At 44.3% G+C, this 269,513-nt stretch overlaps 1 protein-coding gene across 1 annotated transcript; it reads left to right on the forward strand.

Annotated features, from left to right (window-relative positions):
* The first annotated feature begins 22,402 nt into the window (after positions 1 to 22,402).
* TSPAN2 (tetraspanin 2) lies at positions 22,403 to 233,727 on the forward strand. The gene is made up of 8 exons (XM_088467423.1): positions 22,403 to 22,542; positions 81,922 to 82,027; positions 181,486 to 181,583; positions 182,241 to 182,315; positions 182,786 to 182,881; positions 185,889 to 185,969; positions 201,785 to 201,868; positions 233,199 to 233,727. The coding sequence occupies exons 1-8, from the start codon at positions 22,474 to 22,476 to the stop codon at positions 233,262 to 233,264; spliced, it is 675 nt and encodes a 224-aa protein (XP_088323549.1). The 5' UTR covers positions 22,403 to 22,473; the 3' UTR covers positions 233,265 to 233,727.
* The last annotated feature ends 35,786 nt before the right edge of the window (positions 233,728 to 269,513 follow it).

Genomic DNA, 269,513 nt, shown 5'->3' on the forward strand with positions numbered 1-269,513 from the left:
TGATATCATCAGATTTTCCAGCATGTTTGCACGATGATTGATGTCTACACGACCAGCGGGCACGCGCATTGCTGATCGTTTAAGACATTTTTTCAAACTATTTGCAAGCGATTTGCAAACGATTTATGAAAGATTGAACGATAACAATATCGTTATCGTTCAATCGCTCACATAAATCATCTAGTGGATGGGCACCTTTACTTTCCTAAACTAGAGTAATTGTACATAATAATTAAAATATTTGAGAAATATAGGGGAATACTTAATATGTAAGGGATATTTCAAAGGTTATACTTATTTCTTATTTTTTTACATTTTTTTTACCTTGTAATATAAAATTGTTTAGTTAAAAAAAACTACTAAAAGATAGATCTATCACATAAAAAATATAAAATTCATTCGGATACTCTCAAAACAAAAAAATAAATAAACGTTTAACCAGTATATAACAAGAGTGCTAACAATTGCCTGGTCATGCACACCAGTCACTGAGGGGTTACAATAAAAAGGATTTTTCTTTTATCACCCAGTCTGAGATACAGTTAATTCAATCCATGCACAAGCTATTGATTTTCTAAAGATGCAAGTTCTGTTTCTCCATTAGACAACGCTGGCTGCATGCCAGCCCAGTCTATATTACGTCTGTGCCCACAAGTCAGGACGGAGACAGATTTATAGCCTACATGCATGCTGCACCTTAGCTGTGGAAGCCACAATTGGCTGTCTCTGTTACGGTGTTACCTATATAATATTTGTCACAATTCCCAGTCAAATCCAACTTCAAATGATATTAAACATGATGAGCCATAAAATTTGAATCACTCTTAGTGCATGCCCTCATAAATGCTTTGATCTTCATATTACATACAGAAAGTAAGGCTCAGAAGCAGTTTCCTCTGCAAAGCCATTATTTGCAGATGTTTTTCACTTTCTTTGGGAACTGAATATGGAGAAGTATGTTAGTTGCAATTTTGGTTATTTGAACAATCTTGATTTCAGCAAGAAGTGATTTAGGAGCAGATTCAATTATCTGCAGGACTTATTGTGTGGCTGCAGCTTCCCATTTTAATTACTGGAGCTATTCAATTAATTGGCAATTACCACGCGCAGTAAGCCCGCGACTAATGTGCATTAATTCATATCTATCGGGATAAGTGTCCAGAGCTATGGAAATACCCAACACGGTGAGCCCAGAAGTGTGCACTTAATGCACAATTTTCCACGCAACTCCAGAGGCTGTTTATAAAAATCCACATTAGGTTCACCCTCTGGAATTACCGAGTGAGGTAACAGGCGGTAACTGAATAGCTCTGGGCAGAGCTGCAGCCACATGGTAAGTCCAGCAACACATGGTAAGTGAATCTACCCCAGAATGCCTCTTTGTAAGCAAGTATGTTCCTCCATTTCTATTGCCTGAGGTGGGACTTGTGCTGCTAACCCCAATCATCTGGTCACTGGATGATCACAGCATTAAGATCCCAGCAACTAACATGATCAGTGCAGGAGACACAGAATGTTCCCTCTCTCTCTTGCCCTGCCTCCTCTCTTGGGTATATGTGGAACTTATGGTCCAGAAGCCGTTGTTAGGACCTTTTCTCCCAATTTTAAGAATTATGCCACTGGAGACAGCCTTATGGGAGGAACAGTCATTTGAAAGAGGCATACTGGGGTGTATCCATTCCTAACGCAAAGTATTTGTCAATTTCACTGAGATATTTCAGGGTCGTATTAAAAGGAGGCAGCCCGTGAGCAGCCTCCGTGTGGGCCCCCTCCTCTCTCTGTGGCACAGTTGCAAGTAGACTTTGGCACTGTGTGCCCAGGCCATGTTCCCAATGATTTCTGTACTGTGTATGCGCAAAGTACGACACCCCATTTTGAGGAAGATAAATGGAAATGCATCAGTGTGGTTAGTCGGTACCAATTTTCAGTTCCATTCCTCCTCTTCCTCTTCAGCACCATCTGAGAAGCAGGAGTTTCCCTTTCATTTGGCTTATGGGACAATGGAGTGACTATATGCTCTACTTATCTTGCAATCTGGTAAGAGGCTTGGCTGTTAAATTGAGGATATGGTTACTCTGTGATGTCCATGATTTTAAAATGTGAGTGGTTCTGTAAGAAATATCGTTTTTCATTTTAAACGGAATTACACCATATCCATTCCATTTCTTCTTTATTTATGATGATGGAGAAAAATGTTAAGTGAAAAAAACCTGTCCACAAACTCCGAGAGTATCTTGTGATATGCCTGCAAACCTTTGGGATCTAGGGCCTGATTCATTACCGATCACAACTTCAATTATGCATCACAATGCTCACATGCAAACACTTCACTGCGATCGGGATTGCGATCGCAGTGACTACGCAGACCCATCGCAGAGCGATTGACAGGAACAACCATTTGGGGGTGGTGACGGGGGGTGGTTGGGGAAACATAGGCGTACCAGTGCGTTTGAACGGTGTTGCAGAGGCGTGCATAAATTAGCCATTGTGATGCCATACGCAGTTTGGGCTTTCACTGCGTGCGATGAGGTTAGCAATTCCTGAGTAAGGTCAGACCTTGTGCAACCGTGCGTGAGGCTGCGATTGTACTCAGTGTTACCGATGGTTTTGCAGTCTTCCCAAGTATTACAGTATTACGGATGTGTGTAAGGTAAAGTGGGCGTCCTTATGTTAGGCTGCGTATGGCATTGCGATTGCAATCACTAGCATATCCTCACAGTGAGACCGCATGTGTAATCACTATTGCGATCGCAATAGCGATCCTTACTGAATCAGGCCCCTAGTAAGGAGAATACACTGGGTGTTTCTGGTTACCTTTGGTATTGGACAGAGAGCTCTCTGATAAAGACTTTCAAGCACAATCCAATATCTAAAATAAGAACATTGGTGTATCATTTTTATACAGTCTATACAATGTATGGTTGTTTTTATTTTCTATGTTTCTAAAGGTACTTTTTATATTTTGTTAAGAACATAAAACAAATAGCGCCATACCCAATAATTAAATGAACAAAGAGAAAAATCAGTCATTCTGAATATGAAATTTGTACATGTAATTCAGAGGTAGCCCCTTTCTGCAGGTGTGAGTAATGTGGATGTGACAACTGGCATGGGCGGAATTTTATTTATTTATTTACCAGTTATTTATATAGCGCACACAAATTCCGCAGCACTTTACAGAGAATAGTTGGTCATTCACATCAGTCCCTGCCCCAGTGGAGCTTACACTCTATATTCCCTATCACATGCGCACACACATACACACTAGGGTTAATTTGTGTAATGCAAGGGGAGCAGCTGCTATGGGGCCCAGTGCTTTTGGGGGGCCCATCTTCCTTGTCAAAGTTACATGTGTTATACACATTTTTCACCATTGGGTAATACATTACAAATGTTTGCTATGGGGTTTTCAAATACCTAGTTATGCCCCTGACAAGTATTTATGACATGGGCTCTGTGAGCTGTAATGTAGCTTGTGTCCTTGCACATTCATGTGTAAAAATAAATCTGAATGTAGGATGTCACAGGTTTGACAATGCAGTTCACATCTTTGGTGATATGTAAATTGGCACCAGACCATTTCTCAAAAAAGAGAATTGTTTCAGTAATATTAAAGAATAGCTGAAAATCAACAGTTTGAGGCTAATCACTCACTCATGTCCTCTGTAGCAGTGCTCTTCATTCACGAGCATTAGTTTGGTCCTATTCCACTATAATATCCCTTGACCCTTCCCTTCTGTAGAGGCACAAAGATCAGAGGTCCCCAGACATCATGTGATCATGTTCCCTGGCATCACAGCTGTAATGGCAATTTAGCAGTTTCAGGATTCATGCAATGCAATAGTTGATTAGAAATAAGAGTAAATAGGGCCCCCTTAGTTGAAGTAACATATGATTAGTATGATTATTTTTTTATATATTGGTCCCCTATTATTTATTACAGAATATCAATTACTTACCTGCAGGCTTCTTCTTTTCTTGATCCGCCATAATCCATTGGGAGAAAGAAAACATGGAAGTGGCACGGACTGCTGCCAAGGAGTTCCCAATGCACAATCAGTTAATGCCTGATAAAACCCACCTATTTAAAAGACAATTCTGCAGCAGTTTCACACATTTATACATCTGCGGTTTTCAACTCACCCAAAAATATTGCCATAAGCCAGTGATTTTCATAACCCGCTTATTTATACATGATACAAGTTCTGAAAGCTATTGGTCCTGAAACTGTGAAATCCCAGTCACATTCGATCTGACGTTTCAGGGATGGTGACATATTCCAAAGGAAACAGCAGTGAAATGTCAGAAAGGTAATTAGCCATTAACGGTGAAGGGGTTAAGAAAATTGCATGAAAATTCCCATCAATCCACTTTTGTAGTTTAATGAATGTTTCAGTGTATCAAGTGATTTTCCCAGTTTATATAGCTGTGGGTTGCTAATAAAAAAAAACTATAGCAATTATGAATCGATAAGGACCTTTCAAGGGTGTAATAGATATCACTGTCTCATAAATGTTTCAGTCTTGGGTGAAGTTCTTATTTCACATCTGTAAGACAACTGTTTTCAATTTTTTTATATCAGTTTGGCAGCTTTAGATATGTAATACTTGGCCCACGTAATGTGTTTTTTTTTTGTATTCTGCAGATGTAATTTCATCAAGGTACATTTTAGTTCATAATCGTCGCTTTGTTCATAACTCGCTATTTCAGTCCATTTGCAAGCGTATCTTACAGAACAAATATTAGGATTAATGAAAATTGTGCTTTATCCATTTGCGCTTATGACTAGCATTAAGTACAGTACTAGCATTGACACTTGATTAAATAGCGCTGGATAGTGCATAGTTGCTAAACTACTACTTTGATGTGGGTGACTCTTAAATATCATGATCACCCAAAATAACCTGGGCACACATTTAGAGCATGTGAACCAATGTATTGGAAGTAAAATAGATTCCATAAATATGATACTTGAAATATCAAGTCTGAATGTCCCTCTTACTTTAGTATTGACAACTAACTTTTTTTGTACCTTTGTCCCCCACCAGACGAAGAGGCTTGGGAGAACATGAAACTGGCTATCACTAAGAGGCATTTTTATCAAGCCCATATTTACTTAAAATCCTCAGGATGCTCCGGGGTGCTGTACAGGCTGCCGTTGGACCCTCTGGTGGTGCTGCCGCACTGACAATGGCTGCAAGGTTCCATTCCAGGCATCTTGATATCCAATTGCAGGGACCGTGGGGTAGAGTCAGTGCTGCCCACAGAGTTCTGCTCTCTGTGCAACAACACCATTCGCACACCCCTAGTTACGGTCCTATGATCAATTTTGAAGAGAATTTGTTGCAAAGAGTTGTAAAGCATTATTTGTGCCATGTTTTTATTTGGTATCTCCTCCCCTTGCAGCACTTACTGACGGTCCTCATAGCCATGACATCAACCCACCTACCTGTGAAGCTGCCATGGCCTTCTCCTGGCCAATAATGTTGGCAGTAAAGTGCATGTGATGACGCAATTAGAGATGCACACCCACACCTGCATACAGTTTAAGAAATACTGTTGCTGACCAGAGACAAGGGGTGCATGAGGCTGGAGAGACAGCAGGGGGGGCATGAGGCTGGAGAGATAAAGAGGGGGGCATGAGGCTGGAGAGAGACAGGGAGGCACATGAGGCTGAAGAGAAATACAGAGACATGGGGCTGGAGAGATACAGGGGGGCAAGGGGGCTTGAGGCTGGAGAGTCACAAGGGGCATGAGTCTGGAGAGTCACATGGGGCATCGGGATGGAGAGACACAAGGGGACTTGAGGCGGGAGAGTCACAGAGGGCATGAGTCTGGAGATACACTGGGGGCTTTGAGGCTGGAAACAATATTGAGGGATGTGGCTGGTGGGACACAATGGGGATGAGGTTATATGGTAGCTACAATATACTAGTTATGATTATAATATGTTTTATTAACTAAAATATTTATAACTTTTTTTATTACTCTTTACTATTTACTCATTTTGTAATTCCCATGTCATTCCTAAAGGCAGCAGTGTTCTGTATTATAACTAAAACAAAACCATTCCTCTAAATTATTAACAATGTTGTTACTACTCATATGTACAATCAGTTTAGCACTGTCTGTCTACAGATTTCACTCTGCAGTGATAGAAAATCAGATTTTTTTTGGACCTATTTGATAAATAGGAGCCATAGTCTATTTTACTATCATGTTGTAAAAGTATTAATGTGCAATAATCTATAGCAAATAATCAACAAAAACTTTTGATAGGTCCAGTACAAATTAGTTTAATGATCTGATTTTTTTATTTGTATTTTAGTACATTTTATTTTCCAATTGTGGAAGCATAAAGCATCATTAGGTATCATATGATTACTGAACTACAACTCCCAGCATTCCTTGCTAGCTCAGTTAACTAGCTCTGACAGCATATCTTCCTCAAATTTAAAGATTAGCTCTGACTCTAAACATAACACATTACTAATTTGGGGCAAATTACTCTTTCACTACAGCAATTTAAAACCTAATCCCTCAGCTACAATGCCAAACCCCACCAGAGAATGAGAGCATGGAACATTCACATATTCACTTTTTGGATTTCAATGGAAAATGCATTTGGTCTGGATTTGGTTTTGTCAGTTGGGTGAATATAAATCACCCTGCATACAGGGAGCTGTTCTGTGCAATTTAATGTTAGTTAAGTTATGGCTTAATGCTGAACAGGACTATTTCTAAACATGATTGCTCTATATTTTTTCAACTTGTGACATTTGCTCATAAAATTTAGATTGTTTTAGATATGTTGCTGTTTATAGATTGTTTTGTAGTTTGATCTCCAGATGGCGTTATCCTATAGTAGCCTATGGGCCACTATTTTGTAAAAAATACCGGGAGAGGGTTCTGGAGGCCACTGACCGCGCATATGCAGAATGGCCCTGGATATAGAATAAAAATGACTGCTTTTGTGATCATTTTACTTCTGTACACATCTATGGAATGTCATGACTGATTTTTCTAGTAATTCACTTAAATAAACACAATTACTCACTACCTGTATGCCAATATACAAAGCTTATTTATTTTATATATCAGTAGTTAACAGTTTTTTGTAACTGTATTTACAATATATATACTGTATATATGTATGTATATTACTTGATTGGTGAACCGGCACTCCCGAGTAATACATCAACCACCTGGGTGCCTTTCCCGAGCTTGAAGCAGAGGCTCACAATATAATCAGTAGTAGGACGACACTCCTCGGATTTAGAAACAAAGAATGACTCAGTACCCACTGCTGCTTTCCAACGTTTCAAATGATTTTATATATATATAACAGTCCTAATAACCGGCACTCCCCAAACTTATGCCAAGGTGCTCGTTACCAAGACAGATACACAGCACAAAATATGAACGGCAGTCAATGGACTCAATCTCACAAATAACGGCACATAGTCCAATAGGTCTTTCTGCAACGTTTTGAGGATTAATACCTTGTCTTCAGTATACAGTATATATACATATATACTGTATATATCAGACTTGCCTACACTCCCGGAAGTCGCGGGAGGCTGCACTCTCGGAAGCATAGGCAAATCTTCCGCAAATCGCATCTATGATGCAAATCGCGTTGTTTAGCCCCACCCCCTCCTCACTGACCTGCACATCTCTGACTTTTCTGAGAAAGGGGTGGGCCTAATTACGTCTACAGCCTGGCCCTGCCCCCCGAACTAGCCAGAGGCATCTCCTCTCCGGAGAGGAGTTTTATAAAGTCATAGAATATGATATATAATATAATATACTGGTTTTTTTTAAGGTAAAATAGGAAATGTTGTGCTACATACAATTACTTATTTACTAGAAGAATGATTGCGGCCTAAACAGTAAGGAGCAATATATTCACAGACCTCAGCAGCTTTATTACTTTGTCTTTACACTCTATTCACTTACGGTCATTAGCTGTAAAGTTGAAATCTCATTGTGTTTCCCTCCAAATAATAAAGTGATTGGCTGTGTACTGCACTTCTCTGGGGGAATTGGAGAGTTTCCATGTAATTAGAGCTCTTAGAGGTAAAAGCTGCTATAGCCTCTGTATCTACTAAATATTAATGCATCAAATAATTTACTTGGCATATTTAAGACCTTTAAGTGGGCAGACAAACATATAGGTAAGGTAAGAAAATCATTATACTGGAGTTTCCATGTCCTTTCCAGTCCAGGGGGAAAGCAATTCCATTATAAAGCAGTAGGTACACAGTCTTTCCTACCCATAGAAGCATGGAACAAATCATTTCATTATAGTACTGTAGGAAAGTGTTACTGTCTACGTAAGATAAAATCCTTTACAATGTCCTTGTTTTATGTTATTGGGCAACTAGATAGCCCCAAAGCTAGATAGATAGATATGAATCCATATACTGTAAGTTGCTAATCACAGTTTCAGTTCTGGGAACCTGATATTTGCCTTCAGTCCTTATTTCCCACACAGATCACTTGTTTTGCTGCTCTACACTACTTACTAGGTTTCACCATCGGCCAATGATTTTCAAGACAGCTACATATTAAGTAATAAAGGATATGAATATATATTTTAAGGATGGCTGGGTAAATTTACTAAGCAGCGCTCTTCCCAGCCACTGTGTCTTAAACAGTTTTGGACGCTGACTTTAAAGGGGCAAAAATAATATCTAAAACTAGGAATGTTTTGAAGTTAATATCATTGCCCCTTTAAATCTAGCAGCTGAAACCAGCAAAGAAGGTGCGGCTTTGAAAAGCTTAGTAAATGTAACCCTTAATGTTTAATAAGTGAAGTGAATGTCTAAAATAGTACAGATGTGTCCTCATACTCTGTGGCTCTAGCCGCGGAAAATAGCTGCTCTTGGAGTGCCTGGTCCCAGGTGACTCGATCACACGTCTTTTTCACTCATCATGTGCATCTTATTTGCATAAATAAAATAACTGGAAGCAGGGGCATAGCGTGGGTGTTCCAGTGGAGCTCCTGCTCCTGGCACCTGCTCTGGCCAGGGTGCGGAGAGCAGCCATCCGACTGGGGTGTGGATCACCTGTTGCTGAGCTGAGCCGCCAAGCACATAAAGAGATCAGTGCCTCCAGAGTGAGCGGAGCAGCGCTTGCGACTTCAGTTTAAGCTCAGCAGTAGGTAATCCTCCCCCCCCCACTTCCCCCTACTCTAGTCGGATGGCTGCTCTCCGGCACCCTGCAACAGCCAAGAATGTGGAGGAGAAAGGTAAGGTGGGATATCTGTGTATGTGAATGGAGGGGAGTTATATTAAGGGGAAGAGCTGTGTGTGTGTGTGTGTGTGTGTGTGTGTGTGTGTGTGTGTGTGTGTGTGTGTATGAGTGTGTGTGGGGATTGGTCTGTGTGAGGAGGTGATCTGCGTGTGGTTGTGAATGGGGCATCTGAGTGAGGGGGGAGTGAGCTGTGTGTGGGGATCTCAGTGAATGGGGAAAGCTATGTGTGTGGGGTGGTGGCTGAGATAGAGGAAGAAGCTGTGTGTGTGTGTGTGTGTGTGTGTGTGTGTGCGCGCATGCATGAGGGGAGACTGAGTGAGGGGGGGAGCTGTGTGAGGATAGGGGGACAGCTGTTGGGGGTGGGTTCCCAGTGAGGGGGAGATTTGAGTGATGGGGGAGCGCTGTGTGTGTTGGGGAGTCTGAGGGGAGCATTGTGTGTGTGTTTGGGAGGAGGAGAGCTGTGTGTGTGGGGGGATATGTGTGAGGAGGGAGATCTGAGTGAGGGGAAAGCTGTATGTGTGTGGGGGGGGTCTGAGTGATGGTAGAGCATGTGTGTGTGGGGGAGTCTGAGGGAGCAGATCTCAGTGATGGGGAGCGCTGTGTGTGGGGGTGTGAGGGGGGGGTGTCTGAGGGAGCAGATCTCAGTGATGGGGAGCGCTGTGTGTGTGTTGGTGTGTGGGGGGGGGTGTCTGAGGGAGGAGATCTCAGTGATGGGGAGTGCTGTGTGTGTGGGGGGTTTGTCTGAGGAAGGAGATCTCAGTGATGGGGAGTGCTGTGTGAGGGTGTGTGTGGGGGGTGTCTGAGGGAGCAGATCTCAGTGATGGGGAGCGCTGTGTTTGTGGGAGGGTGTGGGGGGGGTGTCTGAGGGAGGAGATCTCCGTGATGGGGAGCGCTGTGTGTGGGGGGGTGTCTGAGGGAGATCTCAGTGATGGGGGGCGCTGTGTGTGTGGGGGTGTGTGGAGGGTGTCTGAGGGAGGAGATCTCAGTGATGGGGAGCGCTGTGTGTGGGGGGTGTCTGAGGGAGGAGATCTCAGTGATAGGGAGCGCTGTGTGTGGGGGGGGGTGTCTGAGGGAGGAGATCTCAGTGATGGGGAGCGCTGTGTGTGTGAGGGTGTCTGAGGTGGGGCATTGTGTGTATAAGGGGAGGAGAGCTGAATGAGGGGAAGAGCTGTGAGGGAGGAGATCTGAGTGAAGGGGGAAAGCTGTATGTGTGTGTGGGGGGGGTAGAGCAGTGTGAGAAATGTATATAATATGTATTTATCTATACATTAATATGGGGCCCCGAGGCGGCATTTTGTGTAGGACCCTGTGGGGTCTTAATCCGGCTCTGGGACCGAGCAGAAAGGAGGAGGGGGTGGAGCCATGGGCAATAACAAAGAGGGAGGAGGAGGCATCCCCTCTCATCATCACCCCCAGATTCTCTTTTCCACCTCTGTAGTGGGTCTCACCTACCACCCTGTCCCTTATGGCAGCCTGCCTGGTTCGCACAGAGCAGAGAATGTGGCAGCTGTGTCCCTGCTGCTGAGGGAAAGCCTAAGCCGGGTGCCACTGCTGCTGCGAGCCTGGGCCACAGCACCTGTGACTAGTTAGAGCCTGAGTGGTGAGTCTGGAGAGGTCACGCCTGACTGCTTTGACTCCACATGCCAAGAAGGGGCACTAAGAGGGGGGGCAGTAGCACACATATGCTCCAGGCGCCATGGCTACACGCTACGCCCAAACCAAATTATATTGCTTGCTTGCACTGATCAATTTGGTGTGCAACAATTGTACATCTGTGTGCGACTGAGTCTGAGGGGTCTAATCATCATTAATAATTAGCACTTGCGATAATTATGTTGTAAATTTGCTGCAAGTTTAAAAACTGTTCAAAGACATTCATCATGCCTCATTAACTAAAGTATCACTTCCAAAAAGATGCTCTCATAACTAGTCACTGCTCTTACCTTATGGAGAGAGGGGGGCTGTCTGGCAGTAGGGTCGGGTACGTTCATTGCACATGGGTGAATAATTTACTAGGGAAGGTAGGGGAAATGCGCATGCGCACAAAACTCAGCTTCTAGGAATAGTGTCACCTGCAGCCCCTAGAAGCCAGATATTGCTGGCGTACAAAAAGCAGAAGTGGCTTCTCATTGGAAGCACTTTCTGCTAATGGCAGTCGGGACCAGTCGTGGCCATCAGCTGACAGTCCAGAGTCCGGATGCCTGCTCATCCCAGGCTGGTGGTGTCCAGGACTTCTCAGACCACCAATGAGCTCCGCCTCCACCCGCACACACCTTCCACACATCCTGGCTGCCTAGCCCACCTATCACCTGCCCAGCAATGACCCTCCTCCGCCCACAGCATGTCTACTCTGCCTTATGGCTTTAAATAGATTGTATTTTCTGGAAGTAAGTGGGTGTTTCCAGTTACTTTTGAAAAAGATCCACATAATATCAAACAGACCTATGCTAATTTTGTTTACAGTAGGGATATATTACAATCCAGTTGGAAGAGCAAGTACATGCCTGTTATAATTATTAAGTTGAGTCAACTTGGGGAACAAGTGCAAAAGTTACACCCTTAACTTACTTAGAGTTTATCCTGCCCAGCTGTTATTTTACAGTATTTGAACATTATTTTTAATATTAAGAGTTTTAATATTTTATTCTCACTGCATAACAGTTTTCAGCATGCTCATTAATTATGCTCTCTATTTGTGTGAACAGAGGACTGAGAGCCTGATTCACTACGGATCACAATATAGCGCACGCACGCAGTTTTACTACAAATTTGTGCTAATTCATAGCGATCGCAATGCCACCGCATCACTACATAAGGATGCCAACACCTCGGCAGGTGATACCCAGGTGCGGCCCTCACCCCCCTTGTTACGCCACTGTCAGGAATTTCTTACTTCAGCACATGCTATGCGGCTCCAGGCTGCGAATGGTATCGCAGTGGCTAATTTATGCATGCCTATGCAACTGCGTTGAAACGCACTGGCACGTCTGCGTTTCCTCAACCACCACCCCCCCCACCACTCACAAACGGCACTTCCTGTCAATCACTCTGTAATCTCTGTAATGGGTCTGCACAGTCACTGCTATAGCAGTCCCGATCGCAGTGGCTGGTTCATGCGCAAGACCGAAAATGGGGGCGTGGTCTAATTACCTTAGACCACACCCCCTAAGTGATGTTATTTGGAGGCGTGCCTGCATGGCACGCCTCCCGTGTAACGTCAGGCTGGGGGCGAGCCCAGCAGTCTATCACTAGCTGAGCAGCCCTCTCCCGGCACTGAATGGATGCCGCGTGCATGTGCGCAGCATCCATTCAGCTACTTCGGGGTCCGGCACTGCCGCACAGCTGCGGCGGTGGGGGTGTCCAGCCTCCCAATCAGGCCAACCACGGGACACTTTGGCCCAAGGGTGGAACAGCGGGACAGTGCTGTCCCGCTGAAATCGGAATGTTGGGAGGGGTGCGACCTCTATGGGGTGGCGCCCCTGTTCGACCGCACTGGTCGAACACCCCAAGAGCCGGCCCTGGTCAAATACATGCGTATAAGCAACTGCGATCCTTGCTGTATCAGGCCCTGAAAACACTCCCATTCATGGAGTCAATTTTATCACTTTAGTTACGTATTTTGCATTTGTGACCTCATAATTACTTATTGAACTTCAAATAGAATTTGCAACTAAAATAATCAGATTTAAATAACCTGTATTACTTCAGATATATTACAACTACTAATCTCTGTCAGAAAACCTTGTAGATTGTAGTTTTACTTAATTAGCAGTAATTTATTAACTCAGTTTAGGTTATTTCAATTGGAAAATAATGGAACGGGCTTGTACTGCTTTATTTTGCTCCTTTTTAAATATTTTGTTTTCTTTTATTTTTCGTGTTTATTTTTAAACAAGTGTTAAAAGTTCATATAAAGCGTGGTCTGTGAACACTATAGAAAGAAAATATAGTACAGACTGAACACATTTCTAAAACATCTACACACACATACAGGGCGGGATGTACTAATCATCGCATCCGCGACGCGGCACATCCCATCTCTTCCCGATAAGAGCTGTCCTTGGGGATAGCCTCGTATAGGGGGACTTCCGGGTTTAACACCTAGAAGTCCCTCTGGCGTCCATCTGTGCATGCCCTGAAGGAAGCATGTGCCACGAAGGGAGCTGGTTGGCATACGATTGGATCCCTCTCAGAGAGCATCCGGATAAGAAGCCCATAGGCTTCTATTGGATAACGCCATCTAAAGATGGAGTTACCACCGGGATGCATCGCATTCTAGTGCTTAGTATATATGGGAAATGCGGTAACAGCATTTTCAGGGGTTATACCGCATTTTTCAGCTTAGTACATCCTGCCCAAAGATAAGTGATGTACAGTATACATGGGTCTGGTATGTTAGTTCGACAGTTATTATGAGAATGTCAACATAGTCAAAATGTCGGCATGCTTCATGTCGACAGGCTTAGCATGTAGACAGTGATCATGTTCACATTCATCATGTCTACACAAGTGACATGTCAACATGATAGCATTTTAACATATCGTCCCAGTGGTCCCTTAATTGGTGCTAACGTCTGTAGGGGCTCCAGCGCGGCTTCTGAGTCCTAGCAGTCATGTGATCGCCACCTTCATAGCAGACGTCTGACGGTGGTTTGAGTGAGTAATTTTGCCTATCCCTAACACATACACCCAATCCTCCCCCAGTGTCTAACCCTAGCCTCCCTCCCCCTCCCATCCTAACTCCTAAACTCCCCTTAGTGCATAACCCTAACCCTCCTGCCTGTTGACATGGTAACTGTACACTGTGACTGAATCCTGTATACATACATCTTAACATGTGACAGTGAGGATATAGCCTTCAGTTGGCAAGTGCGTGTTGTGGTGAATTGATTTGTAGCAGATTTGCATAAAATTTCCTTTCACATGGAGTAGGCTGTGCTAGCATATCGAATGTTGAATACATTCAGTGTTTTTGCTACTCTGGAATAGCATCCAGAAAATGATGTTTAATATGTTCATTTAGGGCAATTAAATACTGGTCAATGTATAGCAATGCACACATCGCCAAGAATGGATGTTTGGGACCTTGATTTGTCTGTGAATTGTCTGCAGTGTGAAATTCACATGAAAAGAAGAGTCTGTTATTCTTTCACTTCTTACAGTCTTTTAAAGGAGAGGTCTTAATCTTCTAAATAATAAGATGACGTGCAAAGATTTTTATCAATTTATCTTAATGTTGAAATACAACTTCTCTGCAGCTCTATGGGTTTATCTTACAAAAAGCTGAAACATAATTGCATCGAAGGTTCTCTTAAGCTGCATACACACGGTACGTTCTGCATAACCAACGATATCGCTGAACGATTTCCCTTGAACTTTCTGTAGTGCAGGACAAACGATATTGGGTGTACAAACTGCTAGGTATCCATGATAGATATCTTTCAGTGAAGTTATCCTGCCACATCTCTGAACAGGCAAATCTTGATGACCGAGTTGGCCTGCATGTACGGGTAACCATAGATGTCGTTATTGTCCATGCAGGTGGCGCATAGTTGGTCGTTCACTGCATAAAAATGAAGGATATGAACGATTTATTGTTGAATGATATCGTTATTGCTCGTATCGTTCATAGATTCCGTACCGTGTGTATGCACCTTTACTGTGACTGAGAAAACGCAGCAACGGCAATCACTTTGGGTTATTTCCAGCAGTTATTATATATTATTATAACTATAATATTATATTCAGAGTTGCAAGTAAACAGAATCGCAAAATGCATAAAAAAAAATGCAATTTCTAGAACCTGATTAGAGTCAGTCGCAAATTCAGGTGTGTACTGTAGCTGCGGCTTCCTTTCCTTGACATATCTGGCGACTGGAGATGTGGTTTAATTGCAAAAATGTAGTACACAATGGAAACACATTACAATTAGTGGGTCTGATTCAGGAGTCGGAGTTCCTCCAAGCCGCTGCCTGAATGATAGGCAGAAACGTTTGGGGGGGCACGCTGCATAGGCGGGGACGGCCTGCGTTCCATTGTAAATTAAAATTTAATTCTAGAATGTAATAATGTAAGGGCTTGCTGGAGGGGCCCAGCGGGGGCCCGGGTCCGACGCCACCCCCCTCCTCCCTGTTGCTTGGCTGCAAAGGGAGACTGCTTGCTGCTGCTTCCTGATATGCGCTGGGCTGAGGGGCGCTGCCACAATGTTTTTTTTTCTTTCTTTCTCTCATAAGGGGGCGTGGCCACGCCTCCCGCAATTAGGCCACGCTCTCTTCACCCCGGCCCGAGCCGTCTCTTGGCAGCCATGATTATAAAGGGGATTTTTAGAATTTGTTTAATATAACAATTAAGTTCACCACAGAGTCCCTGTACTCGGGGACAGCCTCACAAACAATGTAGAATATCTGCATTGGGGGCTGAGCATTTATAACAGTTGGCGTTAGGTGCATCACCAATAATATATTTCAACTTAGGGGTGTAATACGCTCTGTGTAAAATTTTGAGGTGCATTTCTGCATAAGTGACTGACCCCAATTGTTATTTAGCTTAAGGCAGGATTGAGCAATAGTCTCTATAGGAATATGCAGAAAAGCCTCTTTCCATCTCCTTAGTCCTGTACTACTGGACTCTAGATCAATAATAGGTCGGGCACAAGAGTATATAAAGGAGGTAGAGAAAAGGCCTTGTGGTTTGTGACGTAGTGCACCATCCAGCCCCCAGTTCAAGTCTGCCTCCAAGAGACCACGCAACATGGTTTGAATATAACTCATGGCCTGCAAATAAGGAGACAATGGAATTAAAATGGAAGGAAAATTTCTCTTGCAGCTGAGAACATGTGAGAGGTTGGAGTGTTTGGTCATGTAGAAATTGAGAGGAAAGTCCACCACAATGCCAGCGTTGGATATGGGCAGAACTACCAGGTGGGAAGGAAGGAGCGAGTGGGTGTGTAGAAGAGATACAAAATTATGGTTATGAGTAAAGGCCTGCTCCATAGAATGTATGGTATAAGTGTTAGAGCCCCCAATCCATGCCACGGCTATTCGATAGTTAGCTGCCAGAGCATATTGTCGGAGGCATGGTAGGTTTACACCACCCAAGTCCGTCTGCTGTTGCAACTTAAATAATGAAATTCAAGGATGCCCCCCCCCCCCCCCCACATATACATTTCTGAAAAGCCTGGTTAAGAAGCTTCAAATCTCTCTTAGGTGGTATAATTGGCAACATTTGGAGAATGTAAAGGAATCTGGGAAAGCAAATCATTTTATAAAGGTGCCATCTGCCTATGTAAGACAACGGGAGATGGGCCCATTTGTTAAAATCGGCGTATGTTCTAAACAATAGTGGAGTGTAATTAACCTTATATAGTTAAGAAGGATGTGACGGAATGTTGATACCTAAGTAAGTATCTATCTGCCCATTTAAAGGGAAAAGAGTCTCCAAACCATGCCTTAGCCTCCCTTACAAAGACCGAGGCCTCTGTTTTGGCACAATTGATTTTGAAGCCCAATATCCCTTTGAAGTCTTGAAGAATTTGCAAAAGGAGTGGTATAGCTTCCTTGGGGTGAGCAAAATATAATAAAGGGTCATCGGCAAAAACTTTATCTCGTTTTTTGCCAAGGAAATGAGTCGCCACTCCCTCCCCCTCATTATTTATTGGCAACCACTTCTCATATAATTTACTTTTTCTCCATCATATTCTCTCCCTTGTAATTCAGATTTAACACACGGTCCTTTCTTGTAAGTACTCCTTACTTCCCACTATAGTAACTCACTCTTCATATCACCTGTAATTCCATCCTTGCTTCTTAGAGCCGTATTCACTTTGAGCCGAGCTGCGATACTTTTTCGCGGCCCTGACTTTCCGCCTACTTCGCCTGTTTTGTAGGCGGAAAAGTATCGCGCGCGTACCTGCTTTACCCCGTATTAAATTTGAAAGTACGCAAAAACGGGACCCGGCGAAACTTAAACAGGCGGAAAGTACTGTCAGTTTTGGGGAAATCAGCCTGACACCCCCCAAAAGATACACTGACATGGGGTTCCCTATGGTACCCTCCGATTTGGCTTGCTGAAGGTATTTGGTGTTTTTAAACGGACTCAATAGCTGGTAAATAGCATTTTTTCATACGTGATGCAGAATAGTATTAAGGAGTATTTTTTCCAGAAAATAAGTTATCCCATTATGGTACTTGAAAATGGGGGTCAGCATATTTAAAAGTTGCTAAAGTGAACTTGAAAAAAACTTGAAAAATCCACCTGCCGCAAACACCTGCAATAAAAAAAACACTTGGGGCATACTTGGGGAGCCCCCCAGAGTCAAGTTCGCTAGTTTTTAACTTTGTCCCCCAACATTTTTTTTTTTCGCCCCCAAATGAGAGTGATTTTTTGGGGTGTCCTTAAGTGTTTTTTTTTTATTTTTTGACTCAGATTACCTTTGGGGGTCTGTCTGAAGACTGCACGGTGCACCCCAAAACCCCAATGCACTTTTTTCCGCCTCCCATTCATAGGCGATACTTTTCCGCCTATACATTGCATTGACTTTCTGCCTAGGCGGAAAGTCTTTTAAATTGAATACGGGGTAAAAGCAAAACAGGCGAAAATGACGTCATCGGCGAAAAAGTATCGCGGATCCGGACTTTTCACCTCAAATTGAATACAGGCCTTAGTTGTATACAGGCAATGTCCCTGGCTTGCTGCTACAACCATGCTGCTGCTCCAGGTTACTGATCACTGTATACCACAACACTCAACTTTAAGATATGTAAATGGGACATTGCGCATGTGCCAACATGGTCATACATGCAGAATGGGGTGTGGACATTTCCAAACACTGGGCTCCTCCCAGATTTTTCCATCTCCCCTAAAACAAGATTTCATTGCTATGCTCACCTACCACTGGTAAGCTTCACAGCAATGCTATCATCAGTGGTATACCTCCATCTGCACTTGAGTCAAGACAAATGTCTTGATCCAGAGGATGGTGGTCGAGCTCTTTGGTGTTTGTAGTACTATTTTTTAGACTATCCAGTGGAAGCACACACTGGAACTTGCTACTTCCTGTTTAGCGTATATATCTGGTCTGTTGAAATACTGTAGTTGTTTTATTGTTACATTCTGTGAACCATATTATTATCTAAAGTCTCTACAACTAGGTTTGCAGCATGGAATGTGGGTTATGACTAGCACATCTGGTACCCAGGTGGTGCTGCAGCAGTAGCAGGTGTCCTTTTCTCAGACCTGTCCATGAGGCTGCACATAGAACATCACTGTAGTGTAAATTATGTTGGTGACATTTTTTTTTTTAAATAAATTAACTTCTGCAGCAGTCTATAATCTTAATTAGTGTGCCCTACATATAAGGGACTAGGGGCCTGATTCAGACCCACTCGCGAGCGGCTGTCCGCTCGCAAGTGGGTCGATGTTCTGGACTGAGCATGCGCACGACGGAGGGAGCTCCGTCGTGCGCATGCGCCAGACGCGACGAGCGAAGGAAAGTCCTTCGCTCGTTGTGTCCGATCAAAGGGGGCGTGCTGTCAATGTTGATTGACAGCACGCCCCCTTTGGTGGGCGTGCAGGGGGCGTGCCTCCCTGACGGGGGGCGTTCCCACGGGAACGCCTCCCGTCAGAAGCCGGCCCACTGACATCACTAGTGATGTCAGTGGGAGTGATTTTGGCTCTGATAGAGCCAAAATCACTCCGGAGCTTGCGGTTGAAAACCTCAACCGCAGGCTCCGGCTCGCAATTTCGATGGTCGCGATGGTCTCGACCATCGCGGCCATCAAAATGCACGCTCGTATAGCCTGTGGGTGGTGACCCACAGCTATACGAGCGTCCAGAAGGACGCTCCATTTTCATGGAGGCCAGCCCTCATTCAGAGCGTGCGCTCTGCTCAGAGCGTACGGCTCTGAATGAGGGCCTAGGTTTGTAAAATAATATTAGAGGTGCTGCAGAAAGCAGTCATCATAAAGGTTTGCGCTCAGGAGGCGGGTCTGGTACAGGACGCAGTGTCGCCCTGTTGTGTTATTGGTTCCATCCATGAACACATTTCTAGTTACGCCACTAAGTCAAGGTTTAGACGTAAGTATCTGAGGGTAGAGGACAAGACCACTACAATGACCAACATCCATAAACCTAATCGCAGTCTAACCCTAACTGCACGTGTTGCCAATTGAACATGTTGACATTATGACGGTGTCAAAATTGTGGATGTCAACATGCTGTCGACACTATGTTGACATCCTGACTGCAACCCCTTAGTACCAGTTAATCATGAAATGAAACTTCAAACAATCTGGAGTCTTGTATTTAAAATACTAACTAAAATGAAGTAGGAACAACATCCAACATCTAAGTTAAAAAGATAGCTTCATACAACCCACTTTTTTGCAGATTTCATTTTGCACATACTGTACATTTATTTTTACTGTAATTTCATTTTAAAAAGCAAGTTAATATAGCTAGTAAATAAACTGACTCAATTAATAGATGCTGTCATGATTGGGCCCACATTCAGAACCCCATCCAAGTCAGATGGTTGTGACGTTGGTGTTTTGAAAATTAGACTAACAACAAAATTGAACTCATCTGCCACCACCAAGGAATTAGTGTAGGAAGAAACTCCTTCAGTTCCGCTCACAGTATACACACTTTAAAAATCAGTAGCATGCGCCTCACAAGGCCGTAGGTCTAAGAACATAAAATATCAGAACTAGAAATTAAGTTTTAATTTCAAGAATACTTCAAAGCCTATAGGTAAAAAAGAGTTACAAATATTATTACGATTATTAAGAGCACACACAGATTAATGCAAGCACATATAGAAAAGGTTCCCTAGCATTAAGAAAAGGTTTTATTAGACAATCATTATGGTATAAAGTGTGCATATATGATATTTAAGGTATACAACATGGTAGACATGGCATGTTTGGTACTATACTCACACCCTGTTTATTTCCAGATATTCGAGTTTATCAGCGAGGGAGACGCATCTTGCGTTCGATGGTTATGGATCATAGGAAATTATTGGTTAGAATGTATACTCTGTATGTAGTGTCTTAAACCAGTTAAAGAAAGACAATGTAATCTCAAGACATTGTTGGAGAATTGGGACATACCCCTAGTGACAACATATGAACTGTCCTATGAACTACAGCGTACTACAAAGACCAAGAGCAAGAACCAATGGAATTATGTTTGTCTGTCTACATTGTTGTTATCTGTGATCTGTAAAGTATATCGCCTGCTTGCTGATCCCAACATACAGCCATTCTCCTTGGATGATCACAGGCTTCTGGACTGATGACTGTATGCTGAGACCAGTGCGCACGCGCATGTATTGGGCTGTATCTTATTTTCTGTATTTAATTGTCTTTGCGCTAATTGTGCTAGATCAAAGCGTGTACCTTTCTTTTTGAATGCAATAAGAATTTTTGTGCTTTGGAACCACAATTATTGTCTGGACAGCGATTATTTCTCTCTAGCAATTTAGGGGTATTCATAATATATATACACATAAATCTTGGGACAATAGTAATATAACTTCTCAAGTTATCAGAGGATCAAATGTCCCATCAAATCACTATGAGTAGCAAATCTGCAACAAGGGCAGACTAGATGGGCCAAGTGGTTCTTATCTGCTGTCAAATTCTATGTTTCTATGTTTAGTTGTTAATATTTCTTGTTAACAGACATGTAACAGATACTTTGCTTATTCGTTGAAATGTTATCAAGCAAATCTGGCAAGCTGGTCAATTAGTCAGCAGCTGTTTAGGATATAGAGTCTGTTCAGTACTGGAGTCCCTGTACATATATAATCTAATTTCAGCTGTCCAATAGATCGCTTTGTATACTGTATATTTAATTATCTCCGTTTCTGTGCGCTGAATCTGCTCATGTACCCTTGTTGGCACCCCGTAATGATGATTAATCCATTGTGGTAGCATGGCCACGCTGCAGGGGACCATATACTGGATACTCCTGTTCCTTAACGGGAGCGGTGGCAGGAGGCACTAATGTGGCTGGTGATGGTATACGGCTAAAGCCACAAGCTTTTTCTGTGCTGAGCAGTGGAATGCGATCTCACCAATACGACACAGCCAATGACCGGAGCCAGAGTTTTAGCAGGGGGAGTACAAAGTCAACACGTTTCATCCCGTGGGATGCTGGTACTTTTTCAAGACTTTGAGTCTTGAAAAAGTCCCAGCATTCCACGGGACGAAGCGTGTTGCAGCAGGTATTAATTCAAGTCAATTAAGATTTTTTTAATATATCTATAATACTAGCGCCAGGAATTGTAGTGGATTGCTACACTTTTGTGTGTTTGTGTGTATGAGTGAGTCTCCCAGCAGCCCTTGCGCCTTCCAGCACCCTCTGGAACTCCCAGCAGCCCCCTCCCCAGTGTCAAGATGGAGGGGAGGCCACCATGAGCCACGGAGGCCAACAGAGACCCCCGGGCAGGTGTTTTTTTTAATCTTTTTTGTTATGCGCCTCTGAAAACCCAGGTGACCACTTTTTTTTATTGGATACTGCGGGTATCGGGAGCGTGCATACCCGAGTTAATCCAAAATTGGGCGCCAGGTTTTTTTACCTCTCTAAACCTCGCACCCAATTGACTATGCACCACTGTATACAGTCATAACACTGTTACCAATATTATTGTTAATATGCCCATTCCGATATGAAATGGTCTATCATGACAGATGTGATTAACTTTAATTATAATAATAGATGTCTCCTATTCTGGAATATAAAATGTCACATACACACACAATAAATAATCAGTATACAGAAGTGTTTGCACAGCTTGCGCTTCCCAGAGCAGCGTGTAATAAATCATCTATCTAGCAATCAGCCTGACCCGCCCCAGTACTCTTGGTCCTGGTCCTGTCACTAGAGCTCTATACTAGGCGGGGACTGGGCGTAGTATTTGGTACGCGAGCGAGTCCTGTTATATACATTCTATAAGGAAGGATCGATGAGTAGAGGAATGGGCGTGATGTACTACGATAGTGTGTCTGTGTGTGTGCTGGGGATGTGGCGTTACACAGAGGCGCGGCATAGGGAGGGAGGGATAGTGGTCACAGTGGGAGTGATCCGTGTGTACAATGATATTGGATGGGCGTGCTGGGCACTGCACGGGGTGGGCTTTCTCAGTGCTTTCTGTCTGAGCCTGTGCTGCTGCTGTGACATCTGTTGCTGGTTGGTGCTGTAGTTGCCGGGATGGGGAGACTCAGCGGTTCGCTGCGATGTGTCAAGTACCTGCTGCTCACATTCAACCTCATCTTCCTGGTAAGAGGAAGCCATGCACGAGTATACCTCAGTGTATAAGGGATTCCAGCCAGTGCATGTAACCATGTGAGGGCAGTGTGGTAGGGAGCCCAGCTGACAGGTGTATAGAGATCATGAAGACTATGTGCAGGAGCGGAAATAGGATTATATATATTCTACAAACTGTGCAGGAACGGAGACAGGTGTGTAGAAATCCTACATAGTAATGAGATAGATGTATGGAGATTCTACAGACTATGTGCAGGAGCGGATACAGGTTATAGAGATGTTACAGACTTTGTGCAGGTGTATGGAGATCATACAAAAAGTGCAGGGGTGTAGACAGATGACACTGCTGGTGATAACTGTGTGACAATAAGGAAATGTCAGTGTCACACTATGCAACTGTGGTCACAGTTGTAGGTGTTATAACAAGGCTTAGGTATGGTCTGATGTAGGGGCATTAATAAAGAAGGCAAGATGTATTGGTGAAATAAAGTGTGAAAATTGGGTTTCTCCGTTCTGTGTTGTATGTCACAGGGCAGCATTGTGTAATAATGGGGGAAACATGGGCAAGAGGGCATATGGAAGACTGATCTGATGAGGGGGAAGGGGACAAGAATTACCTGCTTTAGCTGCTGATGAAGTAGAGGTAATGAGATGAAAAAGAAAAGGTCTAGTACATGGATATGATATGGCTGTGATGTAGCTGGTACCGTGTGATCTGAGCAAAGGTTGGTACTATAGTAGACAGCAGATCAGTATGAAGATATATAAAGGGGGTATTTATAAGAGTGAAAGTCCTACTATTTTGGAAAGAAAGTTCTGTGATGTATGAGACAATACTGATCTTAGTAGAATGGTTTATATGCTGTGACTGTGACCTGAAGAGGGTGATAGACAATATATATGGATAAGAAGTGAGAGAGACAGGAACAACTGAGGACAGCTGAGGACACAGTGCTAGCTGGGGACAGGACTAATAAACAGAGATGACAGGGTTAGCGATGAAAATAGTGTCAGCGGATAAGAGATGATGGGAGAATATAAATGGGAATGTAAGCAACACGTCTAAATATAGACTATAGATAGTGTAAATAGAGAGGGCGTAGAAAGTGGGGGACATAGAAGACAGGCTGAAGGAATGTCAGAAGAAAAATGAATGAAAAGAAACAATACTGACAAAGAAATAAGTTTGGATTATAAATGAATAAACTGGACGTAGAGGACTGAGATAAACAAAAATACTTAGGAATAAGATAGTGATACAGAAGATTGTGGCTGGAGGGTGGGATAGACAAAAAAAATAACATTTTGTATAGACCCAGCAAATATGAGCAACTTGTGGACATGCAATAAAGTAGGGATTTGACGAACATTTCATTTTCATTAACGAAAGGCTATTTTAGGCAAGCAGTTTGTGGAGATCTGCTGGGTGACCAGATGAAATGATCTGTGAAAGGGGTGTTAAAATAATTTTTAAAATGTGGATTGTATAGTATTTGAAGACCAGCTTGTTTACATAACCTGTTAAAGGACTCAACATAAGGCATCCTCAGGCTATTAAATCAGTGCCACTGAGGTGCAAATTCTGTCCAATCAGCTTCATCAAAGAGCTTACATAATACTCTATTTGCATTAATATCTCCCCAGGCTGTGTATCAGAGATGGGTCTGAGCAGTGTGTAATGGAAAAAGTCTCATCTTGTCATAAAATATGTCTATATAGCTATCATATACATTGTAAGCACTGTATGGCCAATTCACTTGTTTATTTGTATATTTTAAAATGTGTGTGTGTAGTACGTGTTTATGATAGTTGACAGCATTAAAACAGGTTTGAATGTACGTACATACAGTGCACCAGCATATTGAGCATCACTTCACTTGTTGAACAAATGATAACAATGTACAGGAAATCTATGTATAATGAGCTTAACTTTCTTTCATGAAACTGAGGCTGATTTTAACGGCTCTAGAACTTGAGCTGTGGAATATATTTTATGTGGGCATACAGAACACGTTGGGTGCCTTTAGAATGGGTTGATGATGCAGTAAAACAGATAGCAGAATAGATGTCCTGCACCTGCCTTGTGCTTTTCACCAACCCTATGTGTGAAATGCTGGTGGCTTTTCCATGGCTACAAATGATTTCTCTGGATGATGAGTGGGTGCATAGTGCTCTAGAAGCGATTGTATGCTGACAGCAATTAATCGCAATCATGAACAAATTAGTTGCAGTTGGCAAAGACGGGCGAACTTGAGCTGCGTTAAGTGTTTGTACTATGTAGAGGGCCATATTTTTAAATGCCATCTGGAAAGTAACGATATCCACTATTTTCATGTGTAAGCACATCCTAGGAACACAACTTAATACAGACTGGAGCTAAATCGCAAATAAACCAACTGGTTAGAAAATTGTAGAAATATGATACCTGAAATAAATACACATGGTCCCATTACAAATAAGGGATTGATGTAGACAACCTCACTTTCGTGTAGCAGTCTCACAGGCCTCCAACTTACATGAAACAGATTGTTTGGCTTTAAAAGCAGGCTTTCCATATCTCTTCCATATTATCCACCTGCATAGGCATACAGCATCCTAGCTTCAGGTAACTCAGATACTGGACTAAGTAGGGGGGATGGGAAACCCCTATTTGCTTCAGAAGGGCAGGTTATGATAAGGTAAGGTCAGAACTGTAACTAGACTTTTTGGTGCCCTGTGCCAGAAAGAACATTGGCACTCCCCCACCACTATTTTTCAAATAGGGACATAAGACGCGCATCCGAAAAAGGGACATAGCCTCACGGGGAAGGGCAAGGGAAGAGATAGGAGATGCTGGGGATAAAAGAAGAGTACAAGTAAGAATGATAATAAACAGAAAATTGACAGGCCCAAACAGCGCCTCCTACCCTGCGGTGCCTTTTGCCATAGCACAGGTCGCACTACCCTAGTTACGGAACTGGGTAAGGTGTCCAAAAGTGCACAGCATCTTTAATAATGGTCAAATGTATAGTTTTCAATAGTACTAGAAATGAGGAAAAGTTCAATTTAAGGTTTGACAAAGGGACAAGAAAATTTAGGAGAGTAAGTAGGCAGTGCTTTTACCTGGCTCACAATAGGCATATGTACCATGAGGAATCTTATCCACAGTGTGTATGGGTACCTGCACTTACTGTAGGTACATGAGGCCATAAATAAATAACTAAATTTACACTACGCCACAGCTTATTAGTAATTAAAGTTTACATTATTATTTCTAATAAATTCCCTGTGAAAAACCTTATACAATATTTTCCTAAATTAAATAAAACATATTAGAAATATATATGTAACTGTTTATATTCATAGTCATTTATTCTTGCCCTCACATTTTATTATCTCTCCATATGGACTAAACAATCCATTTGGTTGTAGATTTGTAACAAAGGACATTGTGGGTGGCCATTTGCGACCAGGATAGTGAATGCATTCACGCTTGTACACTGTGGCCTCATGCTGAGTGCTTGCAAATCGGGGGCGTAGATGCTAGTAAGCATCATTATCCCTATCCATACACTTGGCTTGATACTCGTTATTATCAGTACACATTTGCACCTCCTTATACTTTACGCTTCCTTACAATTGTGCCTAGCCCTCAGTAGAGTCGACACTCCCTCACTGAGCTACGTGGGAATGCCTCGAAGAAGCCCAATTCCAACTTCTCAGCACTAAGTAATACTTGACTACTCTCCTGGAATGGCCAGGAGGCTCCTGAAAATTGTCCCTTCAGAGGTCAGGAATCTGCATCCGCTGATAGAGACTTAGGCCTCGTCCTTTCCGGAAAATGGGAGCGACGCACCCCCATTTCCGGGAACAGTGACTAGCCACGCCACCGCTCCACTCCCCAAACGCTGCAGCATTTCAATTATGCTGTGGCTTGGGGGAGGGGGGGTCTACGAGCCTAATCACAGGACCCATTCGGCATATGCGCAGAAAGGGGTCTGTGCAGACGCAGACCCCTAATCATCAGAGATGTACGTTCATCACCGGATGAACGTACTACTCTTAATCAAAGCCCATTGTCTAAAAGGTAGTCCCCTTCCATGAACTAGTGAAGGAAACATACTTTCAGCTTAATCATTCAAGTACATTAAAAAAAAGCTTAATGTAGTGCACCATCACTAAACCCATTATACAAAAACATTAGAAGTACAATAATCACAGCACGGTAGAATGCATTATATTTTTTATACTTCTGATTCCTTTACTTAACATCCTTTTATTATCATATAGTATTAATGGTTCACAGTTAAATGTTTGCTTGCCTTTTCCACGTCAATAGTCTTTGGCATCTACTAGACTAGAGTATTGGAAGTGATGTTAAATGTTTTAGAAGAATTTCTCAGTGTCAAACCCAGGAGTTTGATATAGAGGGGGGAGGTCCAAATGCTCGTAAGTCCTTGTACTACTGCAGTACTTGTTCTGTTATTGCCATTTTAGGATGATAAACACAGATTAAAATAATTAAAATATGCTTTATTCTTTTAGTAACACATTTTTTTACATGAATAAATGTTTGTAAATATTTGCTAATTGTGCAAACAATTTTATTCTATGCCTAAGCATCACCTGGATGTAAGAAGGAGGGACCGCAGCAGATATCTCTGATATCTGCCCTGGTCCCACCATTTCCGACAGCAGAAGCAGCCCCTATAAGTGCTATGGGGGCTGCTAGGCTGTCACATTTACCAAGTTCCAGAATGTGAAGATGGCATTAGGCCTTTGTTAGCCTATGGGCTATGTTTGCAGAATCCTTCCCAGTGATGCTCGCACATGCACCAACACTTCAGTGCATGGGCAGTAACGCAGAAGCAGACTGATAAAGTGATGAAGGATAAGATCAGTTTACTTCTTACTGATCGCTGGGATGGGCTCCTATTAGAGACGATAAGAAATCCTTAATATCAGGGGCAGATCGCAGATATTATTAAATATGCCTCTAAGCAACATGTGCTTATTAACCATACATGCACCTGTCAATACTGGATGCAGTGACCAAGAAACAGATCATATCCTCTGGATATGTTGGGAACCGCACTCTTCTGTGGTTGCGCTATCTTCTCTATGGCAATCGGCAGTGTGTGGACCATGGTGTTGGGATTCTGGCCAACTGGAAGATGCCCTGTAAGTGCGCCACTGATACTGTACAACATCCAGTACACATTTGAGTAGAGACCTGTGGTTGTTGATGCTCACCTCAGATCTTAACATGTATTTTACATTGCACTGTTTTAAAAGTTTGTCAAACAGGTTATCAATCATGAGGGCAGTATCTCAAGATTAGGGAGAGGAAATAAGCAAGTGAGAGTAGTGGTAGGCGGAGTAGTTTAGCTGATATAGGGTGGGATGTACTATTGACAAAATGCGTTGCCTATTAGAAGCCTGTGGGCTTCTTTTCGCTTAATTCCTGCAGCCCATACATTTATTAAAAGAGCTGTCCTTTGCCGTGTCAAACCTCCATACATACGGCTTTAATAAAGTGGCAGGATGTATTGCTTTCAAAATGCAATGCTTGATGCATCCCAACTATAGGTAGACTGCGCTCCCTCTTTCCAGATCAGTATGTGGGAGCAACCTCAGCCAGACTGCCTAGGACAAGCCGGATCTGGGGAATAAATAGTAGGAAGTTAGTGTTATTTTATGACATCGTTATTTGTTGTGATTATGTTTTGTTGGTTTATTTCAGTTAAAAAAAAAGAAAATGCAAAAGAATAATAATAATAGGAGTAGTACAGTCTGATATATATAACGATAGGAATACTTACAAAATGACAATGAAAAGAGATAGTCGTTCTACATCTTCTGTCTCTTTCCCATTAGGTTAGATTAAACTCTCATAAGCAAGGGCTCTCTTTTATCCTGTCTTGTTGTCCAATCCCACTTTACCCACCTGTGAAACCTTGCAGTACATTGTCTTTATATCCTGCACCTTGCCTATAATGTCTTACGGGTGTGGTATAAGAGATAGACACCAGATGTTAGACAGTCAATAGTTAGACAGGGGAAAAAGTTAGACACAAACAAAAGTCAAACACACTAAAGTTAGACATGTAAAAAGTTCGACAGGTACAACAGGTCGACAGGGTCAAAAGTTCGACATGAAAATGGTCGACACAAAAATGGTCGACAATTATTTTTTAAGTTTCTTAGCCCTAATCTTCACCCTAACGCTAACCCTCCCCTTGGTGCCTAACCCTTAGGATTAGGCTCTCTCCTGGTGCCTAATCCTAACTGTCTGGGTAAGTGCCTAACCTTAACCCTCTCTCCTGGTGCCTAATCCTAACTGTCTGGGTAAGTGCCTAAACCGAACCGTGGGGGTAATTGCCTAACCCTAACCCTCCAGTAAGCGCCTAACCCTAAACCTAACCCTAATCCTAAAAATGTGTAGACCATTTTTGTGTCAATCTTTTTCATGTCGAACTTTTGACTCTGTCCACCTTTTGTACCTGTCAAATTTTTTACATGTCTAACTTTAGTGTGTCTGACTTTTGTCTGTGTCGAACTTTTATCCTTGTCTAACTATTAACTATCTAACATCAGGTGTCTATCTAGACATTGTCTAACTAATTACTGTCTGTCTATAGTTCTGAACCCAGAGAAGAAGAGATAATGTTGGATTAGTGATGTGCAATGGCTGGGGAGACTGATTGATTAACCCCGCCCCCCTATATACAAATAGGGTTCCCCTTATTTAACAGTAACCAGCACTAGGCTGAACTAGCCAGGGGGATAATGCCATAGCAGGGGGCACACTCAGTGTGGGGTCCCTCTGCCATCACATTAACCACCTTTAAGCTAGCCAGCCCAGTGCTGGAATTCCTTGGAAAGTAAGGACCCCAAAAAAATTAAATTTGGGTTCCCCCCTTCCGAGCAATATCCAGCACTGAGCTGAAAGCCCAGTGCTATACCCGCACTCCTGCTGGCGGTGGGTGCAGGGTTCATGGTATAATAATATCGTTCTTTACAGGCAGCCTATAGGTCCAAGCAAGCCTGCCCCCGCATGCTGGCACTTGGAGAACCACAAGTGCCTACATGCCCGAACATCAAGGGCCTGCTGGCACCTGTAGTCTGCCTGTAAAGAAAATATTAAAATAAATAGAAGAGACTGGAATGTTTAATAAAAGTTTATTACACAGCGTCTTCACCTGGGGGGCGGCGGCCTTTAAGCTCTTTTACATGGCTGCCGCCTCCCCAGGGCTTCTTGATTCCTTTTCTCCTAGTGGGCGGCAGCCTTTAAGCTCTTTTGTATGGTCGCCGCCCACTAGGACTTTGGCAGTCTTCTTTCTTCAGGAGCTCGTCACTGCTCCTTCCCCGCCGGCGGGCTGCCATTCCGCTACCTCACACTGGCTTATATAAGCCAGCCGAGGGGGCGGGGCGATGATGCGGCGAGCCGTGATTGGCTTGCGGTGGCCATCTTGGATTTCAAAATGGCTCTGCTGCACCATTTTTGAAACGGGTGATGCTTCTCTAATATGCTCTAATAGCTGACGGACTGGATTCTCCTGCCGCTGCTTTCCGCTACCGCCACTGCCGACACCCGCTACCACTGCCGCCGGCTCCTGATACCGCTGCCGCTGCCTCCCGCTACAGCCACCGCCATCTAAGGCTACCACCGCCGTCGCCAGCTCCCGTTACCATCGCTCTGACAGTGACAGTATCCGGCTGTCACTGTCAGTCTGACAGTGCAGCCGGATACAGTCACTGTCACTGTCAGAGCTGATGCCCGATCATATCTGCCTCAGTGACAGGGGCGTGCTTTGATGTGGGCTGAAAGCACGTCCCTGTTACTGAGACATTTCTATAAGTGCCGCTTTCTACTGATAATTTTCAACGGGCTTTTACTGCCCGTGACTTGGCCCCAACCCCCGCTTTCTATCTTTTACAATACACAGTGGGAGGCACCACTCTCTCCCAAACTGTGTCGTCTGTCTTAAATGATTAGAGTAATATAAAGCAGATACTTATGATACAGAATATGTGTCATAATTATCTTCTTTGTATTATTTTAATCATTAATGACAGGGGAGGCTCTGCCTCCCCAGACTGCACGACCCTGTGTTGGATGTACCTGGACTTAAGAGCCATGGGGCCTGATTCAGAGCTGTATGCAAACCCGATGGTTTGCGTACTACTCTGAAGTTTAATGATTGGCGTATGCGCAGCATCTGTACTGCGTATGTGCCGATCACTGACTGCGATGAGGGTTGCTGTCTACTCCAGTCATGCTGCAATAGTTTGGGGGTGGAGCAGCGCTGCCTACATTCCCTGAAAACGGGGACCTGCCGGCAGGGGAGGTTTGCTGTGTGCTGGGCTGCAGTGGGAAACCAGGGACACTGCTGTCGCTGAGCAGTAGCAGCAGTCTCCTCTCCTCTGCCTGTGAGGGGGAGAGATCACATTGATCATGACCACCCCCCTGGATCCATGCCTGGCTGAGGGGCTAACAGCACCTTCCTCCCCAGTTATGCAGATAGAGTTTTTTTTTTCTAAGGGGGTGTGGCCACGTCACACCCATTTAATGAAATGGGCCCCGGGCTGGCTCTTTACGGACCTGCATACAGTACATGGTAAAAGACAGTGTGTTTCTTTTGAGCAATAAACATCCATCTTACTTACAGCTCTGCATCAGCCATGACTGGAGTTATTTTGTTCCTCAATGATTGGACTCACTTAACTGTGTTTGAGGTATACTATGTGTATATATATATATATTTTTTTCAAATGAATTTTTTTATTGGAGTATTGAATATTACAGCAACGAATATAGAAACAATTGTTACAAGTGACACAACATTTATAGCATAAAGGTCATTGCGGTAGTATAAAATTATGCAAACAGCGACAATTACAAATGAAGGAACAAGGTTATCACTGATATATCGTGAATATTGAGGGTGAGGCACGAGGAGACCAGGAAAAGGACATCCAAAAGCATGGTCTATAGCGCTACAGGGGGTCCTGCAAGTAGGCGCGACTTTCTTACCAAAGGTAGAATAAATTGTACCAACTAACCTGGGTCAGCCATTGATTGCCAGCTAAAAAAAAACCCCATCAACTGGTAATTTCAGCAGAAGGAAACCTAAATATCACCATGAACCATTCAATCATGAAGTGTCATCTTCTCCTGCGATTACCACTGAATTTGTGATAGAACCAACATGGGATCAATTAATTAATTCAGTGGTTAACAAACAAAAGACACAAACAGAGAACATGTGGAATAGACACATAAGGCTGACAGCGAAATGAAAACATATACATCAGGCTTTCAACAAATGATCACAGGTGCAGGGAGTGTTATACAGTTTATATTCACATTAATGCTGTTACGCACTTTCCTCACTGTAAAACTTTAGAACAGGGGAATGGAGCTTAACAAATCTTTTTCCATAACCAGTCCACTGGCCAGAAGGTACATTTCTTGTCCATTATGGAAGAGATATATGAAGTATGTGCAAATACAAGCACAATTGACATTTATTACATTTACTGTACAGTACATAAAAAATATACTTGATTCTTTTATGCTCATATATTTAAAGGACAGCAATATGAGACAGAGGCAAGGCACACTGCTGGTGGGTGTGAAATATTCATGACCATTTGCCCCTCACAACTTTTGGCAACTGGTACAAATACTCAGACCATGCTGTCACATTCTGAGGATGCTACACCCAGGCATAAAACTTACACTGACCATTCAGCTACAGCACTAGGTATACTCCTACAGGGTTGTCTGTTGGCTCATTGTTAAGTCACTGTAATAGTCTCATATTGCTTTCTAGTCTATATTGTTAAATTATGAGCATACTATGAGCATGTACTTTAAAAACACAAATCATGCATCTGCTCTTTAGCTCTTTTAAAAAACCTGGCAACATAGGGCCTGATTCAGTGATGGACCAAATGCGGTGTTTACGCAGTTGAGCGATTATCTGTGATCTGCGCATGTCTTATTCCATTTTCGTTGTCGCTCACAGTGAGAATTTATTTGCAAAGTGATTGACAGGAAGGGACCGTTTGTGGATGGCAATGTGGGGGAGGGAGGTGGGTGTGGTGACTCAAAAATGACGTGTCCCAACTGTTTTGGGGCTGCAATGTGATTGTACGCAGTAAAAATGGCTCCGATATCTCATTTCCCAAAGCCACTATGTCATACTTGCCTACCTTTTGTTCTCCTCCCCGGGAGATGCCTGGGGAGGAGAAGCAGGTGGGCTGTGATGGGGGCGGGGCCTGATGGGTCGTGACATTAAGCCACGCCCTCTATGTGGCAAATTGCCGCGATTGGCATACATTTAAGTGGGGACGGGGCTATATAACGCAATTCATTGAGAATTGCATCATTAAGCCCCGCCCCCTACACAGGGACCCGTGATCACCGCGGATATTCTTCCCATTCTGCACATTGCAGAATGAGGGAGAAGTGCCTACCCTTCCGGGGGTGCAGGGAGTTACCTGAAAATCGGGAGCCTCCCGCGAAAACCGGGAGGGTAGGCATGTATGCACTATGTGTGACTATAAGGTTGCTCAAAAAAACGATTTTGGACTGATCTGTGACCGATGCTGCATCTTTGTACGCATTCGCTTGGATTTGCCAACCGCAGGTGGGCATCTCAATACAAATCCAGGTGGCTGCAATATGTGTATATTTTCACACAGCCGTTGCTTACAAATTTGCAGCTGCAGTGTCATTAGCGTACATCTCTGAATCAGGCCCATAGCAACCATCAATGGTTTGCCAACAATCGTTCATGGTTTTGCCATCAAGTAAAGAGATCTGATGGTTCTCCACTATCAATGGCAGGCAGCACTTTCACATCACTGTGGAGGAATTTTGTCTCACTCTGCTTAGCAGAATTGCTTTAATTCAGCCACATTAGATGGTGTTAAGGGGCCCATACACCTTGCGATATAGCAGCCGATCCGACGGATTGGTACGATATCACTGCTATATCGTACCGTGTGTGGGTATGATATCGCCAAATGCGCGCTCCCTTGGGGTCGTACATCGCACCTCCAGATCTTACTGCATGTTCACTTGATCTGGGGATGTGATGTACGATCCCATGCAGCGCTATGCGGGTGGGGGAGGGGAGTGCCGGCATATCGGGCGATCGGCCACCTGATCGCTCCGTGTGTGGGGACCGTCCGATATGTCGGCCGTCGGATCGCAGGTCGTGGCGCATGGTGCATATCGCACCGTGTATGTGCCCCTTTAGAGTGTGAACTGTCTGTTTAAGGTCCTGACACGGCAATTAAATTGTATTCAAGTCAGGACTTGACTAAGCCATTTCAAAACCTTAATTTTGTTTCTTTTGAGCCATTCAGAGGTAGACTTGCTCTTGTGTTTCGGATCGTTGTCTTGCTGCATAACCCAATTATGATTGAGCTTCAGATCAGACTGATGACTGGACATTCCCTCTCAGAAGGTTCTTGTAGCAGAATTCATGATTCCATCTTACAGCAAGTTGCCCAGGTCCTGAAGCAGCAAAGCACCCCCACACAATCACACTACCACAACAATCTTTGACTGTTGGCATGATGTTCTTATTGTAGAATGCTGTGTTAGCTTTGCACCAGATGTAACAGGACCCATATCTTCCAAAAACTTCCATGTTTGACTCATCAGTCCACAGAACATTAGCCCAAAAGACTAGTGTTATTTTGGCAAATGTGAGACAAGCCTTTATGTTCCTCTTGGTTAGCAGTGGTTTTGGCCTCCGTCGCAGTGCTGGGATAGCAATTTCAGCAGGGGGTGTCATACACCTCCTGCTTCATTTGCATAATAGCAAGGACGAATTTGCTAAGCTGCCAGTGTGTAGCTTTGCAACGATCCTTACTGAATCACCCCCATTGTACGGAGCTATTAGTTTTATAGTGAATTGCAAAGACTGCACTGCTAATTATCTTGACTTACACTAGGAAATAAGTGTGCAACTTCCTACCCACCACATCCTAATCTACAAACTGACAGTTTCACAGCACACTATCATTACTATCATTTAAAGAGCAATTAAAGACACTAGCACTTTCTGAAATAAGTAGATTCTTTTACTAAGATGAATAACGTACCTGAAATAACCAGTGTGCTTATACAGTAGTTAACCATATATGTCAGCCATGCTCTCTTTTGCTCCTCTGCTGCAGATTGCCATATTAGGAGGGCAGAGATGTGCTAACTAAAGCCAAGTATACATTACATGATGTGTGTACCTGGCTGACCCACGATACGATGAATGACATACGGTGTGTTCGTTTGACACCGTGCGATTTGGTGAACAACTGCACAATATGTCGTTCACCAGCCACATCAACTAGCATTGGGTCGTTCGTCAAATTGACAGCATGTAGGTACTATTAACGACCCTGTGGGAGCGCGCATGGTCGCTCATAGTGAGTATACACTTGCTTATGTAGAGGATATGTCATCTAGTGTGTACACACCTTAAGCAGGCAGAGTTAGATCAGGGGTCAGGGAACTTTTTTACCTTTTACCCCAAAATATATTTAGATACGCCGACGTTACCCCCTTGATTTGAAGGGAAGAAAATCATATAGTAGTACCCCCATAGTTATGCCCCTGTAGTAGTCCTCCCGTAGTTATGCCCCTGTAGAAGTGCCCCCGTAGTTATGCCTCTGTAGTAGTGCCCCCATAGTTATGCCCCTGTAGTAGTGCCCCATATAAGGCCCCTGTAGTAGTGCCCCCATATAGGGCCCCCTGTAGTAGTGCCCCCATATAGGGCCTGTATAGTAGTGCCCCCATATAGGGCCTGTATAGCAGTGCCCTCATATAGGACCCCTGTAGTAGAGCCCCCATATAGGGCCCCTGTAGCAAAGCCCCATATAATGCCCCTGTAGCAGTGCCCCCATATAATGCCCCTTTAGCAGTGGCCCCATATAATGCTCCTTTAGTAGTGCCCCCATATAGTGCCCCTGTAGTGCCGCTTGTACAAGGAAAAAAAAACACTTATATTAATCCCCGCTCCTGCATCCGGCACCATCCTGTCCACTCGGCTGCTCCTCGGAACTATGGGAGAAACGTCATGACTCTCTCCCATAGTGCGCATGGGGAGAGCCGGAAGCTGGAGTTCAGAAGAAAACTCCAGCCTCCGGCTAATGCGGCGCTGCATGGAAGGCGCCGGGGGCCCGCTTGCAATAACATCTCAACGGGCGTCCGGCTTAGAGTCTCCCTGCGACGCCGGGCTGGAGGACACTGGCGCCGCACCCGGCGCCTGTGACCTCCATTCCTGGGGGTAATGGACAGACAGCCGGACATGCAATGATTAAAATGCATGCCTGGCTGTCCGTCCATTACCCCCAGGAATTTAATTTTTACCCCATTTGGGGTAATTTACCCCTGTTCCCCGACCAGTGGCATAGATGCTGTTAAGAAAGGCATATCTAGAGACCAGTGGTGTAAATTCATCCCAGACGCCCTGAGGCAAGTTATAATTTGGTGCCCCCCCGTCCCAGTCACAGCCGCTGACACTGTAATGTAACAATTTACATGCAGACAGACTTTAGATAGACGAAGGCAGCATCTGATGGTCTGACATGGAGCTCTCCACTAGTGTATGGTGGCTTCTCAGGTGCCGGGAAGGGGTCCCATGTATAGGATGGCCGTGACGGTATACTCCAGGTACTGTACATAGTTACAGCCCTAAGTGGGGTGAATGTGTTGTGGACAATGGAGGAGGTGCCCCTTCAGAGCTGGAACCCGGCAGCGGGCGGCCCGTTGTCTCCCATAGTTCTGCCCCTGCCAGAGACAGTGATGTCATATAGATGAAAATGGTGAGAATGCAGTTGTCTCATTTTCTATAAGACCAAGGGGTGTGAGACTGCCCGATATTTTGAAGTATAAATAGACAAAATCAACCTGTGTGCCTATTACATTTACTCCCTCTTATGATGTGGGGAAGGTTTCAACTGTCTATCATGGAGTGGAGAAGTAATCATTTACTATTTCACAGAGCTGGTCTATGGCTCATAACTATAATATTTCATTTTACTGTTTAGCATACCTCCCAATAGTTCTGGTTTCAGCAGGATGTTCCTGAATCACAAACCTAGAAAGGGGAAGGGTTTGCATGAATACCGGCGGATCTTCAAACCAAAGTGGGTGTATTGTGGCATATTTGAGTAAATTGAGGAAGGGGCTTATTGTGCCTTGATTTTACATGTTTCAGTGTTGGGGGTTATGGTTTAGTGAACTTTTAATTGTAAACTTATCATGATAATTAGGGTAGGTAAATAAAGCTGCTTGCCAAGTCTTAGCTAATACATATTTCTATTTAAATCGTAAGTTCATTGTGTTAATGCATAAAAAACATTTATAATGCAGAGCCGAAACTAGGATTTATGTCACCCATGTTTGGGAGGCATGCAATGCTGCAAATAATGACATCACGTGGGCGCAGGACTTAATGACACTGGGCCTAATTCAGACCTGCTCGCGAGCGTAGGACAGATTTTCAGTGCAGAACCTTATATAGTAAAATTATGCATTTTTTTAATTACATTTGATGCCATTTTATTGCTAGTGGGCAGTCTGTGCAGCTCTGTAAAATGTCAGAAAGCCAACTCTGTTATAGCTATTAGCTATGTAATGATAAAGCTCACAGAGTAAGATTTAATCAGTGTTTGCGTCAATCTGCCCCTGCCATTGATTGGCTCTCCTTCCATCCAGCAAACTGAATGATGGATTTTTCTCAGATATTCTGAAAAATTAATTTTCACTGACATTCCAACTTCCCAGAGAAACACTGGCAGTAAAAATATAATGGAAATTGCATTTTTATTTAGAAAGTAAGATAGCACCAAGCTATAAAATAAGTGTATGATCAGCCTGAAGCATAGAAGAGACACTGAAGCAGGGGGTGTTCCTGACTGAAGAGGAAGTCTCATAGGTGCCACTGATAAGTTTATATCAAGTCACTTTAGCTTTCTACAACATCCTGCTTCAGTGTCTCTTCGCCAGTGGTGTAAACTAATGTAATAGGCCTAGGAATGTTCAAACCTTGCAAATAAGTGGCAGCATTTGGTGGTACATCATTTCTCAGGATATATTACAGTTTGTTTATTTTTCACTTCTCATTTAACTTTACCCAAGATGTATTAATAACAGTAGTACCATATGTCACTATATACTATATAGTAAGCTTGGGTTTATTATGGTAAAGGTGATGTACACTTTCAGACATCTTCCTGCTCCTCCCACACAACAGTACCTTCATATTAGTGCAATGCAGGTCAGTGATGGAACTACCTCCACTGCAGAGTTGCTGATGCTATGGGGCCCGGAGATTAGGATGGCCCAACAATGCTGATATCTGTCCTGAAGCCCCTCTCTATTCTTAGAAGAGTATAGTGGGGTCTCTTTTGAGCTTGCATGGGTCCAATGCATGTGCAGTGAAGCCCCAGTTTAAAAGCATTGCAGTGGTCCAGAGGGTCAAGTTGCTTCACTGGGTTCCCCGGCCAAATGTTGCTCTGCAGCACAGTGATGCAGTGTTCCATGCTGTTCTCTTGTGTGACACTAATGCCGGGTACACACTAGACGATATGTTGTCTCATCAGTGTGTACCCGCTATGTTGCTGACAATGTGTGCTACCGCGTGTCATCAGCGACATCGCCTGTCAGACCTGCATCATCCATTGGACCTGCATGTTATATCGTCAGTGGGGGCCATGCTCCCGAATGCAGCATGGCCCCCGCTGTCTCTCCGTTGCTGCCGGCATCGGCAAGTGTGTATGCACTGCCGATGCCGGTACCCTTGCTGGATCTCGCCACATGAGACATCGGACTGGGTACACATCGTTAAGTGTGTACTCAGCTTAAACGAGATTGTGGATGCTGACTTGATACTTCTACTGGCAGTTAGTGACTGGCTCTAGACTATATTTGACCTGGCTATTGGTTCTCTTTATTGTATTTGGTACCATGGGGTATATTTACTAATGGTCGATTTTAATTGATTTAAAACCAATTAACATCGATTTTGTGTTTCTGGGGTTACATCACACATTTACTAACAAACAATTTTTTATTTCGTTTTTTTAATATTAGTAAATGTGTGATTTAGCCCCAGAAACAAAACATTGATGTTGATTGATCTTGATCGAGGATGTGCTGGTTCCTGTATTGCTATTTGGAGGATTTTGGGGTACCTCCTAGGTGAGTTGGCTCTCAGCTTATACAGTCAGGTGCATAAATATTGGGACATTGACAGAATTTTCATATTTTGGCCTCTATTCACCACCACAATGGCTTTGAAATGAAACAAACAAGATGTGCTTTAACTGCAAACTTTCAGATTTAATTTGAGGGTAATTACATCCAAATCAGGTGAACGGTGTAGGAATTACAACGGTTTCTATATGTGCCTCCCACTTTTTAAAGGGGCCAAAAGTAATGGGACAAACTAAACAATCCTATATCTAACTTTCACTTTTTAATACTTTGTTGCAAATCTTTTGCAGGCAATTACAGCCCGAAGTCTGGAACGCATAGACATCACCAGTCGCTGGGTTTCATCCCTGGTGATGCTCTGCCAGGCCTCTACTGCAAATGTCTTCAGTTCGTGCTTGTTCTTGGGGCATTTTCCCTTCAGTTTTGTCTTCATCAAGTGAAATGCATGCTCAATCGGATTCAGGTCAGTGGATTGACTTGGTCATTGCATAACATTCCACTTTTTAGCCTTAAAAAACTCTTTGGTTGCTTTTGCAGTATGCTTTGGGTTATTGTCCATCTGCACTGTGAAGCGCCGTCCAATGAGTTCTGAAGCATTTGACTGAATGTGAGCATATACTATTGCCCGAAACACTTCAGAATTCATTCTGCTGCTTTTGTCAGCAGTCACATCATCAATAAATACAAGGGAACCAGTTCCATTGGCAGGCATACATGCCCACACCATGACACTACCACCACCATGCTTCACTGATGTGGTTGGTATGTTTTAGATCATGAGCAGTTCCTTTCCTTCTCCATACTCTTCTCTTCCCATCACTCTGGTACAAGATGATCTTTGTCTCATCTGTCCATAGAATGTTGTTCCAGAACTGTAATGGCTTTTTTAGATGTTGTTTGGCAAACTCTAATCTGGTCTTCCTGTTTTTGTGGCTCACCAATGGTTTACATCTTGTGGTGATGCCTCTATATTCACTCTTGTGAAGTCTTCTCTTGATTGTTGACTTTGACACATATACACCTACCTCCTGGAGAGTGTTCTTGATTTGGCCAACTGTTGTGAAGGGGTTTTTCTTCACCAGGGAAGTAATTCTTCTGTCATCCACCACAGTTGTTTTCCGTGGTCTTCCGGGTCTTTTGGTGTTGCTGAGCTCTCCAGTGCATTCTTTCTTTTTAAAAATGTTCCAAACAGTTGATTTGGCCACACCTAATGTTTTTGCTATCTCTCTGATGGGTTTGTTTTGATTTTTCAGCCTAATGATGGCTTGCTTCACTGATAGTGACAGCTCTTTGGATCTCATATTGAGAGTCGACAGCAACTGATTCCAAATGCAAATGTCACACCTAGAATCAACTCCAGACCTTTTACCTGCTTAATTGATAATGAAATAACGAGGGAATAGCCCACAGCTGTCCATGAAATAGCTTTTGAGTTGATAGTCCCATTACTTTTGGCCTCTTAAAAAGTGGGAGGCACATATAGAAACCGTTGTAATTCCTACACCGTTCACCTGATTTGGATGTAATTACCCTCAAATTAAATCTGAATGCAGTTAAAGCACATCTTCTTTGTTTAATTTCAAAGCCATTGTGGTGGTGAATAGAGGCCAAAATATGAAAATTCTGTCAATGTCCCAATATGTATGCACCTGACTGTATATATTTATGTATGTGCTGTTATCATGTAACCCAACCCATGTAACCCAACAGTATGCAATTATATGACACAGAGTGGGTGCTATTATCATGTAGCGTTAGGGACACCAGTATAGAGGAGCCTTGACGCTGGCCTGGCACTAAACCATATATTTGGAACTGTATGCAACAAAGACCTCTGAATTTCTATTATCATGTAGTATTCAAGTTTTTCTTCTGGTATTTTGCAGTGTGCTGGGGGGAAAACCTTTTTTCTTTTTTTTTCCTTGTATGATAGAATTTCTACAAAAAGCGGTTAATCATTTGTAAAAAATGCTTGGATTATATTAATGTTTAAAAGCTGTGTTTATTAGCAAAACAGTGCTTTTCCAATGCCTAATAAGAACCCGTCTCTTAGTTCCATGACACTTTTGCCTGTGTTGTTTTCTTTTGAGATCTGGACAAGATCACTCACTCATTTTGGTGGTTGTAAGATTGATGCAGAAGTGCATGATGCTATTTATGCCATTGATCACTCTCTTCTGTGCACCTTTCACTCCGCTGGGCCTCATTTCATTTTCAGTACCTCATCTACACTGAGAACACCTTAATTTACCTCTTTTCCCCTGACTTCTGTCCTTCTCTACTACTTTTTGTGACCAACTGTATCTCTCTCTCTGCTAACATAAATCACCCAATGCAACTTAAAGCTTAGTATGCCCAAAGCACTTCTTATTAGGTTTGTGCGCCGACCCCGTGTTTTGGTTTTGGTTTTGGATCTGGATCTCCCCTGGTTTTGGATCTGGATTGGTTTTGCCAAAACCTCACCTCCGTGTTTTGTTTTTCAGTTTTGGTTTTGGATCTGGATTTTTTCTTAAAAAAATCATAAAAACAGCTAAAATCACATAACATGGGACTGTTTTTGTTCCTACAGTAGTATTAACGTCAATAACATTTATTTCCACTCGTTTCCAGTCAATGCTGACCACCTCAAAGCTCACTATATTGTTTTCATCCAGTTTAAGCCCAAAATTTGCACCAATCTAGCTGGCTGACTAAGCTATGCAGCAGCAGTGGGCTGCACAAAAACATGGCAGTTCAACTTCCAACATGGCACATCAGGAAACAAATGTTTTTATTTTGCAAGAGAGGCCTGAGGGAGCTGGAGTATGTATGTAGTTGAAGGCAGGGACAGGAAGGGTTTGGTACTAAATTTAAGTTAATTTTTTTTATTCCGAAGTAAATTTATGAGGATGAAGGGGAAGGGAGGAGGCATTTACAAAAAAATATTTTACTCATTCACATCAGTCCTTGTCCCAGAAGAATCCTTGAGCTCCATGCCTGCTGCTGGGAGTGGATTTTCTCATCCCAGAAGGTGACCAGGAAGACTTCTAGTAGTGCATTCCACATGAAAAAGCATTTCCCAACCTGTACAGGGACATTAAAAAAACATAGTTAGTTAGTGGCCTCCAAACTGCCACTTAACCAGCACAAAGATATTAAGGGATAAAATTAATTTACTAAAGTGAGAGTTTTTAGAAGTGCGTTTTAGAAGTGATGTTGCCCATAGCAACCAATCAGATTCTACTTAACATCATTTACCTAGCACTTTCTAGAAGATAATAGCTAGAATCTGATTATTTTCTATGGGCAAGCAACATCACTTCTAAAATTCACTTCTAAAAACTCTCACTTTAGTAAATTAAATTTACCCCTAAAAGTCTTACGCTTTGTCTTTCTTGAGAATCATGTGCCAACTTCTGCTGCTAGGAGTGGATTTTCATCCCAGAGGGAGACCAGGAAGACTGCTTTCCGAAACAACTGACTGTAAAATAATCCTTTGCAAACCTTCCACATTGAACATTTCCCAACCTGTACAGGGACATTAAAAAAATCATAGTTAGTGACCTCAAAATGTCACTTAATCAGCATAGATATGTGTACAAGCGTAAGATCTATGATTTAAGGCAGGGGTAGCCAACCCTGGTCCTCGAGAGCTACCAACAGTGCATGTTTTCCATGTCTCCTCACAGAATCACAAGTGTAATAATTAACTCCACCTGTGGATCTTTTCAAATGTGTTACTGAGTAATGAATACACCTGTGCACCAGCTAGGTGGTCTGGAAAATGTGAACTGTTAGTAGCTCTCGAGGGCCGAGGTTGGCTACTCCTGATTTAAGGCCTTACATTGTGTCTTTCTTGAGAATCCTGCTTCTGCGGCTAGGAGTGGATTTTCATCCCAGAAGGGGACCAGGAAGAGTGCTTTCCAAAAACAATTGATTGTTAAATAATCCTTTGCAAACCTTCCGAAAAAGCATTTCCCAACTTGTACAGGGACATTAAAAAAACATAGTTAGTTAGTGGCCTTCAGTTCAAACTGCCGTTGTAATCACTGTCCACTTAACCAGAGCAGATATTGTGGACAAGCGGAACAGAGTAGCAAATGCAACATTTAAGATTTAAGGTTTAAGTCTAACATTGTGTCTTGAGCACCATGCCTGCTGCTGGGAGTGGATTTTCATCCCAGAAGGGACAAAGACATTGTTTTTTTTTTCCAACGGACACAGATTTGAAGAGATGTAAATAACTACTGAGAGTAAAAAGAGGCAATTTGGAGGCCCTTACACTAAACTGCCTTTGCTTTACTTGAGCTGCCCACCTTCCAGTGTGTACTCAGAAAGTTTTCAGCACAGCCGGGAACCTTGTCAGTGATCGGCCTGAGACTACTTCCCCAAAATGTGGAAAAGATAACGTCCATCAAAATTAACTACAAATTCTACGAGTAAGACCTTTACCGTCAATTACGTGCAAAAATTATAGAGGCACCTGTAATGGTGGATTCCAGAGGGGACAAATTAATATTGTGTAAATAAGATGATGTATACATCACCCCAGATTATACCATCACCCAAGCCTATATCGTCATCCCATCCTGTGTTTTGTATAAATTACAGCTGCACTCCCTGTTAGATTGGGGATTCATTGTCCACTTTAGTGGATGTGAGCTCCGTTTTAGTCCATATCATCACCACACCACCTACACATCTTCTGACCTGGGCTACAGGAGGAGCAGCTGCACTCTGGAATACGGTTGGTTGCATGGAGTTGCCCCTCTGACTTATTGAAATTCAGGTTGAGGGGCCATGGGTAGGGAGTAGGGACACTGTAATCAAAGAACACAGTTTTAGCTGCTTTATTCCATTTTTTAAACAATATCCTCTATTTTCACCTTTGAGGCAAATCTCAGCAGAGGTGTTTGTGATGCCATGGCTAACGCGTGCACAAACAGAAAAAAAAACACATTGATTGATGAATTATTTATTGGGGGGCACTTGTGAGGGAGAGCCCCCGAACGAGGCACCAACCTCTTGATGAACGACACAGGCAGCACCTCTGACACACACAAAAAAACCCACATTAATTGATTGATTAATTATTTTTTGGTGTGCACTTGGGAGGGAAAATTCTTTATTTTTTTCACACTGGGGGTGAAGAGCACCCCTTATGGACAGAGCACCCCCTGGACAACACAGCAGCACCTCTTATGGACTGCAGTGACACAGGAGCCACTGAAGCCCCCTCTTCTGTATAGCGATAGAGATAGAGTAACACAGGCACAGCCGAGCACAGCAGCCAGCCCTAGTATGGACTGGAGTGGACAACAGCCAGCCAGCCAGCCTCTATGACAAGTGTGACAACAACCAGCCAGCCCCTATGCAGTAACCAGCCCCTGACAAATGACAACAGTAGCCAGCCCCTTAAACACAGTCAGCAACAGCACAGCACAGCCCCCTTCCTCCTTCCTCTTCACTCTCCACAGAGGGAATGAAAATGGCGGCGATCGCGGGACCTTTTACACAATCCAAAACCCGCGAGAATCCGACAGCAGGATGATGACATTTTGCCTCGTTTTGAGATCCAAGTCAGGTGGGGAAACTCGAGCCAAATTGGATCTGACTCGGATCACCTATGTTCGGGTGGGTTCGGATCTCTGAAATCCGAACCCGCTCATCTGTACTTATTATAAGTTTCTGCCAGACTCCCTAAATCTCCCTCACTTTTAGCCACACCACAGATTCCTCAGTATCCTAAGTTCTCTCCCTCAGTGTCATCCATGACCTCCCTCCAGTCTCTCTACCAGTAATATCACTCCACCTTCAAAATATTGCCAGAATACAGCAAATTTCTCATCTAAAATGCAACCAAACTCATGCTCTCATCATCTTTTACTTTGGCTTCTAAAACCTTTGGTATTCCCCTCACCCTTTTATCCCAGCTTCAATCCATCCTAAAGGCCACCACACACGATGCAATATTTTAAACGATTAGGCCATTTTTGACCGATTAGAATGACAAATTGATTAAAAAGTGCCGTGTGTGGGGATGATCGCGATGCCGATGCGCGCTCCTGCTGTCACTGATCGTGGTCGCTTATCAATTGAACCTGCAGAAATATATCGACCTATCTTACACGATTTCTCACACATCGTTCCGTTTGTATGCACACTGAACGATGTGATGTCTGACACAGATGCATGTAGCAACATGCATCTCTGTGTCATTGACACAGAAGCACGGACGAGATCAGTGAGACCTGTCTGTGGTGCTGTGTTGAAAAATAAAAGCCTGTGTAAAAAATAGAAAAAAACACAGCATGGCTCCCCCCCCCCAAAAAAAAAAAAAGGAGCAACCAACCCCGGGCTTTTAGTGACCCAGTACTGGTTGTGCTAAATACAGGGGACAAATGATGTAGGAGTCCCCTGTATTTAAGCACAACCAGCACCGGGCTATTTAGAACCATCCCGTGGCTGTTCGGTCATTTGGGTAGTACTGTCCTTAGAGAACGGTACTTAGGGCCTGATTCAGACCTTCTCATAAGCGCTATGCGCTCGCAAGCGGGCCGATGGCCGGGCAGTGCACACGCACCGCGCACGCACTGCGAGTGCGCAAGCACTGGAGCGAGAGAGAAATTCTCTTTCTCCGGGGCTCGCTACAAACGGGGCGGCTGTCGATGTTGGTCGACAGCTCCCACCGTTTTGTAGGCGGGAAGAAGGGGGTGGCTGGCCAAATGTAGGCGTTCCCAAAGGAACGCCTGCCGTTTGGGGGCGGCCCTACTGACATCACAAGTGATGTCAGTAATGAGCTTCCGGCTCTATTAGAGCCGGAAGCTCACTGGGGCTTGCGACAGACGAGGCCCTACCACAATGGTCTCGTCGCAAGCCGCGATGGTCGCGACCATCACCTGGCTGCTTTTTTACAGGTACACTATGGATTCTTACATGGAGCAGAAGACTTGAATGGCTACAGGGATACATAGATATGTGAGTACAGTATGTGAGATAGTGTGTATGCACATGTGCGTTTATTTTAATAAAATTTTACTGTCAACGGTGTGTGTGTTCTGTCTTTTTTTTATATTTCTTTTGCTGTGGGACTACAGGTACCAGCGGCCCCATAATGCCCCACATGTTGGTAGTTGTGGTTCTCCAAGTACCAGCATGCGGGGGAGGCTTGCTGGGACCTGTAGTTCCACAGCAAAAGCCAATATATTTACTACGATCAATTGCACCTCATTACATAATCAACCCGCCTAGACCTGGGGTACCCTGGAGAGGGGGACCCCTTTATTGGGTGGGTCCCCAGCTCCTCAGGGATCCCTGGCCTGGGCTGACTAGCGGTCAGGGGTAATGCTTTGGCTGGAGGATCCAGTGAAAGGGCTCCCCTGGCTTTACCCACTTGCTAGAAAACGTCCGGTGCTGGTTCTGGATAATACAAGGTAACCATACACTCTGCAAATACCTATTCTGGCTCTGCTTATCCTTCGAAATCAAATTAAATTACGTATATACAAGACCCTCAGCATACATCTCAATCCTCATCTCAAACTACTCTCCATCTTGCCCCTTAGATCTAGCTCTGACCTTTACCTCCTCTGTGGTCTTTGACATTCACCTCTTACTCCTGCATACAACACTTCTCCATATCATGAAACCTTTATATGCACTCAGAAAGTCCACATATTTAACTATAGTCTACTTTACTCCCACATATGGCCCGTATTTAATTGGCCGCTATAAATCAGTTTTTACGGAAGAGTATCCCGAGTGACGTCATTTCGCCATTCGAAAAGTTTCCTCCAAATAGTTTTCGCAGGTGCGGAAACTCAATGCATTGGAATCGGCAAAAAAGATTCGCCTATGAATAGCAGTCAAAAAAAATGCAGAATTGGGGTGCAAACTTCAAAAAAAAAAACCTGCACCAATGGGACAGTTCCCCAAAGGTAACCTATGTCAAAAATAGTTTAAAAAATACTTTTGAACACCCCAAAAAAATTATTTTCATTTTGGGGGCGAAAAAGTCAAAAGTTGGGGGACAAACTTAAAAACTAGCTAAATAGACTCCAGGGGGTCCCCAAGTATGCCCCAGGAGTTTGTAACTTTGCAGGTGCTTGCGGCAGGTGGATTTTTTCTAATTTTTAAAACTTCACTTTAGCAACCTAAAAATATGCTAACACCCATTTTCAGGTACCCCAAATTTGCTGGGAGTACTTATTTTCACCAAAATAAACTGCTAAATGCTATTCTTCACCACTTATGCAAAGAGGCGAAATAGCAGCTATTGAGAACATTTAAGTACCGTACTCCAAATATCTTCAGCAGGGCTATTCAGGGGCATCTACAGTCATCCCCAATGTCAGTGCATCTTTTGGGGGCTCTCAGGCTGTATTCCCCAAATCTGACATGACTTTTCGCAGGTTACAGTTTCGCCGTCTCCCGCTTTCTCCGATTTGTAATTGAATACGGGGAAAAGCGGGCACGTGCGCAATACTTTTCCGCATTTAAAGCCAGCGAAGTGGTCGAAAAGTACTGCATGCGGAATTGAATATGGCCCTTTGTTTCTAACACTAGTACACCCTCACAACTATCCCTATCCCCACACTGATGACACTCACTCTTCACACTGCAATCCTTTACAAATTAATATTCATTTATATATGTAATTATTTTACATACTGTATAATAACAGACCTGACATTGCTGTGTGAAAGAATGTAACTAATGTACCCTATTCCAGCATCACTAACTCAGTTATAGGTTCCCAAACCGAAAATACAGCTTTAAGATTTCATAGTAACATTTTATCAAACTTTGAAGGACATCCCTACTCATAGAAGTAATTGGGCATCCCCAAATGAGGCTCTGATATGCAGAAGTGGCCAAAACAGAGGACACTTTTGGACACTTCCTAGGGAAGTGCGCTGGAGGGGGAGATAATACCAGGAATTGCTGCTCCGTAGAGAGGTGGTGGGGCCTAATTCATACTTGCCGACATTCAGCTCCCTCCTTCTGGGAGGGAGCTGAATTTCTGCATACTGCGGGGGCGTGGCCAGACACTGATGCCGGATTGGGGGCGGGGCCGCATGATTGCGTCATTGTGGCCCCGCCCCTCTTCACAGTGCCAAAATTAAAGGCATTGTGAAGCAGGGGGCGGGGCCGCGATGACGCGATTCAGCGCCGCTGCAGGGATTTCTATTAGTGGATGGGGGGCAGGCGGCAGCCGGGAGGCTTGCTTGCCTTTCCGGGGGGTCGGGAGCGGCACCCGATATTCGGGAGGCTCCCGACCAAATCAGGAGGGTAGGCAAGCCTGGCCTAATTACATAAATAGCCTGGCACTGCCCGCAAAGTGGTCATTTGCATCTCCATTCTGGGCTTCTCCTGGAGAGGGGGCTTAAAAAGTAGGCAAGTATGACTTTATGTGTGTTGGTAAAATGTTGGTCTTATTTCCATACCAATGTATTTTACGCTGTTTGAGTGAAAAAGTAAATCAAAGTCCTAATCACACCTAATGCAATGCAGCCAATGAGCAAAATTAAAAGTGACACTTCTAACACTTGCAAAACTGTAAAAAAATAATATGTAAATTTTACCCTTTTAGCGCTGTGTATCAAAGTGCTTTCTTCTTTTACAGACTTGCATAAACTAAAAATTCTGAAAAAAACAAGCAATAGTGCTTTGCTCTTTTATATAGCATATACCACACTGTTGTGGATGCATAGGGGCATATTCAATTGTGTGCGAGAATAGCAAAAAACCCGCACCTGCAAGGTTTTTCCTGCAGGTGCGGTTTTTTTTGCTATCCTATTAGGTGCGTGGTTTTTTAAAAAAACACGCACCGGGAGGTTTTTCACCACACACCTCCTGAGCAAGCGTGATTTTTCCTAAAATCGATGATTTAAGGAAAAATCACCACTACTTGCTCTGACACCCCCGCGGCACCCCCCTTAATTAGTCCTTAATTGCTCACCTTCCTCAGCGCTGTCTTCTGCATCTAGCGTCGGGAGCCGGCTCTTCTGCTGCAGGGTGAGTATGTCAGTGTGTGTGAGTGTATGTAAGTGTGTATGAGTGTGTGTGTGTGAGCCCCGGTTCGGTGTGTGTGCCCCCCCCCGGAATGGGCGCTGGGAGAACTACATCTCCCAGCAACCCTTGCTCCTCCCATCAGCCCCCGGGACTCCCAGCAGCCCCCTCTCCAGTAAGAAGAGAGAGGGGAAGCCACTGGGAGCCGCGGAGACCCGGGAAGGTAAGTGACTTTTTTTTTTTTTTTTTTAATTTACACGGCGCGGAGTTTTCATTGATGAAAACCCCGCATCCACTGTGTTTTTAATTGAATCCAGCGGGTATCGGAAGCACGCATACCCGCGGGATTCCGAAATTGGCTGCGAGGGGCGCAAGGTTTTAGCCTCGCTAAACCTCGCGCCCAATTGAATATACCCCATAGGATTCAATACTCTTCCAATCAAAAGTTAATGATGTATTTTTACAAATAATCTCCTCTCCACATTGTAAATAGAGAAGACGTTCATCCATTTTAGAAAGGCATTATTATCTTTTGTTTGGAAGTAAGTGACTACAGCCCCCACAATCCTCTGGCGTGCAAAGAACTGACAGTAGGAAAGAGGACAGATGAACATCAGTAACTATCAAAAGGCTGAGGAGAAGCTCCCTTTTACTGAGGCGGCAGTTGCATGAAATGGCAGTTAAAACCAGAGGAGCGTTATGACTGCTAGGAGGGACGGGGCCATCTTGTAAAGAGGGGAGGTGGATGGAAAAGCGGCTAGAGTGAGTGACATCTTGAGGACGGAATAAACAGTGGTTTCAGACTGAGAGATCCTGAAATCTAGAAGGTGCTAGATAATTGTTAACTTGAATCTGATTGGTTGCTAATCTCCACTTCTAAAAGCCCGCACTTTATTAAATATTCCCCTAAATCAGAGAAAGAAGGAGAAGGACAAGTTGCAGGGAAAATGATAAGCTGCAGAAGTTTGGAGAACCACAGATTTCCCTGCTGAGGCTGCAATTTGAAGGGAAGCTGTCCCTGTTTGGTGAGAAAGTTACTATAGCATATATTACACATGTCCAAGCACCGCACAGTATATATTACACATGTCCAAGCACCGCACCTACATTTCAAGGACACTAACTGTAATCCTAGCCAAGGAACACACAACTAAGGGCCTGATTCAGCAAGGATCGCAACTGCGATAACGCACGCAATTGGCTGATTGTTGCGTTCTGTGCGTGCATATGCATCGCAGTGCACGTGCGCGAACACTCCACTGAGATTGGGACTGCGATCGCAGTGACTACACAGACCCGTCACAGAGTGATTGACAGGAAGTACCGTTTGTGGGTGACGAGGTTAGCAATTCCCGAGTAAGATCAGAGCTTGTGCAAATGTGCGTGAGGCTGCGATAATACTCAATTAAACCAATGGTTTTGCTATCTTGCTAAGCGATCGTGGAGGATTAGCATATCATCTCAGTGAGACTGCATGCGTAACGCGATTATATTTGCAGTTGCGATCCGTAATGAATCAGACCCCAAGTGACATACTGCATTACTTGAGTAACGCTGATACTTGTTACTCATACTTAAGGGGCCTATCCATTACACGACTTTGTGAACAATAAAAAAAAAACCAGGAGGTTTTGGTCGCATTGTTCAGAAAGTCGTGTAATGGATGCGCATGCACGCTGGGTCCTCGCCGACCCCGACTATCTAGGGAACATGCTGGTCAACCTGACGACGCTCGCCAGGTTCCACATGGTCCCAGATAGGAGGTCGGGATCCTGCACTGAAAGACGTTCAGTGAACGCCGTTCAGTGTGGGCACCGCACCCGGCGACCTGAAGGTCTGAACGCTAGACGTTCATTCTTTCAGTTTGCCTAATGAATAGGCCCCTTTACCGACATTCAGCTCCCTCCTTCCAGGAGAGAGCTGAATGAGGCTTCTACTGTGGGGGCGTGGCAATATAGTATAAGGGGTGAGACCGGGGTGTGACCGCACGATCATGTCATTGTGGCCCCACCCCCTCTTCACAATGCCGAGATTAATGGCATCGCGAATCACTGCAGGGCCACGATGACGCTGCAGGAGTCTGTGTATTGGAATGCGGGGGAGTCCGGAGCGATGCGGGGGGGTAACAGTGGTCCGGAGATTTGCCTACTTTTCTGGGGGGCGGGGAGCGGCACCCGATTTTCGGGAGACTCCTGGGAGAGTAGGCATGTATGCTGTTACTGCAGCCATACAATATGAAATATACCAAAGGGGAGTAAATATTGAATCTGCATTGCACTTTTATTTTAGACAACGCTGCAACTGTGCTAACCAATGTGTACTGTGCTCCATCAGGCTGCAATGAGGGGGTGACTCAGCAGATGACGCAGTATTATCGCAGCTGCTAACATGGTAGCACCTGCTATAATTGTAATATGGTAATGCAGCAGGAGGCGTCACGCCTCCTGAATGTATTACTTATTTGAGCTGTGCCCAAAGATGCAGCGTCGGATAATCTGCTATCTCATCGGCTGGCTGAGTGACCCATGGGGTCCAGCAAAATAGCCGCTGCAGATTAGTAAAAGAGGCCAGGAAATCTCTGTCAGCCAACGGTGATCCTGGACTCTTCCCTCCCCCCGGCGGAGACACGCCTCCGTTTTTGGAAATAGAGGCCGTCACCACATCCTCCCCACCCACAAACGTCAGCAGACCGTCAATCACTGACAGTCTGCTGCTCCTCTTCGTGTGATCACGCAGGACCCGTACTGCACATGCCCAGTAGTGGTCCAGCGCCTGCGCAGTTTCAAAACCACTTACGTGCACTGCTGAATCAGGACCTGAGTATGCTAATGCTTTATAGTAAGAGGCTATTCTTACATAAGCATTGCTAATTTGCTATTTATGTGTAGGATTTTATTGCAATTTACTTGATACAGTATATTGTGAGCTGTAGTCCTTGTAGAGATTTGAGGGCTTGTAATTCTATACAAATCCCTTACTGATTACTTATAAGACTATATTTTAAGAAGTGTAGGATATAACTTTTATTATTTATATTGCAATTGGTTTAGGCCTTATACCATGTCACAAAGTAAACCTTGTTATTATTTTATATCAAATCTGTGTCCCTATCTCTGTTACCCTGTGGAATACCTTGCCTCCCTGCTGAGGGTAAGGTACAGCAGGACAGTATTTCTAAAGGAAGACATTCTACATCAAGGTACCTCCACTCTGTACGCATGGTACCCGCTCCACCCCACAAACCTTTGGGGTTATCACACACTAGGGTACATTTCTGTTAGTAGCCAATTAGCCTATCACTAAGTCTGTACTTTAGGAGGAAATCAGAGCACCTGGAGGAAACCTACGCAAACACATTGAGAACATACAAACTTCACACAGAAATGACAGCTTTAATAGGACCGAAGGAAGGTCTGGGAGTCGCTGACAGTCATTGCAATTTTAGGTATATGTGTAAGGGAATTTGCTGCTCTAATATTATTCATCACATTATGCATACTGTTGAAAAAAGAAACATTAAAAAAATCCATACTGTGATTAAAATATTTAGTGACACGGTATTAAAGTATAATAATAAAGTACTATTATGCTTTCCTACTCTCTTGGCACATCCAGGAAACTCTCAGATTTTGGGTTGTTCTTCCGAACTCCAGGAAGACCAGTGCACCCGTCCACATCCTTCCCATTTCCCTAATGAAATTCTCAGGATGGGGGGTGTGATCAAGAGAAACAAGGAAATTGCGTCAATAGAACCCCGCCCCTAACACGATATGCTGCCAACTGTATAGTGGAGCCACGATATTGTGATTAGAGTCCTGTATATATATCTTTTCATTTGGTAAGCTGTAAGAAAGTATAACAGATAGTACTCCCAGCTGTATGTACTCTCAAGCTTTGTTTGACACAGAAACTGACAGAAGTTAGAACAGATACACTAACACATTCAGCTAAATAGTTTAAATGCAAAAATAATCTGTGCAGACTCAAATCTGAGTTTGTGTTTTATACCAGAGGCAAACCACTACTTATAAGGATATGAGAGCCTGACTGAGAATGTTGCTTGTACTCGTACAATTACAGCACCTTTGTGAAGTTGTGAAGAAAAATTTATAAAGTATGCACGATAACGGGCGTATTTGTCAATATTATTTTTACCAAAACAATGTGAAAATGGTTGTTTTCAAGCCCTTTTAACATCATTTGCACTATTACTTAAATGTACTAAAGGGCTCTTGGAGCAGTTTTCATATAAAACTACTCCAAGCCCTTAAATTTGCATTCTTTTAGTAAGCAGGTCGCATTTCCCATACTTGTAATGGGAAATACGATCTGTTTCAGATTTACTTACGGAGGAGATCACCGTGCAGGTAAGTGTTAGCTAAGGAAGGGGGGTGGAGTTCGCGAGGGTGGGCGATCGAAGCGGGTAGCAGGCGACAGATAGATGGTCACACCCTGAGAAGTACGGGGAGAGGATTCACAGGGACAGCGAACTCGCAAACTCTATATGCAGTATTTGATACATCCTTGTGATGTATTCAAATGTCGCATTGTGAATTTGTTCTCCTAAGTATTAAAGAACCATACAATACCAACATTGTAACCCTAAACTTGAAAAAGAAGAGCAAGGAGAGTTTGGAACAAAGCGACTATCCGTTCATAGTATGAGAGTGGGAGTCTGCAGTCAGAGCAGACAGTGGCTGACTCTGCAGTAGCTGTAAAAAAAAAAAAAACACTTCTGGGAGCTGTGTGTAGATGAGACCATTCATTCTTCCAGTGAGATGCGGTTAGGTTCCAGACAACCGGGATGTCGTCTGCCAGAACCCCAGCATCGGAATCCTGATCGCCGAGACAACACCGGCGGCGAAATCCCGACATGACTTGGGATGCCAACGCCAGGATCCTAGCAGATGGCATCCCGATCGTAAGGACACCGGGGAAAGGTAAGTATCAGCCACGGGGGGCAGAGAGTTAGGTTTGGGCAGCCCGGGGAGACTTAGGGTTAGGCTGCGGGAGGGGGACAGTTAGGGTTAGGCTCCGGGCAGGGGGGTAGGTTCAGGCATCACCGTGGGGGTTAGGGTTAGGCACAAAGGGGGAGGGTTAAGCACTAATCAGGGAGGATTAGGTTTAGGCACTTACTGGGAGGGTCAGGGGGTGAGGTAGGGAGGGTTAGTATAAGGGTGCAGGAAAGGAGGGTTAGGGTGTAAATAGGACAGGGAAACATTACTTACCGGGATGCCGCTGTCAGTGTACTGACAGCCGGCATCCCGTCCATCGGTATTTCATACCTATTCCCTTCCAGTTTAATGTACATTTCCCAAGTTCACTCATTGCAAGCTGACTAAATGTATTCAAAGCTAAATGAAGTAACAAAAAAACCTACCAGCTCTTCAAAACTAATCCATCCTCCCATTATAATATATATGAGGGGAGTGATGTTTACAGCAATAAAAAATATACAGTATTCCAATTTTAAATATCCCAAATATATTTCACAATACTACGCACCTCCTATTAAGTAATTGTGCCAGTCATTGTGAATTAATTAGTAATTTAGATAAATCGTTGTAAATACTCTGATCCTCGTAGAGATCTTACATCTACTTGAGGTCAGGATCGATCATCCTTAAAGGTATTGCTAATACTGTACCATTAAAGATGATCAATCCTGACACCAAGAAGATGTACAGATTTGTCCTCATACATCTTTGTTGCAGTTGCGTTAAAACTTGCACAGGCTACAGTAGCAAATCTCCTGCATGCTGGGTGTATATACATTCGGCAGTCACTTGAACAAACTGACAGATTATTGGACTATTCAGCAGTGTTTCAACGGTTCTGTGCCTTTATTCCTTGTGCATTACCTTAGCTCATACTTGCCTACTTTTCTTCTCTGCCCCAGGAGAATTGCTTCACCATCGTTCTGGGGAAATCCGTCTACAAGGTTTTAGTAGTTAAAAAAATAGGTTGTGAGAGACACGAGTTTGTAGTTCGCTTCAACCTAGCACCAATTCCCACAAAATATACAGTACAGTTTGTCACTTCTAGTTGCTGTATCTGTTGCTAAGCCTGCAACCTAGTAATACAGTTGACAAATTTACACACATTACAGTAATAAACTCATAAATTTGTACCCAGTAAATAGTGAAGTCTATGAGAAGTATGCAAGATAGCTTCCAGCAAAACAATGTATCACTTCAAATAACTATCATTTTGTGGAAAATCTGCAACATAGTAATTCTTTGATATGTTATAGCAGTTGTTTTACTTTTAAAAGTTCCATAAAGCAGGTCAAATAAAATTGGTCGGAGCATAGCAGTGAAAAGAATCCCTGTGCCACTGGCATCCCAGTGCACACAATTTTGGTATTGTCCAGTACCACTTATAATTCAGTTAATACCCCCCTTTGGTAATATACTGTATATCCCTAATAATCACCAATCTGTTCATAGATAGCGTGTTCATGCTGCGGGTATCCCGATGTCAGACGTTCCCGTACCTTCAAGGTACTAGTAGCCGGGAATGATACCAGGGATGGTGCTGTATCACAATATTGCCGCAAATCAATACTTGGTGCCGGGCAGTATACACGATCTTCTCCCGAACACCAAAAGCTGAAGACCAGAGCTTGTGTGGAGTGGAGAAATCAGTGTCTGTCAACGCGTTTCGTCCTGTGGAATGCCGGAACTTGAGAAATATATATTGTATGCCCATCGGCCAGTGTGTGCCAGCGATATGTCTGTGAATGACATCGTTCACAGACATATCGCGACGGCTGTGCTGCACAGCTGATAGCAGATATATCTGGAGATATATCTGTCCACCGTGCTGTGGGCCTGGGCGATCAGCCGACCGCCCGAACACTTGCAGCGGCAGCCAGGAGGAGGGGGTCTCAGCGTCATCCCTGGCCAGCGGGACCCACTGACAGATAGAAGATGATGGTTGTTCAATGTGTATGAAGAACCATCACCTGCAGATCACTCGATCTGTGTCGCAACTCTCGGGTGGATAATGGATGCGACCCGTATTTGGGTATTGGTGTGACCTATTTCTGAGGTGCGGAGTCTAATGTGCCTGCGGTATTCACCAAGGACCTTCGCAAGAAGGTATGGACTTGGCTGCGCCCGACACACAGGTCGCGGCCCTCAGGATAGGTTCCCCTATACAGGTGCTGGTGAACTCTGGATGGAGCAGAGGAGAATTCAGCGTAGTAGACAGAGCGGGTCAGAACCAAGCAAACAATACGGTACCAGGGAGCAGATCATGGAGGATAGCCAAGGTCAGAACCAGATATCAAATGCAATACCAAGGAGCAGACGTAATTGGAGTCACAAACAAGCCAAGGTCAGAAATGAGTAACAGGGTATTCACAGGAACGCTGGAGTAAGGTAATGTAGCCTATACTCTGGCACCTGTCTGTTGCCAGAAACTCCCTCATATAGGGAGGAGTTCAATTCATGCCCATGTTTAGCTCTCCTGTCCCTTTAATCTTACTGCAGGTTGGCGCACACGCTCCTAGGTGAGCCGCGTCCGCCTGCACTTTAGCAACCGCACAGCTGGGGGAGCTGGACACATTGGCAGCGAGAGCCGGGGACTCCCCGCCCACTGCCCGGGACTCCAGTGCAGCCGGACCCGGTAAGTTCAAGCCGGCGTTCGGCGCAATGTGACAATCTGCAGATATATCTGCTAGGTGTGTACCCAGCATAAGAATGACAGTCCACTGCAATGTAAGTTTGTCAATCAGGCTTGTTTAGCATTAATTTCTGTTGCCATTTTAAAACTATAAGCCAGTGCCACTGATGATTGTCGGCTTTCACAAACAACCCATCAGTAAATATCCCTCGTAAATACACCTTTATTGAAATGGGTAAAGATTAGTAGTAAGCATATCATTATAAATGTATCAAAACATAAAAAGGCAGAATTAAATTAATTACATTGCCTTAAACTTTACCCCATAAATACATATAGATAGAACTTCCTAGTATATAATGCGGCACTGCCACCAGTTCACTGTAGTCCTAGAAGGGACTTACTTCAGCATCTCTGTTCTAGCTCAAAACAGTTCTGTGTTTTGACATTTGCAGCTCCCTGCAAGGTATGAGACGTCCCAGAATAATTTTTACCTTCCTATTTGGATTGTAATTTTGGATGCCAAGCATGAACATATTCTCTGCCTTTGATGGCTTTAAACTAATCCTTCCCTTTTAAAGCTAGACAGTGTTATTGTAAATCCCATATCCCATAAATACAGCCTTTATAAACCTGTCATTGGCAGTGCAGAAAGTATGTAGAAGATCACTGGCTAACAAGTTCACTGACCCTTTTCAAAGTGTCTGTTTTCACAACTGTACCCAATTGTTAGCACAGAATTCCCGCTGGTCATGAAGCAACTCATTGATTTAAAAAACAAAACACCACACCATCGTTTCTCAGCTCAATTTTTAATAACACAGTGCAGCTCAAGCGGTAAAGTTTAAAAGAAATGCACATTACTTCTTGAGTATTATAGGTTGCATCATAGCCCCATATTCAATTAGATTCGCGTACGCGATAAAGTTTCGCCTGCCGGAGTTTTCGCCTACATCGTGTATTTTAGACACAGAAACTTATTGTGCGCGTACCTGCGATTTGCCCTATTCAATTCCAAAGGACGCGAAAAACGGAGACACGCTGAGTCAGAACAGGCGAAAAGTAGTGTCTGAATCGGGGAAAACAGCCTGAACCCCCCAAAAAGTTGTGGAAACATTGGTGATCAATGTAGTAGTGCCCGATTAGCCCTAATGAAACAGTTTGGGGTACTTAAGTTCGCAAAATTGACACTATTTAGCATCTTTGCACAAGTGGTGAAGAATGGCATAAAGCAGTATTTTTGGAGAATATAAGTAGTCCAGTCAAATTTGGGGTACCTGAAAATGGGTGCTAGCATATTTAAAAGTCGCTAAAGTGAAGTTATAAGAAACGTAAAAAAAAACGCACCTTCAGCAAACAACTGCAATAAAAAAAATACCTCACCCATACTTGCAGACCCCCTAAACGTCTATTTCGTTAGTATTTAGGTCTGTACCCCCACTTTGTACTTTTTCGCCGCCACTTTCAAATTGCTTTTTTGGGGCGTTCCTAAATATTTCCCCACCTTTGCACCACAAAATAGCTATTTTGCACTTTTTCCTCCACCTATTCAGAGGCAAATCTTTTTTGCCTATAACATTGCATTGCGCTTTCGCGTACGCGAAAAGTGTTTGCAATTGAATACGGATATAAGTTTCCGCCTGGCGAAAAGTCGCAATCACCGATACTTTTTCGCGGATCTCGGATTTTCCCTCCGAATTGAATACAGCCCTAAGTGTGAGTCCCAATAATACTTTAGTTCAATGATGTAGCAGGTTCCTTTAGAATGTAAGCTCTTACGAGCAGGGCACTCTACCTCTCTTCACTTTACTTTCATTTACTCCTTACTCCCCACTAGGGCACCTAACACTTGGTTGCTTATGCTCTGTTGCTATTTGGGTGTTATGTTCGCTAATGTAGCAATGTAAATTATCCATATCCTTGTGCTGCATTGTATTGTACTGTACTATAAGTCACTGGTCACTTATTTGTTTATGTACTTTGTAAGGCGCTGCGGAACAGTTGTGGCACCATATAAAGAAAGTGTGCACAGATACGGATATCGGCACTAACTAAAATGAAATGTGAAGGCTGTTAACACACATATTGGAGTGACCCAGTGATCTTGAGACTACACAGGATCCTATTTACCCCTGTGAAGGGTCAGCATATCCAATATTTTGCCAGACTAATTGTATAAATCGCTACCACGATAGAGGCTTTCTATTTTGGAATATACACAAAGGAATTGATTGTGGGCCTGATTCAGAGCCGGACGCTCTTTCAGAGCGCTCGCTCTGAATCAGTGCCTGCCTATTGTATTTTTAGAGCGGCCTCCTGGCCGCTCGCATAGCTGTGGGTGACCACCCACAGCTAGTGCGAGCGGCCAGGATGATGGTCGCGATGGTCAAGACCATCGCGACCATCAGGCTTGCGACGAGACCCTTGTGGTAGGGTCTCGTTGCAGCAAGTCACAGTGGACTTCTTGCTCTTACAGAGCAAGAAGTCCACCCACTGACATCACTTGTGATGTCAGTGGGGCCGGCCCTAGACGGTAGGCGTTCCCATGGGAACGCCTCTTTCTGGGCAGCCACGCCCCCGGCACGCCCACCAAAGGGGGCGTGCTGTCACTCAACATCGACAGCACGCCCCCTTTGTAGCGAGATCCGGAGCGACGGCTTGTGCACGACGGAGCCGCCTCCGTCGTGCGCATGTGCACTGGACCAACATCGACCCGCTTGCGAGCGCTCGCGAGCGGGTCTGAATCAGGCCCTCTGTTATTTACTTAGAAATGGACTCTGCAACATTACAATAATTTGTATGCTACATTGTTTCATTTTGATATTGTTTTTTACTACGCAGTTGATACTGTCTAAATGTTATGTTCATTGCTCATTATTTATGTGCTGTGTCGGGTAATTTTTTAGTGGGTTAATTAAATACAATTTTTAAACTGACATCTGTTTGTTATTTTTCATGTTAGGACAGTGTATGCTGTCCCATCTGGTTTTAATTTTGTATTATTTATTTTGAATTTATTATCAATTTTTTGGATAAGCTCCCACATATTCTATGTATTTTTCAACAGTTCAATATATCAGTATATTATTTTTATTTGTGGTGGGGAATTATTTAGTGGTAGCGCAGACTATTGTCTATGTATATTGTTGTTGAATCTGTTTGTTTATAGTTTATGCTGCAATCTTAAATAATCCCTCCACGGGAGGATTGAAAATAAGTACTAATGCCGGAATATAGTGGTTTTAATAAAACAACCAAGAAGGCTCAATTTGTTCCCCAAGATCCACATATGAAACCCTGAACCTCACCTACAAGGATGGATGTCGGACCAATCATGCTTAACTGTTTATCCCCATCTTAACCCTATAGTTAAGGCTCTTACGACAACACTATTACAGTAAAGTTGCAGGCAATGCAGGTGTAACACCCCTATAGGAAATGTAAAGATACACCTGAGGAGAGTTGTCCAAGACGCAATCAATTCTTTTTTTTTTTTTTTCAAATAGAATTTGTCTTATTAATGGAAGTGATTATTATCTCTCGGTTAGGCATGTCATTTGATGTACAGTACATAAACGGTTCTTTTCTTTCAATACATTAGTTCTAGTACTTAACATTTACAATGACATATATATATATATATATATATATATATAACATTTACAATGACATATATATATATATATATATATATATATATATATGTATATATATATATACAGTCAGGTGCATAAATATTGGGACATTGACAGAATTTTCATATTTTGGTCTCTATTCACCACCACAATGGCTTTGAAATGAAACAAACAAGATGTGCTTTAACTGCAGACTTTCAGATTTAATTTGATAGTAATTACATCCAAATCAGGTGAATGGTGTAGGAATTACAATGGTTTCTATATGTGCCTCCCACTTTTTAAGGTGCCAAAAGTAATGGGACAAACTAAACAATCCTAAATCTAACTTTCACTTTTTAATACTTTGTTGCAAATCCTTTGCAGGCAATTACAGCTTGAAGTCTGGAACGCATAGACATCACCAGACGCTGGGTTTCATCCCTGGTGATGCTCTGCCAGGCCTCTACTGCAAATGTCTTCAGTTCCTGCTTGTTCTTGGGGCATTTTCCCTTCAGTTTTGTCTTCATCAAGTGAAATGCATGCTCAATCGGATTCAGGTCAGGGAATTGACTTGGCCATTGCATAACATTCCACTTTTTAGCCTTAAAAAACTCTTTGGTTGCTTTTGCAGTATGCTTTGGGTCATTGTCCATCTGCAATGTGAAGCGCCGTCAAATGAGTTCTGAAGCATTTGACTGAATATGAGCATATAATATTGCCCGAAAAACTTCAGAATTCATTCTGCTGCTTTTGTCAGCAGTCACATCATCAATAAATACAAGGGAACCAGTTCCATTGGCAGCCATACATGCCCACGCGATGATACTACCACCACCATGCTTCACTGATGAGGTGGATTGTTTTGGATCATGAGCAGTTCCTTTCCTTCTCCATACTCTTCTCTTCCCATCACTCTGGTACAAGTTGATCTTTGTCTCATCTGTCCATAGGATGTTGTTCCAGAACTGTAATGGCTTTTTTAGATGTTGTTTGGCAAACTCTAAGCTGGTCTTCCTGTTTTTGTGGCTCACCAATGGTTTACATCTTATGGTGAACCCTCTATATTCACTCTTGTGAAGTCTTCTCTTGATTGTTGACTTTGACACATATACACCTACCTCCTGGAGAGTGTTCTTGATTTGGCCAACTGTTGTGAAAGGGTTTTTCTTCACCAGGGAAATAATTCTTCTGTAATCCACCACAGTTGTTTTCCGTGGTCTTCCGGGTCTTTTGGTGTTGCTGAGCTCTCCGGTGTGTTCTTTCTTTTTAAGAATGTTCCAAACAGTTGATTTGGCCACACCTAATGTTTTTGCTATCTCTCTGATGGGTTTGTTTTGATTTTTCAGCCCAATGATGGCTTGTTTCACTGATAGTGACAGCTCTTTGGATCTCATATTGAGAGTCGACAGCAACTGATTCCAAATGCAAATGTCACACCTAGAATCAACTCCAGACCTTTTACCTGCTTAAGTGATAATGAAATAACGAGGGAATAGCCCACACCTGTCCATGAAATAGCTTTTGAGTTGATAGTCCCATTACTTTTGGCCCCTTAAAAAGTGGGAGGCACATATAGAAACCGTTGTAATTCCTACACCATTCACCTGATTTGGATGTAATTACCCTCAAATTAAATCTGAAAGTCTGCAGTTAAAGCACATCTTGTTTGTTTCATTTCAAAGTCATTGTGGTGTTGAGTAGAGGCCAAAATATGAAAATTCTGTCAATGTCCCAATATTTATGCACCCGACTGTATATATATATATATATACATATATATATATAAAAATATATGACTGATGACAGGTATATAAAAAGAATATGCTGAGTCTTTACTACTTTTTTTCAATAGACTACGTATTAAGTGCAGTCCTCTAGTCCAGAACTGCAACCTGGTCCCACTCAGTGGTGTAAATTCATCCCAGACGCTCGGAGGCAAGTTATAATTTGGTGCCCCTCCCCGTCACAGCCGCTGACACTGTAATGTAGTAATTTACATGCAGACAGGCTATAGATAGACGAAGGCAGCAGCTGCTGGTCTGACATGGAGCTCTCCACTAGTGTATGGTGGCTTCTCAGGTGCCGGGAAGGGGTGCCATGTGTTGGGCGGCCGTGACAGTACACTCCGGGTACATAGTTACAGCCCTAAGTGGGGTGATTCTGTTGTTGACAATGGAGGAAGTGCCACTTCAGAGCTGGTGCCGGCGGCAGGTACCTCCATTGTCTCCCATAGTTCTGTCCCAATGGAGATGTAAGCTTCACCTGCTAGGTTAAACTATTCAGTTAGCAGCTGAAGGGGCTTCCCTGGTCATATGAATATGGTTTTGAAGAGCTAGTCACTGAGTAGTAATTGCAGACGTTGAGCTTGGCTGTAATTAACTCTGAAATCTATACGAAGTCTCCGTATCTCTTATGCTGCAACTTCACTTAAAACAGTTTTGTGTGACAGTATAATCAGCACTGTTCTGGTCCTGAAGCTGACTTTCCTTAAACCCCTTTCACACCAACCGAATAACCCGGGTTATTGCCGGGTCGATCCGGGTCGGGCCTCAGTGTGAACAGCTCCCAAAAAAATAACCCGGGATGATTTACCCGGCAGTCTTACCCGGGTTGAGAGCAGGGTTGAAAACGGATTGGTCCCGGGTCATGCGGCAGTGTAAACGGGTGCTAGCCGGATTATTCGACACAGCTAGCTCTGATTGGAGCTTCTGGGGCACCGGCAGATGATGTAATTTGTCAGTGCCCTGCAGAGAGAGACAACACTTGCAGCCATCGCTTGCCTGCCTAACCCCCTTCACCACAGCAGCCTGTCCAGCAACCACAAAAGCAGGCATACATTGCCTGCCACAGCCAGAACTGCAGCCTGGCCAGCAGCCACAAACGCAGGCTGATACACAGCCTGCCACAGCCAGAACAGCAGTCTGTCCAGCCTTAGGAAATCAGGAATAGACACATGTGCTCCGTCTGCCATCATTGCTGCAATGCTGTGAGCTGTCCCCTCCCCTCTCTTTTGTTGCCTTTTGTGACCTCATCTGTGTCAGCCCTTAAAAAAGTAAATTTTTAATGACATCTATAGGGAAAAGCAGGGATTACCCGGGTTCAGTGTAAACGGGGCAAACCCGGGAACAACCCTGGTCGAGTTGCAGTGTAAACAGGGTCTGAAGCAGGGTTCGACCCGGGATTGACCAGTGTTCAAATTCCCGGGTCGAACCCGGAATTTTGGTGTAAAAGGGGTATCAGAAACATTCAGGGAAGGGGTCTATTTACTAAGCCTTGGATGGAGATAAAGTGCCAACAAACCAGCTCCTAACTGTCATTTTTCAAATACAACCTGTGATATGACAATTAGGAGCTGATTGGCTGATACTTTATCTCCTTTTACCTTATCTCCATCCAAGGCTTAGTAAATAGACCCCAGAATTAGTTACCAGTGGTGCTGTGATGAAAGTCTTATTTTGTGAGACGCTGATGAGTTCTTCATTTCTCAACCATTAAATCTCAGTCTTTCTCACTGATGAGGGGAGTCAGGCAGGACTTTAATTTATGCCCCATTTCGGTCATATTGGTCAAATTGATCAAATAGTCTGACCCACTGGATTATACTTATGTAAAATAATATTTCTCCTAAGTTGGATATATCTCTTTTTATATCAGGACTGGTCTAGTCTCCTTACATGTCATAAATTGTTGCCTGCTGATATTTATGTGTAACAAGAGGGTCTACAGACCTGGACCATGTTGTCTCAATCAGGAGGTCTCTCTGTCTCCTCACTGATCAGTTCCTCCATAGCTAACCAAAGGTTTTTTAGTCTTTTATGCATCCCCATTTACAGAATATGGATACTATTATAACTACCCAGGAGAATTGGCACACAATTTGCTTTTAAGAGTAAATATAAAATGATCCTGGGAAAAGATAGCATTTTGCTACCTATGCAGAGCTGGCTGTAAATGAGAGATGTGAAAAACCCTGCATAGGTAGCAAACACACCTCCATCTTCCTGCACATAACAGGAGGTAAAAGCAGTGTGGCTTCATACACATGATGGGCAAAAACACAGCACGCAATTCAGATACATTACAGTAAGTGGCCAGAAAGTGTAGATCAGTCCCAGGGCACTCTAACAGTGCATGATGTCCAGGTCTACTCACAGAAACATAAGTGAAATCATTAGACGTACCTGCCGACTTTCAGCTCCCTCCATCCGGGAGGGAAGCCCTTCCCTGCTGTGGGGGTTTCTATTGTTACTGCAGGAGGGTGGGACAGGTCGGCGGTCGCCGGGAGGCTTGCCCACCTTACCGGCGTGTCTGGAGCAACACCCAATTTTCGGGAGTCTCCCGGCTGAATCGGGAGGGTAGGCTGGTATGCTTATAGTTCTTTTAAAATGTGTCAGTCAGTAATGAATACACCATACAACGCAGAAATATGGGAAACATGCACTGTTAGGGTTCCCTGTGGACTATATTTGGGAAACACTGGTGTAGATAATAAGAACCCAAGTTGCATGGAGCCTATTAAGAGCAAATTGAACAGGAGAGAAATATTAACATTTGTAACATTTTTATGAACATTTGTGGCCTTCCTCTTACCAAACAGAGTAGTGCTTTATTTTTTAAAAACAAATGCTCAGAACACTGTAATCCTGCTGATAAATCACAGCTCTAGCAGTTATAATATACAGATTGAGTCTCCCATATCCAAATACTTCGAAATACGGAATATTCCGAAATACTTAATAATTTTGTCATGACTGAGATAATGAAACCTTTGATTTTTGATGGTTCAATGTACACAAACTTGTCTAAGGCACAATTTATTAAAATTAATGTATAAAATTATCTTCAGGCTGTGCGCATAAGGTGTATATAAAACATAAATGAATTTCATTTCTGTAAACAAACTTTGCTTGAGCCACAAAATTATTAAAAATATAGTATAAAATTACCTGCAGGCTGTGTGTATTAGGTGTATATAACACATAAATGTATTCTGTGTGTACTGTATACTTGGGTCCTATTCCCAAGATATTTCATTATGGTAAGCAATTATTCCAAAATACAGAATATTCCATTATCCAAAATACCCCTGGTCCCAAGCATTTTGCATATGGGAGATTCAACCTGTAGTTGCATAATTAGGTGTGCCTTAAATGTGTGAGGTGAATCAGATGTGACTAGCAGCCGTCATCATCATCAACAACTCACAACTTGCACCAGGCAGTGAAGTATTCACAAGTCATCGCCATCCAAACAGTCATCATGGGAAGCATTTCACGTCAAAACACCCTTACTATTGTTTGATCATATTTATATGCCCCTGCTGCTCCCATGCCAGCAACTTTGACATAGGGAGCTGTAATTTAGGGAGTAGCCAGGACAAAAGACGTGCATTGTGAATAAATGTGTATATGTTTGTGAATAAAGAAAAAACATTGCATGGAAAAAAGCTATACAGTATATTGCAGTTTTGTCCAACTTCGAATAATGTCCTAGGGCAAGATGGGCGCTCGATGTGTGCCAATGTTACCGATATTTACGCCGGTATCGCATGCAGATAAGAAGGCAGCAGTGGGTGTCTTTATGTTCGGGTGATTTTTGCAAACATTAGCAAATTATCGCAGCCGCGTTGCATATGAAAACGCAGTTGCGATCACATTAGCGTCCATCTCTGAATCTGGCCCGTAGTCCATTAACACTAATAGAATATGGAAGATTTGTAAACTGCTACAATATCTGAATTTGTTTATCCGTTTAATCTATATAACTGAGAAATACCCATAAATCGAATAAATGCACTATATATCACCTATATACATTTTTTGTAAGATACAGGTTGAGTCTCCCATATCCAAAATGCTTAGGACCAAGGCTATTTTGGATATCGGAATATTCCGTATTTTGGAATATTTGCATACAATATTGAAATATCTTAGGAATAGGGCCCAAATCTAAACACAGAATGCATTTATGTTTCATATACACCTTATACACACAGCCTATAGGTCATTATATACTGTATTCTTAATAATTTTGTGCCTTAAACTAAGTTTGTGTACATACATGAAATTAATTTATGTTTCATATACACCGTGACCTTATACACACAGCCTGTAGGTCATGTTATACTTTATATTTAATAATTTTGTGCCTTAAACAAAGTTTGTGTACATTGAACCATCAAAACTCAAAGGTTTCACTATCTCAGTCAAGCTAAAAATATTCTGTATTTCGGGAATATTTGGATATGAGAGACTCAACCTGTACATCAATTAGTTTAGCAGATATTTTTGATTTTGTGCTTATGTAGTACAATATTCGAACATTGCTGTCTCATCAATAAAATAGTCATATAACGTCACTTAATGCTACTAATCCCAGAGTATTAAGACATATATTTTTTAAAGTATTAAAATTATATATTTGTGTTTTTTAACTTGTATTTTTACCTGATTGTGAAACCCAGAAGCCAAATACCTTGTTTTATCTGTGTGTTGTGTTTTTGTAAACAGAGAGCAGGATAAGACGTTCTAAACTAAACAGTTCTAAACTATAGCCTTACTCTTTCATGTTGCTATAGTTTCAGACCAAATAACACAGAGCAGCAGTCATGTGTCAGTTCAGCTTTTTGGACAGTCTATAGAAGGAATTCTTGACTGTCAGTGATGTTGGATGACCAGTTGGTAACACAGCCCAGTTAACGAGGATGTTAAGAAAACATTCATTGATGTTCAGCACAGAAGTGACTGCAATTCAGAATTTCCTTCTCCTTGTAAAAGTCTTGACAGGAATTTACTGAGCAGTGGCCTAAGACATTTTTAAGTGATGGCAGTTATCGTACTCAGGGGATTCCAATGTCCTATTTTATTCAGGGCATTCCCATTTTTTCCCATTCTTTTATACAGAACTAGCTGAATGCACTCCTGGTAGATGCTAATTATCTGTAGTGGGGATGATGTTGCTGACAGCGGAGATTACAATGTCGCTGGCCAAAGTAGATCACTTTTGCAACAATATTCTATATATCAGGAAAATGAGATGGAAATATTATAAATAGTAATAATGCTGACATTATAAAGAAATGTATAATGTTAGAGCAATGTTAGCAAAAACATTCAAAACAAAATAATGCTGCTTTTATACCTAAATTCCAGATCTGACCCGGAGGTTGGAACAGGGTTCCAAACTGGATCAGACCCGGAATTTAGTCGGTGCCGACCCAGGATATTCCTGAGTCGGCGCCGTTCACACCGGAGCTGGGTTTTCAGGAACCCGGCTCTTCCGGCATGGAAGTGGACGCTTGGCGATGACGTAATCTCCAAGCGCCACTAAAGCCGACCGTCATGCGGCGCGCTCCAGGTCATCATGACCTGGATCGTGCCGTTTACACTGCAGGGTCTCACAGGTCATTCCCGTGTTAACCCTGCAATAACGCGGGTTTTAGCTCTGATATAAAAGGGGTATAGGTGTAAATGTCATGCCTAAAACACATATGATAGATTTGCAGTAGCCAGTGTAAGTCTGTTATAATCAGAGAGAGAAATAACCGACTGCTGGTAGTAATAGTGCTGCCATATTGTTTTTTTAATGATCACATTTCTGAGGGGTGGGGAAAAAAAAACATTTTAAGAGTACTTTATTATTTACAGTAATCCATTTAAAAGCATCAATAGCTACATACACAATTGCATAAGCCTGGCTAAACTTAATTTTTAAGTATAATGCTTTGCTAGCAAGACACACATTTGCTATTCAGTGTAATAAAAAAATTAATCACATTTCCATTCCTCTATAGAAGCACAGTCTGACCACTAAAACTACCACAAAAATTTCAAAGCTGATCGTCGGGTTTGAAATATCAGATACATCCAGGCACTGTTCCCCAGGGGCTCCAAGCAACTGGTCTTCTAGCCTAGAGCCGAGGTAGCCTGTTCACCCTTCAGAGCAGGGGGGAGGGGAGTGATCAGTGCGAAGCAGTCTACTTTCTCTCCCTACATGATGTGTTGCTGCGGCTGCTCTGCTATGCAGCGGCCAGCAGTAGTGGACAGGTAAGAAGTGTATTGTGGAGGGGGGAATCAATCGGACTGATTGCCTCCACGCTGGGTCCACCAGTGCATCAGAGTGCCTGTAATCACCCTGGAAGAGCAAAGAGCTACACTTGATTATAATGAAGAGCTAAGAGGTAAAAACACAACCAGCACCATTACCTATTTGGCTATTCCCCTTTTTTGTAGGCGCACACACAGAGGGATGCCAAGGTTAAAATACAGCCTCAGTCCATCCCTGGTTCCCATAAGGAAACTTAGTCCAAACTCTTGGAGAATGGTGCTCACTTGACCCTTGCGGGCATACGTGGGCTTGAGGGCCCTTGACCCCAAAAAGGCCCTATGGAGATAAAGACAGACAGGGCTCCTCTGCTTTGTGAAGAGTCCAAAGATCTAAGCCCCTGTTCTGTCACAGGTAGTACAGGGTTATTTGGAGAATGCACCTCAGGCTTCAATAAGAAAGAAACAAAAATTGGATAAAGAATCCAGGGTAGAAAGGTTCTTTGAAATTTGGGAGAGCTATATTTCCACACTTGCATTAGCTACTCAACAACTTCTCACTAAATGTTTCTCCAACTCCTCGTGGTACCTTTTACGTTTACTTGACAATGATCCCCCAGTGACTCAGTGATGACCTCCCACACGATGCACCCTTCAACTATATTACCTATATTACTTTTATGTATATTTTTAGTTCAGTGATATTTATGTACTGTATATTATATATTTTGACTTTTTGTCAAATCAAATGGAAAGTACATGTTGTTCTGTACTCGCAAACGTATATATATTTTTTTTTTACCTATTGTTGAATTGAACTGTTTGCATATATGTCTCTGATTCAATAAAAAAATAATTGAAAAAAAAAAAGAAAGAAACAAAAATCAGTGTGTATATTGCAACTGTATATGGCTTCCACTGGCAGCTGTATATAAGCATCATTTTCTGTCTACCCCACATGTGAGAGAATGAGCACTTTCTGTAGTCCACCTTCTTCAGACCGCTCCTGTCCTTCCCCATTTCACCTCTCTAGTCATAAGGAAACATGTTTGAGGACATGCGCAGTGTGAATTTGTACAATTTACACTACACAAACTTAACTCTGCATCAGTCCCTATGTGACTTTTAGCTGGGGAGTATATATAAGGAGGTTTGCTGCTTTTGTGTGTTCTTTATGTATGTCTGTGGTTGTTAATGTTAACCTTGGAGAATTGGCTTGAATTTCATGTTTGCAGAATGTGTTTAATGTACATCAAACAAGGCGTATGGAATGTCAGTGAGCATCCACAGTCCATGGCTGTACGTAAAATAAGTAAATATCAACTAATCGTAGTGTTTGCATCTTATAGAAAGATGTGATGTTTAAGTGTTGTTGTTGTTGTGAAAAACTCCTAAATGTAGTTTCCTGTATTTCATTTCTCAAGGAATGGCCATTTCAGCACCACCCCAGACTAACAATAGAAATAACTCACTGAAAGCACCTGGTAGCTGTAATCTCACTTCAGCAGTATTTCATTTCCTGCTCTGGTTTTTTTTCCAGACTTTCAGGAAAACTGTAGCTGGAAGAGCTGATAAAATACTACTTAAGACCATTCAATCTACAAGCGTGCTTTACAAATAATGGGTGGAATGTGCTAAGGCTAAAATGTGGCCAATACTTTCCAGAGCTTGAACCCAGTGGGCAACGGCGTCTACCGATGGCCCTGCCAGAGGAGGGAGCCCGCGTGCAGCCTCCGTTTGTGCCCCCTCCTCTCTGTCAACGCAGTAGATTCTGGCTTCATGACATCTTCTTTGCGCATGCGCGAGTCACAGGGAAAATGGTTGCCGACATTTTCCCTGTGATTTTTTGCAGCTCTGTAGCGCCGGTCCGGAGCAGGGCACCGGATTCTGCGGAAAGGTAAGAATAATTAAATATGGGTGAAGGGTGTGCAGTGTGGGGCCCCCTGGGTCCAGGGGCCTGTGTGCAACATACTTCCTGCACCCATTATAAAATGCACCCCTGGCGCTGCCCAATAGAAGCCTACAGGGTTCTTTCCGCGTTGTTCCCTGGGTGGGATCCCATTGGATCTCTCCCAGCATACCCCGCGACATGTGCCTTATACAACACATGTGCAGAGGGACTTCTGGGTCATAAACCCAGAAGTCCCTTCGCAAAGGACAATTTTTTATAGGAAAAGCTGTAATTTGCAATTTTAATCAATTCTAGTTACGTACCAACGTTACTAACTCCCGTATGTACCCCATAAGTGGCAGGATGTACCGCATCCAAAATACGATGCATAGTACATCCCACCCAATATCTGTACAGTTTAACAAAAACAATGTAAATCGTTTTCACAATGTAAACTATTTAAATATTCAGTGACTTATGTTGAGTTGAACATAATCCGGATTGCGATATTGCGTGTATTCACACTGCGCAGAATGGTGCACACAAGTGGGAACAATTAATTTTGATTGCTTTGACACTTACAATCATGAAGGCGCAACAAAACTGGAAAGGCCCCCATACACGGCACGATATACGTGCCGATCGATGGATCAGCACGATAAAGATGCTATATCGTGCCGTGTATGGGCACAATATCGTACCTGATATCGTGCTGCGCGCTCCCGCGGGGTCGTACTTCGCATACCCAGGTCTTCCTGCAAAACCATCTGATCTGGGATGCGATGTACGATCCCATTCAGTTGAAGGAGGGGGAAGACGGCATATCGTGCGGTCTGCGGGGACCGCACTATTGCAGGCGGTGACAGCACGATCCATCTGCCGACGGATCAGCAGTCGCCCTACACGGTGCATCACACCGTGTATGGGCACCTTTACATGGCATTCTCATATAGGCAAAGTTCCTTGAGTGCGCAAATTCGTCCCATACAGACATAGATGTAAGTGAATATATGCCTGTATTGAGGTGTATCATACGCATCTAGGGGGGGAGTTCAATTAAGTGCGAGTTTGGTCCTGTATGGTGAAATCACTGCAAATTCGCCTTGCGAATTACATTTGCAATTCAATTCCAAAATCTTATTTTTTTTTCATAGTAAATTCGTCTATTTTTGTTCGCACCCCACCTGAGCAGGGAAAAGGTAGGTAAAAATCTGTGTTTTAAGGTAAAAATGTTGGGACTTGCTTCAGAACCCCTTGGATACCGCGCCCAAATGACTAATTAGACATTTGGAATTTTTCAATTAGCTTAATTGGTGCAATAATTATATGTCATTTTTGGGGTGAGAAAAATAAATGGCTTCAAATTACCCCAAAATAAGCTTTTATTAGCTAAATAATGCACCCCAAATTTAATGAAAGTATTTATTTAAAATAAAAATAATTGCTTTCTATAATTTTTTTTACATTTTGTAAAGTTGCCACAAAAGCATCCTTTTTCCTACTTTTTTTGCATTTTCCGTTTAATTCCTTTGTAATTAAACAAAATTCTACAGCTATTTACATTTATTTTACTTTTTTTTTAAATAATGCACAAATCAGCCATACAGTATATTCCTTATGGCAACTAACAGTCTTCTACACACAACTCTGCATATGGAGGAATATGCACATAGGGCCTGATTCAGAGCCAGACGCTATTTGAGCTCGCTCGTTCAGAAAAAGGGGCCGGATATTTAAATAGAGCGCTCGCTCTTTGCGGTCTGTTGACGCCTCTATGTCTGAATGAGCGAACGAAACATGCGCTCGCTATAAAAAACGCCCCCTGGCCGCTCGCATCCTACGTCATCTCCGCTATTTTTTTGATTAATCGAGTACATCGAAAGGCGTATGAACTGCTCGCAGTGCTTGTGGTAGGATTTTCCTACCGCAATCATGCGAGCAGTTCAGGCTAAAAGACAACCAAGTGACGTGGCCGATGACGCTGCTTTGTTAATTACGCACACCCTTAAAACGCCCGTTTTGACCGTTTGGCACGCCTGCATTCGGATCTCCACTCCCCGTTTTCAAGCACCTTCCCCTGTTACCACCCACAAACACCTCATCCTGTCACTCAAATTAGCAGGCATTCGCTATTTTGCGAGCACACAATTTCCGACCGCAATGACTGGTTCGCGCATGCGTATTACAACCCATACGCATGCGCAGTTCTGCGAACATCGCTCGGAGCGAACGAGCGGCAGCTTACGATCGGCTCTGAATCAGGCCCATTGTTCCATGCAAGCTTATTTTGTCTAATTTACTTCCAGTTCTGCATCAGGCTATAAGTGGTTCAATATAATATTGGCAACATAGAAAGTAACCTTTGCTGATGCATGCAATAATGAACAAATCTAATACACTGTATAGTCTTTGGAAATTGTACCTAATTTTGTATTATCAGCCACATAACCATCTATTGGGCATAACCAGTGTAAGGTATTTATAGAAAGTCACAAACATAAATTAGGTCTAAACTTCCTTCTGTTTTGCTTTCCAAGGGGGGGATTCAATTCAACGCGATGTTGAATAGCAGAGGAAGGGAGCTCCTGCAGCTATTCAATACACTGCGCTGTTTGGGCACGTTAAGGATTTCTTCTAGCACCCCCCTGGGGATGTAAGGAGAAATCCGACCAAAGTGTCGGGCGTGCAGCAGTTTTTCTGCATAGCGCGGCGCTGACAGCCGCGCACCCGGCACTTTGGTCAGAGAATGCCGGTTAACGCGCCTTAACACCCTTGTTAACACCCTTGGTGTCAATTGATCGGCCAATGTATCTGCTGCCCGTCGGGCAGTGTGTACTCGCGATATGTCGGTGAACGTCAGCGTTCACCGACATATCGCTTAGGCTGTGCTGCACAGCTGATGGACAGATATGTCTGCAGACTTATCTGTCCATAGGCAGACGTGTACGGGCGGTCGCCAGACCGCCCGTACACACACAGCGGCAGCCACGAGGAGGGAGGCGGGACACGCCCCCTGCCTGCCGGGACATGCCCCCCGTCTGGGACCTGGGGGCAGGCAAGATGATGGTGGTTCTTGTGTACGAACAACCATCATCTGTAGATATATCTGCAGATCACTCGATCTGCAGATATATCTGTATAGTATGTACCCACCTTAAAAATAACTTGCTAAACAATAGACAGGCCTTAGGGCAGCTAGATAGCTGCTATTGTAGCTATCTTGCTATGCTCCATATGTTTTAATGATGTTTAAAATAAGTAACCAGCACTAGCGCTTCTGCTTATTCTGGTATTGGAAAAATCACTGTGACAAGGAGCATGGGGTCCCCTCAATTTTTCCATAACCAGCACTAGGCTTGACCACTCAGGTCTATTGGAACCATAAAGGGGAGATGCATAGTTTGGGGGGCCTCACCATGATCCACCAGCCCTAGGCCAGTTGGGACTCAACTCCTGGGTACAACCCGCCCTAATACCAATAGCCCAATAGCACTAGGGCTCTTTGGGTATGGAGGCAAAGAGTAAATAGTAGTATAAATAATATTTTCTTCACAGGTGGACTGCTAGTCATAGCAAGGCTCCAGGGTATGATGGCACTTAGAGACAGGGCCGCCATCAGGGGGGGACTGCCAGGACTGGAGTCCCGGGTCCGGACACTCGAGGGGCCCACCCGTCCGCTCCTACCCCTTGCCGCAGTATAAGCCCAGGTAAATCATCTGCTCTGCTCCTAACACAGCCGCGGCCGTACAGTCACTCTGGGGGCACGCTTGCGCCTAACCCTGACGCTGCATAAGCCATGGCAGCAGCCAGACACTCTGAAGGCCTGCCTGCTACTAGTATCGCCGCCAGCCAGCCCACACCGCACACCCGTTACCATTATTTACTGTGTCATAGCAGGAATTGCCGCTGCGCCGACGAGCAAGAACATAGAGCTCGGCGGCGCAGCAGGAGTTCCTGTTGTGACACAGTTTCTCCAACCTAAAGGACTGCTGGGAGCGCGACGCTGACCTTGTGACGTCACGTCGTGCTCCCTGCCGAAAAGAGGAGCCGCCGGCCGCGTGGGACTGAGACCCGCCGGACCAGCTAACAGAGGATCATGCAAAAGGTAAGACAAGGGGGTGGAAAGGGGGACATAGGCTGGAAAGACAAGGGGGTGGAAAGGGGGACATAGGCTGGAAAGACAAGGGGGTGGAAAGGGGGACATAGGCTGGAAAGACAAGGGGGTGGAAAGGGGGACATAGGCTAGAAAGGGGGGGCCCTGCCTATTTTGGTAGTCCCGGGCCCCATGATTTCTGATGGCAGCCCTGCTTGGAGAACCATAAGTGCCAGCATGCCTGGGCATCAAGCCCCTCTGGCACCCGTAGTCCACCTTAAAACTATTAAAATAAAGATAGTAAACACACATCGTAGTATTCCTCACATACCTCGTTTACCCATTTATTACTGATGCAACGCAATGGGATAGGTTCTCTTTGGTCCATGTAGGTGTCCTGGGTACTAGGCAAAAAAAACACATTAGATGACGCTAACTGTCCCTTTCAGACACCACCACTAATGAGAGGTCGAGTATAGACACTCTCCATAGGAATTAAAAGGGCCACACCGATTGGTCAGAGTGAGACAGTTCCCATGCTTATTTGTGTTTGCAAATTTACATATTTTAAAAACAAACCTGCACAGTTCCAAGCAGGGATAGACTGGGGTTGCAAAACAGTCCCTCGCAAAAAGGGGGTGTATCCCGGACGAGCAGTGCGCCGGGAGGTGGAGCTGCTCGGCCAGGGTTTCAATCTAGACCGGCCCATCAGGCCATCGGCCAGTCTGGCCCTGGTTCTAAGGGTACTGTGCAATGTTAGTGAACCACAGTTGGATTGCGGCAGGATAGACCTCTAGAAACCATTACTGATCGACGGCGGGTTCTGTTTAAAAGGTGAAAACAAATTTAATAAATGCTCGCTTAGTGGGTCCCAGCAGTTTGCAAAGCCCTGCAAAACTGATGTTTAGTAAATTTCCCCTTAAGCCGCTTCCATATGTCCTACTACAGCAACTTCTGTTTGACACAAGTAGAGCTCAAGATAAGGAATTGACACCTTTTTCTCTCAGATGAACAATTTATACACCACATTGGACATGATTCTTCTTATCCCATAGTTGGCACAAAATTTAAGTGATGCTTTCAGTCTACCCTGTACCTGTTCAGACCATGGCCATTTTATAGTTTATATAATAAATAGAGGTTTGACAAATTCATAGTACTCCTGTGGCAGAGTACTACATGGTTCTATTTATCATATAGAGAAAGGGGCCTATTCATCATCACTTAATTTTCACAAAAGCAGGTGAAAATGCACGTTTTCACCTGCAATTGTGAAAATTAAGTTATCGGGCCATTCATCAAGAAGGTAAAGCAGGAGATATCACGGATCCTACTTACCTTCCTCTTGCGGAATGGCCCGCTATCCCCATACACTAGTACGGGGACAGAATTCATCAAGCTCCGAAAATGTAACATTTTCGGAGCTTGACTGCGGGAGCATTCGCCATCTTCAGATGGCGAATGCTCCGGCATCGCAACCCACTCCTTCGCTATGAGAAGGAGGTCCGGGTTGAGATGAGGGATCCTTTCAGGATCCTTCCGCCCCAGTCCGGCTCCTTCCACCGCACGTCAGTGCTCTTGTGTGCATGCATGACCTGTAGGTTGCATGTCCGCAGTCCGTCACTGCTCCAAAAAGGAGCAGTGAAGCGGCTCGCGGGGACAGCTGATATCACATCAGCTGTCACCGCGCCGGAGCAATGATGAATTGCTCCGGTAGCTTCGGCGAGTCAGAATGTTAATTATCAGGGACTGATAATTAACATGATGAATAGGCTCCAAAATCCAAAGGCTATTTAACAAGTATCACCAGCTGATCACGTATAGTCATCACCATCTCAGGGAAGCTACAGCAGGGCGATGGACAGGAAAAAAATGCATTATATTATTATTAAAATAAGCATTATTTTTCTATGTATATTATACCCCTTTTACACCAGAGCAAAAACCTGGGTTTTTATTGGGTCTACCCAGGACGCAGCTCAGTGTAAAAGGGTCCCTGAAAAATAACTCAGGTCAAGTGACCCAGCAATCCAACCCAGGTAGCTACCAGGGTTGGACCCAGGATGGACCCAGGTAATGGTGCAGTGTAAACGGTGCAACCCGGGTTATCTGACCTGGGTCATGCCTAAAATGAGCTGATTGGTGGTTGTGGAGCATTCACCTCCCACTTTTTATGACCTCACAGGTTTAGCATGGCAGACCTGAGTTCAGTGTGAACAGGGCTGACCTGGGAGTAACCCAGATCGAAGATGAAATGTAAATGGGTCTGACCTGGGACTGACCAGGGTTAGAACCATGTCCAAAAACCCAGATCGGACCTGGGTTTTTGGTGGAAAAGAGGTATTATATTGAAATCATTATTTTTGTGTCTATTTATAAAAAAATAAAAAAATATTTTTAACAAATCTGTTACTGGAAGCCTGGGTATTCTAATGCAGTGTACTTGAGTGATCCAACAAAGCTGGATCACACATGCGCAGAGGGGACAAGTACTGGCTGGCGAACTGCTGTCTTCCAAGCCAGTATCACATGTGAGCTGAGCACTGCTCAGCTGTCTGAATGAAATTGATAAACTGCAGTGATGGAATATTTTCTAATGCAATGATTATCAAAAATGCAAATAAACTTATTGTGCTATTAATGCGACTACAGATATATCCCCTTGCTGTTGTGGCCATAAAGCCATTATCAGGAGTCGCCTAATTATCTCAGACTTCTTTATTCAGCTTTACTTTTTAACAATACTTTTTATATAAGTAATTCCAAAACATAAAAGTAACCCGTTGTTCTAGCTATAGACCCATGTCACTATTAAATTCTGGATGCCAAGGTTGTGCAATAATACTTGTAATTTAATCTAATTCCTCCCATATTTATTACACAATGACCAGGTAAGTATTATACTGGGTACACAGGTTTGTGACAACACAAATATGCAATTGTTTAATATACTGCTGCTCTTCTGCTTCCATTGATGTGGAAAAGTGCTTTAATAGAATCTTATGGCCCTTCACGGTAGTTTGTTTCTCTGCTAACTTTTGGTTAGATTTTTTCTGAGAGGGTTCCAAGCCACAATGAATGGCACTGGGTAGGGTGATGCCCATTGTTACCAGTGATCTTTGCTTTAATTATTGAAACCCTTGTAGCTCAAGGCTGTTTTTCTACATTAAAGGAACAGTAATCAGCAAAGAGAAATCTAAAGTATGAGATTTTGCTGATGTTTTTTTTGTTACTGTCATTGCCCTCTCTACACACTATATTTATGTGGCTCGTTGTCAATGCATATGATCAAATATTTCAAAACAGTGCCTTCAACCCCCTCTGTCTTCTTAAAAGCAAATTAAAGTTTTGTATATCAAATTAAAAAGCTAAACTGCCATGAGATTTATAATTGCAAATTTGAAACTATATTCTAAGAAGCTCTCCCCCTCCTACAGTAACTGTGTTATAAAAACAAGCTTCTTACTTGGAGGAAATTGATAATCTGCTGTTTATGAAAGATAATCACCATAACAATGGGTTTGGTCTAAAACTTTTATATCTAAGTCAAACACTGCCAATTAAATTTTTTATCACTACTCTATCAGATTCAAACATGGCTAGTGAATTTTATTTGGAGGGACTGGTCACCAAGAGTAACACTAGTAATGTAAGATTAGTTTTTCCTGATCTTAAAAATTATCTTGCTTCCCATTTATGTCAGGTTGTTGCTTGGTTTTCCCCAAGACAAATTTTAAGATGGGTTGAACTAGCAGCATACATATGTGAGGTTACCTCCTTGGTTGCAGTCCAAGGAATGCTCTATTATCTTCTGCTCTTACCCTGTTAGTTGGCAAATGCTCCCGCAGTCAAGCTCCGAAAATATTGTAGTTTTGGAGCTTGATGAATTCTGTCCCTATACTAGTGTATGGGGACAGCGAGCCATTCCGGGAGAGAGAGGTAAGCAGGAGATATCTGTGATAGCTCCTGCTTTACCTTTTGATGAATTGCCCCTTAACTTAACTTCTACAATTGCAGGTGAAAATGTTCAATTTCACCTGCTTTTGTAGAAATTAAGTGATGATGAATAAACCCCTTGATCTTATGTAGACTGAATGAGGAGATAATGAAAGCATGGATTCAGGCATACAAGTATAGGAGAAAACAAATCGTCTTTCAATAAATTGAATAAGTGTAATAATATATATCAAATGGTAGATTATTGATATATATAACTTTACGGATGAGGTTTCTGGAGCACCATGGCAAAAAAACGTTTGATGGTATTTCAAGTGTGTGAGTGGCCCAGTCAAATAAAATGCTAAATTGTTATTTCCAAAGAGTTATAATTACTTAGAATTTAGACTCTATAGCATACAATATTGTTATGAACAATATGTCATAGTGTACAGTGACTAATGCATGTTACAGATATTTTTCTAGGTACATATACAATACATATTGTATTATTATGTTACTAAATTGCAATATTGAGAGTATTCTAATTACCAATATATAATAAAAAAAAGTATTCTAGTGGCCAATAAATAACAATATATACATCATTGCATTCTAATTACTTATTTATATTAGGGGTATGTCCAGTGTCATAGAAGGGTGCAGAGGCCCTGCTACAGCACCCCAGGAGCAAAGAAGTTTCCAGGAACATGGGTGCTGGGCACCTTGCGCTTTTCTATGTAGCATGGTGCCTTCTTCAGATATTCTGTAAAGTGGAGAAGGGTGAACTTTGGGGCATGCTACCCACTTGGCAGCGGCACTGGCCAAACACCCCTCCTTACAGCCCAGCGCCAGGCCTATGTCTCTGCTTGCCTGCAACACCTTCACTTCTGCTCCCTCCTAATATAGCGCTTGCTGGACTGTTTGGTGCGAGAGGAAAGAAACTTCCTCCAAATATAATAAATATTATGTTCACAGGGATAGAGTAACCTGTAGCCAATCAGTGCATTATAAAATGTACAGGGCCATAGCTACTAATAGCTAGTCAGTGTAATACAACATTAGAATAATGACAATAGTAGAGTTAACAGTATCAGCTATTAAGTTAGTAACTGAAATAAAAATGAATGCAAACTATATATGACTTAAACACACATTTATGAAATTCATTTCATATTTGAAACTTGTTGAAATAAGAACTATAGGGTAAAGGTTTTTCTTTTCTAAAGGAAAACCCCTACTGTTAGTCTTATGAGGTTGGAAAGGCTGGCAGAGTCTGGTGGAAAACACAGAAATTGCATGCACATCTTGTATTTTGCAGCCACTGACTTCAAGGCGTGGTACAGACTTAAAATTATAGAACACGCTAATGATGTTGGAAATCTGAAAATGGAATGAGCTATGTTATATGGAAAATAATCATAGTTGCAACAATATCAGTGTCAGTAGGGAAATAAGGTCATACAAGCTATAGTATATGCAATAATATAGAAACCCAAGTTTTGCTAGATTAGTATTGCAAACAGAAACAACATCTATCAAAGTGTGAAAATAAACATGAAAATGTTTTATCTAAAATCAAATGGCCTAATTCAGAGCCGGACGCTATTTGCGGACGGTCGTTCCAAAAAAGGTTCTGGCTATTTAAATTGAGCGCTTGCTCTTTGCGGTTTGTTGACGCCTCTATGTCTGAGCGAGCGAACGAAAAATGCGCTTGCTTTTTTGTAAAGACGCCCCTTTGCCGTTCGCATCACATGTCATCTCCGGTATTTATTTGATTAAACGGGTACATCGAAAGGCATCTGAACTGCTCGCAGTGCTTGTGGTAGGTTTTTCTTACCGCAATCACTGCGAGCAGTTCGGGCTAAAAGACAACCAAGTGACGTGGTCGATGACGCTGCTTTACTAATCATGCACTCCCATTAAACGCCCTTTTTACCGTTAGGCACGCCTGCGTTCGGATCTCCACGCCCCTGTTTTCAAGCACCTTCCCCTGTTACCACCCACAAACAGTACATTCTGTCAATCAAATTAGCAGCCCCTCGCTGTTTTGCGAGTGCACGATTTCCGACCGCAATGACTGGTTTGAGCATGAGCATGTGCATTACGACCCATACACATGCGCAGTTGTGCGAACATCGCTCAGAGCGAACGAGCGGCCGCTTACGAGCGGCTCTGAATCAGGCCCAAAGTTCTTTGTGAGTAGTGATCATAATTTTCTGTATAATACATATATGAGGGATGTAAATGAATACCTGGCTAAGCATCTGTAAAATCTGTAAAATATGTTTTATTCTTTGTTGATTAGCAATGTCACCATATTAAATGTGGTTCTTAGTGATGATAGATACAACTGTGGATATCAATATACAGGGACATCCTGAGAGAGAGCATCCCAGTATCCAATCTATATTATAAAATCAAATGCTGATAAAAACTGTCATCACATATATCCAATGTGCATGTGTTTTACCTTAAGCTGTTGTGTTTTTAGTGTCCATTCATAAAAGAAAAAAGAATGGGTAGATACAGACACCCCCAGTTTCAGTGCAGTAAGGTGAAGAGGGTGATCAGTGAAAGATATGTGGGGATGGCAATAGATGAGGTAAAAAAGCCATACAATACAGGGTATCCCAATGACTGCCACGCATTAGAGAGCCATACAATACAGAGCATCCTAGTGACCACAATACAATACAGAAAACATCTTAATGACTACCATACAGTAAAGAGAACATCCAAATGATAACAATACAATGCTGGGTGCACCTGAATATGGTTTAGTACCCTGTATGTATGTATATATGTATATATATATATATATATATATATATATATATATATATATATATATGGTGTAGGTTTGTGGAAGGATGCCAGAGCAGCCAAAACAAACACAAAAAAATGGTATGAACATACAAACTCAACACATATAATGTACTGGTTGCATTTGAACTCATGATTACATTGCTGTAAGCCTAGGTAGTGCAAAATAATTTCAGGATAGGGAAAGGGACAAAGAGTGTGGGTTCATAAAAAATATCCACTAACCGGTATTAGGCTTTACGAGGCAAGGTTAGAGGTACCACAACAGGGGGGACATGTGGTGTGGGTTCCCCGCACCCTTGCATGCATACCCTATATTGGTCAGCATGGGACTGGAATCCCTAGGGATGTGGGTCCCGCTGATAGCACTAGGGCTACAGATTTAACTGGACTAAGTACCTGATTCAGAGATGGACGCTAATGAGATTGCATCTGCGATTCTGCAAGTAGTGCAGCTGTGACAATATGCTATTAGTTCCAAAGCTTACCCGAGCATAGGGATGCCTACTGTTGCCTTCTCATATGTGTCCGATGTCGCGTACCAGTGTAAATATCCGTAACATCGAAGCACATCGACCAGCCATGCAGCCCTTGCAGTAGGTCAGACCTGTCTCAAATACAGCGGCTCTCCTGAGAGCCACACAGAGAGCTCATATACTGCGTAGGAGTTTGCAATGGCTCATCTATGCACGGCCATATAATGACATTAAACGGTGAGACAATCTTGCATTTTTCTAACCACCCCCGTTACCTTCCCCAAACGCTGTCTACCTGTCACTTCCCCAAACTCCGTCTACCTGTAACTCACTTTGCGAATGGGTTCTCTGTGCATGTGGAATCACAAGATAATTGCTGCGCGTGCGCAGTGCGACTTTGACGCACGCGCAATAGCATAAAAACGCTCACTCTGCGTAAAAATCGCCATTACATCCATCTCTGAATCAGGCAAATTCCTTCTGAATGTGTTTGGGGGTTCTGGATGTTTGATCTACAAGAATCCTTTTGAATACGACATTAGGTGCAATAAGATATACAGGACTGAAAATATGAAATGTTTCTAAAATGCAAATTAGATTGTTTAAATCAAAATAAATGTGAACAAATAACAAATGTGTTGAATATTTTTGTCTTTTTCTCTATATTTTCAGCTGGCAGGATCATCAGTGGTAGCTGTTGGTTTGTGGCTTTTATTCAGTGGACAGGTAAAAAAATTAAATACAGATGATGAAGAAATCTATGCCTTCTTTTATCTTGGTAAGTATGAGTTTATTGTATTCATGCTATATTGCTGTATCTTATGTTACATTTTATTCTGCATATTATACTGCTGGACTGTTTGTCCCTCAGAATCTTCCAGTCAGTCAACCCTGAGACAATACTTATTATTCATGGTATGCTATTGCGCACAACAAATGTAATATTGCAACTTCCACATTCTGAAGTTGTTTTGTGTATTTTGCAAACACTGAATATGCAGGGTAGGTGTGAGATGAAGATATGTTTATAATGTTAAAAAAAAAATTATGATTTTATTTATCAGCTTTTTACTAGCGTGGCAATGTAATCTGCTCAGGCAGTCTGAGAATCCCAACTCCGTAATAACTTGGTAATAATGAATTAGGAATGAGTAGGACCTGAATCCGGTGTAGAGGGATAAAATTACACTCTGGGGAGTGGGGGTGGTTCCAGACATCAGACATTTGGAATTGTCAATATGCATGTTCTTTCCACCTGCAATGCTGCTAATGGCATTTACACAGGTTTCACACATAGGATCAGTTTTACAATATTACCAGCTAGTCCAGTGAAATACTTTCATGTAGCAGAACAACTGTGCCATTTGTCGAATGCTCTTGGTTTGTATATTAGAGCATTTAATGCACTAGTGGATCCAATTTAGCTGGAGGAATTATGAGCCTTTCAGTGTGTGTGTGTGTGTGTGTGTGTGTGTGTGTCTGTCTGTCTGTTTGTCCTTTATGCATGGTCAGAGTTTTGTACCTAGCTCTACAAAATTTGGCATGGTGGTGTAGTTTGACCAGGATTGGGTTTTTGGCTATGTTTGAAGTTCGTAAGGGCTATGGAGGTCTACATTGTGCCCACCGAGTAGGCCGTGGAGTGTCTAATTTGATATATTGGTTTCAGCGAGTTTGCTCAGGATGTCTTCCAGTGCCTAAAACTGCAGTGATCTGAAGGCACAGGCTGATATGTACCAGTAGGGGGCAGGCAGAGCTCCAACGGAAGAGCAGTGAGTTGGAGGATCATCTGTCACACTGCACCTGCACTGACAGTTACTAATTTCCTCCAAGCACATTTTCATATGCCATGGTCTCCAGTGTTGGTCTGCAATGTAAAAAATGAAGGCTGCAGATGTACTTCAAGGTAAATTCTTCAACCTGAGCAATGCCAGGTATCCCAGCTAGTGTTAAAATATATATAATATATATGATGTACAGTTGGCTGAGTGTATATTGATACCCCCCTCACACACACTGAAACTATTACTATTATTAGTGTGGCTGTTGTGATCTATTTGCATTCATTGTTTGTTATATGCAATCAGGATATGTAGTCAGGAAGCCGGCGGTGGAAATGCCGACCACTGGCTTCCTGACAGTGAAATCCCGGCATGGGACTAATGAAAGGTGTCTAAATCTCAACGCCTATCATTAGCACCACGCCTAAATCCCGACGCCCGGCATACTGATCGTAGGTAAGCCGGGCATCGGGAACGGATAGCCGTGGGGGAGGAGGGTTGGGTTTAGGGTCTCCTGGGAGGACTTAGGGTTAGGCAACCCCCCGGGAGGGTTAGGGTTAGGCTAAGGGAAGGGGGGGTTAGGGTCAGGCACCTCCCCGGGAGAGTTAGGTTTAGGGTGCGGGGAGGGGGGGTTAGGTTTAGGCATCCCTGGGGGGAGGGTACGGTTAGGCGCCCCTAAGAGAGGGTTGGGGGGAAGGGTTAGGGATAGCCTTTATACTTACACTATCGGGATCTCCATATGCCGGCATTCCGGTGTCGTTATTTCATCCGCCGGGCTGATGTCCGGCTGTATACCATACCGATTCCACAATCAGTCCATGGTACAAAAGCATATTCCCATTACATTTTTTTATGGGAACGACAATGGCTGTTGTATATTACATTCACATGATTTGTAAATCAGTAATAGACATGCTGCAGAATTTACTAATCTCCATAGCGGCTGATATCAGACTAAACTGAGCAGACTGTTGACAATAACAAACTTTTCTAAAATGATGACAGATATTGGCAGGGGAAAAGACTCAGCTTTATTTTAAATTTTATGTTAATTTAACCCCCTCCTGGCAGACGTCCACAAACAAAAATAACACAGACTGCACCTTTTGCAGAATATAACATATGATGTATCTGTTGGAGATACCTAATCATGTTCATGTGCTACTCTGGAGGTGTCTCCAAATGACAAGCCAAAAAGTCATACTTCCCACTCAGCCAGTTATAGTAGGACCTATAGTTGTCCTCACCCATTCCCTTTTCTTCCTTGCAGTGGCTAAAGCTTTCCTAGCATTAATCATCATGGCAAATATGTTCACGTATATCCCTTTCTAAATCAGCTCCTTAACAGTAGCGCGGATGCCCAGCAACAACGCAGTGTTAGGGTAATGCTCTACGTCACCATGCCCTACACTAAGCGACCTACTTCTACTATGTGAGCGACGCCCCGAACATCTATATCTGTCCACCCATGCAGATGCCCCTCTATGACTGGATGAAGAAGAGGATCCAGAGTCGGTAAATGTAGACCGTCATTTTCACTTACCATATACCAAGGAGAACTGACGCCTCTTGGCACTGCGAACTGCAGACCGGGAACGTGACTTGACGCAGCGCTACTGACATCAGTGCTCCCACTCGCACACCAATCAGAGTCATAATCAATAGATGACTCACCACCTGACTGGAAACACTGCACTCACATCTGTTGACTCTGCAACTACCATGGTCTACCGCATAGCACCGGACCCACTGGATATAGTGATAAACAATGTAGCAAATGCAGTGACCACTACGAAAGTGGTCACTTCTGTGAAAACTACAGAAGCCATCACCCGCACCTCCTTGGGACATGATTATTAGAGGGGGTTATTTTGATTCAGATAGGAGGGGTGCTGTCAGATATCGGGTTGGATTGTAAATCAGGGATGAGAGGGATGTCAGATTTGGCGAATGACTAATTTAGGGAAGAGGGGGATGTAAGATTTGGGGTATGATTGTAATTTATTGGTGACAGATTGTCAGATTTTGGGAATGATTGTAATTTAGAGAAAGGGGGTGGGAGTGTCAAGTCTGGGGTCTGATTTAAATGAGAGGAATTTATTATTTAGTATAACAATACATAGGATGGAAACAATTTTGTGCAAGTTCGTGTATATGTAGCAGATTGTTTATTTGTTTTTAAGTTTAAATAAATAAATGCTTTTATGCCAAGTCAGTTATATTCTTATTTATTATTTTATATAGGGAGGAATTAAATTTGGAGCATGGTTTGCCATGCGGGAAAAGTTCTGGGTTTCATGCCCAGAGCTACTGTATTCAATTAATTGTCTTTTTCCCTGTGTGGTAAACCCTGGGCTACCGCACGCTAACCCATAGATTCTGTGCAAAGTGTTGGAATCTATGGGTTTCCCAGCGTGTTGAAATGAGTCTGCATTTTAACATGGATTTTTCCGCCCTCGGGGCTTAGCACGTGCGGTTCCCGCGGCTATTTGAATCAAGCAACGCGTTCAGTTACCTGTAGGGTAAACCCAGTGCCTAACTGAATTCCCCCATAAAGTGTGACTTTACTAACTATATGTATTAATCATACTTTTTATGAATTTGCTTTGGTTTGTGACCAGTGCCAGGACTTAAGGCACACATCCACTTGCCGATTGCTTTGAGCGATTGAACAATAACGATATTGTTATCGTTCAATCGCTCAAGAATCGTGCACATTATTGTCGGAAACAACCAGCGATGCGCGCTCCCACTGGTCATTTCTGACATCAACCATCGGCTGAACATGCTGAACAACCTGACGATAACATCAGGTTGAGCATATTAGGGGATGTTTGATGTGCCTACACTGAATGACTGCTCGTTCAGTGTAGGCACAGCATAGACGGTATACTATCGGGAAACCGGCTGCCTTAATACCGACAACCGGCTTCACGACTGTCATATCCTGGCGAGGGTGAAATGCCGGGCATCTAGATGTAGATGCCTGACATTTCCCCGACGCCGGGAGACCGGCGCCTGGCATCCAGATCGTAGGGATGCCGGGCGCCGCGAGCGGACAGCCGCGGGGGGGAGGGTTAGGTTTAGGGCACCCGGGGGGGACTTAGGGTTAGGCACCCCCCGGGAGGGTTAGTGTTAGACTAGGGGGAGGGAGGGTTGCGGTTAGGCACCCCCCGGGGGGAACTTAGGGTTAGGCACCTCCCAGGGGGACTTAGGTTTAGGCAGCGGGGAAGGGGGGTTAGGGTTAGGCACTTACAGGGGGGATTAGGGTTAGGCACTTGGGGGGAGGTTAGGGTTAGGCACCCCTAAGGAGGGTTAGGGGGTTAGGTTAGGTTAGTTTATACTTACCTTAGCGAAGATCGGGATTTCCAGCGCTGTCGGGCTTCCGCTGCCGGGAACTCTGCTTTTGTCGGCTAGGCGCTGCCGAGAATCGAGCCGGCGGTATTTCATACCGATTCCGCACAGACAGTCAAACGACTGCACAATTACAATGTCGTAGTCGTGCAGTCGTTTTTATGTCTGCTAGTGTATGTGTGCCTTTATATATGTCTATTGATTTTAGACAGTTTTGTTTGTAATAGAAGGACAGTTTCTCCCTTGGGGTGTGATGCTGAGTTGAAATACATATGTGTACGACTCTACATCACTGGTACTTGTGTACACTTGGTACGCTTGATACGCTCCAGCAACTGACATAAATTTAACTCAGCTCTTTTGTGAACAACGACAAAGGTGTATCACTTGGTAAAGCGCACTGGTTTTAGTTTATAGCCTGGTAAACGGGCACCGGTGCGTTGTGACACATATGTTTTATTTTTCTTAACATTTCAAGAAATTTCCGGCAAAAATATTATAGATTGAACATGTCTTGTGTATGAAATATTGCTTCATGGAGGCTGTTCTAGGTAAGTATATATGGCCTACAAAGAATCTAAGTAAGTATATCTGACCAATAAATATTAATCCAAGCACAGATGAGCCTTGCTGAAACATTTAACCTCCCTGGAAACAAGGTAAACATTAGCATCTGTTAGTAGAAGATTGTTTTACGGAGCCTGGCTCATCAGACTCTGCCATAGCGTAATTATATTACATTCAACAGGCACAATTAAATGTGTACTTTATGCCAATCACTATTAACTAAAACTGGTATCATCTGGACTGCACAATATTTAAAAAACAAAGAGCTATAGAGCATTGTCTGATCCTTTATATAGGATTAGTTCCTCAACATATCCAGGGATCTATTTATTATTCTTATTCTTATTATTATTACTATTAACAGTTTCTTATATAGCGCAGCATATTCCATTGCGCTTTACAATTGGACACATTAATAGAACAAAACTGGGTAATAACAGACAGATATATAGGATTCACATTGTAATTATATTAATCCTTACCATGTGACATTGAGGCTCTATGACTGTTAGCTAGTGCATAGACTAGGGGTGGGCAATAAGCAGCCCCCCCAGATGTTGGAGAACTACACATCCCAGCATGCCCTGCAACAGTTTTGCTATTTGGCCATACTAAAAATGTTGCAAGGCATACTGGGATTTGTAGTTCAGCAACAGCTGGAGGGCTGCTTATTGCCCACCCCTGGCATAGACTTATTTTGGGCTGCATACATGACCAGGATAAAAGTGATGGCAATAACAATTGTCATTTTATCTATAAAACATTTACACAAGTTGGCTATGGGCAGTGTTTCCAATTTCAAACTGTCAGATTTCTGGTCTCTACCTGTTTTTTCCGGGTTTTCCTGGACAAATTGTGTACCCCTACTTTGTAAGCTCCGAAGCAGTTTCCTCCTGCCTATTGATCTCACAGCCCTCTTCTCTAGCAATTCAATGGCACCTTCACCTTCCCAGCTGTATTGTGTATACTGAGAATTGTGGTGCTAATTGTTACTTGTGCCCTGTTTGTATTGGTTACTGGTTGCTGTATTGTAATGTAATGTTCTGTGTACCCTATACTGTCCTACTGTTGATGTATGTACGGAGCCGCGGACCACTTGTGGCGCCTTATAAATAAAATTATTAATAGTAATAATAATAATAATAAATAATAATACTTAATATGATGTGGTAATTACATAACAGGAGAGCTAACAGACAACAACAATTCAAAATTAAAAAGGAAAATTCTCTCCAACCAGGAAAAAAAATCCAAAAGTGTAAACATCATACCTTTAACATTTCAGATTTCCCTGCAATCAGGCTGCTGCAAGCCAACAAAACAGTTAGTCAGTTTTATGTGCACACTCATTCAACTGGAGCAACAGTGGTGAACCTGCAGTTCTATTTCCGAAAAATGGGAGTCACTTATTTTAAATGATATGCTCCATTAGCTGTTATTGTCTGGTGATTACCTAGATGACCATACAATACAATACTACCAAAAACATCAGTCTTCCATACATGGGAGAAATGTACTACGTCTGCCGACCAGCTCCATAATGACAAGTTGGGACACACACAAAAGACAAACAGAGGAGTCCCCTCTTTTAAATTGTGTGACCCCTTAGCAGCCATTGTCCGGTGACAGGAGGATCTTAAACCCAGATGTCTCCTGTCTTGTGCCAATAAATAATAGTTAGTTAATATGGTAGGTTTTTTGGTTTGCAAAATGGTAGGCTTTCGTGGGCTTCCATAGTATTCTTTCAAATTGTAAGCATTGAAACTGAGATGGTGAAAATTAGCAAAGAAAGAAAATCCATTATAATTTTCAACTTAGTGTAGCTTGCTTTTATGAAAACCTACACGTAGAATCTTTGCAGTTTTGGAAAGGGGGATTAAAGCCGAAAAAGATCCACAATTTGCATTTGTAACATCTGCTCACCTGTATTTGTCTTCCTTGAATGGGTGATAGGGTCAGCCTAGGGCCGCCAGCCAATGGAGGGTGCCGCTGAGTCCTCAAAAAGAAAGAAGGCTGTTTCTTTCAGTCCCAGCTGGGTCTACTGATGACCAAGGCTAATGTAGGTGTGAGTATGTGTGAGTGTGTGTGTACAGACAACCTTAGTGTGTGTGTGTGTGGGGTGGTGGTGGTGGTTTTATTGAGTGCTGGCAGGGTGAGGGTGTGTATGTGGGGGTTAATGGGTGCTGACATATAATGGGGCACAGATGTGTGGAATAAATATATATTGGGGCATGGATGTGTGCCATAATGATTTGGGGGAACAGTTGTATGGCATATAAAGAATTTGGGGGCACATGTGTGGCATATGTATTAGGGGCATTCTATAGCATAATTCACGGCTATGGGGCATACAATACATTTGGTGCACCACTGTGTGGCATACGTATTGGAGGCACCGATGTATAGCATAATTATGAATTGGGGATACAGCTGTGCAGCATATAATGAAATGGTGGCACAGATGTATGGCATATTTTAAATTGGGGGCAGTGTTATGAGGCACAGCATGATTTTGGCACTTTGCTGTGTGGCATATTAGTTGGGGCATTTCTATATAGTAAATTATGAATAGATGAAGGGTTCACCAATGGTCAGCCTTGGGAAGCACTTATGCCCTTATTATGTAAGTGTAATGAACCTTGATCCCAGCACTCCCCAAAAAACAATGCTCTGATACACATAATAGAAAAGGAATAGGACTTCAGGTGGTATGTATTATAAATACTGTATATTTACAGTCATGAGATAAATGCCTAATTTCTTGTAGGATCCCCTCTAGCCTGGCAAAGTGCAGCAACTAGACATGGGATCGATTTCACAAGTGGTTGGAAAATCTCTGAGGAGATGTTGACCCACGTTTGAGTAGTTCCCACAGTTCCCTGATATTTGTAGGTGCAGGATCTTGGCTGCGAACGGACCTCTCCACCACTTAAACATAGAAACATAGAATTTGACAGTAGATAACAACCACTTGGCCCATCTAGTCTGCCCCATTTTTAAACATATTGTTACCTCAACCCTTATTATTCCTTATTCCTCTGAAGGATATCTTTATGTCTATCCCATGCATGTTTAAATTGCTCTACTGTCTTAGCCTCTACCACCTCTGATGAGAGGCTATTCCACTTGTCCACTACCCTTTCTGTGAAGTAATTTTTCCTCAAATTTCCCCTGAACCTACCACCCTCCAGTCTCAGAACATGTCCTCTTGTTCTAATACTTCTCTTTCTTTGAAGAATGTCTCCTTCCTTAATCTTGTTAAAACCCGTTATATATTTGAACGTTTCTATAATGTCCCCCCTTCCCTTCTCTTCTCCAAACTATACATATTAAGATCTTTTAGTCTTTCCTGGTATGTTTTGTGGTGTAGACCTTGCACCATTTTAGTTGCCCTTCTTTGTACAGTATCTTAAGTCTTACTATCCTTCTGGAGATATGGCCTCCAGAACTCAACACAGTATTCGAGATGAGGGCGTATCAATGACCTATACGGTGGTATTATCACTTCTTTCTTTCTACTACTGATTCCTCTCCCTATGCAACCAAGCATCTGACTTGCCTTCCTGATTGCTTTGTTACAATGTTTGCTTGCCTTTAAGTCACCTGAAATAGTGACTCCTAGATCCCTTTCCTCTTCAGTAGTTTCCAGTATAGTGCCATTAATACTATATTTAGACTTTGGATTTTTGAGACCCAAGTGCATGATCTTGCATTTTTTGGCATTAAACTGTAGTTGCCACGTTCTTGACCATTCCTCTAGTCTACCTAGATCATCAATCATTTGTTTTACCCCTCCTGATGTGTCTACTCTGTTTCATACCTTTGTGTTATCTGCAAAAAGGCATAGTTTTCCTTCATTACCATTTGCAATGTCACAAATAAAGATATTAAAAAGCACTGGTCCAAGTACAGATCCCTGCTGAATCGGTTCCTGTTGGGTGAATGTGGTGGCCACACCATTCGTTTGAACTTTCCAGAATGCTCCTTAAACCAATTTTGGACAGCTAGGGGACGATGATACGGTGCATAATCCTGTTAGAATATTCCATCATTGTGAGGGTACATGAAGTCCATGACGGGCACCCATGTTCGACCACTGTGCTGTCCACGATTGGTGATAACGCCTACCATGTATGATGTATTCCCGGTACACATGTGACGTAGATCAAGGAATGTTGAACGTCCGCATAACTTTGGAAACGGAATGGCCCATTCGTTGGACACCCACTAACATGCCCCGTTCAAACTCTGATAACTCATGTTGCCTTGCTAAGCTAGTATTCAGACTGACTCACGAGATGTTGGATTACACTTGTCTTGGCATTTCCAAGACTTCACAGTACGGTGATGCCACCTACCATTACCTTTACATCTGCTATCCAATTACTTTTGGCACCTCTGTATATTTGATATATATATATATATATATATATATATATATATACGGTAATAGTATCCAATCAAATAAGCCGCACTCATCCAGTCTTCAGGGAGCAAATTGCAACAATACAGTGATAAAATGCATGCTTAACTTAAATACCCTACTTTAAGAAGGTAACTCCTGCGCTGCATGCCCGTGGCGGTGCTGGAATCCGACGCACTTCAGGTATACACAACACTTGTGGTGTCAGACACTGGAAGCACGACAGCGGGTATACAGGTGCTCTCTCACAGCTGCAATTGCAGGGGAAGTGCAAGATCACCACCCACCTCCGTGTGTCCATTCCAATGACCAATAGTACATGAGTAAACACCGACATTAAAAGCAGAACCTGGTGGCACTGTGAATATCAGTACTTGTCTAAAAATATCCGATGCATAAATATTATAACCCAAAGGCAAGAAAAACACATATATAATAAATAGTAGCCTATACGGTGACAGCAATAGTGTGACCGCAAACACACAAAATAATCAAAAAATTGCAAAACAATAGTGATGTCAAATAAGACCAAACCTGATAATAAACATATGCAAATGAGTGTATCAAAATCTGAAACAGAGTAAGAGGTTACCCCCATATTGGGAACTTGGGCAATAGTCCTGCTATGGAATAGCTAAAAAAAAGTTGCACAAAAAAATACCCTAGTTATGTTTTCCAAAATAATACATGAGGCACTAAGGAAAAGAATGGGACATAACTACATAGGGGTGTAAGGACCAAGTCAGAAACACCTGTATATACATAGAAAAAAATACAGAGCTATGAGTGATGTTTAAATAAAAACAGAAAAAGATAGTTGATCATTGAGTCCTCTTGGTTTCACTGTATCCAGGTGATGTATCCATAGAGTTTTCATTAAATTCTATTAGGACTTCATCAGGAGATTGAAGTCCTAAAAGAATTTAAATGACGAAACGCGTTGAGGTATTCCTCCTGTTGGACTGTTCCAAAACTCTGCTGTTCAGATAAGCTGTCTGTTTTAAACTTAACTGTACGTTTTTGTATGAATGAAATACATTTATTTTTTTTAATAGTACCTCACCTTATATTATTATTTATCCCTCATGATATTTGTACCATTCAGAATGAAAATTTTCGGAATATCAGGCACAGTCCACATGCAACGTAGAATAAGGGCACCCACTAGTTTGTAGACAAATTTAAAGGCTTTACTTCTTTATTCATACATTTGGCAAAATTAATTTTGTTTAAATATTGTGTGTGTTTCGGTCCAGTTACAGACCTTTGTCAAGACACATCACATCCATGTACAGCAACACCAGTTCTCAGGGAACAACTGGACAGCAGTGGGGCATAAAACACAGCTAACGTGCACGGAGTGAGCAGTGGGAGCTGAATAGGGGAGTTAATTATTTAATTATGCAAACTATATACCTTTCCAACTAATCTAAATAAAGGATAATAATTACCTTTCCTAAGTTGCCTCAGATCACAATCCCCTTAGCTACAGATTGTCTACATACATCTTACTTCCTTGCATGTTACACAGCCCTTCTAGTCGCGCAATGCCATGGCATGACTTGCTAGCGCCGAGCATCTTTTCATGCCACTTTTTCTCTTCAAATGTGCGGTGTGAAGAGGACGCGCAAGCAGCTTCTGCTTATTAAAATGATATGCTGCATGTCTATATTATGTGTGCGATTGCGGGTGCATCTGCATGCGAAATGCAACGTTACAGTGTCACAGATGCTGGCACTAGCATTTCGCATGCAGATACATCCGCAAAACTTCTTTACAACTTCCTTAAAAACATTGTAATCCTCTTTTTCAACAGTTTCCTTTTTCTTTTTCAAACTCGTTGTTTTCGAATGTCTAGTCCCAAAATATGCCTTCTTTCAGTATGGCATCTCACAGTCCAGGAAACAAATGCATTTTTTATTTTGTGGGAAAAATGGTATGTAATGGATTTTTTACATATTTTTACTGAAATAAGCACCCAAAAAGCTATGGAAAAGTGTGCAAATTTTTTTAAAACTATTTTTTCCAGGGCAGACCTGTGATTAATTCCTAATAACCTAACCCTAGCCCCAGTCACCCCACTTCATATTCAAACCACACATTCACACTCTAAATACAGTATGACTTCACTTATGCTTTAACATCTTAAAAAACACCTGTCTCAACCTTATAGCCCCCCGAAATACCTGGCTTTCTAATTTTCACCCATTTTACAACACTTTTAACATTTTCGCCCCAGGAATGACAAGTCTTTTTTTGGTGAATTAAGATGATTTTTTTTTGTTTTTGTTTTTTTTACTAATTAGTCATTAGGGTCGGGGGGGTCCAAATGGTTCTGAACCAAGTCCCCACATTTGTACCCCAAAATATGATTTTTGCACATCTTTTCTCCTGCCTTTTGCTGGAGAAACTTTTTTGCCTGTTTTTGCCGCGAAAACTCCCGGGAATTGAATATGTAGATACTTTGAAAACAGGTGAAATGCGCAAATCGGCAAAACCTTTTTCGCCAATCGCGGCTTTTCGCCTCTAATTGAATTCGTCCCTAAATGTCTTTTGGATTCCGCAATCATTACACAATATCTTTCTCCAGTGAGTACAGAGTGGAACAGTCTATGTGACCCTAACTGGAAATTGCTCTCTCTGTTGTGGCAAGCATTATAATTATTTTTACATTTCCCTTTAGTAAATCCAATGTGGAACAGCCTGTAGTTTCCTATATGTATTTGGTTCCCTTTCTAGTATGGCAAACACTTTTCCTGCAGAGAGGAACAGTGTGTACTATGTATATTTAGCTATCGCCAATGCGGCAAGCACTGTAAGCCTTTTGGTTTATCACTAACATGTAGTGCAGGTAACTAAGCAGTGCCCAAGTACCTCTCTCCTGACAAGATTTGATTAGGGCCACTCTTTGACAAAGCCTGCTTTGCTATGATTTCTCTGCTCTGAGAACCCGTACTCTTATGGCCCAAAGTGCTGCTTTTGGGGATTACAGAAACAATCTCTGTTTATCTCACTTGCTGACCTCTTTGCACTCTGAAGTTGCTGCACTTCAAACTGATCAAGATAATTTTAACAGTCTTTAGTTCACTGGCTTCACACTGTGAGATCATGACTCATAGGGGTCTATTTACTAAGCTGTGTTAGGAGATAAAGTGAAAGGTGATAAGGTACCAGCCAATCAGCTCCTAACTGCCATTTTTCAAACACAGCCTGTGAGATGGTAGTTAGTAGCTGATTGGCTGGTATCTTATCACCGTTCACTTTATCTCCTAACACAGCTTAGTAAATAGACCCCTTACTCTGATAGACTGTTGGTCCCTTATATATTTGACTGTTTCGAGCAATTGCTTTTCCACTCAGCCTGTGAGCCACATTTTTTAGGACAGTTCTGGAGCTCATGATAGTACAAGGATTCTAGGTCACCTGCTGCTGAAAAGAGGGGAACAGCCACAACACTGAGACCTTCAATTAAATTGGATTGGAATTATTTGGAAATATCCGCACACCATCTACCTTTCCATCAAATCAACTAGTGGAAATCAGAAGACATTTGGAAAGTTTCTCTATCACTATGTTTCAGTACAGTCTACTTTATACTTTTGCTACAAGAACATGTGACTTTTACATCAAAGACTATGCATTTTTCACTTACATTGTTTTACCACTCTTTGCGCTTCAATGTTTTTACATTTAGTTTATTTGCTGTATAACATAAGGCACTGAGTCAGAGGCATAACTAGATAGCGCCCATGGCAAATAAAAAAATGGCGTCCCTTCAAAACGACAGAAATAAACACACACCGGAAACACAAATTAGGGCAACGTGCCAACATTGTCAGAATATTGGCAGGTAAAATGTTGACATGGTCAGAATGTTGACATTAAGATTTGGCTTCAAGCGGGAGGGTTAAGCTGTGGGTGGGGGTTAGGATTAGGCACTAGGGGGAAGATCAGAGATCAGCCCTGGAAGTCACAATAATTGCCGGGACCTGGAAAACGCTGCTGCAGCCATCAGAAGCAAGGGGTCACCACTCGACAACTAGGGACGATATGTCGGTGGTCTAACATGTCGACATGTCATCACTGTCTACATGATGAATATGAACAAGGTCATCGTTGACATTATTACTGTTAACATATTATACCCAACCCCGCTCAGCCCGCATCATCCGACCACCAGGTGGTAAATATAAAGATCTTATAGATATATAGAATTTTAAAGAGAAAAAATAAGAAATAAAATTTAAATCCCTGCCCTTGCTGCAGCGCCCACCTGTTGCCGGCACAGAGGACACTTGCCCTGCTGGGAAGCAATCGGGAAGCCGACTGCCTACATACCGGCAGCCGGCTTCCCGACTGTCTTATCCCGGCAAGGGTGAAATGCCGGGCGTCTAGATGTAGACGCCCGCATTTCCTCGACGCCGGGAGACCGGCGCCCGGCATCACGATCGTAGTGATGCCGGGCGCCGCAAGCGGACAGCCGCGGGGGGGAGGCTTAGGTTTAGGGCTCCCGGGGGGGACTTAGGGGTAGGCACCCCCCCGGGAGGGTTAGGGTTAGGCACCCCCGGGGGGGACTTAGGGTTAGGCACCCCCCCGAGGGACTTAGGTTTAGGCAGCGGGGAAGGGGGTGGTTAGGGTTAGGCACTTAGAGGGGGGATTAGGGTTAGGCACTTGGGGGGGAAGTTAGGGTTAGGCACCCCTAAGGAGGGTTAGGGGGGTTAGGATAGGTTAGTGGATACTTACCTATCCACGATCGGGATTTCCAGCGCTGTCGGGCTTCCGCTGCGTCGCACTCTGCTCCTGTCGGGCTGCCGCTGACGGGAATCGAACCGCGGCCGGCGGTATATCATACCCATTCCGCCCTGCTCACCCCACCCTCTTTACGCCACTGCCCTAAGATAATCCCATCATTCTCTAATCTTTTTCCCACTGCGCAATGGGGGTTAAAATAAAATAACATTTTAGTTCACTTTCTTAAAATTTCAATTAAATAAAAAAAACAAAACACTCTTTTCTCCAGTTTTACTAAATGCAATAAGCAAACAGACTAATGTTACTTCCTGAACATTCAGAGTCTTCTGGAAAAAAAAATGTGTGGGTACTACATAAAATAAATTGTGATATTGGTGTTTGAAGGAGACTAGTGAAAATGTTGAAAAAGGGCTCATCAGTGAAAGGGTTAAGTTGCAAAATTAACTCTCAAAAATAAAGGTGAATGCAATGAATGAACTAACAAAAACCTATATAGTTGTATTACCAAATTAGTGCATATCACATCATCATATTAACAGTGACTTTGCATGCTCTGTAATATTGTTTTGTTTAGACAGATGTGTTACCTAGAAACATCCAGCTCCTTTGGTATGTCTGTATTCTTTCATGGCAAAGGAAAGTGACGTGTATCTGAAGTAGACCATTGTTTTTATTCTATCCCACAAGTGTAGTAACTGGGTCTAAAATAGATCACCAGCTGGAAGGAGAGCAAGTATCATTCTTGAGATATACAGGCATATGGATTGATGCAGAACAGTCCTGTTTTACGATTTGTGGCAATCTGGCTCCTTGATATAATTCTAATAAAAAAGTCTACAAATGTGTCCTCATTCACCTAGCATTGTTGCACCATATGGCACAAGACCCTTGGCGCAACATAGAAGCTCCGCCACGGGTAGCGATCCCCGCACTTTTGTACTTTGTCCAGAATTTTGCATTTTATTCACATCATAGCTGCATACAAAGTCGCTTATAGTGTATTAGGCACACTAGTTCTTTTGCCACAAAGGAATTAGTATAAGGTCACATATTAAGTATAATCCTATGGGGTGCGAGGCACGGCACGGGTCATTATCGAAACCAATGTCGCACGCAGAAGCTTCATGAAATGCCAGCTTCAGTATCCAGGGTACCCCTACATTGTACTTTTGTTGTATTGGTGATACATTAAGACTCATATATTATAAAAAATACTCTCATGGAACTCTTGGCGCAAAGTCCCTGGTGCACCAAACGGGCTGTTCAGTGTAGTGTGGCCGGCCTGTTAATGGCAGCCGCTGCCCAGAAGGGCAAGTGCTGCGGCGCCATGTTAGAAATGTTATAGGCGCTAGGCGGTCATGCTAAATGTATGTCTGGCTCTAGGTGCCGAGTGTTTTAAAGTGCTATTTTAAACTGTGTTGAGCGCCGTGGCCCCAGTCCACTTCCGACAGCTGCAGCAGCACTGAGCGTTAACCCCCAGTGTGCTGCACCGGAGAGGAATGTATCCAAGGCAGACATGTTAACCCCCGGTGCGCTGGACCGGGGGAACCTGGTGGAGACTGTCATTGTAACCGGGGCTGAGTCCCAGGCTGCAGGGCTGATTACCGACCAGTGGGGACCGGGATCATAGCTCTTGGTCCTTCAGCACTTCAGGGTGGCAGAATGTTGCTTAGCTTAAAGCTATTTGTCACTGCACCCCTTTCGCTATCTATAGATAAACTTTGCCAGCTTCAGCAAAACCTTCCAGGCTTTGCTGAGACCCCACTGGGTGGAAGCAAAATGCACATGCGCATTGCTCGTTAGCCGTAGCTGGCAGTGGTAGGCTGCAAAGCACCACATCAGAGGACTACTATGAGGACGGTAACACTACAGGACTTTTCCGGAGGGGTAAGTAATGGTAAATGCCTGTAGGATATTTGTTAATACCTTCATGATACTAAACAAAATGTGCCGCCATCAAAAAGTATCGCTAATAAATGAAGATATTGGGATGCTGTTTAAAATCTTAAAACAGTTCTAGGTACATTTAGGCACCTGTAGCAAGGACATTCTAGCTAATGGTTGTGAAAGCTTAAAAATAATTTAAGCTACTAGTGTTAGCTCCCAGTGCTCACTGTATATTTATCTTGTTTACAAATGTGTATTGCCTACATCAGTATTTGTATATTAATGTTTTTATAATACATTTTTGGTATTTGCAGCTTTATTTACCTGGACAAAAGTATATTGAAAGAAAAAGAGAGATTTGCAGATCACAATGAATAATTTCAACAAAACTGCATTAAGAACAGTAGCTAAAGATATGACCCTATTTGGTTAGTTTCTGGACGTAGCATCATAGAACATGTACAAGTTAGTAGTAGGTGGAATATTCCACGTAACAGACAGTTTCATTCAGTGGAAAACTAGTTCCAAGAGATAGAATAAGAGCTCTTTTCATGCACTATGCCACACAAAATACCATTTATCCCTGTGATACTTGGTGCTGTCTGTAGCTCCCAGAAATCCTGTCACATTTTCCAACTCAGGATGTAGAGTACTTATAGGCCAAATAAAAATGAAGCAAATACCATGCTTTGCTGATCAGGAAATGATGGTCTAATTACCTGCAAGCTGAATGGATGCTAGTGTCAGTAGCTTAAGGCAGTTAAGTATTAATTACACAGAATAATAATCCACTGTATACAAAAATGTAAAAGCAGAAAGTTTTATAGTTGATGATTAGCCCAATAAATCTCAAAGACCGAGTGTTCTGTACGCAAAGTGACCAGGACACACTTTTACAAACACGACCAATTAAACTCCTATTTTATGCATAAATATCTAAAAGAGTAAGAGGAAATAAGAGAATGCATTTACACCAGGGGTTCTCAACTTTAGTCCTCAAGTATCACTTATGCTGGCCATACACGCTACAATTATCGGGGCGATCTGACTGATATCCGTGCATCGCCCCGATAATTGTAGCATGTGTGAGGGCGACTGAGGGTTAAATATCGCTCAGTCGGGCATGCCGGATTGTCCAGCATGCCCGTTCGATGTGATATTTGTGAGTTAAAATGTCGGCCGCATCGGGCAGTGTATGCCCAGCCGCTGCTGATAGACAGACATTTCCGGTGTTCCTTCCCATGGAGGGAACAGGGAAATGTCTCCTCCCCCGGGGCGGAGCGCAGATGTCGGGGCTAATAATCTGTGAGATATATTATAGTGTATGCTGCAGGCATCTGCGGCTGGCAGGTTGCCATATAAAATGTCTATTGGTCTGACAAGTAACATTTTGTGGATTCCTTTAATCATGCACAGGTGACTTTGCTTTATTGTACCTATCACAGGGAAATGTATATTTTATACATAATTATACCATTCTGTGAAGGCTATTAGGAAAGTGAGTCTGTTGCATCTTTTATCTAGATGTGACCAACCACCTAACTATTATATTAAGAGAATTATCACTTCTGAAAAAGACTGGTAAGAGACCTGGTGAATATAAAGGGATTATTGGACAGAGAAGACAGTTAATGACTATGGTACTAAATGAGATGTCAAATCTAATGGGCACCCTGGTATACTCGGGCGTAGGAAGGGCGGCTCCAGTGGAGTGCAAGCTCCAGATGCTTTAGAACAGTGCGCCTGCCGTCTGACTCTAATGTGGCACCTAAGCCCGGCCGCCCGTGGCTCGCAGCTGTCAGAAACAGCCAGAGCCACAGAGGCTTCCACACTGTGCCCCCCTCTGAGTTGTGCGTGTGACGTCAGGCGGGTGGAGATTAGACAGGACCGAGTCTGGAGAGAGGAGCCGCACTGACACAGGCTGGACTTTGTTTATAGTCTGGCTACATACAGTATGTACTTTATAATTTATAGAGGCGGTCACTGTTGGGTGCAATATTGAATATAAGGGATGGAGACCTGCTACAATCAGTGAGGGGGAGGAAAGTCAGTGGCAGTGCCCTGTGCCAGGTATGTACATGGCTGCTTAGAGTGCCAGACTCCTCAGTTTAGATGGATCAGCAGTGGTGGCGCAGAGGCGGAATTAGTGGCGGTGCAGCAAATGCATTGCATCGGGTGCCCGCCGGAGTGAAGGATCCCACAGGTGCCGGCATTACATTGAGTCACACTGACTTATTATAAGTCACTGTGATGCCTGCCGCTAGTGCTCAAGGGCCTTATTTATCAACGAGTGTTATCATTCACAGCAAGTGATGAAACTTGCTGCGTAGGATAAATGGTGCTCCAGCCAATCAGTTCCCAACTGTCATCTGTTAAATAAAAGACAGTTGGGAGCTGATTGGCTTGAGCACCATTTATCATAAGCAACGAGTTTTATCACTCATTGTGAATGATAACACTCGTTGATAAGGCCCTCAGAGTCGCAGCCGCTGTCTGACAGTGATTGACAGCAGTGAGGTCCAGGCGCTGCCGGATGGGGAGGAGGGGCCGCTCTCTCCCTTCTCCTCCCTTCTCCTCTCAGCTCCTCCCCCAGACTCAGCAGACTCAGCAGTCCCAGTCTGAACAAAAACTACAGTGATTGATAGCGGCCCAGCCCGGGGAGGAGATGCTGCTCTCTCCCTTCTCCTCCCATCTCCTCCCATGCTCCTCCCCTTTTCTCCATATATTGTGGCCGGGCTTCCTCTTTCTCTCTCTCTGAGGCTGTGCTTGGATGTTGGGGATCTGACATCAGGATCTCGTGACCATCTCTGGCGCAAAGGAGTATTGGTTCCGACAGGCATATTCCTGTGCAGCAGCAACCCCTATCCACGCCACTGACACCAGCTAAAGGTTAGAATAAAAAACGGGGTGTTGGGGGGGTGACATTTATTCATATTTTCTGTGTTATAACTTATATATGGGTCACTGATGCTCTCTGCATTACATGGTGCTCACTGCGACGCTCTCTGCATTACATGGTGCACACTGCAACACTCTGCATTATATGGCGCCAAAACAATTTTATGTTGCCCCCCCCCAGCATAAAATAGTTCCAATGCCCCTGTATGTCCTAGTCAGATCGCATTGCGACTTATACACATTTTTGGCAAAAAACAGACACCTGGAGCTAGCAGAGTCTCGCGGTCTGACGCGCCAAGAGGGGCTGTATGGCGCGACTGCAGCAAAGACAAGTGAGGATACATCTAGGTACAGTGTTGGTAAACCACCACTATCCCTGCCATTTGTATGCATCCCTATAGAGGTATGACACCTCTGGTTACCAGCAGATCCCATCCAATAGCACCCATACTGTAACTGACAACGGAGTAAAATATAATACCTCTCAAAGTGAGTAATAGATATATATTACACTATTACAACGTGAATGTGTCTTTGGTTGTTAAATTAACTTTTTTGGGGTAAAGGCAATTGAGATCCCTGTTTTCTATAGCTCTAATTTGTTATTGATTCTCTGTTAATTTACAGTGTGTCACAGTTATTTATAATAATGATACTGTTATGTTCCATATGTTTCTTTTAAACACTTACCATATGTTTTTGATATTGGTATTCATATCAACCATTTTAAGTTTAATAAAATATTATATCTCTGAGAGTGCTTTTGTGTTATCATCATTCATACTACAATCTACACTTCTTATTTGTTTTGTAAACGTACAGACAATAATAATTCTGTCCGTCTGGTCAAATCATTTAAAAATTAAAATACAGTTTAGAGAGAGAAAGATAATAAGAAAAGCTCAACCTAACCAGCAATCAAAAATACCCTGGTGCATTACAGAATCACAGTATTATGAACAGAAGCTTGAGAAAAGAGTTGAGCTGAGCCTTACGATTTAAAATGCACGAAATGAATGATATTGATCATATCGTTATCGTTCATATCATGCATTTTTTGGTGCCTCCAACCCACCAATGACCTGCGATGTGCGGGTACCTATGGACGATAAAGATATCGTTCATTGACCATGCATGCAAGCCAACCTGATCGATATCGACCAGCTTACTGTAGAGACCCACGATCAACGACACCATTGGCGGTGTGCTGGATGATCGATATCGATCATCCAGCACACCCAAGATCGTTCAATGATATCGTAATTGTTGACGATCGTCCCGTGTGTATGCACCATAAAGATAAGATTTAGAGTACACCAAGAGTGGAAAGAGAAACAGAACATTCACTATATATTCAAGAGACTGTGGCAACAAATCAGAATGCAGCTGATTATTGCTGATTCACTACAAGTCTGTCTAATCACTCTCATTAGTGTCTATTACTTTTTATATTGGAAGCATTTGATTTGAAGTGTAATTGATATTTAGCTGTCTAGTCTATTGCTTAATTTATCTTCCTGTTATTGATTTGTTCAAACATTTGTTATGGTCAATAGATCTTGAAATTGACATTCAACATTTAGTACGTAGGTTAGTGGATATGCTTCATGTCTCACAAAATTATGACCATGTAGGAATGTATCTGTTTGATAATGTAAATGGGGTAAAACATGCATATCAACTAATGCATGCACTAGTAAATCATTTTTAGGCACTAGCCAGTACCGTTATATACTGCTGATTTTCATTGATGGTTGGTAGTCCCTGTGTAACAGCTGGAAACTATAACAAGTAATTCCTACATGTTCAATTGATCCTCGAGCAATGTTCCCCTTCTAGCCCTTGGCAAGCTCTATTACATAATCACTGGGGTATCCGTAAAGTAGAGATGACGTCTTGGTTTTCTAAAACCAAAACAAACTCTTTACACTTTCTTCCTACCTTTTTAGTACACGTATTAACATGCTATAACAATGGCCTAGATGTCAGTGACACATTTGAGCTATTACTTTTTTAATGTAAAGTAGTTGCTGATTCAAATAAAAATAAAACAAGGAAAGATCTCTGATTGTAGCTCAGTGGCTCCCAAACTCGGTCCTAAAGGCACCTAACCAGTCCAGGTTTTAAGGATAACCATGCTTGGGCACAGGTGACTTAATTAGTATCTCTGTCTTTTGACTTTACCATCTGTGCTCAAAACATTGAGATCCTTAAAACCTGGATCATTGGGGTGCCTTGAGGACAGAGTTTGGGAAATTCTCCTGTAGCTGATTTAAAAAAAGTGACCGTGCGCACCAAACACAGGGCCGACAAGATCTTTCAGGTGTGTGGCCCATTGTCAATTCCAAGGCCCTTTGCAGAAGTCTCGTACAAATTGTAGCATAGGCGTGTCATCTTGGGGTGTGGTGACGCCTCTCTGACTGTCCCAATATGTTAAATAATCTTTATATTGGCCCCTGTGATTGTTCCCAAAGTACAGTTGTGACAACTGCAACAGTATCAGGTAAAAATAAGGAACATCTACAGTATATACTGCCACATAGTGACAGCTGGTATTTTAAAATAGCCACAGTGCATGTAATGAATGTACATATCTCTGGATCTGTAGCAGATTATCCCTGTTAATGTGTGTCCCCAAGTGGCATACAAGTAGCGTGCTAGCAATATAAAGTTTGGAACAGTCTCAGAATCTGGGCTCATATCACGCTTCAGAATCCTCTGGGTGCAAAGCTCACATTTGTAATGTTCACTAGATATCCCAGATATGTTCCAGCCAAACCAAGCAGAATGTGAATGCAAAAGCCTACAAATAGTGCTGGGGACCTTCCCCAGACATTGCTGCAACGTTTCGTGATACCCAGTTGGCTTTCCCCCAGGGAAACCTTTTCAGCGGTTTGTAACATAGTGGGGATTGTTTGAGCACTTTTTCCAATGATAAACAAGGTGAGTAGCTAAACATGTTTTATTTATTTGTGGTCTTTAGCACATGCGCTAGCAGAAGTCTATGTAATTTACACTTATAGTATGGAGACCACACCACTTTTGTGGACAAAATATTCTCAGGAATGTATCATTTAATGCGAATGTTATTTTATTTGACCTTTTTTTGGCATAGGAGTGGTAGATAGGGCTTTCTTGTGGCACCATATAGGTGCCACATGCAGTGAAAATAATGGTGAAATATTCGGAAATCTGCGTTTTTATGATTTATTTTTTTTTCATGAAAAAGGACCCGTGTGCCAAATCTTTGTACTTTATTGGTGATCTGGTTTGTATTTCGTGCATTAAAAAAATAAGTACATATATACAGTATTATTTATTGGGTCTTTGGGTTTATTTGCTTTTGTTTCTTTACATTATTTTTTCTATGTTTGGTATAGCTTTGGTTAACATGTAGTACCATAGATTTGTATGTATGTAGAGAATATTCTACAACTAGGGGCACTGTGACATGAATGGTATATTTGTCACGCAGGAAACACAGGTTATGAAATCACTGTATTTTCTTGCTGTCACTGGGGACACTATTATCGATTGTGGGATCGCTTTCCCATTTGGTCAGTTTGCAGTTGGATATAAGCAAAGGCCACCCAACTACTGTTTACATTTCAGCTGGGTCGGAGAAGATGCCAGGTTATGTACAGCCTATGCTATTGGGACAGACCATTACATAGATTCTATATCATTGACAGTGAAATGGGTTAAGAAATATCATCTGGCATACAGAACGACACTGCTGGACCTAATCTTGCTCCATCACCCTAACACTCCTGCTCTTGCCCACTTGTAAAGCTCTCTTGATGAAATTCTAATATTAAAGCTAACAGAGCTTTTCTCTACACAGTGTGATTTCCAATACACTCTCACTGGGTCACTTTACATACTCCACTAGCTATTGTTTCTTTCCCTTTTTCCTTTTCAGGGCTTATTGCTTTCGGGCCTTTATGTTGGTACTACATTGTGTAGTGACTGTTGGCGCTTTATACATTATATTCAAAATATGATCCCTAACAACCAATACAGTGCTAACATTCTACAATAGGAGTGAGGTTCTGGTGTTTCTATATTTTGCTGTAATAAATATGAACATATGGGATGCTGGTTTTGACTGTAATGTTGCCTTTTGTATGTACAAGCTGCAACTACATTCTGCTGCCTTCTAAAAACACCTTTTAATTATTAAAGTGAACATTTTCCCTTGAGAACATTAAATTCTAAAACTTAACATATAAAAAAGTTTCAGAACTCACAGTATATACTGTACAAGGTAATCAGGTCGTGCTGGCAAGTTGCTAGAATTGGATTTTTACAGTTGGCTCCCATTCAGTCTTTACTTGAGACCCGAGACTGCTTTTCTTACACTTAAGCTGTAAATGGTTTTCTTATTTGTATCAGTATGGGAGGCCCTACAGAATTTGGCATTTTTACAGAATGTCCTCAAGCTATCTGACAAATATTTCCATTAAGTCTACTGGAACAGAAACATTTACCAGCATTTCCAAACGTGCCAGATTCATTTTTACGGGATGGATAATACTGTACTACTGTTCTGCAGTACAATATATTCCCATCGTACTCATTAGATTTGATTTTTGGTAGCACTATAAGATTGCTAATTAAAGGTATTTGAGAGAGTGTGGTCTGGTATGGCATGGGAATCTAATCCTACTATTCTCATTCCTTTATCTATACTAATATAATAAGAATGTTTTGTCTGTCATTTTCTTCCAAGTTGGCGGAAAAACTGCTGAACCAATTTTCATGATTTTTTTTCTGCATCAGTTTGTAGTGGAAATTCCTAGAAATAACTTACACTTTGTTTCATCTCCATCCGTCATGTTAAAGCTGAGTAATAACAAACACAAAATGTATTGACATCATCAATGCAAGAGATAGGTGTGGCACTATGTGCGCAGCTGGAAAGAGGTGGGGGGAGAGGTGCTTTGCGCCCACGCTCACTTGAATAGGATAGGCTACATAGCAGTCTGTGCACAGAGCACACAGTTACATTGGTGTGTGTGGTGGGTGGATAGGATAGGCTACATTGCAGTCTGTGCACATGACACACAGTGACATTGGTGTGAGTGGTGGGTGAATAGGATAGGCTACATAGCAGTCTGTGCACAGGGCACACAGTGACATTGGTGTGAGTGGTGGGTGAATAGGATAGGCTACATAGCAGTCTGTGCACAGCACACACAGTGACATTGGTGTGAGTGGTGGGTGAATAGGATAGGCTACATAGCAGTCTGTGCACAGCGCACACAGTGACATTGGTGTGTGTGGTGGGTGGATAGGATAGGCTACATAGCAGTCTGTGCACAGGGCACACAGTGACATTGGTGTGAGTGGTGGGTGAATAGGATAGGCTACATAGCAGTCTGTGCACAGGGCACACAGTGACATTGGTGTGAGTGGTGTGTGAATAGGATAGGCTACATAGCAGTCTGTGCACAGGGCACACAGTTACATTGGTGGGAGTGGTGGATGAATAGGATAGGCTACATAGCAGTCTGTGCACAGGGCACACAGTGACATTGGTGTGAGTGGTGGGTGAATAGGATAGGCTACATAGCAGTCTGTGCACAGTGCACACAGTTACATTGGTGTGAGTGGTGGGTGAATAGGAGGCTACATAGCAGTCTGTGCACAGCGCACACAGTGACATTGGTGTGAGAGGTGGATGAATAGGATAGGCTACATAGCAGTCTGTGCACAGGGCACACAGTGACATTGGTGTGAGTGGTGGGTGAATAGGATAGGCTACATTGCAGTCTGTGCACATGACACACAGTGACATTGGTGTGAGTGGTGTGTGAATAGGATAGGCTACATAGCAGTCTGTGCACAGGGCACACAGTGACATTGGTGTGAGTGGTGGGTGAATAGGATAGGCTACATAGCAGTCTGTGCACAGGGCACACAGTGACATTGGTGTGAGTGGTGGGTGAATAGGATAGGCTACATAGCAGTCTGTGCACAGGATGACGATGCGGCTGCCACCAGTCTGTAAAGCCATGCTGTATATGTGGGTCTCTCCCTTTACAGGGCCCCTATGGAAATCAATACAATTAGATCACCTCAAATAAAACCAAATGTTGGCAGAAGCGATTTCACCACGGGCGAAACCGCAGGCAGCAGTTAGTCTTGTATCAGGGGCGTTTTAAGAGAGGAGGGGGGCCGCGTGCAGACTCTGTGTGCGGGTCCCCTCCTCTCTCCGGCGGTTCCGCGGTGCACTGTAGATTCTGGCTTAGTGCCAGAATGTACTGCGCATGCGTTGGTCTCCGTGAAAACAGCGCCCGCAACATTTTCCTGGGGGACAGTAGTACGGCGCATGCGCAGGTCACCAGGAAAATGGCCGCTGCCATTTTCCTAGTGTTTTTTAGCTGCCTTGCAGGGCCGAATCAGCACTACGGAGAGGTAAGTATAAGACAATGGGTGCAGGGTGTGAGGTGTTGGCCCCCCTGGACTCAGGGGCCCGTGTGCGCCGCACACCCTGTACCCACTATAGATATGCCCCTGTCTTGTATAAACTCACAGCTTTATGTTCTCAGAACAGCATCCTGCATGCACACAAGGGGCCTCGTTCCTCTGGGATGTAACTAGTTGCTGTTTCGTTTATAGGCTTCATTTGCATGGAACCTGGTTTAGGCTAGAAAATGGCAGTCTCACAGGTGTAAATTTAGGATCTGTAGAAAGTATAGTCAAACAGGAACTCTTTATTTCTGTATAAACAGTAACAAACACATGCTGCAATCTTTACTAGCTGCTTTCAACAATGGAGGAAAGTAAAGAAGGAATACTTTCTAGGGATGGCCATCAACCATAGAGGGTTAACTACCATCGCTGGTTAACCACTGATAACCAATGGTTTTGCCATCGATAGTACACTGCCTGTTGTCCCTGGCACGGGACACGGAGCATAGCTCTGCCCCCTGTCACAACCCACAAAGCTCCTCCCCCCAACTGTGATTGGTCCACTGTCCCTTGCGTTAAAGAGCATGGATAATCCCTCTTCGCAACCCGGGACTCCTTCCCGCAGGAGCAAACGGCTTCTGAAGATGACTCCCGCATCAAGCTCCGAAAACATTGTATTTTTGGAGCTTGATGAATTCTGTCCCCATACTAGTGTATGGGGACAGCCAGTGGCAAACGCAGGATTTCTAGAGGGGGGTTTCCAAATGCTTGAATTTAGAGTGAGTGTGGCCAGTCCATGAAGAGGGCATAATTATCACTTATCCAGCTTTAATATGTTACATACAAAGTATATTGTGTGTCATAATTCCAGCATATATAGAACCAGCGATCATGTGGCAGTACGGCCATTCTGCCTGAGCAGAATGTTTTTTATCAGATGTTGGCATCATTCCAGAGCATTGGAGCAAGTTTGGGAGTCTGGGGGAGCAGCAGAAGAACCTAGCACTGCCCTGGATATATAGCTACATATTGGTCTCCTTATGTACTGGATAGTGTATTATTATACAGTATTAATAATTAGCCCTATAGATTGTCTGTAGCAGTACATCCCTAACAGTGAATGTTTTCCACATCTCCTAGTTTGTGCACAGGTATATTTATTACTGGCTGACACATTTTAAAAGAGCCACAGGTGGTGCTAATTATTTCATTTGTGATACTGAGAAGAACATGCTTCACTAGTAACATTCTATTATATGAATAGTTCTATTGTGGTCATGGTGTTTGTTTGGCAGGGGGGTTTCCAGGCAGATTCAAACCCCCCCTCCGTTTGCCTATGGGGACAGCGGGCCATCTCAGGAGAGAAAGGTAAGCAGGAGATATCTGTGATATCTCCTGCATTACCTTTTTGATGAATGGCCCAAAACTTAATTTCTACAAAAGCAGGTGAAAATGTTCATTTTCACCTGCTTTTGTAGAAATTAAGTGATAATGAATAGACCCCATAGCCTTGAAGAGAGATAAAGTGGAGAGAGATAAAGTACCAACAAATCAGCTCCTAACAGTAATTTTTCAAACACAGTGGGAGATTTATTAAAGCTTGGAAAAAGAAAAAGCGCAGAGAGATAAAGTACTACCCAATCAGCTTCAAACTGTCATTGTACAGGCTACGTTTAAAAAAATGACAGTTAGGAGCTGATTGGTTGGTACTTTTATCTATTTCCAATGTTTGATAAATCTCCCCCACAGTCTGTAAAATGACATTTAGGAGCTGATTGGTTGGTACTTTACCACTCCAAGGTTTAGTACAACTCCCCCATAGTCCCAGAATATTCTGTTGTGATTCACCATTAGATATTTTTTTCAACTAAAATGCCTATGTGGTAATTTTTATGTTTTATTTTCAGTTATTTTCGGAGGAATATATTGAAAGTGTTTTGCAGGGACATGTGGGTCAATGTATTAACATGATCCTTATCACTCCGCTAATAGACATCCTGCATCACATCGATGTGGGATGTGTTATTGCTGTAATATGCTATAAATAGAGTCACCGGAGAGGTGTTATGATAACTCAGCTCTCTGGCGATCTCTGGGCCTGATTCAGAGCCGGACGCTATTTGCGAACGGTCGTTCAGAAAAAGGGGCCGGCTATTTAAATTGAGCGCTCGCTCTTTGCGGTCCGTTGACGCCTCTATGTTTGAGCGAGCGAATGAAACATGCGCTCGCTATTTTGTAAAGACGCCCCCTGGCCGTTCGCATCATACGTCATCTCCGCTATTTATTAGATTTATCAAGTACATCAAAAGGCGTCTGAACTGCTCGCAGTGCTTGTGGTTGGATTTTCCTACCGCAATCATGCGAACAGTTCAGGCTAAGAGACAACCAAGTGACATGTCCGATGACGCTGCTTTGTTAATTATGCACACCCTTAAAACGCCCGTTTTGACCGTTTGGCACGCCTGCGTTCGGATCTCCACTCCCCGTTTTCAAGCACCTTCCCCTGTTACCACCCACAAACGCCTCATCCTGTCACTCAAATTAGCAGGCACTCGCTATTTTGCGAGCGCACAATTTACGACCGCACTGACTGGTTGGCGCATGCACATTACGACCCATATGCATGCGCAGATGTGCGAACATCGCTCGGAGCGAACGAGCGGCCGCTTACGAGCGGCTCTGAATCAGGCCCTCTGTCCCATCTTTATCGCATCATTGTAGTGATGGGGGGCAGGACAGAAGTGGGTAAGTATGCTTCTGGGGATACTTTTTCAGAAGATTCCAGCGAACACGAAGTAAAGTAAGTTTTCTAGAAGATTTCCAACAAAAAAGTATTAATAAGTAGGCCTTCATATGAGAAAGATGGTGATACCAGTGATAACATTATATGCATGGGAAAGCCTACTTATCAGTTATGATGGCTTATCAGAACAAAATCAATATTTTGGTTTCAAGTTTTTTAAAATGTCAAACTTAAAAAAATTTTTATTTTATTTTAAAATAAATAATATTTATTTTTAAAAGAAATTAATTTTTTTCACCACTTTAGTGGAACTAAAAGTTCATACAGATGTGTCCTCATTCATCTAGCCTCCCTGTGTGTTATACAGCCCTTCTAGTCGCGCCATGCTGTGGCGTGACTTGTTAGACAGAGCGTCTTTTCGTGTAACTTTTTACCTTCAAATGTGTCTCATTCGCACAGCTACTGCTGATTAAAATGATATGCAGCATGCCTATATTCTGTGTGTGACTGCAGGTGTATCTAAATGCTACATTACAGTGTCAGTGGCTGTAACACTGTTACGTAGCATTTCACATGCAGATACATCGGCAGTCACACACAGAATATAGGCATGCTGCATATCATTTTAATCAGCAGTAGCTGTTTGTGCTACACATTCGCATTGCTGTGCGAATAAGACGCATTTGAAGGTCACTCGGAGCTCCCGGTTATATGCAGCGCGACTTGTAGTGCATGGAGGATAGATGTATGTGGACACATCTGTACCATACTTACCTACTTTCTCGAGGTGGTCGGGACCCTCCCAAAAATCGGTCCCGACCACCTGGAAGACTAGGCAAGTCTCCCGGAACCGGCTGCAGTCGGCCCACATTCCCCGTTGCCACCCGCACACTCCCCATGACCGCCCACTCACGGAGCACAGGTGAGCAGTCCACGGGGCAGATGATGCGATTTGCGCTTAATCGCATCATCGTAGCCCTGCCCCCTGCTTTACAGTGCCTGTATTATAGGCTCTGTTTAGTGGGGGGCGGAGCCACAATGAAGCGATTGAGCGCCATGCTCCCACACCACCCACCTGCTGTGAGTAGTGAGCCGAGCTACTGGGGCAACTAAGCATAGCTTATCTGTCTGCAAATAACCATATCTACATATAATAATAATAATAATAATAACAACACCACAGTGTTAGATTCTCTTCAACTATTCATGACTATGGCACCTGATTCAGATTTGGGAATAGAGTAAGAAATAGCAAGTAACTGTGAACCTGGACAAACCATGATGCAATGCAAGGGGTGCAATTACATAAAAAAATTTTTTTGCATGTTGGGCTAATACTGGCTGCTTTTGCATGTAGCCCACAAATGTTGGACAGCTTTATTTTTACACTGCAATTTAGATGTTAGTTTGGACACATCCCTCCCAAATCTAAATCTCTCTGCACATTTTACATCTGCCCACCCCCACCTACAGTGCATGGTTTTACCAATGGGCACAGTTACTTGCTCTTTCTCTCTATTCACCAAATCTGAATCTGGTCCTACGTCAGGTTGAAATTATTATTTGCTGTATGCAGATAAATAAATGTTAGAAAAAGATGTACATGAAAGAACAATCATCAGTGGTTTCAGTGCTCCTCTAATGGTGGGTACACACTACACGATATGCTCCCTGAGCGATATCGTGTAGTGTTGTCCCCGGCAGGCTGTGCTCAAATCATCAACGATATCGTTCAGCGCCGGGCTCTCTCCCCCATTCCCTGACATGCAGCAATCTGACGAGATCGTCAGGTTGGCCTGCATGTCAGCCCGATGAACAATGATGACAAACGACCCGATGGAACGCGCGTCGTCGTCATCTTTCATCTTTTTGGTGTTAAAAATGGACGATAAAGTGGACGACTGAACGATAACGATAACGTTATCGTTCAGTCGTCCACTTTATCGCCCAGTGTGTACGCACCATAACCCCTTATACAGCATGTTCATCTGTGGGTTATCCTTCCAAGGGATCACAACTTCTCCCAGTATTAATTTCACTATCTCTTGTACTGTAAAATCAGAATGACCTTAAGCAGGCACATCGTGTACAGCTGTAAGAAGGAGAGCTGGCGCCACAAGAATGTATTTGGTCACTTTCCAGGAAACAGGAGCTTCAAATTCAATTAACATTTTCATTACCAACTACATGGACTTTTTATTAACAGGCACTGATCTTACATTGTACCATGCAGAATCTCCTCTTTATGATAAACTCCATGATATCTCATTAGTTTACTCTCCTCCTTAGATATGTACAGAACATCACCTTATTCTAACATTCTCTTGTCAGATTACATAACGTATCACTAATTTACTATCATTTCTGTAGAGCATCTAATAGGAATATTCCTTATAGTACACCTGTAGCTTACAGCCAGGGAGGTAAGCCATTTCCGTGCTGAACCAATATTCAGGAGAATACAGAATAAAATGTACTAGGAACTAGGACCTTATGAATAATAGTCATTAAGTGCCCCAATGAGTTACTGAAGAACTGATAGGATGCAATCTTATGAATATTGGTCAGCTGACAAAGGGTCTGATCCAGAGTGGCAGGCAGTGGCTGTAGGTGCGGGCAGCCGCAGAATCCTGATTTACTACCTTATGCTAATGCGATTATCTGATAAACTAATGTGGGAGTTCATGCATGTACTAGCGGAAACCCATGCTGTACATTGAAATTACGCTGGCCGCCGCAGCCATCATGTTTAGTATCTGCACTTGCACCAACCACTTGCTAGGTGAAAGAGATCCATCAGTAACAGGCTGCCCTTCCCATATGCACGACTCATAATCACACAGAGCTTAATATACAGGCCAATGACACTCCCACAAGTCAGGGCGATTATGTGCGATCACATTGCAGTGCCCAGTTAATGCCCCAAAATACACTATTTCAGGAAAAGACTGATCCGGCCAAGTTGTATCTGACTTAGAATAGGAAGGACATACACAATGATGCTTACATTTGCATCTGCACACAGTGGCGTCCCTCCCCGCAGTGAAACCTGGTGCGGTGAGGGATGCCATGTGCACAGCGAAGCCGAGCGTGCATGAAAGAGGGTGTGGCCTCTGGTAATGGGGCGTGTCCTCAGGTAAGGGGCGTGGCCTCATGGCCCGATCCTGGTGCCCGGCCCGTGTAGATTATGGAGAGTGGTGGCGTGTGCCAGAGGTGCGGGCAGTGCAGGCTCCCTCATTGTGACAGGAGCCGAGTGCTGCACTTAATGATACAGTGCAGCACCCGCCTCCTGTCACTGAGGTGAAAACTGCACCTTGGTGTCACCCCTCGGCGGGTGACACCTGGGTGCGGCCCGCACCCCCCTTGTGACGCCACTGTCTGAACATGCACTGTATACTCCAAATCTGCATTTACACCCATTAGGAGCAGGGCCGGCCCACCCGTTACGCTAACTACGCAGGCGCGTAGGGCGCCAGCCAGCAGAGGGGCCGTGAATAGCTGCCGGAGCACAATTCAGTCCCCAGTACAAACACTGAATGAAGTGCACGGTCCCCCACTGCCACCCCTCCACTGCCTGCTGCCCGAATAGGACTCCCCAGGCAGAGCCGGATCAAAGGAGGGCTTAGGGGTAAGCCCCAGCTGGAGCTGTTTTCCCAGCAACAGTCTGTCCCCGCTGCAGGTCATGGCTCAGATGGTTCACTGTCTTAGCAGATCCACTGCAGCTTAACCGGATTGGTCAGACTGCGCAGCGTGAACACGGCGGAGGGGACACTGAGGAATTTGTTCCTCCACAGGATGAGAACTGGAGGTTGCCCGCACACTGGTCTCTGCAACCCCGGAGTTTTTGCCCGTGTTCAGCACCTCCATGTAGCTGAGTCCTCCGGCAGATTGCTCTGGAGTGCGTGGCTGCGTTCCCCCATAACTTGATGGTCCTCGGGTCACAGCTCATCAGGAGAGGTCAGTGCTGGTTTAGGATCATGGCTGTGGCCAGGGTCAGTTCTCCATCAGCTCAGTGCAAGGAAACACAACCTGGGTCAGGGGGGCGCGCACATAACGCCGACAGTAACAGTCTCAATGTGCTGCACAGCGCAGCACATACCATAACAATGGCACACAAGGATGATTAAAAAAAGATGAAACTTCCTCACTGCAGCTTTACAGCAGCCAGCCTACAAGGAGGGGACCAGGCTATTATCTGTGGATATATTATGTCTGTTTCCCTCTCAGTGCAGGTAAGACCTGTGCTGCTCCATGGAGGTGCGGGGCAGGAGGCACACAGCTGACACAGTCAGGGGGCAGTGCTGACAAGGGAAGGAGGGCCATCTTAAGTGCCCTGGGCCCCCGAAGGCTTAATCCAGGTTGTTACCAGGGCTGAACTACGCCTGGCTTGCCGCCCAAACAGGACCTCTTAGGGCTGCCCCTCACTTCCTGCTGGGCCAGACCTACTGTCCTATTAGCAGCTGTGGCCCACTGTTATGCTTAGTACACACTATACAGATATATCTGTATAGTGCAGAGGCAGAAGTGCATCGCAGCTTCCATAGCCATAGTAGCAGAGCCCTTACCGGTCTCACTGGAGGATCCTACTCACACGACAGGGCAGCAAAAGTGGGCTGCGGCACCCACTCCTACTCCACGAAGGCCACACATTCTGTGACTGTGGGTGATAGCAGTGAGCACAGCTGGATGAAAAAGTAGGTATGTAAGTGTAAGTGTTGTGACCCTGTTGGGGGACTGCAGACAGGCAGGGATGGTATAGGGAGGCAATACTGTATATATACGGCTTTTCCCACAAGACCACAACCCCTTAAACTTAACTTAGGGGGCGCAAAAAAGAATATTCGCTTACCAAGCAAATTGGGCTCGGGCCGGCCCTGATTAGGAGAGAATCAGACCCATATTGTCTGCCTCCAGTGCGCATTATTTCCAACACTTAGGGGCTGATTCTGAGCCGCACGCTGCTGCAACTTAATTTGAATACTAGTAAAAGCCCTTCCCCTGGTGTACAACCCTGCGTCTGGCCGTGCAAAGACTTGGACATCCACTCTGTGTGGCTGCAGCTGCAACCATCAGAAGCACCATCTGGACTTGCACCAGTCCCATGCTCGGTGCAGAATCTCCGTCAGAGTATGGCCTCCAATGTACGTGATTAAGCGCCTGAGTCCGCAACCACTCCTGTGATGACACGCCCATGACACACACATATGACGGAATATCTTCTTGCATCTGTTTAGCCACTTCCCAGTCAACGCCCAGAAACGCCAGTCACTTTGCCGCCCCAATTCTGATATTGTCCATCCCGTAGCGTCAGCATCTTGCTGCTGGGCTGCCCCCAGTCACTCATGACTGGCCCGAGTGCCGGGTTCCGTCTCACAGCTGAGCACTGTGACTCACTCGGCGTGCAGCTAATGACGGTAGTAAGGTGGTCGGGTGGTACGGCATACCGGCTGCCAATTTCTTAATGGTTCGCTGTACCGGCCTGTGCCGCCTTACTTGCACTACTGGCAATAACCCTTCTATTACAGCCTATTTATCATGCATCAAGATGGTATCCCATGTTCTGGTAAAACAGAAGTTATTGAGAAACTGCTTTATTCCTGATCTAAAGCATTTTTTTCTAACACAGTATTATTTACAGTTTTCTTGGTTTATAAAAAAAAGAAAGGTACTTGTTCATTATACTAGCACCACTGTAGCTCAGAAATGTTAAAATCTCCCACTGCCTGGCGTAAATGAAAATTTGCTCATGAGGAATAATAATCTGCTACTTCAAAACAATAAACATTTTTTAAGATTAATTTAAATAAGTTAAAAGAAATATATAATTATAAGCTGATAGCTTATTTTAGAATACATAAATAGATAAATAATGCTAAACATACACCTACCTGGATAATTTCATTCTTCCTTTCTCTCTTTTTTTTTCCTTTTCTTTCGTCTAACCTTCTTTCTCATGCTTTTTTACCCTCGTTTTTTTGTGGGTGCAGAGCAGGTTTTTACTGTGCCTTGCCTGTAAGGGAGTCTCCTACTTGGGGCTCCCATCATGGGTGGGCACTTGGGTGCGGTGACTGTGACACGGCCGCTAGCTACAATGTGGCCATGAGAGAGTGTAGGCCAACCTCCTGGATCCCACCCACTTACCCAGTGATGGTTAGCAACCATTGATGGTTTGTCACCGATGGTCAATGCTTTTGACATCAGTGGCGGAGATCCGATGGTTCTCCGCCATCAACAGCGTAAAGAGCAGCAATGTTTTTTTAATCACCCCTGGGGGCAAAGTAGCTTCACCTCTGATGCAGTAACATAGCACTGCTCTCTTCCTTGATAGGCCCGTCCTGTCCCGCCTCCCAGTCTGTTAGAGAGGCTGCAGTTTCCTGCCATAAAAGTAAACCACCAATGGCACTATTGATGAAGATCATCGATGGTACATCCGTCAATGACCATCCTTAAGGTGAAGTGTCAATGGGCCTCCTGCAGTTTAGGGCAATTCACAGCAAGGGGCAGGGATACAATTCACAGCACCATGTCCCCCACAGCCCTCAACCCCTTCATCCCTCCAGGGTCTCTCAGGAGGAATTTGAAAAGTAGGTATGTGTGATTTGAGGACGGCAACAAGTGTGACAGCTTTGTACTGAGCCACTACTGGCAATCATATCTGTCATCTCCAGTGGCAGATTTTACCTGACTAGCAGTGGCAGTGACTTTCCATTGGAAGTGCTCAATGCTAATCACAGCCAAACAAGCAGCGCCAGGTGGAGGTGTTTTCTCCCCCTGAGACTGCTAGTCCAAACTGCGTTAGCAGAGAGTGCTTCCCAAGGGAAATCACTCCCGTGATATAACGGCAGCCCTTACCAGCTTCTAGTGGCTGCAGCCGATGCAGTCTCTAGAAGCCAGCCGGATTGCGATCTTGCCTAAGTACACAATTACAGACCCTCCAGGCCAGACAGGTAAGGAGCAGCTGCTGGTCATCACCATTGTTTATGTGGAAGGCACCAAATATTACATAAAAAGAGAACAAATACTTATAAGCTTGACAAAGAAACTTTGGAGTTGAGACAGAGGATACATGAGGGTATATTTACCACAATCTGCGTTCAAACTGTGGTTGTGGTGAGAGATTTTTCCCTACACTTGTAGTGCAAATGTAGGAAATATTACATGAATGTATAAATATTCGCTCTATCCCTGCGAATTCCCTCCTTCACTTCTCGGGTTGTGGCTGCTCGTGTGCCACCGGTTACAGTCTACAGGCATCTTTAGCTGTATTTGTTATTCACTAATCACTGTCAGGATGTTAAATAAAGTAAATTATACAAGGATTGCTGTTGCTATATCTTGCAATAAATGTAATAGTGTAGGTGTAGGATGTACTCTGTGCTAGAAATGACTGTCCTAATTTGTCCTGATTTTCAATTTAGAATTTAAAATTCCAATTTGAAAATCAAGACAAAGTAGACCATGACCCAAATCCTATAACCACCTCAGTCCCATTTTAGGTATGATATGCCGACATTCATAATGCTGACATGAGAATATAGACATGTTCATAATGTCGGCATTGATCATGTAGACAATAATGAAATGCGGACATAATAAAATGTCGATATATCATCCCTGGTGCTCCAGAAATAACTTACCTCCTCTAGACGGCAGCGATGTGTTCTGCAGTGGCTTCTGGGTTCCGGTTGTCATGTGACGGTCAGTTCCAGCGGAATAATCTGATGTGCCAGTGTTCTGGTAAGTATGCCTGCCACATTCCTAACCTAGGGGGTCATTCAGACCCGGTCGTTAGCGCTGATGCGCTCGGACCGGGTCGATGGCCCCCCACAGAGCATGCGCACGACAGCGCCGGCGCCGTCGTGCGCATGCGTGAGACCCGCTACGACTGACAGCGCCGGTCGTAGCGGGTCTCGATCCAAAGGGGGCGAGCTGTCGATTTTGGTTGACAGCTCGCCCCGTTTGGAAGGCGGGCCGGGGGGGTGGCAGCCCAAACGGGGGCGTTCCCATGGGAACGCCTGCCGTTTGGGGGCGGCCCCACTGACATCACTAGTGATGTCAGTGGAGAGCTTCCGGCTCAGACAGAGCCGAAAGCTCTCCGGGGCTTACGACAAGGGAAACCCTACCCTAGGGTCTCGTCGTAAGCCCCGATGGTCTTGACCATCGCGACCATCACCTTAGGCGGTCGTAAGGCTGTGGGTGTTAACTCACAGCCTTACCACCGCAAAGGAGGACGTCTTGAAAATCCAAGAGGTCCTCCCTTCATTCAGACCGACCGCACGCTCTGTGCGACTGGCTCTGAATGAGGTCCCTAATCCCTACCTCCAGTGCTTAACCCTAATAACCCCAACCTCTCTCTAGTGCCCAACCTAACCCCCTCGTCTCACAGTCTAACACTAATAATGATACTCTGCCAATGGTATGCAATTATCATGTGTATATGCTGGGGAAAGCAACCTGTGGCACTCCAGCTGTGGAATTGCATATCCCAGGATGCCGTGCCACAGTTTTTGCATACCATAGCAGCTGCAGTTCATGATCCTGAACTGCAGCCAGAATATTAATCTTTGTTGGTTTGCAGATTTACTTTGGGGAACTAGAAGCTAGAGTTTGTGTGATAGGCTACAGCAACAGTAAGCATACCTGCCAAGCAATTTTTTATCATTTCAGTTTTGTTGTGTATTCAGCCAGGGCCGGTTCTATACATTCCGGAGCTTAGGGCAAAAGTTTCCTTTGGCGCCCTGAGCTCGGGGTATGTGGCCTGATTGGGGGTGTGGCCAAGGGCCAAAAATAATCAAGCTTATAAACAGAATAAAAGGCCCTGCGCGCTGCATAGGGAGGGCGCAGTTTGACTGGGGGAGGCTTTTTGCATGGGGGGGTGACGCCGTTTGCTTTAAACTTACCTTGAAAAGGCAGATGGGTCTCTCCTCCTTTTACTGCTCCAAGTCCGTCCTCTGCTCACCGTTGCTGCTTCAGAATGCCATGCGTGATGTGATTGTGACTCGGTGTGACGCCCTCATGCCCGGCAGTGGGCACCGGCATTCTTGGAGACAGTGGGAGGGAACAGTGGCGTAACTATAGAGGGTGCAAGGGGTGCCCTTACTATGGGGCCCGGCGACTTAGGGGGCCCGCTGGCCCAGCAAGCAACCCCTGAACCCTTTGTAGCCAAGTACAGTGCTGCTGCCGCCGATGTCTTTTTCAATCAGGAGACAGACATGAGCCAATAGGAACTCGCGGACCAACAGCCAGTTAGCAGCGGCTGCTGGTCCGTGAGTTCCGATTGACTCGCAATCGGCTACTGATTAAAAATTACATTGGCGCATCGCATTCAGGAGGTAAGTATCACAGGGCTGGGGGGGTGTATGTATTAAGGGGCTGGGGTGGGGGTATTATGCGACTGAAGGGGTTTAGGAATTATGGGGCTAGAGGGGACGGCCCCGAGGAAATTATGCTATGGGGCCCCCACACCTCTGGTTATGCCCTGGGAGGGAACAACTGCAAATCATGGCGCCGCCATAGTTTATTACCGCCATGACATGGAGTTGTTCCCTGCACATCATGGTACAGCGGTGGACAAGAGCGGGCAGGAGCCATCAGATTAGACGGTGCCGGTAGGGTGACTAGCCCTGCTTGCCCACCACTAGAGCCGCTATAATTCAGCAAGGGCATTTAGCCATGCTCAGGTGACATAAAGGCCAGTGTATCAAGTCCCTTTGTACATTGAATTGAAGTGATAGCTATTCATGATGGCTAGATGATTATCTTTTGAACCCAGATAGTATTTAAAAATCAAGGTAATTCTGCATTGAGCAATGTAACCTACATTTTACTTTAGATACAACATTTAACAATGTGTGACTTCATAGAATGCTTTTTTTAACTAATCATGCTCATTAATAGCCTGAATGGATTCCAAACAAACTGTCCATTTGTGCCAAAACCATCAATTATAAGTTCAAATGTTTGATTTTCCATAGTTGCAGTTACTGAAGAATAAAAAATTACAGAAAATATTGGCAGACGTGAAAAAAAACTAAAACATTTTAGAACTAAGCTTGAGGTATAATGCTGTAATCTAAGTAAGTGGTCAAGGAAATTACGAACATGTTGACCTAAAATGGTGTATGTTATAATAAATATAATATAATATATATAATATATATAATAATAAACATTATATAATGTTATTGGATAATATTCTATGCAGATTATGCACTTAGTCACCTCACATTGGGCCTGATACAGATGTGCATGCAGTGCCAATGTTTTTGCAATTGAGATGTTTTGCTACTGCCATCCGCAAATAGTCTAAAAAAACTTTATTGTGCATGCGTGACACAATGTAGAGGATGGTGTACACATACAATATCACTATAACTTCACATGGCTTCTACGATCCATGAGCGTTTCAGGGAGACTGGGACTTGACCTAAAGTGATCACAAAAAGATTAGATGGCATGGCCATGTTTTGGTAGTGTCATGGTTGTGTTTCTGCACGTGGCTGCATTCTCTTTCTTAGCACAGCAGCTACAGGGGAGTCGATGTTTTGTCGATGGTGGAGAGATCAGATCCCCCAGTCCAGTTGTGCATTGCTCACATAGATCCTGATTCAGACAAGTACGGAAACCCGAAGCTGCGATGCCAGTGCCCTGGATGACGTAGCCTAATTGACAGACTGCAACATTTGGGGGGCAGTAATGAGGACCGTGCCCCAAAATGGAGGCGTATCACCTCTGTTTGGTGGTAGTGCTGAGGCCATGGTCGGCTTCTCCTGATGCAGATTTCCTGACCCCAGTAGAGATGTTCTGTTGTCCTTTCTGAGTAAGCTTAAACTTAGATAGGCAATGACTGCAGCCATCTCAATCGATGGTCTTGATAGTGATCCGATGCTGCGTAGGTAATGACTGCGGCCATTGGCGACAGAAGACATCTTTTTTCTTGAGATGCCTCCTGTGGCATTAGCATATTTTAGCATTGCTGCTGCATCCAAAGACACAGCAGTGATGCTATTAGCGTACAACTGTGAATCGGGCCCATAGTACATAAGAGGAATGCTCAGGATGACATTTGCTTGTTTTTGCACTTATGAATCCGTGAGAAATTACAGCCGTGCATGAACTACGTGCACCTCTGTATCAGACCCATTGCATACTACTCATTAAACTGTTAACACTTCTATCTTTGAAAGTATATGTATACAGGGCTATTTTTCTGAAGCTACAGAAAAACAATTATATAAATATATATACAGTCAGGTGCATAAATATTGGGACATTGACAGAATTTTCATATTTTGGCCTCTATTCACCACCACAATGGCTTTGAAAAGAAACAAACAAGATGTGCTTAACTGCAGACTTTCAGATTTAATTTGAGGGTAATTACATCCAAATCAGGTGAACGGTGTAGGAATGTTTCTATATGTGCCTCCCACTTTTTAAGGGGAGGCACACGCCCTAACTGCAACTACGCCTTAATGCCATTTTCAGAGGTGTGCATACTTAAGACGCAGCGTCATAGTACACGTCACTTGGCTTAATTTTTACACTGAACCGCTCGCAGTGTTTGCGGTAGGGTATGGTCAACCACCAGCACAGCATCCAATGGTACTTGATGTTACCGATGGTTGCCTACACTTCCTGGAGATGACATGCGCAAGTGGGCATCTTAAAACAGGCTGGTGGGCATCTGCATACACAGAGCGATCGCACGCCAAGACATAGTGGGCGTGCTTATGACTTGCCGTGCGATCGCGTGCCTTGCCGAATTAGCATACGCATTTAGCGAGCGAACGCATCTAGCGAGCATCCTGAGTTCCTGCTGACAGATAGCACTGTATATATATATATATATATATATATATATATATAGGATATAAGTTTTGTATTATGTAGTTGGAAGACTAGTATGGTTTCACTGTTTACTTTTTAACATGTGCCAATATCAAACTGGCTGCTTCATCTGAGCAAAGTTTTCATTCACTTGCAAAATTTCCAAAATTACGAGTACTTTCCTTATTAGAAAATGTGTCTGGCTATAGAAACTCTCTGACTAGTTCATACATTTCAATCTGTAATCCCTACTGTGGTAAGATTCATGGTCTGCTGCAGATGAATACCCGTCCACAAACATGGTAAGCACACATTGTGGTGTTGACAAGTTGCTGACATGAATTTAAGTACACGTGCTGGGAACTGGATCTGGAGAGTAATTAGAAAACTGTGTTTTACCATGAACCAAAGCCTGGAATGATGTAAAGATGCTAAAAATGTTTCACTCATTGCTTAAATCAGATTTTAAAACCAGCTTGGAAAAACGGGGTAATCAGATGCAAAATACATGAAACTTTGGTTTTATTAATTTTTTTACTTTATCAACATAACAAACAGTCCTATTGGAGAAAATGGACAATGTAAATAAGTATTTAATTAAACAAAAGAGAAATTGTGTATAAAACTAATATAGAGATTTATGAACAAAAGACTTTTCAGTAAAATATATTTCCGTTCTCTCAGTCAGCTTACAGCTGGTAATGCCACACACAAAACCAGGACTATGCTGTTGGAAACATGACAATACTGTACTACTTTTTCATTTTACGCTCTGTATAGAATAGATTTTCAAGAGATCTATTGATCCTAGTTTGTACACAGGCTATGATACAATGCTGTAATTATAGACATCTGGTATTCTTAGTGGAGCTAAGCAGTACAAACTATAAACCCTTGGTTTCGCACATCATTAACCTTGTGCTACTGTATCTTCTGTAGGTAGCATTGAAATGTATAAAATGAATGTTAGTGTTCAATAAAACCATACTTGCCTACCTTGATATTTCCCTCTCTGGGAGAAAGTCAGAGATGAGACACGGGGTGAGGTGATGGGGGCGAGGCCAGACTATATGTGTAATTAGGCTCCACACCCGTTGCAGTAAAATACAGGCATATTTAAATAGGGGGTGCGGCTTAATGGCACAATTGCGTCATTAGGGGGTGCCCCCTCCTCATGGGTCCGCCGATTCCACTTCTCTAGGAAGTGGGCGGGATGTGGGAGCAGTGCATACTCTTCCAGGGGTGCGGGGAGGCTACCTGAAAAATCGTGAGCCTCCTGCAGGTCCTGGGAGAGTAGGCAAGTATAAATAAAAATTGTGTTATCTGAAAGTGGAGTAAGATACAGACAAGTACTAGAACATTAGCACTATGCCTTTAAATGATTTATAGGTTAAATAAGAGTTCTTTGAAATTAATTCGTTGGCGTTTCGTGGAAAGTGTTGCTAAATTAAACATTGTTCTACCTGCCAAAATTGCTAATTTGACCCAGGATAAATTGCTATTTTTTCTGTAATAACGCAAATACTTGTGGCCGTTTCCCCGAACCAACTAGAACCGCAGATTGGAAACGCTGATTGGTGTCCATTGTGGATCGTCGATCCATTGGGGAAGTTCTTCATGTTCCCAGATTTGCCAATCCCAATCATATTTTGGATCTGCAAATCAGGGAATTCCAACATGTTGGATTCATCTATGTCTCGACCCCGGCATCTGGGGATTGGGGAATTGCGACAATCCGTCGCTGATGTATGAGCCCCTTAAGACCAAACTAAGTAATTAATGTTAATAAAAGAGTCAAAACTCTTTACAATCAATTAGTTAATTTAGTTCATGTTAATTCAATCTAGACAAAAGTGGGGAAAAAAAGGTATTAGGACATTGAGTCCGAGTTGAAATAAGTCATGTAGACAGGAAAGTGGTGAGAAAATGTCACTAACCCTTTCCCTGCTGTCAGCAAATTATTATGTTGGGGTCTGTATCATTGTGTCCTGCACACAAGAGATGGTGTAGAAAAAGTAACAACCAGAGCATCTTTACAACAGTGCCCCTAGTGTCAGAACAGGTGTCTGTATGCTAGGGTACTTTGCCAGATAAATATAATAAAAAAATGTAAAAAAAGTTATAATAGTAAGAAAAAAGTGTTAATAAAACAAAGATTCTCATATAATCCATAACATACACCAAGCCAATAGAATATAATAGCTAGAATCTGATTGGTTGCTATGGGCAACTCAAAACCCGCACTTTAGTAAATATACCCCTGGACGTACTGATTTGGTTCTGTTTGTTGTTATGGCAACATAGGAGTAGAACAGTCTTGTCAGACCATGAATATTATAAAATCTTTTTTTTTAAACAATCTTTTTCATGTTGCACAAAACATTGCTATTATTTATTCATTAATAGCATGTTTCCATTTTTATTGTGTCAAATGATATCCCGAAAATGGTAAAGAACAGCACTATTTCTCTTTGTTTTCACTCTATACACATAGGGGGGAATTCAGTTAGGCGCGAGTTTGGTCCCGTGAGGTAAATTCACAGCAAATTCGCATTGCGAATTACATTTGCAAATTAATTCCAAATTCGCATTTCTTTTTTCAGAGTAAATTCGCCTGTTTTTATTCGCACCCCCCGAGCAGGTGAAAAGGTAGGAAAACGTTATTTTAAGGTAAAAATGTTGGGACTTGCTTCAGAACTTCTTGGACACCCCCCACTCCTACCCCCTGCCTAATAACTAATTAGGCATTTAGACATTTAGACAATTTCAATCACCTTAACTGGGCCAATAATTACTTACACTTTTGAGCTAAATAAAGCACCCCAAATATAATGAAAGCATTTATTTTGAAGATAAAAACTTGCTTTTTTTAATAATTTTTTTATATTTTTTTTAGGTGCCTCAAATTACCCCAAAAGCATCTTTTTTATTAAATTTTTTTTGCATTTTCCGTTAAATACCTTTGTAATTAAAAATTCTACAGCTTTTTACACTATTTTACTTCTTTTTTTTTTAAATTGCACAAATCAGCCATTTGACACCTTTTAAAAGCATACAGTACTTTCCTTATTCTCAGGGGAGTATCTAGGGCCGGGCACGGCCATGGGTGGGCGGTGAGCGGTGGGAAAGCTGGCGGCCACATCATACAGCTGCTCTCCCTATTTTGGACTAGTGGGCCCCTCCCCACATGTCACCCCCAGCTCCTTGATTCCAGGCACATCAGCGGCTGCATTGTGTAAGGTAGGTGCTACTGTGTGGGTGTGTATAAGGGCACTACTGTGTGGCTGTGTATAAGGGCACCGCTGTGTATGTATAAGGCACCACTGTGTGGGCACTACTGCTGTGTGGCATAAAGTGAATTGGGGGCACTATTGTGTGGCATGTGAATTTAGGGCACTGTGTGGCATTATGTGAATTGGGGACATTATATTACAGTACATATAATTTAACATGGATCTGGCTTTTTCAATGTATTTTACTGTGTGGATGTGTATAAGGGCACTATTACTGTGTGGCTGTGTATAAGGGCACTACTACTGTGTGGCTGTGTATAAGGGCACCACTGTGAAGCTGTGTATTACCACTCGGGGCTTCCTCAGAACAATGTTGAAACGCGTTAACCAGTATTGGGGTGGAGAGCCTATAATCCGGGAGAAGGAGAAACATTGCGTGGTTTACCTGCTTTATACTGCATTACTTTAGAATCAATATTGCGGCCCAGGAGGAGGAACACGGAAGAAGGCTGATTTTCAGCCAGCAATTATCACATGTGAAGTGGGGTATATACACCTACACACCGTCACCCGTGCGTACCTGAAACGGCCAGCCGAGAGCAGCAGTATTTGAGCCGGGGATAAGGATACAAAGTACACGCATTGACAGTGGATATTTGGGTGATCACGTAAGCCATCAAAGCTAATAACCACAAAATTATAGGTTATATAACCTTTTTTTTTATCTGCATGCATGCTTATAATTTTTTTTCCAAATCTTCTGTTGATAATTGAATATCCTCCACCATACTGATATCCCCAGGAACTAAGGGGTTTAATCTATCCGTGTGTTTTTTGAATAACTTTTATCAAGACAAATGCCTGTATTACCACTATTTGTATGAGTATTAACCATACATTTATTTGGCTCTGGACATTGGGCTTTATTCAGAGGCGGCCGTACGGTCTACGACCGCACGGCCGCCTCGATGTTTGTCTAGTGCGCATGCGCACGAGGGAGCCGGCTCCTTCGTGCCCATGCGTGAGACCCGCTACGACCGACAGCGCCGGTCGTAGTGGGTCTCTTTCCAAAGGGGGTGAGCTGTCGATGTTGATTGAAAGCTCGCCCCGTTTGGAAGGCGGGCTGGGGGGGTGGCAGCCCAAACGGAGGCGTTCCCATGGGAACGCCTGCCATTTGGGGGAGGCCCCACTGACTTCGACATCACTAGTGATGTCAGTGGAGAGCTTACGGCTCTGACAGCCAGAAGCTCTCCGGGGCTTATGACAAGTGAGACCCTACCCTAGGGACTTGTCGTAAGCTCCAATGGTCGCGATGGTCAATGACCATCGCGACCATCATCCTAGCGGTCGTTAAAGCTGTGGGTGTTAACCCACAGCCTAACGACCGAAACAGAGGCGGCTGGTCAGGATGCAAGCGGCCGCCCAGTTTCTGAGCGACTGCTTGCATCCTCCGACCGCCTCTGAATGAGGGCCATTATATCTATTCAAAGCAATCTCTGAAATTCTATACAAAGAAGAAATAATTGGTGTTTCTTTTTAACAAACGACACACTGACCACGTGGATTATATGAGTTATAGCTGGATCGCGTGATTTCGATTCATTTGTCATATTTATCATATGTATTCTATGTTTTTTACCCATTCTAACACCATTTAATATATCTGTAGTGGGAATCTCCTTGCAAAGATAATATATCTAGTTTTGTTACAATTTATACTGGTAAACATCTTTGCTACATTGTATTTTAATCGGTTTGGTATTTATCTTCCATGTCTTCAGCAGATTGCTGATCTATAAGTTTTATCATGTTGTACCAACTGTCCAGGAATTAATTGCAATCCCACAAATTAGCTTAATTTTTATAGACTTTAAAATGTATTTTTATCTATACATTTAAGCTTATTAACCATTTTTCTTTTCTTTTATTGTTTTTGTTTTAGACTGTGTAATAAATTGATATATTTTCTCTTTTTTTTGACTAGCGCCTATTTGTCTTTGTGTTGTATAGTGTATGGGAATCCAGCAATTTTCCCATTTTCAATAAGGCTAAGTAAATTGATTGTTATATCACAGATTGTTTAAGGCTGTTACCCCTCATATAGGTTAGCGCCCATACGTTTTTTCTTTTTTTCGGAGGACAGGAGATGCTGGGGATAAAATAAGAGGAAGCTACAAATGAGCATGATAATAAACAGAAAATTGACAGGCCCAAACAGTGCCCCCTGCCCTGCGGTGTCCTGTGCCATGGCACTGGTCGCACTACCCTAGTTACGGCCCTGAGGGCAGCACCCAGCCTCCCCTGACAGCATGGCGTGTGTAATGGATGACACGCGCAGGCGTGCGACATCCATCACCGGTGCTCTACGCTCAGTAACATCATCCGAGGGGGTGACACCAAAATAGCAGAGCGACTTTGCTATTTTGGTGTCACCCCCTCGGATGGTGTCACTCGGTGCCGCCTGCACGTCCTTAGTGACACCACTGAGAGTATATACTAAGCTTCTAAAAAATACAAGAGCAATACCCTAAGAGAGAGTATTGTGCTTCCTGTATTGTCCGTTCAGTCTAGCCCATTATAATAATTACTTAGCGTTTTCCACCTAGATAGCACAATTATCTGACAGTGTTACGGAGACACTATATCGACGAGATGATTTGGAATCTACAGGATGTTTGCAAATGAGCAATTATTGAGAAGTGTGTACGCTCCACATCGGACGTTTTCAGGATCTTTTTGGTCGGTCTAGTTGTTAGCATGGTTGACCAACTCTGTCTAGTGTGTACCTAGCTTAACACACAAGTTCCCTTTTTACCTCAACATCATGTTAATACATTAACAAGCCTTCCATGCTTCTTAATTGTGGAAATGCTGAAACATTATTTGTTATTCTATAGGTGGCACGCTCCGGGCACTTAAAACCACCTTTTTACCTCTCCGGTGCCTGTCCAGGCTAGCCCTGAGGTCAGCACGTGCTGTGCATTCCTCCCGGAAAGGCACAGAGGCTCGCTCACACTGCACATCGTTCCCGGCTGGTGCTGAGGTCTACTCTTGCTCTGTCTGCTCAGTGTCCTGTCACTGTCATGGAGATGGCTCTCCTCAGTCACTTGCTCACAGCATGTCTCCCCAGCATGATGGTATACAAACTGCACGCCAGAGTTCCCTCCAGAACAATAGTATGGGCGCATCCATGTTGGACTCTGTCACCTGATGCTCTTCCTCCACTCAGAGCACTGCTCCCAGACCAGCTGATTGCAGCATCCAATCCCTGGGGATACACCCCTATAAATTCCATTTCCTGACTGGCCCTCATTGCCAGTACAATGCCGCTTCTTGCTGAAGTTACAGGTCAGTGCTGAACTCCAAGGTACTCTGGGCTGAGAGCTCGCAACCGGGTCGATGTTTGCCCACTGGGCATGCGCACGATGGACCCGACTAGCGACGGGTGCTCCGTTGCTCTGGGTCTCGCACCAAAGGGGGCGAGCTGTCGATGGTGATTGACAGCTCGCCCCGTTTGGTAGACGTGGCCAGGGGTGGCTTCACATACGGATGCGTTCCCAAGCGAATGCCTGCCGTTTGTGGGCGGCCCCACTGATATCACAAGTGATGTCAGTGGGAGAGCTTCCGGCTCTATTAGAGCCAGAAGCTCTCTGAGGCTTGCGGCCACGAGACCCTACCACAAGGGTCTCGTCGCAAGCCCGATGGTCGCAATGGTCTTGACCATCACGACCATCATCCTGGCCGCTCGCAATAGATGTGGGTGGCCAGGAGGCCGCACAAAAAAAAAACGCCCAGATTCAGGGCCTCTGTATCTGAACGGTCCCAGTCCATTATATCCAGTTCCTAGATCTGGTAAACAAGTCTCCTATACCATCTCGCACACGAGTCTGGTTTTTACCACTGAGACTTTTTCTTACATCCACCATCGGGTCAAGCCGATACCTCCAACCACTGGTCTCATCCGATGCTTCCAACATTGGACTCATATTAATTAAGTTCTTCAATTCATCAACATCGGTTCCAACCGATCAAGTTCATTAATTCATTAATATCTGACTCATATCAATTAAGTTCTTCAATTCTTAAACATTGGTCTCAAACCGATCAAGTTCATCAATTCTTCTACATCGGATTCAAATTCATCAAGTTCTTCAAATCATCATCATCATCGGTCCCAATCTGATTATGCTCATTCATTCAGTATTATATATCCAGTTCCATTCCAACCTGCTCTTCAACAAAGACTTTCTATTACTATTCTCGTCTTCGGGCCCATAATCCACTGCCATATCTCTACCTCCTCACATCTGTACATGAGATGGTCCTGGCTTAAACCACCTAAGTTCATCCATGCCTCTCAAATCTCCTCTCCGCGCCTGTTCCAACCCAAACCAACGCAGGCTTGATAATAGGTCTGCACCATACTTGTCTACTCTCCTGGGATTTCCAGGAGACTCCTGATTTTGATGTTGTTCTCCTGGATCTTTTGCTATATATCACATCATCTTGGCCACTATGATGCAATTATCTGCATCACATCTGCCATGGACCTCCGCCTTCCCAATTCTCGCTAAAACAAGTAACTATGGTCTCCAGCCATCTACAATTTGAAAATAGGGGCTTATTTAATAAGATTATGCAACCCGCTGTAACCCATGGCAACCAATTAGATTCATATTTGACTTTCCAGCTGATGCCACGGATGCTCAAAGGGTTTAGGATGCAGGGAGTGAGAGGGACATTTTAATTCTCTTTTTGTTGAAAGTTAATGATCTTAAAAATATTTCTTTACAAAATGTGCTGTGTCCTTGGTATAAATGTCTGGCTGAAAAACAAATAATTTCGAAGCAGCTTTTTCACTGAAGGTACCGTAATACATTTATTACCAAAACACCTTAGTATAATTCTTTTGTCAGAATCTGTTCAATAAAATTAAGTTTTCCATTTGTTGCCTCTAAGTGGTCTATTACATTCTTTTTGGGGGGGTAAAGTACATTTTCTTAACCTTTACGGCACTACTTACCATTATTTCCTTGTCAGGGCCGCTTCTCTGATAAGCAGCTGTCCCAGTGCAGGGTTCCGTCCTGACTATGGCCCTCATTCAGAGCCGCTCGTTAGCGGCAGTACGCTCGTTCCGAGCGATGTTTGCACATCTGCGCATGCGTACGGTTTTTAGTACGCATGCGCGAACCAGTCAGTGCGGCCAAAAATCGTTTGTACGCTATATAGCGAGTGCCTGCTATTTTGAGTGACAGGAGGAGGCGTATGTGGGTGGTAACAGGGGAAGGTGCTTGAAAACGGGGAGTGGAGATCCGAACGCAGGCGTGCTTAAAGGTCAAAACGGGCGTATTATGGGTGTGCATAATTAATACAGCAGCGTCATTGACCACGTCACTGGGTTATTTTATAGCCAGAACTGCTCGCAAATTTGTGGTAGCAAACACCAACCACAAGAATAGCGAGCAGTTCATACGCTGGTCGATGTACTCGATTAATCTAATAAATAGCGGACATGACGTAGGATGCGAGCGGCCAGGGGGCGTTTTTAACAAATAAACGAGCGTATGTTTTGCTCGCTCGTTCAGACTTAGAGGCGTGAACAGACTACAATTTGAATAGCCACCCCTTGTTTTTGAACGAACGACCGCAAATAGCGAACGGCTCTGAATCAGGCCCTATGTTCTGTGTATGAACAAGCATAGCTGTCTGGTAGCTCTTTCCATAGGGGTTTTCTAGGGCAGACTAATGCTAAACTTTTCTCAGTCTGTTAAAATGGACAAGACCACCATTCCCATACATGACTATGGAGATGGTGCTATTCAGCTGTACATGGGTTTAAGACAGTCGATGTTTGCGATGTATCCTTTGTTAAATACCTCTGCATCCTAAATGTGAGCGGAAGCAGTCGTGTATGTCTGAATTCAGGGTAAAACTTAATAAACAGGTGCCTTCATGTTCTCTTAATTCCATATCTATAAATATAAGACGGCGGAAGAAACTTTTTGTCTCCGGAACACTATTTATGCTAATAAAAGGTGTATGCTGGGTCACCTCAGTCTGCCCAAACCCAACCCAGTCTACATCCCACTTTCCGCTGCCCCCCGCTCTGACAGCTAATTGACCCATCCATCCCCCTTCTGCACTTCATTCCATCCACCCCATCCCTGCTACTTACCCAGCTCCTGTCCCCTCTCCCTTGCAGTGGGAGCCCTTGAGAGGGCTGTGCGCTTGCATGTTGTAGAAGTAACTATATATTAGAGCTATAATGAACCCTGCTCATTTCCTTCATGTATTGGTGCGTTGTTTCTTGCTAAGCTTGAAGATTGTGCCCCTTTTTCAGATGTTGACACAATGCAGATATTTACGTAGTTGAGCGATTATCGGTGGGACACAATCGCACTGCGCACGCGCCAAGGTACCTTTGCAATCCCACTCGCATGGAGGATTTAAGCGCAAAGTGATTGACATTCAGGGACCGTTTGGGGGCAGTTACGGGGAGTGGCTTCAGAAACACAGGTGTGCCGTGACTGTTTTTGGGGTGTGTATCAGCCTACATCTGTGATGCCGTAAGCTTAAAATATGGCACCAGCGTCTCAGCTCCCTCTGCCATTTTGCGCGACCATAGGCAGGCTTGCCTACCCTACCGATTTACTCGGGAGCCTCCCGAATATCGGGTGCCGCTCCCGACCCCCGGAAAGGCAGGCAAGCCTCCCGCCTGCAGCCTGCCCTCCAGACTACCTACTAGAAAACCCTCGCAGCGGGGGGCCCAATGACGCGATTCGCGGTGAATCGAGTCATCGTGGCTCAGCACCAGATTTACAATGCATTTATTTTCGGCATTATGAGGAGGGGGCGGGTATGTGATCGTGCAGCCACGCCCCCAAAACAGACCCATTGCCCGGCCGCGCCCCCGCTGTGTGCAGGCATTCAGCTCCCTCCCGGAAGGAGGGAGCTGAATGCCGGCAAGTATGCATAGGGTTACTCAGATGGACGATTATCGCAGGATCGGCCACCGCCGCTGTGTATTTGTACGCACTTGTTTGGATCTGTGAAGCCACCGGTGGACGTCTCAATACATTTCCAGCTTTAGCATATTTTCGCACAGCAGCTACATATGGGATCACAGCTGTAATTGCATTAGCGCCCACATCTGATTTAAACCCTGTATTCTGTTACCCTCATGTGACAGCTTTGTACAGAATGACCCATGATTGTTTTGTGCAAGGCCTGCAGAGTATTGCTCCTGCGGGAAGAAGTGATGAGTATCTAGTAAACATCTGATGCACGATCTTGTGGCTATTGTATAACCTTGTAAGTATAAACTACAGGCTGTGAATTTAAACAAAGCTGCAGTCATCCTATTCTTGATTAAAATTAGGCTTTAAATGTGATTTGTCATTAGGATAACATATAAAGCTCTAAAACTGGACTGCAGTGTTTGAAAGATATATAATTAATCGTTTTGATGACTTTTGCATTATTTCCCATGAAGCTAATTTTCCATGAGAGTAGCAAGAATGTATTTTTATCCGCTTCATTCGCTGATGCATTTTAGATAGGCTCAGGTTGCACATAAAGCTACTATTTTTAAACTAAAATACATTTGAAGTATAATATATATATATATATATATATATTAGGGGTGAGCGGGTTCGGATTTCTGAAATCCGAACCCCCCCGAGCCCCCCCGATCCGAGTCCGATCCGAGTCAGGCTCGACTTTTCCCGCCTGACTCGGATCTGAAATCGAGGCAAAACGTCATCATCCCGCCTTCCGAGTCTCGCGGGTTTTGGATCCTATATAAGGTACCCGCGTCGGCGCCATTTTCTCACTCAGCTGTGGACAGTGAAGAGGGAGGGTGGGAGTTAGGGCTGTGTAGTGTAGTGTAGTGCTGCTGTTGTCCACTACTTCAAAGTCCATAGGGGCTGGCTGTGTTGTGCTGTGCTGCTGTTGTTAATAGGGGCTGTGTCCACTACTTCAAAGTCCATAGGGGCTGGCTGGACTGTGTTGTGCAGTCAGTTCTCCATAGGGGCTGTGTCCACTCCAAAGTCCTGTGCAGTGTCCCAGTCCTAAAGGGGTGCTGTAGTGTTGTCCAGGGGGTGCTCTGTCCATCAGGGGTGCTCCCCCCAAGTGCTAAAAAAATAATATATTTTCTGTGTTTGTGAATTGTGTGCGCAGTAGCCGCACGTGCATCAACAAAGTAGTGCCAAGCGTGCGCCTGTGTCATAAGTAAAGGGCCGGCTGGCTTGACCGTTAAAGGGTGCTGTAACCCCCGAAAGTACACTCCAGTCCAAACCAAAAAAAAATTATTTTCTGTGTTTGTGAATTGTGTGCGCAGTAGCCGCACGTGCATCAACAAAGTAGTGCCAAGCGTGCGCCTGTGTCATAAGTAAAGGGCTGGCTGGCTTGACCGTTAAGGGTGCTGTAACCCCCGAAAGTACACTCCAGTCCAAACCAAAAAAAAATTATTTTCTGTGTTTGTGAATTGTGTGCGCAGTAGCCGCACGTGCATCAACAAAGTAGTGCCAAGCGTGCGCCTGTGTCATAAGTAAAGGGCCGGCTGGCTTGACTGTTAAGGGTGCTGTAACCCCCGAAAGTACACTCCAGTCCAAACCAAAAAAAAAATTATTTTCTGTGTTTGTGAATTGTGTGCGCAGTAGCCGCACGTGCATCAACAAAGTAGTGCCAAGCGTGCGCCTGTGTCATAAGTAAAGGGCCGGCTGGCTTGACCGTTAAAGGGTGCTGTAACCCCCAAAGTACACTCCAGTCCAAACCAAAAAAAAAATTATTTTCTGTGTTTGTGAATTGTGTGCGCAGTAGCCGCACGTGCATCAACAAAGTAGTGCCAAGCGTGCGCCTGTGTCATAAGTAAAGGGCCGGCTGGCTTGACCGTTAAAGGGTGCTGTAACCCCCGAAAGTACACTCCAGTCCAAACCAAAAAAAAATTATTTTCTGTGTTTGTGAATTGTGTGCGCAGTAGCCGCACGTGCATCAACAAAGTAGTGCCAAGCGTGCGCCTGTGTCATAAGTAAAGGGCCGGCTGGCTTGACCGTAAAAGGGTGCTGTAACCCCCAAAGTACACTCCAGTCCAAACCAAAAAAAAAATTATTTTCTGTGTTTGTGAATTGTGTGCGCAGTAGCCGCACGTGCATCAACAAAGTAGTGCCAAGCGTGCGCCTGTGTCATAAGTAAAGGGCCGGCTGGCTTGACCGTTAAAGGGTGCTGTAACCCCCGAAAGTACACTCCAATCCAAACCAAAAAAAAATTATTTTCTGTGTTTGTGAATTGTGTGCGCAGTAGCCGCACGTGCATCAACAAAGTAGTGCCAAGCGTGCGCCTGTGTCATAAGTAAAGGGCCGGCTGGCTTGACCGTTAAGGGTGCTGTAACCCCCGAAAGTACACTCCAGTCCAAACCAAAAAAAAAATATTTTCTGTGTTTGTGAATTGTGTGCGCAGTAGCCGCACGTGCATCAACAAAGTAGTGCCAAGCGTGCGCCTGTGTCATAAGTAAAGGGCCGGCTGGCTTGACCGTTAAGGGTGCTGTAACCCCCGAAAGTACACTCCAGTCCAAACCAAAAAAAAAATTATTTTCTGTGTTTGTGAATTGTGTGCGCAGTAGCCGCACGTGCATCAACAAAGTAGTGCCAAGCGTGCGCCTGTGTCATAAGTAAAGGGCCGGCTGGCTTGACCGTTAAGGGTGCTGTAACCCCCGAAAGTACACTCCAGTCCAAACCAAAAAAAAAATTATTTTCTGTGTTTAGCCGCACGTATATATCAAATCGATATAACATAAATGGAGGACCAAACTTTCTCCGATAAAAATAAAATAGAGAAAGATCAAGAACCACTTCCTCCTAGTGCTGAAGCTGCTGCCACTAGTCATGACATAGACGATAACATGCCATCAACGTCGTCTGCCAAGGCCGATGCCCAATGTCATAGTAGAGGGCACATACAATCCCAAATGGCAAAGTTCAGGAAAATGACCTTGAAAAAGACATTTAAATCAGCTGAAGAGAAACGTAAACTTGCCAATATGCCATTTACGACACGGAGTGGCAAGGAACGGCTAAGGTCGATCCCTAGTATGTTCATGACTAGTGGTTCAGCTTCACATGACGATGGAAGCCCTCCTCCCACTAAAAAAATCAAAAGAGTTAAGCTGGCAAAAGCACAGCGAAGAACTGTGCTTTCTAAGAAGATATCACAAATCCCCAAGGAGAGTCCAAGTGTGGTGGTGGTTGCGATGCCTGACCTTCACAGCACTGGACGGGAAGAGGTGGCTCTTTCCACCATTTGCACGCCCCCTGCAAGTGCTGAAAGGAGCACCCACAGTCCACTTGCTGATATGCAAATTGAAGATGTCACTGTTGAAGTACAACAGGATGAGGATACTGGTGTAGCTGGCGCTGAGGAGGAAGTTGGCGAGGAGGATTCTGATGGTGATGTGGTTTGTTTAAATCAGGCTCCGGGGGAGACAGTTGTTGTCCGTGGGATGAAAAAGCCCATCACGGTCATGCCTGGGCAGAAGACCAAACATTCCACCTCTTTGGTCTGGCAATATTTCTATCCAAATCCGGACAACAACTGTCTTGCCATATGTACCATATGTAAAGGTGAAATAAGTAGGGGTAGGGACGTCAACCACCTAGGAACATCCTCCCTTATACGGCACCTGCAGCGCGTTCATAAAAAGTTACTGTCAAGTTCAGAAACTTTGGCTAAGACCGTAAGCAGTCCAGGGACACCTAAATCCCGTTGACCTGTTGTATCCAAGCACCTGCAAACCACACCGTCAACTCCCTCCTCGTCAATTTCCTCCTTAGTCAGGATCGGAAGTAGTCCTGCAGGCCATGTCACTGGCATGACTGACTCTCCTATCCGGGATTCCTCTGGAGGATCCTGCATTGCTACGCCTACTGCTGCCGCTGCTGCTGTTGCTGCTGCTGGGAGTCGTTCATCATCCCAGAGAGGAAGTAGGAACACCACTACTTTTACTAAACAATTGACCCTCCAACAGTCCTTAGCAAGGAGGATGTAGTACGACAGCAGTCATCCTGAAGCAAAACGTATAACTGAGGCCTTGACTGCTATGTTGGTGTTAGACGTGCGTCCGGTATCCGCCATTAGTGCAGTGGGATTTAGACAATTGATGGAGGTAGTGTGTCCCCGGTTCCAAATCCCGTCTAGATTCCACTTCACTAGGCAGGCGATACCGAGACTGTACAGAAACGTCAGAAAAAGTGTCCTCAGTGTCCTGAAAAATGCCGTTGTACACAATGTCCACTTAACCACGGACATGTGGACAAGTGGAACAGGGCAGACTAAGGACTATATGACTGTGACAGCCCACTGGGTAGATGTATCACCTTACGCAGCAACAGCAGCAGCGTCACCAGTAGCAGCATCTCAGAAACGCCAGCTCGTTACAAGGCAGGCTACGCTGTGTATCACCGGTTTCAGTAAGAGGCACACCGCCGACAACCTCTTAGAGAAACTGAGGGAAATCATCGCCCAGTGGCTTACCCCACTTAGACTCTCCTGGGGATTTGTGATATCTGACAACGCCACCAATATTGTGCGGGCATTACATCTGGGCAAATTCCAGCACGTCCCATGTTTTGCTCACACAATAAACTTGGTGGTGCAGAATTTTCTGAAAAGCGACAGGGGCGTGCAGGAGACGCTTTGGGTGGCCCGAAAAATTTCTGGCCACTTTCGCCATTCAGCGACTGCGTGCCGAAGACTGGAGCGCCAGCAAACACTCTTGAACCTGCCCCGCCATCACCTGAAGCAAGAGGTTGTGACGCGGTGGAACTCAACCCTCTATATGCTTCAGAGGATGGAGGAGCAGCAAAAAGCCATACAAGCCTATACATCCACCTATGACATAGGCAAAGGAGGGGGTATGCACCTGACTCAAGCGCAGTGGAGAATGATTTCCGTGTTGTGCAAGGTTCTCCAGCCCTTCGAACTTGCCAAACGTGAAGTCATTTCAGACACAGCCAGCTTGAGTCAGGTCATTCCCCTCATCAGGCTTTTGCAGAAGCAGCTGGAGAAAGTGAAGGAGGAGCTAAGACGGAGCGATTCCGCTCGGCATGTGGGACTTGTGGATGAAGCCCTTCATTCGCTTTGCCAGGATTCCAGGGTGGTCAATCTGTTGAAATCAGACCACTACATTTTGGCCACCTTGCTTGATCCTAGGTTTAAAGCCTATGTGGTGTCTCTCTTTCCGGCCGACACAAGCCTGCAGAGGTGCAAAGACCTGCTGGTGAACACACTGTCAGCTGAAGCGGAACGTGACACGTCAACGGCTCCTTCTTCATTTTCTCCCGCAACTGGGGCTGCCAGGAAAAAACTTAGGTATCCTAAGCAACCCGCTGGCGGTGATGCAGGGCAGGCAGGACCAAGTTTGGACATCTGGTCCGGACTGAAGGACCTGGCAACAATTTCTGACATGTCTACTGTCACTGCATATGATACTGTCACCATTGACAGAATGGTGGAGGATTACATCGGTGACAGCATCCAAGTAGGCATGTCAGACAGTCCATACCTGTACTGGCAGGAAAAAGAGGCAATTTGGAGGCCCCTGTACAAGCTGGCTCTATTTTACCTGAGTTGCCCCCCCTCCAGTGTGTACTCCGAAAGAGTGTTTAGTGCAGCCGGGAACCTTGTCAGCGAAAGGCGTAGGAGGTTGCTTCCACAGAATGTGGAGAAGATGATGTTCATCAAAATGAATTATCAGCTCTTCCAGGGAGACCAGCCTCCAGAAGGTACAGAGGGACCTGTGGTGGTGGATTCAAGTGGGGACGAGTTAATACTTTGTGAGGATGAGGATGTACACACTGAAGAGGGTGAGGAATCGGTGGATGAGGAGGATGAGGATGACATCTTGCCTCCGTAGAGCCAGTTTGTGCAGGGACACATTAATTGCCAGCTTGTTTTGTGGGGGCCCAAACGAACCAATCATTTCAGCCACAGTTGTGTGGCAGACCCTGGCGCTGAAATGATTGATTTGTTAAAGTGTGCATGTCCTGTTTATACAACATAAGGGTGGGTGGGAGGGCCCAAGGACAATTCCATCTTGCACTTCTTTTTTTTCTTTGCATTATGTACAGTTTGGGGCCTAGTTTTTCTAACTGCCATCCTGTCTGCCACTGCAGTGTCACTCCTAGATGGGTCACGTGTTTGTGCCGCCCACTCGTGTCGCTTAGCATAGTCATCCAGCTACCTCGGTGCAACCTTTTGGACATAAAAACACTATTGTGAGGTGTGAGGTGTTCAGAATAGACTGGAAATGAGTGGAAATTAAGGTTATTGAGGTTAATAATAGCATAGGAGCAGAGAAACCAACAAATTCTGTGATTTTAGCTGTTTTTATGCTTTTTTTTAAAAAAAATACAGATCCAAAACAAAAAACCCAGAACCCAAAACATGGAAGGGTGGTTTTGGCAAAACCAATCCAGATCCAAAACACGAAGAAAGATCCAGATCCAAAACCAAAACACAAAACACGAAAAGTGGCCGGTGCACACCCCTAATATATATACTGTATGTGTATATATATATATATATATATATATATATATACAGGGCCGGATTAAGGCTTGTGGGGGCCCCAGGGCAACTAAGTTGTGGGGGCCCCCTCCAAGCCACACAGAGTCGAGCCTCCCCCCCCAAAGCCCCACACAGAGGCCCCCCCCAGGCCACATGAAGACAGGGGCAAACACATACACATAACCAGCATACCCACACTAACACATATACACACATTGACACATACATACAGTACACAGTATACACACTAACACTTATACACACATGCATTCATATATACACACACTAAACACATACATTCTTACTATTGATGCTGCAATAGGACCCGGTATCTCCTCGACTCAGGCTTGACCCCCGACACACTTATTTCCCCTTACACTGCCCGCATTGGGGGCGGAGCCAATATGGCAAGTCCCGCCCCATAATACCGCAAATCGCGGCATATGTCACGGGTACGTGGCTTTCCGTACTGGCTCCTCCCCAAATGCAGGCAGGGTAAGGGGGGGGGAATAAGTGTGTCAGGGGTCATGCTCTAGCGTAAAACTGATGCTGCTGCTTGTAGTTGAATAATGTAGCTGCGCCTGCAGAGCCTCCTTCCGGGAACAGGTGCTGTAGGCACCTGTTCTCTGCAGCGTTACATCAACCCTGTGTGGGGGCCCCTCTGTGTGTGGGGGCTCAGGGACAACCGCCCCTGTGCCCCTGTCACCCCCCCTTAATCCGGCCCTGTATGTATATATATATATATATATATATATATATATATATATATATATACAGTGCATCTGGAAAGTATTCACAGCGCTTCACTTTTTCCACATTTTGTTATGTTACAACCTTATTCCAAAATAGAATAAATTAATTTTTGTCCTCAAAATTCTACACACAATACCCCATAATGACAACGTGTAAAAAGTTTGAGATTTTTGCAAATTTAATAAACAAAATAAATAAGAAATCATGTGTACATAAGTATTCACCACCTTTGCGCAATACTTTGTTGATGCACCTTTGGCAGCAATTACAGCTTCAAGCCTTTTTGAATATGATGCCATAAACTTTGCACACCTATTTTTGGTCAGTTTCACCCATTCCTGTTTGCAGCACCTCTCAAGCTCCATCAGGTTGGATGGGAAGCGTCGGTGCACAGCCATTTTTCAGATCTCTCCAGAGATGTTTAATCGGATTCAAGTCTGGGCTCTGGCTGGGCCACTCAAGGACATTCACAGAGTTGTCCTGAAGACACTCCTTTGATATCTTGGCTGTGTGCTTAGGGTTGTTGTCCTGCTGAAAGATGAACCGTCGCCCCAGTCTGAGGTCATTAGCGCTCTGGAGCAGGTTTTCATCCAGAATGTCTCTGTACACTGCTGCATTCATCTTTCCCTCTACCCTGACTAGTCTCCCAGTTCCTGCCGCTGAAAAACATCCCCACAGCATGATGCTGCCACCACCATGCTTCACTGTAGGGATGGTATTGGCCTGGTGATGGGCGGTGCCTGGTTTCAGCCAAACATAACGCCTGGCATTCACGCCAGAGTTCAATCTGTGTCTCATCAGACCAGAGAATTTTGTTTCTCATGGTCTGAGAGTCCTTCAGGTGCATTTTGGCAAACTCCATGTGGGCTGCCATGTGCTTTTTACTAAAGTGTGGTTTCTGTTTGGCCACTCTACCATACAGGCCTGATTGGTGGATTGCTGCAGAGATGGTTGTCCTTCTGGAAGGTTCTCCTTTCTCCACAGAGGAATGCTGTAGCTCTGACAGAGTGACCATTGGGTTCTTGGTCACCTCCCTGACTAGGGCCCTTCTCCCCCGATCGCTCAGTTTAGATGGCCGGCCAACTCTAGGAAGAGTCTTGGTTGTTCCGAACTTCTTCTATTTACGGATGATGGAGGCCACTTTGCTCATTGGGACCTTCAAAGCAGCAGATATTTTTCTGTACCCTTCTCCAGGTTTGTGCCTCGAGACAATCCTGTCTCGGAGGTCTACAGACAATTCCTTGGACTTCATGCTTGGTTTGTGCTCTGACATGCACTGTCAAGTGTGGGACCTTATATAGACAGGTGTATGCCTTCCAAAATCATGTCCAATCAACTGAATTTACCACAGGTGGACTCCAATTAAGCTGTAGGAACATCTCAAGGATGATCAGTGGAAACAGGATGCACCTGAGCTAAATTTTGAGCTTCATGGCAAAGGCTGTGAATACTTATGTACATGTGATTTCTTTTTTATTTTTTTTATTAAATTTGCAAAAATCTCAAAAAAACTTTTCACACGTTGTCATTATGGGGTATTGTGTGTAGAATTTTGAGGACAAAAATGAATTTATTCTATTTTGGAATAAGGCTGTAACATAACAAAATGTAGAAAAAGTGAAGCGCTGTGAATGCTTTCCGGATGCACATATATATATATATATATATATATATACATATATACACATATATATATATATATATATATATATATATATATATATATATCCACACAGTACTGTGAAAAAGTTTTAGGCAGGTGTTGGAAAAGTGCTGCAAAGTGATATTGCTTTCAAAAATAGAATTCTCAGCAACCTTATCAATATAAGAAAAACACCTCCATAGCGCAGTGTGTATTTAAAAAATAGGTAATTTATTAATACAATACAACGTACAGAATTAAAAAGGTGCTTAGCTGGTAATTTGGATGACCAGTTCCTATGGAGATGCTCCCTGAACGGCACTGCGGAATACTTATATATACTTATAAAAACTGCAACCTAACCCTAACTGCAGCCTAACCCTAACTACAGCCTAACCCTAACCACAGCCTAACCTTATACCTAACCTCAGACTGACCCTACTCCTAACTGCAGCCTAACCAGGGGCATTGAGAGAGGGGGGAGCAGGTACTAATTACCTGGGCTTGTTGGAGGGGCCTGATGGGGACCCGGGTCCGATGCCCCTCCCCACCCCTCCCTCTTACCTCTCAGCAGCAAAGCATATGCTTCCGTACACTGGGCTGCAGTGGTAGACTGATCACTGCTGCTGAGCATTCATCGCACCCTCCCCTCCGGATTTGAGCCGGGCTTAGGGGCTCTTACAATGCCCCTCTCCTCAGCGCTCAGCACCGCTGCAGAATTGTTTTCCAGAAGTTGGCGTGGCCACACCCAGGGGCCCGGGCCGACTCTCTACGCTCTTGAGCCTAACTATAACCGTAACTGCAGCCTAAACCTAACCGCAGCGTGACCCTACTCCTAAAATCGACTGTCAACAATCACAGTGTTAACATTCTGTCCATGTCAACAGTATCGACATTCTGAATGTTGACATTCTGACTATTGGCATGCTGAACATAACACCCTTTGCACAGTATGTACTGGTATTCTGTTAATAGCATGTGGAAACACCATTGTATATAATGTTGGAAGGATAATGCTGCTTCTCTGCTCATACATCATAGAGTTATGTTTCAGCATTGTAATGTCAGATAATGAAGCAGTTCTAATGCTGCCGTTACCATAGGTTCCTGGCAGTGCGGCTCTGCCTCTGTGAGAATTCTGCACTCTAAACAGAAATTCCAGTGTCAGGGAAAGTACTGTAATATGACAAACTTGGAATACTTACAGTATATTTTGAGATTTAGATTCCTCGTGCACCTAAATAAACAAAGCTAGATTTCTAAAACTATTTCCTTGCATATGTCACCCAAACGGAAACAATATAGGACATTTATGACCTTAGCAGAATTTATGATACTAGGTACTAGGATACCTTTAAATGGCAGCATATGTATCATGATAAAAAAAGTCATGGGGTCTGTTTATTATTATTATGCAGAGTTACGGATGATTTAATTTTTGTCACTGAATATTGCGACAATAAAAATTTGCCTACTGCCACAATTTATCAATGAAATATCTCTTCAGTGATAATGGGCCGGAGTGGTAAGAGGAACCTTTTTTGGGTAAAGGATATATTCAAGCAACTAGCTAGATATTTTTTTCAGTATCACACAGGAGAAAATAATATTGATAATTGTAAATATCCTTGCCGTTCCAAACGAGAGTAGGCAACTATGGGGTGCAAGCAGAAATGAGCATTAATTGCTGCCTCAGGGCAGCTTGCAGGCTGAATAGCTCTGGGCACTTTACACTGGGGAATGAACCAATGCAAATCAACTCACGGCTTATTGAATTTCCCCCATAGAAAGTTAACGCAAGTGTTCAAACGTAGTTTTGCATATATGTCAGGATGCCTTTTTGCATTCTACTCAATCAGGGCTATATACAGAAATGCCTTCATACACCTATCCTCTTTGTGCCATATGGTGCAAGAGCCATCTTGTACACTTTTTCTTCAGTTTTGCTACTTTTCCCCCAATTTTGCATCTTAGTTTAGTGTACCGGATATTTAGGATTAGTACTTGTGTAGCAAAGGAATTGGTGTAAAGTCACAGATAAAGCATAATGATGCATGGCGCGGCTCACTCTTATTGGACCTGTCTTTTGCCTTTTACCCTAGATTGTGTACTTTTTCCTCAGTATTGCTACTTTTTCCCCATTGAGCTACTTTTTACTCAAAGTTTCCATCTTAGTTCACGTATAGTGTACTAAGTACTTAGGATTAGTGTTTTGGCGCCACTAAGTCGCAAAGTCCGAAATGGGTCTATTTGGCGCAATTTGAGGATAAGTGTATTTGGACCCATCTGTATTAACAATTGGTGGTATGGCTTACTTCCTGTCTCCACGCATTGTTAGAAAACCTCCTATCACCTTAATTTATCAAAAAAATGTTACAGATGAGATATTCTTAGCTGCTTTATCAATTCTGGCTGGCAGCATTAACTTACCCTTTGCCGAACCAGTCTTCAGGAATATGTGTAACCCAGCTAGCCGGCTCACGCATGTGAAGTGGATCTGAAAGCCTAGATATGGACTTTCAGTACCACTTAGTAAAAAAAGATTAAATTTTTTTTAAAAAACAATTAAAAATATATACTATATTAAGATTATTGCCATTTCAATAAATAATCTATTTGTTTTTTTTTATTCGCTAGTGAGAAGGAGATCTTTTGATAGATAGGGAGAACTCTTGGGTAATTGGTGATCCGTATTGGAGACTTCAAAATTAGACTTTACAGTGGGACTCTATGAAATAAAACCCTATAATTCACAATATCCAGTAACTTCTAAATCTAAAACCAAGTTCCACCATTGAGTAGCATCTTACATGTCATAAAAGTCCTAATAACTCACAACTTAAGACATCTACTCAGTTTTGTTTACCTTTGGCCAATATTGTTTCCCCTTTATCCATAACTGAGCAAGATTACAATTGTAAGCTTCTTTGAGAATTAGGAATTATATTTTACGATAGGAAATCTTATTTGAATTGATGCAACTTGATGTACTGATAGAAATAGAAGTAAGATTTTTTTTCTGTATTGAGTCAGTGTTTTGTAAGAGTAACATGATCTACTCCTAGAGACTCATATACAGTACTGCTAGAAAGTTATTTAATTTCCAATTTTCTTTCCATTTTGTTTTCTTTAAATTAACAAAGCTTAGATATGATTATGCTTTCTTATAAATTAATCTTGGTACATCAAGAAATAAGTTGCAGAGTCATATATTAAAATGAAATTATAGTTGGTACAGTCTGCCAATTTGATATAATCTGTTTCCTTGCTCTCTCTTTTATGAAAACTCTGTAGTCATTCCTTGTCTAGCGTTGCTCTCAATAAAGCTTTTTCACAAGTGTAACAGATTGTGGGTGAAGTTGTGGAACTGATGTGCACATAGGAATTATTGTTGGCTCACCTGAGGCGTGAAGTGGAATGGGTGACTAGTCATCACCAAGGTCTCCCCACAATTAAGTTACTTTGTGACAATGGGCTCTAATTATTAACATTATTTTTACTAAAATAAAGTGAAAAGGGGTATTTTCACATTATTTTAGTTTCACCTGTAGTTATTACAGGGCAATTGGAGTAGAATTAGTAAAATTCTACTCCAAACCCCAGTATCACTTATTTTTAGTAAAGCAGATCACATTTCCCATAATTGTAATGGGAAATGTGATCCGACCACAGTTACTAAAAATAAATTGTAAAAAAATACCGGGGGAAGCCCTGTGATAATAACGCCACCTGGAGGTGGCGTTATCCAGGGTCTCCCCCGGTTACCGTGCTCCCACTCTGCTCTAATGGGGAGAGCAGAGGCGGGAGCCGGTACCAGTAATCAGCTATGTAGTCTAAGCAGACCGCAAGCTGATTACTGTAAAAAAAAGAAAAAAAAAATTAAACATTTTTTTTTTTACTTACCTGAATCCAGGGACCGGTGATCGGGCCTCCGGTGATGGCTCCTCTCCGGTCAGCTGGTCTCCCATAGTACACTGGGGCCCGGTCATCAGGTGATCGGGCCCCAGTGCAGTATGGGAGATCACCTGATCGGGAAGCCAGGAGAAGATCATCGGAGGCCAGGAGAATGCAGGTAAGTGTAATGAAGGGAGGGGGGGTCGCGGGGGTCCGCGATCGTGGGGGCGGGGCTTAGCGCCGGGGGCGGGGCTTAGCATCGGTGGGGGGTAGTAGCGGTGGTCGGTCGGCGCATGCGCGGGCTTTTAGTCGCAGTATTTTTTCCGAAAATACCGCAACTAGAGTGCGGGTGGGATCCACAGGGACAGAGCTTTATCGCAAGCTCTGTCCCTGCAAGGGATTTATAGTAAATCACTGTGATATTGCCTGAATTCGCAATGCGAATTCTCTCGGTAATGTCACACTACAATCCGCATTCAATATGCGGATTGTAGTAAATAGAGCCCAAGGAACCCTCAAGTTTTGCAAGTTAGAAACTATTACGGAAAAATTGTAAATAGAACTTAAACTTGTTTGCTGTTCGTTCGTGATTTGGGACCTGATTGTTTGAAATTCAACCTATCTTTAAAATGGCAACCAGAGCTGGGAAGCGCATTTAATGTTCAATTAAAGTCTTATGACACTTACATTGAGCATGGCTGAATTTTAAACTGACTCAAAGGGCAAAATTTACTAAGCGCTGTGTTCTAAACCCCGGCGGTTTGGCGGTGGATTTGCTATCCGCAGATTTACTCAGGGCAAAACCGCTGCAAAACTACCGTCAAAATTAATTTTAGAATAGAAACGAACAGGGCTATCATTTAGAAACCGCCACCAAACCCCCCGGGGTTTAGAACCTGCCGTCAAACCGCCGGTGTTTAGCACCCGCCACACAACTGCTGGGTTTAGAACCCGCCGCTTAGTAAATTTTGCCCAAAGATTTAATACTTATGAAACAGCAAACAAAGGGCCTGATTCAGACCCACTCGCAAGCGGCTGTCCGCTCGCAAGTGGGTCGATGTTGTGCACTGCGCATGCGCACGACGGCGGGAGCTACGTCGTGCGCATGCGCCAGACTCGACAAGTGAAGAACTTTCCTTCGCTCGTTGTGTCTGATCAAAGGGGGCGTGCTGTCGATGTTGATTGACAGCACGCCCCCTTTGGTGGGCGTGCCGGGGGCGTGCCTCCCTGATGGAGGCGTTCCCAAGGGAACGCCTACCGTCAGAAGCCGGCCCACTGACATCACTAGTGATGTCAGTGGGAGTGATTTTGGCTCTGATAGAGCCAAAATCACTCCGGGCCTTGCGGTTGAAAACCTCAACCGCAGGCTCCGGCTCGCAGTGGCGATGGTCGCGATGGTCAAGACCATTGCGGCCATCAAACTGCACGCTCGTATAGGCTGTGGGTGGTGACCCACAGCTATACGAGCGTCCAGGAGGACGCTCCATATTTATGGAGGGCGGCCCTCATTCAGAGCGTGCGCTCTGCTCAGAGCGTACGGCTCTGAATGAGGGCCAAAGTATGAACCATGCTCAAATCTTTGAAACTTGCAAATCTTCAAGTGTTTACTGCTATATTTATAACCTTTGCATAGATGTGATGATCTAGTACAAGAACACTCAGCGCAGCTCCACTATCTCTAATCACAGCCCTCAAGACTGACCTGCTAGACAGTTGCTGAAGTTGCATGGATCTGAGGCTGAGGCACAAACATGTTTGAAGATAGGCCAGAGGTCATGGGAGATAGCCCTGGACAAGTTCATTACAAGCATACAAGCACAAAGGTCAGGGTTGCAGGCAGACAGTAATGTTCTGGAGGGCAGGTGAAACTAGGTGAGCAACAATAGAAGTAGAATAGAGGAAATAAAAGATGGAAAGTGTGCTAAGGTGCAAACACCTGTTACTTGGTCACTGAGTTTGTCTTTTAAACACGATGTTGCTGCACATTATTGTGGCGAAGGATAATGAGGAAGAGAGTGACACATTATAATAACTTTGTAGTTTATATGTTTACTGTCAACCCCAACATAATTAAAATCCTAATGACATACAGTAAGCTCCAGCGAGGCAGGGGCTGATTTGGGTGATTAAATAAACATAACTAAATAATAATAGACGAATGATGCTGATAAATATTATTTGTTGGTTCTATGAAATAGCACAAATATACATTTAGAAATTTATCATTAAATATTACAGGTTTTTAGAAAAAGGATAATATAAAATAGATCCCACAAAGACCATAAAACTTGGATAATCTAATGTTATAGTTACTCTTCATGTTAGTTAAGTACATTTTTTCATTGTACTATTTTAAAACCTTAAGAGAGTATACTGTATACTTTAATGTAGTGTGTAATAAGGCATCTATGTAAGTGTGTTGATATTTTGTGTTTTGCTCAGAGCCACACAAGATAAATTAGCTTCATGGTTACTTCAGGCAGTGGAAAAAATCATTGTTGAACATTCCAGTTTTTATCTGTATATTGTGGAAGAACTCAGTATATTTTGTATATGCGTTAAATCTAAGCTCTTACCACTGTGATTACTTAATTGTAGGTTAGTGAATTAATGCAAAGCTACAATACCATTCCAATCACTGTGGGCCTGATTCAGCTTGGATCGCAGTTGCTAATACGCACGCAAATGGCTGATTGTTGCGTACCGCGCATGCGTATGCATTGCAGTGTGCGTGTGCGAACTAGCCATTGTGATTAGGCAGCGATCGCAGCGGCTACGCAGACCCATCGCAGAATGATTGACAGCAAGTGCTGTTTGTGTGTTGTAACTAGGGGTGTGCACCGGCCACTTTTCGTGTTTTGTGTTTTGGATCTGGATCTTTCTTCGTGTTTGGATCTGGATTGGTTTTGCCAAAACCACCCTTCCGTGTTTTGGGTTCTGGGTTTTGTGTTTTGGATGTTTTTTTTTAAAAAAAAGCATAAAAACAGCTAAAATCACAGAATTTGTGTGTTTTTCTGCTCCTATGCTATTATTAACCTCAATAACCTTAATTTCCACTCATTTCCAGTCTATTCTGAACACCTCACACCTCACAATAGTGTTTTTATGTCCAAAAGGTTGCACCGAGGTAGCTGGATGACTATGCTAAGCGACACGAGTGGGCGGCACAAACACGTGGCCCATCTAGGAGTGACACTGCAGTGGCAGACAGGATGGCAGTTTGAAAAACTAGGCCCCAAACAGTACATAATGCAAAGAGAAAAAAGAGGTGCAAGATGGAATTGTCCTCCCACCCACCCTTATGTTGTATAAACAGGACATGCACACTTTAACAAACCAAACATTTCAGCGCCAGGGTCTGCCACACGACTGTGGCTGAAATGATTGGTTCGTTTGGGCCCCCACAAAACAAGCTGGTAATTAATCTGTCCCTGCACAAACTGGCTCTACGGAGGCAAGATGTCGTCCTCATCCTCCGATTCCTCACCCTCTTCAGTGTTGTGTACATCCTCATCCTCAGAGTATTAATTCGTCCCCGCTGGAATCCACAACCACAGGTCCCTCTGTACGTTCTGGAGGCTGGTCTCCCTGGAAGAGTTGATAATTCATTTTATGAACATCATCTTCTTCACATTTTGTGGAAGCAACCTCCTACACCTTTTGCTGACAAGGTTCCCGGCTGCACTAAACACTCTTTCGGAGTACACACTGGAGGGGGGGCAACTCAGATAAAATAGAGCCAGTTTGTACAGGAACCTCCTAATTGCTTCTTTTTCCTGCCAGTACAGGTACGGACTGTCTGACATGCCTACTTGGATGCTGTCACCGATGTAATCCTTTAACAGACAGACGCACGCTTGTCGCTGCTGCTTTAAGGATGCAGGTGCGGCTACAGCCCACACATTTCACAAAGACAGAAAAAAAAATAAGAATATTTTTATTGTTTGTGGAGCGCACTTTGAGGGTGTCACCACCCTTTAACAGACAGACGCATGCTTGTCGCTGCTGCTTTAAGGATGCAGGTGCGGCTACAGCCCACACATTTCACAAAGACAGAAAAAAAAAATAAGAATATTTTTATTGTTTGTGGAGCACACTTTGAGGGTTACACCACCCTTTAACAGATAGACGCACGCTTGTCGCTGCTGCTTTAAGGATGCAGGTGCGGCTACAGCCCACACATTTCACAAAGACAGAAAAAAAAAGAAGAATATTTTTATTGTTTGTGGAGCACACTTTGAGGGTTACACCACCCTTTAACAGACAGACGCACGCTTGTCGCTGCTGCTTTGAGGATGCAAGTGCGGCTACAGCCCACACAATTCACAAAGACCGAAAAAAAAAGAACAATATTTTAATTGTTTGTGTAGCACACTTTGAGGGTGTCACCACCCTTTAACAGACAGATGCACGCTTGTCGCTGCTGCTTTGAGGACAGTATCATATGCAGTGACAGTAGACTTGTCAGAAATTGTTGGCACGTCCTTCAGTCCGGGCCAGATGTCCAAACCAGCCCTTGACTTATGACACAGGCGCACGCTTGGCGCTGCTACTATGTTGATGCACGTGCGGCTACATCGCACACAAGTCACAAACACATTAAAAAAATAGTTTTTTATTTTTTGGAGCACTTTGAGGGTTACACCACCCTTTAACAGACAGACGCACGCTTGTCGCTGCTGCTTTGAGGATGCAAGTGCGGCTACAGCCCACACAATTCACAAAGACAGAAAAAAAAAGAACAATATTTTTATTGTTTGTGTAGCACACTTTGAGGGTGTCAACACCCTTTAACAGACAGACGCACGCTTGTCGCTGCTGCTTTGAGGATGCAAGTGCGGCTACAGCCCACACAAATCACAAAGACAGAAAAAAAAAGAACAATATTTTTATTGTTTGTGTAGCACACTTTGAGGGTGTCACCACCCTTTAACAGACAGACGCACGCTTGTCGCTGCTGCTTTAAGGATGCAGGTGCGGCTACAGCCCACACATTTCACAAAGACAGAAAAAAAAAGAACAATATTTTAATTGTTTGTGTAGCACACTTTGAGGGTGTCACCACCCTTTAACAGACAGACGCACGCTTGTCGCTGCTGCTTCAAGGATGCAGGTGCGGCTACAGCCCACACATTTCACAAAGACCGAAAAAAAAAGAACAATATTTTTATTGTTTGTGTAGCACACTTTGAGGGTGTCACCACCCTTTAACAGACAGACGCACGCTTGTCGCTGCTGCTTTGAGGATGCAGGTGGAATCTAGATGGGATTTGGAACCGGGGACACACTACCTCCATCAATTGTCTAAATCCCACTGCACTAATGGCGGATACCGGACGCACGTCTAACACCAACATAGCAGTCAAGGCCTCAGTTATACGTTTTGCTTCAGGATGACTGCTGTCGTACTTCATCCTCATCGCTAGGGACTGTTGGAGGGTCAATTGTTTAGTAAAAGTAGTGATGTTCCTACTTCCTCTCTGGGATGATGAACAACTCCCAGCAGCAGCAATAGCACTAGGAGGAAGTGGTTCTTGATCTTTCCCTATTTTTTTTTTATCGGAGAAAGTTTGGTCCTCCATTTATGTTATATTGATATATACGTGCGGCTAAAGTGCACACAAACACAGAAAATATTTTTTCTTTTTGCTGGAGAGTAGTGCACTTTGTGGGTTACACCACCCTTTAAGAAATGAGCCAGCCGGCTCTTTACTTATGGGACACAGGCGCACGCTTGGCGCTGCTCCTTTGTTGATGCACGTGCAGCCACAGTGCACACAAGTCACAAATACAGAAAATATTTTTTTTTTTGGTTTGGAGTGTACTTTGGGGGTTACAGCACCCTTTAACGGTCAAGACAGCCGGCCTTTTACTTATGACACAGGCGCACGCTTGGCACTACTTTGTTGATGCACGTGCGGCTACTGCGCACACAATTCACAAACACAGAAAATAATTTTTTTTTTGGTTTGGACTGGAGTGTACTTTGGGGGTTACAGCACCCTTTAACGGTCAAGCCAGCCGGCCCTTTACTTATGACACAGGCGCACGCTTGGCACTACTTTGTTGATGCACGTGCGGCTACTGCGCACACAATTCACAAACACAGAAAATATATATTTTTTTGGTTTGGACTGGAGTGTACTTTGGGGGTTACAGCACCCTTTAACGGTCAAGCGAGCCGGCCCTTTACTTATGACACAGGCGCACGCTTGGCACTACTTTGTTGATGCACGTGCGGCTACTGCGCACACAATTTACAAACACAGAAAATAATTTTTTTTTTGGTTTGGACTGGAGTGTACTTTGGGGGTTACAGCACCCTTTAACAGTCAAGCCAGCCGGCCCTTTACTTATGACACAGGCGCACGCTTGGCACTACTTTGTTGATGCACGTGCGGCTACTGCGTACACAATTCACAAACACAGAAAATATATATTTTTTTGGTTTGGACTGGAGTGTACTTTGGGGGTTACAGCACCCTTTAACGGTCAAGCCAGCCGGCCCTTTACTTATGACACAGGCGCACGCTTGGCACTACTTTGTTGATGCACGTGCAGCCACAGTGCACACAAGTCACAAACACAGAAAATATATATTTTTTTGGTTTGGAGTGTACTTTGGGGGTTACAGCACCCTTTAATGGTCAAGCCAGCCGGCCCTTTACTTATGACACAGGCGCACGCTTGGCACTACTTTGTTGATGCACGTGCGCCTACTGCGCACACAATTCACAAACACAGAAAATAATTTTTTTTTTGGTTTGGACTGGAGTGTACTTTGGGGGTTACAGCACCCTTTAACGGTCAAGCCAGCCGACCCTTTACTTATGACACAGGCGCACGCTTGGCACTACTTTGTTGATGCACATGCGGCTACTGCGCACACAATTCACAAACACAGAAAATAATTTTTTTTTTGGTTTGGACTGGAGTGTACTTTGGGGGTTACAACACCCTTTAACGGTTAAGCCAGCCGGCCCTTTACTTATGACACAGGCGCACGCTTGGCACTACTTTGTTGATGCACGTGCGGCTACTGCGCACACAATTCACAAACACAGAAAATATATATTTTTTTGGTTTGGACTGGGGTGTACTTTGGGGGTTACAGCACCCTTTAACGGTCAAGCCAGCCGGCCCTTTACTTATGACACAGGCGCACGCTTGGCGCTGCTGCTTTAAGGATGCAGGTGCGGCTACAGCCCACACATTTCACAAAGACAGAAAAAAAAAGAACAATATTTTAATTGTTTGTGTAGCACACTTTGAGGGTGTCACCACCCTTTAACAGACAGACGCACGCTTGTCGCTGCTGCTTTAAGGATGCAGGTGCGGCTACAGCCCACACATTTCACAAAGACCGAAAAAAAAAGAACAATATTTTTATTGTTTGTGTAGCACACTTTGAGGGTGTCACCACCCTTTAACAGACAGACGCACGCTTGTCGCTGCTGCTTTGAGGATGCAGGTGGAATCTAGATGGGATTTGGAACCGGGGACACACTACCTCCATCAATTGTCTAAATCCCACTGCACTAATGGCGGATACCGGACGCACGTCTAACACCAACATAGCAGTCAAGGCCTCAGTTATACGTTTTGCTTCAGGATGACTGCTGTCGTACTTCATCCTCATCGCTAGGGACTGTTGGAGGGTCAATTGTTTAGTAAAAGTAGTGATGTTCCTACTTCCTCTCTGGGATGATGAACAACTCCCAGCAGCAGCAATAGCACTAGGAGGAAGTGGTTCTTGATCTTTCCCTATTTTATTTTTATCGGAGAAAGTTTGGTCCTCCATTTATGTTATATTGATATATACGTGCGGCTAAAGTGCACACAAACACAGAAAATATTTTTTCTTTTTGCTGGAGAGTAGTGCACTTTGTGGGTTACACCACCCTTTAAGAAATGAGCCAGCCGGCTCTTTACTTATGGGACACAGGCGCACGCTTGGCGCTGCTCCTTTGTTGATGCACGTGCAGCCACAGTGCACACAAGTCACAAATACAGAAAATATATATTTTTTTGGTTTGGAGTGTACTTTGGGGGTTACAGCACCCTTTAATGGTCAAGCCAGCCGGCCTTTTACTTATGACACAGGCGCACGCTTGGCACTACTTTGTTGATGCACGTGCGGCTACTGCGCACACAATTCACAAACACAGAAAATAATTTTTTTTTTGGTTTGGACTGGAGTGTACTTTGGGGGTTACAGCACCCTTTAACGGTCAAGCCAGCCGGCCCTTTACTTATGACACAGGCGCACGCTTGGCACTACTTTGTTGATGCATGTGCGGCTACTGCGTACACAATTCACAAACACAGAAAATATATATTTTTTTGGTTTGGACTGGAGTGTACTTTGGGGGTTACAGCACCCTTTAACGGTCAAGCCAGCCGGCCCTTTACTTATGACACAGGCGCACGCTTGGCACTACTTTGTTGATGCACGTGCAGCCACAGTGCACACAAGTCACAAACACAGAAAATATATATTTTTTTGGTTTGGAGTGTACTTTGGGGGTTACAGCACCCTTTAATGGTCAAGCCAGCCGGCCCTTTACTTATGACACAGGCGCACGCTTGGCACTACTTTGTTGATGCACGTGCGCCTACTGCGCACACAATTCACAAACACAGAAAATAATTTTTTTTTTGGTTTGGACTGGAGTGTACTTTGGGGGTTACAGCACCCTTTAACGGTCAAGCCAGCCGGCCCTTTACTTATGACACAGGCGCACGCTTGGCACTACTTTGTTGATGCACATGCGGCTACTGCGCACACAATTCACAAACACAGAAAATAATTTTTTTTTTGGTTTGGACTGGAGTGTACTTTGGGGGTTACAACACCCTTTAATGGTTAAGCCAGCCGGCCCTTTACTTATGACACAGGCGCACGCTTGGCACTACTTTGTTGATGCACGTGCGGCTACTGCGCACACAATTCACAAACACAGAAAATATATATTTTTTTGGTTTGGACTGGGGTGTACTTTGGGGGTTACAGCACCCTTTAACGGTCAAGCCAGCCGGCCCTTTACTTATGACACAGGCGCACGCTTGGCGCTGCTGCTTTAAGGATGCAGGTGCGGCTACAGCCCACACATTTCACAAAGACAGAAAAAAAAAGAACAATATTTTAATTGTTTGTGTAGCACACTTTGAGGGTGTCACCACCCTTTAACAGACAGACGCACGCTTGTCGCTGCTGCTTTAAGGATGCAGGTGCGGCTACAGCCCACACATTTCACAAAGACCGAAAAAAAAAGAACAATATTTTTATTGTTTGTGTAGCACACTTTGAGGGTGTCACCACCCTTTAACAGACAGACGCACGCTTGTCGCTGCTGCTTTGAGGATGCAGGTGGAATCTAGATGGGATTTGGAACCGGGGACACACTACCTCCATCAATTGTCTAAATCCCACTGCACTAATGGCGGATACCGGGTGCACGTCTAACACCAACATAGCAGTCAAGGCCTCAGTTATACGTTTTGCTTCAGGATGACTGCTGTCGTACTTCATCCTCATCGCTAGGGACTGTTGGAGGGTCAATTGTTTAGTAAAAGTAGTGATGTTCCTACTTCCTCTCTGGGATGATGAACAACTCCCAGCAGCAGCAATAGCACTAGGAGGAAGTGGTTCTTGATCTTTCCCTATTTTATTTTTATCGGAGAAAGTTTGGTCCTCCATTTATGTTATATTGATATATACGTGCGGCTAAAGTGCACACAAACACAGAAAATATTTTTTCTTTTTGCTGGAGAGTAGTGCACTTTGTGAGTTACACCACCCTTTAAGAAATGAGCCAGCCGGCTCTTTACTTATGGGACACAGGCGCACGCTTGGCGCTGCTCCTTTGTTGATGCACGTGCAGCCACAGTGCACACAAGTCACAAATACAGAAAATATTTTTTTTTTGGTTTGAAGTGTACTTTGGGGGTTACAGCACCCTTTAACGGTCAAGCCAGCCGGCCTTTTACTTATGACACAGGCGCACGCTTGGCACTACTTTGTTGATGCACGTGCGGCTACTGCGCACACAATTCACAAACACAGAAAATAATTTTTTTTTTGGTTTGGACTGGAGTGTACTTTGGGGGTTACAGCACCCTTTAACGGTCAAGCCAGCCGGCCCTTTACTTATGACACAGGCGCACGCTTGGCACTACTTTCTTGATGCACGTGCGGCTACTGTGCACACAATTCACAAACACAGAAAATAATATTTTTTTTGGTTTGGACTGGAGTGTACTTTGGGGGTTAGAGCACCCTTTAATGGTCAAGCCAGCCGACCCTTTACTTATGACACAGGCGCACGCTTGGCACTACTTTGTTGATGCACGTGCGGCTACTGCGCACACAATTCACAAACAGAAAATATATATTTTTTTGGTTTGGACTGGAGTGTACTTTGGGGGTTACAGCACCCTTTAACGGTCAAGCGAGCCGGCCCTTTACTTATGACACAGGCGCACGCTTGGCACTACTTTGTTGATGCACGTGCGGCTACTGCGCACACAATTTACAAACACAGAAAATAATTTTTTTTTTGGTTTGGACTGGAGTGTACTTTGGGGGTTACAGCACCCTTTAACAGTCAAGCCAGCCGGCCCTTTACTTATGACACAGGCGCACGCTTGGCACTACTTTGTTGATGCACGTGCGGCTACTGCGTACACAATTCACAAACACAGAAAATATATATTTTTTTGGTTTGGACTGGAGTGTACTTTGGGGGTTACAGCACCCTTTAACAGTCAAGCCAGCCGGCCCTTTACTTATGACACAGGCGCACGCTTGGCACTACTTTGTTGATGCACGTGCAGCCACAGTGCACACAAGTCACAAACACAGAAAATATATATTTTTTTGGTTTGGAGTGTACTTTGGGGGTTACAGCACCCTTTAATGGTCAAGCCAGCCGGCCCTTTACTTATGACACAGGCGCACGCTTGGCACTACTTTGTTGATGCACGTGCGCCTACTGCGCACACAATTCACAAACACAGAAAATAATTTTTTTTTTGGTTTGGACTGGAGTGTACTTTGGGGGTTACAGCACCCTTTAACGGTCAAGCCAGCCGGCCCTTTACTTATGACACAGGCGCACGCTTGGCGCTGCTGCTTTAAGGATGCAGGTGCGGCTACAGCCCACACATTTCACAAAGACAGAAAAAAAAAGAACAATATTTTAATTGTTTGTGTAGCACACTTTGAGGGTGTCACCACCCTTTAACAGACAGACGCACGCTTGTCGCTGCTGCTTTAAGGATGCAGGTGCGGCTACAGCCCACACATTTCACAAAGACCGAAAAAAAAAGAACAATATTTTTATTGTTTGTGTAGCACACTTTGAGGGTGTCACCACCCTTTAACAGACAGACGCACGCTTGTCGCTGCTGCTTTGAGGATGCAGGTGGAATCTAGATGGGATTTGGAACCGGGGACACACTACCTCCATCAATTGTCTAAATCCCACTGCACTAATGGCGGATACCGGATGCACGTCTAACACCAACATAGCAGTCAAGGCCTCAGTTATACGTTTTGCTTCAGGATGAATGCTGTCGTACTTCATCCTCATCGCTAGGGACTGTTGGAGGGTCAATTGTTTAGTAAAAGTAGTGATGTTCCTACTTCCTCTCTGGGATGATGAACAACTCCCAGCAGCAGCAATAGCACTAGGAGGAAGTGGTTCTTGATCTTTCCCTATTTTATTTTTATCGGAGAAAGTTTGGTCCTCCATTTATGTTATATTGATATATACGTGCGGCTAAAGTGCACACAAACACAGAAAATATTTTTTCTTTTTGCTGGAGAGTAGTGCACTTTGTGAGTTACACCACCCTTTAAGAAATGAGCCAGCCGGCTCTTTACTTATGGGACACAGGCGCACGCTTGGCGCTGCTCCTTTGTTGATGCACGTGCAGCCACAGTGCACACAAGTCACAAATACAGAAAATATTTTTTTTTTGGTTTGAAGTGTACTTTGGGGGTTACAGCACCCTTTAACGGTCAAGCCAGCCGGCCTTTTACTTATGACACAGGCGCACGCTTGGCACTACTTTGTTGATGCACGTGCGGCTACTGCGCACACAATTCACAAACACAGAAAATAATTTTTTTTTTGGTTTGGACTGGAGTGTACTTTGGGGGTTACAGCACCCTTTAACGGTCAAGCCAGCCGGCCCTTTACTTATGACACAGGCGCACGCTTGGCACTACTTTCTTGATGCACGTGCGGCTACTGTGCACACAATTCACAAACACAGAAAATAATATTTTTTTTGGTTTGGACTGGAGTGTACTTTGGGGGTTAGAGCACCCTTTAATGGTCAAGCCAGCCGACCCTTTACTTATGACACAGGCGCACGCTTGGCACTACTTTGTTGATGCACGTGCGGCTACTGCGCACACAATTCACAAACAGAAAATATATATTTTTTTGGTTTGGACTGGAGTGTACTTTGGGGGTTACAGCACCCTTTAACGGTCAAGCGAGCCGGCCCTTTACTTATGACACAGGCGCACGCTTGGCACTACTTTGTTGATGCACGTGCGGCTACTGCGCACACAATTTACAAACACAGAAAATAATTTTTTTTTTGGTTTGGACTGGAGTGTACTTTGGGGGTTACAGCACCCTTTAACAGTCAAGCCAGCCGGCCCTTTACTTATGACACAGGCGCACGCTTGGCACTACTTTGTTGATGCACGTGCGGCTACTGCGTACACAATTCACAAACACAGAAAATATATATTTTTTTGGTTTGGACTGGAGTGTACTTTGGGGGTTACAGCACCCTTTAACAGTCAAGCCAGCCGGCCCTTTACTTATGACACAGGCGCACGCTTGGCACTACTTTGTTGATGCACGTGCAGCCACAGTGCACACAAGTCACAAACACAGAAAATATATATTTTTTTGGTTTGGAGTGTACTTTGGGGGTTACAGCACCCTTTAATGGTCAAGCCAGCCGGCCCTTTACTTATGACACAGGCGCACGCTTGGCACTACTTTGTTGATGCACGTGCGCCTACTGCGCACACAATTCACAAACACAGAAAATAATTTTTTTTTTGGTTTGGACTGGAGTGTACTTTGGGGGTTACAGCACCCTTTAACGGTCAAGCCAGCCGGCCCTATACTTATGACACAGGCGCACGCTTGGCACTACTTTGTTGATGCACATGCGGCTACTGCGCACACAATTCACAAACACAGAAAATATTTTTTTTTTTGGTTTGGACTGGAGTGTACTTTGGGGGTTACAACACCCTTTAACGGTTAAGCCAGCCGGCCCTTTACTTATGACACAGGCGCACGCTTGGCACTACTTTGTTGATGCACGTGCGGCTACTGCGCACACAATTCACAAACACAGAAAATATATATTTTTTTGGTTTGGACTGGGGTGTACTTTGGGGGTTACAGCACCCTTTAACGGTCAAGCCAGCCGGCCCTTTACTTATGACACAGGCGCACGCTTGGCGCTGCTCCTTTGTTGATGCACGTGCAGCCACAGTGCACACAAGTCACAAACACAGAAAATATATATTTTTTTGGTTTGGAGTGTACTTTGGGGGTTACAGCACCCTTTAACGGTCAAGCCAGCCGGCCCTTTACTTATGACACAGGCGCACGCTTGGCACTACTTTGTTGATGCACGTGCGCCTACTGCGCACACAATTCACAAACACAGAAAATATTTTTTTTTTTGGTTTGGACTGGAGTGTACTTTGGGGGTTACAGCACCCTTTAACGGTCAAGCCAGCCGGCCCTTTACTTATGACACAGGCGCACGCTTGGCACTACTTTGTTGATGCACGTGCGGCTACTGCGCACACAATTCTCAAACACAGAAAATAAATTTTTTTTTGGTTTGGACTGGAGTGTACTTTGGGGGTTACAGCACCCTTTAATGGTCAAGCCAGCCGGCCCTTTACTTATGACACAGGCGCACGCTTGCCACTACTTTGTTGATGCACGTGAGCCTACTGCGCACACAATTCACAAACACAGAAAATATATTTTTTTTTGGTTTGGACTGGAGTGTACTTTGGGGGTTACAGCACCCTTTAACGGTCAAGCCAGCCGGCCCTTTACTCATGACACAGGCGCACGCTTGGCACTACTTTGTTGATGCACGTGCGGCTACTGCGCACACAATTCTCAAACACAGAAAATAATTTTTTTTTTGGTTTGGACTGGAGTGTACTTTGGGGGTTACAGCACCCTTTAATGGTCAAGCCAGCCGGCCCTTTACTTATGACACAGGCGCACGCTTGGCACTACTTTGTTGATGCACGTGCGTCTACTGCGCACACAATTCACAAACACAGAAAATATATATTTTTTTGGTTTGGACTGGAGTGTACTTTGGGGGTTACAGCACCCTTTAACGGTCAAGCCAGCCGGCCCTTTACTTATGACACAGGCGCACGCTTGGCACTACTTTGTTAATGCACGTGCGGCTACTGCGCACACAATTCTCAAACACAGAAAATAAATTTTTTTTTGGTTTGGACTGGAGTGTACTTTGGGGATTACAGCACCCTTTAACGGTCAAGCCAGCCGGCCCTTTACTTATGACACAGGCGCACGCTTGGCACTACTTTGTTGATGCACGTGCGGCTACTGCGCACACAATTCTCAAACACAGAAAATAATTTTTTTTTTGGTTTGGACTGGAGTGTACTTTGGGGGTTACAGCACCCTTTAATGGTCAAGCCAGCCGGCCCTTTACTTATGACACAGGCGCACGCTTGGCACTACTTTGTTGATGCACGTGCGCCTACTGCGCACACAATTCACAAACACAGAAAATATATATTTTTTTGGTTTGGACTGGAGTGTACTTTGGGGGTTACAGCACCCTTTAACGGTCAAGCCAGCCGGCCCTTTACTTATGACACAGGCGCACGCTTGGCACTACTTTGTTGATGCACGTGCGGCTACTGCGCACACAATTCACAAACACAGAAAATATATATTTTTTTGGTTTGGACTGGAGTGTACTTTGGGGGTTACAACACCCTTTAATGGTCAAGCCAGCCGGCCCTTTACTTATGACACAGGCGCACGCTTGGCACTACTTTGTTGATGCACGTGCGGCTACTGCGCACACAATTCTCAAACACAGAAAATAATTTTTTTTTTGGTTTGGACTGGAGTGTACTTTGGGGGTTACAGCACCCTTTAATGGTCAAGCCAGCCGGCCCTTTACTTATGACACAGGCGCACGCTTGGCACTACTTTGTTGATGCACGTGCGCCTACTGCGCACACAATTCACAAACACAGAAAATATATATTTTTTTGGTTTGGACTGGAGTGTACTTTGGGGGTTACAGCACCCTTTAACGGTCAAGCCAGCCGGCCCTTTACTTATGACACAGGCGCACGCTTGGCACTACTTTGTTGATGCACGTGCGGCTACTGCGCACACAATTCTCAAACACAGAAAATAAATTTTTTTTTGGTTTGGACTGGAGTGTACTTTGGGGATTACAGCACCCTTTAACGGTCAAGCCAGCCGGCCCTTTACTTATGACACAGGCGCACGCTTGGCACTACTTTGTTGATGCACGTGCGGCTACTGCGCACACAATTCTCAAACACAGAAAATAATTTTTTTTTTGGTTTGGACTGGAGTGTACTTTGGGGGTTACAGCACCCTTTAATGGTCAAGCCAGCCGGCCCTTTACTTATGACACAGGCGCACGCTTGGCACTACTTTGTTGATGCACGTGCGCCTACTGCGCACAGAATTCACAAACACAGAAAATATATATTTTTTTGGTTTGGACTGGAGTGTACTTTGGGGGTTACAGCACCCTTTAACGGTCAAGCCAGCCGGCCCTTTACTTATGACACAGGCGCACGCTTGGCACTACTTTGTTGATGCACGTGCGGCTACTGCGCACACAATTCACAAACAGAAAATATATATTTTTTTGGTTTGGACTGGAGTGTACTTTGGGGGTTACAACACCCTTTAACGGTCAAGCCAGCCGGCCCTTTACTTATGACACAGGCGCACGCTTGGCACTACTTTGTTGATGCACGTGCGGCTACTGCGCACACAATTCACAAACACAGAAATTATTTTTTTTTTGGTTTGGACTGGAGTGTACTTTGGGGGTTGCAGCACCCTTTAACGGTCAAGCCAGCCGGCCCTTTACTTATGACACAGGCGCACGCTTGGCACTACTTTGTTGATGCACGTGCGGCTACTGCGCACACAATTCACAAACACACAAAAAATATTTTTTTAGCACTTGGGGGGAGCACCCCTGATGGACAGAGCACCCCCTGGACAACACTACAGCACCCCTTTAGGACTGGGACACTGCACAGGACTTTGGAGTGGACACAGCCCCTATGGAGAACTGACTGCACAACACAGTCCAGCCAGCCCCTATGGACTTTGAAGTAGTGGACACAGCCCCTATTAACAACAGCAGCACAGCACAAAACAGCCAGCCCCTATGGACTTTGAATTAGTGGACAACAGCAGCACAGCACAACACTACTCTGCACTACACTACACAGCCCAGCCAGCCCTAACTCCCACCCTCCCTCTTCACTGTCCACAGCCGAGTGAGAAAATGGCGCCGACGCGGGTACCTTATATAGGTTCCAAAACCCGCGAGACTCGGAAGGCGGGATGATGTTTTGCCTCGATTTCAGATCCGAGTCAGGCGGGAAAAGTCGAGCCTGACTCGGATCTGCCTCGGATCGGGGGGGCTCGGATTTCAGAAATCCGAACCCGCTCACCCCTAGTTGTAACGGGGCGGTAGTCGGCCAAACGCAGGCGTGCCAGTGCGTTTCAATGCCATTACAGGGGCGTGCATATATTAGCCACTGCAAGGCCCTATGCAGCCTGAGGCTTCATAGCGTGCATAGAAGTTAGCAATTTCTGAGGTCAGGGCTTGTGCAAGTGTGCATGAGGCTGCGATGGTACTCAGTTGTACCGATGGTTTCTCAGTCCTGCTAAACATTACGGATGTGTGTAAGGTAAAGTATGGATTAGCATACTATCGCAGTTGAACTGCATGTGTAATCGCTTTTGCATTCTCAGTTGCGTTCCTTGCTGAATCAGGCCCTATGTTCATTATGTTAGAGCCCACAGCCAACAAGAGGAGGGAACAGGGGTGTGCTGTAACCACCCACTTTGATTGGCAGGAGGGCGAACCTTGATGTATTTTTATAGAAGTGAACCAAGCACTGATATTCATCAGTGGTCCTGATACACCCTCCACCATTTAACAATGTATAATTTAAGTGTACAGTCTGAAAGCTGACCCATAGAGGGGGTGGGTCCTTAGGAAGTGAGGACCCAGCCCCTGTACCCCCTGTACCACTGTGGGCCACTCTTACCCTGCAGCAAGCATTTAGAAGTTTGTTTATGTAGATCTTGCACAAACTGCAAATCTCTGTCACTACTTTTCACATCAACACAATTTTAGGTTGTGCCACTATTTAGCCATCCGGGGCTCCTCTTACGCTATGCAAGGATTATCTCTTACTCATTAACAGCTTAACGCAGTTGATGCAATGCACATGCATGGCTGCGCATCCGTGTTGTGCTTTGACCTGTAGGGGACCTTCGCAAGTTCTTCATACACAGGTATAGTGATTTATCACTTGCTAAATTGGGGTATACCTCTGTACCCTTAGACATCTATGGGGATGCAGGTAAACATGTAGGAAAAGACACCATCGTTATGATTGGGGTTTGTTATAAGCCACCTAGTACAAATTATTTTACAGAAATGCTGTGAGTGATTTTCATTATTAACAGATAAATTGAGACAGTGCCGGACTACCAAATAGTCAGAGTAGGCACCAGCCTATGGGCCCGCACCTTTTAGAGGGCCCGCAAAAATGGATCAAAATAATATTGATTGATCTTGAAAGGAAATTGTGATCAAACTTTCCCTCCGTCGTGCGCATGTGCAGTGGGGCAACATCGACCCGTTTGCGAGCGTCCTTTGCTCGCGAACGGGTCTGAATGACCCCCCCACAGTTTCTAATATTGTTATTTACTGTTTATTACAATATTTTCTCTTCAATTGCAAGTAGAATTTCCAGAGGATCACAATTTATGAAGATCCCTTTTAATTACCAATATTGAAGAAGAATTTATGTTGTTGTTGTTGTTGTTTTTTTGTACAAACTGGAGAAAGAAAGTTTTGGGAGGGTTAAAGGATAATGGACCTGTTTAATATGTTGTTGCGCACTCGTTATTTTCATATATTTATAAAAACTTTGCCAGATAGTCTCATTAATCACCCACAAGCTTTTCACACTGTTCTTTATGAGACACAACTAACTCGGGGTCTGATTCAGACCCGTTCGCTATGTGCGTATGCTCGCTAGATGTGTATGCAAATTTTTCAAAGTGACGCCACGGGAAGCGATCGCTCGCCAAGGCATAAGCATGTATGCGTACGCCCAATCGCACAGGCAGAGCCGCCCACCAGCAACACGTCATGTCCAGGAAGTGTATTAAAACATTGGTACATCGAGCACCATCGATTGAGGTAGCTTTACCCTACCGCAAGCATTGCGAGGATATCAGTGTGAAAAAATGGCAAGTGACGTGTACTATGACGCTGCTTATTAATTATGCATGCCTCTAAAACGGCATTGAAACACTCAGGCAAGCCTGCGTTTGCCTCTCCAACCCCCCGTTATTAGTGTCCTGCCCCTGTTACCACCCACAAACGGCCTCTCCTGTCACTCATTACCCTGGGCTGCCTTTGCTGAGTGAACAAGAGGGTTGCGAACGCATTGTGTTGTCCGCGCACGTGCAGAACGAAGCGTGCGCATGTGCGTACACAGAACATTGGGCCGCTTGCGAACGCACAGTGCGAGCAAGCGGCTCTGAATCAGGCCCTCAGTCCTTTATTCAACTATAAATAACATACAACCCTCATAGAGTTCTGTATACAGTACTTTATTTGATCTAGGATGAATAAAACCCATAATCACAATCCAGATGTATATGTGCATGAAATAGTACATTATACTTAGACTGTAAGCTTGTGAGCAGTGTCCTCTTCCCTCTATGTCTGTTATTACCCAGTCTTGTTTGTTTTAGATCTGTTTGCTCCCAATTGTAAAGTGCAATGGAATATGATGGCGCAATATAAGTAACTGTTAATAATAAATAATAATAATACTTCTAAAATACTTATAAAATAATGTTATAACATATCTTTAATAACAATCTTATGCTGGATACACAATGGCCAATATATTGTGTGTGCGTCGGCCAGTGTGTACCGGAGACATGTCTGTGAACGACGTTGTTCACAGACATATCGTGACGGCTGTGCTGCACAACCATTGCCATATATATCTGCAGATATATTGGTGCATTGTGCTGTGTGTACGGGAGTGATGGTTGTTCAGTCTGTATTAACAACCAACATCTGCAGATATATCTTTCTGGTGTGTACCTACCTTTACACACCAAGCATATAACAGTCCTTAATAGATGATACAGTATCAGTCTATAGGTGCACTGATTTCTCCATGTATATGTACATACGTGAGCATCCAAGATTCAATCACAATTGCCACAGTAGCAGTAGTCTTCCTTAATACAGTATTACTGCCACCAGAATATAACTCCTATTGTGCACATCAATATAACTGCTATTGCGCACAGCACTGACTTTACTATTTCCAGTAGAAACACCTCCACTACTATATAGACACACTGATATTACTATAATATGTAATCCTGTATGCTACGTATACAACAATCGCAACTTATATACCCCATATACACCTGTATGTATCAGAAACATTATGATCCATATAAAAACACACCATTCTTCCATACAACAACACACTGCCTTTCATATCCTTATATATAGATTCCCATATTTATTATTAATCTCTTGCAGTCTTCACAATATTAAACCTTTTCATCCTACTCAATATTAACCCCTTTGCAGCATGCCCAATTCAATGATCCCATTGTCCCATAGTAGATAACAAATTAAAGGAAATGAGGGGTAACTAGGGGAAGGGCAATATGTGCGCGAGGTAATCCAAGTGGAAAGGAGTTTTCCGTACAGTCAGGCTTACATATGCCGGAGACAGTGTTCTCACTATCCTCTATATCCACATGTGCGTGATGACATCAATATTGAAATTACATTCACAATTTCGCATAAGCATTAGACCAAATATGAGATGTGCCTTTTAAATTGGAGATGTGCGCAGACCCTCATGTGTTGGTTTTGGTTCTAATTCATCATCATGTTTAGGTTTTGCCAAGACAACCGTCAGGTGTTATGGTTTTGGGTCTGGATTTTGAAAAATAAAATTTGATAAAAACAGCTAAAATCATGTAATTTGGGCCTTTGTGTGTGTATTCCTCCAGTATTATTAACCTCAATAACATTAATTTCCGGTCATTTTCAGTCAATTTGGACCACCTCGCAGCTCACAATATTGTTTACCAATATTGGCCAAATGCTGGCTGGCTAAACTAAGCAACAGAACAGCTTCACAAACACCCAGCAGTTTAAGAGAATATAGCACATCTATGAAACATTGCGACATAGCAGTGGCAGACAGGATGGCAGCTTAATAAATATACAAACCCATAAAAAGAATGTTTTCATTAATTAAGAACTAGATCAGAGGACCGAGAGTAGTACAGGAAAATGGAGGTGGAGTATGTAGTGGCAGAGAGGTAAATGATTGATCGTTCAATTTATTAAGAAAATTTTATTTGATATGTGGCCTTGTTTTGCAGCAACCAAGAAAAGACCATAAAATAATACAATTTATTTTGTTAATATTACTGAACAATACTAAATATTCTGCATCATTTTGTAAATGTTTTTTTTGTGAGGCACCACATTATTTCTGTTTAAAAATTTGTTGCAAATTAGTAATGTATTACAGCAATAACCAATAAAAATGTTTGTCTATGTAAAAAAAGATGGTCAATGCCCCCTAAAAATACAGCCCTTAATAAAAAGAATAGTTGTGCAAGATGGAATTGTCATTGGGCCCACCTTTATGTTGTATATTAAAAGGGACATGCACAGTTTAGCAAACCAAGCACTTCAGCGACAGGGACTGCCCCTTTTGTACTTTTTTTGTTTGGGGCCCCACAGAACAAACTACCAATGGACTTAAGGCAGCTAACAGTGTTGTTAACAGTTGGAAGATGTAATTGTCATTTTCATACTCACCCTCATCAGTGTTAAATCATCATCATACAATATTAGCTCATCCCCACTGGAATCCACCATTACAGAAGTCTCTGTACTTTGTCGTAATTGACAGGAAAGGTCTTCCTCATGGAATTTGTAGTTAATTTTCATGTCTATGCCCTGTGGAAGTTTCTAATTCCTCTTCCCTCTCAGATGTTCTGCCCTCCCTCCCTAGTTATTGTCGGATTTTAGGGTTTGTGGAAAGAACAGCTACAGTGACTACCTTGTTTTAATTCTTGAGGTGCTCACCATGCCAATACACGAGTTAGGCTGATTCTACCCTACCAGAGTCAGCACCTCCACTGATTCAGGTGGGCTTTATGGATTTGTGCCATAGGGAGGGGAATTTGATACCTTGAGTGGAGTATGATATGATTGCAGAAGGCCCCCATCTAGGCCTTGGTGTTGGGTTTGCAGATGGATGCACTGTCAGTAGAGACATTCTTTCTTCACCTCCATACTTCCACTTTTTAATTAATACAGACTTTTAAAATGAAATAAAAGCTGACCCTATTTCCCCACCAATATTTGCCTCTGAGTATTTATTTTAGCTAAGTATATGTTGTTTGTTAACAGTCTGGGAAGTGTGTGCTGACATCAGCCGATATGGAGTTTATTTCCACATGAGCTGGTATTGGCAAATTTACTAAGGGAAGAATACAAACTTTCTGTCACGACCAGGGTTTCTCGGCAGGGTGCTCAATGGGTAATACCTGTGAGGTCACTGTGGCGGGGGGTGTCTGGCGGCGGCGCTGGTGTTTGGCGAGGGGCATTGGCTGCGCGTGGTTCTGTGTGGGCATATTGTCACTAGGGGTTGGTGAGGCCTGGCGGTGTTTCCGTTCCGCTCGACATGGGCGCCACCATCTTGCCTCCAGCCATGTGTTTCAGTTGTCCAATCCTGGTGGGTCATGTGCTCTCTCCAGCCAGTCATAACGCGGCACTTGGTATTTAGGAAGGTCCAGAGCCTTCCTTCATTGCCAGTGCAACGTGTTTCTCAGCTACAGCTGAGAGTACCTGTGCCTTCCTGCCTCCTTGAAAACACTACCTAGCCTGTTACCTTGCCTGCTCCAACCCGCTGGACTTACCCTGCACCCTCCATTTACCTTTCCCCTGCCTGAGTACCTGAGCCTGCTGTCTCCCTGCACATTGCCTCCACTTACACCCAGCTGGACTACATCACCTCTGCCTGCATTTGTTTTCAGCCTCACCACACCTGCATACTGGACTGTTCCTGCCTGACACTTTATGGACATTCTCCCATTTACTCCACTACAGTTATCAAGTGCACTTTAGTGCTATACCTGGACTATTTATTTTGCCATTCCCATGTCTACCAAGTCACTTATTAAAAGTTCCACTTTTTCATTTAAATCTGTTTCTGTGTCTACTCCTATCACCACCCTGGGTCCACAACTAAACCAGAAATTCACAGTTTGCACTGACACCATGGATCCGGCCACGGAACAGGAGTCTGGAGTGGATTTATTCTGGTGTATTTCTGGCCGTTTAGAAAACCTGGAAGCTATGCAGCACCAAATGGCTCAGTTTCTACAAGAGATGTCTAAACGACAAGATAATCTGCAAACTTCATTATCCACCCCTGGGGTATCAGCAACTACACCTCCTCCTGTGCATGGTAATACAGGGAACAGGGTATCTCCTCGTTTACACCTTCCTATGCCAAGCAAATTTGACCGCAATCCTAAACTCTGTCGTGGTTTTTTAAATCAGTGTGATATACACTTTACCTTACAGCCTGATAACTTTCCCACTGCTAGAACTAAAGTGGCATACATTGTGTCTTTGTTGTCCGGCTCGGCTTTGGATTGGGCCTCCCCACTCTGGGAGCGTTCAGACTCGCTGCTGGATAACTATGCGGACTTTGTATCTTCATTCAGGAGGATTTTTGACGAACCTGGATGCACTGTATCAGCATCGTCCAGTATCATGACCCTGAGACAAGGAATCCGTCCTGTCAGCCAATATACCGTACAGTTTCAAATTTTGGCATCAGAGCTTAAGTGGAATGAGGAGGCCCTCACCTCAGCCTTTTGGCATGGACTTTCAGACCGACTAAAGGATGATTTGATCACCCGTGAGCTTCCCACTAATTTAAATGAGATGATCTCACTCTGCAACAACATTGACCTACGCTTCAGAGAACGTCAGGCTGAAAAGCACAGAACTGACCTCCCTTGCCTACCCGTCCACCCCATCCTCCTATAGATGAGGAGCCTATGCCAGTGAACCAAACCCATCTCTCCAAAGAGGAACGTCAGAGAAGGATGCTAAAAAACCTCTGTCTATACTGTGGAGATTCGGGTCACCTGGTGGCCTCCTGCTCCCGTAAATCGGGAAATGCCCATTCCTAACTGGCCCTGGGGACATCAAGTTGGGAGTTATGAGACCGTCCCCAAATACTAAAGATTTCAAAATTTCCTTAGCTTTAGATCTCAAACCTAAGCCTGTCTTCGTTTCTACTCTATTAGATTCTGGAGCAGCCGGAAACTTCATGACTTCCAGGAAACTACAGATTCCTTGTTCATCTCTCAATCACGCAATTTCCCTGACCTCTGCAGATGGACGGCCTCTAGCTAAAGGAGTGGTCACCAAGGAAACTCAACCAGTATTAGTCCGTGTTGGGGCACTCCACTCCGAGTCTTTAAAGTTCTTAGTGGTACCTGAGGCTTCCTAAGAAATCTTTTTAGGACTACCCTGGTTATGCCAGCATAATCCCAGGATAGACTGGTGTTCAATACAGATTCTTTAATGGGGGACTGACTGTCAGAAATCCTGTCTTCCCAAGATATGACCTATAAGGAAGGCAGTTTCATTATATCTCCAGCTATTCCCAAGGAGTACCAGATGTTCTTTGATGTTTTTTCTGAACAACAGACAAATGTCTTACCTCCTGACAGAGAATGGGATTGTCCAATCGAGCTGATGCCTGACAAGATGCCACCTCGTGGTCGCACCTATCCTCTATCCTTGCCTGAGACTCAAGCCATGTCCGAATACATCCAGGACAACCTAGCAAAAGGTCTTATTCGTCCTTCCACCTCTCCTGTCGGAGCTGGGTTCTTTTTCGGTGGCAAGAAGGACGGTGGCCTAAGACCTTGTATAAACTACCGAGGCCTTAATGATATAACGGTCAAGAATCGATATCCACTTCCACTGATCACAGAGTTGTTCAACAGAGTTAAGGGGTCCATCATATTCTCAAAGTTGGATCTGAGAGGGGCTTATAATCTCATCCGTACTCGTGCTGGTGATGAATGGAAGACCGCCTTTAATACTAGAGATGGACATTTTGAATACCTTGTGATGCCCTTTGAGTTGTGCAATGCCCCTGCTGTATTTCAGGGCTTTGTTAATGAGATTTTCCGGGACTTGTTGTACGTCTCGGTTGTTGTCTACCTGGACGATATACTGATTTTTTCGTCTTCTGTAGTGAAACATCATGAACATGTGAAGGAAGTATTATCCCGTCTAAGAAAGAACCACCTTTACTGCAAATTGGAGAAATGTGTCTTTGGTGTACCCAGTGTGCCATTCCTTGGTTACGTCATTTCTGGCTCCAATCTAGAAATGGACCCCAAGAAGAAGCAGGCGATTTTGGATTGGTCCCGACCTCAAACTTTCAAAGCCATCCAGAGTCTGCTTGGGTTCGCCAACTACTATAGACGCTTTATCAAGGGATTCTCGTCATTATTGGCTTCCATTACCGCCCTGACCTGTAAAGACGCTAATCCTGCCCTATGGTCACCTGAGGCTGAGACTGCCTTCCAGCTTCTAAAACAGGCTTTTATTTCTGCTCCAGTCTTATGACAACCAGATCTGGATAGGCCTTTCTTATTGGAAGTTGATGCATCATCAGAGGCCATGGGAGAAGTTCTATCCCAGCGTTATGAGGACAATCGAGTTCATCCCTGTGGGTTTTTCTCCAAGAAATTTTCTCCTGCTGAAAGAAATTATGCTATAGGTGAACAAGAGCTCTTGGCAGTGAAGTTGGCAATAAAAGAATGGAGATACCTGCTGGAAAGGGCTAAGTTTCCCTTCACTGTCTTCACAGACCATAGGAACCTCCTCTTCCTCAAGAATCTCCAGTGCGTAAGTCCTCGTTTGGCCCGATGGGCAATATTTTTTGCTCGGTTCCAGTTCACTCTGACCTTTTGGTCTGGAGCCCTTATCAAAAGGCAGATGCTCTGTCCAGATTCCTCCTCTGTGACGACAAATTGGAGAATCAACATAATATCCCTGTCTTGGAGTCAAGAGTGTTCACCACCTTACAGTTACAGCCCGCTACTGGGAAGTCTTTTGTGGCCCCGGAGTTAAGGAAGCAGCTCCACACCTGGGCTCATTCCTCTCGCTTTGCAGGTCACTCAGGTATCCGGAAGACCTTGGAATTTTTAAAGAGAGGCTATTGGTGGCCATCCATGAAAGCGGACGTGTCGGAGTTAATTTCTTCATGTTCCTCTTGTGCCCAGCATAAATCTTCACGTCAGGCTCCGGCTGGTGAGTTGTTGCCACTACCTATTCCATCACGTCCATGGACGCATCTCTCCATGGACTTCGTCACGGATCTGCCGAACTCTCAAGGGTTCGCTACCATCTGGGTCGTAGTAGACCAATTTTCAAAGATGGTCCATTACATACCCCTAAAGAAACTGCCTACTGCTCCTGACTTAGCTCACCTGTTCGTTCAACATATATTCCGTCTCCATGGTCTTCCTGCCGAGATAGTCTCTGACCGTGGTGTTCAGTTTACAGCAAAATTTTGGAGAACCTTATATTCTTTACTACAAGTGAAACAAAATTTTTCTATGGCTTATCACCCACAAAGCAATGGATCCACTGAGAGGCTTAATCAAACCTTGAGACCTTCCTGAGGATTTTTATGACATCTTCTCAAGACAATTGGTCTGTATTACTGCCATGGGCTGAATTTGCACATAATGCCTCCTACCACTCTTCTACGAACCAAACTCCATTCCAAGTGGTCTACGATCTTCATCCTCAGGTTCCTGAATTTCAAAGCCTGCCTGTCTTTGATGTACCAGCCGTAGAAGACACTATATGGAGATTTGCATTGATTTGGACTCAAGTACGTGCTGATCTGGAGAAGGCGTCTTCCCGTTACAAATTTCAATCAGATAAAAGGCGTAGGAAGGTACCACGTATGCAAGTTGGAGACCAAGTCTGGTTGTCCACCTGGAACCTACGGATTAGAGTACCATCAATGAAATTTGCTCCACGCTTCATCGTGCCCTTCTCCATCATAGAGATCATTAACCCTATGGCTTATCGCCTTCAGTTGCCCCCTTACCTGAAAATCTCCAATTCCTTTCATGTCTCCCTGCTTAAACCCCTGGTGCTGAACAGGTTCCACAAAGCCCTGCCTGTTTCTCCCCGTGTCCAGACTGAAAGGGGCATGGAGTTTGAGGTCTCCCAGATCCTGGATTCTCGTATTCGCAGAGGTCATTTGCAGTACTTGTTGGATTGGAGGGGTTATGGCCCGGAGGAGCGTTGTTGGACCGATGCCCGAGATATCCATGCTCCTGCACTCATCAAAAGGTTCCATGCTGCCCATCCGGAGAAGCCTGGTGAGTGTACTGAAGCCACCCATAAGGTGGGGGGGTACTGTTACGGCCAGGGTTTCTCGGCATGGTGGTCAACGAGTAATACCTGTGAGGTCACTGTGGCAGGGGGTGTCTGGCGGCAGTGCTGGTGTTTGATGAGGGGCATTGGCTGCGCGTGGTTCTGTGCGGGCATATTGTCACTAGGGGCTGGTTAGTCCAGGCGGTGTTTCCTTTTGCTCGGCATGGGTGCCGCCATCTTGCCTCCGGCCATGTGATTCAGTTGTCCAATCCTGGTGGTTCATGTGCTCTCTCCAGCCAGTCATAGCTTGGCACTTGGTATTTAGGAAGGTCCAGTGCCTTCCTTCATTGCCAGTGCAACGTGTTTCTCAGCTACAGCTGAGAGAGAGTACCTGTGCCTTCCTGCCTTCTTGAAAACGCTACCTAGCCTGTTACCTTGCCTGCTCCAACCCGCTGGACTTACCCTGCACCCTCCATTTACCTTTCCCCTGCCTGAGTACCTGTGTCTGCTGTCTCCCTGCACCTTGCCTCCACTTACACCCAGCTGGACTACATCACCTCTGCCTGCATTTGTTTTCAGCCTCACCACACCTGCATACTGGACTGTTCCTGCCTGTCACTTTATGGACATTCTCCCATTTACTCCACTACAGTTATCAAGTGCACTTTAGTGCTATACCTGGACTATTTATTTTGCCATTCCCATGTCTACCAAGTCACTTATTAAAAGTTACACTTTTCATTTAAATCTGCTTCTGTGTCTGCTCCTATCACCACCCCGGGTCCACAACTAACCAGAACCTCACACTTTCCTTCAAACAGTGATATCTATATAATTACTAGAGGACATTAAGCGAGATCTTGATCCACATCATCATGTACCAGCTGCGGGAATATTTTACAAGAAGATTGGATGGGTTATGGGAGTGTAGCCTACTCTTCCAGAAGTCTAATGGGGCATACACACGTTCGACGATATATCGTTTGTATCATCTAGTGTGTATGGTCCGAACAACCAACGATGCGTGCTCCCACGGGTTGTTAACGATATCCCCAGTTGGCTGACATGCAGCCCAATCTGGGGATATCGTGAGCGATGCCCCAATCCCCGCCCCAACCATCGTTCATCACAGCTGGCACCCCCAGTGACGATGTTGCTACATACACACATTATCTAGTGTATTTGCGGCTTAAGAGAACTATCTAAAATTCAGGAGCCTCCCAGACATTCAGGGAGGGTATATAAGTATGATTACATTTTCAATAAGATAAGGATTTATCAAGAAGTTTAGGAATAACACATAAACCTTTAGGACTTGTTTACACATAATAGCTGGCAAAAGGGGTAAAACAAATCACTTTTACCAATACTATCTATTGGAATGTTAGAGCGCATTAATGCATTTTCAAAATATATTGGGCGGCATACCCATCTTTTAAATGCGCAAAGAGCTGATAGTCTTACTGCAGACACATACACAGCAGCTGTAAATATATGTATGAGCATGACATACTAAAGGCTAAAATAGAATCTTCTTCAGACATACAAGAATTGTCAGGAGGGGTGTGTGAGCATAGCAATGAATTCGGGGACATCCCTTGGGATAGATTTCCTTCTCTCAGTAGATATACACATACAGCTGCTGTCCACATTAAATGTCATGTCTTTGCTAAAGTGATATATCTTTGGCTCTTATCCAGTTTTGCAGCCGGCTCTCAGCTCTGACTTGCTGCCTGGCAGAATACTTGGCACTAATTATAATCAAACAATGCTTCAAAATAAAGTTTCCAATAAATTCAAACTGCAGCATAGAAGAATTACTGGATGTGAATCATTTGTTGTTGTCAAATTTCATGTAATTGATAAGATAGATTGATCAAGGCTATCAGTTTGCAGCATAATATAGTATATAACACCTGGATATGAATTTCTCATATAACAGTACTTTTTGAACTGCTTGTACTGGTATTTTTAAATAGGGTTAGAACATCATGTTATTAGTAGAGATGATTGGGTCAGGTTCTTAGAGAACCGGACCCACCCGAACATTGCAATTCCGAGTCGATCGAAGACTGGCTTGGGTTTTCCCGTCTGACTTGGATCTCAAAACGAGGCAAAACTTCATCCTCCCGCTGTCAGATTCTCACAGGTTTTCAATTATATAAAGGTCCCTGCGACGGCACCATTATCACACCAGCTGTGGAGAGAGAAGCTAGCAGACATGTAGTCACTGTGAGTCACTCAGTGTGTGTGTCCAGTCGGGGTCTTGGCCTGAAGGCTGCTGCTGTGTTGTACGTAAAGGGGCTTAGGCTGCAGTATATAAAGGGGGGCTTCCTTAAGTGGGTGCTGCAGCTGCTGTGTCACTTGTCCTGTCAATTAACTGTGGCTGCTGCTGTGTAGTTGTCCTGTCCATCAGGCTAGGGCTGCAGTCCATAAAGGGGTGCTGTGTTGTCCAGGAGGGGTGCTCTGTCAATTAGGGGTGCTCTTCCCCAGTGTAAAAAAGAATAAAAGTACTTTTTTCTTGCTTTTTTTTGTGTGTGCGATAGCAACTTAGCTGCGCTATTATTGTTCGTGACACTGCCGCAGTTTATCGTCCACATATTTGTGACTGCAGGTGGTTTGTCCGCACTCGGCAGGGGTGCTTTGTTGTCCATAAAGAAAGGGTGCTGTCAGTGTTGTTCATCAAGGGGCTGCTGCCTCGTTCAGGGGTGCTCTTCCACTATGTTAAAAAAATAAAAGTGAAATAAAATTAATAATATCAATCCACAAAAAATAAAAAAAAGATAATTTTTTTTTTGTGTGTGTGCGTTAGCAACTTAGCTGCGCTATTATTGTTTGGTGACACTGCCGGCCAGACCGCAGTTTATCGCCTGTCAATTAAAAACAAAAACAAATTATATGATTTTAGCTGTTTTTAGAAAAAATACAGATCCAAAACCAACACACGCAAGGGGCGGTTTTGGCAAAACCAAATCCAGATCCAAAGAATGAGGAGATCCAAAACCAAAACACAGGGATTGGCGCACATCCCTAGCTATTAGTCAACTCTTCATCTGCTTGTCTTCAGTTTTGAAGCAGGCTGGGAGAGAAGGCACTGTACACATCACAATGTTCACATCAGTACAGAGTTTAACTGGAAATAGAAAGCAAAGACCTGTCCATCCTGTGATTGTATGAGCCAAGGACAGGCATGAGAAGGGGAATGGTAACAAGCTGCAAGCAATAGACTGAGAGTTAGTTAGTGACAGGACCGGAGGAGGGTGCCCTAACAGCACAGTGTAGTAATGGTCAGGTGAGCTCAAGAAGATTATGATGTCAAATTCTTCTCTGTTTGAAATCAAGGATATACATCCAACGGGATGTAGTTAATAGACCGGTGGACTAAATGCCGCCGGTCTATATCCCGACACCAGAAGATTGGCAAAGGACAGAAAATAGGCGTTGAAATTAGAGGTGTGCACCGGCCACTTTTCGTGTTTTGGGTTTTGGTTTTGGATCTGGATCTTTCTTCGTGTTTTGGATCTGGATTGGTTTTGCCAAAACCACCCTTCCGTGTTTTGGGTTCTGGGTTTTGTGTTTTGGATCTGTATTTTTTTAAAAAAAAGCATAAAAACAGCTAAAATCACAGAATTTGTAGGTTTTTCTGCTCCTATGCTATTATTAACCTCAATAACCTTAATTTCCACTCATTTCCAGTGTATTCTGAACACCTCACAATAGTGTTTTTATGTCCAAAAGGTTGCACCGAGGTAGCTGGATGACTATGCTAAGCGACACGAGTGGGCGGCACAAACACGTGACCCATCTAGGCGTGATACTGCAGTGGCAGACAGGATGGCAGTTTGAAAAACTAGGCCCCAAACTGTACATAATGCAAAGAAAAAAAAGAGGTGCAAGATGGAATTGTCCTTGGGCCCTCCCACCCACCCTTATGTTGTATAAACAGGACATGCACACTTTAACAAACCAATCATTTCAGCGCCAGGGTCTGCCACACAACTGTGGCTGAAATGATTGGTTCGTTTGGGCCCCAACAAAACAAGCTGGCAATTAATGTGTCCCTGCACAAACTGGCTCTACGGAGGCAAGATGTCATCTTCATCCTCCTCATCCACCGATTCCTCACCCTCTTCAGTGTGTACATCCTCATCCTCACAAAGTATTAACTCGTCCCCACTTGAATCCACCACCACAGGTCCCTCTGTACGTTCTGGAGGCTGGTCTCCCTGGAAGAGCTGATAATTCATTTTGATGAACATCATCTTCTCCACATTCTGTGGAAGCAACCTCCTACGCCTTTCGCTGACAAGGTTCCCGGCTGCACTAAACACTCTTTCGGAGTACACACTGGAGGGGGGGCAACTCAGGTAAAATAGAGCCAGTTTGTACAGGGGCCTCCAAATTGCCTCTTTTTCCTGCCAGTACAGGTATGGACTGTCTGACATGCCTACTTGGATGCTGTCACCGATGTAATCCTCCACCATTCTGTCAATGGTGACAGTATCATATGCAGTGACAGTAGACATGTCAGAAATTGTTGCCAGGTCCTTCAGTTCGGACCAGATGTCCAAACTTGGTCCTGCCTGCCCTGCATCACCACCAGCGGGTTGCTTAGGATACCTAAGTTTTTTCCTGGCAGCCCCAGTTGCGGGAGAAAATGAAGAAGAAGCTGTTGACGTGTCACGTTCCGCTTCAGCTGACAGTGTGTTCACCAGCAGGTCTTTGCACCTCTGCAGGCTTGTGTCGGCCGGAAAGAGAGACACCACATAGGCTTTAAACCTAGGATCGAGCACGGTGGCCAAAATGTAGTGGTCTGATTTCAACAGATTGACCACCCTGGAATCCTGGCAAAGCGAATGAAGGGCTTCATCCACAAGTCCCACATGCCGAGCGGAATCGCTCCGTCTTAGCTCCTCCTTCACTTTCTCCAGCTGTTTCTGCAAAAGCCTGATGAGGGGAATGACCTGACTCAAGCTGGCAGTGTCTGAACTGACTTCACGTGTGGCAAGTTCGAAGGGCTGGAGAACCTTGCACAACACGGAAATCATTCTCCACTGCGCTTGAGTCAGGTGCATACCCCCTCCTTTGCCTATGTCATAGGTGGATGTATAGGCTTGAATGGCCTTTTTCTGCTCCTCCATCCTCTGAAGCATATAGAGGGTTGAGTTCCACCGCGTCACAACCTCTTGCTTCAGGTGATGGCGGGGCAGGTTCAAGAGTGTTTGCTGGCGCTCCAGTCTTCGGCACGCAGTCGCTGAATGGCGAAAGTGGCCTGAAATTTTTCGGGCCACCCAAAGCGTCTCCTGCACGCCCCTGTCGCTTTTCAGAAAATTCTGCACCACCAAGTTTATTGTGTGAGCAAAACATGGGACGTGCTGGAATTTGCCCAGATGTAATGCCCGCACAATATTGGTGGCGTTGTCAGATATCACAAATCCCCAGGAGAGTTTAAGTGGGGTAAGCCACTGGGCGATGATTTCCCTCAGTTTCTCTAAGAGGTTTTCAGTGGTGTGCCTCTTACTGAAACCGGTGATACACAGCGTAGCCTGCCTTGGAACGAGCTGGAGTTTCTGAGATGCTGCGACTGGTGACACTGCTGCTGTTGCTGCGTTAGGTGATACATCTACCCAGTGGGCTGTCACAGTCATATAGTCCTTAGTCTGCCCTGTTCCACTTGTCCACATGTCCGTGGTTAAGTGGACATTGGGTACGGCATTTTTCAGGACACTGAGGACACTTTTTCTGACGTTTCTGTACAGTCTCGGTATCGCCTGCCTAGTGAAGTGGAATCTAGACGGGATTTGGAACCGGGGACACACTACCTCCAGCAATTGTCTAAATCCCACTGCACTAATGGCGGATACCGGACGCACGTCTAACACCAACATAGCAGTCAAGGCCTCAGTTATATGTTTTGCTTCAGGATGACTGCTGTCGTACTTCATCCTCCTTGCTAAGGACTGTTGGAGGGTCAATTGTTTATTAAAAGTAGTGGTGTTCCTACTTCCTCTCTGGGATGATGAACGACTCCCAGCAGCAGCAACAGCAGCAGCGGCAGCAGGAGGCGTAGCAATGCAGGATCCTCCGGAGGAATCCGGGATAGGAGAGTCAGTCATGCCAGTGACATGGCCTGCAGGACTACTTCCGATCCTGACTAAGGAGGAAATTGACGAGGAGGGAGTTGACGGTGTGGTTTGCAGGCGCTTGGATACAACAGGACAACGGGATTTAGGTGTCCCTGGACTGCTTACGGTCTTAGCCAAAGTTTCTGAACTTGACAGTAACTTATTATGAACGCGCTGCAGGTGCCGTATAAGGGAGGATGTTCCTAGGTGGTTAACGTCCCTACCCCTACTTATTCCACCTTTACATAAGGTACATATGGCAAGACAGTTGTTGTCCGGATTTGGATAGAAATATTGCCAGACCAAAGAGGTGGAATGTTTGGTCTTCTGCCCAGGCATGACCGTGATGGGCTTTTTCATCCCACGGACAACAACTGTCTCCCCCGGAGCCTGATTTAAACAAACCACATCACCATCAGAATCCTCCCCGCCAACTTCCTCCTCAGCGCCAGCTACACCAGTATCCTCATCCTGTTGTACTTCAACAGTGACATCTTCAATTTGCATATCAGGAAGTGGACTGTGGGTGCTCCTTTCAGAACTTGCAGGGGGCGTGCAAATGGTGGAAAGAGCCACCTCTTCCCATCCAGTGCTGGGAAGGTCAGGCATCGCAACCACCACCACACTTGGACTCTCCTTGGGGATTTGAGATATCTTCTTAGAAAGCACAGTTCTTCGCTGTGCTTTTGCCAGCTTAACTCTTTTGATTTTTTTAGTGGGAGGAGGGCTTCCATCGTCATGTGAAGCTGAACCACTAGTCATGAACATACTAGGGATCGAAATTAGCCGTTCCTTGCCACTCCGTGTCGTAAATGGCATATTGGCAAGTTTACGTTTCTCTTCAGCTGATTTAAATGTTTTTTTCAAGGTCATTTTCCTGAACTTTGTCATTTGGGATTGTATGTGCCCTCTATTATGACATTGGGCATCGGCCTTGGCAGACGACGTTGATGGCATGTTATCGTCTATGTCATGACTAGTGGCAGCAGCTTCAGCACTAGGAGGAAGTGGTTCTTGATCTTTCTCTATTTTATTTTTATCGGAGAAAGTTTGGTCCTCCATTTATGTTATATCGATTTGATATATACGTGCGGCTAAACGCAGAAAATATTTCTTTATTTTTGCTGGAGAGTAGTGCACTTTGTGGGTTACACCAGCCTTTAAGAAATGAGCCAGCCGGCTCTTTACTTATGGGACACAGGCGCACGCTTGGCGCTGCTCCTTTGTTGATGCACGTGCGGCTACTGCGCACACAATTCACAAACACAGAAAATATATATTTTTTTGGTTTGGACTGGAGTGTACTTTGGGGGTTACAGCACCCTTTAACGGTCAAGCCAGCCGGCCCTTTACTTATGACACAGGCGCACGCTTGGCACTACTTTGTTGATGCACGTGCGGCTACTGCGCACACAATTCACAAACACAGAAAATAATTTTTTTTTTGGTTTGGACTGGAGTGTACTTTGGGGGTTACAGCACCCTTTAACGGTCAAGCCAGCCGGCCCTTTACTTATGACACAGGCGCACGCTTGGCACTACTTTGTTGATGCACGTGCGCCTACTGCGCACACAATTCACAAACACAGAAAATATATATTTTTTTGGTTTGGACTGGAGTGTACTTTGGGGGTTACAGCACCCTTTAACGGTCAAGCCGGCCCTTTACTTATGACACAGGCGCATGCTTGGCACTACTTTGTTGATGCACGTGCGGCTACTACGCACACAATTCACAAACACAGAAAATATTTTTTTTTTGGTTTGGACTGGAGTGTACTTTAGGGGTTACAGCACCCTTTAACGGTCAAGCCAGCCGGCCCTTTACTTATGACACAGGCGCACGCTTGGCACTACTTTGTTGATGCACGTGCGGCTACTGCGCACACAATTCACAAACACAGAAAATAATTTTTTTTTTGGTTTGGACTGGAGTGTACTTTGGGGGTTACAGCACCCTTTAACGGTCAAGCCAGCCGGCCCTTTACTTATGACACAGGCGCACGCTTGGCACTACTTTGTTGATGCACGTGCGGCTACTGCGCACACAATTCACAAACACAGAAAATATATTATTTTTTTAGCACTTGGGGGGAGCACCCCTGATGGACAGAGCACCCCCTGGACAACACTACAGCACCCCTTTAGGACTGGGACACTGCACAGGACTTTGGAGTGGACACAGCCCCTATGGAGAACTGACTGCACAACACAGTCCAGCCAGCCCCTATGGACTTTGAAGTAGTGAACACAGCCCCTATTAACAACAGCAGCACAGCACAACACAGCCAGCCCCTATGGACTTTGAAGTAGTGGACAACAGCAGCACTACACTACACTACACAGCCCAGCCAGCCCTAACTCCCACCCTCCCTCTTCACTGTCCACATCCGAGTGAGAAAATGGCGCCGACGCGGGTACCTTATATAGGATCCAAAACCCGCGAGACTCGGAAGGCGGGATGACGTTTTGCCTCGATTTCAGATCCGAGTCAGGCGGGAAAAGTCGAGCTTGACTCGGATCGGGGGGGCTCGGGGGGGTTCGGATTTCAGAAATCCGAACCCGCTCACCCCTAGTTGAAATACAGCTGCCTATCTTCATCCCGACGCAGGAGTGCCGAAGGACGCCGGACCGATCGAGGTGAGTCCGGCCATCCCTAGGGGTTAGATTTAGGCAACCCTGAGGGGACTTAGGCTTAGGCACTGCCCCGGGGGGGTTAGGGTTAGACGCCGCTGGGTTGAGGTTAGGCACCCCCCCGGGTGGGTTAGGTTTAGGGTGCAGGGGAGGGGGGTTAGGTTTAGGCACCCCGGGAGTTTAGGGTTAGGCACCCCTAAGAGAGGGTTAGGGGGGGAGAGGGGAGGGATAGGTGACTTACCTGCCGCTGTCGGGATTTCCTCCTGTCGGGCTAGACAGCCACCGGCATTTCAATCCCATTCCCATCCAACTTGTATACATTGTTTGCAATGCATATTAGATAGTTATGGTTAGGTTATTAAAGATAATCGAGATTCCATTGTGCAGTTAGATAAAGGGAGTTTAAAAAAACAAACAAACAAACAAAAATGTTTATATGAAAGTGTCAGTATCACATAAGATGTATAATGTTTTGATGTGTAACAGAGGTAAGCCACCTGGGGAATGTCCAGTTATTTTTAAGGTGTAAATACCAATAGGCTCAGACAGCCAAAGTTGAGGGTTAGAGATACACGACAACTAACCTCAGATTTCCTGATGTACAGTGTCACAGACCAGTTCTGTGGGACACAGGAAAAAAGTTCCCTTGAATAAACTCGCTGCACTTCTACTTCAGTGCTACAGCCAGGAAAGTGCTGGTAATAATCATTATGGAGCAGCTTCGGAGTCTCCGGCTCCACGTAAAGTGAGAACTGCTGCCAAGTATTAACCCTTTTTCTGCTATACTTCCATTCTCTATCAGTTTTCAGCCTCATAAAACAAGGTGTTAGTGAAAGTTTAGTACTAAATGAATTGTGACTAAGGTGTGGTGTGTTTTGTTCTGTCTTACAGGGCTTTATATTCTGATAGGAGCAGGGGCTCTGATGATGGTTATTGGCTTCTTTGGTTGCTGTGGAGCTGCTCGGGAATCTCAGTGTTTGCTTGGAGCGGTAAGGGGAATCTCCGCACTCTTTCAGCATATATATTTTCAGCCTACATCCAATTAAAACAATATACAGTACTACCTTTATAAATAATGGCATTTTTTTCCTGTATATATATATCTGCATATATTAGAACAAAGTGACATACTATTCAAAGAGATAATAATAAACAGTGACAAATGTTGGATTTTTCGAGGGGGGGGGGGGTTCAAAACAACTGTTGTTACTGGGAAACTGGCACTTTTTGCTACAATAATTAGTTCTAGAATGAACCGAAGTACAGGTTAATAAACAATGTGTCATACTAATTGCAGAGATACTCATCAGCAGACTGAAAGGGGAGGAGCTGTGTGCACCACATGACATATAAGCTGTGCAGGGAGGAAGTACCAATGGACGCCTTTTAGCCCAAACTTTGCGCAGATCGTGTGGCTCACATGACTCCTACCCATCCAGGTCCCCAGCAAACCTACGTATAACTCTGCATTTCCTATGGTTACATATACTTGGTCCTGGTGCATAGATCAATAGCTGATTGAATTACTGCCTACAGTGAAATAATATAAATGCCCTACATAGTTATGTTAGGAGATATGAAAAAAAATTCCACGAGTGATCTGTTTATTTACTGAAGCCTGTATTTATTTGTTTCTTCTCTTTCAGTTTTTTGCCTGTTTACTTGTCATCTTTGCCACAGAAATCACTGCGGGGGTATTTGCTTTTTTGGGTAAAAAAAAGGTAAGATATTATTTACTATATTGATCTCAATTTTTATATTAGATTTATTTTGTAGTTCAGAAATACAGTGTCTTGGAATATTATTATAAATATTTTAATAAAACAAGAATCAGTCTAATACATCCATTAACTAACCCTTAACCCCATTCAGGACTCACATCAGAAATATGGCATTGTTGTGGAACATACAGCCACCTGACTCGTGCCAGTGCTCAAGGATTTTCATTTGTAATCTCTTTTAATAAAAACAACAAAAACACTATTGAGAACAGGTCACCGCTGTGCACTTGGTTAGTACCTGATCATGGTAACGTGCTGCCAGCCCTGACACCCTGCTTTATGTAGACTGCTTCCTCTCTAGACCGTGTTACAAAAGTTTACCATATTTGTTACTGACATTTCCAGAGCCTGATCTTTACCTTATTGTTGAATATAACTTGGTGCCTTGTTTAATTGTGTTCTCTTGACAGACCGTTACAGACATTCAACATTTATACTCGGAGGCTTACAAAAATTTTATAGACAAGGCGGAAGGAAACCAAACACTGCAAGAAGTTCACAGTTTGGTATGTGCTCAGTCTTCAGCTTGTGTGGGATGGATACAGCAGAACAAGAACATTATTCTAACAGTTCAGTGCTTTTTTGTGAAAGACGACTGGACAGATTTCAGTTACAGGATAAATACAGTTGTGAAAATAAATAACATTAATTACCATTATAACAAAACATTTAAGAAAAATTAAAATGCCATGTAGTAATAATCCATAGATTCACTCTAGGAGGAAATCTGTGCCTACATTACACAAATGCTCATTGTGGCATTCTGAGACCCGCTGTGCAAACCCATTGGAAAATGTTTCCTTTCATGTCCCCGATTGTTTTCAGGGGAGACCCCACCCAAAATATTTATCCTGCCATGATTATTTTGCCATAACTCTGTCCAGGGGCGTAACTAGAGCTAGGGGGGCCCATAGCAAAATCTTCAAGGGCCCCCCCTAGATCCCCAGCCACCCCCCACCGTATACACCCTCCTCACTCCCCTCTCCTCATCTTACCTGCTACGTGGTTGAGCTGCGCAGGGCAGGCACACCTCCTCTCCCGGTTGGCTCCATCTCTCCTCCTCACTGACTGATGCTGGGAGGAGGAGGCCACGCCTCCTCCCAGTGTTAGTCAATGAGGGCAGCTGGAGGCAGAGCTGACCAGGAGGATGAGACCATGGAGGGGGAAGATGCAACCACGGAGCAGCTAAGTCAAGGAGAGGGGAGTGAGGAGAGTGCAAGGGGGGGTGAAGACCGAGGCCTGGCAACGTAGGTGCAGGGTGAGAGCCGGGCTGGGCCACAGGCTGGTCTGGGCCCCATAGCAGCCGCGCCACCTGCAACTACGGTAGTTACGCCACTGACTCTGTCTCTTTTTGCACCTCAGTTAATAAGATAAAATGGAAACATTTAACCATGTCATGGTGGGGGCTTGGTCATGTTGGGGGGCATGGCCTAGTCTTAAGTGCTAGGTATCCCCTAAACCATAATACTGTATATCTACCCCTGAACAGGAAGGAAAGCCCCATAAAACCAGGACTGTCCTGCCTAATTTGGGACAGTGGGACGGAATAAAATATATATAATGCATGACCTGATTTTGTTTTGTGAGGTGATGCTGCCTAGCCCAACACGAAAGTGCTGTGTAGGAATAGAGCTTGGCAGTAAGTGAGCACAGCATGCAGAAACATGTTTTCATGCATAATGGTTTGTTTGGCTGCAAATTCTGCACCAGGATAACATTTACACCTAACTGTAAATCAACCCCATAGAGTACACATAGAAGACGTTGCCTTCCTGCCAGTCATAGCCAACAGTTGCTAAGGTACATTCATAAACTTAGTGTTTATTGATAACAAGTAGCAAAGGTGACAGATGACAAATATGTGTAAGGGGGTTAAACAAAGCCACAAAATACCCTTCCTCAGAGAGGCAGGAAAAGGTGAGAGCGCTTCAGTCACACGAGTGTCCCGGTTTCTCATTTTAAAAATATTGGAGCATTGAGGAAGTGTTTAGAAAATGATTATACATTACTTGCTGGACAAAGCCAGAAGAGACACTATGAATTAGCTACAGTATACAGTATATGGTCTTATGAGGTTTGGGTTTTAAATAAATACTGCAAATGTTATATGAATGTAGTTATGTATTTAGTTATTTACACTTCTCAGAAACTTTTTTTCTGCACATATTTTGTAAATATATACATGCAAGTTTGTGAAAAATATATGGTGTAGTAGGATTACTCTGTAATTGTAAAATGGGTAGGATTCCAAATGTTAAAAGTTATAGTAGAATTCAGAAACTGAATGGTAAATTTTAGTGGTGTAAGGACCAAAGTCTATTTACATTATTCATGATACATATACACATAAAACCAATATAATAATTGTAGAGGATAAATGCAGTCACAGTATTAGGAGATATATATCGTACAGTAAATATACAAGGGCTGAAGGGCAGCCTCGCATGCCCAGCTGGTCATAAAGGGATTCTAAAGTGTAAAAGAATTGTATTGTTCTTAGAACAATTACTAGATCAACTTTTGTTCAGATGTTAAAATTACCCAAATCCCCTAAATTCAGCAATCAGTTAATAATGTATTTATTTTCAAATCAGGAGATTTTACTATGTTGAGAAAATCAATGTTTATCCTGATAATATGAATAGACAATGTATTTCAATGGGACTAAAAAGCTCATTAAAATAGTTTGCCCATACAATTGAAAAGGAGAATTTTGGCTAATCGAAAGCAATGTTTACTTTTTCATGCTTGTGATTGGCTGTATAGGTACTTACATCCAAAGTCACTGTTACAAAGGAGTTAGCAGCAAAGTAGCTATATACTATTGTGGGATTGGTCCAGAGAGCGCTACCTGACAGTTACTGGGACTTATGCTAGTATATCCAAGCAGTCACTGGCTTTCAGAGAAGATGTGAATGCTTTGAAATTATTTTTGAATATTTTGATTACGCTTTTCAGTCACCATAGATCCTGTCCTGATCTGCAATTCACAATGGTGAAATCGATCATTTATTTATATGATTTATGGAGCTTTTTTTACCTTTAGTAGGTTAGGTTAGGTTAATTGGAAGTTGCCGCTATGAGAATTTCCAGGCTCTGGTAAAAAGGAGGCATGGTCACACTATGTGGCTGGGGGTGTCCATGTATAGTTGTGAATTGTGGGCTCCTTTTCGGCATTGTAGTGTTGAATGGGACATGAAAGCGCCCTGTTCCAGATGTGACTGCAGGGAGGCCCTGGTAATTTTTACAAAAGTCAGGACAGGCTGTTTTTTTAGTGGACCAGTTCCCAAAACCATAATGTGGCTGTAAACTAATATGTACTTGAGGCAGTGCATTTGCACAAATAGAAATGCATTGTTTGACTGCACTTTGAGAAATGAATTCCAGTATATTTTGTACAGTGTTTAAGGTATATGGGCTAGAGTCTGTAGTTGCTGCTATTCACTGAATGGCTTCTGCAGATAGTTTTATTAAACCTGTACATTTCTAACTTATCTCATCCATTCTTCACAGGCAAAATGTTGCGGGAATGAGGACCCTAAGAGCGCAGAGCATGTGAGCAGCTTGTGTTTAGAGGAGTATAGACAGCATAAGGTATGTTTTAGCCACGGTGCTTCTAGGTGTAAGATTATTGTGAAAACTTTTGTATAGTTATAGGTTATTCGGTAGATCCTAGAAATTTTTGTTTGCTATTTTTAGTTGCTAGTAAACTAAAATGGACAGAGCAAATGGTAGCAACCAAACTCTTTCCCAACATCAATATCAGTAATTCATCCCTCCCAGCATTTGGTGAAGCTCAATCGGGACATCTGCACGCCGAAGGTGTACGCGCTCCCAAAAAGGTGATGTTGCCTATGAGTGAAGGCGCATGGCCCAGCGGCACACCCCATTTCCATCACTAAGGGTCGTGCCCAGCATCTCCGAGATGCTGGGCTGCCCCCTGGGCTTCCCCCCCTACTGTGAATAGATGCTGTGCGCATGCACAGCATCTATTCTCGCTCTGCATACACGCTGCTCTGAGCAGCGGTTTATGCTTCCCCCAACTCCCCCCCCCCCCCCCATCACGGGACACTGCGGCCCACAGGTCAGATTGCGGGACAGTCCCAAAAAAACAGGACTGTCCTGCTGAATGCGGGACAGTTAGGAGGCAAGGTAATTTCTTAATGTAGCACTCACACTTTGTTTTGTTTTTGCTTATACCTTGTGACACAGCAAAGAAATCTATCCAGAATGGACCAAAAACACATATTTCTGGTTTCTTAATGGCAAGAAAATAAACAAAAAGCAAAAGTGTGTATATTTATTTAAATCATTTATGGTTTTTGCTGTGGCATCTATCCAGGATCCTGCACATAGGTTTTCATAATAAAATCTCAACCCGAAAATGAAAATGCATAATTTCTTCACTAGTTTAAATGAACTTCAATGAAATGCATGTAGGAATGATGTGGCATACCATTTTCAAAACTAGACAACCTACAGCATTAACCCCTGTAGGACTCATCTTCCACTTTGATCAGTGTGATCACCAGGCATTAACCCTTGTTCTACAGAAATTGTTGCAGTCCAAAGATGGGTTGAAGATTTCAAGTTGGCATCCATAAAATGAGGGGCACCCACATTTTAAAAAGGGGGTTCCTTCATTCAAATGATGTAGCCCCCTACTAGTTATTCTCTATGATCACGTGATTGCTGGACACTAACAGCTGTGTGGCCACGCATATTTGAAAGAGAGGTGTCCGCTCTTTCAAATTATGTGGCCCACTAGTAGCTCTTTTATTCACCAGATAACTACATCTGTAAATGTGGGGTCATCCACATATGAAAAAGGGAAGTCACTTTTTCAAATTATGTGGCCCTCTTAGCAGCTATTGTCTGGTGATCACCTGTGATCATCAAACAATATCACCCAGCAATACAGAAATGTATTTTTCTATAGATGAGGAAAGCGTACATTGGGCCTGATTCAGAGCCGCTCGTAAGCGGCCGCTCGTTCGCTCCGAGCGATGTTCACACAACTGCGCATGCATATAGGTTGTGATACGCATGCGCGAACCAGTCATTGCGGTCGGAAATTGTGTGCTCGCAAAATAGCGAATGACTGCTAATTTGAGTGACAGAATGAGGCGTTTGTGGGTGGTAAGGGTGTGCATAATTAACAAAGCAGCGTCATTGACCACGTCACTTGGTTGTCTTTTAGCCTGAACTGCTCGCATGATTGCGGTAGGAATATGCTACCACAAGCACTGCGAGCAGTTCAGATGCCTTTCGATGTACTCGATTAATCTAATAAATAGCGGAGATGACGTAGGATGCAAGTGGCCAGGGAGCGTTTTTTTAAAAATAGCGAGCGCATGTTTCGTTCGCTCGTTCAGACATAGAGGCGTCAACAGACCGCAAAGAGTGAGCGCTCTATTTAAATATCCGGCCCCTTTTTCTGAACGAGCGAGCGCAAATAGCGTCCGGCTCTGAATCAGGCCATTGTGCTCTATCTCCCCAAACTGGCCTGCACACAGACGGGGGCACACTGTCTTGAAAGAGAGGATTCTCCTCTTTCAAACAATGGTAGTTGGTAGTTATTGTCTGGTGACCACTAGATAATAACTGAAACAGTACACAAAAAAAAATAGTTTTCCACAGATGGGGGAATCTAAAGCCCAGATCTCCCCCGTATTGTGTCAAATAAAAAAATGATCCCTCATTGGATGAGGGAGGTTGTCTACTTTATAAAATGGCAGGACTTATTTGGGTACCATATTCTTCCTATACATAGTGAGGGTAAATTGAGACAGCGAATATTTGGGGAAAAAATGCATTTTCATTTTAAGTGCAGATTTTTGTTGTGAAAACCTACACATAAAATCCTGCTTTTTACTATTTTGGAAAGGTAGATTATTGGCAATGCAAGAAACACAAAGTATTTATTTTTGGTGTTTATAAGACAAGACATAAATCAGTTTTGCATTTTGTTTATTTTTTTGAGATTTCAATAAAAACACTATTTTGGCTATTGGGGTTGAATTTTTTTTTACATGTTAGAATGAGTAAATAGGCTAATGGTATTTTCTGAAAATACCAAGTCTTCTGAAAAAAAAAAAAACAAGGTATAATTTGTGTGGGTACTACATAAAACAAAATCAATTATATTTATGTTGGAATGTGACGAGCGTAAATGTGAATAATGACCTCAGCACAAGGGTGAAAAAACCCTCAGCAGTGAAGGGGTTAAATGATGGTACTACTTAGTTCGGTGCAGTGGAATGACCTCCTCTTCATTACCTTTATCAAACATGATGTCATGATGTCAAAGGAAAGGAGGCCACGAGTAGAAAGCTGAATGCTGACTTGTATATCATTTACTTATGTTAACGTATCTAAAATGCATGAATCTGAAGCCCAAGAATATAGCTGGGTACACACTTGTAGATATATAGTTTGTTTGAACAAAGAACGATATATCAGTAGCTGATCGGCAGGTGTGTACACCCGATATTTCTGTGAACAACGTCGTTCACAGACATATCAGGTCGCCCCTACAGCACAGCTGATGCCGAAATATCATACAGAGACATCAGTACATCTGCATGCTGACCTCCCATACACTGGTCGCAGGAATTTCCGACAATGATGTCACTTCTGGTTCCTGTGGCCAAGCATTTCAGGCGACGGATTTGTAAGTTTATATATGTACAAATCATTTGTGCAGAAAACTTACCAAGTCAATGGATTGGACGGACCATCGCTCAGTCCTCTTAAGCAAAGTGTTTCCCACACAATACTTTAAAGTTTACCTCTATGCCAGTTTCTTACAAATTATTTTTATGCAGGTTAAGAAAGGGGAGGGGGGTGGGGTTGGACGATAGTGATTTTTTGTAACATATAGTAAATAAATATCTTTTTATACTACATGCGAGACTCTGAATTTTTGATTCTTCATGTGTCTGAAATAAGTAGCATCAATACTAAACACGCCTTCCTTATCTAGATCTATTGATTAATATTTTTAGGTCTGCTAAATCTGTTGTGGGGCAATGGCAGAGTGAAATCACTTGTATGTACAAGCCATGGGACAGAATAGATAATAATGAATAGATAACAATGCATCTGCCAGGGCTGCATTTATAACATTATATTTGCATTGATCTCCTGCTGTTCTGCTGCATGAGTATATTAAATTAAGTTAATGATATATTAAGCATGTTACTTTCATTAGTTTTCCTTAGGGAAATATAAGAGCGTACCCTTTCTCCTCCTCTCCATGATAAATATGAACATAGAGTTTGTTATTCATTTAGTAACCAAAAGATCTATTCCCTGTATTGGAAAAGAGTTACAATAGAATTAGGGAGAGGTTTTATATACAGGAGGAATTGGACTCTTGAAAAAGTAGGTAAGAGACAGTTAGTATAATAATACTTACAGTATCTTCCTGTTCTATGTATGTAATATATAGCTAAATTATGTATAGCTATGCAGAAGAGTAGTGATGTAAAGCTGCAACCTACTTAAAAGAGGTGCGTGATTGGTGCACCCAGCACTCACAACCCCCAACATCACCCTTTAAAAGTGGATATAACTGAACTGATTTGCCAGTACAGGCTCACAGAACCAGTAGAGCCATGGGAAGAGTGACTGTATATAGCAGCCCTGGGTATGTTATATGTACATGGCAGCGCAGCTTTCAGTGCAGATACAAGTAACAATGGCAGGAAGGTGTACATGTGTGTTTACTGCTTCTGATGTTGTAGTTTCTACATTTTAGACTTGAAAATTGAATTTGGTTGATTTGGGATTACTGTATCGGGGCACACACGAACTTAAGACCGTACTTCACTGAGGGGTCTATTTACTAAGCTGTTTTAGGAGATAAAGTGAACGGTGATAAGGTACCATCCAACCACTCCTAACTGCCATTTTTCAAACACAGCCTGTGACATGGCAGTTAGGAGCTGATTGGCTGGTACCTTATCGCCGTTCACTTTATCTCCTAACACAGCTTAGTAAATAGACCCCTTAATCTTATTGTAACTGTATTACTAATTATGTCTCTTCATTAGCAAAAACTAATATAAAATGTAACTTTAATAAAATATTTCTTTTTTATATTATTAAAATACAATTGTAATAATTAAAAAATATTGTGTTACGAACAATATGATTTCTGGTCTTATTTATATATTCATTGTTTCACAACATCAAATCTATCACATGTAACTGACAGGTGTCCATAGAACGAGGACATATACTGTTTATTTATAATTCCAAGGGTATGAATACAATATATTTCAAGGGTCTAGTTGTATCCTTACTGCTGCCAATAATTCAGACTGAAAATCTCATAGCCCTCAGCGTTCCTAATGGAACCTCAATATCCCATTATCAATAACCCGTCTCACTCAATCCCATACTCCTTAGACAAGTCCTGACATAGGGCCTGATTCAGAGCCGGTCGTTCGTTCAACAAAAAGGGGTGGCTATTCAAATGAACCGTTCGCTCTTTGCGGTCTGTTGACGCCTCTGTGTCTGAACGAGCGAACAAAACTTGCGGTTGCAATTTTGAAAAAGACGCCCCCTGGCCGCTCGCACCATACGTCATGTCCGCTATTTATTAGATTAATCGAGTACATCGAACAGCGTATGAACTGCTCGCTATTCTTGTGGCTGGTGTTTGCTACCACAAATTTGCGAGCAGTTCTGGCTATAAAATAACCCAGTGACGTGGTCAATGACGCTGCTGTTTTAATTATGCACACCCATAAAACGCCCGTTTGGACCTTTAAGCACGCCTGCGTTCTGATTTCCACTCCCCGTTTTCAAGCACCTTCCCCTGTTACCACCCACATACGCCTCCTCCTGTCACTCATATTAGCAGGCATTCGCTATTTAGCGAACAAACGATTTTCGGCCGCACTGACTGGTTTGCATATGCGTATTACGATCTGTACGCATGCGCAGTTGGGCAAACATCGCTCGGAGTGAACGAGCGGCCGCTTACGAGCGGCTCTGAATCAGGCCCATAGACAGTTAATTAGGAATTGCACTGAATCCCATAATCATAGGCAGGTACCATAGATCAAGATCCCTTAGGGATTATAGCAGATCCCATATTGTTACCAAGTCTTAAACACAAACTTGTGGATCATGGTATCTATTATTGTCCTTGGTTCTATTATTTCAAGGATTAATCATCTTTGGTACCCAGTATATGTGGTACCATCCTGAGGTATCATCTATTTGGTTGAATTAATTTCATCAACCTATAATTAGGAACAAAGCACACACCAAACAGTGTACACCTTGTGTCTCCTGATGCGCGTTTCTCTAAACAAACTATTCAGGATAGCCTCTCCTTCTAAAGGAGGAAAGCATATCTTTCACCTGAATAGAGAAGTTCTCTAGAGATGAGCAGTTCCTGCGTAGTCTCATCAACTGGCCATTGGGAATATTGGCTTCCCAAAGGTAGTGATGAGCACTCTTAAAATGTAAATATGACTGTGTGTCAACTGTTTTAATGAAATTGGAAGTATTTATAATGCAGTCTCTTGCCTCTAGAGTCACATCGAGGAAATCTAACCGAGTAGGGTGATATTGATGAGTAAAAGTAAGATTGAAGGCATTACGGTTAAGTGCAGAAACAAAATGTGAAGCAGAAAGTGAATCCCCATCCCAAATAAAAAATAGATTGTCTATGTAACGGCCATAGAAGACCAGGTTCGCACCGAACTTGCTCCCCCACACATGGTGATCCTCAAACTCCCCCATGTATAGGTTCGCATAGCTCGGCGCAAACCTAGTCCCCATGGCCATCCCCATGGCTTGAAGATAAAAAGTGTCGAGAAATAAAAAATAATTGTGAGTAAGAATAAAAGTAATACAATCCAAAATAAACAACCTGTGTTCCTGGTTGAGATCCTCATCTCTCGTCAGTCGAGAGGAAATACATTGTACACCAAGAAGATGAGGAATATTGGTGTACAATGAGGATACGTCCATAGTGAGGAAGGCATATGAAGGCTTCCACTCTATCGTATCCATCTGAAGTAAAAAATGAGTAGTATCCTTCAAATAGGATCTCAAACCAGGAACATAGGGTTGAAGAAAAGTGTCAATGTAATGGGAAAGATTGGAAGTGAGGGAATTAATACCAGAGATAATGGGACGCCCAGGTGGTGAAGAAAGGGATTTGTGGATTTTAGGAAGATGATAATAAATGGGTGTGACAGGATATCGATTATATAAAAAACACCAGATTTCCTTCATTATGACTCCAGAGGCAAGAGCAGCATCCAGAAGAGACTTAAGCTCAGAGAGAAAAATATTAGTTGGATCCGTAGATAACGTACGGTAAAATGCATGATTACTGAGTTGATTAGAAGCTTCTTTGAGATAATCGGTTCTGTCCTGAACTATGATGGATATATACATATTTTATTACTATGTTCCAACCTTTCTCCATCCCTATTTTTTTGGGAGATTTGCTAAGCCTTGCATTATACACTGTAGTTTAGTTATAGATGATTTGTAATATATTAAGAAATTATTAAATAATGTGCAAGAGTCATTTCCTTCGTTATGACTCTTGCCTCTGGCGTCATAACGAAGGAAATCTGGCGTTTTTTTATATAATCCATATCCTGTCACACAGTTCAAAATATGGAGAGAATATCTCTTTTAAAGACCAAGAAATTGGAAGGAAATACCGATCCTATTTCTAACAGAGATACTGCATTCATTTGTAAATACAGCTCCTGTCATAAGCAAATTAGAGAAAATATATATAAGAATTATCGTACCCTTCAGCAAGATAATATTTTAAAAAATATTCTACCTCCCAGACCATTAATAATTTACAAGAACAAATCTTTAAAATCAATTTTAGCACCAAGCTATCTTAAACCACATGTAAATTCTGACAATACAATTACCAATTCTGAACAATGGTTACCGTATAGACCACCGGGTTTCCATCGCTGTGGGAAGACTAGATGTACTATGTGCTCTTATACTGATAAAAAGACAACTAGTATAACCTTTAAAGATTCAAAAGATCCATATGTGATCACTAATTTCATGAATTGTGACTCGAGCTATGTAATTTATCTACTTACCTGTGGGTGTGGATTGCACTATGTAGGTCGTACCACGAGACCTCTAAAGAGACGATTTATGGAGCATAGACGTAACATCACAAATAGAGTTACCACACATAGTTTATCCTCCCATTATTTGAAAGTACATAATAGTGATCCACAATCCCTTAAGATCATAGGACTTGAGCATGTAGTACACACCCAGAGGGGTGGCAATAGATATAAGACTCTTTGTCGCCAGGAGGTCTTCTGGATGTTCAGATTAAATTCTTTACATCCAGAGGGCCTCAATGAGTCTGTAGAGTTAAACACGTTCATTTGATTCTGGTTAGATTGAGGTAGATAGGGTCCCCATCATCTATCTTAACCAGAATATATGATGGATATATACATATTTTATTACTATGTTCCAACCTTTCTCCATCCCTATTTTTTTGGGAGATTTGCTAAGCCTTGCATTATACACCGTAGTTTAGTAATAGATGATTTGTAATATATTAAGAAATTATTAAATAATGTACATTATGTACTTCTAATTAGAATTAAACTATGAGTGAATTCTAATAATAACAACTACTGGGGTTCTGTCGATATATCATTTGTTATACAATATGATGGATATGTTCCATTTTTCAATTTTTATGGTATATAGTTATTTATTATAATTTTTTTGTTATATATATGAATTTATTTAATAATCACAGAGAGTAGTCCTAGTGACAAATATAAAATATAGTTTATTATCAGCATATGCAGGATACTGAATAATGATGGGACCAATTCTAATTGATCGTCTCTATTAAATACTTAGATCACCTAGTGAATACTAGATGTATGTAGGAATAATGATCTATATATTCTACTTAATAGGGTGATTCGGGTGTTCTTTATAGACACCGATCTAATCAATATATTGATAATATGTATCCGAGCCGGCCTTATCACGTGGTGTATGTTTACATCACGTGACTCAGTGATGTACTCGTACAACAATCTCCGTGCATCAACATGGAACACGGAGTGGTCCGGAGTTGAATCACGTGGTGTGTGTTTACATCACGTGATTCCATCATTACACCTTAAACACGGAGTGGTTTGGAGTTGAGTCACGTGGTGTATGTTTACATCACGTGACCTAATCATCGCATCTTGGAATAGAAGCTAGACACAAGCACTATGTGTCATACTGAATCACGTGATTTCTGTGGATATCACGTGACCGGATGCCATGCTCCGTTTCTGAGTGAAACCAGGTGATTGTTAATATTCAGATTTGATTTATTTTACAAGTTTTAAGCTATTTAGGGGATGTTATTATGTATTTATGTGTATTTAGATATATGAGAGACAATTAATTTGGATTTTCTATACGGCTTGATTGATTAGTTATTGTTGTTAGTCACAGCTGATTATCATCAATGTGTGTACAGGGGTATATAAAGCCCCACATTGAAGCAGTGTGGATATTGCTACTGAGGAAGCTGTGGGACCTACCACAGCGAAACGCGTTTGGCACCCTACTATTATACAGCACTTGGATTTCTATGTGGACTCGTTTCCGGACCAGCACTATTCATCACTTTCCAGTTTTTTTCTTCTTACGTCAACATGCCAGTGCAAGAATATCTGCATTACCTTCAGGCTGTGGACATTTAATGAAGTCTGGTAATTATAAAAGGTGGATATTATTCCGGATCCACACATGTAGACCAGTGACTGCTGCTTAATTGTTGCTATAGTGAATATCACCTCAAGCGAGACTATCTTTTGAGATTAATTCTCATATTAACTTTTTATTTAAACAGTTTCACCCATCGATTCATATGGATATTTCCTTTGGATTTCTTCTGGATTATTATTAATTTTCTTCAGTATATTTTTTGAACTCACCCGTCATTAATTTATTTATTCATTTATTCAATTAACATTCATAATTTTTTATTTTTATTATTCTGCAATATTCAATTTGTTTTTTATTTATGTTGTTTCCATTGTAAAATGTAATACTTATGGAATGTACTTTTTAACATATTTTATACATTAAATTGAGATATTTTTCAATCAAGTCGTATAGTTCTTAATTATAATGTACTGAGATCTTATAGATCCTATTTATTCTCTCCTATTTGAAACCATACATCTTTCCTGATATATTTATTTTTTGCATTAGCATATCATGATACCTATGTTGTAACATTAAGGCCCTGATTCAGAGCCGGACGCTCTGAACAGAGCGCTCGCTCTGAATCAGGGCCCTCCTCCATTAAAATGGAGCGTCCTCCTGGACGCTCGTATAGCTGTGGGTCACCACCCACAGCATATACGAGCGTGCAAAAAGATGGTCGCGATGGTCTTGACCATCGCGACCATCGGACTTGCGAGGGAAACCCTGCGGTCGGGTTTCCCAGCCGCAAGGCCAGGAGTGATTTTGGCTCTATCAGAGCCAAAATCACTCCCACTGACATCACTAGTGATGTCAGTGGGGCCGGCTTCAGACGGTAGGCGTTCCCATGGGAACGCCTCCGTCTGGCAGGCACGCCCCCGGCACGCCCACCAAAGGGGGCGTGTTGTCAATCAACATCGACAGCACGCCCCCTTTGGTGCGAGACCCCGAGCGATGGAAAGCCCGTCGCTCGCCGGGTCTCGCGCATGCGCACGACGGAGCTCCCTCCGTCGTGCGCATGCGCAATGGGGAACATCGACCCACTTGCGAGCGTACTGCCGCTCACGAGTGGGTCTGAATGACCCCTTAAGTTCCTAGCGCTGTTCATATATATATTCTTTCGTTCACACCATAAATAAATGTAGGTTTCATCTAATATGATATATATGGGATTTGCAGTGATTCCTAATAGGTTGATGACATGAATTCAACCAAATAGATGATACCTCAGGATGGTACCACATATACTGGGTACCAAAGATGATTAATCATTGAAATAATCGATCCAAGGGCAATAATAGATACCATGATCCACAGGTTTGTATTTAAAGTTTCGAAAGAACTCTCCTCGGGAGCTCCCCGGCAGTCGTGGTCACGATTTGGTAAAAAAAGCTGCCAATTTGATTCACGATCTAACGAACTATCCTGCAACATGTTGGAAGTCCAAATCGTGAGATCGTGCATTATGAATCGTACTTTACCAAACAACACACGAGGATCTTCACGATTGGTGGGAAATTTAAATAATGGGCGGGGCTAGCTAGGGGGTATAGAAAGCAGGCACCATTTTAACCCTAGGGGTGCACATTCTGCTCTGCTACTAGTGAGGCTAGGTGTATACCTACTGTACCCTGTACATTGCTACTGTGCTCTGCTTTGTATATGGCTTGCCTTTTACAAAGTGTGTTTTACCTGCAAATGTGCAGTCTATCCTGTTCCTGAATTCTGTGCTGATGGAGCCCTATTGGTATAGAGTGTTGGTCGCCTATGCTGGGCTCAGGGTGGTGAAGGAGAGGGCCCAGAGAAAGAGGAGTGCATGCTGGACCAAGGGGTGGCTGCAGCAAAGGGATACTTGCTCTCACATGTCCCTGCTGATGGAGATCAAGGAGAACAACGTGGACGACTACCACAACTACCTGCACATGGATGACAAAACTTTCCAGGAGTTGCTGAGTATGGTGACTCCCACCACATCCGGAGGCAGGACACAAAGTGGCAGAGGGCAATCCCTGCTGAAGAGAGACTGGTGGCTACCCTGAGGTACCTGGCTACAGGAAGGTCACTGGAAGACCTGAAGTTTGGGACAATCATCTCTCCTCAGTCCTTGGGCGTCATCATCCCCGGACACCTGCAAGGTATCGTTAAAGTGCTACAGTACCAGTATTGCAAGGTAAGAAAAAAAACACACTACACATTTGTTCTTTTGAAAGAAAAAAAGTTTTTATTTTTTGTGTTTTTTTTTTTTTACTCTTTATATAACTGTGTTGACAGCCAATAAGGCTGCATTAACAAGACTGTGCCAACAATACTGCACAGTATTAAATAAAAAAAATTTGAGTTTTTTTTTAATATATAAATTTTACATTATGTATATAAAATGTTGAAAACAGCATTATCACCAAATTTATCAATCCCTATAGGTAGGCTGCTGTATGTTATACGGTGGGTCAGACGCCAGATTGAACAGGCCAATACACACATGGCACAAGCACAGATTGTGACCCCAGCTTCCATCAATCTGTATTGCGCCATCTGTGTAGTGACCTTGTCCAATCAGCGTCATCACCACCATATAGCAAACAGCACCTATTTTGAGTGATAACATTTGGTGATAGTATAGGAAATAGTAATAAAATAAAAGACATTTTCAAAATGTTGGCAGTGTATATTGCCTGGCTCGTGGATGGGTTACTGGGTGGGGGAGTAGCCTCCAACTGGGCTAGGGGGGGGCCTCACAGAGGCGGTTGGGACATTAGAATACAGAAGTGGGTCTGCAATGTATGTTGACCCATGTAATTTACAATTTAGTGACCTTATTAATAGCTCATACACCAGCCTCTGAAAATTTCCCTAACTGCAGAGGAGCCATTGATGGAAAACACATCCGCATTAACCCACCTGCCAACACCAGATCATATTACTACAACTATAAAGGTTTCTTCAGCATCGTTCTCATCGCAGCGGTGAATGCCAACTATGAATTTTTGTTTGTGGATGTTGGCAAGAATGGCCGTGCTTCGAAAGGTAGTCCTTCAAACAGACGGCATTCTACCAGAGACTCACCAACAAAACCCTCAACTTGCCATCACTGGACGAGACAAAGCACGGCCTAAATTATGTTTTCGTTGCAGACCAGGCTTTTGCTTTACATGAACATGTGATGAAGCCATTTGCACAGAGGGGCCTGACCAGAAGAGGATCTACAACTATCGTCTACCCGGGCACAGCGCATTGTGGGAAATGCGTTTGGAATACTCAGCAACTGGTTCCACATTTTCCACACCCCCATAAACCTACATGTGGACAAGATAGACTGGGTCGTGATGGCGTGCTGTGTGCTGCATAACTTTCCGCGAAGAAAAACTACACAACGAGGACCAGTCACAGCTAAACCAGAAGATGCAGGACATCCAGAGGAGACTGCCCAGTTTCCATCGGTGTCTGCACCTCCAATTCCAACAACATCAACCGCACGTGCCAAAGAAGTGAGGGAGGAGTATATGGCCTATTTCAATGGACCAGGTGAAGTGCCATGGCAGGAGGACTGTCTGTGAAATAACTGACTATAGTGGACAATTGGGATTGATCTAAAATGTTTTGTTAAAAAAAAGAAAAGGTTTTGGATTATGAACTGTGTCTCTACTTACCAAAACTTCCTTAGGCATCCACTCACTGCTGCCGAATCTTCTCCCTCTTGCTCGGCCATCAGGACGACAGACTGGCGTTGTGGCTCCTGATCGCTGATGAAGCTTATCAAGCTATAGTACCACAGTGTTGGATGATACACGTTGTCGGTGCCTGCTACGGAGCTTTTCGAATTGTCCACTTTCTTCTCCTTAACGTAGACCGTACGCAGGTTCTGGATTTCTGGCGGACTGTTTTCAGGGTAGCATCCGCAATAAACTTTTTCATGTACTACAACAACACCTCCAAAGCTGCCAATTTTTGAGACTTATTATGGTCTACAGCTTATCTGCCATAGACATTCTTTGGACTGTAGGATCTCGAGGAATCCAGTCACAAACTCTCGCTCGCTAACCATAGACATTCCTAGGAAGAATAAAAATATGGACATATACATTTTTAGCTATATTTGTAAATTGTTTTGTGATTTTTAATGTTTATTTTTAATGATGTTTTAATTTGTTTTTTTTTTACAGGATTTTAATGTGTTTTTAATTGTATTTTAATTTGTTTTTTTACAGGATTTTAATATGTTTGCAATGGTATTTTAATATGGTTTTTACAGGATTTTAATGTGTTTTTAATTGTATTTTAATATTTTTTTACAGGTTTTTAATATATTTGTTTATGCTGATGTAATAGATTTGTTTATGTTGTTGCAATGTATTTGTTTATGTTGTTGCAATACATTTGTTTATGGTGTTATATTACAACATCATAAACAAATATATTACAGTAACATAAACAAAGAAAATATATTTCAACAGCATAAACAAATATATTACATGTTGTTGTAATAGAATTGTTTAAGTTGTTGCAATGTATTTGTTTATCTTGTTGTAATATATTTGTTTATAAAATTTTAATATATTTGCAGTGTTTTCATATTTTCTAGGTATTTATTAGGTGGGTCGTGACATTGGTGGGTAGGTGGGTGGCGCACATTGGTGGGCATGGAAGGTTAATGCATGACCCAGCCACCGCCAACCTCTTTTCGGTGGGTGGTGGCTGGGTCATGCATTTATAGGTGGGTGGCACACATTAGTGGGTAGGAGGGTGGACATGGGAGGTTAATGCATGACCCAGCCACCACCCGCCTCATTTCGGTGGGCGGTGGCCGGGTCATGCATTTATAGGTGGGTGGCACACATTGGTGGGTAGGTAGGTGGCGCACATTTGTGGACATGGGAGGTTAATGCATGACCCAGCCACCGCCCGCCGAAATGAGGCGGGAGGTGGCTGGGTCATGCATTTATAGGTGGGTGGCACACATTGGTGGGTAGGTGGTGCACATTGGTGGACATGGGAGGTTAATGCATGACCCAGCCACCGCCTGCCTCCTTTCGGCAGGCGGTGGCTGGGTCATGCATTTATAAGTGGGTGGCACACATTGGTGGGTAGGTGGGTGGCACACATTGGTGGGCAGTGGGGTTGCATCAATACAGTACCAATACTCACCAAAGTGCAGAAATCCAGACTTCAGGTGTGCAGGCTCAATCGTGCGTCCTTCTCCTTCCATCCACGATGCTGCACAAAATGGGGTTTGTGCGTGTACAGGGTCTTGTCAGTCAAAATACGCGACGTACGATGAATCGTAAGATACTTTGTGAGTTCTCACGATCGGCACCACATTGTGTCCCGGATTGGCAAATCTGCTCTACAGCACGGCAGATCTGAAGATGCAATATATACGACGAGCGGGGACGCGTATTGGCATCGTGATCGTGAGTGGTCACTCATGATTTGGGCATATTGTACACGATTTGTTGTAACGATTCGTCGAAATCTGCCAAATCGTATAAAATATTGCTATGTGTGTAGGCACCTTAAGACTTGGGGCAAAATTTACTAAGCGGTGGGTTCTAAGCCCTGGCGGTTTGACGGCGGGTTCTATTCTGTTCTAAACCCCGAGGGTTTGGCGGCGGTTTTGCTATCTGCTGCTTTACTAAGGCCAAAACCGCAACAAAACTGCCGTCAAAACACATTTTAGAATACAATAGAGCAGGGCTGTCATTTAGGAACCGCTGCAAAACCGCCACCAAACCCCCGGGGTTTAGAACAGATTAGAACCCACCATCAAACCGCCACCAAACCGCCGGGATTTAGAACCCGCCACTTTGTAAATTTTGCCCTTGGTAACAATATGGGATCTGCTATAATCCCTAAGGGATCTTGATCTATGGTACCTGCCTATGATTATGGGATTCAGTGCAATTCCTAATTAACTGTCTATGTCAGGACTTGACTAGGGAGTATGGGATTGAGTGAGACGGGTTATTGATAATGGGATATTGAGGTTCCATTAGGAACGCTGAGGGCTATGAGATTTTCAGTCTGAATTATTGGCAGCAGTGAGGATACAACTAGACCCTTGAAATATATTGTATTCATACCCTTGGAATTATAAATAAAAACAGTATATGTCCTTGTTCTACAGATACCCGTCAGTTACATGAGGTAGATTTGTAAATAAGACCAGAAATCATTTTGTTGGTAACACAATTGTTTGTTAATAATATAAAAAATAAATATTTTGCTGACCTATTTTTAAGAGTCATTAAAGTTACATTTTATATTAGTTTTTGCTAACGAAGGGACATTATTAGTACTACAGTTACTATAAGATTTAGTGAAATACAGCCTTAAGTCCGTGAGTGCCCCGATACAAGAATACTTTTTCTTATTTGCATGTCAATTTATATTCCTGGGTGCACCTCCCCACCATCAATGAAGTAATATTCTGTATTGAACTTAATAGGGAATTGGACAAGCTGTGGTAATATTTGTAGGTCTGTGCGGATCTGCTCTCCCCTTTTTCTGTATGGTTTGGGATTACACTGGAAAATACTGTATATTTTGTATAAAATATGACAGAGCAAATTACATGCACATGATACCATTTTGTAGCAGATCCTTTTATACCTTTGGGTTGCATTATTGTGTTAATCAAACCTGTATCTGACATTTTGTAGAACTGCTTGGAAGAGATTGAGAAGGTGGTACATCATAATTTCCAGATAGTTGGAATACTTGCAGTCTGTACAGCCGGAATAACTGTAAGTATTATGCAGGTGACATGTGTTTACAGAAATGGTGTAAAAGGAAATGTCGACAGCATTAAGATCGACAAACAAAGTAGTTCCCATGTACAAATTTTGAAACTGAAACTTTTGAGTTGAAAAGCCTGGCTTATAGCCTAGAACATTATACATTTCCACCCCATCCGATGTGTCCTCCAATGTCTGCCAAAGTTCAGCAATGCTCTCTACACTGCTATCGCGGTGGTTATTAATATTTTATCGGCAACAGTGAGAATCATCACTGTGTCACAGCAAACATTGGGGTAACAGAGGTGCCAGATAGGGTGTAGTGACAGACCCAGGCAGGTAATACTGTGTGATAATATGTAATTAACAGTGGGTAATGTTATATTCAGTATCAGATGGAATTAAGTTCAAGTTGTTTAAATCTAATAATAAACATGTTGTGATATGAAGTGAGGCACAGTTAAAGGTGTGAATAGAAATTCTCAAAATCTTACTAAACTATATATGTAAATATATCTGTTAATAGATAAGCTTCAACAAAATGACTTTGATTCTTGCTCTTTCCAGCACATACTTGGCTGCTATTACTTTTTAGTGATGGAAATAAAATGTTTATCATCTAAATGACAGTTTGCCTGTGGGAAGAAAGTTCCTCCAGGTTATATAATGCTACCTTGTCAAAGGCCTCTCATTTAGATACGAGATACATGCCACAGACATACTGTAACCTTTTTATGATTTTCCTAAGCACTATCCATAGCTTCTCACATATCTCGGTAATCTCGTAGTTGTATTCTCCCTTAATATGGAGTTAAATGTTTACTTTTATGTGGGTCAATGACTTTGACATGCTTTAATTATAGCTAAATGAAGCTAACAATAATAAGTTGACTATATGAACTTTTCACACATACATTTTGTTGTGGTTTCTTATTATTAAGCATAGAAATATAGAGATTGGGTAAACACAGTAATGCTGGGTACACACTTAAGCCGCATACACACTAGACGATTTCCATGAATGAAATGGACACTAACGATATCGTTCAATGTAGGGATGAGCGGGTTCGGTTCCCTGAGAACCGAATCCACCCGAACTTCGGGGATCCGGGGCGATCCGAGCCCAAGCTCGGATCTCCCTGTCTGCCCCGGATCCCTCTCCCGAGGCAAAACCTCGAGATCAGCTGTCGGATCTCGAGGTTTTGCCTCGAGCGCCCATTTTAAAAAAATGCCTTTGCCTTTAATGGGCAAAGTGCTGATTGGCTGACAGAGCCGTCTGTCATGGCTCTCAGCCAATCAGCATTATGGTGCTCATTTGCATGTAGCACGGACTCGTGAGATCCGTGCTACTTGCATCTGTGTCATTGACACAGAGCACTGACATGAAAAAAAACATACTCACCATCTCCTATGCGAGGTTCTGTCCTCTTCGTTCCAAAGTAGGCATCCCCAGACTTGGCAAAAAAAAAAAAACGAAAACCGATCCACGAACTTAATACCGTTCTATAGAACGGTACTTCCCGAATGAGAGCTTAGCGGCGGGGTATCACCATGGAAACCCCGCTGCTAAGGGTTCATTGGCTGAGAGAGGCCATCTCCCGTCGCTCTCAGCCAATGAACGGCTCCCTCCATTGTAGTCAATGGTGGGAGCCGCAAGGTTATTAAAGTTTACCCTGCGGTTCCCACCATTGACTACAATGGTGGGAGCCGTTCATTGGCTGAGAGACGGGAGATGACCTCTCTCAGCCAATGAACGCTTAGCAGCGGGGTTTCCATGGTGATACCCCGCCGCTAAGCTCTCATTCGGGAAGTACCGTTCTATAGAACGGTATTAAGTTCGTGGATTGGGTTTTCGGTTTTTTTTTTTGCCAAGTCCGGGGATGCCTACTTTGGAACGAAGAGGACAGAACCTCGCATAGGAGATGGTGAGTATGTTTTTTTTCACAGGTCCCCTAGGGATACTTTACCGGACAAGTGGACCGATGCTACAGGTTACATAGGTGAGTATTTGTACATGTGTGTGTGTGTATGTATGTTTAATAAACTTATACTGGCACGGTGTGTGTGTCCTGTGTTTTTTTTAACATTTTTTTTACAGGTGAACTACAGGTACTAGTGGGCCCTTAATGCCCTGCATGCTGGTACATGTGGTTCTCCAAGTACCAGCATGCGGGGCAGGCTAGCTGGGACTTGCAGTTCTACTTATAAAGACAATGTTTGATATTCTTTATTTACACCACACCACACAATCAACCCGCCACCCACCGCTACCAGGGGTGGCGGGGATAGCCCCGGGCTATCAGCCTGGGCGTGGGGTGCCCTGGAGAGGGTGACCCCTTTATTGGGGGGGTCCCCAGCTCTCCAGGGATCCCCGGCCTGGGCTGACTAGCGGTCAGGGCTGATGCTGCGGCTGGGGGGCCCGGTGAAAGGGTTCCCCTGGCTGTGGCATCAGCCCCCCGCTAGAAAAAGTCCAGTGCTGGTTCTGGAACATACAGGGGAACCCTACAAATTTTTTTCCCCTGTATTTCCAGAACCAGATCAGAGCCCAGAGCTGGTTAACAGAATACGGGGGACCCCTACGTCGTTTGTCCCCCGTATTTTGGCAACCAGCGCTGGTTCTGACTAGCCCGGTGCTGGTTGTGCTTAAGTACAGGGGACCCCTACGTCGTTTGTCCCCTGTATTTAAGCACACCCAGCACTGGGTTACTAATGCTCGGGGCTGGTTGCTCTTTTTTGGGGGGGTGCACGCCATTTTTTTCTTTTTTTACACAGGTTTTTTTTTTTTACCACAGCAGCACAGATGGGTCTCACGGACCTGTCATTGCTCTGTGCCAATCACACAGATGCATGTAGCACGGATCTCCCGGGTCCGTGCTACATGCAAATGGGCACCATAACGCTGATTGGCTTCCTGTCTGCCACTGCAGTGCCACTCCTAGATGGGCCACGTGTTTGTGCCGCCCACTTGTGTCGCTTAGCATAGTCATCCAGCTACCTCGGTGCAACCTTTTGGCCTAAAAACAATATTGTGAGGTGTTCAGAATAGAGTGGAAATGAGTGGAAATTAATGTTATTGGGGTTATTAATAGCTTAGGAACAAAAAAAGGCCCATTTTATGTGATTTTAGCGTTTTTTTTTTATTTTTTAAGAAAAAATCCAGATCCAAAACACAAAACCCAGAACCCAAAACACGGAAGGGTGGTTTTGGCAAAACAAATCCAGATCCAAAACACGAAGAAAGATCCAGATCCAAAACCAAAACACAAAACTCGAAAAGTGGCCGGTGCACACCCCTAGTTCAATGATATATCATTCAGTGTGTATGCAGTGAATGACCAACAATGCGCGCTCCCGCGGGTTGTTAACGATGTCTTTTGTAGTCCGTACATGCAGGCCAATCTGACGCTATCGTCAAGAATTGCCTGTGCAGAGATGTGGCAGGATGACTTCACTGAAAGAGATCTTTAAAGATATCTCCCAGTGTGGACACCCAATATCGTTTGTCCTACACTACAGGAAGATCAAGGGAAATCTTTCACCAATATTGTTGATACAGCAAATCATCTAGTGTGTATGAGCCTTTAGAGATGTGTACCCGGACGATATGTCGGGCTGACATATCATACAGCGGGTACACATTGAGCGATGTAATGAACACCGGAATGATCCCTCGTTCCGTCCTTCATTACCTGCAATGGTGCCGCAAGCGATTTTGTCCGGTTGGTTGTGCAGCATGGCCGACCGGATAATAATGCATGCGATTGCGGGAGCGCAAAGATAGTCCGTACACACTGGACAATCTGGACGATATGTTGTTCTAATTCGGCCGGAAAAGACATATCGGGCTGACATCGTCCTATTGTGTACTGAGCTTAAATCTGGCTGTTAGCTTGATCACGGAACCGTTGGGTCTGTATCTAATTAGTGCTGCACTCTCACAGCAGCTCATCCATAGTTTTTGTCCATCTACAAGGGTTGGAGTGTGGAGCCCTTGCACCCGATGATTACAGAACAATTTGGTCTAAATCAGCAGACAGAGGGCCTGATTCAGCAAGGAACACTCAGGAAAGAACGCACCCACTGCTGCAAGAATATGCTAATCAATGCATACGCACGGAGACTGCAGCACAAGATGCAGACGTCCAGCCCTATATTAAGCCGCCCATCTCTCTTTACTCACAGCCTGATAAGCACGCAAGATAGCATAAACATCGGTAACATCGAGAACCATCAGACTCATTAGCATATTAGTGGTTGACCTTACTTGCTGCAGGAATTTGGCCGCTTCCTGAGTACAGCTTACGGTGTGGCTGCGTATGCCACCGCACTTGCGTAATTATGCACGCCTCTATAACGGCATCCCAATGCACAGGCACGCCTGCGTTCGCCCGACCCCTCCCCTTCCCCCCCCGTCACCACCCACAAACGCCACTTCCTATCAATCAATTTCGGAAGGGTCAGCGTACACACTGCGTGTGGTCTGCGTACCCTAACCCCATCGCACTGGCTAGTTCGCGCACACGCATTGCGATGCATACCAATGCGCAGTGCAAAAACATCGGCCAAGTGCGTGCGTTCTCTCCTGGGCGTTCCTTGCTGAATCAGGCCCAGAGTCACTGTGCATGATCACATTACAGTCGGATGCTTTCAGCTTCAAGATATTATTTCTCGAGTATTGTATGGCCTAAGTAAGAGTCATGGGGTACAAACTCTGCCCACTTCATCCATTCATTCATAATATACAAGTGATCTCTGTGATGAGCTATAGGAAATGTCTGTGGTCCAATTCTTATCACTGCTTTCTCTGATATGTGATTGGTTGAGCAGTTGTCTCTCATTGAACTATATTATAGATTGGAAAGCTTAACTTAAGTACCCACTGTAAGGGGCCACCTTTTGACAAACCATTCTCAACTACAGTGGCACTCCTCCCCATTCCTCCCCTGATATCCTGGGAGATAATTGTACAACTGTGAGCAATGCATTCCACCACACATTAGGATCTAATATGGTGAGCTCACACAGTATTGTGTACAGGTTCTGCCCATGACACCATATAGGTTGAAGTCCATGAGGATGCATTCTTCAAACTCTTTTTACACCATATTGTATTAAGTATAATTCTTAAACCACCATTTCTGGCCAAAGATCTTCGTTATGGATTAGCTGTACTGTATGTTATGTGTCTTGGTCTTGGTGCCTGATCTGACAATCTCCTGGCCTATTGAATTTGTTAATCACAGTTGGCTGAGGAGCCATTGAGCTGCACCTATGATACATTTGCCACATGTTAATATCCAAGAATAGCCTTGATTGGCTTTCATGTCAGTCCAACTAAGGATATAATTTCTGGCCAAAATATGTATTGTGGAATCATTAAAGGGTGGTGAACCAAGTGTCTGTACAAGGAACAATATCTATGGGAACTTGCCAGCTGATAAAAATCGTACATGCAACGAATGTGCTATTGTCTACATATTTAGAAATGACTCAATGCCATAATTACAAAGCATTCTAGCCTGCTCCACCCTGTGGTGGGCTGGTCCTGAAGATGTCTGTAAAACTCATTCTCTCTACAAGCTTCTGCTGAGACTGTAGAATAGATTTGCAATAGGAAACAAGGAATCAGTACACTGACTGCTAGATTTACATTATTTAACACAATTATACAGTACAGTATCACGTTCTCCAATTTTCAGCAGTCACTGTTTCTGACATCATTATCCCACATTACTTATAAATGATCCCACTTTTTTTCCTTTAAAATTATTCCTTGTAATATACTACTGATATACTTTGGCATTTATATAAATTTTTGGGTACTGGAGACAATAATTATAAATTCTTATCACCGCTATTTGAGGCAATAATAAATTAAGATTCACAAATATATCCCCAGGGAAATGGGCTCTGATTGGCCCCTCCATACGATGCATTAGAAGCGATTGCATTAGTGATCATTTCACTCCTCTATACCCAATAGAGTACCCACCCTGCAGTACTACTGCCCATGTGCAGTCTGCTGACCTCGCATGTGCGGTGGCTATTGTCAGGAAGGATTCCCATGGAGCCCGCTCCCAGTATTTTCTGCAGAGTGTAGCCCATAGGCTACAGCAGCTGAATGTTTTGTATTCCAGAACTTGGTAAATTTTACAGTTTGTCAGCCGCATAGAAACCTACTGTATGTGGGCTGCAGCTGCTGTCGGAAATGGAGGGAATGGAGCAGATATATCTGCTGCGGTCGATCCTTCTTGCATCCTGGGGATCATTAATATTTCTGGGTACCCCTACCGGCCAGAGCCGGCAACAGAAATCATGGGGCCCAGTACACACATTTTCTTAGGTGCCCCCATCCCTGGGTACCTGGCAGGTACAGGCCAGTCACTTGAGAGTCTGCCTTACCTTTAAGTGGCTTCTCTGGGGAACCTCTAAAGATTGTTCCTCCCTGGGCAGATGGTGACTTAGTTGGTATTCACTATTCATGTAGGAGATCACATAGTCCAGAAGCCTGTTTGCATAGAAATATAACCAATATCATCGACATATAGCAGAGGTTTTACCAGATAATATATAGTAACAGGAGTTTTGGTGCAGGGCAAAATGTGGACTTTCCTGATCAAACAATTTTATATTTTAAAATTGTATTTACTAATTTGGTACCATTTGTTATGTTTCTTTAGAATTAAGATTACTGTCTCTTTGCCTAAACCTCCATGAGTCGATACAATGCCCTTGTGTCTATTCAGCCTTATCCCCCATGTCTCTCCAGCTTCCTTCTGTCTCTCCAGCCATAGCCCCCCTTCTTTTTCTCCATCTCAAGACCCCTTTGTCTCCCGAGCCCACAGTGTCCCTCCTGCCCCCACAGTGTTCCTCTTGCCCCCACAGTGCCCCTCCTACCCTCACAGTGTCCCTTCAGCCCCGCAGTGTTCCTCCAGCCCTGACAGTGCCCTCCCAGCCCCCTCACTTACCTTCTTCTATGTCTTCTGACTGAAGTCACAATGTCACATGCGCAGCGCCGCAACAAACAAAAAAAAAAACTTTATTGCATCGCCCAATGCTGGTGCAATACAGAAGCTCCCTGCCGGATGAGCCCCGTACCGCTGCCTGCATTGCTGCTGCAGTGATCAGCAGGTGCCCCGTACATGCCTGCACTCTGCTGATCACTGCAACGGCGAAGGCAGCGGTTACTCTCCAGGGCCCCCTAGGATCAAGGGGCCTGGTACAGTTGTGCCCCTAGACGCCCCTGTCATCAGGCCTACTACCTGTGACTTTTTGCACTAAATATGTTTTCTGCTTCCCATGTCCTGATTAGTCTCCATACCAAATTTGGTGGCATTCTGGTTGTTGAATCAAGCTACAGACTGCTCTAAATAGGGAAGTTTAATTATGGCCACATTGTATATGGTGCCACTAAGTGCCGTACGGGGAGATGCATGTAGTGCCGTACGGGGAGATGCATGTAGTGCCGTACGGGGAGATGCATGTAGTGCCGTACGGGGAGATGCATGTAGTGCCGTACGGGGAGATGCATGTAGTGCCGTACGGGGAGATGCATGTAGTGCCGTACGGGGAGATGCATGTAGTGCCGTACGGGGAGATGCATGTAGTGCCGTACGGGGAGATGCATGTAGTGCCGTACGGGGAGATGCATGTAGTGCCGTACGGGGAGATGCATGTAGTGCCGTACGGGGAGATGCATGTAGTGCCGTACGGGGAGATGCATGTAGTGCCGTACGGGGAGATGTATGTAGTGCCGTACGGGGAGATGTATGTAGTGCCGTACGGGGAGATGTATGTAGTGCCGTACGGGGAGATGTATGTAGTGCCGTACGGGGAGATGTATGTAGTGCCGTACAGGGAGATGCATGTAGTGCTGAACAGGGAGATGTATTTAGTGCTGTACAGGGAGATGTATGAACAAATAAAACAATTGATTAAGGTTCAAGCACACAGTACAGGGACAAAAATCAAACAGCAAACTAATGATACAACTAAAATAGTGACATTTATTAACAGTAGCACTTCAACAGTGCACGCTATTATCGGGAATCTGCACATGTGCAGAACAGGACCTGGTAAATCGCACGCAGGCCCCAGTATGCCTCTGCCTGATTGACATTTGCGAGGCAGTGTGGGGACGGCCCGTGTTACCAGAAATGGGGGCGTATCTCCCCCGTTTTTTTTGGAAAGGCAAGGCCAGGAGCTGCGTCCATGGATGCAGACTTCCTGGCCTAGCAGGCTGTAGCTCCCACTGCGGGAGCCATCTTCCGGCTCCCGCAGTGGGTAATGGGAGAGACGTCGTCATGAGATAATAATAAGAAGATAGATGATATATTTAAATTTTACATAGTGTACAATCATTGTCCAAGGTGTTTATCTAACTTCATAAATAGGTGTGCAATAAAAGTTCCTTTTGATATTAATTTACAAAATGTGCTAATTTAATTTACATGTTCACCCAACTACCTTTGCAATGGTGAAACTTAAGAGTCCTAACGCAAACTGTAGATTTGATGGTACAGATTTCTATGGACAATAGTGACACCTGGTGGCGTAAGAAAGAAATTGCAGCTCAGTGTCTATAACTAGTACTAACTTATTTATTATAAATAAATATTGTCCCAAGTGTAATAAGAATGTGAGATTTGCAAAGTGCAGAAGTTTCAATGATTTAGCAGCAAGATTTAAAACAGACATTTTTAAAAATGTGAAACCAACCTCATTTGCATTGTAAAAAATTACTGTTTGAAATCTTAGTGCTGAATCAGCAAAATCTCAACACTGCAAATCTCGTACACTTATTACACATGTGCAAATATTTATTTTTTTAGGTGCACATAAAATAACAAATGTTAATATACATATAACAAAGCAAAATTATAAAGAGATTAGTCTGACAATGTAATACAATAGACATTTTGTATAGCAGCAGCATCTGGCATATATGGTTTATGTACGGGTCAGGATGCCGACAGACTTTTGTAAGTATTATAACTAGAGATGTGCGCTGACCCCCGTGTTTTGCTTTTGGATCTGTATCTCTTTGTGTTTTGGATCTGGATTTGGTTTTGCCAAAACCGCCCTTGCGTGTTTTCGTTCTGAATTTTAATTTTTTTTTTAAATTGATAAAATCTGCTAAAATCACAGTATTATTAACCTCAATAACATTAATTTCCACTAGTTTCCAGTCAATTTTCACCACCTCACAATATTGTTTTCATCCACTTTATGCCCACAATTTGCACCAAGCTAGCTGGCTGACTAAGCTAAGTGGCAGCAGGGGACGGCACAAACATCTGGCATCTCAACTTCCAACATGGCACATCAGGAAACAAATGTTTTTATTATTTAAGAGGCCTGAGGGAGTTGGAGGATGTATGTAGTTGAAGGCAGGGACAAGAAGGGTTGATTGGTAGTAAATTTTATTTCATGTTTTGATTCTGAAGTAAATTTATAATGGAGGGGAGGCATTTACAAAAACTATTTTACTCATTCTCGTCAGTCCTTGCCCCAGAAGAATCCTTGAGCAATATGCCTGCTGCTGCTGGGACTGGATTTCCATACCATAAGGGGACCAGGAAGACTACTAGCAGTGCTTCCCAGAACAATTGACTGTTAAATAATCCTTTGCAAAGATTCCACTTGAAAAGCATTTCCCAACCTGTACAGGGACATTAAAAGAAAAAGCTAGTTAGTGGCCTCCAAACTGCCGTTGTACCCACTGTCCACTTAACCACAGATATGTCGACAAGTCGAACAGAGCAAATGCAAGATTTAAGGTTTAAGTCTTACGTTGTGTCTTTCTTGAGAATCCTTGAGCACCATGCCTGCTTCTACTGCTGGGAGTGGATTTTCTTCCCAGAAGGGGACCAGAAAGACTAGTAGCAGTAGTAGTGCTTTCCAGAACAATTGACTGTTAAATAATCCTTTGCAAAGATTCCACCTGAAAAGCACTTCCCAACCTGTACAGGGACATTAAAAAAAAAACATAGTGGCCTCCAAGCGCCGTTGTACCCACTGTCCACTGCTGGGAGTGGATTTTCATCCCAGAAGGGATGATGACGTTGTGTCTTTCTTCCCAACTGACACAGATCTGAAGAGATGTAAATAGTGATAAGCAAATTATCAGCTCAAGTGGCTCGTGGTGCAGTGATGGCTTCTCCTTCAGTTTCTCCAGCAAGTGCATCTGCCGAAAAAAGACGAAACTTTCAAAACACCTATTGGTGATGCAGATGAGTCAACACAACCAAGTTTTAACTTTTAACATCTGGTCGGGTCAGAATTGCCTACAATTAATGACACCTCTATCGTGACTCCATCTGATACGGTCACCATTCAAAGAATGGTTGAGGGCTATTTAAAAAAAAATTAATGATAGCATCCAAATAGGCATGTCAGACTATCCGTTTGACTACTGGCAGGGAAAAAGGTAATTTCGAGGCCCTTGCACAAACTGGCTTTACTTTACTTGAGCTGCCTACCCTCAAGTGTGTACTCAGAAAGAGTTTTTAGCACAGTCGGGAACCTTGTCAGTGATCGGCCTATGAGGCTACTTTCCAAAAATGTGGAAAAGATGATGTCCATCAAAATCATCTACAAATTCTACGAGAAAGACCTTTACCGTCAATTACGCGCAAAAATTACAGAGGCACCTGTAATGGGGGTTCCAGCGGGGACATATTAATAATGTGTGAAGATGATGTATACACTGATGAGGGTGAGGAATCGGATGATGATGATGGTGACAACATCTTGCCTCTGTAAAGCCAGTTTGTGCACGTAGAGATCATTGCCAGCAATGTCAGCTGCCCATTGGTAGCTTGTTTTGTGAGGGCCCAAACAAACCAATCGCTTCATGATTGCGGATTTTGTTGATGAAGATGTTGGTGGTGAAGATGGCAGGTGCTTGGATCTAACAGAGAAGGGAGCCAGCTGACGCTGGACTACTTGTTACTTTTTGAGCCAAAGTTTCTGAATTTTGAAAAAAACTTTTTTGATGGATGCACTGCAGATGACAAATGGTTGGAGGTTCCTATCTCTTCTAATTTAGACTTTACAAATGGTACAGATGCCTTCACAACTGTTGTCAGGATTTGGGTTAAAATAATTCCACACCCAAGATGTGGCTTTTCTGGTCTTATGCCCAGGCATCACCCCAGCCTATAACCCCAGTTTATATCGTTACTCCAGCCTATACCATCACCCCAGATTATACCAGCACCCAAGCCTATATTGTCCTCCCATCCTGTGTTGTGTATAAATTACAGCAGCACTCCCTGCTAAATTGGGGATTCATTGTCCACTTTAATGGATGTGAGCTCCATTTTAGTTCATATCACCACACCCCCTACACATCTTCTGACTTGGGCTACAGGAGGAGCAGCTGCATTCTGGAATATGGTTGTATGGAGTTGCCCCTCTGACTTGCTGAAATTCAGGTAGAGGGGCCATGGGTAGGGAGTAGAGACACTATATAAGACAACGCAGTTTTAGCTGATTTATTACATTTTTTAAACCATATCCTCTATTTTCACCTTTTGAAAATATGTTTATGTGAATCTCAGCTGAGGCGTTTGTGATGTCATTATGTTTAATATATTATGCACGTTATTTAGCACTTTGTTGTGGTCTTGTAGTCGGCATGTAGACTAATCATTTATTCATGATTGAGGAAAGAAGTGAAAAGTTGCATTTTTTTATTGCTAACTTTGTGTTATTAAATTGTAAAATTGTGAAGTTTCCACTTACAGTGTCACAAATTAATCTAATATGTGTCGAACATTACACTGCGTTTTCCACTTAGTGTCACAATATTTAGGAATACACTGCATTTCCACTAACAGTGTCAATATTTTTTACGAATACACTCCACTTACAGTGTCACAATATTTTTTACGAATACACTGCATTTTCCACTTACAGTGTCACAAACAATACGTGTATGAATATTACACTGCTGTCTGACAGGCAGCGTCATAGTAAAAAAAATAAATAATAATAATATAGTACCCTGGGGTACAGCACAAAAAAATATTTTTTAATTAATTATATTATTAGCTTTTATTTTTTTATACACTGGGCACCCTTGAATGGACAGAGCACCCCTGGATGGACACGGCAGCCCCTGCCCTAGATGGACACAACAACCCCTGGATGGACACAGCAGCCACTGCCCCGGGATGGACACAGCAACCCCTGGATGGACACAGCAGACCCTGGATGGATACAGCAGCCACTGCCCCTGGATGGACACAGGAACCCCTGCCCTGGATGGACACAGCAGCTCTTGGATGAACACAGCACATCCGCTCACTAAACTCTCCACAGCCGGAGTGAAAATGGTGCTGATCGTGGGGACTTTTATATAATCCCAAACCCGCAAGAATCAACAATCAAGAGAAGACTTCACAAGAGTGAATATAGAGGGTTCACCACAAGATGTAAACCATTGGTGAGCCTCAAAAACAGGAAGACCAGATTAGAGTTTGCCAAACAACATCTAAAAAAGCCATTACAGTTCTGAAACAACATCCTATGGACAGATGAGACAAAGATCAACTTGTACCAGAGTGATGGGAAGAGAAGAGTATGGAGAAGGAAAGGAACTGCTCATGATCCAAAACATACCACCTCATCAGTGAAGCGTGGTGGTAGTGTCATGGCGTGGGCATGTATGGCTGCCAATGGAACTGGTTCCCTTGTATTTATTGAGGATGTGACTGCTGACAAAAGCAGCAGATTGAATTCTGAAGTGTTTTGGGCAATATATGCTCATATTCAGTCAAATGCTTCAGAACTCATTGGATGGCGCTTCACAGTGCAGATGGACAATGACCCAAAGCATACTGCAAAAGCAACCAAAGAGTTTTTTAAGGCTAAAAAGTGTAAAGTTATGCAATGGCCAAGTCAATTCCTGACCTGAATCCGATTGAGCATGCATTTCACTTGATGAAGACAAAACTGAAGGGAAAATGCCCCAAGAACAAGCAGGAACTGAAGACATTTGCAGTAGAGGCCTGGCAGAGCATCATCAGGGATGAAACCCAGCGTCTGGTGATGTCTATGCATTCCAGACTTCAGGCTGTTATTGCCTGCAAAGGATGTGCAACAAAGTATTAAAAAGTGAAAGTTAGATTTAGGATTGTTTAGTTTGTCCCATTACTTTTGGCCCCTTAAAAAGTGTGAGGCAGATATAGAAACTGTTGTAATTACTACACTGTTCACCTGATTTGGATGTAATTACCCTAAATCTGAAAGTCTGCAGTTAAAGCACATCTTGTTTGTTTCATTTCAAAGCCATTGTGGTGGTGAATAGACGAAAATTCTGTCAATGTCCCAATATTTATGCACCTGACTATATATATATATATATATATATATATATATATGCTGCAGTAGGCAGGACCATGATGATGTGAATATTGTTACCATTCTCTGCACATGCCCCCCTCTTCCATCGCAGATCTCCTGGAGGGTAGGTCCCACTGCCACAGTATGCCACCTTTCCAACAAGTCAGTTTGTGAAATGTCTGCCCTGCTACCGCTGACCTTGGTCAACTGTGAGTGCTGTTATTGTCTAGTGGAAAAGTCTATCATCAGCAGCTCAGCCACAAATAATGGGAGTGCCGAGTGCTAAAGCGCGTGTGGATGCCAGGAGAACGCTTCCTGTATGAATGCATGCAGCCAACTGTACAGTTTGGTGGAGGAGGAATTATGTCTGGGGATGTTTTACATAGTTTGGCCTGTTCCCCTTATTTCTCGTGATGGGAACTCTTAATGCTACAGCTAACAATGCCATTGTAGAAAATAATGTGCTGCCAACCTTTGTGGTAAGATTTGGGGTAAGGCCCTTTCCTGTTTCAACATGACAAAAATCCCATGCACAAAGCAAGGTCCGTCAAAAAATACAAACCACATATTTAGCTGTTAAATGATTGTGCCAAACAACCGCCTAGGCAGGTGTGAGGCTAGCACAATAGGCAGGTGTGAGGCTAGCACAATAGGCAGGTGTGAGGCTAGCACAATAGGCAGGTGTGAGGCTAGCACAATAGGCAGGTGTGAGGCTAGCACAATAGGCAGGTGTGAGGCTAGCACAATAGGCAGGTGTGAGGCTAGCACAATAGGCAGGTGTGAGGCTAGCTCAATAGGCAGGAGTGAGGCTAGCACAATAGGCAGGTGTGAGGCTAGCACAATAGGCAGGAGTGAGGCTAGCTCAATAGGCAGGAGTGAGGCTAGCACAATAGGCAGGTGTGACGCTAGCACAATAGGCAGGTGTGAGGCTAGCACAATAGGCAGGAGTGAGGCTAGCACAATAGGCAGGAGTGAGGCTAGCACAATAGGCAGGAGTGAGGCTAGCACAATAGGCAGGAGTGAGGCTAGCACAATAGGCAGGTGTGAGGCTAGCACAATAGACAGGTGTGAGGCTAGCACAATAGACAGGTGTGAGGCTAGCACAATAGACAGGTGTGAGGCTAGAACAATAGACAGGTGTGAGGCTAGCCCAATAGGCAGGAGTGAGGCTAGCCCAATAGGCAGGAGTGAGGCTAGCACAATAGGCAGGAGTGAGGCTAGCACAATAGGTAGGAGTGAGGCTATCACAATAGGCAGGAGTGAGGCTAGCACAATAGGCAGGAGTGAGGCTAGCACAATAGGCAGGAGTGAGGCTAGCACAATGGGCAGGTGTGAGGCTAGCACAATAGGCAGGAGTGAGGCTAGCACAATAGGCAGGTGTGAGGCTAGTATAATAGGCAGGTGTGAGGCTAGCACAATAGGCAGGAGTGAGGCTAGCACAATAGGCAGGTGTGAGGCTAGTACAATGGGCAGGTGTGAGGCTAGCACAATAGGCAGGTGTGAGGCTAGCACAATAGGCAGGAGTGAGGCTAGCACAATAGGCAGGAGTGAGGCTAGCACAATAGGCAGGAGTGAGGCTAGCACAATAGGCAGGTGTGAGGCTAGCACAATAGGCAGGTGTGAGGCTAGCACAATAGGCAGGTGTGAGGCTAGCACAATAGGGAGGTATGAGGCTAGCACAATAGACAGGGGTGAGGCTAGTACAATAGGCAGGTGTGAGGCTAGCACAATAGGCATACTCTCTATATCAAAACAATTTCTCCCATGAGCATTTACAGGTTTTTCGCTAGTATTAAGGCGATTTAAACTAATGAAAATCAAACATATTAATAAATGAATGAGGCCTGCCTTCTCCTTTCTGATAGCATGTGTCTAATGGGTCCGATTCTGAGTCAGACACATAAACAAACTTGGAAAACAAATAATGGACGCATCAACTGATTTCGAGTTGACTGTACCCTGACTAACACGTTGTACACATACATCGCACTCTGCATCCAAAGTCGCATCTTGCGTGAATGGAGACTTAGGTGAAATACACCTTTATGTATGGCAACTTAGCAGCGACTAAATAGATGCACAGAGCATCTGATGGGAGTGTTATGAGCATGTATCAAGGCTGCTGTGCATCATTTACAGTAGGTATGCAGACGCAGTTGGGGGCATCTATTTCTGACAGATTTCTTGCACCAAGCATACTGCTGGAGCAAGTGCCAATATGATGATGGTTGCATCTGTGGATGCTAGAACAGTGGGCGAGATAGGCTTGCGCAAAAAGATTGCAGCGTTCTCTGCTTTCAATGACAAAACTATTGGATCTCTACCACCAATGGCAAATTCATCAATCCTCTGTGTTAAACCATCGGTCCATTTACGGTTGATTGTCACCCATAGGGTGCTGGGGATATGTAGAAGATATTATTTTAAAGTTATTCTAATTGGAGTTCACTGCACTTGAGGAAGTGGACTAATGAGCCAATAGAGAGGCTAATCACAATCATATTCCTCTCCTCACCATGGCCGGCTTTGGGGGCGTGGCCTAATTACCATAGGCCACACCCCCTATGTGACGTTATTTGGAGGCGTGCCGGCATGGCACGCCTCCAAATAACGTCAGGCTGGGGGAAAAGCCCAGCAATCCGTCACTGGCTGGGCTTCCCCCAGCCCTCTTCCGTCAGTGAATGGATGCTGCGCATGCGCGCGGCATCTATTCACACTCCGGGGGTCCGGCACCGCCGCAGCTGGGTCCCCAACCTCCCAATTAGACCACCCGCGGGTCACTTTGACCCGCGGATGGAGCAGCAGGACAGTACTGTCCCGCTGAAATCGGGATGCTGGGGAAGGGTGCCGCCCTCTAGGGGTGGCGCCCTTGTGCGACCGCACTGGTCGAACACCCCTAGAGCCGGCCCTGCTCCTCACTGAACTCTGCTATCAATGTTGAGTACGGAAGTGGTGCTGCTTTCAATTAAAAGGCTGGGAGCAGCTTCCATCGGGTCAGCAATAATGGTAAGGAGGACGCTGAGGGAAGTTCCCTCATATCTGTCTTGGGCTTTTCTAGCTGCATATCTCCCAATTTAAGTGGTAGAGTCCCATGTCTGGTGGACTCTACAAATAGTCACAGCTGTTGCTATTCAACCAGAGGTTGTTTTTAGGGTAGGGTAGGAAAGGGGAGGATAGTTTTAGGCACAACCCCATAATATAACCAACTGGTATGGAACTGTGATACACTTTAATGTTGCTCTCACTGGGCCTCCACCTTGCATGTTTTTGAGGGAAAATATATGGCAGATTGATAATCATCATGACGGCACTGCAAAATGTTGAGGTCAGGTTCACGCCACCAATATTCAGACAACATTAAAATGCAACTTAAAGCATTGTAGCTGTGTTGTTAACAGTAACTGCAAATATGCTGGACGAGATATACTAGCGACAAAAGTCGAATTTTAACATTGTCTCCATATTGGTGTCGGGAATCTGGCTTTGACACATGCAGTGTCAACATGATGATTGGCAATCTGGGAACTTCATACCCTTTTCAATCATACACAAGTAAGGGCAATGCAGAGTTGTACGCAGGCAAAGTTCAGTGAGAGCATGAAAACATGGGCCATGCAGAGTTGGATGGAAGGGTAAATATTCCAGGCATATCATTTGCATCTAGTAAAGGCTCCACTCCATCAAACCAGTGTGTAACAGTGAGGACAGCTGTATCTCATATGACAACAATAATACCACTCCATTGGTTAAGCAATTGGGTGCACTGGAACTGCTACACCTACAATCCTGTTTGCACATATTTTCTATAGTTAAAGCCGATGAGTATATTATTGTTATAGTGCATCATAAATTCCTTACTTCTTCCAAAAACGTATCTTAAAACATAACAAACTCCTCACAGAGATGGAAAAGAATTTAGGGCCCGATTCAGACTCGCTCGCTAGACTGTGTTTGCATGTAGCCAGCCAATGTTTGCAATGTGCGCATGCGTATAAGACGCAGTCCGTGTGCGTGAACCAGTCCATACGATCGGGAAGCGTTCGCACCCTGCACATAGACTCCTCAGTAGTGACAGGTCGAGCCGTTTGTGGGTGGTGACAGGGGGTGGTCGATGGAAACGGGGGGTGTTGTGGTGCAAACGCAGGTGTGTCTGTGTCTTAACGCCGTTTCAGGGGCATGCATAATTAAGAGGCAGCGTCATAGTACACGTCACATGGCTGCATTATACACTGAAGCACTCGCAGTGCTTGCGGTAGGGTATGGTCAGCCACAAGTGCTGCGTATGGGTCCGATGTTACTCGATTTTACCGAATGTTGAATACACTTCCTGGAAATGACGTGTGTTACTAAGGGGAAGTGGGCATCTTAAGACAGGCTGGTGGGCGTCTAAATACATACCGCGATCTCACGCCAAGACAGAGTGGGCGTGCTAATGCCTTTCCGTGCGATCGCGGGATTTGCATACTTTTGCAGCTGACGGCTGCGTGTGAACGCATCTAGCGAGCGGGTCTGAATCGGGCCCTTAATGTTGGATCATCTTTTGTGTAATATGGTTTATTGGACTCTTTTTTTTTACCACTTAGGGGCAGATATAATCAGCCGCGGAGTTGTCCCCGCGACTAATTACCATCCAAAATCCCGGCGGCGCGGGGAAAAGCTATTCAATTAAATAGCCTTTTCCCCACGCTGTAAATTCGGGACTCACGCACGTAAACACATTGATTCCACGTAAACTGCGGAATCAATGTGGTTTTTCACCGCAAGCGAGGACGATTTGGTTGTATTAACGTGGATTTTACCTCTCACCACCAGGAGCTGCGAGGTAAATTCTGACTGCGGGGACTCACGCACGGGGTCTCAGGGACTCACTCGCGAGGAATCCCCGGCAATTGAATTGGACCTGCGCGGCAATTAGTCACGGGGACAACCCCGCGGCTAATTGAATCTGCCCCTTATATGAAGATATGAACTAATTTTAGGTCACTTTTCATGCAGAAAATTCTAAAAGGATCATAAACTTTGTAGAACTATTGTACGAGGGAAGGTACTGTATGTATTTTTCTTTACAGATAAAACAATGTTTTGGAACAGGGTTAAACCAAAGGTTTAGTCATTTAGAGAAAATAGAGTAGAGCTGCGTACTCACTACATGATATGTTGGTCACAGTGATCGCGCTGAGCGACAAAATATGTGGGTCCCAGGGACTTTAAAAAAATTGTGTCCTACCTGATCATTTCTGGGTCCCATCATAATTGATGCTTTAGAGTTCCCCATTGGACATTCAGACCTCCCCACATGCCCATATACCCCTAGAATGCCCCTCTGATACCTCCAATTGAATCGGTCAGACTGCAGTACCCATTAACAATAATGGGGACTGCAGTCTGCTGCGGTAGTTAGCCTTCTGCTGGAGATTTCTGTGAATCTTCTGCATTAGATTGTTCTTACATAGCGGTGATACATAAAATTATGCAGAAACTGTAGTTTCAGCATAATTGTATGAAAAACCAGGAACCAATAAATACATTTTAAAAATATACTAAAAAATTTTAGTTTTCTTACCTTTGAACAAAAATGCTTAAGGGATTTTCTGTATCTAGCTGTGCACTCTTCTGTCCTTTTAATTCTGTGGGAGCTGGATGGGGGGCACTGTGCTCATGCTGCAGTTTCTTTTGGCTTCTTATCGTGACGTATGGGAGGCAGAGCCGGGACAGGAGTAGGAGGTGGGGAGCCGGGGACAGGCGTAGGAGGTGGGGAGCCGGGCACAGGAGTAGGAGGTGGGGAGCCGGGGACAGGCGTAGGAGGTGGGGAGACGGGCACAGGCATAGGAGGTGGGGAGCCGGGCACAGGAGTAGAAGGTGGGGAGCCGGGACAGGAGTAGGAGGTGGGGAGCCGGGACAGGAGTAGGAGGTGGGGAGCCGGGGACAGGAGTAGGAGGTGGGGAGCCGGGCACAGGAGTAGGAGGTGGGGAGCCGGGCACAGGCGTAGGAGGTGGGGAGCCGGGCACAGGAGTAGAAGGTGGGAAGCCGGGGACAGGAGTAGGAGGTGGGGAGCCGGGCACAGGAGTAGAAGGTGGGGAGCCGGGCACAGGAGTAGAAGGTGGGGAGCCGGGCACAGGAGTAGGAGGTGGGGAGCCGGGCACAGGAGTAGGAGGTGGGGAGCCGGGCACAGGAGTAGGAGGTGGGGAGCCAGGTATTGGTGTAGGAGGTGGGAAGCCGGGCACAGGAGTAGGAGGTGGGGAGCCGGGGACAGGAGTAGGAGGTGGGGAGCCGGGGACAGGAGTAGGAGGTGGGGAGCCGGGGACAGGAGTAGGAGGTGGGGAGCCGGGGACAGGAGTAGGAGGTGGGGAGCCGGGGACAGGAGTAGGAGGTGGGGAGCCGGGGACAGGAGTAGGAGGTGGGGAGCTGGGGACAGGTGTAGGAGGTGGGGAGCCAGGTATTGGTGTAGGAGGTGGGAAGCCGGGCACAGGAGTAGGAGGTGGGGAGCAGGGGACAGGAGTAGGAGGTGGGGAGCCAGGTATTGGTGTAGGAGGTGGGGAGCCGGGCACAGGAGTAGGAGGTGGGAAGCCGGGGACAGGTGTAGGAAGTGGGAAGCCCGGGACAGAAGTAGGAGGTGGGATGCCGATGACGGGTGTAGGAGGTGGGGAGCCGGACACAGGAGTAGGAGGTGGAGAGCCCCTGGCAGGAGGGTTTTGGGAGGGGATTTAGGGGTAGGCAAGGACAGGAGAAGGGGCTGAGTGCCATTGGGTATTAGAGGGGGTGGGGGGGCCACATACAGGAGGAGGTGGAGGGGAGCTGTGGAAAGAGGAACAGGGAGGGACAGCAGAAGGGGCCGGGTGAAACTGGGTATTAGAGGGGGTGGGGGGGGCACATACAGGAGCTGGTGACAAGAGGAACAGGCAGAGACAGTAGAAGGTGTATGGGTGACACCGGGTGGAGAGGAGGCGTGGATTAGAGCCAGAAAGTCGGGGACTGCTGGGACCAGGTACGCTGCATTACTGTCGTCCTCATTTGCAGCAGGCACTTGGCTGGCTACTCCAAATATGCTGGCTTTGGCCGAGCTGTCCACAGGCAGAGGAGACGAGAGACCGGGGGTGGGGCCTTGTGTCACTACAGTGCTTCTGGCCGCAAAAAGTGAGGGGGCGGTGCCGCTGTCTTTTTAAGCTCTTGTTTGAAGTCTGGTGAGTGCACCCCTAAAAAATTTTTCTGTATATATCTATCTATCTATATATATATATAGTCAGGTGCATAAATATTGGGACATTGACAGAATTTTCATATTTTGGCCTCTATTCACCACCACAATGGCTGCGAAATGAGTGGGAGGCACTTATAGAAACCGTTGCAATTCCTACACCGTTCACCTGATTTGGATGTAATTACCCTCAAATTAAATCTGACAGTCTGCAGTTAAAGCACATTTTGTTTGCTTCAATTCAAAGCCATTGTGGTGGTGAATAGAGGCCAAAATATGAAAATTCTGTCAATGTCCCAATATTTATGCACCTGACTGCATATATATATATATATATATATATATATATATACACACACACATATATACATATATAACTATATATATATATATATATATATATTAGGGATGTGCAGGCTCGGATAGGTTCGAGTTTGCACGTGGAGTTCGGATTTTTCCCTCCAAAAAAACGGAACTCAGAACGAGGCAAAACGTCATCTTACATGGACGAACATCATCATTCCTGGTCTTTTGTCCAGGAATGATGATGTTCGTCCATGTAAGATGACGTTTTGCCTCGTTCTGAGTTCCGTTTTTTTGGAGGGAAAAATCCGAACTCCACGTGCAAACTCGAACCTATCCGAGCCTGCACATCCCTAATATATATATATATATATATTAGAAAAAATGGTGAAGGAACGGCGCCTTCAGTGTACCAGTTCTTTTTAGATTGCAACAACACTGTTCATATAGAGTCCATATGGTCTTTATCCTGACGGGATCTCCGTAACAATGTCCCAGGTGTGTATCTCAAAATAAGAGAATAAAAACCGACATAGTGTGACCTAATAAAGAATCTTAATATTATATAGTATATAAGACTATGCTATTTGCACAGAAGTGATGTGATCATGCCACAACCAAACTTGGTGTCAAGAAAAATATTATGTTAAAAAGGGCCATGGTTTCATGGGGAAGGGCCAGGGAAGAGGCAGCCAGGAGATGCTGGAGATAAAAGAAGAGGAAGCTACAAGTAAGAATGATAATAAACAGGAAAGTTGACAGGCCCAAATAGCGCCCCCTGCCCCCTGGCCTACCCTAGTTATGGCCCTGAGTACAGTAGTCATTTGGTGAACACCATGGATGGAGAGCTAGCATAAGTAATTATGTTCTGTCATGAGATTCATCTGCAGATATTGAATTAAAGCAACATGATTCAGTGATCTCATCTGCAAATACCATTAAGGCCTTTTTAACAGTGGATCAGTTTAGTACTCTGTCCAACTACAGTATGACTTCTGTTACTCCAACCAAGCCAGTGTGGGAGACAAGAAACTGAATCAACATATACAGTAGTTACAAGGTCCCTCCCTGACACTGGGCCTGTCATAGTCCCGACACCAGAATTCAGAACGCTGCGGGCCTGATCGAGGTAAGTACGGGCACCCGTTCTCTCCCGCGGGGGGGAGGGTTAGGTTTAGAGCACCCCAGGGGGACTTAGGGTTAGGCACCCCCTGGGGAGGGTTAGGCTAGGGGAAGGGGGGGTTAGGGTTAGGCACATCTAAAGGTGGGTTAGGGAGGAGAGAGGGGAGGGATAGAGTACTTACCTCAGCCAGTCGGGATTTCAGCCTGTCGATCTCCTTGTTAGGATTTGAACTGGCCGCCGGTAATCCAATCCCATTCCCTGACTCTGCCATCATATGTGTACAGGTATATCATATGTATACAGAAATACTGTTGAATCCTGAAGTAAATCCACAAGGTAGTGAGAAGGCAAAGAGGAGGATACAGAAAAGGCAGCTGAGAGACCGAGGGAAGCTGCAGAATGTGTGTCCAGCATCAGATATTCAAGAGACCAGCAAAGGAGATTAGCATAGCATCCCACCCAAGACAGGTTCACTTGGTGGCTATTTGTCAAATGCAGAATTTATTATGCATCTAATTTCTCATTAAAACCGAGGACATTCTACCGGTTACTAGATTTACAGATACACAGGATAGCCATGTCAGGAATAAGGGCTGCAAACATGCAGGATAGCCACATCAGGAACAAGGGCTGCAAACAACAGGATATTCAAGTCAGGAACAAGGGCTACAAACACGCAGGATAGTCACGTCAGGAACAAGGGCTGCAAACACGAAGGATAGTCACGTCAGAAACAAGGGCTGCAAACACGAAGGATAGTCACGTCAGAAACAAGGGCTGCAAACACACAGCATAGTCACGTCAGGAACAAGGGCTACATACACACAGGATAGTCACGTCAGGAACAAGGGCTACATACACACAGGATAGTCACGCCAGGAACAAGGGTTGCAAACACACAGGATAGTCACGTCAGAAACAAGGGTTGCAAACACACAGGATAGTCACGTCAGGAACGAGGGCTGCAAACACACAGGATAGTCACGTCAGGAACAAGGGCTACTTACACAGAGGATAGTCACGTCAGGAACAAGGGTTGCAAACACACAGGATAGTCACGTCAGAAACAAGGGTTGCAAACACACAGGATAGTCATGTCAGGAACAAGGGCTACATACACACAGGATAGTCACGTCAGGAACAAGGGCTGCAAACACACAGGATAGTCACGTCAGGAACAAGGGCTGCAAACACACAGGATAGTCACGTCAGGAACAAGGGCTGCAAACACACAGGATAGTCACGTCAGGAACAAGGGCTGCAAACACACAGGATAGTCACATCAGGAACAAGGGCTACATACACACAGGATAGTCACGTCAGGAATAAGGGCTACATCCACACAGGATAGTCATGTCAGGAACAAGGGCTGCATACACACAGAATAGTCATGTCAGGAACAAGGGCTACATACACACAGGATAGTCACGTCAGGAATAAGGGCTGCAAACACCAGGATAGTCACGTTAGGAACAAGGGTTGAAAACACGCAGGATAGTCACGTCAGGAACAAGGATTGAAAACACGCAGGATAGTCACGTCAGGAACAAGGGTTGAAAACACGCAGGATAGTCACATAAAAAACAATGGCTGCAAACACACAGGATAGTCATGTCAGGAACAAGGGCTACATACACACAGGATAGTCATGTCAGGAACAAGGGCTGCATGCACACAGGATAGTCATGTCAGGAACAAGGGCTGCATGCACACAGGACAGTCACATCAGGAACAAGGACTGCAAACACACAGCACAGTCACATTACGAACAAGGGCTGCAAACACACAGGACAGTCACATCAGGAACAAGGGCTGCAAACACACAGGATAGTCACGTCAAGAACAAGGGCTGCATACACACAGGATAGTCATGTTAGGAACAAGGGCTACATACACACAGGATAATCATGTCAGGAACAAGGGCTGCATACACACAGGATAGTCATGTCAGGAACAAGGGCTACATCCACACAGGATAGTCATGTCAGGAACAAGGGCTGCATACACACAGGATAGTCATGTCAGGAACAAGGGCTACATACACACAGGATAGTCATGTCAGGAACAAGGGTTGCAAACACACAGGATAGTCACGTCAGAAACAAGGGTTGCAAACACACAGGATAGTCATGTCAGGAACAAGGGCTGCATACACACAGGATAGTCACGTCAGGAACAAGGGCTACATACACACAGGATAGTCATGTCAGGAACAAGGGCTGCATACACACAGGATAGTCATGTCAGGAACAAGGGCTGCAAACTCCGGACAGCCATCTAAAGAACAAGGGCTGCAAACAAGCAGGATAGTCATGTCAGGAACAAGGGCTGCAAATACTCAGGACAGTCACATCAGGAACAAGGACTGCAAACACAAGGGATAGCCAGAATACGTTTTGCGTTACATAGCATTGTAAGATCTGGGAAAAGGTTTGCAGACACATGAACCCTGTAACTGAAGCCATATGACTCCATTGATTCACAATCCTGACAATTACATGATTTAGGGGCTCATTTATTAACAATCACATTTGCAGTGTGATCTGGGTGCATTACTAGCGCCCACAGTCGCATAGCAGAATGCGATCTTAGTGCCGCCACGTATAAAAGAGCCCCTGCAGGGACAGGGGCTCCGAAAGAAGCTCGTCCCTGTGAGGTGCCTAGAGTGAAGAGACTATCTCTTCACTCCTGTGCTGGGTTCCTGCACATGTGTGGTCTAAAGACCAAGCAAGTGCGGCAGCCATTGCCGTACAGGGTTCCTTCAGAACCCTCTCCCGGGTAGTATTGCAGTATGTAGCCCATAGGTTACAGCAGCACAATGCTATCTTTAGATGGCGTATATATATATTCCTCCTTCCAATACACTTTGCATTCCAGAGCTTAGTAGATCTAACATCATTGTGACTGCTGACATTACAAGGATGCTAATTGTTTGCGGATATTCCCCCAAAACTGGTGTTTTTCAGCTAATATGCCGCAAATAGTTAATGATAAATGAGTCCCTTAAACACATAGGGGTCTATTTACTAAGCAGTGTTAGGAGACAGAGTGAAAAGTGAAAAGAAAGTGTCAAGGTGCCAGCCAATCAGCTCCCAACTGTCATTTTTTAAACACAGCCTGTGAGATGACAGTTGGGAGCTGATTGGCTGGCACCTTAACACTGCTTAGTAAATAGACCCATACTTGAGAATGCTTATTATTCCACAGTCTTGTATTTCATTTTGGATTATGGCACACAAGCACCCTGTGACCAGAGGCAATTAGAGTTCACGACTGGTGTAATTGTTTATACTTAGGTAAATTTGTTTTTCTGGGAAAGCTAATTTTACAATGTAACTAATAACATTTCTAATCAGATTTAGAGTACACACATACTATATTTGGTGTAACTGCCTTGTATGATTTCCCAGTGCTTGCTGCAGCATTCAGTACCCTCCTGCCAACATACTCCACCTTAAACCTGCATACACACACAACGATTTAGTAAAAGAACGATTTTAGTACACGATTTTTGTTCATTTTTTCAAGGAAAAATTAACAAAAATTGTTTACTAAAATCGTTAATTTACTAAATGTAATTAACGATTTTTTGAACTACAAACGATTTTTGCATATTCCCCTACTGAAAATCGTTGAGTTGGTCAGTCTGATTGAACTACAAACTACAAATGTGAACGCGCATGAACGATAATCATTCATCGTTTTAACTCTGAAAGTAAACGATTTTATCAACGATTGAACGATAAACGATATCGTTATCGATAATCGTTCAAAAAATCGTGTATGTAGGAACCTTCAGGGTGCGTACACACACAACGATATAAGTACTGAACGATTTTCGTTGAACGATTTTCGTTCAGTTTTTCCCTTGAAAAAGTGAACGAAAATCGTTTTACAAAGTAGTTGGTTTTACTTTACATAATAAACGATTTTCTGTGTGTTGAAGGAAAAATGTTGCAACTTCTATTGAAAATCGTTCAGTTGGCCAGTGTGACTGAACTACAATCGACAAACGTGAACGCGCATGAACGATAATCGTTCATCGTTTTACACTTATAGTTTTGAACGATAACGACATTGTTATAGTTAAATCGTTCAAAAAATCTTTGTGTGTGTACGCACCTTCAGTAATAGAATAACTCTTATTCTTGTAGAGTATAACAAACTCCGGCTCCGGCTCCGTCTTGCGCATGCGAGAGACCCATTTAGCGACGGGCAAGCCGTCGCTCCGGGTCTCGTACCAAAGGTGGCGTGCTGTCGATGGTGAGTGACAGCACGCCCCCTTTGGTGGGCGTGCCGGGGGCGTGGCTGCCCAGACGGAGGCGTTCCCATGGGAACGCCTACCGTCTGGGGCCGGCCCCACTGACATCACAAGTGATGTCAGTGGGAGTGCTTTCTGGCACTTCAGGGCTTGTAGCAACGAGACCCTACCACAAGGGTCTCGTCGCAAGCCCGATCGCGACCATCTTCCTGGCCGCTCGCTATAGCTGTGGGTCGTCACCCACAGCTATACGAGCGGCCAGGAGGCCGCTCTAAAAATTAAGAAGGACGGCCCTGATTCAGAGCGATCGCTCTGTCAGAGCGTCCGGCTATGAATCAGGGCCACAGTCCATAAAGGCTCCAAACACCCATATTATGACAATGTTGGAGTGCATATTATTATACTCTCAAATTGTCCCATATTACCCAGTGCAAAAGTATGTGCTCCTGAACAACCCACTAATTGTTTCTATTTCAGTCATCTATGTTAAGTTAATCAATACTACAAAATATATATATTGTGGCAATATCAGGCTAGGTGGCGATAGTGAGCCATGGATCCTGTGTGGGGCAGAAGGGATCCACTAACACAGGAAACAAAAGGAGGTGTGACCACACCTAGGGCTGCCTTGTGTACAGAGCCCAGGTGATGCTGATGAGGCAGACCGTCAAGCTGCATATGAAGTCAGTCTAAGGAGGACTGAGGCAGCCAAAGAGCCCAGTGTCCCAAGCCAGGCCAGTGGGAGGCCAGGAGGCTGTGTCCAGACCTGCAATCAGACAGGAAGGACCACAAACCTCTGACTGTGTATGTGAAGTTGTAGCAGCCAAGCTACAGGCAGGAGGCCAGTGTCCATACTTGCTTGCGGCGCAGAGAGGACCACAACAGAAACTGTCTTGCCACCAAGCCAGGCCAGGAGGCCTGTGAGAGACAGGACTATAAAGACTGAGGGGTAAATTTACTAAGAATCAAGATAGGTCGAGATGACCATCTCGGGTGATTTATTCATTTTTTTCCTGCTTGCAAATGTGCTAAAGGTAAAGTCGGGTGAGTTAGAGAGAGATTTCTCTCATCTCACTCGTAAAACTCGGGTGAGATAGCAATCTCGAATCAAATCACCATCGGGCCAAATTGGAAGTACTTTTCACCTAAAACATATATCTCTCAAATTTACCAAGAATCGGGATGACAAGCTCGGGTGAGATAGGAGCAAACTCTCTGACAAAATCACTTATCAAACTCTCAACCCCCTGGTCAGAAACATACACAAATCATTGTGATTTGTGTATGTTTCTTTGTGTAAATGGTTAAAATAGGGTTATTTTTAAAAAACACTAACCAGCCCCGGACATTTTTTAGTTTTAAATATACGGAGAAAAAAATTGACATGAGGTACCCCGTATAGTTAAAACCAGCCCTGGACCCTTTCTAACGAGGTACTGATGCCACAGCCAGGGGTGCCCTTTCAGCGGGCGCCCTGACCGCTAGTCTGCCCAGGCCAGGGATCCCTTGGGAGTTGGGTACCCCTCCAATAAAGGGGTCACCCTCTCTAGGGCACCCCTGGCCTGGGCTGACAGCCCGGGGCTATTCCTGCCACCCCTGTGTGGTGGGTGGCGGGTTGATAGTGTTAGTTGTAGTGTAAAAATTTGAATTTTCATCATTGTCTTTACAGTGGAACTACAGGTCCCAGCAAGCCTCCCCCACATGCTGGTACTTGACACGTATACCACCCACGTGGGCTTAGCCAATGAGCGACTCCTCCACGTGGTTCCCAGCCAATGAGCGGCCGCTAATGTTAGCCACCGCTGATTGGCTGGCGGCCAGGGACTAATGTCAACTCATCCCATGAGCTGACATTAGCGTACTGTAACTATGCAGAAACATGTTGTTACACTGTATCCGGGGCACGTATTGGATTTCTGCGGAGAACATTGTGGGACATAAAGGTGAGTATTGGATCTTTTTTAACAGGTACTTCGTTGGGATACTTTACGTTGACAAGGGGACATGAACATCTGGAAACAGGAGAGCATGTGTGTGTTTATGGATGCAATAAAGCTTTAATTTCACAGCATGTTATGTGTTTTATAAACCATTTCTTTACAGGTGAATTAGAGGTACAAGTGGGCCCTTAATGCCCCGCATGCTGGTACTTGTGGTTCTCCAAGTACCAACATGCGGGGGAGGCTTGCTGGGACCTGTAGTTCCACTGTAAATACAATGATGAAAATTTAAATTTTTACACTACACCTAACACTATCAACCCGCCGCCCACCACCCAGGGGTGGCGGGGATAGCCTAGGTGCCCTGGAGAGGGTGACCCCTTTATTGGGGGGGGTCCCCAACTCCCCAGGGATCCCTGGCCTGAGCTGACTAACGGTCAGGGCTGATGCTGCGGCTGTCCCTGCTGCCTGGTGCTGGTTCTTAAATTACAGTGGAACCCTACACATTTTGGCCCTCATTCAGAGCCGGACGCTGTGAGCAGAGCGCTCGCTCTGAATGAGGGCCGTCCTCCATAAAAATGGAGCGTCCTCCTGGACGCTCGTATAGCTGTGGGTCACCACCCACAGCCTATACGAGCGTGCAGGTTGATGGTCGCGATGGTCTTGACCATCGCCACAGCGAGCCGGAGCCTGCGGTTGAGTTTCTCAACCGCAAGGCCCGGAGTGATTTTGGCTCTATCAGAACTAAAATCACTCCCACTGACATCACTAGTGATGTCAGTGATGTCAGTGGGCCGGCTTCTGATGGTAGGCGTTCCCTTGGGAACGCCCCCGTCTGGGAGGCACGCCCCCGGCACGCCCACCAAAGGGGGCGTGCTGTCAATCAACATCGACAGGACGCCCCCTTTGATCAGACACAACGAGCGAAGGAAAGTCCTTCGCTCGTCGCGTCTGGCGCATGCACGACGGAGCTCCCTCTGTCGTGCGCATGCTCAGTGCACACCATCGACCCACTTGTGAGCGGACAGCCGCTCGCAAGTGGGTCTGAATCAGGCCCTTTGTTCACTGTAATGTTAAGAACCAGGACTAGCTGGCATGTCCGGGGCTGGGGGACTCAAGTAATTTTTTTATTTAAACATTTATCAATTTTTTACAAGGCTTAACACACAAGCAGCAAGCACATATCTCACTGATATGTGCTGGCTGCTAGCTCAGGAGAGATTTGCAGAGAGAAAACACTGCAATTTTGGATGAGTAATCTCTTGCAAAACGAGTTACTCGGGAGAGATATCTCGTTCTGCTTCACCATCGGCCAACTCGTTTAGCCTCAAATCGCCTGTTGGTAAATTTGGAATAAATAAAGGGATTAAATCACCTGAGTTTTGGAGAGTACCAGCGAGATAAATCACTTTGAAAATCGGGACCATCTCGAATCTTAGTAAATTTACCCCTGAGACTGTGTTAACTTTGCAGGCTAGCCGCCCATTATAGAGAAGGGCCAAGAAGTGAGGTAGTGCCTGCATGGGGGCTAGGTCCTTTATTATTTTGTACCTGCATGCTGACAGTAAAGCACCATTTGTTTCATTTAACCTGAAAGCTGCACATGGACCCTTATTATGCACCTAGATACTGCACCACTGACCCATCTACCGAGCTAAATTACCCCAGATATATCACTATATATATATATACATACATATATATATATATATATATATATACAGTCAGGTCCATAATTATTGGGACATTGACAGAATTTTCAGATTTTGGCTTCTATTCACCACCACAATGGTTTTGAAATGAAACTGGTGCTGGTGCAAAGGTCTGATGTCATGACTGATGGTGTGACTAAGAAGCACCAATCGGTGTCTCAGCGCCTATGGATGCTGACAGTGGGTGTCTCAGCCCTTGCACATGTGACACATTGTTGTACACCAGGCAGCAGTTCATAAAGTCACAGACAGGTGACCGTCAATAGATGCAGATGTGGCCGCGTCTGAGCCCATCTCTGAATCAGCCCCTCTATGTCATGTGATCGGCCACTTTACATTGCAGATTTCTGTCCCTGTTCCTTATACCAGATCCTACAGCTTTTACCCTTAAACACACATTTATTTTTAAGGTCATGACTAACATAGATGCATATTTAGGATAACATGTTAAGCTGTGGAAGCTCTGTAAACAGGTGTAAGGCTTTCACTTTGCGATCTGGGCGTACATGTGATGCCAGACATTATGTTACTATATATAGTAACATCACTGGCCTCTTAACGGGATGAAATGTATTTTATTGTGTGACCTAATAGAATGCTGTATTATCTAATCATTATCTTACACTATTCAGATCTCAGGATGTTGCCGAAATCTTTAGCCACAAATACCACAAAGCTGTAAAACTCACAATAATGTGTGTGGATATGATTGATATTTCTTGAAATTCTGCATTTTTTGAAACAAAGTAACGTGTATTCCGTGTAACGTGTATCCCATGTAACGTGTATCCTGTGTAACGTGTATCCTGTAAAAGGAGAATTTTGAATTATAAAAGTGGTTTGGGGTCTAGGTGTTGATAGTAAAAAAAACTATCAATAAAGTACGATTAATAAAGTATTGTTGATTTTTTTTTTTTATTAAAGCATTCTGACAATGAAATCTTTAAAAAATATTAAAAACTATTAAATGAACACTGCCAGGCTCTGTCTGAAGATTGAGTCCTTAGACCAGGCCTGGCCAACCTGTGGCTCTCCAGCTGTTGTGAAACTACTTGTCCCAGCATGCCCTGCCAGTTTTAGCATTCCCTAACTGCAAAACTTTTGCAGGGCATGCTGGGACTTGTATTTTCACAACAGCTGGAGAGCCACAGGTTGGCCAGGCCTGCCTTAGACAGACCAGCTAGCCCCTCCCACAATAAACATTTCATTAATAAACTTTTACATTGAAAAAAAATAAATGAACCCACTTACACTTAATGTACAGAAAACCCACCTCCTTACTTTTTTGTGCCTTTTAAGTATGAAATATGTATGTTTATATTGTGATACAAATCAGAATTGGAAACAAATGAAATACTGTAACACATTCTTCCATTTTTAGTGAATTTATATCTTATTGACATTTGTTTTCAAATACAAATTTAAGTAACATTTGTTTTTTCTATTTCTCGGCAGATCTTTGGTATGGTGTTTAGTTTGGTCCTTTGCTGTGCCATACGTAACTCTAATGATATGCTCTGAGCGTCAAACGCATTTCGCCTTGTTCTCCCAACCTGGATCACAATGCTACCTGCTGGCACAGGGACTGTTAAACACCTGTCGGCTCGGACAATCGTTTATGCCCAAGCAATGTTAAATAAGCAAATAGCTAAGCTGTGTTTTGGGTAAAGCTATGCAATATACTACAAATCCATTGTTCTGAAGAGCTAATATTGTATGATTTAGAATTTTTTTAATATAGCATTTAATGGTTAATGCTTTGAAGAGGCAAATAGCATTATGTAATGTACTACTGTATAAAGTTTCAGCTCTCCCTTTTTCTCTCTGTGTACAAATGACTGAGACCTTACTGTACCTTTCTATGCAGTTACATCCTTCTGTTTAACTGAAAATGTTAATATTGCTGTAAAGTTACTGTAAAGAAATTAGAAACAATGTTTTGAGCATTTAGTTATTAAAAATATTAAATATCCAAAAACAGAAATTAATGTGCCTGACTTTTTATTTTAAACGTGTAACTTAACTATGACAGGTATGAACGTGCTGAAAGGTAACACATACAGTTACGTTTCAAAATGTTTCATAAATAGATTGCTCTAAGCCAGGTATTTTTTAGAAATTAAATATTTTGCATGTAGTTTTTAATGAATAATGCCACATTACTTGCTGTTTCAGTGTGACATTAAATAGAATGCATAGCTTTATCAATAGTGACAAGCAGCCGCTTAACTATGATCTATGGAGACGTAGAATTCCCATCTGAACATGGCCACCAAAATCAGTGCAACTGCAGAAAAATATGAGATATGGTAAGAACTTACCCTTGTTATCTCTATTTCTACGAAGTCCATAGGGTTCCACAGGATACCTTGGGGTATAGGTGTGACGTCAGTCGCAGGGCACCAAAGAGTTAAGCTTTCAGCCTCCCAGGATGCACTAGGTCCCCCTCCTATACCCCGCCCCCGGGCCAAGGCACCTCAGTTAGTTACCAAGCCATAGGCCGGAGGAGGAGAAGGAAGAGAGAGAACAAAGATCTGGACACATACAAGAATCACATTCTCACCAGAGGGAGACGGAAAACCGGTGACCAGAGCAAAGCCCATCTGCAGCACAGGTGCGACAGGGCGGGAGTCCTGTGGAACCCTATGGACTTCATAGAAATAGAGATAACAAGGGTAAGTTCTTACCATATCTCATATTTTCTACTTCAGGGTCCATAGGGTATCCACAGGATACCTTGGGGATGTCCCAAAGCAGTATCCTTTAAGGGTGGGGACGCTCCTGTGCAGAAAGGAGAATCCACTGCCCGAAGGAAGCATCCTGAGAGGCGAAGGTGTCAAACCTGTAATACCTCACGAAGGTATGGACAGAAGACCACGTAGCAGCCTTGCAGATCTGAACTGCCGAGGCACCACGTCGAGCTGCCCACGAAGGACCCACAGACCTAGTGGAATGAGCCTTCAGAGAAGGAGGGACCGGTAGGCCTTCATGAAGATAAGCTTCAGAAATAGCCATACGGATCCAGGCTGCCAAAGTTTGCTTTGAAGCAGGCCAACCCTTTTTACGGAAGCCATAGAGGACAAACAAAGCGTCCGACTTCCTAAACGAAGAAGTGCGGTCAACATAAGTCCTTAAGGCCCGCACAACATCCAAAGAGGCCTCACCCACGGAAAGACCTGGTGAGTTAAAGGCCGGAACAACTATTTCCTCGTTAACATGAAACTGGGAAACAACTTTGGGAAGAAACTCGGGCCGAGTGCGGAGCACTGCCCTGTTCCCATAAAAAACCAAGAAAGGGGGTCTACAAGAAAGAGCCCCTAACTCAGAAACACGTCTGGCCGAAGCAATGGCCAGAAGGAAAACAGTCTTAGCTGTTAGCCATTTAAGATCCACTGAGCCCAGTGGTTCAAACGGCGGTCCTTGGAGAGCCCTCAGGACCACAGCCAAATCCCAAGGCGCCACAGGTGGAACAAAGGGCGGCTGAATGCGGAGAACACCCTGCATAAAGGTGCGCACATCCGGGATTGTAGCAATCCTACGGTGAAACCAGACAGATAGGGCCGAAACCTGTACCTTCAAAGAAGCAAGGCGAAGCCCATGATCTAGTCCCGCTTGCAGGAAGGCGAGAATCCGAGACAGACGAAACTCCCGCGGTGCATAACCTCTCGGTCGACACCACTGGAAGAACGTATGCCACACGCGATGGTATATCCTCGCGGAAGACGGTTTCCGAGCTCGTAACATGGTACGCACCACAGAGCTGGAAAACCCCCGGGACCTCAGCATGGCCGTCTCAACAGCCACGCCGTCAAAGACAGCCGAGTCAGGTCCGGGTGAAGGCAAGGACCCTGAGACAGAAGGTCCGGTCCTAGCGGCAACCGCAGAGGACTGTCCACGGACAGACCCTGAAGGTCTGAGAACCAGTGCCGTCTGGGCCACGCGGGAGCTATCAACAGGAGCGTCCCTCCTTCCTGTTTGAATTTCCGGATTACCCGTGGAAGAAGGGAGACCGGAGGGAACAGGTATGCGAACCGGAACGTCCACCGGACGGACAGAGCATCCACCAGAGACGCCCCTTCGTCTCTTGTGCGAGACCCGTACACCGGCAACTTGTTGTTGTGCCGGGACGCCATGAGGTCGATTTCTGGAAGACCCCACCTGTCCACCAGTAGTTGAAAAACGTCCGGGTGCAGGGACCATTCCCCCGGATGAACGTCCTGGCGACTTAGAAAGTCCGCCTCCCAATTTAGCACTCCCGGGATGAAGACCGCTGATATGGCCGGAAGATTGCGCTCCGCCCAAACCAGGATCCGAGAGACCTCTACGAGAGCCGCCCGACTGCGAGTTCCTCCTTGCCTGTTTATGTAGGCCACGGTGGTAGCGTTGTCCGACTGGACCTGCACCGGGCGACCCTGGAGAAACCGCTGTGCCTGCTGGAGAGCATTGAAGACCGCACGGAGTTCCAAGATATTTATTGGAAGCTCCGCTTCTGTCGGCGTCCACCTGCCCTGGAACAAGTGTGGACCCGAAACTGCTCCCCAGCCCCGAAGACTGGCGTCCGTTGTCAACAGGACCCAATTTGGAACCCAGAACGGACGTCCCTTGTTGAGGTGGGTCGTCTGTAACCACCACGCAAGGGACAGGCGAACCTCCTGGGTGAGCACAATCGTCTGGGACTTCAGAGACTGAGGCAGCCCGTTCCACTTGGACAGGATCAGGTGCTGCAGAGGTCTGGAGTGAAACTGGGCGTATTCCACCATGTCGAACACCGACACCATGGAGCCCAGTAACCTCATCGCCGAGTGTAAGGACACCCGGCGGCTGTGCAGGCAACTGCGCACCCTTGACTGTAAAGCAGAGATCTTGTCCTCCGTCACGAAGATCCTTTGCTGTCCCGAGTCCAATAAGGCTCCAAGATGCAGAATCCTCCGAGACGGGATTAGAGTGGACTTCTGCCAGTTGATTAGCCAGCCGTGCCGTTGCAGCAGTGCAATGGTCAGGTCCAAGTGGCGTAACAGGAGCTCTGGAGATCCTGCCACCAATAACAGGTCGTCCAAATACGGCAACATGCGGACTCCCTGCAGCCGCAGAGAAGCCGCCATGACCGCCATCACCTTGGTGAAAACACGTGGTGCTGTTGCCAGGCCAAAAGGTAACGCCCGAAACTGGAAGTGGCCGCTGCGGATTGCAAACCTGAGGAACTGTTGATGGCGCAAAAGAATAGGGACATGCAGGTAAGCGTCCTGTATGTCCAATGACACCAAGTAGTCCCCAGGTTCCAGCGCCAGAATGATGGACCGTAGGGTCTCCATCCGAAACTTCGGGACCCGCAAAGACTTGTTGAGTGCTTTGAGGTTGAGAATCGGACGATATGACCCATTGGGTTTCTGTACCAAAAATAGATTTGAATAGAAACCCTGGCCCCTCTGGGAGAATGGAACAGCCACTATAACTCCAGCCTGGAGCATAGTGTGCAATACCTTCCGCAGCTCCGTAGCCTTGTTCCGGTCTGATGGGAGACCCGTGGTGAAGAAGCGAGCCGGGGGTCTGTGCCGGAAGAAGAGGGCGTATCCGTGGGAAACCACCTCCAGAACCCAAGTGTCTGTCGTAGTGGTCGACCAACACTGGGCGAACTGTAGCAGGCGGCCTCCCACCCTGGGATCCCCCAAAGGGAGGCCCGGACCGTCAGGCCGCAGGCTTGTCATCTGGCTTGGGGGCCGGACGTCTGGTACTCCATGCCTGCTTCCGGGGCTTGACCGATTTCTTAGGGCCAGCCTGTCGAGGAAACGACTGTGGTTTGGGCCTGCCCTGGGCCCTAGATGACCGAAAGGACAATGGTCCCGAACCAGAAGGAGCAGCGGCCGACGGGAGACAAGCAGATTTGGCTGCCGCCAGCGTGGCCACAATCTTATCCAGATCCGGACCGAAGAGAACTTCTCCGGTAAACGGCAACGCTTCCAGACCTTTCTTGGAATCTGCGTCCGCCTTCCAGGATCGCAGCCACAAGGTGCGACGAGCAGCCACCGCTGCTGAAGAAATTCTAGACACCAGAGTACTAATGTCTAGAGCCGCCTCGTTGATGTAGGTGGCCGAATCACGGAGATTGCCAATCAACTCCGCCTGTTCGGCCGGACAGTCGGATTCAAAAGAAGCCTCTAATGAATCCGCCCAGCGCTCCATCGCTCTGGCAACCCAGCAAATGGCCATAGCCGGCCGTGCTGCCCCCCCTGCAAGGGAATAAGCGGACTTCAGGCAGATTTCTACCTTGCGGTCCGTAGCATCCTTAAGGGAGGACATGGATGGCATCGGCAATGTGGCACTACGGACAAGACGGGTCACGTGAGAATCCACCTGTGGAGGGGATTCCCACTTAGCAAAATAATTATCCGCGAACGGATAAGCCACCGCCAGGCGTCTCTGCGGCTGGTATCTTTTGCCCGGTTGTTTCCACGCCTCCTCTAAATGGTCCACCAACTGACCCGAAAGAGGAAAGACTGTGGCATCGCCCTTCACATCTTTGAAAAAGGCATACTTAGATTTAGCCGCTGGGGGAACTTCGTCCTCAATCACCAAGGCTGTGCGGACCGCCCGAATAAGTCCAGGAATATATACTTTGGACTTAGCATCAGCGTCCTTAGTATGGAGAGGTTCCTGATCGTAAGGATCCAGAATCTCCCCATCATCAGACGTCCCTTCGTCATCCTCATAAGGAGCGGACAGAGACGCCACCGGCCTTTTATGAGGCCGCATCACAGACTCCCCTTGCAACACATCCGACAAGTGCTGTACAGAACTCGTCAGGGAGTTAACCCACGCTGGCTCCTGAGAACCCGGGAGCGGGGAAATAGGGAGACTGTGGGGTACCACCAATTGTCGTGGGAACCCCTGCATGGGTGACGACACCACAGACTGCTGGGACAAACCCATCGGAGTAAACGCGGGCTGCGGAGCTAACTGGCCCACTAAAGCTGTTAACGCCTGAGCGAAACAAGCCCAGGGCGGCTCCTGTACCGGTGCTGTAACCGTAATAGGCCGCGCCATGGACAAACACTGCCGGCAAAGGCCCTCCGCGCTACCCTGCCCCTCCGCTAACGGTACTTTGCACGTGGTACACTGTAGCCGGAGGGGAAAATCACTTTCAGACATGATGGCACCACGTATGTGACCTCTCTCACCAATTAAGTATTAAATAGGCGAGAGACCACCCTGCAGCACCGCACCGCAAGGGCTTTAGCAGAAGAACAGGGACAGTAATAAAGCTGACAGTTTAGAGAAGAAAAGTTACAGGCAGCGCTAGCACAGTCACATACAATGCAGAGAAATAACAATTCCTGCACTAACAGCGCTGATTACTCAACTACACAGACACAGGGCCTGGTAGGACACAGCGCTGCATACACAGACCTGAGCCACAGCGGAGGAGAGGTATGCGGGGGGACCCAGACCACTATGCTTCCGTCCAGCGCTTCCAGCAGCGTTCACCATGCGTTCTGGAGAAGATGGCCGCCGAGGAGCAGAGAGGAGGCTGGCCTGGGGGAGGAGCGCTGCCACAGGACCAGTCGGCAGCATGCAGAGAGGGCTGTGTGCAGCGGGGGAGGCGCCGGCTGTGAGACAGGGAAGGCGCGCTCCCCTGGCATGCATTTAACCCCTGGGACGCCGCAGCGCTACCGCTCTGCTGCGGTCCGCTGTCCCAGGGGGTAGTGGAAGCGCAGGTTGGTCGCCTGGGTCTACGCTGCAGCCAGTCCCCAGGGAGCCCCCTGCCTGGGGACTTAGGACCATGTGATCAGCGGGGACCCACCGCGGGACCCCGCTGCTTACCTCTGTCCCCCTTGAATCCGGCCATGGTCCGGAGCATCTGGGGTCACCGCTAGCTGTGACCCCAGACGCCCACCAGCATCCCCGGATCAGTACCGGCGTTCTGGTACCGGCGGGGTGTAGGGAAGACAGCATGGACGTCAGGACTGACAGTCCATGCTGTTCATCCAGATGTGCAGCCACAGCTGCATGAAGAAAAAGCTTCAGGGGCTCTTCTAGCCCCCACTCCAACAGGTGCACCCGACTCCGGCCGGGCACCAAACTAAACTGAGGTGCCTTGGCCCGGGGGCGGGGTATAGGAGGGGGACCTAGTGCATCCTGGGAGGCTGAAAGCTTAACTCTTTGGTGCCCTGCGACTGACGTCACACCTATACCCCAAGGTATCCTGTGGATAACCTATGGACCCTGAAGTAGAAAAACCATTGTTGCTGACGGCGACACACCTGTGTCTGGCTGGCCGAACCCCCACCGAAATGATCTCTCTCTGTCTAAATTGATTCTGTGTTCCCTGGCGGTAACCACTGGGACGCAAGCACAGTGCGACTCAAGATGCATGTGCAGACTTAAAACATCGGCCGCGTGTGTCCGACATCGACACTAGGCCCACGCCTGAGTCAGGCCCAGATTGAGATGCACAGATTATTCACTGTAATTTTCTACAATGCCAGTTTGAACGTAGAGTGAAATTATGAAAGCTATCGTATACTGTTGAATCCTGTTTGCCTATAACAAATGTTTATATAGTTTTGCTCCTGCAAGGTTCTTGCCCCTTCCTGACAATATACAGTATATATTTAAGTCTTTGCGATGCAGCAGTTGCTCAGTATGTGTTGATGAAGGCAGGTCCGATTTGTGGACTGATCTTGCAGTATTCAGCTCCTAGCATGCTCTGCAGCTGAATGTACAGAATTCATCTACAGGCAGGGGTGAAGGAACAGGGTGGGCAGAGGGGGCAGTTGTCCCCCCATGATTTCTGTTAGGTGGGCAAAGACTGTTCTACGTACATTTTCTTCTTGCAAAGGCTTTTTTATTTACTTTCTTAGATGCCCCACTCATTTTGCTATCACAATTGGCAGTAAGCATAAGCAGACACACGAGACTGGGAAGCTGCACTTCCCATTGACTGTTCTTGTAAGTTGAAAAAGAGAGAGCGAATGATTGCAGCCTGCGGACGGTTTAAAACAGCAGCAGTCTCATTGTTCCACATCGTAGCACATACCAGATAGTATAGCACATACATAACCAGTGAGAGAGTGACTATAGATTTAAAAATACTCCCAATCAAATGAGATTAGGCTGTCAACAAAATCTGAATTAAAACTAGGTTAATGACTATGAAAAATGTAAATTTTTAAGATGAATAATTAAATTTATCTATTTTTCTAACAGCTATTGTACTAATTGGTAGTTAATATTCATAATAGTATTTAATAACGTATAAATTAAAAAAAATATAGTAAGATAAGCAATGATACTGATGAAAATGAACATAGGAATGGGAGTCTTTGTATATCTACAGTCACTGTTACAACTGTCATAAAACAAGTGTGACAAGAATCACATAGACCGGAGTAAAATCCAACAGAAGTTTATTTTCTCACCACAGGCAGATATGCAGGTCAGTGCAGTGTTCACAGGCAAGATGTAATAGACAGTACACAGAATCTTCCAAACAGCAACACAGTTCTTTTAGTGGACCCTCAGGTCCAGGATCCCTAACACTAGTCACATCTTGGCCTATAAACTGGGCGACTAATTTACTGTCGAGATCATTGTGGACTTGCACTGACACAACTTTAAAGACAGATACCAGGTGCTGCTAATTATCCTTGCTTGTAGCTTACAAGTGATCCCAGGAAAACCTGGACTGGATCTCACTACCATGCTGCTTATTGCTCCATCTCTGCACAAACCTGCTGCTCCACATTAACTGCATGTGAAAGCATGCTGACCCTGTCACACTCCTTCCCTCTTAGCTTCAACCACCTTGGTGAAGCTAAAACTTTTTCAGGCAAGCTCTCGGCCTCACCCACCTCTATTTGCATCATCCTACTGGGAATACAATCCTCTACCATTTTCCAGAGCTCGCCTTGCACCTCCTCTTCCTCCCCTAACTTCACCATACGCATTCACCTCTTTGTGTGCATCCACGGTAAGGGAGCATGATCTGTGACTAGCCGTAATTCTCGCCCCAACAGATAATATTTTAGCGACTCTACTGCCAAGCACTCCTGTTCCACAGTTGAGTACTTGCGTTCTGTGGGCAGCAATTTCTGGCTAAGATAGAGTATAGGTTTCTCCTCCTAATCTACCTCCTGGAAAAGGACTGCTCCTAAGCCTGTCCCAGAGGCATCAGTCTGCAACACAAACTGCTTCTTAAAGTCAGGAGCTTGCAACAAAGGCTCTACACACAAGGCTCGTCTTAAATCCTGCCAAGCAGTCTCTGCTGACCTAGACCACATTATCTGGTCTGGGGATTGTTTCTTAAGGCACTCCGTCAATGGAGCCGCCCTAGTGGCAAAATCATGTTTGAATCTGCGGTAGTAACCAACCAGACCAAGGAATGTTCTGAGTTGTGATTTACATTTGGGTTTAGGCCAGGTAAGGACCACTTCCACTTTACTGGGCTGAGGTTTAACCTGCCCTCTGCCTACGTCATATCCCAAGTATTTCGCCTCCACCATTCCAATGGCTCATTTCTCAGGGTTAGCGGTAAACCCATGTGCCCTTAAAGACTGTAACACTGCTTCTAACCTTGGAAGGTGTGACTCCCAGTTGGAGCTAAAGATGATGATGTTGTCTAAATATGCAGCTGCACACTCCCTGTGGGGCCGAAGCAACTTATTCATAGCCCTCTGGAAAGTTGCTGGGGCTCCATGCAAACCAAAATGCAGCATTTTTTGCTGAAACAAGCCTTCTGGGGTAGAGAAGACTGTTTTTGCTTTAGCAACTTCAGTCAAAGGAATCTGCGAATACCCTTTTGTCAAATCAAGAAATGTGAGATACTGGCTTTTTGCTAGATTCTCCACCAGCTCGTCAACCCGGTGCATAGGGTAGGAATCAAACTGAGAAACTTTATTTAACTTGTGAAAGTCATTGCATTCTCCACCACTCGTTTTACTGCTGCCTGTTTTGCCTCAGGTATGCAATAGGGTGTCTGTTTAATTATCACCCCGGGAAGAGTAACAATTTCATGCTGTTTGATTTGGGTCTTTTCTGAAGAAGCTGGACACTTTTAACCAGCGAAACGCATTAAGCCAGCCTCCTGCACACTGCTACAATTCTTGGGGTGACCCTCATTATACCAACACATTGGAACTTATTGGACACTACCTTTTGCTGTTTGGAAACCTGCATCTAATATCCATATAGAGCTACAGCTACAAGTGGATCTAATTCAGTCAATTCCTCTGCGATCATCGCTAACAGGACTGTGGTATACATCTGACCCACTTGGTAAATATTTGCTGTGCCTTACTTGTTGGAACTGTTCACTTGGTCCTCTCAGCTAGTGCCCATTCTACAATAATGGACTTTGGATCCCCCTAGTAGCGAATTGTTGCAGTGATCTCATCTGCTACTGTGGATTTTAATTATATTTTATGAATTTATTCATTCCCATTATTGTCTGTATTTATTGCCAATTTATGTAATAAATGTGTTATTGTTTTATACATCCGTTTCAGCTATATATGCACCAGCTATAAATCTAATTTTAAATGTAGCATTAATTTTTAGCGCCAGTACTATTATATATATATATATATATATATATATCTTTCCCGGAATAGCAGAGAATACATCTTGGTTTTGTGCTACTAACCTCATCACTTCCTGTTTTTGGCTAAGACTGAGGGTGACCTCCATGGGTACCTGACAGTCTGGGGTTTTCTTTGCCACTAAAGAGGGCACACTGGCACTTTCTTTCCAAGGTTTTAACAGATTTACATGATAAATTTGTGCCTCCTTCTGTCTACCCCCCTGTCGTACCCTGTAGTTTACAGGTCCCACCGCCTCTGGGGCCTCGCCATTGAGCATACAATTTGCTTTTAGTAGTAGGCACAAGCACCAGTACCTTGTCTCCCGGTTGGAAAGATCGGTCAACTGTGGTACATCCATATGTTCGTTCAGTAGTGGCGCAATCTGCCTTAGGTGGCCATACAATTCGGACACAAACTGAACGATATTAGGATCTTGGCATGACTGTTGCTCCCACCCTTCCTTTAACACATTTAAAATCCCTCTAGGTTGCCTCCCATAGAGGAGTTTGAACGGACTGAACCCTGTGGAGGATTGGGGCACCTCTCTACATGCAAACATCAAATAGGGCAGGAGTAAATCCCAATCTTGCTTTTCTTGTGGTACCGCCCTCTTTTCCATCTGTTTAAGGGTCTGGTTATAGCGTTCTACTAGGCCATGTGTTTGCGGGTGATAAACTGAGATGGTAATCCTATCTACCCTTAATAATTGGCACAAATCTTTCATTAATTTAGATACAAAAGGGGTACCTTGATCCATCAGGAACTCTTTTGGTAATCCCAGACTGGTATATAGCATTAATAACTCCTGGGCAATAGTGCTAGATTTCATATTACGTAGTGGTGTGGCCTACGGATACCTTGTGGCATAATCTACTACCACTAATATGTATTGATGCCCACAAGAAGCTTTTTCCACCGGCCCTATCAGATCCATACCAATTCTCTCAAAAAGGTACAGAAATCACAGGGAAGAGAACCAAAGGTGCCTGAAACTCTGGTTGGGGCACTATCTTCTGACACACTAGACATTCCTGACAATATTTTTTTACTGCTGCATGAATGCCTGGCCAAAAGAATCTTAACTGAATACCCTGGACAGTTTTCTCTGCCCCAAATGGCCACCCCACAAGTGTGTATGAGCCTCCCTCAACACCAACTGCTCGTGTTTTTGGGGAACCAACAATCGGTCTGCTTTCTTTCCCTGCAAATATGCTACACAATATAACAAATAATTTTTCAATGCAAAGTATGGTATACCTTCTGTTGGTAAAGCCATAATTACTTTACCATTTACTTTTACAACAGTTCAAATGCGTTTATCAAGTTTATTATTTATTTTTATTTATTACCAGTTATTTATATAGCACACACATATTCCATAGCGCTTTACAGAGAATATTTGGCCATTCACATCAGTCTCTGCCTCAGTAGAGCTTACAATCTATGTTCCCTACCACATGCTCACACACGCATACACACGAGGGTTAATTTTAAGGGGAGCCAATTAGCCTACCAGTATATTTTTGGAGTGTGGGAGGTAACCTGAGTACCCAGAGGAAACCCACACAAGCACAGGGAGAATATACAAATTCCGCACTGTTAGGGCCGTGGTGGGAATCGTAACCACGACCTTAGTGCTGTGAGGCAGTAATGCTAACCATTACACCATCTGTGCTGCCCATCATTCTGTTGGTCTTGGCCAAAGTCCTGTAAAGACACTTCCTTGCCGATGGGAATCCACTGTGCCTCGGTCTCACTCCCCTCTTGCTGCTCACTGGCCAAGGAGGGTGTTACAGCCATCAAACATCAAACTTTAGCATACTGCAGAGCTTGACTCTTGGGACACCTCTGACATGGTCCGTCTGCTGTCATCAGGCCAAGTAGCCAACTCTTGTAGTATCAAAAATTCCAACTTAGGATCAATGGGTAAGGTGGCCTGGTAGTTACTGTGGCTACCACCTTCAGAGATCGCCCTTTTTATTATTACCAGGAGGTGCACTCGGAATTCTTCTACATCCCCATGTACACAAATAACCTTTACCGGGGGTAGCACCTGATCAGCCCCAGATGGAACCATATCAGCAGATATGATAGTTACTTCACTGCCAGTGTCCACTAAGGCCCAGATCTCCTGGCCTTCCACTTGCACCATCAAACAAAACAAGGTAATCTCCGCCGGGGAAATGCTTCCAGCAGCCATGCTGAGCACCGGTCGAGTTGTTTTTCCTGCACTGCAGTCCATCGGCTCGCCCTGCTTTGGGCAGTCCCGGCACACAGACCGGGCTTGCCGCAAACAAAATACACAGCCGGAGGTGGGTTGTTCGCTTTAACAACTGAGACCTGGGTTCTAGGCTTAGGTACTGGCTGGAACCCCTGCTTGGCTTTATTCAATTTCCCAAGAGTCAGGTACCGCTCAATTACCACTGCTAACTCCTCAAATGTTTGGGGGTCAGCTTGTAGAGCCTATTGTTGTACAACTCGGTCTAATGCCCGTATAACATGGTCTAGAGCAACCATTTCCAACACATGCTGTGCAGAATTTTTATCCGGCTGCAACCAGGCTTTACTCAACTGGCTAGTTTTGCCAATTGTACTCTAGGAAGCTCAGATGGGTTCAACTGCCACTCATGAAACTGCTCGGCTTTACTGGGACCAGTCACCCCAACCCTGCTGAGTATTGCCTCTTTCAGATTAATATAGGAGCTGGCTTCAGACACTGTTAAAACAACATATGCTCTTTATTTCTCCCCTGATAGGGAGCTAATTTGGCAGCCTACTCCTCCTCTGGCCATTTTAAGCGAACAGCAGTGCATTCAAAGGTGCACAAAAATGTCTCAATATCATCTGTTGGTGTAAGTGTTTGTAACACCTCCTGCTCCTGCCCAGCTTTTCTTATTTCCTGTAATTCAGCATGTAGTAACTGTATTTGAGTTTGCTGCCTAGCAGCCAGAGTTTGCTGCCCTGCTGCTTGTCAAACTTTTCAAAAGTTCCTCCATATTACACTGCTTTTCCACTTTGTGGATAAATATAGCAGGCTTAATTAACTCTCTCTTGCAAGACAGGTTCCCAGCAATCTATATCAGCTGGCTTCCCTTTAAAACTGCACTACATTCCCTGGGCTCCCAGACCCATACACAGGCATTAAGCAGTTTTATATTGTGCACAATTTGCTATATACACATGGACAGATTACCATTGTGAACAACTGCCTTTTTATGGCTGGCCTGCCACACTCACCTACCCAGTTGCTAGTAATGCGACTCACCAAGCTGCTGTGCAGTGGGTAGTGTCCTGCAATGCATCTCACTGCCACTGTGGGTGGATCCGGTCACTGTATCCGGGCTCTTGATGAGTAGTAATATCCAGCAAGGTCCCTGTGTGGGCACCAAACGTGACAAGAATCACATAGACCAGAGTAAAATTCAACAGAAGTTTATTTTCTCACCACAGGCAGATATACAGGTCAGTGCAGTGTTCACAGGCAAGATGTTATAGCAAATACACAGAATCTTCCAAACAGCAACACAGTTCTTTTAGTGGACCCTCAGGTTCCCTAACACTAGTCACCCCCGAGCCTATAACCTGGGCGACTAATTCACCATCAGGATCATTGAGGACTTGCACTGACACAACTTTAAAGACAGATACCAGGTGCTGCTAATTATCCTTGCTTGTAGCTTACAAGTGATCCCAGGAAAATCTGGACTGGATCTCACTACCATGCTGTTTATTGCTCCATCTCTGCACAACCCTGCTGCTCCAAATTAACTTCATGTGAAAGCATGCTGTCCCTGTCACACAAGATACCAAACGCGAGAAAAAGGGTCTCCAGGCCCAATAGTAGTCCTTGGCCTTTGTCCCCTCACCCCCCATGAAAATTTCATTGCACGCCCCTGTCTACAGGCTATAATATGGAGTTGTACACATCAGGGTCGCATTTTCCTTCGCTGCTGAATGAGCATAAGTGGGTCATAATGGGGCATTCTCACGTAGTCTACGATTAGCGAGGGTGTGTAAATACAATTGTGGGCTATGCAGAATTGTGCTTTTGCAGACTTTTTATAAACTCTTACATTTTTCCCTTAATTATTTTGACACAATGAGATGAACCCTCATAATACACACCTAGGGGGTGATTCAGTTAGTGCTAATATAACGTGGCTTATCCAGGAAGGAAACCCACGCATCCCATAGATTTGCAAGCAAAAACGAGTGAGGTTTTACCTCTCGTAATTACCTGCAATGTGCGCAGTTGCACATCACTTGAGGGTCAGCCTTAATGGAATCTACCCCGTGATGTATTCTGCAGGTTCTAACATTGATAAAGATACCATATGTGTGTGTTTAATAATTAAAGGTTTGGTGTTAATTATTTTTATTTATACATGCTTTTTATATTTTTTTTCTCTGTGTAAATTACAGTAATACAAGCCTGATTCAGAGATGGATGCTAATGCAAACATAGCCGCGATTTCATACGCAACACAGCGGCGAAATTAGGCTAATGTTAGCAAAGATCACCTGACGCCCACTGTTGCCTTCTTGCATGTGAGCGACGACGCATACCCACATAAATATTGGTAACATCGACGGACATCAGTGGCCATCTTACCCTTGCGGCAGTTGCAACCTGCCGCAGCCTAGGGAGCTCTCCTGACACGCAGAGCTGTGTATGCAATTGCAGTGGCTAATTTATGCACGCCCATGTAACGGTGTTTACACGGACAGGCACGCCTGCATTTTACCTACCACCACCCTGTCAACACTCCAAATGCTCACTCACTGTCAATCACTCTGCGAAGGGTCTCCGTGGCCTACGTGCTCACAGTGCGATCTCAGAGCTGCCTTCGCACATGCGCACTGGGATGCATAGGCAATGGTAAACAATCGCTCGATCTGCATGAAAATTGCATCTCTGAATCAGGCCCTAAGCGAGCAACAATTGATTATGAACCTGATACAGAGCTGAACACTATGCCAATTTTCACGCAGTTGAGCGATTATGCGTCACAGCCACATTGTGCACGCGCTACAAATGAATTGCAATCGCGCTTTCTGTGAGGACTCACTCGCAATTGATAGACAAGAAGAGACAGGTTTGTGGGTGGTTATGGGGAGTTCCGCCCTAAACACAGGCGGGTCAGGGCCATTTCCTGAAAACATACGCAGAAAACAAAGCTCCAGCATCTCAGTTACTGCGGCCATTCTGAGTGATCATAAGCTCACTGGAGGAGTCGATGTTTTCAGGACCTGCTGCGTTTGTGTACGCAGTTGCGAGCAACTGATAAGGCTCCACTGGGCGTCTAATTACAAATTTCGCTGGCTGACTCATTAGCATATTTTAGTAATTGCTAAGTGGCAAAATGCCCAAATGCATTTGCATTAATGTTCAACTCTGTATCAGGCCCTATAGCTGCTATTTAAACAATGAACACTAAAGTTGGCAGGAAATTATTTGAGGCAGGAATTTGTACACATTTTTGTTCAGGTGTATGAAATAGACACACTGTACTGGAGGATGAAGGGATGGAGGAAACACCCTAAGTTTCTGTTATGCTAATTGTTGATGATTTCATTCTTGTGACCATTATTAGGCTTGTGGAAGCTGATTGTCTGCTAGTGATACACCCGTAGTACCTACCCAGAGTGAGAAAGACATTCCTTTCTGACCCCACACATGACAAAGGAATACATTCCCTCTCCATCACCTTACTTGTGCAATTTACAATATATATATATATATATATATATATATATATATATAGGCGAACATCCCTGATATTAGAGTAAGTATGCTAAAATACAGAGGGTGACATATATGTAATGAATTAATGCTCTTTTGTACAAACAATATAGTGAGGGTGGTGATTATTATGGAGTGTTGTAGTTATAGCTATTCAGGCCGGGCTTTGTAAGAAAAGCATCCACTTTATCATCGCCTCCCTCAGTAGAGAATCTCACAGAATGACATCTGTGTTCCCCCATACTCCTGTCACAGTGCAATCTCCTTCGTCACCTGCACATGCCAGGGAGTCAAACCTTTTCTGGACAAATACCTATACTTATAGTACTGACCTTTAAAAAAGGGCATTCGGTATGATTCACCGCTGGCCGCATTCAAATCCCATCAGCGGCAGCCCGACAGAGGAGGAAATCCCGATCATCCTACAGGTAAGTATAAACTAACCTAATTTTACCCCCTAACCCTCCTTTAGAGTGCCTAACCCTAACCTCCCCCCCTGTGCCTAAGCCTAAACCCCCCTTTAAGTGCCTAAACCTAACCCCCCCTTCCCCGCTGCCTAAACCTAAGTCCCCTGGGGGAAGGTGCCTAATCCTAACCTCCCCCGGGGGTGCCTAATCTTAACCCTCCCTCCCCCTAGCCTAACCCTAACCTCCCGGGGGGGTGCCTAACCCTAAGTCCCCCCCCGAGAGCCCTAAACCTAAACCTCCACTACCCCACGGCTGTCCGCGCCCGGCATCCCTTCGATCGGGATGCCGGGCGCCGGTCTCCCGGCGTCGGTAAAATGATAGGCATCTAGATATAGACACTTGTCATTTAACCCTCGCCGGGATTAAGTAGTCTGGAAGCCGGTGGTCGGCATTGCGTCCGCCGGCTTCCTAAACGTATACCCCTTTAATATATTTGCACATATTCATGACTAAGGTTCATTTTTTGTTCTTTACAAACCCACTTACTTAGTTTATACATTCATTATATTTTATTCTCTCCATTTCCAATTTTAATTAGAATTGTTTATTTCAGAACCATCTTAAGAGTTACTTCCTACGTCTTTTTTATAGACAGGTGTCCACTCCATGAAACCCGACTACTAACAAAAGGCTAAAATTATGTTTGTTTTTTGTATATCTCTTCCCTGTTTTATCCATCTCAGCATGAAATGAAAATTAGCAATTGATAAACACCAAATGTTGCTACTCCATGTATGTTATATTGTTATTCCTACATCATGTGCCATATTTTACCTACAAACATATATACTGTACCATTTAATGTACAGTATAAGTGATATAACTGATGCCATCGCCTATTACATAGACATTCATCTGGCATTTCAGATAACTCATCCTATTGTGAATTAAAGTCCGTAGTTAAAAATGTTACATAATTTAGTATTGTCTGTACATATGGACACGTACTTTCTAGATCATTTACAAGGTCATTAATAAAAAGAGTGAAAAGTTCTGGCCCCAATGATGACTCCCTGTGGTGCCGCATAATTTTCACACAGCCGGAATGTTTTACTTTATATAAATACACTACTTTCTATTGTTCATTTAGTTATCTGCTCACACATACATTCCCCTTCACGTAGAAGTGTTTTACTATCATGTAGCAATCTGTTATATGAAACAGGACCTGTTTCAACTAGTAATAAAAATTCAGATATTTGTTTAAAACTATATACACAGCAAATAGATAACATACTGTATATGCTTCACTAAGTGCAATGTCTAAAGGTCACTTAGAAGAAGTCCACGTTTGGACAAACCTCCTTAATATAACCAGATCCACCAGCACTACATAGCTGTAGGATGTATAGAATTTATCTCCTGGGAACCTTCCCCCCTTACCTAGAGCTGTAGCGATAGGGTATTTCAATCCATAAAGTCCTCTTTAATGGAGTTCTATTAATTGAGTCCTTCACTAGTGTGTGTTTGTGTGATCAGATTCCCGACTTCAATTAAAGTGGATCTCGAGGGAACTTTCAACTTTGTACACATGGGACAGGTACAAAGTGACCAGTTCCAGGCCTGTCCTCATGCCCAAGCCAGCCAAAGAGGAGTAAGTCATGCGCCCAATATTGTGTAGCCATGTCCCCTCGAGTGTGGCCCATGATATGCACAACAGGGCATGGCAATGCCCTTCAAGGGCCATGCCTCTCTAAAATATCAGGGCCTGAAACTTTTCATGGCAGCTCTGGGGATCTCTTAATCAGGCCCTAGGTGTCCAGTGTTTAAGAACACTCATTTGAAAATCTGACAAAGCAAAAGACACCAGATGGAAAAAAAATAAAATAATAATAATAATAATAATAATGGAAAAAGTAAGCAATTCTGGAGCAAGAGAAACAGAACATTTGTTTATGGAGGTTTTAAAGTACAATTAAATCTGAAAGTATTTATTCATTTTGGTAGTTTCAATTTAAATATTTTCTTTGTGTTTAATGTAGGTGACTTATAAAGTGCTCACTTAAGATATCTGTGCTCCTATGCCAAGCTCCTCTGGTAACATTATAATGGCTTTGTCTAATAATAGCCTTCATACTGGGGAAAGTCAGTAAAATGATAGACTGTGAGTAACAGAATATATGCCCGGTATTTCATATTATAAGCTAAGGCACAGTGCCATTGTAAATCTGTTTAAGACATCAGTAAAAATGTGCCAGCTGTCAGTATTAAGCTACTTTACTATGCTGGTAACACATCATCATTTAAATAACTGTAGCAGTCAATAGCAGTAGCACTTTCACTGCTGGGAGACGACTGTCAGACATAGGGGTATATTTACTAAAGTGCGGGTTTTTAGAAATGGAGATGTTGCCCATAGCAACCATTCAGATTCTAGGTATTATCTTCTAGAAGGTGCTAGTTAAATGTTAAATAGAATTTGATTGCTAAGGGCAACATCTCCACATCTAAAAACCCACACTTTAGTAAATATACCCCTGAGAGAGAAAAGGAGTGTCATTCCCCTTTCACTGCTGCTGCTAGAGCAGCTAAACTGAGCACAGACTCAGCGCTGCTGGAACTGAGATGTGATCCTTCCACTTCTGCTTTTTAAGTCAGAATGGCTGCAGTAGTGCAGCTGACGTCTTAGCGGCTGACTGCCAGCAGCTGACACGTTATCTGACCTGGCCGTATACTATCTTCAGTCCATCCACCTCAGCAACCAGCCCCAGTCCTCTCTGTCTGATGTGGGGTTCCACAAAAACAATCAGGACTGCGCTCTATAGTATCCAAATTGTGAAATGGCAGAAATAATAAATAGCAATCAGAACTTATCAGCAATACCTATGATTTTAATCACATATATAAAAGTTATCTCAAACATACATTTATAAATTAAATACATTGTACACAACAAGCTTATAAGATGATTAAAAAATACAACGCTGATCAATCAACCTATATGAGTCAATCTGAACTATCTATCAGCTATTCCATGTAAAAATTGTGTGCAAAATAAATATAGAGTGTATACAATACTATTGTCTCCCAAATTATAAGCTAAAAATGTAGATGTTGTATCTCATTAGGGTTTATAAAAGATCTTTGATTTAATGTTGTAATTCCAATCAAGGAAATACAAATGGAAAAAAATGAAAAAAATCACACGCCGCTTACAGCTATATTCACCACGGGTCTTGAGCTAATTTTATTGCTAGACCATTGGAGGATTACGGGAAATAAGTGGTACCGCTGGAGTAAAGCTATCTGTTCCAAGCTGTTACCTGGACCCCGTTAGCTGTCTAGACTGAGGATACGCGGCAAGTCATCGTGCCGCTCACAGCCAGATATCACGGGCCCTGAGTATATCCCTCAGCTAGAGCATTGGAGAGCCCAGTGTGACTGCCGGTGAGGGGCTATACATTTCAAGCCATCATTCGGATATTCTCAGCTGACCAGGTACACAATATACGGCTGTTTGCCGTCATAACGCAGGAGACTGCCTTTAATTACAGCTACATAATCTCCGATTCATGGAGATGGATACTATATAACGAGACTTTGAGATCTACATTTGCTGAGTCTCCAATCTGTGGAGATAAACACTTATACCCCTTTTCCACCAAAATTCCGGGTCTGTCCGGGAGTTGGAACAGAGTTCCTATTCGGATCAGACCCGGAATATCCCGAGTTGGCGCCACTCACGCCGGAGTCGGGTCTGCATAGACCTGGCTTTCCCGGCGTGAAAGTGAACGCTTGGAGATGACATCATCTCCAAGCGCCACTGAAGCTGGATCAATCGGCCGGCTTGCAGCGCACTCCAGGTCATCGTGACCCGGAGTGCGCTGTTCTCACAGCAGGGTTTCACAGGCTACGCCCATGTTAAACCCTGCTAGTTACCTTGGTTGGATTCCCGGGTCACTTGACCCGGCGATCCAACCCTCACCCCTTTTACACCAGGGAGCTGCCCGGGTTAACCCTGCAATAACCTGGGATTTAGCTCCAGTGTAAAAGGGGTATTAGTAACAAGACTCTGAAAGCGTGTGCACACCATTTAATACGGATCCCCTGTGTTCATATTTTTTCATTTTTTTCTATTTGTATTTCCTTGATTGGAGTTACAACATTAAATCAAGGATCTTTTATAAACCCTAATGAGATACAACATCTACATTTTTAGCTTATAATTTGGGAGACAATAGTATTGTATACACTCTATATTTATTTTGCACACAATTTTTACATGGAATAGCTGATAGATAGTTCAGATTGACTCATATAGGTTGATTGATCAGCGTTGTATTTTTTAATCATCTTATAAGCTTGTTGTGTACAATGTATTTAATTTATAAATGTATGTTTGAGATAACTTTTATATATGTGATTAAAATCATAGGTATTGCTGATAAGTTCTGATTGCTATTTATTATTTCTGCCATTTCACAATTTGGATACTATAGAGCGCAGTCCTGATTGTTTTTGTAGTATTCTTGTTCTTTAATTAGGTGCTCACACACCTATAAGTGTGGACGTGCAGCTGACAATTAGATAGTCAATTAAGAGACCCATAGGTATTAACATATTGATATATTACCAAGTATAAGAGACTCTAAAGCTGCATACACACACAACGATTTTTTTATTGATTATCGTTAAACGATATCGTTTAACGATAATTGATGGCAAAAATCGTTCACTTTCTGAGTCAAACGATGAACGATTATCGTTCATGCGCGTTCACGTTTGTAGTTTGTCGTTCAGTCAGACTTGTCAACTCAACGATTTTCATTAAGGGAATATGCAAAAATCGTTTGTAGTTCATAAAAATCGTTCATGACATTTAGTAAATGAACAACTTTAGTAAACGATTTTAGTAAATTTTTTCAAGGGAAAAAATCGTTCACTCAAATCGTTCATTAAAAAAATCGTTGTGTGTGTATGCAGCTTTAGGAGGTTAATCAGCGCCGAGGTCAATTGTTATTACATTGATGTGGGGTTCCCCCTATTTTCCAATTACCAGCACCAGACTGAACCAGCCAGGGTGATACCATAAAAGGGGAACACACAGTGTGGGGTCCCCCTGCATCATATTACCCAGCCCCAAACTGGTCAGCTCAGGGCTGGAATTCTTCAGAAGGTAGGGACCCCGAAAAAATAAAATAGGGTCCCATCTCCCATGCAACCAGGGTTATTTCCTGCACCCCTGGGGGCGGTGGGTGCGGAGTTAATGGAAATAGTTAATATTGTTCCTTACAAGAGGCCTACAAGTCCCAGCAAAACTGCCTCAACATGTCAGCACTTGTGGAACAACAAGTTCCAGCATGCCTGGACATTAAGGGCTCGCTGGTACCTGTAAAGAAAATATTACAATAAAGACAGAACACATGTAGTGATAGGTAGATGGTTAAGAATAGTATGGATTGGAGTGGGATTAATGTAAATATGATAGGATTAATATGTTCATGGAATGTATAAATGTATTGATAGACACATATGTAACCTGTATTTTTTTTGTACAGGGAGGTAGAAGTCAGGGTCAGGGCATTGAGCATACAGAGAAGGGGCTTATATTATAGGAGAGGTGGAAGGTACTAGAGGGGCTAGTGACACAGGCGGGAGAGAAGTAGGTCACATGGATGAGGGAATAAGAGGCAGTGACAGTTGGAGTCAGTCAGCTGTTCCCCCTTCCAGAGCCAAGTCCTCTGACTCCCCCGTAGCGCTGCCTCAGAGCTGTAACAAACGGCAGCCGGGAGTCAGGTGGAGCGCGGCCAGAGAAGGGTATCCGTAGCCGCATAGGAGAGGTCTCTCAGCATTGCAGTGCCGAGATTACCGGCAGCGGCGATGACTGTGCATAAAGTCTGGCCGCCCAGAGTGAAGGATGATGCAGCGGCATTGGTGAGACGCGGGCGGCTATAGCGTGGAGCGGTCCCCGGCAGTATAGGAAGCCAGAGGCTTCAGGGGTGGGGTTTTCGGGTCCTACAGCCGCAGATGACAGGTGACAGATAGGGAAGCAGCTGATACGGAGGCCGAGCTGGCTGAGGTACATGCCGGTTATTGTCCTGGCTGCCCCTTTACATACTGAATATAGCCAATTACAGTGACCATGTCAGTGAACACTCACAGGGATAGCATTAAGTATAGCAGCAGCGCTATACATACCACTCACATTATCTGGAGTACATCCATAATTATATTACAGTCAGCAGCTGACTTAGAGGATCAAGTCTAAACAGGAGAAATGTGAGGCATGTGGGAATCCTTACAGGAATAAAGTCATAAGTACAGCACTGTTTTTAGAAGTCATTTACCAAATTGCTATCAAAGTAAAAGCCAGTGCTGGGTGAGAAGAAAAGGGATTTCGGTGTTATATAGTATAATACTATAACGGATCCAGTCCTCTTTAATAACAGAGTCACTCATTTTGCACTCAATGGATTGGGAGCTGCACCATAATTGCTTGTGCAAGTAATAACAACTAGAGACAGTGATATATTTAAAGTTATTAGTCAACAACCTAGCACCAAGGGGTTATTAACCATTTCACATATAAACTTTTGACTTTGACTTCTGCCTCTCTTTATTCAAGCCTGTAACAATATACTTGAGAGAAAGGAGTGTCAAACCTCCACAGGCTGCATTAAAATGGTGGAGAGCTACATTGCATACACCACAGGTTCTCAAACTCTGTCCTCAGGACCCCAAACAGTGCATGTTTTCCAGGTCTCCTCCCAGAATCACAAGTGAAATAATTAGCTCCACCTGTTGAGCTTTTAAAATGTGTCAGTGAGTAATGAATATACCTGTGCACCTGCTGGGTGACCTGGAAAATGTGACCTGTGTGGGGTCCTGAGGACCGAGTTTGAGAGCCACTGGCATACACTGTTGAAGGACTGCATTGGTTATTGTCTCACTCCTAGGGAAGCATAGATTGGACTATTGTACTGGAAATTGGCAGTGATTTACTTGAATTGTTACACCAACATTTGATACTGGACATTAGAGAGGGGAGAGTAAAGCATACTTGCCGACAATCTGGCGGGTCCAAATGAGCTGAGGTCGGTTTGCGGGCGTGACAGGGGGCGGGGCCACACAATCGCGTCATTTTAACCCCGCCCCCGCTACACAATGCAGGATAAAAGGCATTGCGAAGCAGGGGGCGGGGCCAAAATGACGCGAATCGCGTCAGAGGCCCCCCCCCCGCTGCGGGGGTTTATCAGGTAATGGGGAGGGGGGTTCGGGGGATCGGCGGCAGGCGGGAGGCTTGCCTGCCTTTACGGGGGGACGGGAGCTGCACCTGTTTATCGGGAGGCTCCCGCCCGAATCGGGAGGGTAGGCAACCCTGGAGTAAAGGTTAAGTCACATATGTATTTGTATAAGTTGTGATGGAAGCGTGTTACATGTAATTATACAATATATCCTATGGACTTCAAAAGAATGCAATAAGAAAGTATATGCATTATTGCAAATGTGTGTGTTGTTATTTTTATAAACTAATAGCTGAAATTTACAAGTGTGGTTTACTTACCGGAAGAGAAGTGTCCAAGGGGACAGCAACGTAAGAACCTGAAAGAAGACATAGAAAAGTGAAGTGGTATAAGTATAATTAATAAATGTGTATTGTTATGCATTGCACTGACATTTCATAAATAGCTCAGCCAGAGCCGGATTAAGATCTGTGGGGGCCCCTGGGCAACAAACATGTGGGGGCCCCTATTAAATGTGACAAACTGGGGGTATGCGCAATGGGGACCTTATGCAGAGCCCCCAGTAGTGTCAGTGCCCACAGTGGTAGTGCCCTGTATGCACTGCACCCAGTAGTAGTGCCCCCTATGCAATATTCCCATTAATAGTGCCCACTGTAGTAATGCCCTCTGTATAAATGCCCCCAGTAATAATACCCCTGTAGTTGTGCCCCAAATAGTAATGCCCCCCAGTAGTAATTGGCCATGTGCCCAATAGTAATGCCCTAGTAGTAATGCCCCCTGTATAAATCCCCCAGTAGTAATACCCATGTAGTTGTGCCCCCAATAGTAATGCCCCCAGTAGTCATTCCCCCTTTAGTAGAGCCCTTTGTAGAAATGCCCCCAGTAGTAATGCCCCTCTATTAGTGCCCCAATACTAATGCTCCCTCTCTAGTAGAGCCCCCAATAGTAATGCCCCCTGATTAATGCCCCCAGTAGTAATGCCTCCCCCCCGAATAATGTCCCCAGTAGTAATTCCCCCCCCCAGTAGTAATGCCCCCAGTAGTAATGCCCCAGTAGTAATGCCTCCCCCCTCCCCGAATGCCCCAGTAGTATTGCCCCCCCGAGTAATGTCCCCTGCAGTAATGCCCCCCCGCCAGTAATGCCCCCAGTAGGCCGCTTGCACTAAAAAAAAAAAAAAAAAATCTCATACTTGCCTTAAGCTAAGCCCCGCGTCCTCTGCAGTCCGCTCGGCTGCTACATAGTGCACTGCGTGAGTCGGAAGCTGGAGCTCACGTGAGCTCAAGCCTCCGAGTCCGGCTGCTGCTGCAGGGAGGGAGCCGGGTGCCCACTGGTTACGGCGGGCGTCTGGTAAATGGAGCCTCCCTGCGGCGCCGGGGTTAGGTTGGCCAGAGGAGGCGGAATTGGATGTTCTTGGGTCTCACTCATACTTGCCTACTCTCCTGGGACTGTTGGGAGCCTCCCAAAAAATTGTGTGCTGCTCTCGGCACCACGCAAGAGTAGGTAAGTCCCCCGCATTGTCTGCCCCCCTGCACTTGCATGTGAAAGTGGGCAGTTTGGGGGCGATGACGCAATTTGCGCTGAATCGCGTCATTGTAGCCCCCTGCTTTGTAATGCCGGTAATATCGGCATTCTAAAGCGGGGGGCAGGGTCACGATGACACACCCCCGCCGCTCCACTCACTTCAGCTGCCCCCACCCTCCCTGCTGCACCGACCTGGCAGCAGCCAGACACACAGGCAGCACACTGCAGACAACAGCAGAGGCAGCATTCCTGCAGTCTGAAAGGGGTTAATACCATGTGACCGGAGGCCTTCCGCCTAGGCCGGCCCTGGTCATGGGTTAGAGCTTTTGGACTCCCACTCACCGTCAGTGACCACCTGTCACTGACTCCGCCCACTGCGCCGTTGGCGTTTAACGATGCTGCCACCACCAAACTCTACCATCGGCGTTTGGAACCACTTTTTACATTACCCTCAGGCTCCTACCTCAGCACCTGGAACCTCTTGTGCTGCGTATGCGTTTGATTAACTGCGGACACACCTCATGTTTGGTGTCGGCTGTTCCCACCTGATCCCTCGCAATGGACCAGGTCTGCATGGTAGCTTGGCAGAGGGCTTGAACTTGGAGACGCTGAGCTCTTACCCAGAACAGCAGGAGAACGGAATAGCGTTTTGCGCAATTCTGTTGGTCGCAGGGTACAGATGTTGTAGAATTTAAAGGCAAAAGGTGTTTACTTGCTCAAAGTCTTAAAAAAGACCCTACCTTTAGATTGAAGGGGAATAATCAGCATACATAAGATGTTACAGCAATTCTTCTCCACACAGGATTTTCAAAGATGTACAATTTTACCAGACACGAAGCCTTCTTTTATGCCACGCTAATACACATTTCCACAGGGAGTAAGCCCGCCCTGTGGTTTCCAACCAATCTTCATAAGTGCATGACCTGTGCATGTGGTAGCCACATACACGTTTAACATTGTCCCTTATGGCAAGGGGGAGTGGTAACTCCCCTGTGCCTGGGCTCAACCTCGGAGTTGGGCAACGCCCATGGCTCCGCTCTGTCTGGATACAGCCTGGGGAGATAAGGATCTCCCTCCGAAAACGGACTTCCAGGAATCTGCTAAGGGATCAAGCTTGCTACCTCTGCCTGAATCTGAGCTCCAGAGGTGGGCAAGCAGGGTCCCAAGCCACGGTTTCCTGACCATGCAAGGGAAGCGATTTGAAGCTCCCTAAACCCACTTAGCTGGCTGCATTAGCCAGCTTCCTATGCACCCCCTCATACCACTTCCAGGCATGAGGCTGTATAGGAGAACATTTTATTCCCTTAGGGAAGAGGCTGGGAGACTCAGCAGTCCACAGAGAGCTCCGGATCCCTCTGGACCTTCACAGACCACAGGTAAGTGCACTTTTCCTTAAATTATACATTTAACATACATGCATTTCATATTATACATTTCATTTAACAATATGTACCTAGGGGTGTGCTTTTAACTGTGCCAAGCATTGGGATTTACTTAACTCAGCCCTTCCATGCTGGAACACTGGGAGCAGAGCTTCCAGTCCCCAGCATAGGGCTCTCAGCTTTGCAGCCTGGGACCATGTCCTGGCTGCAGCAGCGTTACTTTTACTCAGCAGCGCTCAGCTGCCGCTCCCTCTTCAGCACTGGGGGTCCAGGGAGCATGCTCTCCCTGTCCCCTGGCGTGCAAGCACCTAGCCCCTGCAGCCCAGGGACTCAGACCCGGCTGCAGTTGCTCACTCTACTCTACACTGCCTGGCCACAGGAAGCAGCCGGCATGGAGTGACTGGCGGAAATCCATGTAGTGCTGGGGGCACGGGAGCTATGCTCCCGGTCTCCAGCCCTCTGCACCTCCTAGCCTTGCACTGCCGCATAGAGGCCCAGCTTGCCCAGACTTCCTCCCACAGTGCTTCACCCAGCCTGGCTGCCTTTTAATGTCGGGCACCGGCAATCACCAGCAATCACCCCACACAGCCTCCCTCTGCACGGGGTATCGGGAGCTCCCGATCCCCAGCGGGTGGCTACTCCGCACCGCACTGGGAGCCGGCTTTTCCGGTCTCCCAGTGTGCGTCTCCTAAACCCTGCCCTCCGCTGTCTGGTGCACTGGGGCCCAGTAGTCGGCACACAGCCCGGCAACCTCCGGAGGTGGCCCGGGGGCTGTAGCACAACACACAGCGCCCGGCGTCTACCACCTTGCCGGGTAGCTGGGGTGGTGGGAACTGCGCTCGCAGCCCCCCAGCCCTGCCCTCAGCTACCTGGCCGCAGTAAGCAGCCGGCACGGAGGGACCAGTGGCGTCCCTGTGGAGCTTGGACGCCGGGAGTCACACTCCCGGGTCCCAGCGTGGAGCGCAGAGCAGCTCCCTGCACTCCGTTCTCCCCCGGTGTGGCACACCGTGGGTTACCTTATCCCTCCCGCGGCCACCAGAGCGGGGCCAGACCGCGGCAGAGAAATACAGCTCTAAAACATTTAATTAAAACACTCAGCGCCTAGCGCCGCTATTACATTTTAAATATGGTGCCTAGCACCCTTTGTAAATTTAAAAATGGTGCCGCAGCACAGGGGTTAACCCCTTCAGTGCTGCGGCCGCCATTAGCCTCGTTTGGCCAGCCTCCGGCCACATACCACTACTGTCATAAATGGCTAATTGGAGTGATGATGATGTGGACTGTACACTATGGGCCTGAATCAGAGCCGCTCGTAAACGGCCGCTCATTCGTTCCTACTGATGTTCGCACAACTGCGCATGCGTACGGATTTTAATACGCATGCGCGAACCAGTCAGTGCGGCCGAAAATCGTGTGCTCGCTAAATAGCGAATGCCTGCTATTTTGAGTGACAGAATGAGGCGTTTGTGGGTGGTAACAGGGGAAGGTGCTTGAAAACGGGGAGTGGAGATCCGAACGCAGGCGTGTTTAAAGGTCAAAACGGGCGTTTTAAGGGTGTGCATAGTTAACAAAGCAGCGTCATTGACCACGTCACTTGGTTGTTTTATAGTCAGAACTGCTCGCATGATTGTGGTAGGAAAAACCAACCACAAGAATAGCGAGCAGTTCAGACGCCTTTCGATGTACTCGATTAATCTAATAAATAGCGGACATGACGTAGGATGCGAGCGGCCAGGGTGCGTTTTTTTCAAAATTACGTTCGCATGTTTTGTTCGCTCGTTCAGACAGAGGCGTGAACAGACCGCAAAGAGCGAACGGTTCATTTAAATAGCCAGCCCCTTTTTCTGAACGAGCGAGCGCAAATAGCGTCCGGCTCTGAATCAGGCCCTATGCTGCAAGAAGCTGCATCCTGCTCTCACTGGCTGAATCAAATATTGTAGCAGTAAAGCACAAACACTCATGAACTCAGGGCTACACAGTGGTAATCCATCAGCCATGATTCCTTCAATGCTGTAAGCAGTCCCCACCCCTCCCTTGTGTTCCCTTTTGTCATCTTATCTTTGTGAGCCTGAAAAAGTAAATTTTCAATGACATCCATAGGATTTTACAGGGCTGACCTGGGTTCAGTGTGAACAGTGCCAACCTGGGAATAACTCTGGTCGCAGGAGCAGTGTGAAAGGGGTCTGACCCGGGTCACTGCCAGGTTGGACCCGTGTTTAAAATCCTGTGTCAGAGCCAGGTTTGCGATGTGAAAGGGGTATCATTAACACAGAGGTGTTCACTTTTCTTAAATAGCGCCAGATAGCTACATTTGGCACAGCAGAGACTGAGCCTTGCCAAGAGTCCTGCCAAAGACCTTTTCTCAAAATATGTATCTTATTCATATCATTAATGTGACAATAGCACAATGTAGGGGGTACCCTGAATACGGAAACTGGCATTTCATGTCTGTCCATAGTCTGTCATCTGGGTAATAAAGGCAAAATAGTTCTGATATAAGCGACTGTGCCATGCTTCATGCCATGTTTCCTTATGCTAAATCTGTGACTTTACACCAATTCCTTAATGATAAAATGACTAATCTAGTGTGCCTGACACGGTGTGAGCGACATTGCATGTGGCTACAATGTGAATAAGAAGCAAAATGTAGTAAAAAGTACAAATAGATATCTATGGCAGTGTCTTAGTCACACCAAGCGTCTCACACCATAAGGTACAATAACGCTAGGTGAATAAGGACACATCTGTACTGCATCCATCTTTAACATCTTTAGTCAGGACCCAAATATAGTAAATCTAGTTAATTGAAATCACCATGTAAATTAATTTTTTTTTTTAAAACCATGATCAAAATTGCTAGAAAAACACAGATTTATGTATAGAACAGAAGGAATCTACTAAAAGGGTGATTTAGTAAACCACCATTTAAATCTACCTAAATATATAATTGGTTTCAGACACTAGAGATTGCCCAAACACCAGCGAAATGAGTGAAGTCTCCTATTCATTTCAATGAGCGATCCAATGTGTGCTTAATGCAAAAAGCGAACCGGAGTGAGAGGGTAAATTAATTATAGCTCTGATAAATCCAGTGGCAAACGCAGGATTTCTAGAGGGGGGTTTCCAAATGCTTGATTTTAGAGCGAGTGTGGCCAGGCCATGAAAAGGGCAGAATTAGTACTTAACCAGCTTTAATATGCGTCATACAAAGTGTATTGTGTGTCATAATTCCAGCATATACAGCACCAGTGATCACAGTAGCCATTATATGCGGCAGTAGGCCATCCTGCCTGAGCTGAATGTATTTATTTTAGATGTGGGCACCATTCCAGACTATTAGAGCAAGTCCAGGAACCATGAGGAGCAGCAGAATAATCTAGCACTGCTCTGGAGGACATATATGTATATATTGGGCTCTATAGCAGTGCATCCCTAACAGTGCATGTTTTCCAGATCTCCTAGTTGCTACACAGGTTATTTATCACTGGCTGATACATGTTAAAAGATCCACAGGTGGCGCTAATTATTTCATTTGTGATACTGAGAAGAACATGCAATACTAGTTAAATTCTATTATATTACTATTTCTATTGTGATCGGTGTGGGCTGGGGAGGGGGGTTTCCAGGCAGCCGGTACCCCACCCCCTGCGTTGCCTATTAAATCAATAATTGAAATAAAGAGATAGCATAGTAAGCCAGGACCGATTCCCAGGACTGAGTAACCAGCATGCCAAAGTGGTAAGCAGCACCATACTACAACAGGCCGACTAGCATTGGGACTGATTGAAGAATATACGGAAAGTGTAAAGATTTTTTAAAACAAATTGAGTTTTATCTCTGCTTTTAATTTGTTTAACATCAATTTAGGACTTTGGTAATTGAATACACAATTTTATTGTGGCAACCAAATCCTGCTTGTCTGGATTCCACCCATAGACTCTTTTGATAGTAACAATAATGTTTATGTTGTATACACAATGATGGAGTGTTGCATAAACATTGCTATTGCTTTCTATATAAACTTGTGTATATTGTAACTCATGCAGGCTGATAAATTGGGAAATAATTATTAGCAACTGTTAACACATACTGTAATGTAAAGTAATGTACTGCCTTCACTAGATGTATGTAACAGGCGCACCTTAAATATTATTAACCCCTCAAAATTGTTTTGTATATCAAGAAACTTCAAGAATGGATGCGTTCAGTAGTTCCGGGAGCGCTGGCAATGCCCTCAGCACGATGAAAAACTGTAATGTGCTGCGCAAACACGCCCCCATACCCATGCCCTCATCCAGTGGGCCACACCCCCTTTTCTGGTGAGCAGTTTCAATGTGCAGAGCATCCCTCTCCCAACCTCCTCAAGGTTGGGAGGTATAGATAATAGACCTCTAGTTATAGTTCTTCCTTGATATATCTGGAATTGATTTCTAGTTATTGGTTTGGCCCAATATTTTGCTATTTAATGTCTACTTAGCCATACATTTACCCAGTTACTGTCCTCAGATTAATTCATTTTACTGCCTAATAAATTTATGGATCATGAAGCTGAAAAGTATACAGTGTAAAACTTCTAAATGGAAAACTATATTTTTCACTGCCACCCCCCAACAATGACTGACTGCCTTTATGAAGCTGCGATAAACCCTTTCTACAGCATTTTCACCATAGATAGGCCTTATCTTTGCCTCTCACAATTTACCAAGAAGTTTACCGTGAAGAAATCATTTATCTCCCGCGATAACTCTTTATTCCACCATTTACAGTTGTGCCCATAGACCTCTATCGGGATGGCAGCCTGAGACAAGTTAACAAGCAATAAAAATCTCAGGTTGGCATTAGCTCATACATGCCTATTTTAGAAAACTAGATTCTTGTAAAGTAAAGCTGATAGCAGAATGCGCAGCGCACTGTTGAGGGGGGCATGTAGCAATATTGTAGCAATATATTTGGAAATTTTGTTGATACTAACAATACTCGATTTCTCGTTTGTAACTAATTGCTGTGGTATTTATTTTCTTCTTACTCAGTGCAAGATACATGATAAATGTGATGCTCATGCAGGGCCGGTCCTATAGATACGCTGGTTACGCGGCCGAGTAGGGTGCCGCATAGAGGAGGGACCCCTGACCCGGCCAGCAACATGCGGAATTAAGCTCAGGGGGGTGGACGGCAGTCGGACTATGTCACTGTGACACAGCTGCCTTCACCTCGCCATTGTGTTAGGGGTGGGCTGTGGCTCCTTTGCTTGGGCGGCTGCTGGGCTAGACGACGTGACGTCATGACTGGTAGTGCACTGTGGCGGCCGATTTGTGAGGAGTCCCGGACTTGAGGACTCTGCTAGCCATGGCGGCAGGTGGCGCCTCTCGAGTCAGCAGGCCAGGCTTCAAGTACCATCCCAGTCCCATTATACGTAGTAATTAAAGTGTGTGTGTGTGTAAGTGTCCTCACTCCTCCTGAAATAAGAAAGTCAGGACTTGACGCTTTATCTAAGGTTTTTAATAGAGATGTGCGGTTCGGTTCTCCAGAAATCCGAATCCATGTCGCGGTTCAAATCTCCTGAGGATATCCGGGTAGCTGTACTGATCTTTTTGCGGCCCCGAATCTGGATTTTAAATCCCAATTTCGGGTTTTGGATTGCATAAATTACATGATTTTAGCTGTTTTTAAAACTTTTTATCTATTTTTTATTTAAAAAATCCAAATAGAAAAAACCAAAACCAAAACACCTGAGGGTGGTTGCAAAACCAAATCCAGATCCAAAACCTTGAGGGAGATACAGATCCAAAACTAAAACACGGGGGTCGGCGCATATCCTTTTTAATTAGTCAGACTGTGACACTGCACACTGGCTGTCTAGTAAAAGGAGTAGTTTTAGGCTTCCCCAAAGGATAAAATATGTACATAGTGTACATAGGGCCTGATTCAGACCCGTTCGAAAGCGCTGAGCGCTTGCAACCGGGTTGATGGTGGCCCAGAGTGCATGCGCACGACAGAGCCGGCTCCGTCGTGCACATGCGCGAGACCTGGATAACGACGGGCAATCCATTGCTCCGAGTCTCGCACCAAAGAGGGCGTGCTGTCGATGTTGAGTGACAGCACGCCCCCTTCGGTGGGCGGGTCAGGGGGGTGGCTGCCCAGACGGAGGCGTTCCCATGGGAACGCCTACCGTTTGGGGGCAACCCCACTGACATCACAAGTGATGTCAGTGGGAGAGCTTCCGGCTCTGTTTGAGCCGAAAGCTCTCTGGGGCTTGCGGACACGAGACCCTACCACAAGGGTCTCGTTGCAAGCCCGATGGTCGCCATGGTCTTGACCAACGCGACAATCACCCTGGCCGCACGCATTAGCTGTGGGTAGCAACCCACAGCAATGCCAGCGGTCAGGAGGCCGCTCCATAAAAAAAAAAAGATGCCCTGATTCAGAACGAGCACTCTTTCAGAGCGTCCGGCTCTGAATCAGGGCCATAGACTGCACGTGTCCATTTTGTTGTGTTACCCAATTATATGTTTATTGTAATCAGACAATAAAAGTTGTTTTTACACAGCATGAATATTTCAGTTGACAGTGTCTGTAGGTATAATGTGTAAGGAGAACTACTGCTGTGGGTATACTGTATAAGCGGCAAACTTGGCACCGTAGGGTGCCGTAATATATATTCGCTTATTGAACAATTAGGCTCCAACCGGCCCTGTGTCTATGCAATCAATTCCAAATGTAATTTTACCTTGTGTTATTCTCAGTCAGCAAGAAATATATGCTTAGGGTTGAACTATGGCCCTCATTCAGAGCCGTACGCTCTGAGCAGAGCGCACGCTCTGAATGAGGGCCGCCCTCCATAATTTTGGAGCGTCCTCCTGGACGCTCGTATAGCTGTGGGTCACCACCCACAGCCTATACGAGCGTGCAGTTTGATGGCCGCGATGGTCTTGACCATCGCGACTGCGAGCTGGAGCCTGCGGTTGAGTTTTTCAACCGCAAGGCCCGGAGTGATTTTGGCTCTATCGGAGCCAAAATCACTCCCACTGACATCACTAGCGATGTCAGTGGGCCGGCTTCTGACGGTAGGCGTTCCCTTGGGAACGCCCCCGTCAGGGAGGCACGCCCCCGGCACGCCCACCAAAGGGGGCGTGCTATCAATCAACATCGACAGCACACCCCCTTTGATCAGACACAACGAGCGAAGGACAGTCCTTCGCTCGTCGCGTCTGGCGCATGCGCACGACGGAGCTCCCGCCGTCGTGCGCATGCGCAGTGCACACCATCGACAGCCGCTTGCGAGTGGGTCTGAATCAGGCCCTATGTTACTAAGAGAAATTGTGTTTGATATCCTGATTATTTAAACAGGCTGCTTATTGTTCATCACAAATCGCTGTATTAACCAGCTACATAAAATATACTTACCTTTATATCAAGTTGTGCTATTTTAGATATATATTTTGAAACTACTTTGAAGCTATATTTTGACTGATGGATTACCAGATATTTATTATTATTTATTAACAGTTACTTATATAGCGCAGCATATTCCGTTCGCTTTACAATTGGTAATATATGATAAGAAATTACATACTTTAATGATCATCTATTGGTAAAAAGAATATTAAATCTTTTTGTTGTATTGTCGTTTTTGTATGTTTGCCTATTACAAATAAACTATTCTTATGCTGAGTACACACTGGCCGATATATTGGCCGATCAATTGATCGGCCAATATATGGGGCCCAGGGCCGGATTATAGGCAGGGCGACAGGGGCAGGCGTCCCGGGGCCCCCACACATAGGGAGCTCCCACACACTGTCCCCGGCACCCTGCCACATACCCAGAGCCCATATTAACATTTTTTTTCTTTTGATGGAGCTGACTTCCGCGGCCCGCGATTAAGCCCCACCCCTGCATTTGGCTCCGCCCCCTTTCCGATGATCTGCGAATTGCGATGATTTCTGCTGCCTCTGAAACCGGGAGAGATAAGCAGCACTGTATATGTGTGTGTATGTATATGTGTATATGTATGTACACATGTGTATGTATGTGTGTGTATATATAATATATATCTATATATATATATATATATATATATAATATTTATATATGTATATATATTCTAAATATATATATATATATGTATATATACATATATATAACCACTACCTAAACGGAAGTGGAATCCAGCCAGCACACCGTTTGAAAAAGAATATTATTTATTTTTAATATCCCATAGCGGGGTGAAAAGCCATCACATAACACTCAAAAAGTATAATGGTACTTAGCATCAGGTATCGATATGCATAGGGGGAGCCATGCTCTGAACCCCAACTTTCAGAAGCCCCAACAGCTGTTTCGGATCCTCCTTCCTCAGGGGACTGCTGTAAAATGTCCTTACAAACCAACAGCAAATATACCCAAAAATCATTACCAAAATAGACAACACATGAGCACTGAGACTCACCAAATAATCGCGTCACCTGGCACATAGGAAACCCGCTCCCAACAGACACAAAGTCTGGACACAGCAGCCGCTCATCGCCATGCTGGACGCCGGTGGGCGGAACCAATGTGACCACGACCAAGTTCCGGGGAAGGCAACAAGGTTCCTAGTAACCGGAAGTGACGCAGCGCCACTATTCCAAAAAAAATCAATAACATACAGATCAAACATACATTATTAACAAACAAAATAAATGGTGATTGAAGCTGGGTCTTCTATCCGGCGCTAACACTCGTGTATATATTTAAAGAATATCAGGCTTACTAGAACATATCATCATAAATTACTGGTTTGTAGCCATGGCAACCATTTTTAAATGGATAAACAGAATAGTTGCTAAGTAACAACAAATACTGGCACCCATAAGGCAGATGCACCACAATGACCCAGCCACAATCACTCAAAATAAAAACAAAAAATACAAGACGAACAAATATATAATACTAACAAACAAACAGTTATGTATACCATGGATAATAGTAGAGAACATATGCGAGCTGAAAAGTTAGGATTACACTAAGGTAACTAGGATTATAATGGCCGCAAAAAACGACCAAAACCGGATCATACATTGCACTCAAGTCTTACAAAAATGGAGTGAGTATAAACTCCTCATTCAGTCCACGGGGCACCATGGTTCTAAGTTTGTGAATCCACCTACACTCCAGTTGGAGAAGCAAATTGTGTCTGTCCCCTCCTCTCCTAATCGGAGGTACGTGGTCAATGGGCATAAAGACAAAGTCATTAATGTTGTGCCCTAGCATTTTGAAGTGTCTGGCAACTGGCGGTGTACTTGCTTCAACACAAAATTTAGCCTTTTTGATTGACGACCGATGCATAGCGATGCGCTCTTTGAGCATTCTGATAGTCTTACCGACATAGAGCTTTTTGCACGGGCACATAATTATATATACAATATACCGCGTGTCACAACTCATCCTGTGCTTAAGGTGAAACATCATCCCATCGATTGGGTGAGTGAACGTCTTGCCAGTCTGCATGAATTTGCAGTTAACGCAGCCACCACATTTATAAGCCCCACTGTGTGGATGCAGCCAGTTGTAAGCTTGACTGCCCCGCGGGCTAATGTCCGAGCGACTAATCCGCTCTTTAAGGTTGGGACTTCTTCTATAACAAAAGAGGGGTGGTTTAGCACAGAATTCACTCAGGATCGGATCGGTTTGGACTATGTACCAGTGCTTAAGGATGGCTTTTCTTAAAACCCCTGATGTTATGGAGTAGGTGCTAGCAAAGGTCAATCTAGCGTCTCCATCAATCCTTGGAGTTGGCTTAAGCAGGTCATCTCTGTTCAGTCCCAGACACCTCTTAATTGCATCCTTGACTTCCCTTGGTTCGTAACCTCTCTCCAGGAATGTTTGACCCATATGTTCCAATGCCGAAGGTAGCTT

This window comes from Taudactylus pleione, unplaced genomic scaffold (assembly GCF_031769625.1).
Source record: "Taudactylus pleione unplaced genomic scaffold, aTauple2 ptg000010l, whole genome shotgun sequence".
In the NCBI taxonomy this organism is placed as follows: Eukaryota; Metazoa; Chordata; class Amphibia; order Anura; family Myobatrachidae; genus Taudactylus; species Taudactylus pleione.

Coding starts and splice junctions, on each gene's coding strand:
- TSPAN2 (XM_088467423.1), top strand. CDS start 22,474: ATGGGGAGACTCAGCGGTTCGCTGCGATGTGTCAAGTACCTGCTGCTC. Junction 82,028..181,485: donor CTATGCCTTCTTTTATCTTG/GTAAGTATGAGT, acceptor TCTGTCTTACAG/GGCTTTATATTCTGATAGGA. Junction 201,869..233,198: donor TCTGTACAGCCGGAATAACT/GTAAGTATTATG, acceptor ATTTCTCGGCAG/ATCTTTGGTATGGTGTTTAG.